Below are 250,852 nucleotides of genomic sequence, written 5' to 3' on the forward strand. Positions count from 1 at the left end.
ACATAGCTGTTGCATTCGGAGATGGTCGTTCCGTTGAGAGTGAATGAGGCATCAGGAACGAGGCTGTTTCTCGTAAACATTGTCTTCGTAAGATCCAGCTGTAGTCCTACCTTTCCACACTCACGGTCAAAGTTGGCCAGCATTTGTGCTGCTTGGCTGATGTTTGGTGTTATTAAAACAATATCATCAGCAAAGCAGAGGTGGTGTAGTTGCTGACCACTTATCATCACTCCCATTCCTTCCCACTCCGGTCGTCGCATGATGTTCTCGAGGGTGGCACTGAAGAGTTTTGGTGAAATGGTATCACCCTGCCGAACCCCTCTCTTGACGTCAACGATCACTTCTTTGTAGAATGGTGATCCTGGTAGTGAATCCGCAATAGAGCTCACGGAGGATCCTGATGTATTGGGCTTGAATGCCCTGATTGGCTAGGGCTTCAATGACCGCTTCCATCTCAACAGAATCAAAGGCCTTCTTTAAATCAATGAACGTTAAGCAGAGCGGCATCTTGAACTCCCGAGAAACCTCAATGAACTTGGTTATCGTGTGGATATGGTCGATGGTGCTGAATCCTTTGCGGAACCGGTATGGTTCCGCAAAGGATTCATATTTCAAAGTCTTTTAAAATAGTATTGTAATAAAATTAAGATTTATAGTATTTTGATCTTAGCCAAATGATGAATTACTAGTGATACATAGAAATACACTAAAAGTAGAATGATGTCCATCAGCCTCTCAGAGCTGAGATATTTTAACTTTTTGCATGATTGCATCAACTTGCTATAACAATTTACTATAACAATTAGCTGTAACAAATTTCTACAAACTTGATGGCCTAAAACAAGGACAATTTATTCTCTTAAATTCTGGATGCCAGGAGTTCAAAATTAAGATGGCAGAAGGGTTGGTTTCTTCTGGAGGCCTTGAAGAAGAATTTCCCTGGCAATTTATTTTCTGATTTCTGCCAGCAATCATTGGCATTTCTCATTTGTATTTTCTTCTCTTCTTCTCTTCTTATGACACTGGTCATTGCATTTACATTGGCCTACACTGGACTTGTCTTTGGCTTAGCCCAATTCAGGGTGATTTCATCTCAATGTCCTGAACATAATTATGTCTGCAAAGACCCTTTCCACAGATAGTTTCACTTGATCACTTGACATCCCGTTACTCATCGATTTGCTTGAGCGGGCACCAGTAACGTCTCCATTTGTCCCTGTCACGCGCCAGTGTATCCCAATGGAGTCTGCTCATTCTAGGAACATGAAGAGCCTCAAATTGATTGTTCAGGGTCTTGACAAAGAAGTCTGACCATCTTATAGGTGAGCAGCCACGCAATCTTTTGACGTCCCATGGAATCCAGTCGGTAATAGCTCTAGTCCAGTGGTCGTCTTCAAATCTCATTACATGTCCAGCCCATCTGATTTTCAACGCCTTGGCAAATGAGACAGCGTCCCTGATTCTTGATGGCTGATGGAGGTCGGAATTCTTTATTCTTTCTCTCATTTGAGTGAAGCGTGATACTCCAAGCACAGCTCTTTCCTCTTTTGATTCTCTGGGAGACCGGAATAGCGTTCTCATCCTGTGTTCATAGGTCTCTGAGATGTATGTCAATGCAGGAAGAACAGTGGAATCGAAGAGTTGTGCCTGGAGCCAGAGGTTCTTTGTCCTCTTAGCTATTTCTTCGACGCTCTTGAAGGCGTTTCAAGCTGCTTTCTTCCTCTTGCACAACTCAAGTACCAGGCCATTCGTCAGAAGATAGGTTCACATTCACAGATTATTGTTAAAATGCATCTTTTAGGGAGCCATCATTCAACCCAGTACAACTATTAACTTCAGGCTTTATAAATTAAATGACATATATTATTAACACTGATCCAAAAGAAAGAGCTGAACACAAATGGAAAATCTGCAAGTTCTTCTGGAAAGGGACAGATGCATTTATGTCATCCTTCTCCAAATGCCTAGAATAAGGAAGGTTGAAGGCTCATTCAAGAGTCTTTGTTTCTATTTCCTGATGTCATTAAGTGTGCCTTAAGGACCCACAGGAGAAGTGACTGTTCTGAAACCCACTAGCTTGCAACCTTTTTTTCTAAAAATGTGCTTTCCTGTTCCTTCCCCTCCCCCCTCATAAAAATCACTTTTTGGACCATACAGAAAAGATAGTTACTGAGCACATGAGTTTTCCATATTCCAACCTGCTGCCTTGTATTCAATAAAATTCTTCCTTTACCCATCACCTTGTCCCTTACTGATCCTTGAGTGAAAGTGGAACAGGCCTTTATGGTTACAGAATCCTTAAAATTCCTTGTCCATCCAGGAGATGAATAGCTACTTCCCCCAAAGAAAACATACAGAGGTCCAAAAGGCATCTGAAAAATTGCTCATCATCAGTTATAATTAGAGAAATGCAGATCAAAACAATAATGAGATATCATCTCACACCAGTAAGAATGGCATGTATCAAAAAACTCTACAATATTGGTGGAGTTGTGGTGAGACAAGAATCCTTAGCTGCTGTCTGTGGGAATGTGATCGGGTTCAGCTTCTATGGAAAGCAATATGGGAAAACTCTCAAAAAATATAGAACCTCCAATAGGACCCACTGATGCCCTCCTTGGAATCTATCTCCCAAATGCAAAAATATTAATACAAAGGGATATAGATACACCTATTGATGTTTGTCCCATTATTTAGTACAATAGCCAAGATATGGAAACAGCCCAAGTGGATGAATGGATCAAGAAGTTGTGATTATATATTCACAGTGGAATGGTAAAAGGTAAAGGTAAAGGCCCCTCCTGTTGATCATCGATTTGCTCCAGCGGGCCCAGTAACGTCTCCATTGGAGACTTTGTTGTTACTGTGTCTGGCATATTGAATACTCTCGGTAGCTTGCCGGGCTCTCTGAGAGGGGCGGAGGAATTGAACTCGGGTCAGCCATGTTGGCCGCTTGTAAGGCGAATGCCCTACCCGCTGTGCTATTGCTCCAGCAATGGTATGGTATACACACAAAACTGGAATACTGTGCAGCTCAAAGAAAGAACAAAATCATGCAATTTGCCATGACATGGATAGAACTAGAGGATACCATACTGGGTGAAGTCAGAAAGATAGGGGTTGATATAGAATGATTCCTGTCATATGTGGGACTTTAAGATACACAGGATATAGCAACAAAGGGCTAAAGGTGATGAGATAATTGACTCACAGAACTAAGTTTGTGGAGGGCCATAGAAAGACAGGAGCATTGGTCCTTGGGGAGAAAGTTGGATACACTGGGGATGGGTGTGGTGTTGGAGTTTGTACATGGGACGCTGTAAAAACTGTAAATCTGTATTTACAATACTGTAAAGCACAGCACCTCAATTAATGAAATAAATAATTAAAATTAAATAAATGACAGCCCAAGAGAAGGACCACATGGAGGGCGGGAACCACAGATCCCGGAGGGGAAAAAAAAAAAAAGTTCCAAAAAGAGCCGAGATCACTGGGAAGTCCCAGATGGGGTAGGTACCGCATCCTGCCTCCCCCAGATGGAACCCCAGTGACCAGAAGCCTCTACAAGCACAGCTCGAGTATGTGGGAACTAGGACTTTTTCTCAAAACATTTCTCTATATACAAAGTGATCAATGGGAAGTAAACCACCCAACCTTTCTCCCTAAAAATCAGAGTTAAGTTTGGAGCATGGCCACAGCCCCAGAAACACAAGGACTTAATGCAGAACCCAGCAGCTTGGAGCAGAAAAGTGAACGGACTATGCGTTAATCCAGGCCATCATGTCTGCCCGGAGGGGAAAGGGTGTTGCCCCATTCGCCCTCTCCTCTCTGGAAAGAAAGATGGTGGCCGCATGGGAGCCTTGTGGACAGCAGGTATGAGCCGGGGGTGTGGGGGCGACTAAAACCTCATGGGAAGGGGGGCGTTCCAGTCTGTCCTTCACGCCCTACCGAGGCCACCAGTTGCCCCCCACGAGCGGCTCTCCAGCACAGCCACAGCCCCAGAAGCACAAGGACTTAATGCAGAAATCAGCAGCTTGGAGCAGAAAAGTGAACGGACTATGCGTTAATATAGGCCATCAAGTCTGCCGGAGGGGAAAGGGTGTTGCTCCCTTCCGCCCTCCTCCCTCTGGAAAGAAAGATGGCGGCCACATGGGAGCCTTGTGGACAGCAGGTATGAGCCGGGGGTGTGGGGGCGACTAAAACCTCATGGGAAGGGGGGCATTCCAGTCCGTCCTTCACGCCCTACCGAGGTCACCAGTTGCCCCCCACGAGCGGCTCTCCAGCACGGCCACAGCCCCAGAAGCACAAGGACTTAATGCAGAAATCAGCAGCTTGGAGCAGAAAAGTGAACGGACTATGCGTTAATATAGGCCATCAAGTCTGCCGGAGGGGAAAGGGTGTTGCTCCCTTCCGCCCTCCTCCCTCTGGAAAGAAAGATGGCGGCCACATGGGAGCCTTGTGGACAGCAGGTATGAGCCGGGGGTGTGGGGGCGACTAAAACCTCATGGGAAGGGGGGCATTCCAGTCCGTCCTTCACGCCCTACCGAGGTCACCAGTTGCCCCCCACGAGCGGCTCTCCAGCACGGCCACAGCCCCAGAAGCACAAGGACTTAATGCAGAACCCAGCAGCTTGGAGCAGAAAAGTGAACGGACTATGCGTTAATCCAGGCCATCATGTCTGCCGGAGGGGAAAGGGTGTTGCCCCATTCGCCCTCTCCTCTCTGGAAAGAAAGATGGTGGCCGCATGGGAGCCTTGTGGACAGCAAGTATGAGCCGGGGGTGTGGGGGTGACTAAAACCTCAAGGGAAGGGGGGCATTTCGGTCCGCCCTTCACGCCCTACCGAGGCCACCAGTTGCCCCCCACGAGGGGCTCTCCAGCACGGCCACGACTCCAGAACACAGAAACCAATTTCTTAACTATCTGACTTTCAGTAGAAATACTTCCAGGGTCAATAGGTAAAATAGCAGAAATCCAAAACCAACATTTAATTCTTGAACCCAGCTGTAGAAAGCAAATCACTTCACAATACTTTTTCAGCATGTCTGATTTGGGGGGGGGGTAAACTCTAAATAATAGTGGTGAATCTTTTATTGAAACAGTGAATCTAATCAAAGCAGATAGAGTGTTAACTAGAATTCATCTGCCTCACAGGGACGGGGAGGGGTGGGGGGGGTGGGGTTTTATTGGGGTTCTTCATGGTAAAAAATAAGTATTGGTAAAGGGAAATGTGTTTGATATTTGCATGACTGAGACCTAAACCTGAAAGCTTTGTAACCTTTCCCACAGTGATTCAATAAATAAATAAATAAAAAGTAAATTAAATTAAATAAATAAAATTTCTCCTCCATTCTCTTGTTTTCCCCCATCTCCTTCACTTCATGGCCAAATGTAACACGTATATTGAGAGTCACTGCAATTTTTGCTTAATGCTCTCATTACCTACTTACATACAGATACTATATTTATAAGGCTAAAAGAATTCTATAAATGAAAAAAATATTGCACCTTTCCTTTTAGAGCTTCTTTCTCCCACTAAACATTAGTATCTTAAGATTTATCTATGCTGACATAGCTATGATTTATTTGACTGTGGCATGAGTCTGTCACAATTTAGCTTTTCCTCTCTTGGAAAGCATTTAGTTATTTATGTTTTAGATATTATACAATCTATGGTCATGATCAACACAGATTTATTTACTTATCGCTACAGGTACATATGTAAGAGTATTTTCAGGATTTATGCCTTGAAGTAGAACTAATAGGTCCTGTTTCTCCTTTTTTTTCTACTCTCTTAAAGACAAAAGCAAAAGTTACCACTGTTTCTTAAAGATTTGCTAACATTACTTTAGAAACTTTTTGTGCATATTTTCTTTATCACAGCGATAGGGTGCTTGCCTTGCATGCGGCTGACCCGACAGGTCCGGGTTCAATTCCTCCACCCCTCTTGGAGAGCCTGGCAAGCTACTGAGAGTATCTCGCCAGTACGGCAAAGCCTGGCAAGCTACCCGTGACGTATTCAATATGCCAAACACTATTACAACAAGTCTCACAATGGAGACGTTACTGGGCCCGCTCAAGCAAATCAATGAACAACAGGAGGACAGTGACAGTGACAGTTTCTTTATGAGAGAGATTCTCCCCACTATAATTCAGTTCCTTTAATGACTATTTAGTCTTCATACTAAAGTTGTAAAATTTTCCTTTGAGTTAATTATTGTCATTTACCTAAAAATTATTTGTTCATTTTATTTTTAAATTAATTTCCTTGTTTTGGTTTTGGGGCCACACCTGGTGGTGTTTAGGGATCACTCCAGGGTGGAGGGACATCATATGTGGTTCTAGGAACTGAACTAGAGTCAGTTGCTTGCATCTCTTTGGTCCTCAAGTGAATTTTTGTGGGTATAACATTTATTTATAATATTCTGTAAGTCTCATGAGTGATGCATTATAATTCAACATCTATAGTTATTATATCATGATTGCCCCTAAAAATCAAGTTTCTATTCGCTGAACTCTAATTGATCTCTTTTATCTGTTTCTACAAATCTCCAATTCCATTCCTCTTTGATAACCACCCAACTGTTCTCTATACCTGGTTCTTTCATTTTGTTTGTTTCCTTGTTTTTTTTTTTTAATCTTCCACATATAAGTGAACAATGCAATATTTGTTTTTGACATTTCATTGATTCTTGTACCTTCAAGGATCATGCCACAAATGGCAAGATTTCTTTTTCTTTTTTGTGTGTTTTTTTTTCTTTTTTGGGTCACAACCGGTGATGCTCAAGGGTTACTCCTGGCTCATGTACTCAGGAATTACTCCTGGCGGTGCTCGGGGGACCATATGGGATTCTGGGAATCGAACCTGTGTCGGCCATGTTGGCTGCGTGCAAGGCAAATGCCCTACCCGCTGTGCTATTGCTCCAGCCCCCTCTTTTTCTTTTTTTTAATAGCAGTAGTATTCCATTATAGATATACCTATACAAAGGAGTTTATATATCTGTACACATATAGATCAAATATAAGTATCCAACAAATACCTAAAGTGGAATTTCCAGGTCATGTTGTACAGCCATTGCTTCTTTGAAAACATTGGTGGAAGAACCTGACACTCTGGTTGTAGGTGTGAAGATGGAACATTGAAACATTGTATGCCCAAAATAGAAGAAATGGACAGATTCTTAGAATCAGGAGATTCTTAGAATCTCCCAAACCTTAATGTGGAAGAAATAGAGAAAATCTAAATAGGTGAATCAGAGGCAAGTAATTTAAAACTGTAATTAAGAATCTCCAGAAGAACAAAAGCCCTGGTCCAGAATGGTTAACTGGTGAATTCTATCGAAATTTCAAAAGAAAGTAACTGCCTTTACTCTTTAAGCTCTTCCAAAATATTGAAGAAACAGGAATCCTTCCTAATAGCTTCTATGAAAACAATTTTACACTTAGACCCAAAGAAGGTAAAAACAATACTGGAAAACAAAACATCTGTCTAATATCCCTGATAAATAGCAGTGAAACATTGTTATCACAATTAGGTATTTCTGTTTTATAATTAATATCTGCAAATTATAAATTTTAATATAAAATTACTTCTGGTTAAAAATTTTTTTCTTTTTATTTATTTATTTATTTATTGAATCACTGTGGGAAAGGTTACAAAGCTTTCAGGCTTAGGTCTCAGTCATGCAAACATCAAACACATTTCCCTTTACCAATACTTATTTTTTACCATGAAGAACCCCAATAAAACCCCACCCCCCCTCCCCGTCCCTGTGAGGGCGATGAATTCTAGTTAACACTCTATCTGCTTTGATTAGATTCACTGTTTCAATAAAAGATTCACCACTATTATTTAGAGTTTACCCCCCCAAATCAGACATGCTGAAAAAGCATTGTGAAGTGATTTGCTTTCTACAGCTGGGTTCAAGAATTAAATGTTGGTTTAGGATTTCTGCTATTTTACCTATTGACCCTGGAAGTATTTCTACTGAAAGTCAGATAGTTAAGAAATTGGTTTCTGTGTTCTGGAGTCGTGGCTGTGCTGGAGAGCCCCTCGTGGGGGCAACTGGTGGCCTCGGTAGGGCGTGAAGGGCGGACCGAAACGCCCCCCTTCCCATGAGGTTTTAGTCGCCTTCACACTCCCGGCTCATACCCGCTGTCCACAAGGCTCCCATGTGGCCGCCATCTTTCTTTCCAGAGAGGAGAGGGCGAATGGGGCAACACCCTTTCCCCTCCGACAGACTTGATGGCCTGGATCAACGCATAGTCCGTTCACTTTTCTGCTCCAAGCTGCCGGGTTTTGCATTAAGTCCTTGTGCTTCTGGGACCGTGGCTGTGCTGGAGAGCCGCTCGTGGGGGGCGACTGGTGACCTCGGTAGGGCATGAAGGACGGACCGGAACGCCCCCCCGACCCATGAGGTTTTAGTCGCCCCCACACCCCCGGCTCATACCTGCTGTCCATAAGGCTCCCATGTGGCCGCCATCTTTCTTTCCAGAGAGGAGAGGGCGAATGGGGCAACACCCTTTCCCCTCTGGCAGACTTGATGGCCTGGATCAACGCATAGTCCGTTCACTTTTCTGCTCCAAGCTGCCGGGTTCTGCATTAAGTCCTTGTGCTTCTGGGGCCGTGGCTGTGCTGGAGAGCCGCTCATGGGGGGCGACTGGTGACCTCGGTAGGGCATGAAGGACGGACCGGAACGCCCCCCTTCCCATGAGGTTTTAGTCGCCCCCACACCCCCGGCTCATTCCTGCTGTCCACAAGGCTCCCATGTGGCCGCCATCTTTCTTTCCAGAGGGAGGAGGGCTGAAGGGAGCAACACCCTTTCCCCTCTGGGCAGAAATGATTGCCTGGATCAACGCATAGTCCTTTCACTTTTCTGCTCCAAGCTGCTGGGTTCTGCATTAAGTCCTTGTGCTTCTGGGGCCGTGGCTGTGCTGGAGAGCCGCTCGTGGGGGGCAACTGGTGGCCTCGGTAGGGCGTGAAGGACGAACCGGAACGCCCCCATTCCCATGAGGCTCCAGTCACCTCCACACCCCCAGCCCATACCTGCTGTCCACAAGGCTCCCATGTGGCCGCCATCCTTCTTTCCAGAGAAGAGAGGGCGAATGGGGCAACACCCTTTCCCCTCCGGCAGACTTGATGGCCTGGATTAACGCATAGTCCTTTCACTTTTCTGCTCCAAGCTGCTGGGTTCTGCATTAAATCCTTGTGCTTCTGGGGCTGTGGCCGTGCTAATATCCCTGATAAATAGCAGTGAAACATTGTTATCACAATTAGGTATTTCTGTTTTATAATTAAGATCTGCAAATTATAAATTTTAATATAAAATTACTTCTGGTTAAAAATTTTTTAAAAAGTATCGTGAAGCACAGTGTCTAAATAAAAATAGAAAAAAACATTTAAAAACAGGATCAAAGTCAGGTCTTTATATATGCAAGGCATGCTCTGTATTGCTGAGCCACATCCCTGGCCTCATTCCACTGACAGTGGGAAAACAGGATTCCTATTTTCCTTTTGTAGCTCTACAATTTTTTTAGAATGGATGGAGCGATAGCAGGATAGAGGCCAACCCGGGTTCAACTCCTCCATCCCTCTCAAAGAGCCGGGCAAGCTACCGAGAGTATCCTGCCCGCACAGCAGAGCCTGGAAAGCTCCCTGTGGCGAATTCGATATGCAAAAACAGTCACAACAAGTCTCACAATGGAGATGTTCCTGGTGCCTGCTCGAGCATATTGATGAACAGCAGGAGGACAGTGCTACAGTGCACTTTGGTGGGGGTATGGGTGGGGTTATTTCTGAGAATACTATTGAGATTTTGATATGAATTTCATCAAATCTATATGTTCCCTCAGTTTAAATGGCCATCTTAACAATGTCATCTTCCATAAGCCCAAAATAATTTTCCATTTCTTTTTTTTTTTTAAATTCAGTTTCTTCCTGAACCGCCATACATTGCTCACTGTATAAATCTTCCACCACTTGGATAAATTTATCACCAGGTATTTAATTATTTTTGATGAAACTAAATGGGATTTAAAAAGTACTTTCTGCTAGTTCACGGTTTGCCTAAAAATATGATAGAATTGTACACTTATTTTGAGGTTTTCAAAATAAATTTGGGTGTAGCATGCAAAAAAACTGAATGTGTTTATTATTTCTAATAGAGTTTTAGAAAATCTAATAGATTTTATAGATTCTAATAGGAATCTTCAGTTATTCTATGTATAATATCGTTATGCATAAATAGTGACAGTTTTACTTCTTCCTTTCTAATATCTTAATAAAGGGATGCCTTTACTTTTTTGCCCTGCCAAGTTTTAGGTTAGTTATTTTGAGTAACTAGTGAGAAAGAAAATTCTTAATGTTCTTTCCTTTTTGGTGTTATTTTTGGGGGGAGGGGTTTTTTTTTGTTTTGCGGCCACACCCAGAAACACTCAGGTATTAATCTGGTTCTACATACACGAGTTACCTCTAGCAGTGCTCAAGGGACCATATGGGATGCCGGGATTGAATCTGGGTTGGCCACATGCAAGTACTATCTCTCCTGCCCACTTTCACCAATTTTTTTTTGAAATATTTGTTTATTGGGCTGGAGCAATAGCACAGAGGATAGGGTGTTTGCCTTGCAAGCAGCTTATGTGGCTGACCCGAGTTTGATTCCTCCGTCCCTCTCTGAGAACCTAGTAAGCTACCGAGAGTATCCCGCCCACTTATCCCGCCTGCTTGGCAAAGCCTGGCAAGTTACCCGTGATGCATGTGTATGTTTTGATATGCCAAACACAGTAACAAGTGTCACAATGGAGACGTTACTGGGCCCACTCGAGCAAATTGATGAACAATGGGAGGACAGTGACAGTGACGTTTGTTTATTGGACTTACAAGGTCAGTACTTTTTTTTTTTTTTTGCTTTTTGGGTCTCACCCAGTGATGCTCAGGGGCTACTCCTGGCTCTGTTCTCAGGAATTACTCCTGGTGGTGCTCAGGGGACCATCTGGGATGCTGGAATTTGAACCCGGGTCAGTTGCATGCAAGGCAAATGCCCCACCCACTGTGCTATCACTCCAGCCCCACCTTGACCATTCTTGATTGAGGAAAAGCTTTCAGTTTTTACTACTGGGTATGAATGTTAAATATGCCATTTTATGTTTTCTAATAAAGGACTAGGGTTGTACATTTATACATAAAATTTTGATTTTCATAAGGTCAAGGGGTAAAATATTAGCAATTGCATATGATGAAACATTACAATTTTGGGACTTTAAATTCAAATAATTTTAAATCTGTAATTATGATCCCATTTCATTCTGAATACTTTTATTTGTACCTTTTTGTGAATTTTTTAGCTTGTCACCAAATATGTCTTTATTTTAAATAGCTACAACATATAATTATCTAAGCTGTGCCTTTATTTTTGTTTCACTGATTTTTCATTTCTGTTTTTTGTTTTTTTCTCTTACTGCCTTGGATTTTCTTGGTATATTTGGGTTTACTTTTATTCTTCCTCTAATTCCTTGAATCAAGCATTGAGCTCTGATAGATTTTAAGTATTTTTTTTATCAAATATACAAAACATTTAAGGATACACTTTCCTAGCTGTATTCAAAATTTAATAAGTAGCATTTTTACTGCTGGTTAGTTACATATTTTTTATTTCTATCTTAATTTATTCTTTGAAGAGTAAATTATTTAAAAGTGTGCTTTTGTTTCTATAATACATGAGAGTTTATTTATTTACTTATTAACCTTCTCTTGAATTATTCATTTACATTTTCATTATATATTTTTCAGAGAAAATATATCCATTTTTGGTACTTCTTTTATGGCCTAACATATGATTCATTTTTGGAAAAGTTTGTGTACTTGAAAAGAAAGCACATAATATAATTTTGGCAGTAGAGAACTGTTTTTATGTGAAGATGATAGTTGTGTGGTTAAAATTGTCTAGATCTTTAGTAATTTTTTGACTTTTTGTTCTATCAGTTTTGGAGGGAGTTATTCAAGCCTTACACTAGGATTCTGGGCTTGTAAAATTTTCTTGTAATTGTCTTCATTATTTATTTTTATTTATTTATTATTATTTATTTATTATTTATTTATTTTTATGTTTGGGGCTTGGTTATTAGGCCTATACAGGAATGGCAGTTAATTTTTCTTGGGGCTTTTTAAGACTTAATTCCTTTTGCCTCTGACCTTTATACAACTGTCATCCAATTTTGATCCAGTGTGGACAATCTGTCCTTCCTTCCTGTATTGTTTTTAGGATCTCCTTTATCTTTTATCTTTAATTTCTGCTATTGCACTATGATGTTTTGATAGATATCTAGATTTGCTTCTCTATTTGGAAATTTTATAAAATCCCAAGCCTCGGTAACCCACAACCAATATTCTCTTGTGATTTTGGGAAGAACAGAATTAATTGTTCTACTTTTCCTACTTATTTTTCCTTCATCAAACAATTATTTGGGGGGCCTGGGAGATAGCTTAAGTGGTAGTATACGTTCCAAGCACATGTGAGGCTCTAAATTTGATCCTCAGCATTGTACATCCCCCAAACACCTTTGGATGGCTTTGGTGGCCCTCAAACACCACTGTAGAGTGTCCAGAGTAGCACAATATAACCAGGGTGAGCATAGCTCTGCTGGGTGTGGCCCCTACAAAAATGATTTCATGAAATATTACCCATAACTTCTTTTTTAGTGAAGTAAAATAATTTTTATTGAATGAAACTCACTTAGAAAGATGTGAGGGGAGAGGAAGACAAGAGGTACGTGTTTAAGAGAAAACATGGGCTTCTCCAGAGTGAAAAAATTGAAGCGACAGAGACAGGCAAGTGAGATATGTGCTCAAGGTGGAATACAGACTGAAGAGCAAACCGAGAGACATAAAGACAAGAAGCGATATATGTGGAACTTTTATGTGCTTGTAATACGTAGAATCTCTGTCAACTGTCTAATATTAATACAGCAGAAGGGAATCCTCTTTCCTCTACCATGAGATCATGAAGAAGAAATAATCAACTGCATTCCGCTGAGAATCAAAGAATAACACTTCCTCGCAGCCAAATCTCTAATGTGATTAACACCATTGTAATTTTAAAATGCAAAAACTTATAGATAAAAATGTATAAGAGTGAGCAATGTTATTGTAAAAGAAAGAGCATGCTATCATTCACACATTACAGAGATGGAACTCAGGCTCATAATCTAAAAGACTTGCTCAAAGTTATAAAGATAAAAAGTGGACAACCAAAATTTTAATCTATGATTCTGAAACCAAAGCACAAACCTTCCCTACATGCTATCTTTTAGCAAACTATAATCCTGATAGCTAAAGATGACATCTTTAAATAAAGGTAAGGTTAAAAAAAAAGGGCCAGAATATATTTAAGGGCTAAATTATATACTACAGGAAAAAACTATGAGCAAAGTTATCGGTATGTGATTTATATATATGTGTATGTATATATAAATATATGTATGTATATGTGTACATGTGTATGTATGTATATATACACACATTTTTTAAAAAATTTTATTAGTGAAACACCATGAGGTACAGTTGTAGACATAAATTTTTGTGCTTGGGTTTCAGTTACATAGTGATTGAGTACCCATCCCTCCACCAGTGCCCATTCTCCACCACCAATGATCCCAGTATCCCTCCCATCCTCCCATCTCCCCCTTCCCATCCCACCTCTGTGGCAGGGCATTCCCTTTTGTTCTCTCTCTCCTTTTGGGTGCTGTGGTTTGCAAAAGAGGCATTGAGTGGCAATCATGTTCGGTCTATAGTCTACTTTCAGCATGTATCTCCCATCCTGGGAGGATCCTCCCAACACCCTTTACTTGGTGTTCCCTTCTCTATCTGAGCTGCCTTTTCCCTTAGCATGTGCAGCTGGCCTCCAAGCCATGGAGACACACACACACATCTTGAGAGGACCCAAATAGCTGCATGTCAGTTTAATGTATTCCTTAAAGATAGAATTACCTGTCGAAATAATTTTGTAAGAGCTCAGCAGATGGCATTTCAAATGAGAGTTGGCCACAAGTGCTGTGAAGGCTATAATGCATTTCAAACGTCTATGTCTGTCTCTTTGGCAAATGACATTGCTTTGAAAAGGTGGGCTTTATTTATTTATATTTTTTCTTGTGAAGTTATATCCAGAGAAGCACGTCTTCCTTACGTGAACTTGTATATATCTGTGTAGACATAAGATTGTATGTGGTAGTTGATTCATGGATGTGGATGACTGAGATTAAAGGTGCTCTAACTGATTTTACTGTCCTGGATTATCATCAGCTTCTTCTTCTTCTTCTTCTTCTTCTTCTTCTTCTTCTTCTTCTTCTTCTTCTTCTTCTTCTTCTTCTTCTTCTTCTTCTTCTTCTCCTTCTCCTTCTCCTTCTCCTTCTCCTTCTCCTTCTCCTTCTCCTTCTCCTTCTCCTCCTCCTCCTCCTCCTCCTCCTCCTCCTCCTCCTCCTCCTCCTCCTCCTCCTTCTCCTTCTCCTCCTCCTCCTCCTCCTCCTTCTCCTTCTCTTTCTCCTTCTCCTTCTTCTCTTCATAAAATAAAGACATCTAATTTTTGAAGCAGATATTTTATTTCCTAACATAAAACTGAAGATAACTGAGGTCCCAGATTTTCATTGTAATACGTTTGTTTATATAAAACAGAACAGCAAACTAAATGTGGTTTAAGAACAAGGAATTTATCCTTTTACATAGGAATTGTGGACATGGAGTGATTCCTGGGTTGATCAATTTGAGAGCACAACAGTGTCATCAAAAATTCTTTCATGTTTTCTTTCTCCTGTTGCTAGGGTTTTGTTTTTTTGGCTTTCTGCTTGTCTCATGGTTCCAAGATCCCTGCTTCATCCTGAGGTATCTTGTTCTCATACAGCAGTTCTGAGACGTCAGAAAGTGCACCTTTTACTGCCAACTGGAGGAAGATTTCTCCCAGAATCTACCACTCATGCCAAAAAGAGTTTCTTTCAAGTCTCATTTGCCAGGATTTCCTCAGATATCCATTCCTAAATAATCAATGGCAATAGAAATGAGATTTACACAATGAATTTTACTAACAGTTCACTTAGAAGTCCAGCTTCTTTTTTCAGACTAGGGAAGGAAAGGTTTCTTCACTGAGCACATGGCCCTGAAAAGAGAATCAAATCAGGCTTCTGTTGGTAAGTAGTAAGAAGCAAACTCACTGTTGAGAGACAATCAATAAAGCTTTCTACTCTTAAGATTTGTAGACTGAGGGAAATATTTAAACAATGATTATCTTGGTTGGTTGAAGAGGGATATCATTATTTAATTACAAAGTGCCATATGTAATATTTTTGTTTCTAAAAATACTCCACATTTTTAATTTCACAATGGTTGAATCTAGAGCTTTTGTCTGCATAGACCAAAAAACCCTCCAACCAACACTCCCCTCTCAAAATAATAGTGCCTCTCTTTCATGTTTTTGGGCCACGCCCACTCAGGGTTTACTTCAGGCTCACTCTGTGCTCAGAGGTTATTCCTGTAGGTGCTCTGAGGGTCATAGATGTATGGTAATGGAGATGGAAATGGGACCAACTTCATTCAAGGCAAGCACCTACCTTTCTCTCCAGCCCCTTCCCTGCTTTAAAAAAGTATTTACCACTCTAATCAAATGAAATTTCTGGGCACTGCTAATCACTGCACCCATTGCCTGTCCACAGAAGTGAGCACATAATCATGATGAGCCAATATACTCTACTCTTATGGTCACTGAGGTTCTATAATAGGCATTTGTTCCTAGCTGTGCCAAGACTCTTTTTTCAAGATTTTTGTAAGTGTTCATGAAAAAAAAATTATTTTTTGAGGGCTAGGGTGTGGAATTCAAACATAAAATTGTAAACTCTAGCACAAATGCAGCCGTGATTCTAAATGCAAAATTATGAGTGGCATTAAATGATGAAGCCACACATAGGGAAAAACAAAAATAAAAACACAGAAGCAAGATACTGTGGGTAGGAGGGAGAGAGAGAAAGAAAAAACAAAGACTGTAGTGTCAGGATTCCCTGAGTTCTCGTGTTCTGTTTAAGGTTTCGTATTTTGAACAATATACCAAATATGAATATATATTCATTTAAACTAATTTGAGCTAGATTACTCTTAATTGCAACAAGATGAGCCCTGGCTAACCAAAAAGCTAAATTGCATAGTTGAGGAGGATCAACATTCAGTGTGTAACAGAGGTGTAGTCAAGGACCAAAGAGGAGGCAGAAACCACAGAATAATTTGAACAGAGAGAGCTTTATATAAAAAATTATCAAGCCTAACAGAGGATCAGTGAAGAGGGTAGTCAGAAGCCCAGAGATTTATAAATAATATAGCAATGGCAGCAGCTGTAAGGAGCAACTGCTACCTTAATGGCTGAGATAAAATCATTGAAGAGCTGGGGGCTGGAGAGATATTACAGTGAATATGGCATTTGCCTTGAACACTAGCTAACCTGGGTTTGATTTCTTGGTTCCATCCATGGTACCCCAGATGGTTCCCAGAGCCCCATCAGAAGTGATCTCGTATTGCAGAGCCAGGAGTAAGCCCTTAGCACTGCTTGCTGTACCCTCCCAATAAAACAACAACAACAACAACACAGAAACAAACAAAAAGGGCTGAAGCACATAGTTTCCATGTGTGAACCCTGGGTTTGACCCCTGGTGCCACATGAGACTCTACTTACCTCTGGGAGTTATGCCCAAGCACTGAACTGGGAGTCAATCCCAAACACCACTGGTGTGGCACCAAAACAAAACAAATCAAAAATCATTCCCTGCTAGGATGAGAGCCAGACCTTGTTGGAAAGGTTATGGCTGTGACTCACTGAATGTCACAGAAGTTTCTATGATGCCCCATGGATGGGATTTGTTGGAAACTCACCCTAAGAAAATCTGTTCAAGGGGCAACATTTTACTAGAGAAATTCCACCATAAATCTGTCTAAATGCAGTGCCAAGGAAATCTTCTGGGACCGGCAGTGATTCAGTTTTGGAGAAATTTTGTGCTTTGCATGTTCCCAGAGAAGCTCCCTTGCAAGGCTCACAGGAACCAGGAAATTAAATAACTTTATGCAACGTTTCTTCAACAACTTAGTAGCAATCCCTACATACAAAGTAGTACTGACAATTGACACAATTTGCCACTGTGTTCATCAGCAAAAGAAAAAAATCTAAAAGGTCCTGCTCCATTTTTCAGTGTAAACGATGAATAGTAAATTAATTGGTACCTGAGAAGTAATAAATAGAGATCTAGAGGAAATATCTTATAGGAATATCTGAGGCCTTCAAAATGTGCTGAGTCAGGTATCCAAGAATTAAAAACTTTCTTTACCTTGAAAAAAATACAAAATTCTGAGGAGTGTTTCAGTATAACTGTTCCTCTGGCAATTTCTTTTAGCAATCAAAAAACTAGATCAGGGTCATTTGGCTCCTTTGTAGTTCTGGTTGTTTCATAAACTGAAAGCCAATAATAGAAGATTCTGCCATTGCAAACTCAAGTTGGATATTCTATCCCCTGCCATGAAAGGCTATGCAGCCTGTCACAATGGCAACTTTGTTAAGCTACAGTTTAGAGGCGTAGGGGGTGGGGGAAGCTCTCCTTTACAGAGAGAATAGTCTGTAATGGACAGAGTGTGGATTCTAGAGACCAATAGCCTGAATCTGAAGCTTCATTTGGCCCCTTACTAGCGCTGCACTCTTGTGCAGGACACTTAACCATTCCCTTCCTTTATAAACGATGATAATAACAGTCGCTGCCCCAATGGTTGCTTTGGGGATTGAGTGAGTTAATATGCTCAATTGCTTGGTACAATTCTATGCCTCATAGTAAGTGGTTGATAAATGGCAGCTATTATTATTAAAATCAGACCCTGGAAAATACAACCACCAGAGGGCTATAAAGGAAGACAAGGTTAAATTATTTGAAAACCCAAACCTTCATGTGCTCTAATTATTAATACTTTTCTCTGCCAAAAGACCTTTTCTAAATGGATAAAACAAAGGGAGACCGAAGAGGGGAACTGGGTGAGGGGGAGCAGGGAAGTGGGGGGGAAATGACCAGGCACTCATTCATCCAGTATTTTCTCAGTCCTACAGTGACCAGGTTCTGCTGTATTTTCCCATGCTCCTGATTAGGCTCTACAGGGCTGAGGAATTCTGCATTCTTTGATTTCTATAGTGAAGGCTAAGTCAGCGGCTAGAGAAGTTGCTATCCTTTCTGGTTGACATTTTCAGAGGAGAGAGAAGCAGGTTTTCGTTTCATTATGCAGCAGATGATTGATAAAGCAAACGGTCATTGTGCCTGTTCAAATGATACCCTTCAGCTTGACCCTAAACAAAAATTTTTGAGAGATCCACTCTCCAAACTTCTCTTCTCAAAAGAATCCTGCTCTGCAGATTTTCCCTTCTTTTCATGGATCCCAAAGGCAGTAGTGGGGATAGGGGTCGGGGTGGAGGAGCGGGAAGGAGGGTGGGAAAGAACTGGCCCTTAGCAGAGGGCTCTCATTTATTCTGTGACTTGAAATCAGAAGTGACTGTTTGTGTGAATAGGTGGATGAACAGAGATGAGAGTAAAAGAGTTAGGGTTTAGCTGAATAGAAGGTAAAATGTCCTAATCGAGTTACTTCAAAACAAGATAAGTTACCACATCAAGCACTGATTTTCCCCAAGTGGAAATGTTCAGGCACAAGCAATGGTTATTGGAAAACAGTTTCTGCTTAAGTGGAGAGAGAGAACAACAAGATGACCTCTAGACGTTCTATGATTCCATAGGTCTCATAGCGAGTTACTGGAGAATGTTTACCTGTTCTAGGGCTCAGGTTTAAACCAATTCATAGCTGAATATTCTGATGCTCTGTTTAGAGTTTTCATGATTTAATCCTCTCAGCAAGCTAGTATGAATGATTATTTGTTGGATATTAACCCTAAGTGTTTTAGGCTTCATCAGTGAATTGCCCCTTTTCCTTCCCCCGGAGAAACTTACAGTGCTCTTACAAGCACCCCTAATCACCCGAGTTTATCTTTAACCTTTCCTTTGTGCTTTAATTCTTATTGTTACACCCCCCCCCCCAAGTCTCTCTTGGTTACTTATAAGTCAAAACTTCTGGTGATTCTGGATTTTGTATTTGTAGTGAATTATCTGCTTCTCTATTTCCCCTATAACCTTTTCATATTTTAGGATAGAGCAATATTCTTTACTTAAACACAGAATTAGCACATTAATGCTGTTCTCCTAATATTTCAGAGTTGACTGACTCTGAAATATATCTAATTCTGAGCATTCGTTATAACTACTTGACTCAGGCGTCGGTTATTATAAGCGGTTATTATTCCAACCATCATGGACCTTGGTTGGACTTGGGGCAAGCGGCAAATCTACCCTGGCATTGAAATGGGGCAGTCTAGAAAGCATAAAAGCACCATCTTTTTTTTTATTAGTGAAACACCATGAGGTACAGTTATAGACTTATAAATTTTTGTGCTTGGGTTTCAGTTATACAATGATCAAGTTCCCATCCCTCCAGCAGTGCCCATCCTCCACCACCACTGGTCCCAGCATCCCTCTCACCCCCCCACCCCCCATCCCACCCTGCCTCTGTGGCAGGGCATTCCCCCTTGTTCTCTCTCTTCTTTTGGGTACTGAAAAAGCACCGTCCTGATGTAAACCATTATGACTTAAGAGACAGGACTCCCAGGAGGAAGGACAAACTGAACTGGCCTGAGGATTTAATCTGGGATTTACAGTAAAAGACTTGCTTGCTCTCAGAGCCCAGAGAACTAAGTTTTGGAATCTATATCTCTTACTGTGTTTATCCAAGCAACTGCAAGTATTAATAAGAAGTAAACGTAATTGTTTAATATGTACAACTAAAGGGAAAGAGAAAAACAATATAGATGTTCCTGGAAGACAGAGTGTCTCCTTGAGTTAATCCCCCCTAGAGAATTGGCTTGGCTGAAATGCATCACCTCTGTAAATGATCAATCACACCTATGTGCAGTCCTATATCTTGAAGCCCCTCAAATGTTGTATAAGTATACTAACAGCTCTGCACTGAACAGGTCATTTTGATCATCAGTCTGTAGTCCCCGTCTCTTTGTCTCTCTGTGGGGGCTCTGGGGAGACTGTTCTCATCCATCCAACGTGTGCATTCATTGAGCACCCACATTTGAACTCACAATTATTCTGTATTTATTTATTTATTTATTTATTTATTTATTTTACAAAAGGAAGAACTGAGATCCAGAGAATTTAAGTTACCATTTTTAATTAGGAGCTAATATTAGCTTTTGTAAAACTGTGCTTTTGGACTGGAGAGATACTGCATTGGGTAAGGGGCTTCTCTTGCATGGACCAACCTGGATTCATTCCTCAGCACTACATATGGTCCCCAGAACCCCACCAGGAGTGATCCCTGAGTGCAGAGCCAGGAGTAAGCCCTAAGTACAGGCTGGTGTGGGCCCCAATTTTATTTTTAAAGACTGTTCTTAAGTACTTATTAAATTGTATCACAGAAACACCTACTGAATGTAAAAAACATTTTAAGGTACTCAAGCAGGTTTAGAAACATACTTTTTGTTACTATGTCATGAGCAATATATCCTTAAAAATATTTTTGTAAAGGGTGTTTGGAGGATCCTCCCAGGAGGGGAGATGCATGTTGAAAGTAGACTATGGACTGAACATGATTGCCACTCTATGCCTCTTTTGCAGACCACAACACCCAAAAGGAGAGAGAACAAAAGGGAATGCTCTGCCACAGAGGCAGGGTAGGAGGGGGGGATGGGTGTGGGAGGGATACTGGGATCCATGGTGGCGGAAAATGGGCACTGGTGGAGGGATGGGTATTTGATCATTGTATAATCGAAACCCAAGCACAAAAATTTGTAAATCTACAACTGTACCTCATGGTGTTTCACTAATAAAAATTATAAAAAATATATTTTTGCTTCCTTTTATACTTTGCTGGAAAATCTTTCCCCCACTCAGTTTTAAAGCTTCCAGAACTGTGGTATGCTATGCTCTGTCATTTCTTAAAAGTTGTAACAGAATTCCAGAGCTTCGTCTCCTGTGTATGCTAATTCAGAATTTTCAATAACAAGACTTTCTTCACTTTCATGGCATCAGTCTCTTCAATCTCTCCTTTCCTTGATCTTTCTTTTTCCTGTTCAGAAAATATCATGTTCTTAGAGGGGAGGAGAAAAATAATCCTGTCTACCATTCAATTTCCTGAGAACATAATTGGTATAAGTAATTTAAATTCCATCTGTATGGTAACCTGACAAAGATTTGAGAGCGATATGCCATTCTTGAGCTGAAGAAAGGATGAGGCTTGCAGATGTGAGTGGAGGAGGCAGTACAGGAAGGTGAGAGGAGGAAAGAAATATGTGGTAAATAAAGGTTATCTTCGTCTGCAACTAAATCTCCAGGTGAATAAAAGGTTATGTCTGGTAGTAACTTCCTTCTGGTCTAGGTTTCTTTCTTTCTTCTTTGCTTCCATTAGGATACCAGGAGGGATGATTTACTGTACATGTGTTACATTTAGCCACAATTTAGAACAGAGCTAGTCCAGAATGCTTTAGATGCAGGCAAAGAAACAAAAAAAAGTTTGGTATGAGCAAGGCAGGGCACTCAAAGGTGACTGCAGTTACCATAAGGCAACGATGTTTTATTCCATGGAGACACGTTCTAGATAGTGGCCCCCAAGTCCAGCTACTGATCTCAGTGCTGCAGACATTCCTTACTCTGCTCCCATGGCATCCAAGGGTGCACTGGCTAGCAGCCTCTTCATCCTCTTTCTTCAGCCTCTACAGCTCTCTTTCCCCTGAGCTGTAAGTAAGGTTCCCTTCTGGTGGAAATTTCCTTTATAAATGAAGATTACCCTATCAATGGGGGGAAATTCATACTTTATTTTAGACTGCTATGTGGGAGCTAAAGAGTTTTTTCTGAGTCTGTTAGGTCTTGACTAGCTTCAGCTAAAAATAATCCACATGCCAAAGTGGCATATTTGGGGGTGGCGTGTTCCAAAAACCTCCACTCTCCTTTTTGCATTCTATCAGGGTCCAAAGTCTGTATCTACAATGTTGTTTCATTTCAACCAGTAAAATTTTGCTAAAGAAACCAAGTTACTAATTCACTCAATTAACTTTTTTTCTTCATCTCTTCTCAATTAACTTAAGTGAATCCTTTGCTAAATCCTGCAGTTTTATAATCTGCTCTGAACAACCTGCATATTCAGAGATATATTGTTTTTGTTTGGGGGCTACTCTGCAGTATTCAGGGCTTATTCCTGGCACTATGCTCATAGATCTCTCCTGGTGGTAATTTGATGCCAGAAATTGAACCCAGGAAGCCAGGCAAGTACCCTACTCACAGTCTCTCCAGCCCCTGAAAGAGAGTATTTCTGTTTAATCAGAACACTCTAGTGATTCCTTTCCAGAATAGAACTGTTTCAAAGACAGTTATGCCCTGCTAAAGAACGAGGCATGGTCAGTCACACATTGAATTTGATTTATACTTTTCATGGTGCAAAATGATGTGGATGGAATCATTCCCCATCCTGAAAGCCACGGGAAGGAGGTGCAATGGCCAAGAGACTGATATCCATGATTTGATGAAAGTGAAAAATTCATTAGAATGAAAGGAGCAAGAATCTGGAAGGAGCCTAAGAAATCACTCTGGGAGACTCCATTTCTTCCACTGTATGACTGAGGAACAGCAACCTCACACTCCATAGTTAATGGAGTCAAATCAAACGTTTAATACTGAATAGAGTATAGTAGGGTTTTTTGTTTGTTTGTTGGCAGGGGTGAGGGGGAGCTCTCAAGCAGTGCTCAGGGGGCTCAAAGGCTCCTCCTAGTGATTCTCAATCAAACTGGCAGTTCAACATGAGAACCTAAGAATGTGGTACTTCTCAGGCTCTGAAATATTGGGGACTATTCAAGTCACCCCAGTAGTGCTCAGGAGCCTAAAGGACTATGCTCAGTGATGGATAGGATACAAGTAGTACCCTAAAGTGGTGCCCCAGGAGAGGGACCAACTAAGATCAGCCAGATGCATGCACGCCAGGTGTCCCAACCCCTGTACTACCTCACTAGCCCCAATAAAGTATAGTTTTCAAAATGTATATATAATCAAAATAGTAATCTATGATATACAGTTTCAATTTTCATTATAACATGAACACACGGCAAAGTCTCAATATTATTCAAAATGTGTTCCTTGCATTTACTGTACCAAAGCAAAGCTTAAAGAATTATTATTACTTGGGCCAGGGAACTAAAAATAATTCCTAAAGGAAGTTTTGGGAAAGCTTCATGGGAAAGTAACTTTGAGGGATATTTTGGGAAGAGTTTCTCATTATATTGCTCAGGAAAGTTTGTTTCATTGTCTGACTTCCTAGCTTGATTAGTTGAATGAAAGGTAATGGATTGTGGTATAATAGAAATGTATATTTGGTCTTTGTCCCTGGCTCCTACACAGAGTTCCTAAAACGCTTAGAATTTCCTGAGTGATAGGAATGTCTGTTGTTTTTTAAGGAGCCCCTTTCAAACACACCAGAGCTTTCACTAAGGAAACAGCTAAGAAGGGGTCCCTAGAGAGTTTCGGGGTGGGAGCTGGATGCCCGAAAGACCAAATACCTGACTCAAGATCTGGAACGTTCAATATCCCTGTCTTCCAGGAAAGGGAAAGGGTGTGGAGACTGAAGCCAATGACCAATATCCAACAATACAATCAGTCATGCATAGATCATGAAATGTTGATAAAAAACTCTCCATCCATCCATTGGCTATTGTGGGAAGACGATGTGCCCTCAAAAGGGGAAGAAGCTCTGTGTTCAGTTCCACCATCACCTCCAATACTTTTCCCTATGTATCCCTGAGATGTGGCAGTTCATGAGTGGTATCCTTCATAATACATCAGTAATCATAAGTCAAACACTTCCGTAAGTTCTGTCAGTTGGTTTTGCAAATGACCATATTTGAGGGAGGGGTAAGCCATCTTGGAATAGAACAGTCACTTGGAAAAGAACACTTGCAGCCATCTTGGAAAAGAACACTGGTAGCCAGTGATCCTTTGATTAGAGACTGGCATCTAAAATGAGTGCAATCTTGTGGGCTTGAGTGCTTACCCTGAGAGCTAGTGTCAGAAGTGAAGAGAATTATGGACACTTAATTGGTATAGGAAAATTGGAGAATTGGTATTAAAATGATTTCTTTTTTGATGGAAAAACCATCAACACATTTGGGTCAAAGAGATGACACAGGGATTGGTCACTGACACTGTTTTGCTCCCCAAATACTGCCAGAAGTAAACCACTCAGCTGGGAGTAGGCCCTGAGCATTTTGAGACATGCCCCCCAAAATAACAAGTTAAAAAACAATATTCATTTGTCGAAACTCCCTAATGTAACTGACTCTTGGAAGATAATTAGATCATTAAAATGGCACCCTCAAGGATGGGACTTGTGCCCTAATAAAGGGTTGAAGGGACTGTAGACTCCTCTTTTTCCCATCTGAGAATACAATGAGAAATCATCAGTTTAGAACTTAGAAAATATCCTCACAGAATCTGACATGCCTGCTATCTCTTGATTTTTTTAATAGGGGCCATACTATGTGGTGCTGTTTGGGGACATATGATGTCAGGGCTTTGCACATCTCTAGCACATGTGGTACATCACACCTGAGCTATATCCCAACCCTGATCAATTGCTTCCTTTCTTTTCATTTTTGCTGAGCTGGGAATGGATACAGGTCTCATGCATTCAAGGCATGCACTTTACTACTGAGCCATATTCCCAGAGCAATTCCCTCTTTTATTTTTTAATGACAAATTACAAGAGGATTTCTACAAAGGTTAAAAAAGATAGTACATGCTTTTCTCTAGTGTGATTAAGATATCCCCCATTCCCTTTTTTGTTGATTTATCATTAGTTTATAATATTATAGAATTGCAGGAGACCAGTTTAATCCCAATGTATAGATACAGAATCCTCACATTCACCACCAAAATGATGTTTTCTATTCTTGATAATTTAGAAAAACTTCTTTAGCTTCCCAAATTATAAGTAGTATGTATGATACTTTTGTATACATATACTAGATATGTATAATCATATCTAGATACCTTTCTAGAAATGCGGTCAAATTCCTATCAAAACTCTTTCTTATAGGGCTTTAATATTCCAGAACACTTCAAGTGATGACGTACCTAATTTTAAATATCCTTTACACTGGCTGTACTGAAAAACACATATTTTTTCTTTTGGTGTTTGGGTCACACCTGGTGGTACTCAGGAAACCAAACAATGCTGGAGCTGGAACCCACCTCCACATGCAAAGCATGAGCTTCAGCCCATTAAGCTACATTTGTGGTTTCACCATACTCATAGGAATCAGTGTGTCTTCAATAATCCTGTGCCTTCAGTTCCAACAGTGGATGAGCTGGCACACCAAAGGATGAAATGACCTGCAATATTTTAATGATTTACACAAATGACAGCCAAACCACATATACTTTTCCTTCATAAAGTTTCCCCTGTAAATCCCAGTGCAATTCACCTCAACTTCCCTTAGGTGAATACCAAAATTAACTGTGGACTCCATACCACTGGACATAAGGAAGGGAGAACCGTGACAGAGTGGATGTCAGAGTGAAATGGATCATCTTAACTATGGAATAAATATCCGCTTTTGCAATTTTTTTTCAAAAACTTACAATTGTAGGACTATACTAGTACCCCTTATAAGAGTTGTATGAAACTGTAAGAGTCTGAATATCAAGCTTTGTCTTCCCATAAAATCCCTCTATTCCTGGAACAGTGGCAGGGCTGAAATGGGGACCTAGCAAGTGTTCGAAGCATGCATGCACGGCAGAGCTCATCTGTGTACAGTCTGATAAAATAGTTAGGGCGGAGTAAGCAAGCACCTTGATTCAATTATTCTAAGTCAAGGGTTATCTCTGTGCTTTCCTTTTAAACATTTGTTCCAATGTAATAAAAGAAATAAAAGGTTCTTTGGATAAAAGTGGTGAAGTGATTAAATCCTAACAGCTCTGAAAATAACTTTTGCAGCACATACCTCATAGTCTCTTCTTGCTGTGTAAAAGCAAAGAGAGAGCTGGCAAATGGACTAGGTGATAAGGAGGCCTTCCAGCCCCCTGCTGCCCCCATTCTGAATATGCCCCCTGGTCACTTAGCCTCCTTCTCCTGCTATCTCCATTATTTGAACATTCCTTAAAAACTTTTATAGGATAAGGTCTTTCTCATCTTCAGATCAGGGCTTAAGTTTTGTATTCATCAAATAAAAATGTGAAAAGAAGCTTTAAAAAATGGAATTGGCACTCACAGACACCATCAGGAGAATGCCTTCACAAACTGTTTCGGGAACACTTCTGATCATGAAAATAACCAACACTTCCACATTCTGAAAGACTAACCTTAAGAGTTCATATAAAAGCACGCCCATCCTAAAAACTTGGGTCCTTTATACCCGAGCTGGAAAAAAGAAACCAACAATGAACAATTTTCTACAGTTATGGGGTCTGGTAGAGGTCTATACTGCTGAATGGCTACTAGTTCCTTTTAAAGCTTCAACAGTGGATTGTGTCCCATGATTTGTTGGAGCAGAGGGCTGTGATGAGGTTGGAAGTCAGAAATTGGTGTCAGGTTGACTCGCACGAAGAGGTTCAAAGTTTGAGAGCTAACGATAATAAAAATGGGCTCTATAAAGGATAAGGGGTCAGTATAGTGATACAGGGAACACACCTGGGACAGAACCCAATAATGTTGGAGGCTTGTTTTTCCAACTTTAGGAAGTTATCTTGTCTTTAAGAAAATATACATTACTGCCAGTTCCGACTCAGTGTCTGGCCTGCCCCCCTTTGACTGTGGAGGGCTGCTTGGTGAGACTCAGTAAGACAATTTGCCTTTGTCTCACTGTAGAAGCCGAATTGCCAGACTGTTGCCTAGTTCACTTACTGAAGGACAGTACTGCAGTGCAGGCAAAGCCCACGAGAAACCCTTCCACCCTGACTTCAACTCTAACTAAGGAATCCAAACACAGGACCTGAGATCAATCTATCTATCTATCTATCTATCTATCTATCTATCTATCTATCTATCTCTTTTAATAGGTTGGGGATGGGCAGGCATTAGCAACATATCAATGGAAGTGAGAGAGGTGTTTGGTGACTTCATTTTTGTTGCTTTAGTGCTCTTTTTGGCCAAGGTCCTAGCTGCTTCCTGCTTTCCTTATTCTTATCCACTTACCCAGCCTGGTAATTAGAAGGAAAACTGTTTTAAGGAATTATTTTCTCTCATGATCCCTTAGTTTTTTTTTCTCCCTCTAAATCAGATAGAATTCATTTTTTGTTGCCCGAAACTAGTTATCAAGTTGTAGTTCTGACACTTGGATCACAAGTAAATTGTATTTAAGGAACTTGAAGTTCCTATAAAGTTAGGGAACTTGAAGGACACTTGGAAATTTTGAGGTCTCTGTTTAATTATGACTTTATTCTGCATTTTAAGCCTTCAAGAATTCTATCATCTTTTTTGGTGATTGGTCCTCACAATAATATTGATGTAACAGAAACAAACATTATCTTTCCCAAACTAAATCCAGCTTTACAGTTTGGGAAATTGAAGCAGAGAGCACCTATGTGATCTTCCTAAATAAAAAAGACCACTTAAGGTACAATATGGAAAGTATCATGCTAAGCGAAATGAGTCAGAAAGAGAGGGATAGACATAGAAAGATTGCATTCATCTGGGGGATATAAAGTTACAAAGTATGAGATTAATACCCAAGAATAGCTGATATCAGCACCAGGAGAATTACTCCATAACTTAGAGGCCAGCCGGGTATCCTAGAGGAAAGGGCTGTTCAGATAGAGAAGGGAGCACCAAATAAAGGATGTTTGGAGGATCCTCCCAGGAGGGGAGATGCATGTCGAAAGTAGACTATGGACTGAACATGTTTGCCACTCAATGCCTCTTTTGCAGACCACAACACCCAAAAGGAGAGAGAGAACACAGGGGATTGCCCTGCCACAGAGACAGGGGGGATGGGGGGATGGGGGTGGGAGGGATATTATCCATGGTGGTGGAAAATGGGCACTGGTGGAGGGATGGGTATCTGATCATTGTATAATTGAAACCAAAGCACAAAAAATTGTAAATCTACAACTTTAAAAAAAAAATAAAATAAAATAAAGGGGAAAAAAAAAAAGACCACTTAATAGCAAAGCTGAGGATGTTGGAATCTGACCTCTGATTGTTCTCTTTTTCCCTTAATAAACCCTTCTCATAAAAGCCAAAGGAAAACATAGATGTAGTATCAGAACTTTATTTATATAAAGATGATCACAAAATGACATGTGGAAGCAGCAGCTGCTGCTTCCCAGGCAGCCTGCAAACTCTGAGAACAGGACCCGAGGATAGTGAAATGGGTCTTTTAGTCTCTCTTGCTTGCTTGGCTGCTAAAATGAAATTCAAATGAAAAGTTTTTTCCTTTTCTTGTACTAGCATAGAGTGTGACCAATTGCAAAGGGCAGAGACAGGATCATCAATCATCAATTCTCTCTGTTTAAGAATGACCTAGCTTAAGGGGAGCAATTACTTCTAAAAACACAGTCATGGACTAGTCATCAGAAAGGCTCTCCCTAGTATAATTCTCAAAGGAGAGATCTATACTGAATAACATACTTAAAACCAACCTACTCTGCAGAATACATTTCAGTTTCTTCATATTGCTTCTGCTTTATATAAGAACTCAGCTTTGTAAAGAGTAAGTTGAATGATCATAGCTCCCAGGGTATCAACCCCAAACAGTAATGCACATTTAATGAGAACTTCAAGGAGTGTTCTTTAATTTGGGAGAGGTGCTGTCTATAGGCAGTAATTGTAGTTATTACAGGCAACCACTGAGAGTTCAGCTGTTGTGTTAAAAAAAATAAAAGGTCGGATTCCATCTTGGAATTTCTCACAGATTATGTTCTAATCATACTGACAAATAACAAAATGCTTTAGGAAGTTATTCTTTGGACTATGTTACTCTGATTCTGTTTTGTGTCTAGGTTTCATTCTAATAAAAATGTATGGCTGATCATTTATATCCTCTCTGGCCCAGCTGCAGATAATGGACTGCAGATTGAGCTCAGGGCAGATAGTGACCACTCTCTCCGTCAGCCAGGGAGGGCTGAGGAATAAGTCCAACAAAAGGGGAAGTCAGCATTTGCCTTATTAAGGTAAAGGTAAAGGCCCTCCCGTTGATCGTCGATTTGCTCGAGCGGGCCCAGTAACGTCTCCATTGGAGACTTTGTTGTTACTGTGTCTGGCATATCGAATACTCTCGGTAGCTTGCCAGGCTCTCCGAGAGGGGCGGAGGAATCGAACTCGGGTCGGCCATGTTGGCCGCTTGTAAGGCGAACGCCCTACCCGCTGTGCTATCGCTCCAGCCCTTATTAGTAAGCTTTTTATTTCAGGTATTTTAGAGTGTAGTATTGTAAAGAGAGTTAAATCCCCTTATACCCCATATCTACTTTGCTCTATTATTAGCATCTTACACTTAGATAGAACATTTGTTGCAATTAATGAGGCAATATTACTATATTACTAAAAACCAAAGTCTACATAGCATTCAGTTTTCTTACAACTGGGTTTGATTTTTTTTGCCCTGTTCCAGAAATCCATCTAGGATGATACCTCACGTTTAGTTGTATAGCTCCTGAAGGTTATTCTTGGCTATGACAATCTTTTAGACTTGAGTTCTCCTTCTCCTCCTTCTCTTTCTTGGGACATTTTGAGGGGCAGTGGTTAGATATTTTGTAATTTTTTTCTCCACTAAATTCATCTGATGCTTTTCTCATGATTAGACTGGGATTGTGAGAGGAAGACCGCAGAGGTTAAAAGATCACTGTCGTATCAAAAGTACATACTGGCCACATGAAATCAGTTGCTATCAAATTTCTACTCTGGTCCCTCACTCTTAGTTAATGACTTCTAGGTCCCTAAATAACACAGACTTGTTTTCCCTTCTCATTACCCAATTATCGTAACTTCAAAAGTACAATGGAAGATGTACTATTCAAAGGCCAAGAGACTCTCTCATCTAAGAAGGACTTTAATAGTTTCGAGACCTCAAATCCAGAAGGCCGACGGCAGCCTTCTTGTCTAAGCTTCTGCCTTCTCATTGTTCCTCTGACAAATCAAACCACCTCAGACTGAAGTGACTCTTCGCACATCAGAATATAAACCAGGTGATACCTTCAGTGAAGGACAAGAGGAATTGCCGACTGTGTCAATCAATTGTCCAGTCCATTTTTATACAGCTTTGGTTTGGCTAAATATAGTTGTAATCTATTTCTGTTGCTAAGTGTCATATTTTTATTAGGCAAGGAGTCTATTTGCAAATTCAAACAGAGTCTGGGTCTTGTAGTGGAGGGAAAGGAACGAATCTAAATGTCAGCGACTTTGGTCAGTTGAGCTTCCAGACGATGTGGTACAGTTTCCTAAATCCACCTTACAGATGAGCCTGGGGAATGACCTGCTTTCATCTTGCAGCCTACTTCATTTTATTGCCATCTCTGTGTGTCTGGTTTCACACATCTTTCCTGTCAGCTACAGAAAGGCTGAGCTATGGCTATGGCTGCTGAGCTGTGTCTATCCACAGTCATGTGGTTCAGGTGACAAGGAAATAAATAGCTCACTCAGATGAGCCGCGGCTCTCCAGAGCAGGGTAATCTACAGGAGAGGGAAACAAAAAACTATTTAAAATCTCTCCTCCCGAGGAGACTCTGGGAATACATTAGACAGGGCAAGGAGTGTATGGGTTGCTAAAAATTACAGCAGGTGACCCATGGAGGTTTATGTGGAAAATACTTCTCTGGCAGTTGAAGAAAAGCAGAATGGGTGTTTGTCTATCTCGGCAGCTTAAGAATAAGCTTCTCTTGCAACAGGCATGGAGTGAGTGTATTAGTCAGGGCGCTTAGCTGCAAAATCAGAAACCCAGCAGTGGATTGTTTCAGCAAGAAAGGAATTTTTTAATAAGGTTGGGAAATGTAACCTACCACTCACTTTTCTATGGCCTGCAAGCTAAGAATGATTTTTTTTACCTATTTAAATAATTGGAAAATGCTTATATATTTTATTTATTAAAAATGATGTTATTTCATAACCCACGAAAATTCTAAGAAATTCAAATTCCAGTGCCCACAAACAAAGTGGAGCACAGGCATACTCACTGGTTCACAAATTGGGGATGGCTGCTTTCAAGCTACACTGGCAGAATTACGATGTGACTAAGACAGTGACTCACAAAGCCTGAAACAGTGACCAAGGTCTAGTCAAATCAGGCTGCTATAACAAGATATCATGGATGGGACAGCATAAATAGCACAACTTTATTATTTCACATTTTTGGAGACTAGAAGTCTCAGTTTGAGATGCCAGGGAACTTGGTTTCTGGGGAGTGCTCACTCCTAGGGCTGTGGATGGCTGTGTCTTGCTGTGTCCTCCTGTGGCAGAAAGAAAGAGACCTCAAGTTCTCTGTCAGCAAGGAAATTGCTGTCACACCATCACCTGGTTCAGAGATTTCACTTCAGGTGAAATCAGGCTGGTAGTAACCCCAGCTCCAGCATGGACTGGGCATTTTGACGCTGGCACCTGTGTTTGCTGGAATGTTGCCGGATTCCAGAACAGCAATTGTACAGAATCTTTGACTGGAAGCCTGCTGTGGGCAGATTTAAAGCTCAGATCCCAGATTAGGTGTCTGTGTTAACCTGTGCACAGGAAGTGAGACACTGAGTGTCTGGCTTCTTGAGATGTTTGGGGAACCCAGTTGGGTGGGAGGTTTATAAACATCTAAAGTTATAGTAGAAAATTATAGTGCTTTTTACATAGCTTTTATTATTGCATTTTATTTCTTTGTTTTGTTTTGTTTTGTTTTAGAGTCATCTGGCAATGCTTGGTCACTATTTTCAGCTTGGTGGTGCTCAAGGGACCATATCACACTGAGGACTGAATCTGAGGCTCCTGCATGTATTCTAGCCCTTGAAGCTATCCTTGGTTTGCAAATCATAGCATTGGTAGTGGTCTGTTTCTGCACTGTTTCTCCTCCATCAATTTTCCCTGAGAAATTTTACTTCTTGAATGAACCCCTCCCACTCTTTGGAAAGTATCTCCATGTGGTGCCCCAATGTTTGACAAGCCTTCCTGGACCCAGAGACTGGTTCTGATGAAATGGGCCCTAAGTGGCACTGAGCATTTAGGAGCCTCCCTGTAGGGGAAGAATGAGCACTTGTCTTTCCTGTCATCCCTTGCTAAATTCTCTACACCAGAGATGAGCAGCTGTAAGTCTTTTGTACTTTGGATTGAAGATTTGTCTCCTTCCTCTGGGCAGAATTTAGTTACGTTCTTTTTGACTGAAAACTGTGGAAATTTGAGGACAATCAGAAAAACTTCTAAAGATTTCACATTTCTGTTAGTCTCGTCAAAATTGTGCTTCAGGAGAATTTCACTTTTAGCCAAGATGGAAGAACCAAACCTGCTTTCCTACCCAGAACCACCAAATCTCCTCCTCTCTCCACAAAAACTGCAAAGCCACACGAGACATAGGAAACAACGAATTCTGAAAGATAGAAGATGAGTCATATGCTTGACATGCCTTCCTGCCTACTTAGAGAGTTTCTAGGTGACAGCTGGAAGGGGCGGGGGGTCCTAGAGGAAGTATGGCATACTCTTCAGGTCTAGGAAAATAATGGAATCTTGGATGTTTGAAAAGTTCCTAATTGAGCAGAGGAGAGAGCTGAAAGAGCTAGAGCATATGCTATGCATGTGGGGACCCTTTGGTAGATCTTTTGCACCACATGGTCCCCCAAGCACTGCTGGGTAGGGCCCCAAAAGAAAAAGAAATTCATGAACTCTAGAAAACAAAGAAATGCACAGAAGCAAAGTCAGAAATATGCAGTGCTCCACTGGGACAATCAGTAATCTTCAGCCAATAGGTATAAGATAACTGTCGCAGGTTGGAGAAAAAGCAATCTTAGCATTTGAAAGAACTGTGCTCAGAGGTAACCCAAGAAGTGTGCCTTTCTCATTAACTAGACTGGTCATGATTCACAGAGCATTCAAGAGTACTAGTAAGATCTTGTGGGGAGTAATTATTATTAGACTAAATGCTGTAATATCATCTGATAATTTTTTTAAAAAGATGGAAAATGTTTGATGTATTTCCAAGTAATTTAACTGCATCTTGGAATAAAGCTCAAAAAATGTTTTGATACAAAATATACAATAGCAGGGACTAGAGAGAGTACAGCAAGAGCTGGCCTTGTATATAGCCAACCCTGGTTCATCCCCAGTACTGAATATGGTACCCCAAGCATTATCAGTAGTGATCCCAGAGCATAGAGTCAGGAGTAAACCCTGAGCACAGCCTATATGGCCCCAAAATAAAACACAAATACTCAGAGTAAAATTTGCAGTATTTGCATCTTGCAAACCAGCTATTAATATTGTATTCCAGATAATCAATATTTAAACAGACACATGGTGAAAAAATAAAGGTTTAATTTCTAGATAGAAAAAGTATTATCTGGGTAAAAATTGCAGAGTGGGATTAACAGCAGAAGAAAAACTAGTGATCTTGAAAACATAACAACAAAAGTGAGCCAGAAATAAAACAGAAAAAGAGGATCTTAAACAAAGGAATAAACATCAGTAAACAGTAGGACAACTGTAAGAATCCTAATATGCATGTAACTGGTATTTCCAAGTAAAACAGGAACAGAAAAAGCACTGTAAAATGTTCCATTATTTTTTTGTTTGTTTTTCATTCTTCTTCTTTTATTTCTATTCACTTATTTTGGTATGGCATTGCTTGGGTAGCTGTGTGCTCAGGCGTTGCTCCTGACAGTGCTGGGAGATTGTGGAATACTAAGGATCAAACTAGAGCCTCCCATGCCATGCAAAGTATACACTCAGCCTGCTGACTCATCTCTCTGGCCTGCATCTTCTTTTTTTTTTTAAATAGGGGCCTCTGGATTTTTAAAAAATATATACGTATATATATACACACACATAAACATATATATATATATATATATATCACTTGTATCACCTGTCACCCTGTTGCTCATTGATTTGCTTGAGCGGGCGCCAGTAATGTCTCCATTTGTCCCTGTTGCATGCTAGTGTAGCCCAATGGCATCTGCTTGCTCAGGAACATGAAGAGCCTCAAACTGTTCGTTCAGGGCCTTGACAAAGAAGTCTGACCATCTCATATATACATATATGGGCCTCTGTGAGGGCTAAAGAGATAAGGTGTGGTAAGGTGCTTGCTTTGGATGTGGCTCACCTGGGTTCAATCCTTGGACCCCATATGGTCCCCTAAGCCCCCCAGGAATAATCCCTGAGCATTGAGACAGGAGTAAGCCCTGAGGATAGTCGAGTGTAGGCCAGAAAAAAAAAGAAAGAAAAAAAAAGGGGGGGAAAGGTGGGCCTCCTAGAAGAGCTTCAGTGATTGGGGTCTATTCCTGGTGAAACTTGGCCAGAAGTGCAGACCTAGCATTCACCACTCAGGGTCCTGTATGAGTTGCTACTTGGCCCAGTGGTGTGGAAAACTAGGACCTGCTGGGTTGCTCAAAGGTCATTAGAACCAAATCTCATGGTTCTCAAGGAGTCATATGATGCTGGAGATCGAACATGGGGCCTTGCCCATTTAAGGCATACATTCCATCCCTTTGATCTATCTCTTTAGGCCCCAAATATTCCATTTTGATAAAAACTCTAAACTCACAGATGCACAAACTTAATGAATCTTAAACACAGGAAACATTAAGAGGGACTGTAGAAAGAGCTCAAGCAGTTGAGCATGGGCTTTACTTATGGGACGCTTGGAGCACCACATGGTTCCCTGTGTACCACCAGAGCAACTACGAAGCACAGAGACAAAAGCAGTCACAAAACACCACCAAAAATGAAAAGGGGGGAGGGAGGGAAGGAGGGAGGGTCAGAATGAGGTGGAAGGAAGGAAGGGAAGGAGGGAGGGAGGAGGGAAGGAAGGAAGGAAGGAAGGAAGGAAGGAAGGAAGGAAGGAAGGAAGGAAGGAACAAGAAAAAATGCACTAAGGTGTTCAAAACCAATTTTGAAGAGAAAACCCCTAGAAGCTTGTGGGGGGCAGGGAAGGACACATTAAGTACAGAAAATCAAAGATAAGATTGATAGGAGCCAAAGAATTAGTACAGTGGGCTAGAGGCTTCCCTGGCAGGCAGTGTACCAGGGTTCCCCAAAACTCCATATGGTTCCTTGGGATTCTGGAGAACCTATCAGGATAAACCCTGAGCATTCTTGAGTGTAGCTCAAAATCAAAAACAAAGATAAGGACCATAGAAGAATTCCTTATAGAAACAATGAAGACTATGACAGTGTGGCAAAAACTTTATTAGAAGATAAACATTGTTACCCAGAAGTTTATAACCAGCAAAAATATCTCCCAACAACACCAGGAGGATTACTCCATAGCTTAGAGGCCAGCCGGGTATTCTAGGGGAAAGGGCAGTTCAGATAGAGAAGGGAGCACCAAATAAAGGGTGTTTGGAGGATCCTCCCAGGAGGGGAAATGCATGTTGAAAGTAGACTATGAACTAAACATTTTTGCCACTCAATGCCTCTTTTGCAGACCACGACACCCAAAAGGAGAGAGAGAACGAAAGGGAATGCCCTGCCACAGAGGCAGGGTGGGGGGGGTGGGGGGATATTATCCATGGTGGTGGAGGGTGGGCACTGGTGGAGGGATGAGTATTTGATCATTGTATGACCGAAACCCAAGCACAAAGATTTGTAAATCTACAACTGTACCTCATGGTGCTTCACTAATAAAAAAAAAAAAACTGTACCTCATGGTGCTTCACTAATAAAAAAAAATATCTCCCAAACAGCAGGGTGGAATAAGATATTTTCAGATAGAAAAGAGCAGAAAAAAATGATTACCAGCAAATCTGTACTAAAAGTGAAAGGGGGCTGGAAATGGTTCATAGGCTAAAGCACCTGCCTTGAAAGCATGGGGCCATGAGTTTGATCCCCAGAACCACCACATGTAAATGTGTTCCTGCTGTGATCCCTGGTGCCCCAAACACTTTGCAGCAGTACCACTGCAACATATGCATAAATACCAACAAGTAAAGAATGAGACTCCTAGTGAACATAGCTACTGAAAGATGTGCAAAGCCTGCACCCCACTCCCTCCACCTGGCATGTGTGTGGACACAGCAGTAACTTCCTGTGAGCATTTCATTCAGAATGTCATATACAACACGACTAGCAGAGAGCAATGCCCAGTGGGCACTGTGGCCTAATGTGTGGTATGGTGAGCACCACAAATGAAATGTGTAAGCACCATGGTCAAGAGTATTTGTAACCCCTGGTCAGCACAAGAACATCAACAGAAGGAAGGTAAGAAGGAAAAGTGATGAAAATAAAATAGGGCCAAGCAATAGTAGAGGGTAGGGTTCTTTCCTTGCTTGCAGGTAACCGTGGTTTGGTACCCAGCATCCATATGGTTCCCCAAGCACCGTCAGGAGTAATTCCTAGATATAGAGCCAGGAGTCATCCCTGAGCATTGCCGGGTGTGCCCCGCCAAAACAAACAAACAAACAAAAAAACCCCCAAAAAAACCAACAAAGTTAAAGAAAGGTTTTCAGGCAGAAGAAAAATCGTTCTTGATGGAAATATAAATATACCCAAGAATAAGAGTAAAAATAAAATGTTAACTATAGGTTGAGGATATGTCTCAAAGGATTGGTACACAGGCTTTACATGCAGAAGGCCTGGTTTGAACCCTGGCAAAGAATATGTTTCGCAGAACCTGACCCAGGGTGATTTCAGAGCATAGAGGTGGGTACAGCCAAGAGCACCGCAGAGTGAGGTTCCTGAAAAAACAAGATACTATAATTACATGGACAAATATGTAAGATTTTTTTTATCATTTGAATACATTTAAAACCAAATCAATGGTTTACACAAAAGAACAATGTATTGTGAGGATTATAATATGTATAACTAAAATGAAAGAAAATAGCACAAGTGTTGGGAAGGAGTATAATGGAAGTATAATATCTTAAAACTCTTTCCAGTTTGGAGCTATAGTACAGCAGGTAGAGTTTTCGCCTTGTACGCAACTGACCCAGGTTCCATCCACGGCATCCCGCATTGGTCCCCTGAGCACCACCAGGAGTAATTACTGAGTGCAATTCCTAAGCACTGCTGAGTGTGGCCCCAAAACAAGCACAACAACAACAACAAAAACTCATATTTAATTGTTTATTTTTTGGTAGCACTGGGTATCACTCACTTGGTTTTGAACTCATGACTATAAGCTTGTAAAGCTGCTAGTCAGGTGCTATTCCTGTGGTAGTCCTTCAGACTGCATCATAAAAGTTTTTAGTATCTGTGAAGTGATATAACAGCACATGAAGAAGACAGTGAGAAGATAGGTATATATGCTAAGAACCCTGAAATAACCTCTAAAATAACAAAACAGAGAAGGTAAGGAAGAATAATAGAATATACCAAATAGAAATAAAACAAACAAAAAAACAGGAAAGGGGGGAATAATAATACATACACTGAATAGAAAACAAATAGTAAAAATATATATATTTAAACCTAATCATGGCAATAATCACACTAAATGCAAATGATCTAACACCCCAGTTAGAAGACAGACTTTTTTTAAAAAAAATTTTTGGCCAGGAATTACTCAGGGATTAAACTTGCTTCTGCATTCAGTGATCACTCTTGTGGACTCTAGGGTCCATATGGAGTGCTGGGGATCAAACTCTGGTCTACAGCATGTAACACAAGAGCCCTACCCCTTAAGGTATCTCTTCAGCCCCAAAGGCTGAGGTTTTTAAGTCAGGTTGGAAAAAACAAACCTATTATGTTATCTAAAAGAAACCCATTTTATGTTTCATGAACATAAATAGGTTTCAAAGAGAAGGGATTGAGAAATAAATACCTGCTAGTACTAGTTTGAAAACCTGGCAGGATTGGGTATATAAATAGGTGAAAAGGTGGATTTCAGAACTTAGAATATTCCTACGGGTAAAGAAAGCCATTTTATACTGATACACAGATCAATTTAGCAATTGGAATAAAGTGCTACTGCAAGGAAGAATAGATGTATCCACAATTAAATTCACAGATTTTCAATATTACTGTTTTAATGATTGATAAAACAATTGATAAAGAATATAGGCAACAACAAATATTAACAACTATACTGACTTAATTGGTATCAACAAACATTAACAAAATTATTTTTAATTACAGAAAGAATATTTACCAAGATAAGCATTGATATAAGGGTCCATATAATAAATCTCAATAAATTAAATTTCTGAAATATATCTTCTCTGAATACAGTGGAATTATATTAGAAATAAAAAGGCTCCTAGATATTTAAAAATTAAATTACATGCTTTAATTAATACTTTGGTCAGGAAAAAGGGAGTTAAAGCAGAAATTAGTAAGTATTTTGACGTGAGTGAAAACACAATACACTAAAATTTGTGTGGTACAGCTAGAGAAAATGTGAAAAGATAATTCATGGCTTTAATTGCCTATATTAGAAGAGAATAAAGGAAACAAATTAATTCACTTCATGTTCTACCTAAAGAAGCTAGGAAGAGAACTGGAAACCCAAAGCTGGTAGAAGAAAGGAAATAATAAATATTAGAGTAGAAATCAATGGTAGAGAAAACAAAACAAAAAAACTTCCCAAAATTAAATATATAAACAAAACCCCGAAACTTAATAAGCAAACAAGCAATACAGGTTTTTTAAATAGTCAAGGTTTTGTATAAAGACGATAGCAATAGAGAAAATTGATAAAACAGGTTAATTTTTTGTTCTTTTTGGAACTAGAGTCTAATGTTATCAACAAAGCTTATATCTGATCAAGAATATAATATCTACAGCCAGAATATATTCAAAACAAAACCAAACAAAAACACCTTGGGAGCCAGGAATATGTAGCTCAGTGTTCAGTGTTAACACATTTGCCTTGAATATATGAGGCCTGGGTTCCATTCCCAGTACTGCCAAAAGAAAAACAAAATGAAAAAACTCAAAACATATTTAGAGGCCAGAGGAGCAGGAGTTAAGGCATTTGCCTTGCATGCAACTGACCCTATTTCCTATACTTGTACATGAATCTTCATAGCACCTACAATTGTAATAGCCCCAAAGTGGAAACACCACAAATGTCCATTGACTGGTGAACAATAAGCTGTTGTACAAGCATTCAATGAAACACTACCCAACAGTAAAAAAGAACGAAAAATGGATATTTGTTCATCATGAGCAAGGATCCAGACAAAAAAAGTATTTACTGTATGAATTCATTTATGCTAAAAATTCAAACTAAAATATAGTGATAGAAAATACAGTTATGGTGTCCTGGTGGCTGAGAAGACAGGGAGGTACAAGAAGAGTTGATGACAAAAAGGCACAAGATAACTCTTGGGAGTAATGAATATTATTGCTTTTTTTAATTTCATAATTTAAATGCAGTAAATCTATCAATTTGTATATTTCAACAATTTTTGTTTTATGCCAATATGCCTCAATAAAACTTAGTCCTATAAACCAATCATAATTTAATAAAACTTACATGGAAAATAATTTTTAAAATATATAGAAAATTTGGGCTGGAGCGACAGCATAGTGAGTAGGGCATTTGCCTTCCACACGATCGACCCGAGTTCAATTCCTCCGCCCCTCTCGGAGAGCCTGGCAAGCTACCGAGAGTATCTGCCCACACAGCAAAACTTGGCAAGCTACCCGTGACATATTCGATATGCCAAACACAGTAACAAGAAGTCACAAAATGTTACTGGGTCCACTTGAGCAAATTGATGAGCAACAGGAGGACAGTGACAGTGATAGAAAACTTAAAAACAATAGCTTTTCAAATGTCTGTTCTTTAAAGACTAATTAGCATTATGGGGATAGAGAGATAATACAGAAGCTAGGGTACCTGCCTTGCAAGCTCACCTAGATTCAATACTGTGCAACCCATATGCTCCCTCAAGACCCTCCAGGAGTGATTCTTGAGCACAGAGCCATACCAGGGAAGAAGAAAGAAAAAGAAAGAAGGAAGGAATGATGATGATGAAGAGGAAGAGGAAGAGAAGAAAGAAGGAGGAGAAGGAGAAGGAGAAGAAGAAGAAGAAGAAGAAGAAGAAGAAGAAGAAGAAGAAGAAGAAGAAGAAGAAGAAGAAGAAGAAGAAGAAGGAGAAGAAGAAGGAGAAGAAGAAGAAGAAGAAGAAGAGGAGGAGGAGGAGGAGGAGGAGGAGAAGGTGGAGGAGGAGAAGGGAGAGGAGGAGGAAGAGGAAGAGGAGGAGGAGGAGGAGGAGGAGGAGGAGGAGGAGGAGGAGGAGGAGGAGGAGGAGGGCTGGAATGATAAATGATAGTACAGCAGGTAGGGCTGGAGTGATAGTACAGCAGGTAGGGCATTTGCCTTGCATGCGGCCAACCTGGGGTTCGATTCCCAGCATCCCATATGGTCCCCTGAGCACTGCCAGGAGTAATTCCTAAGTGCAAAGCCAGGAGTAACCTTTGTGCATTGCTGGGTGTGACGCAAAAAGCCAAAAATGAAAGAAGGAAGAAGAAAGAAGGAAGAAGAAGGAAAATATTGATCTTTTATAGTTCTTTCTTCAAAACAGAAATGAGAAATCTCTGGAAATTTCCAATCATAATTTTCTGTCGACATGTTTTCTTGTTGTTTGTGTCTATCCCTTGATACAGAGATAAAATCTGCCTTCTGAGAAAGGACAAAGAGAGTTACATGTGCTCTGTTTAAGAGCAACAGACAAATGACAGAGCCTGTCAATTCCATCAGTTTTTCTCTGAGAAGAAAAATTCTTTACAGGATGTGTTAGAGGGTCTTCAGACCCTACGGAGGGTATTTTCCTGAGAAGACCTGCTGATCCCCTGGCACACTGAGGCCACCCTCCTAAGGCAGGACACCTCCTTTCTAGCTGTGGAATAAAAATAAGCATTTGTCTAATGAAAAGAATTTGGAAAAGGAAAATATTTTGGTTGCATTGGATGAAGTTATGTGGTTGCATACTCCCCTGGTCATGATGAGGGAAGAAATCTCTGAAGTAAAATACAGCTTGCTACCATCTTCCAGACATTCCTAAGGCATGTGGCGTCCGTCTGGATGACATACATTGCTGGTGGGAGATTGTAAGCACCCACCATACACACACACACAAACACACACACACTCATACACACATATATACACACACACACACACATCCACATGTCCAGCCACTTTAAGTTGGATGGGCCTATTTTTCCGTTCTTTCTTTTCAGAATTTGTGTGGGGATATTTTTGTACAGCAAGAGATATCACGGTCTTCTCTCCCTGGAAGAACTTCCCAGACCTCAGCAGCCTTGTTGGTGACTGTGATATGTGGGGTGTAGAGGCTCCTTCCTGTAGGAGAATTCTGCCATTCTTAGGTCTTCTGCATGCACAGTGTGCAGACGTGTGGGGAATCCTCTTCGGAAAGTACTCAGAATCTACTCAGAATACAGACCCTCCTCCTGGCACGTTTCCCTGCTGTGAAATTGGGCTTTGGCCTCAATCAGTGAGAGGAGGCTGGCATGCATTTTGAGTTTCCAGGATACTGGTTCCTGCTTCGTGACAGTGTGAAGCGGAGGGTCAGTTGTACGGCTGGGAAGATGTGTGAAAAACAGTGTGGGCACTTCGCATTATGTCTGAAAACTACTAGGGAACTTTCAGGAGAGTCTAAATGTGAATAAAAATAACAACAGCCCTCTAGTAATATAATCTCTCCTTCAAGGAAACACCTCAGAGTATTTCCTAACACCAGAAGGATCTGGATATAGTCAACAGTATTACTTTTATCACCATGATTTGATGGCAACATTAAGCTCTTCTACTTAGGGCCTGATCACCTTAGTAGCAGATACTTTCTGAGTATAGCGAAACTTTGGGTGGGGGGAATAGAACATTGAATTAAGCCATATATTAACCTTAATGGACCCATGGACTTACCTATGATTGAGTCCTTGGACAAAAGTAGATAGAGAATTAGTTTCAACAGAAATGAAGCCAAAATTTAATACATTTTGGGAGACTTCTCCTGCAGAGCCTGGAGATTCAGAATACATCCTATGCTATCATTGAATAGTCTGAGGCCCCAAGAATGGAAGGCATGCCCTCCAAGCCTTGGTTTTCTCCTTGACTCCCCAAATTTAATTTGAGAGACAGATAAACATAAAAACTAGTCAACAAAAAAGTACAATGAAAATATTTTATCACCTAATCTTTTGCCTCCTCCACAGAGGTTTTGTTACTTAATCGTTTGGGCCAAAGAAAGAGTGCAACATGCTTGAGCAGATGCTTTGTAAGCAGGAGATGTGGGTTCAATCCGCTCCTCCTCCTTAGGGCTCCCCAAGCATGGCAGGGTGTGAATCCTCAATACAGGGTTAGAAGTAGCCCCTGAGTACCACTAGGTTAATTCCAGAACTAAAACAAACCAAAAAATTCAATACATAATCTGTGCCTGATATTGAAATATATACCATATATGCAATATATACATGCAGGTCAAAAGATAGAGATGTGTAGATATCTCATATATCCATTTCATCAATATGGATGTCTTTATATGGACAAACTATATACACTGTATCAGTAATGGACAGAGATTCTAAGTAACATGTACATTGTTGTCCCAAGCAATGGTCTTGAAAACAGATATGATCATACTGGGAAATGGAGAATTTATTTTTTGTTTTTATTGAAGCAACATGGTTTATATGTGTTAATGTTTGTGCTTTTTGTTGTTGTTTTTGGGGCCACAACTGGTGTTGGTCAGGGCTTATTCCTGGCTCTGGGCTCAGGGATCACTCCTAGATGGGCTCAAGAAATCACATGCAGTGCCAGGGATGGAACCGGGGTCAGCTGTTTGCAGGGCACAAGACTATTATCTCCTGTACTATCTCTCTAGCGTTTAAAATTTGTGCTTTTGATGTATAAAGTTACCGTACTCCCACTACCACCAAATTGTCAAAAACCATCCCCCGCCTCATGTGAAGGGGGTTTAATAAAATGGTTATTTACAAAATTGTGAGTTTGGAGAAACCAATAAAGGATAATGTAGGACCAAACAGATTATCTTGATTTTATGGGGTCTAGAACATATTTGAATTTTATTTATTTATTTTATTTTATTTTTTTGCTTTTTGGGTCACACCCAGTGATGCACAGGGGCTACTCCTGGCTCTGCGCTCAGGAATTACCCCTGGCGGTGCTCAGGGGACCATATGGGATGCTGGGAATCAAACCTGGGTTGACCGTGTGTAAGGCAAATGCCCTACCCACTGTGCTATTGCTCCAGCCTCATATTTGAGTTTTAAAGCTTTTTCTTAAAATAAAAATTGCAGTATCATCTATAAATGTACAAAAATGAATTTGTAAGAAGAAAGCATACTAAATCTCAAATTTATAGAGATATATCTACCTAAAATGACACAAAACCCAGATGTTATTGCCATCTTGTTATTATTAAATGTAGCATCGCTTTAATACATTTTCCCTTGCCCTTCTATTCTGACTCTTTGATCACTGTTTCTATGGAAAGAATAGAAAGCTACTTCAGTCCTTCCTCTAGCATAGCCTCTAATTTATTCTGTTCAATTAACCCACAACTTCTCCCCTTCAAAAGCATGAGAATAGTCCAATTACACAATTGGAAAAATAAATAATAGCCCATGTCCTGCTGAACATTGATCAGAGGCACCATGTTTGAGGTGCAAATGTCACAAAGCCAAGGCAACTCAGTTCATCCTCCATGCATAAGAATGGATGTATCATTGACTTATATCAAGTTCTTCAGTAGTCTCTTATTTCACCAGATTAAAATATAAACTTTGTATTAAAAATGAGGCTCTTTATCCCCCAATACCTTACCAATCTGGCCTAGCCCCTCACCACCTTCTTGAACCATCTGTCTATTCCCTGTTCCACATAGGTAACATGCAGTATTTATGGTTCCAGATTATGCTACATTGAGTCCCATCTCTAAACCTTGGAACCTGCTATTCTCTCTTCTTTGAATATCCATACCCGCCCAATAACTTCTCCACATGGCAAATCCAACCCAAATATCTCCCTTTAAAGTCATAAGGTAAAGGTAAAGGTAAAGGCCCTCCCGTTGATCGTCGATTTGCTCGAGCGGGCCCAGTAACGTCTCCATTGGAGACTTTGTTGTTACTGTGTTTGGCATATCGAATATGCTTTAAAGTCATAAATTTAAAAAATGTCATTTTCTCTGCAATGTCTTCTTTGATGTCCTCAGACATGCTTTAGATCTCCTTCAGTCCCATTCATTGACAGAAAGATCAAACTAATACAACTGTCTATAAGTTTATCTCCCCTCAGGCCTATCATGTACTGGAGGTCAGAGACCATGACCGCCCTTATTGTTGTATTGCAGGCATGAGGCACAGCGGCTTACCAGCAGACAGTAGGCACTTAATAAATGTGTTTTCCATAAATGAGTATTGAGTCTACCTCTACATGTCGAACACTATGCTAAAATGTTCTCTCATTTTGACTTTGTAATAAATCCTACGAGACAGCTTGTCAAAGTATTATTGAAAAATAATACTCAGGGCATGCAAAAATCATTGTGATTCCTTATTTTACAGATGAAGAAACTAACTCCATGACATCAAATAATCTTCCCATGCTATTTATTTTAGGAGGGGTGTGAGCTTCCCAAACTGCTTGGGAAGGGTCTGCTCCCAGAAAAACTTAGCCAAATGGCCTGGCAGTTCAGTATGAGGGTCTAAGGATGAAGTGTACCACATGCCTTGTGATGATGGGGAACACTGTGGCCACCCCATAAGTGGTTGGGGCCCCTCTGGCCACAGCCACTAATGCTCAGAGGCTGTGTGGTATCAAGGCTAGAATGAGGTCCTCTCTATACTCTTTCAACCCAAGTCTGGTGCCAAAAATTGAGTTTACTAAATCACACTGTTCCTCCTGGAAGAAATATTGTGTAACTTCAGTAGTACTTAAACTTGTCACATGTGGCAGGGATGACCCACATTTTTCTACTCTTCATTCTCTTGAGAGATCAAAATAGTCACTAAGTTTCTGCCCTACACACTCCCACCGAAATGCTCCATTAAAAAAAAAAACTCGGACACTCCCAGCAGTGCTTGATACAGTGCCAAGGACTGGACTTAAGACATTACATATGTTCTGCTTGTGCTCTACCACTTGGACTATTGCCCCATTGCTGAAATTGTTCTTTTTGAAGTCACAGGTGATCTCTTTACTGATGAATCTAAAGACGGCTGCCTCATGTTTTTGACTCTCAATAGTTTTTCACGAAGTTGACCACTCCTTCCATTCTAAAAATAAATCTCTCTCTCTCTCCTTCTCTCTCTGTCTCTCTCTCCCTTCCTCTCTCTCTCTTTCTCTCTCTTTCTTTCTTTCTTTCTTTCTTTCTTTCTTTCTTTCTTTCTTTCTTTCTTTCTCTCTCTCTCTGCCTCCCCCCTGCACTTTTGAAACAAACCAGTAGTTTATTTGCTTTTGTTTTTGTTATTTTGGGTTGTGCGACACACCTGGCGGCACTCAGTCCTCCTATATGCAAAGCATGCCCTCCAGCCTGTTGAGCTTTTCTGTCTGACTCTTTCTTCTTTTTTTTTTCTTGACTCACTGTACACTAAGTCTTTTTTTTAATTGAATCACCATAAAATACAGTAACAAAGCTTTCATGATTGAATTTCAGTCATACAATGATCTAACACCCATCCCTCCACCAGTGTACATTTTCCACCACCAATGTCCCCAGTATCCCTCCTGCCATTCACACCCCACCCCAACCCCTGTCTCTGTGACAGGGGACAAAATTCAGACAATTCACTTCTTACTCTTTCTCTACTTTTGGGCATTATAGTTTGAAATACAGATACTGAGAGATCATCATGTTTGGTCCTTTATCTACTTTCAGCACATGTCTCCGATACTGAGCAATCCCTCCAACCATCATTGACTTAGATCCCTTTTCTATCCCCGTTGCCTTCTTCCCCAGCACATGAGGCAGGATTCCAACCATGGAGTAATGTTCCTGGCCCTTGTTTCTACTGTTCTTGGGTGTTAGTCTCATATTAAGTTATTTTATATTCCACAAATGAGTGCAGTCATTCTGTCTGTTCCTTTCTTTCCAACTCATTTTACTTAGCATGATACTCTCCATGTCCATCCACTTATAAGCAAATTTCATTACATGATCTTTCCTAACAGTTGCATAGTATTCCATTGTGTAGATGTACTATAGTTTCTTTAACCAGTCATCTGTTCTTGGGCACTTGGGTTGTTCCCAGATTCTGGCTATTATGAATAGTGATGCAATGAACATACAGATGCAGATGTCATTTCTACTGTGTGCATTAGGTCTTGATTCTTTTTCCTGGCTCATCCTTTTACCCACTTCCCCTCTAAATACTGGATTTCCCCAGAATGAGGTCTGGGACTAATTCTTCTCCACCACCTCCTAAATAGGTAAGCTCTGTCCACTGTTACGGACACAGGATCCAAACAGTATAGGCCCCATATGCTGTTTGCCAGCTGCTTATCTCAACCCTAGCTATCTGACAGTACTCATATCTGATGAGCTACTTGTTCTCTCTACTTGTGTTTCACAGGTATGACCTTGAAATGGGCCTCCCTTAATTTCTTCCCTCAAAGATATTTCTATCCCAATGAAGAATTATGTTACTTCTTCAAATCTTATAATGTCATAAACCCCAATAGGATTTGGTAGGCATGACTTATCAATCTCCAAAAATTTTGGGACCTCAGCTGGGAAGCCCAGAGTAATTCCAGCTGTGATTGGAAACATCTCCACTCACACATTTGATGGTTGATGTTGGCTATAAGTAGGGATTATTGGAGAAGCACATGGAACATGAGGCTCCTTTATGGCTGCATCTCCACTGGGATTATTGGAGAAACACATGGAACATGAGGATCCTTTACGGCTGCATCTCCTCAGGTAGGTGCACTTCTTATGTAGTAGATCAAATGGGAATAAAAAGCATAAAACTGAGGCCGGAGCGTTAATACAGCAGATAGGTCATTTGCCTTGCATGTGGCTGATCTGGGTTTGATCCCCAACATCCCTTATGGTCCCCTGAGCACTGCTAGGACAATTCCTGAGTGCAGAACCAGGAGGAACCCCTGAACATTGCTAGATATGACCTAAAAAGCAAAAAAAAAAATCATAAAACTAAACTTAGTGTTGTAATGAATACAAAGTTTATGGAAATGAGGCAGATTGCCTTTTATAGTCTAAAATGGACCCATTTCAGGGTCATTTCTACAGCTCTCCTATGGGTGGACATAGTCATAAGTCTGCCCAGACCTTAGAAGAGGGGCATAGATTCCACCTCTCTGAGGGGTAAATTAATATCCCTGGTACAAGTTGCCATCACCAAACTTATCTCAGCTTCCATTTTTGTTTCTTTCCAATACATTTTCCATGTATCTTTCAAAGTGATCTTACTTGGAAAAAAATACATCAAACTGTTTTCTTTCTCTTGAAAGCCACCAATGATTTTTTAGTACATACAGAATAAAACCCTAATTTTTAACCTCATCTAATAATCACCCCTTCCTTGATCCTTCATACTGCTCTAGATGCATACTTCTTCTTGTCTAAGTCACGGCTTTGCACTTTCTTTTTTTGTCTGAACTACTCTTCCCTGGCATTTTTTTTCCCTTCAGGCTCTTTATCAAGCCATCAAGACTTGGCTCTTGTGATGTCATTATTCTGACTGAAGTGACCTTTATTCACTACAGTGACTTTTTCATTAACTTCCTCATCATCCTATTTATTTTCCTCAGCACTCATTAAAATGTATAATGTTTACTTATGCGTGTAGTTGTTTATTTTATGACTGTCCCACTAGAATGTAAATTCCTTGAGGTCCTCATTAACTACTTTATCCTCAGCACCCACAACAGTACTTGGCACACAGACATGCTCAGAAGCTCTTTGCTGAGTATGATTAAGAGCTAGATAAACAGACTTATAGATGATCTATTCATCAAATGGCAACAATAAGACAATTCCTCCTGAGATCTTTAGTCAAGAAATAACAGAAAAAAAATTCTTTTAAGTAGTCTCTGCCCACAAGAGCCCAGACCATTTTCCAGCCTCCTTGAAATTCCAGATATCAGATCCACATTCCAAAACAGGCTGTCCTGTTTCTGAAGGAGGCTTTTCAAATGATCCAACCAGTACATTACCTGAACTCTACAGATAGAGACATCACTACACTGAATTGGTTCCAAAGCTCAGAGAATTCTATGACGTATTTCCTAAGATCTCCACTTTCATTCAAAGCAGCCATATTTCAGTGGGGCCTGACCATCTCCACTCATATCTTATGCTTCCAAATGTTCAAAAACAAAGATATGATGGTTTCCAAATACTTTGCATTCATTATAACACTACGTTTAGTTGATGCTTTTTATTCCCACTCTCCTAAGAGCTACGGCCATTATCATAAACCAAAGAGAATCACAATGACCTGATTTCAAAAGCATTTTTTTAGACTTTCACCAATTTCAGAAAGCCTGTAAACAGCCTCAGGTATCAAAATAACAGCACTCTAAATTGCCCATATATAGGGGTCTTGAAAAATCTCATTAGTACTGAAGTTTGTTTTACCATCTCATTTGGTCTTATTAAAATGTTGGGTTTTTTTTTCCATTTCTTATTCATTCTCAATCTCCAGCCATGGAAACGTGCTATCAGCTTCCCTCCAAGGAAGATTTTGTTTTCATTGTTTCACTGCACTTTATTCTTTTCTTACCTTTATGATAGCTTGCCATGTTCCTTCTGTTTTTTATTATTAGAATGGCATTTAAGTCTTTTACGACCTGGTATCAAAATGGAAGCTCATTCGCTCTTTCCATTTGAAACTCAGAAGAAAATATTTGCATTAAACACATCACAGGGTTGATATCCAGGATATATAAAAATACTCACAAAGATCAACAACAAAAACCCGAAACCCCATCAAAAATGTGTGGTGGAAGTGAAAAGGCACTTCTCTGAGGAAGATCAACAGATGGACAATAGGTACATGAAAAAATGTTCATCATCACTTATTATTATTATTATTATTTCATTAGTGAAACACCATGAGGTACAGTTGTAGAATTACAAACTTTCATGCTTGGGTTTCGGTTATACAATGATCGAGTACCCATCCCTCCACCAGTGCCCATTCTCCACCACCAATGATCCAAGGAGCCCTCCCACCCACTACCCCATCTCCCCCACCCCACCCCGCCTCTGTGACAGGGCATTCCCTTTTGCTCACTCTTTCCTTTAGGGTGTTTTAGTTTGCAATAGAGGTACTGAGTGGTCACTGCATCATCACTTATTATTATGGTATCCAAATCAAGATGACAGTGGGATACAATCTCACACCAGTGAGAATGGCACATATTAAAAATACTGGGGAACAATCTGTGTTGGCAGCTCTGTGGTGAAAGAGGAACTCTTATACATTGCTGTTGGGAATGTTGCCTGGTTCAACATTTATGGAAAACAGAATGAAGAAATCTCAGTAAATTAAGAATTGAGCTGCCACATGACTCAGCAATTACTCTTCTGGGTATCTACCTCCAGGACACAAAAATGTACATTCAAAAAGACATTCTAAAATATGCATAACCATTGCAGCACTTAGTACAGTAGATAAGATGTGGAGTCAACCTAGGTGTCTAATGACAGATAAGTGGATCATGAAGATGTGATATATATACACTATGTAGCTATACAGAATGATGGAATCATGCCATTTTCTGCAACATCAATGGAACTAGAATATACATTAAATGAAGTTGGCCAGAAGAAGGATAAACACCGCACGACCTCACTTACATGGGGTATATAGAAAAACTAGTTGAGGGAATGCGATGTTTGAAAGAGGGAATGCCTAGATCACTCTTGACCGCAGAGTATAGGAAGGCAAATGGAAAAGTAAAGAAATAGAAGGGGGAATAAGAGATAGAAGGAAGCAATGGGGAGGAGGGGTGAAAGGGATCTTTGTACATTGGTGTTATGAAGGAGTGGTACAGCTAAATACCCAAACTACAGACTCAACAGCACTAAAAACAAGAGATCCAAGCTTCAACAACTGAACTTTATTTTTTTTTTAATTTTTATTAGTGAGACATTATGAGGTACAGTTTACAAATTTTTGTGTTTGGGTTTCAATTATACAATGATCAAATACCCATGCCTCCACCAGTGCCCATTTCCCACCACCATGGATCCCAGTACCCCTTCCACCTCCCATCTCCCCATTCTACCCTGCCTCTGTGGCAGGGCATTCCCTTTTGTTCTCTCTCTCTCTTATTGGGTGAACAACTAAACTTTAAAATGGACTGTCAAGGTGGCAAGCTGGGAATGGTGGGGGAGAGTATGAGAGGGAACCTGAGAGCCCTTGTGAAGGGAAGACACTGGTGGTGGGATTTGTGCTGGAACGTAGTATGTCAAAAAGCCAACTATGAATAACTTTGTATGTCATAATGCTTTAATAAAATTTTAAAACATTCAAAAAATTAAGCAGTTTATTACTTACTCATCTGTTTACAAAATGAGATTAAAAAAAAAAAACTCTGAGCATGTAAACCAGAGTCACTATATTCTCTGTTACCTCTTTCCCCCTGGTGAGTTCATATTGTTTAAAATTTAAATGTTCCGATACCTAAAGGATTATTTTCTGATTAGGAAAAAGTTAAAGGCAATGTTTTGAATCAATTTTCTGTTCTAAGCATTAAATTTAGGCACTGTGCCTTACAGTGCTATAATAATAGAGTTTCAGTCATCTCTGTTCCAACTCCAAACCCACCCCTGGTGTCAGTACTTCCACCAAATCCCCCAAGGTCCCATGCCACCCTCCTACTCCCAGCCCACCAGATCAGTTCTCTATGCTCTACCCAAACCATTCAACTATATTAATGTTACAAATAACACTTTGAACTCTTCTCATGGAAATCCTTCGGGCTGATGTCTCATAGACTAACCTTGAGAACAATTTAATGTGTCTGGGCTTTTATTGTTTTAAGTTTTCCTTTAAAGAAAGGCAAATATTTACTACCTCTGATGCTTTGTCTCTAGTCAACTGATTTTTTTTGAAGACAAGGTCTTATCTAGCATTTTATTTTCTCCAAAGTAGTCTGAAAAGTATTCTATTTTACCATGCTTTTCATAATATTCCATCTGTTCTGAATTTTTTCAGAGGGTTTTTTTTTTAAACCAAAAGAAAAAAAAACTTAGAAAATTCAATGAAAAAAGGTAAAGGTTTTTACTGCCAGTAAATTTTTGTTTCTCTTCTCTGGGCAAAAGCCAGTTTGAGTTTAAAAATAGATCTGAGAAATGTCTACAGCTTGCGATTCATTCACTCCACTAATATTTGCTCTAGAATTATAAGAAGACTTGATACATGTGAACTAAAATGATCCTCCTATTTGTCACCTTTCCATTTCAGATCAAATAAAATACCATAGCAACCTTCTGTCAAACCCCATTTGTCAACGACCCTCTCACTCTTATTTTTAATTTATTCTGAAAAAAGTAAAGTTGGCTATTTAGGTCATTCTAAGTATAAACATTTATCAATTTATACATTTCCAACAGCAATTTATGTGGTTCCAATAATAGCACATATCCATTGGGATAACACCAAATATCCACAGGGATAGAAATAGCAGTGTAGCAGCCGTGTCCTGTCATTGTTCATCAATTTGCTCAAGCGGGCACCAGTAACGTCTTCAATGTGAGACTTGTTACTGTTTTTGGCATATCAAATATGCCACGGGGAGCTTGCCATGCTCTGCCGTGTGGGCGGGATAACTCCCAGTAGTTGCCGGGCTCTCTGAGAGGGACGGAGGAATCGAACCCGGGTCAGCCACGTGCAAGGCAAATGCCCTACCCAATGTGCTATTGCTCCAGCCCTGCGATAAAAATATTGATCAATAAAAAAGAATTGTTTTATGTTTTTATAAATAAATATTGGGACCAGAGTGATTATGCTTTGCATGTCTGGGAAGCCTGGGTTTGATTCCCAGCACTGGATGGTTCCCTAAGCACTGTGGGAGTGATCCCAAAGCACAGAACCAGGAGAAGTCCCCAAACATTTCCAGTTGTATTTCTGAAAACAAAAACAAAATATAGTGCTGGAGAAATAATACAAAGGTTAAGACACTTGTCAAGTATGTGGTTTTGGCCATGACCCTGGTTTACTGCATATGGTTCCCAGAGCACCACAAGGTGTGGCCTCTGAATACAGCCAGATGTGCTCACCCTCCCTTAAATATACCCAAAATAGCCTCTCCCCTCTGGAAAGAAAGATGGCGGCCGCATGGGAGCCTTTTGGAGAGCAGGTATGAGCCGGGGGTGATGGGGAGACTAAAACCTCATGGGAAGGGGGGCGTTCCGGCTCGTCCTTAACACCCTATCAAGGTCACCAATTGCCCCCCACGAGCGGCTCTCCGGCACGGCCACGGCCGCAGAAGCATGCCTCCATGCCTGCCATGACTCCAGAGCACAGAAACCAATCTCTTAATTATCTGACTCTCAGTAGAAATACTTCCAGGGTTAATAAGTAAAATAGCAGAAATCCAAAACCGCACGGCCGCGACATCATTTAATTCTTGAACCCAGCTGTAGAAAGCAAATCATTTCACAATGCTTTTTCAGCATGTCTGATTTGGGGGGGGCGCGTAAACTCTAAATAATAATGGTGCATCTTTTATCGAAACAATGAATCTAGTCAAAGTAGATAGAGTGTTAACTAGAATTCATCTGCCTCACAGGCAGTGGGGGAGTTTATTGGGGTTCTTCGTGGTGAAAAAAAAGTATTGGTAAAGGGAAATGTGTTTGATATTTGCATGACCGAGACCTAAACCTGAAAGCTTTGTAACTTTTCCCACAGTGATTCAATAAATAAATAAATTATAAAAAATACCCAAAATAAAAATGAATATTATTGAGGTATAATTAACAATGAGATTAACAAACTTAATGTATGCAATCACTAAATTAAGTATGCAATCTGTACATTTTCCTCAGTGCATACATTTGTTCAACTACTTCCACAATTATGGCAAAGAAAAATGCCATCAACAACAATGGTTCCCTTTTAGCCGTTTATAATTAATTTTCTCCCTATCTTTTCTAATAGTCAGCTACACTATGCTATAGTAACTTGTTTTAACTTTTCTAGAATACTATGTAATTGGAATCACATTGGGTGGTCTTTCATATCTGCCTTCAATCAACTGACCTGACACCTTGGAGGTTCACTAACACTGTTGTAGCCAATAAGAAGTTGGATTTGAACTTCGACACTGCATGGCACCCAGGGCCAACACTGGGTATGAACCCAACAACAAAAAGAGGAATAAAGAAAAAAAAAACAGTGTGATTTGTTATACAAGCTTTATCAGTTGGGGATAGCACTGTCACTGTAGCACTGTCCTCCCAGTGTTCATCGATTTTCTCGAGCAGACCCAGTAACATTATGAGACTTGTTGTTACTGTGTTTGGCATCTTGAATATGTCATGGGTAACTTGCCAAGCTTTGCTCTGTGGGTGAGATACTCTTGATAATTTGCTGGGCTCTGCAAGAGGGGCAGAGGAATCAAACCCGGCTCAGCTGGGCTGGCCGCAGGCAAGGCAAATGCCCTACCGCTATGCTATTGCAATTGGGTGCAAATAACTGAGGTGATAGCGGTGAAAACAAATCGATGGCTTAGTCTGCACTGAAAGTCTGAAGGCATGTAGTTATTACAAACCCATTTCTGCCATTCTTAACCTCATGATCCAAGGTGGCGGGGGTGGAGGGGTGGGGGAGTGGGGAGGTAGAGAGGTGTTTAGATCCCAGCCATTCTATCTGTGCGCAGGGAGAGAGGAGAAAGAGGGGCAGGGCTAAGGCAGTCTTCAATACATGGTGCTGGAAAAATTGGTTGGCCATATTGCCAAAAAAAAAAAACCCAACCTCTGACCTTTTTCTAATGCCGTGTACCCAAATCAAATCAAAACATATTAAAGACTTCCAAATCAGACCTGAATCAATAGGTCCATAGAGGAAAACTAGGCAGAACGCTCTGTGACATTGAAGTTAGAGGCATCTTTAAGAATGAAAAAAAATGCCACTGACCAGGCAGGTGGAAACAAAGAAAAACAAATGGAACTGTGTTAAGTTTAGATGCTTCTGTCCCTTAAAGGAAATGATGATCAGAAAACAAAGACAGCCCACAGACTGGAAAAAATTATTTGGCCACCACTCATTCAATAAAGAATTGATATTTAAGATATGTAAAGTACTTATAGAACTTTACAAGAACAAGTACATCCAATATTGTCAAAAATGGGAAGAAGAGATAAATAGAAAGGGCGTTTGCCTTGCATGCTGCTGACCCAAGTTCAATTCCTCCACTTTCCTAAGAAGAAATACAAATGGCCAAAAGACAAATGAAAAAAAATGCTCTACATCAGTAATCATCAGGGAGATGTAAATCAAAACAAGAATGAGATATCATCTCACACCACAAAGATTGGCACTCATCAAAAAGAACAACCACCAGTGTTGGTGTGGATGCAGGGAGGAAAAAGGAACCCTCATTTCCTGTTGGTAGGAATATTGACTGGTTCAGCATTTTTGGAAGACATTATGGATATCCCTCAATAAATTAGGAAATGAGCCTCAATATAGCCCAATCATACTCCTGGGAATATACCCCAAGGTTTCAAACCACAATGAAGAAAAGACATCTGTACTTCTATGTTCATTGCAGCACTATGGACGATAGCCAGAATCTAGAGGCAATCCAAGTGCCAGAGAACAGATGACTGAATAAAGGAGCTATGGTACAGACACACAGTGGGATACTACTTGGCTATAAGGAAAGATGAAGTCGCGCAATTTTCTGATATGGATGAGTCTGGAGAGTATCCTGCAGAGTGAAGAAATGAGTCAGAAGTGGAGGGACACTCACAGAATGATCTTACTCATCACTGTCACTGTCCTCCCTTTGTCCATCGATTTGCTTGAGCAGGCACCAGTGACATCTCCATTGTGAGACTTGTTACTGGTTTTGGCATATCGAATATGTCACTGTTAGCTTGCTAGGCTTTGCCATGAGGGTGGGATACACTCATAGCTTACCGGGCTCTCCGAGAGGAGTGGAGGAATTGAACCTGGGTCAGCAGCATGCAAGGCAAACGCCCTACTCTCTGTGCTATCACTCTGGCCCCAATCTTACTCATATGCAGGACATAAAGAAGTATAGTAGAGGAATACCTAACACCTGAAGACAATGAAAGTGCAGAGCAGGAGAATTGGTTCTCAGTTGAAAGCTTGCCACTAGAAAGTGGAGGTGGAGAGGTGAGACAGGTCAAGGGAGAGACCACTAAAACAATGATAGAGGGAATTTTTTCGCTCTGGACCAAGAACTAGGTGCTTAAAGGAAGTAAAGTGACATGCATAATAACATATCAGTAGCAGTAAGTCATGGTGCCCAAAATGGAGGTGGGGGAGGTGGAAAAAGGGAAAAAAGGTAATAGTGCTTCCATAGAGGCAGACCAAGAGTGAGAGGGAAATTTGGGGCATTGGTGGGGAAAGTGGGAACTGGTGAAAGGAGTAATGTTGGAACTCACCATATAACTTTGTAACTCTGTAATTTGCAGTGATCCAATAAAAACAATTTAAAAAAACCCAACAACACCGTTAGAGCCACCAGGATTGTGTTCATTTTTAAGTATCTGTAATGTAGATACAGCACATTGTCTCTCCATTCATTCACTGCTCATTCTATTTTGGAGTTTTGGGCCCACACTTGGCAGTGCTCAGGAATCACAACTGGTGATACTTGGGGGACCATACATGATGCCAGGGATCATCCCAGGATTGATGGCATGCAAGACAAGTGACTTAATCCCTGTACTATGTCCCCAGCCCTAGATGTTTTTTTATGAAGATTTTTAAGGCTACTCTCTTAGCATCCTATAAAACACAGTTCTACTGTCAGAAACATGCTCTATGTACTATATTCAACTTTATAACTAGAAATTTGTACTTATTTTTTTCTGGTTTCAAGGATTGAATCCAGGGCTTATGTATGCACCCAAGGGCGCTATCATTAAGCAACTTCCCTAGCATATTTGTACCTTTGGATCACCTGTACCAATTTTTCCAATGTCCACCTTGGCAATTGCCAATCCATTCTCTGTAGCTAAAAGCTTAGAAACTTTTTTTAAAATTCCACATACAGTTGAGAGCAAAGTGTATTTGTCTTCCTGTTGGCTTAACTTTATTTAACCACCCAAAGACCAATCTTTGGATTGACATCCTGGGTTATAAAAAAATGACAGTTTTCTTCTTTTTCTTATAGCCAATATTTACTATATTTCCTTTATCCATTCATCCATTAATGGACTTAGATTTTCTTCATGTCTTGGCTGTTGTAAATAATGCTAAAATGAATATGGGGTTTAGATACTTTTTATGATAGTGATTTTTGTTTCCTTCAAATAGCACTAGCACTATCCTCCCATTGTTCATTGATTTGCTCGAGCAGGCCCAGTAACATCTCCATTGTGAGACTTGTTGTTACTGTGTTTGGCATATCGAATACGTCATGGGGAGCTTGCCAGGCTTTGCTGTGCAGGCGAGATACTCTCGGTAGCTTGCCAGGCTCTCCGAGAGGGGTGGAGGAATTGAACTCAGGTCGGCCAGGTCGGCCACATGCAAGGCAAATGCCCTACACACTGTTCTATCACTCCAGCCCTCCTTCAAATAAATACTCAGAAATAGAAATGATGGGTCAGATGGTACTTCTATTCTTAAGATTTTGAATTTTATCATTATTTTCCAAAGTGGCTACAGGAATTTACACTCCCACCAGCAGAGCACAAGTTTTTCCTGTTCTCCACATTCTTACCTACACTTGTTATTTATTTATTTATTGCTTTTTGGGTTACACCTGGCGGTGCACAGAGGTTACTCCTGGATCTGCACTCAGGAATTACTGCTGGCGGTGCTCAGGGGACCACCTGGGATGCTGAAAATCGAACCTGGGTCGGCCACATACAAGGCAAATGCCCTACCCGCTGTGCTATCACTTCAGTCCCTGCATTTGTTATTTATTTTTGCTTGTTTATTTTTGGGGTCACATCATGCTGAGAGCTTACTTCTGGATCTGGGCTCAAGAATCACTCCTGACGGCACTCACAGGGGATCAAATCAGTGTCAACTGCCTGTAAGGCAAGTGCTATAACACCCATATATTATCTTCCAGCCCCAATACTTGTTATTTTTTAACTTTATGATGATAGATATTCTATTATGGTGTGAAGTACCATTGTGGCTTTGATTTGCATTCCATACTGTTGTGATATTTATTGAGCACATTTACATGCGTCTATTGGTTGATGTCTTCTTTAGGAAAACGTTTATTCAGACCATCTGCCCTTTCTTAAAAAAGCAAGACCAAGTAGTTAGTATTGCTTTGATGTAGCCTTGGGGACAATGTCAAAAGATCTCTATCATCAAATGATTTGGATCAATTCTAAAGGATCTATGGGTAAATTTTCCATATAAACTATTTCCAGAATGAAGCCAACACTCCATCACTACAATTAAAATGAATTTAAATAATGATAACTCAAATGCTTAGAGAAGTAGAGTGCATTCTTAGAAGCAAAGCAAATAATAACACTTGGTAGGTAAGCTCCTCTGTGCTTCTGGCTTCTAACTAACCTTCCATCTTAAAAATATATATATATGTGTGTGTGTAGTATTTATATATGTGGGTATGATATATATATATATAATGTTTTTGCATTGTGGTTTACAGTACTGTTACTGATAGGGTTTCCTACATAACACTTTACCACAGCACCACGCCCATAGAATGATTGCTCTGATTTGTGGGATATAAAAAATACATAGTATGAGACTAACACCCAAGGACAATAGAAACAAGGGCCGGGAGGATTGGTTCATAGATGGAAACCTACCTCAAGGACTGGGGCAAGGGCAGTTGGGATAGAGAAGATAAGGAACCATTATGACAGTGATGGTGGTTAGTAGGGATTGCTCTTGGTGGGAGATGTGTGCTGAAAGTGGGTAAAGGATCAAACATGATGGCCTCTCAGTATCTGTGTTGCAAACTATAGTGAACTGCAAACAATAGTGAACTCTCATTGTCTGTACTGCAAAATATAATGCCCAAGACAGGAGAGAGAGAGGAGGGAGAGAGAGGGAGAGAGAGAGAGAGAGAGAGAGAGAGAGAGAGAGAGAGAGAGAAAGTGGCAGGAGGGATATGGAGGATATTGGTGGTAGGAAATGTACACTGGTGGAGGGATGGGTATTGGACCGTTGTATGACTGAAACCGGATCATAAAAGCTTTATAGATGTATTTCATGGTAATTCATTAAAAAAATTAAAAAGTTACAAGAGGAGGGGTTAGAGCGATAGCCCAGTGAGTAGGATGCTTGCCTTGCACACGGCTGACCCGGGTTCGATTCCCAGCATCCCATATGGTCCTCTGAGCACCGCCAGGAGTGATTCCTGAGCACTGAGCGAGGAGAAACCCCTGAGCAACACCAGGTGTGACCCAAAAACAAAAAAAAAAGTTACATGAGGACATATCTTAAAAAATAATAAAATCAAAATGAAGCGTGAAATTATCAGCAATTTAGTTTCTGCGTATAGATCCAAAACAGTCCTAAGGAGGAGCCTCAACAAGATATTTGTTTACTGTCTAAGTAACCTTGGCTTGCCATGTTACAGTAGCATAAGTTGGATGGCTTAAAACACATTTTAAGTTTAGACCCTGTGATTTACCATACTGAAAATATTACTGTTTCAGGTGCACAAGATTATTATCCCAAACCTGCCATCACAGTATCTGCATCCCTCCACTGGTTCTAGATCTCCTCCCACCCTTCACCTCCACCAGAAATTGATGGAGAAGTTTAAAGTCAAAAGGTGTTGTTTGTGGATTTCCAATGAGGCGCCCTTTCCTAGCTGCCTTTTCAGTGTCCTCACACAACCTTCCCTCTGCATTCAGTGGGAGAGAGACTGGTGCCTGGTGTCTTCTGAAGGAAAACTATAAGGACTCCAATTCACTGGGATCAGGATCCCACTCTCATTACCTCTTTAAACTTGTTTACCTCCCTAAAGTACTACCTTTGATTACATTCACACGTGGGATGCCCACATGGTTCCCTGAGCAACTGAGAGCAACCCCTCACCTGTCCTCACTCTTGAAAAAAAAGAACAAATACAATTACACTGGGGGTTATAACTTCAGTATGTTAAACTGATGAGAGACACAACTCAGTCCATAATAGAGTAGAATTTGTCTGATCTTTTCTAGGTTCATAATTCCTTTGAGAATAAAGTTCTTTTGATTGGTGGAAGTGGGGGAACATCCAGCAGTGTCTAGGGACTACTCTAGGCATGGTGTTCCAGGTGCCTGGGTACCACGAGATACTGGGGCTTGGATCCAGGCCTTCCACAAGCAAGCCAGGTGCTCTAGGCTTCTGAGATAGCTACTCAGCCCTCAGTTTTCATAAAGACTGAGAATGATGAAAGGTTCAAGACATCTTTATTGATTTTAACAAAGCCATTTCAAATGACCTTGAATTTTGCTTCTGATACAATTTGATAGGACTTCTGTTTTCAGGTAAATTAGGGAGCAGGTAAGGTAGAGTATCCCTTTCAATGTTAGAGACAGATATTTGGTCACCGGGATTACATATAGGTCAAGCTAAGTCTATCTTCTTTCACATCACAGTCAACTTAAGGGAAAGAGGAAAAAAATGAACACAATAGAAAAAAGGGCTTGAGTTTATAAAGATGATCTCATCTGTCTTCTTCCTGAGAACATGAGTCTTATTCCTCAAGTTAAGAAGGCAGACCTCATGATGGCAGGCACCCTCTGAAAGCAGAGCAGTGGTCTATCCCATTGTAAGTGTGACAAAATGAATTAGGGAGAAAATTGTTTCATATTCAAGTAAAAGTACAAGTTAAAAGTGATTGGTTATAGGATTCAGGTCTAGGGTGTGAGAAGCCGTTACATTTGCTATGATGACCTAAATTTATCAACAGGAAAATGTGAATAACATCTTTTTTTTTAATTTGGTTGGATTCCCTGCTCTCAACTTTACTGAGGCATAATTGGTAATGTTTTGAGATATCTGATGTGTATACTGTGATGTTTTGATATAATTGATATATGTGCTCATCATAAAAGAATGAGATATGTTGTTGAGTAGAATAAGATAGGAAATCAAGAAATAGATATAGTAAATAATAAATAAAGACAGTAACTGGAGAAATAAATATTCATTAGTCATCTGGGGAATGTGTCTCCGTGGTGGTAGAGTACAAGCCTTGCCTATTTAGGCTCTGAGTTTGATCCACAGCACAACACCCATTGCCGAGTTTGACCCTGAATACCACAAGGTGCAACACCCACCCTGTTCCATGGCACAACAGTGATGCAAATGTTTCTCAAGGTAAGTGATGTGATTTTAGATTTTTTTCTTGTTTTCTTATTTCTACTTTCTTTACAAGTTACATGCCTTCTTCACAAGCTAGAGAACAATTTTATAAGTATTTTTTTAATTGGATGAAATTCTTGACCCTCTTTGAGAATGTGAACACTCAAGAGTCTCTAATGACTCTTACATGAGGCAAGAATTGTGGGTCCATTCCAGGCAGGAGAGTTGCTGAGGTTTTAAACAACCCAGGCAACTCTTGAAAGAACAAGGCAAAGGAATCCTCAAGGAACCAATACAGCAATCTCAAGAACATTGGAAGCAACCTAATGCTCCAATGTTATGAAATTTTTAAAGTAAATTATGGTACCTCTAGATAATTGGACTATTTTCAGCTATTAAAATCTATAGTTTATAAGGATATTCAATAACATGGGAAAACACATAAAGTTTAACATTAAATTTAAAAAGTTAGATCCAATATTATGCTTGCTCTTTGAAAAGAGAATTATACATGTAATTTAATTTCCAAGAGGAAATACATCCAAATATTAATAAACATTATCACTGGGTGATAAAAATATAAATCATTTTGGCTTCATTACCCCCCTTTCTCTATTTTCAAAAATTCCTACTATGACTTACTTTTATAATTAGAATATACACAATGTTATTATTATAATTATTTTTTTAAGAAAGTTGCCTTATAGAACTGGAGGATTGCTTTCTGAACAGACTCTGAAACAGTGAGCCTCGGTGTGAAATCTGATTTTGCCAGGCCCCTGAAGCCACTGTCCCTTGCTTTGTCTCAATTCCTTATTTTAAGATAAAGTTATTATAGCACCTACAGTATTAGCACACAACAAAGGAGGGTTAGAAGATTAAATATGTTCATTAATAATAAAATATTTAACATAGTGCCTGAAAAAAAACAGAAAGAACTCTCAAATTAATCTAATATTACTTTTATTACTACTATAGCTTAAAATTTCTGTACTATGCTCTCATCTGTTTACAAGTTGAGCTATTTCCATAAAGGTTATTTTCTGAATGCATTCATATTCCTCTAAGGCTCACTGGGGCTTCCATGCACACTTTAATACAAAAATCCCTAAGGATTTTCTGAGGAATCAAGTATTTAGCTTCCTGAGTTAGGCAATAAATAGCCAACTATCAGCTTGTGACTGCTTTTGCCCTTTCTCTCTGGCTTCAATGCTGTAGGTGTGATCGCTAAGTTATACCGATTATTCCAAGAATGGAAGGGTAAGGAAACCTTCCTTAATTACAGTCCTTGGTGAGAATGTAGAGTTGCATCTTCACCTCTCGGCATTTGGTGCAATGCTGCTGTCCACATTCGGATAGGTAGAGTGAGTCCATGCCTAAGACAGCGAACTAAGAAGGAACAGATCTGGGATTTGAACTTACATCTATCATGCTCCATCCTTGAGTGCTTTACTAAGATCTTTTAATAAGTTCAAAATTGAAGAAAGAAGTAAAACTTCAAGAAGCTTACTTGAGCCATCAAAATACGATTGTGCGACACAGAGTCAGTTTGCTTCCCATTTGCAACAAATCATTCCTAAATCTCATGAGCATAAAAGAAATCCAGACCCAGCAAAGCGTCAGCTCTTGAATCGCAAAGAGCAGAAAGCAGAAGAGACCTGCTTCTTCCCATAAAATTGAGAATGAGCTATAAAAGAAGCCCTGTGTGTACCATAAATTGGGCTAGCAATCTGTGTCCTCATGTGACTCACAAGGAAATCAATCTCAGTGCAACAATCCTAGGTGAATGCTTAGGAACTTTGGGTGACCTGGTGCTCTGAGAGCCTCGTGAAGCCCCTGAGTTCTGCCACACAGAGTCTATGCTATCACTTTTTGCCTGTCTGTCATCTGTCTCTGACTCTCTTTAGTGTTCTTTCACACACTTTGTTTCCGCTTGAATCTAGAGCTTTACCTCTGTGAAGCCTGATCCGCCTATCTGGGGGCAGCGAACCAGCTATTGAGTTCACAAACTCTCGGTCAATTCCCTCATACTGCTGTTTCTCATACTGTGTATTGTTGTTGCTCTCTTTCCTGTCACCAGTGAACCTATGGCAGTAGAAGATTACAACTTTCTTGTATAATGTGGTAATGTCTAATCAATAAAGGTGCATGATAACTGTTCTCCCACCTTGTTGGTTCTCCCACTTATAGATTCAGTACTCAGTTCTTTCACAAGCCATAGTTATCACGTGCATTTTTTTCTCGGATGAATGGAGTAAATTAGCAAATGCACTCCTACCAGCAAACAGACATTCCATCTCATACTGATCTTTTTCTCCTAGAATATTTTATTTCTTTCGTTTATGTCCTCTGAAGTATCTGTAACAACATCGGTCACACGACTGGGTATAGTAAGTGACTTTTTCTTGTTGCAAAGCATATTGGTAGACTAAAATCTATCTCTGGGACAGCTAGGGAAATGTGTCTACTACTGTCCTTTTCATCTTGAGAAGAGAGTCTTCCAAGATTGTTAAACACAGAGAATTCCGCCTCCTTAGTAACTAAAGCTTTAGCTTTGCTTGCATCCCTCCCATCCCTCTTTCTTCTCTTCCTCCCCTATCTTTCACTTTTTTTCCTTCCTTGGTTCACATCTAATAACCAACATAAACTCTAGAAGAAGAAATTTTCTGAAGTGAGAAGCCTGGTTCAAGCCAAGTATTAACTGTCCTGATCCTAAGTAAAGAATTGAAAGTCTCATTTATTCCCATATCCCCAGTGCCAGTCAAGTATTTTATCAGGCTAGGCACTGAAGAAGTATCTTCTTAACACATGAAATCCCTTATAAGTAAATATAGAAGGGAAAAGATCAATTCTACCATGTTACAGTGTAGTTTTGTGATGGTTTCTGACTTAAAGGCAATATAGTATCAAGGAGAGAGGAAAAAATAATAATTCACATACCTGGATAGTGTTACATAATTTTAAAATGATTTTTCCACATGTTATATATTATTATTTACATAGTATCAATCAAGCCTGACTGTATAATTGTTCATTTAAACACAATTTATTCGATACTGCAATCTTGAAATCTTGTATGATACTGCTCATCTTAGAGCTGAAAAAAGCAAACTTATGGAGGCCAGATGATTTGCCAAGGCTACAGGCTAATACTGATTGTACCTCACCACATTAAAATGTGAGCTTCTCAAGGGCGGCATCTCTGGCACGTAGAATAGTACCTGGCATGTAGGAGATACTAAATAAATATTTGGGGAAGAATTAACCAGGTTGGCTGACTTCAAAGCCTGGGTTCTTTCCATGACATCACTTGCTACTCTGTGAATGGTCTTTTAGCTTACCCAGAGAAAAATGGTATACTTACTTCTTTATACCCAGGAGGAAATGAGGCCTGCGGAGAGAAAGCCAATTTACTTACAACTAGCATGAGTTGCTGGGCTAGGGCTAGAAGTCGAGGTTTAGGATTCCCAGCAGTAGTTCCTTGTGCTAGCCTGCAAGGAGATGCAGAGAGGCAGAGATCAGCTGTGGCCTATTTCCTTTCCAGAGGGAAGCTCAGGTAGAGAAACAGTTAGAAAGGAGAGATCCATGACTTTCTGCTTAGAACCCAAAAGACAACTTAATACTGGAACAAAGTTATAGCTCTTCAATATACGAGTGGGGCTTACTTTATTATAATTGGGGGTTATTGTTTTTTATTTACAATATCAGAATCTGATGTTTTGAGTTAGAACCATTTTTAAAAATTTGTTTTGTTGTTGATGTTGTTGTTGTTGTTGTTCATGGTGGTGGTGGTGGTGGTGGTCTTGGGGCCAGACCTGGCAGTGCTCAGGGCTTACTCCTGGCTCTGCATTCACGGATCATTCCTGAATCACTTGGGGGATCATATATCACTGTCCTCCAGTTGTTCATCGATTTGCTCGAGCGGGCCCAGTAACATCTCCATTAGAGACTTTGTTGTTACTGTGTTTGGCATATCGAACACATCACAGGTAGCTTGTCAGGCTCTGCCGTGCGGGCGAGATACTCTCGGTAGCTTGCCGGGCTCTCCCAGAGGGGCGGAGGAATCGAACTTGGGTCGGCCATGTTGGCTGCGTGCAAGGCAAATGCCCTACAGCTGAGCTATCGCTCCAGCCCATATATGGTGCCAGGTATTGAACCCAGGGTCGGACACATGCAAGACAAATGCCCTAGCTACTATACTATTGCTCTGGCCCTTAGAACCAGTTTTACGGTGAAATCTCATCAGGCATCTGCAAATTGAAAGTCATTTCTTCATCATAAATTGTTGGTCTCCTAATTATAGCACTCCAAATGGTCAGCAGCTTTGGACTTTTCAAGAAGGAGATAAATGCTCAGTTACACATCTCATGATGATCTAGACATCTTACATATGTTGTGGATAAATAGTTTTTTCTTTTTTCATTTTGTATTTAATACCAATGCAAATGTCTATGCATATCTTATTGCTAATGTAAGTTAGTAGCTATGGCAACTCCTATATTTATTTTTTGAGTACCCTGCTGAATATGTCCCTATATTTAAGGTGCAGTATAAAATAAATAAATATGTCTGGGATATGGCTCAGTGACGGAGTATTTGCCTTGCATATGTGAGATGCTTGCTGAGTTTGACCTCCCCCCAGCAATACAGGTTGCCCTGACACTGCTGGGAGTGATATGTGAGCACTGTGCTGTGAGCAATCTCCTAACACAGCCAGATGTGGCCCTAAAAGCAAAAAACAAAATGAAAAATAACATATAAATATAAATAAGCGTTTATAGTATTTCATGTGTCTTTTGAGATGATGTAAAAAACACATATTAAACTCATAGACAACCAAATAAACCTATTAATATTTGACAACAATCAATGAGGTTTTTATAGCTATAGAGGTCAAGGAAATGGCCCATCTGAATGTCATTCCTTCCAGGCTTTTAGACATGTTCTGTCCCCCTCCCCCCACATACATACTCTAATTTCTGAGTATTGTGTGTGTTAATCCTAACAATGTATAAAATATCGGTGATAAACTAGAGACTATCATGTTTACATCCACCCCAGAAATCCCCTAACCTCAGTTTTTGGCAACAGGTTGCAGACAAGCCTTGCAAACTACTTCTGGTGAAGAAGGAAACCATAGATCTCACCGGCAGCTCATGTGCTGACAAAACACCAAAAAGGAGATTATATGTGCATGCAGATTATTATATGCAGGCATGCCTTTTAAAAACTGGCCATATCAGCCCTGCATTCTCACCATGTATCTGGTGTGTACCCTGGCAAAACTCACTCTGAAGATGCCGTGTAGTTCTGGTGCCAAGTTTTCCTTGGCTATTGTTCCCTTCCACAACTCCAATTTTTAAATTAATTAATTAATTTATTTATTGAATCACCATGAGAACAATTACAAAGCTTTCAGGCTTAAGTCTAGGTCATACAATGATCAAACACCCTTCACCAGTGCACATTTTCCATCACCAAGAACCCCAGTATACCCCTCCATTTCACTCCTCCCCCTGCCTGTGAGGCAGATGATTTCCACTTAACTCTCTCTCTCTACTTTGATTACATTCATTATTTTCACAAAAGATGCACCATTATTACTTGGAATTTCACCCCAACAATCAGACCTGCTGAAAAGGCATCATTAGATAATTTGTTTTCTATTGCAGATTATGAAGAGCATATGATGTTGCATGGCTGCAAGAGCGGCCACACGATTTTGAATTTCTGATATTAAGTCTGGTCAACTCCACTTTTTAAAAACAATTTTTAAGCTTTATTTTTTGAAAAAATTGAATCACTGTGAGATATACAGTTACAATATTGTTCATGACCTAGTCTCAATCAGACCCTATTCCAATACCCATCACTTCCACAGTGCATGTTCCCCACCACCAATGTCCCCAGTTTCCCTCCAGTCCATCTCCCTTGCTCTTCACTCCTGCAGTCTTTCTCTATGGCAGACAACTCCTCCCACCTCCAGCCCTCTCATTTTCCTTTTAGGCACTGTGGTTTGCAATACCATTTCTGAAAGGGTAAAGGGTATCATGAATATCACTTTACTCCTTTCAGCACTCAGTTCTTGTCCAGTATGATCATTTCTAATTAGCACTTTCATAGTGGTCCCTTCTCTGTCCTAACTGCATTCCCCCTCTCCCTTGGTGGCATGCTTCTTACCATGGGCCACTCCTCCTGGCCCTTATTTCTACTGTCTTTGGGTATTATTCACACACTTTTTTTCTCATATCTTACAAGTGTATATTACAAGTGAGTCCAATCATTCTATGTTTATCCCTCTCTCTGACTGAGCTCATTCAGCATGCTATTGTCCATGTCCATTCATGTATAAGCAAATTTCATGACTTCCTTTTTCCTAACAGCCATGTAGTGTTCCATTGTGTATCAACTCCACAGTGAAATCCTTGACAAGGTAAGGAAGAATTGAAGATGTCGGGGGCGGTGCCCAGAACTGGAAAGGATCCGTGATTGTCTCTTGCCCTTCTCACTCCTCTTCAGTGCATGTTTGCTTGCCCGTAATTTTCTATCGTACACATCTTTTATTGTTTTCTAAATATAGACATGCTAAACCCTCAGTAGAAAGACCATCTATTGAAACCAGAGTGATAGCAAGTAATGTGCCCAGCAGGCAAATCGCAAAACAAATAGAGGGTGCACTCAGCACTTTTGCTTCTGCTGCACAAAAGAACCCAAATAAGGCTCCTGGAAACATGGGTTGAGTAATCAAGTCCTTTTCCTGGATGTACAACAGCACAGCTTTGGGAGATAACAAATTCAGCTCATGTAATTGTATACCCATCTAAAAGAGCAAAAGGAAGCACACACAAAAAAAAAGAAAGAAAGAAAATAAAAGGAGAGCAGGCCAAACTTTTAACTGCTTGCCCTCCTTCTGCACCTGCTATGACTTTGCAAGCATAGCGTTTTGTCCCAACTGGCCACTTGTCCTGAATTCTGGGGCCCCTAGGTGCCAATTGCCCTTGGAATTAAAGAATTACAAATGGAATTTTTGCACCTGCAAATTGAAAAAAGAAAAAAACCAAAGAAACGAGAGAACTTTGAGACGATCCTTTGAAACACTTCTCTCACCCTTGTCAGGCGATGTTTTCTGCCCCTAGTGTACACTAACCAGACATATGAGGAAGGACTCTTGAGGACCATTTGGCTCTTTCATTGAAATTAATTTCAGTTTCTACAGATTAACTATGAAGACATGCACTGACTGCAGGTGTGTCAAAGCCAGTTTCAGGAACAAACCCAGCAATTTTTGTGGTGATGGTTAATGATTCTTGCAAAATTAACTTCAGTTGAAATAAGATAAGAACATATGGAGAAAATCAATCACTCCACATTTGGAATATGATTTTAGCTTGCATGGATTTCGGATACAATTTTCTTCCTTTCCCTTAAGGGTTGGGGTATACTCATACACTGTCTTTTGCAAAATTCCCCTAGTCTCCAGAAAGAGGAAAGACAAGTTTCATAAATCTTTTCCCTTGTCTAATACTAAAACATACATTGAAGTTTCCACAGACACTGATTTTAAAAAAAGCCCTTCCAGAAAACACAATTCTGTTCTCAAGGTAATTATGTTTCCTAGGGTCTGAATACTGACTCTGGCTTCCATTTAGTATAAGATCTGGACCCACTTATTATGCAAGTCCGCATTAATGGGATGGTCTAAAGAATTTAAATGTGACATGAGGAGAAAGCACAGAGGCAATGGAAATCGAATGGAAAACATAAAGGAAAATATTTTTCAAGTGTTTGGAAGGAAACGACTACATTAACAACCCTCAGCCACATGTTCACACTCCTATATTTCCATTTCATGTGCAAAACCATCTCCAGAGGTCAGCTCCAACTTCTTTCAGGAGGAATAAAACAGAGGCAGGAAGCCCATTTTAAGGGATAGGTTCCCAAGATGGAAGTTAAACTAATGCCATCTCTTTTCCACACACTTTGTTTCTCTTATTGTTGTTTTATAATTTTTTAAGGGAGGCTGCACCAGCAGTATTTGGGAGCCACTCCCTGCTGTAGTGCTCAGGAGTCCCACCCAGCAGTGCTGAGGGACCATATAGATCAAAACTCACTCAGGGGTGAGGCGGTAGTACCTTGGGTAGGATGCTTGCCTTGCACGTGGCCAGCCCAGATTTGATTCCTGGCATGCCATATGGTGCCCCAAGCCTGTAAAGAATGATTCCTGAATGCAGAGCCAGCAGTAACCCTAGGGTGTGGCCAAATAAAACAAACAAAAACTCAAAGCATGCACTCCAGCCCTTTGAGTTATCTCCCCAGCTACTTCTCCATGGATATATATACTCGTCCACACCAATCACAGATACTTACTGACATTAACGTGATCATTTTCTTTATTTACCAATTATGGATTAAGATTTTGTTTTCTGTTCCAGGTATTGAGTTAAGCACATGGGAGAGGTGAAAACAAAGAGGAACCAAGAATAGTCCTTTGAGGAGCACATTACTTAGGGATGAAAATGACACATAAACCCCTATATTTAATTATAGCAACCTTGTTCATGCAAAAATGATCTAATGATTTTTTTCTCTTTTCACTTTGGATTTATTTTTACATATATTTATTGGACATCTATTTTTTGCCAGGCAATATGCTAGAAAACGAGGCTATAAATTTGGATACAAAAAATCGAAAGAAGAATTTCAAACAACATTCCACAATTCTAGGGACAGCAGAAAAGAAGTCAGAAGACATTTGCAATATCTGTGCCAATGGCAGGGAAGCAGAGAATTCAGAAAATACTGGGAAAAAATCATTTCTATGTGGCTTTGGAAGAGATCCTAAATTTTGTGGAGAACAGGGGAATAGGAATGGTGAAGAAGTAATGACTGTTTAATTCAACTTTCTTTAGGCTAATGTTACAACTAATCTCCATTCCCTGCTCATTCATCAGCAGGGGGTAAGGGGACTGGTATGGAAGATTAAATCCAGACTCCAGTATTTGGGGTTCAAACTTTAATTGCATGAAATCCACAAAAAAAGATCATCTGGAATTGACTACATAAATAACCAAAAAGTAGGGAAAGGAGGGGTGCAGGGGGAGGTGCATAAGATAACCAGAAAAGGAATCTTTGAGAGAACAGTTGCAGAAGAAAACAGAAGACCGAATTAAATAGTGACCAATCAAAAGACTGACACCCTTCTGGGCTTTCTGAATAGAAATGTGAGGTGAGCACTTATCCAACTGGTAAGATCTGTTTATGTACTCCATCGACCATCCTAACTCCTAGGAAACTGTGACCTGGTTCTGCCTTTCCATGTCTCCAAACCCTAGCACAATGCCTGGCCCAGAGCTGGTCTTCAATAAGTGTTGATTTAATCAATAAGAAAGTGAATCAAGTTATGCAGAGTATAGAAATAAAAAGCTCTATATTCTATACATAGAAGACTTTAGGCGCTTCCCATATGTTTTGATAGGCTGCATCTTCATTTTAACTAAAAGTGATTTCTAAATCCTGCTTTGACCTGGTAGCTATTTAGGTGCGTGTTGCTGCATTTCCATTTATTTGTGAGTTTCCCAGAAATATAGGGAATGATAATGTCTTCCATAAGAAGTGTTAAATTGGCCTCAAACTGGGAGGCCCAATATAAACACCATTTGGAGAGGACAGGGAAGAGAGGCCACAGATTAGAGTAACCATAAAATTTCCTGGTGACCTTTGCTCAGAACTCACATGTAACACACACACACACATATGCTCAACAGTAAATACATACATATATGCTCATCAGTAAATATTCTCCCAAATTACAGTTGGAAAATATACATTCAATTACACATGGTCCCAGAGGTGATAAAATTTGGCACAAAAGTCTACCAGGATTTTAGGCAGAGTGACATGATTAGGAATGTTAGTTTTAAACCCTATTCTGTCAATTATTTTGCTGTATAATCTGGAGAAAGGTGCTTAACTTCTGTGTTTCAACTTCCTCATCTGTAAGAATGGGATAAAAGTAGTATGTATCTTATATGGCAATAATAACTCACAAAACCCCACAGAGCCATCAAAGCTTTCCGTAAATGGCATGCAATACCATTTTATTAAAAAAAAATTGGTGCCAACATCTGGAAATGCTGGGATTGAATCAGGGGCTGCCACGTGCCAAGCATATGTTCCAACCGTTTGCATTACCTAACTGATCCTGAATTCAAAATTTTTGATGTCATGTTATACTTCTGGATTCTCACTAAGTTAAAGAACTGGAGTCACATTTTCTGGAGTTCAATCTTAGCTCTTGAATAAAATAATTACAACTTCTCTATCAGTGTCATTATCTGTAAAAGGTGAATCAGAAAGACCCTTACAAGGTTACAGTGAGATACTCTTGGTAGCTTACTGGGCTCTCTGAGAGGGGCGGAGGAATCGAACTTGGGTCGGCCATGTTGGCTGCGTGCAAGGCAAACGCCCTACCCCTGTGCTATCGCTCCAGCCCAATCAGAATAATATTAATAAATATATAATATAATATAAATGATATAATAAATAACAAAGCTGGTATGCGATTCATTCAGAGATGAGCATGTGACCAAATTTGGACCAGTTTTGTTTTGTAGTGGGAGTATTTAGAAACAGATATTATTTACACTGGATAGAATGCAAGCTTGGAGCTCCTTCTGGAGCAAGCAGATGCCACTGGGCTATACTACCACGCAACAGGGATGAATGGAGACGTTACTGGCATCCACTCAAGCAAATCGATGAGCAACAGGATAACAAGTGATACAAGTGAAGTGATATATTAGCATGTACATACCTATATATAAAATAAAACTTTCTAATAGTGTAGGGAAAAGTGGTTCAGGTCAAAGTGCATGCATGAGACCTGGGTTTCATTCCTGGTACTTAAATAAAACTTTCCAGTAGTAAAAAAAGAAACAGAGGGCCAGAATTATAGTTACAGCATGGCATGTGGCTGGCCCTGGTTCAATCTCTGATGCTGCATATGGTCCCCTGAGCCCTGCCAGGAGTGATCCTGAGCACAGAGCCAGGAGTAAGCCCTGAGTAAAGCCAGGTACCTTCTCCCCTCCAAAACACTTCTCTACACACAAAAAAAGAAACAAAATTCATCTTGATGATATATTAATTCAATATAACCCAAGTATTATTTTAATGTGTAACATAACATTTGAGATGTTTTGTAATATCTTATTCAGGGCTGGAGTGATAGCACAGCGGTAGGGCGTTCGCCTTGCACACGGCCAACATAGCCGACCCGAGTTCGATTCCTCCGCCCCTCTCGGAGAGCCCGGCAAGCTGCCGAGAGTATCTTGCCCACATGGCAGAGCCTGGCAAGCCTCCCGTGATGTATTCGATATGCCAAACACAGTAACAAAAAAATCTCCAATGGAGACGTTACTGGGCCCGCTCGAGCAAATCAATGAACAACGGGAGGGCCTTTACCTTTACCTTTATAGATCAAAATCTGATGTGTATTTTATACATGCATTATGTTTCAATTCAAACCAGTCATATTTCAGGTGTTCCACAGCCACATGTAGCTGGTGGCTCCTGTATTAGACAGTCCAGGTCTAGACACTGTTAAGGTTGGAGGTACCGAGATGAAAGACACTGACCCTTCCATCAGAGTTGATGGTCCAGTAAGGCGAATGTACAAGGAAGCCATTACAGAGGCTGGAATGATAGCACATCGGGTAGGGCATTTATCTTGCATGCGGACAACCTGGGTTCGATTCCCAGCATCCCATATGGTCCCCCGAGCACTGGCAGGAGTAATTCCTGAGTGCATGAGCCAGGAGTAACCCCTGTGCATCGCCGGGTGTGGCCCCAAAAGCAAAAAGCCAAAACAAAAAAAACCCCAGGAGGCCATTACAACATGGCAAGAGATTCGCGATTCGTGCTATAGAAGTAGAGCTCTTTCCACCAGAGTGGTTTAAAGAGGAGGGGTAGATAATGATTAACACTCGAATTGGATTTTGACAAGAAAAAAAAATTGAGTGGAGAGGGCAATGCAAGCACCTTTCTATCTGCCCAAGCTACCTTTGCTACCTCTGCTTCTGAGAAGGACCTTCTGCCCTCCTGTGTACATTTGCAGCTCCCTGGTTATTCTGGTCCAGGTTCAAAGAGCTCTCTGCCACCTCAGTACAGGCTTTGGAATAGGAAGCTTTCAAAGAAAACTCAACTAGGAAATAATGAGGAGGGTTCCGGGGAGAAATGCGGGTAAGGAGATGCCTATAAACAGACCCACTGGGAGAGCTGGGATCCATTTTCCTAAAGTGATGTAAATCTGGCCACTGATTGGCTTCGTTGGCTCAGCTTCCTGGGCAAAAAGCCCAGCTTTATTTTCCTCATCTCATCTGTTTCCTTTGCTTTTCAATGAGTGGTGCCACTGGACAGATATCAAAACTCACTGCTCCTGTCTCTTGGAAATGCTTCTTTTGTTGTTGTTGTTTTCTTGTCCTTCTATAAAGCAAATGGTTAAAATCAATATATCGGAAGGCAATGCCTCCTACAAAAATCCTACCAGCGTTAGCCTGGTTTGTGTCCCTCTTTTCCCATCTCAAAATACAGAGCCTGAGCTCATGAAGTTCAGTTCCTGTCTGAGAGGAAATGTTGATTCTATGCCCTTTGAAAGAAAGATTATAATAAAAGTGATCTTAAGGAAGGGCTGTTAGAACTGGGCAGGGAACTTACCTTGTACTTGGTCGACCTGGTTCAATCCCTGGCCCTCCTGAGCTCACCAGGAATGATCCATGAGCATAAAGGCAGGAATAAGCTCCAAGCACTGCTGGGTGAGGCCCACCCTGAAGCCCCCAAAAAGTGACCTTAAAGATTACTGTTGGGTCACATATTTCTTGTCTCAATTTACCTTTTCAGCATATTTGCTTAGTTTGTTTTTTTGCAAGGCAAGGGGGCTCATCCCAAGCAGTGCAACAGTGCTCAGGAGGCTTGGGGGACACTCCCAGCAATTCTCTGCTGAGCCTGCAGCTCAATGCAAGGGGCCGAGAATGCGGACTTGGACCCTGTGGTACGAGGGATCATGGGGACCACCCTGGTAGGGCTGGGGCCGTGACTTCCAGGGCTGCTGGGGATCATGTGATGCCAGGGATTGAGCTACTGGTAGCCTCATGTAAGCCTTACACTTTCATCCTTGTACTGTGTCTTTGGCCATTTGCTTAGCTATTTCTTTAGAAGACTTACTTGATCTTACTGAATCCTCCAATTCAGCCTTTTAGCATAAAAGTACGTCACACATCTAATAATACATAAATAGAGCTACCCACTTTTCAAGCTGAGGGCCTCGTGCAGGGTTCCTCTGATCCTCTTTAGGAAGTAAGAAAGTACCCGACAGATCTTTTTGGGTGACTGCATAGCACTTAATAACTGGTGAGGATTTTTAAGGATACACAAACAGTGATGGGAGAGGAAAGGAGGATAACTATTCTTAGACACTAAAAAAGAAGTACACTCTTAACTCAGACAAACATTCTGGCGCCTCTCTGTATGAGCAGAGCTCTGATTTCCAGGAGGTTGGAGAGCTGAGGCTGTTTACACCCTTTGTCTGTGGCAGTCAGATGGTATACACTGTAGCCTTATTTTCCTTGTCTCCTCTTTAAATCAACCATAAATCATTTTTCAATGCGGAGCTTTCTACAAAAAATTCCCTGTGGTTTCTGTGGGTCTCTCACTCCAACTATCACATTGCGATTCCCATTGGCAATAATGTCAGCATCTGTTCTCCATACCGGCACTATTTGCAAATACTTTCAGACCAAGTCCTTGATTACTACTCAAAAGTTCAACTTCTGTTTTCTCAGAGCCAAAACACATACTGTGTTATCCAGTTTAAATAGTTTGCAATCCTCCTCTGGGCAGTGGGCTTCTTCAGCTCTTCCCACTAATCATGTTGGCTTTTGGTTGTTGTTCTTTATCCTGTTTTTTGAATTCATTCACTTGTATACATGACGAATGGTTTTGAACATTGCTAGCTCTGCCATGCTGAGCTGTGCTTCATTGCTTTACTAAGAATCTCTTCCATCCACGCTGTTGTGTACAAAGGCAATTTATTGATATGTTACTATTTCCCCTCCCCCCCACCTTTTCCTTTGAGTGGTCTAACAACAGTGGTGTTCAGAATGCCAGGAATCAGGCAGTGGTTGGCCACAAAGAACCAATGACTCTTAAAGAGAAATTTTCATGGTTTACAACTTGCTTGCTTTCTTCTCTGGCTTAACCATCCATACTTTGGTTTGCTTGCAATGTGTATGTTGTATGTTGTATACATAGTTTGGTTATGTATGTGAGTATGTATGTGTTTGGTTTACTTTTTTTTTTGGGGTCACACCTAGTGATGCTCAGGGTTAGTACTGGCTCTGCACTCAGGAATTACTCCTGGTGATGCTCAGGGGACCATACAGGATGCTGGGAATTGAACCTGGTGGGCTGCGTGCAAGGCAAACGCCCTACCCACTGTGCTATCGTTCCAGCCCTATATGTGGCTTGTTTTTTCTTTTTTTTATTATTTTCCCCCCAATGACTTAACTACTGGACTTAACCTCCAGGACCAGCCACCACCATGCTGAGACCACTCTCCGCACACCTGAAGGTACCGGCAGAGGGACAAAGCCACGTGGTTTCCGGGGCTGAGATCTCCAAGCCTACTCGGATTGGAGTCGAGCATCCTCCACCCAGATCCTCCAAATTCCAGTAGGCGGGGGTCACACCCACCAACTGGCCCCCTGGTGCCGTGTAATCCCATCAGTGGCTCCCGGAAACCAGCTCCTGGAACCGTGCGGCCGCATTTGCGGCCGCATGACATCTTATTGTAACATCTCATTCCTACTTTGACAAACTGGCAGGCTACCGAATGTAGCCTGCCCACACGGCAGAGTCTGGCAAACTCCCCGTGGCGTACCCAATATGCCAAATACCAGTAACAATGATGGGTCTCATTCTCCTAAAGAGCCTTGAATATAATCTCAGGACTAGGATGAAGGAGACATTACTGGGGCCTGCTCGAGGCAATTGACGAATAACAGGATGATTTGTGATTTGTGTGATTTGTGACTTAACTACTGTACTACTGTACAAGAAGGGAGACATCTACGACATTGGCAACTATTGCATGATCTGCCTGTTGTCTGTCATCTACAAGCTGTTCACTCCAGTCATCCTGAATAGGATTGGCAGAACACTAGATGAAGGACAACCATGCGAGCAAGCCGGGTTCCGCAAAGGATTCAGCATGATTGACCATATCCACATGATAACCAAGCTATTGAGGTTTCTCGAGAGTTCAAGATGACACTCTGTCTAATGGTCATTGATTTAAAGAAGGCCTTTGATTCTGTTGAGACAGAAGCAGTCATCGAAGCTCTAGCCAATCAGGGCATTCAAACTCAATACATCAGGATCCTCTGTGAGCTGTATTACAGATTCACTACCAGGATCTCATCATCTCACGATGATCTACAAAGAAGTGATCATCGATGTCAAGAGAGGGGTTCGGCAGCGTGATACCATTTCACCGAAACTCTTCAGTGCCACCCTAGAGAACGTCATGCGACAACTGGAATGGGAAGGAATGGAAGTGAAGATAGACGGTCAGCAACTACACCACCTCCGCTTTGCTGATGACATTGTTCTAATCACACCAAACATTAGCCAAGAGGCATAAATGCTGGCCGGCTTCGACCATGAGTGTGGAAAGGTCGGACTACAGCTGAATCTCACGAAAACAATGTTTATGAGAAAGAGTCTCATTCCTGACATTCTGTTTGTTCTCAATGGAACAACCATCTCCGAATGCAACAGATATGTGTACCTAGGTCAAGAAGTCAACATAATGAATGACCTGGCACCTGAGTTGCACAGGCGGAAGAGAGCAGCTTGGAATGCCTTCAAGAGCATGGAATAGCTAAGAGGACGAAGAACCTCCGGTTCCGGGCACATCTCTTTGATTCCATTGTTCTTCCTGCATTAACATATGCCTCAGAGACCTGGGCCCTATGAAAATAGGATGAGAACGCTATTTGGGTCTCCCAAACAGGAATTGAAAGAGCTATGCTTGGAGTATCACATTTCACTCAATTGAGAGAAAGAATCCAGAGTTCCGACCTCCATCGATGGTCAAGAATCAGGGAAGCTGTCTCATTTGCCAAGGTGTCGAAAATCAGATGGGCTGGACAGGGAATGAGATTTGGAGACGACTGCTGTACTAGACCATTACCGACTGGATTCTACAGGACGTCAAAAGACCATGTGGCCGCCCACCTACAAGATGGTCAGACTTCTTCATCAAGACCCTGAACGACTTATTTGAGGCTATTCCTGTTCCTAGAACAGATACCATTGAGCTACACTACCACGCAATAGGGACAAATGGAGACGTTACTGGCGCCTGCACCAGCAAATTGATGATTAACGGGAAGTCAAGTGATCAAGTGATCAATGACTTAACGGAATAACTTTTCTACAGAGCTAGGCATGCCATTCTAAGCACTGTCCAGTGGTCACCATATTTTAATGAGCTGCCCCTTTGTATAGGCACTATGATTCTGAATTATGAAAAAGTATGTTCTCATATGCTCATGTGCACAGCCCTCTCCCCCAACACATGCAAGTTAATGCAGACATTAAGAGAACAAGGGAACATAACTACCAAACCAGCAGACCAAAGCAGTCGTATCTATATTAAGGATCTCTCTTACAAATTAATCATATATGCATGCACTTATACAAGAACTGAAATAAGTCATAATACTTTTTAAGGAAAATCGTGACTGTCCTATTAAATAACTGGTATCAATGCTACTACCAGGACGAATACTAATATTTTTAAGATTCTCTGTGTATCAGATACTGTTCTATATGCTTAACATTTGGAAATGTATTTAATCCTTACAGCAGCTCTCTCTAGATACTATTGATATCCTGTTTATGATGAGAAAACAAAGCCACACAACAGTTAGGTGACTCACCCATGGCTGTATAGCCTGAGAGATGGGAAAGAGCACAATGAGACAATTCATAAAAGACAGCATGCATGACAAATGAAAAATTCTTCACTATTTGAAGTAATCAAAGAAAGGAATACTAAGACATTAAGTATCATTTAGTACTGTACCTTTGGAATCCATGATTAAATAGTCACTTTCTGATCTAGTAGCAAAATGTAAATCACTATAGAACATGTCTTCAGGAATAATACTTTAAAACAACCAAAACAAAAACAAGGCTCTTTTCCCACCTCTTTGGGTCGCCACCTTGCCAGTGGTTGTGTGTGTGTGTGTGTGTGGGGGGGGGGGGGTGCTGCTCTCAGTGGAGTGCTTGGGGATCACTCCCAGCAGTGCTCACAGGACCATAGGTGCTAGAAACCAAAGCATGTGATCCAGTCATTTGGGGGATCTCCCTGACCCTGAGGCTCCTCTGAACTCGGTGATCACAGCCCCAGAAATTTATTCTTAGACAGTTTTTCAGAAGAGTTTCATGAATAAAAAGATTGCCTTAGCATTCTTTATGTTATCAAATACTAGAAACATTAGACATTTCCAAATATGAGAAATGTTTAATTAAGCTACAGTATATCATTCATCATTGGGGAAATGTAAATCAAAACAACAGTGACATATCACTCCACACCAGTGAGATGGGCACATTTAAAGACAAAAAGGAAAACAGTGCTGCTGAAGATGTGGGGGAGCTCTCATCCACAATTGGTGAACAACTAATGGTTCAGACTCTTTGAAAAACAATGTAGATACTTTCCAAAAAACCAAGACTCTGAACTTCCCCATTTGACCCAGCAACTTTACTTCTCAGCATCTACCCCAAAAGGCCCCCAAACACTACAAAAAGACAACTTGCACTCCTATATTCATTGCAGCTCTATTCACATTGGCAGAATTTGGAAACAATCCAGTATCTAAGTACAGATGACTTTATAGAGAAACTATGATACATATCAAATGATATATATGTATCAAATATATATATTGCTTGTCACTGTCACTGTCCTCCCGTTGTTCATCGATTTGCTTGAGCGGGCCCAGTAACATCTCCATTGGAGACTTTGTTGTTACTGTGTTTGGCATATCGAATACGTCACGGGGAGCTTGCCAGGCTCTGCCGTGCGGGCGAGATACTCTCGGTAGCTTGCCGGGCTCTCTGAGAGGGGCGGAGGAATCGAACTCGGGTTGGCCATGTTGGCTGCGTGCAAGGCAAACGCCCTACCAATACTACTTGTTATAAGAAGAAATAAAATCATGCAAATTGCTGCTGAATAGATGGAACTAGAGAGTATTAAGTTGAATAAAGTCAGCCAGAAGGAGAGGGACAGATACAACACAGTCTCTCGAGAATATGATATATAAAGAAACGTAGTATGAGAATAACATATGGTCAAAAATAACAAAACCCAATAACTGATTTCTAGAACTGAGCATACTAGGGGCATGAGATGAAGGATGATTGCAAAGATACACCTGAGACACTTGTAGAGGGAAGCGGACAAGGTATGGTATGGTAACTTTACTTGCATGAATCTCTATTATTAACAGTATTGGAAATAATGAAACTTTAAGAAATGTACATAAAATATTTTTAAATGAGGAAACAAAAATGCTATGGTTCATCAACAAAATATAATAGAATGTAGTTATTTAAGCCATATTGAATGATAACAGTAATATTAAACATACTCTATAATATCAAATGAACTCAAACACAAAAGATATCTATTTTTTGTTGCAAGTAAGTAAAATTATGTATACATGTGTTCAAGAATCAAAAGGGAACATAAAATGAAACTATTTGAGATATTAGGATGGAAGAATTTTTAAAGTTTCATTTTTGGGGGTGGGAGTGGGGGGAGGAAGGAGGGTTGAGCCACACCCTAAGGCACTTAGGAGTTAGTCCTGGCTCTGTGCTTAGGAGTGACCCTTGGAAGGGCTCAGACCATCTGCAATGCTAGATATTAAACCTAAGTAGACGACATGCAAGGCAAGTGCCTTAACCTCTGTATTATTTATCTGGCCTATACAAAATATATATATTTTTTCTATTTTTCATTGCCTTTTTTTCCTCTTTTATAAATGATAGCAAAACCAGAATTGGGGGAGAAGAAGATGCTATTTTCCCTTTGGTAAGACATAAAATCATTGACTTTTATGTTATCAGACTCTTTTTTCCTCTTTCCTAAATTGTTTATTAACAATACTGAAGGGAAATTGTAGATTATTCATACACATAAAATTATCCTGGTCTAGAATTATTATTTATTGCTAGTAGTAAGTTAAGATAAATCCATTAACATTTAGATTTGTCATTTCTTTATATACAGTGAGGGCAGGAAAAAAAATAAATCAATTTCTATAGCTGGCTATATTCATGGACAGGTTTTCTCTCACTGCATATCTCTTACCCATACAACTTGACTTTGTTGATTTCACGGTTGGACATATCTCTTTTTTTTTTTTTTGTAGACTTACCAATTTTTGTGCTTGGGTTTCAGTTATTCTCTTTATATTACTTTCAGACTCTGTATAACTTTCTAACTTTACAGATAAATATTCTGAAGCAGAAAAAGGTTTATCCACTCAATGACCCATATTTAATTATGAGCTAGAACTTACAACCCTCAAATGACTCACAATCATATAAGGTACATTTCTTGAAGAAAAAGTTCAGTTATCGGGGTCCTAGCTGAAATATATTATGTGGGTAAAAATGTCTACTTAGGAGGCTGGAGCGATAGTACAGCGGGTAGGGCATTTGCCTTGCATGCAGCTGACCCGGGTTCTATCCCTGGCATCCCATATGGTTCCTCCAAGCACCGCCAGGAGTAATTCCTGAGTGCAAAGCCAGGAGTAACCCCTGAGCATCGCTGGGTGTGACCCAAAAGGAAAAAAAATGTCTACTTAGCCTAATTCTACTTCCTTATTTGAGCTATCACTTGCCTCTTTCCCTACCTGACATAAGCCTGATACTAAAGCAAGAGCCCCTTTTAATTCTTGATTGCATAATACACATCACACATATTTTTGACATCTCAAAAAAAGTCAAAATATTTATAAAGAAGATGAGTATTTCAATAACAATGGGAAAGCTGCTAGTCATTTTCCTGTGATAGTAACAGCAGGAATTCAATTAAGATTTAATAAATCAATTAAACTTCATTTCACTTCAAAGCATTTTAAAATGTTTTCTAACACTGACTTTAAAAATCTATTTAAGTCTCTTAAAAACTAGTTACTTGAACACAAATGAAGGCTATGGATGAACGCAGAAATGCTTCTACACCCCTAGCAGAGTGACCCTCATCTACTCACCTATAGCCCCAAAGGAGAGCACTTCTTTAGGATCCATCTGGAGTGGGAGAGCTCTCCAGTCCTCAGTCTCAATTTTAGATGATGCTCCATTTTATCTGGGGGTCTCTGAAAGGATACACAAAACCAAAACCGAACAAACTATGGGAAGAGACTAGAGACATTCTGGAAATTGCAGATGAGGTGAGAGGATACAAATTTGTTTCAGCTTGGAGGGAGAACCGTGTCAAGTCTGTAAGGTTGATTAGCAAAAAGCATGGAAAGAACAACTTGAAGCCACAACACACGGCCCACTGGGATTCACTCATACAGGCCTTGGCATGGTGCCTTGAGCACTGTGACTCTCTGGGGGCTCAACCAAACAACTCCAGCACCAAGGTGATATCAATGGCTGCTCCTATCAGTGCCCTATAGCCGAGCATTTGGCAGGAAGCAGCACCAGATTTAGACACTGGGATGGGAGTATAGCTGTTTCACTATGCTGGACACAATGCACCAAGAACAGGAGATGGAGAAATGGTACAGCCCAGAGTCCCCCCTGTAGGCAGATAAAGTAAGAATCTGGCAGCATAATTCAGGTATCAGGATGGTTTACAAGCTTCCTGGATGCTTTAAGGAACAGTTGAAGTGGAGATGCAGTGCTCCAATGCGAGCACTTACGAACTTTTGACAACAGTTCGCATTTGAACGTGCATATACATTTAAGATGCAGTGGAGTCTGTTAAAACACAGACCCTATTCTGATAGGTCAGGGATAAGAGTCTGAGGATCTGATTTTCTAAAAATGTTCTTTCGTGATACTGATGCCTCTCTCTGTAAACTACCTTTAAGTAGAAAAGGGATCTAGAAAGATCAGGCAGGTAGGTAATTCCAGAGTTGGGTGAGCAGATAAGCAATGACGTGTACATTTTGCTACTTCGAGAATTCTGAGCACCATATGAAATTTCTGGCACACAGTAGGTGGTTAATAACTGTCTGAAATAAATATGAGTTAAGGAAACAACAATGACTTTCTGAATAATAAATATCAATTATTTATAGTTAGGAATGGTTACTGTTTTTTTTTCTTGATGGGGGTAGGGAGTAGTTTGGGCCATACCATTGTACTCAGGGATTACTTTTGGTGGTGCTAGGGGACCATATGCGATGCTTGGGATCGAACTGGATTGCCCACGTGCAAGGCAAGTGACTTAATCCCTGTACTATGGCTCTAGCCTCTAGGAACTTTTTTACGTGGTCAATTTAATTTTATTATAGTCAGAGTTCAATACCCCTCAAAAAAATGAAGATGTGATCATCATCCTTTAGGCTCAAAAAAATTAATATAAATAATATTCATCATGACTTAATAAGCACTAATCATCTCCAGGCATTATGCTTAACACTTGATGTAGATTTAGCCCTTGAAACAATCACTGAGTAAGCAATATCATCTTAAATTTGTAATCAAGGGCACCAAGGCTCAGAAGTGTTTGGTTGAAGTTACACAAACAGCAGTAGCTAAGACTGACCCTTGACTGGGTCCTATGTTTTGTCTCTGAAAATCTGCTTACTCTCTTTCTACCTGGCAGTCATCATTCTTATTTCCAGCATACTCTGCTACTGGGTTCAATAAACACATTTTCTTCCATCTTTAATCATCACTCTTCAAAACAAACTAATAATAATAATAATAATAACAACAACAACAACAACAATCTTCTATGGGTACCTGGCCTTGTCCCAAGTTCTCCATGTTCAAGTCTGGCATCAATCCAGTCTTTAAAATATTCAACAGGAAGAACAGACATAAGTTTTGACTTCAGCAAAATAATAGAATCATCTCTTGTCATTTAACTCAGCATAGAAATTATTTCACACCTGTTCACACATTCACAAGAAGTCAAAGAAAATTCATCAATAAACAAAGAAGTAATAACCTCTAGATACCCTGGAGGAGAGCTAGGTGGTGACGTGTGGTTTGTGTGGTTAACACATTTGCATGAAGAGAATGCAGGGGAGCAACAACATCTGGACCAAACATTTTCTAGGTACATTAACCCAGATTCTGGTACAGTAGATATTATCTGTTTTGTTTTCTCTGTGATAAAGAAATGGAGTAAGTTTGTGGCTGTTAAATCTAATAAGATCCTTAGGCTTAGCAAATATATATATATATATATATATATATATATATATATATATGATAAATGGGCTGGAGAAACTGCATAGTGGTAAGGCACTTGTCTTTCATGCAGCCAACCTGAATTCAATCCCTCGCACCACATAGGGTCCCCCAAACCCCACCAGGAGTGAGCCATGTGTTCCACAGGTATGACCCCACCATCTCTCCAAAAAACCCAAATATGTATCTCTAGTACTTCATCTGTATTGTGATTTACAAAAAAAAAATGGTAACAGGCTGGCATTGAGCAAAACAAAATAAGTGCCCCTCTATCCCAGATATTTAGAGAAGTGCTGGTTCAGAGCCAGCTTTTGCAGAGCCAATATACAAATGGTGTTCAGCAGTGACACTAGACTTCCTGGCCATTTATGCAGTAGTCTGTATGTGTTTGGGGGCTTTAACTTTAGATATTCACTTTTTTTGCAGTTCCTAGGATTCCAACCATGTGCAAATCAACACATGCACAGGAAGGCAGATGCTAATAAACCAGGTTAGCTGCTAGAGACTTACAGGGATATGCTGAAGAATCATCATAGGTATACCTCTCCGAAGAGATAACTACTCAAGAGTAAGTGCACAATACTGAGTCAGTGCACATAGCCCTTCTTCAGTATGCTTTACCCAGCACTCAGAACAGATTCATGTAGTTCTTACTCCTGTTACTTCTTGCCAGGGGGGACAGCAAATGACAGATCTCCTGATCTCTTCAGTCCTGTTCTCATTCCTGGGAGAGGTTAGATGACATATCTAAGCGAATTTGGGAGATGAATTAGATGTATATAACCTAGTTCATTTTCTTGAGAATTAGTTATTGCATACAAGATTTGATAGGGGCAGATCTCCAGGAGTAGAGCAATCCTCAGTTGCTATTTTCCTGTATGGACCTTAATCCTGGGGTTTCGAAGTAGGAAAGCAATTGTTTTCATGTACCGTGAACTATTACTCCAGTAACAGCTTCATTAGAGCATGAGCTGACATTTTCTCATCTTCATCTTCATCAGTTGACACTGTAGTTGCTCTAAATTGGTTTAAAATTTGGGCAGTGAATAAAGGGATATTAATACTTATTTTTATTGAGTCTTCAAGTTACAAAGGTGCGTATAATTGAGTTTCAGAGCATATTGTTCCAACACCAGTCCCTTCATCAGGGCCCACTACCCTTCTCCACTAATGTCCCCAGTCTCCTTCCTGCTCCCAGTCTACCTCTGTGGCAGGTACTTTTCTCTTCCCCCTCTGTCCTAGTGTTCCCTTCCCTAACTTATCACCCCCACCTCTGTCCCAGTGGCAAGCTTCCTACTGAAGACCAGTTCTGCTCTTCTTTTCTATTGCCTTTGGGCATTTGGTTATTTCCCTATGACATTTCTTTACTTCCCAGATATGAGAGAGATCATTTCATTCTGAGTCTGCTCATCTCTCTCTGGCTGATTTCACTCAACACGATAGTCTCCAGACCCATCCACGTTGCTTCAAATTGCATGACTTCATCTCTTCTTACAGTTGAGTAGTATTCCATTGTGTATATGTACCATAATTTCTTTATCCATTCATCTGCTTGTGGGCATTTGGGTTGTTTCCATATTTTGGCTATTGTGTATAGTGCTGTAATAAACAAAGGAGTGCAGATGTTTTTTGCAGTATGTTTTGGGGTCCTTGGGATACATTCAAAGAAGTGAACTTGCTGAGTCATATGGAAGCTCAATTCCTAGTTTTTTGATGAATGTCCATATCGTCTTCCAGAAAGGCTGGACCAGTCAACATTCCCACCTTTCCCCCGCATCTTTGCCAGTACTGGTTATTGTTATTTTTTTTTGATGAGTGCCAGTTTTATGAGGTAATATTTCATTGTTGTTTTGCATTTCTCTGATAGTTAATGATACTGAGCAATTTTTTCATATGCTTTTGGGTCATTTGTATTTCTTCTTTGAAGAAGTTCCTGTTCATCTCTTCTCCACGTTTTGATAGGCTTCAATTATTTTTGAATTTTTTCTTGTAGAGGTCTACCACTGCATTATATATCTTGGGTATTAACCCTTTGTTGAATGAGTGGTGGGGAAATAATTTCTCCTAGTCTATGTGCTCTCTTTGTATTCTAGTCATTGTTTCTTTTGAGATACAGAAGCTTCTTAGTTAATACAGTCACATTTATTTATCTTAGCTTCTACTGTACTGGCCAGTGGTGTTTGATCCTTGAAGATGCCTCTAGCATCAGTGTCATGGAGATTTCTGCCTATATTTTCCTCTATGTAACTTATGGATTCAAGTCTGATATAAAAGTCTTCAATCCAATGTAACTTTTGTATATGGCATTAAAAAAGGTTGAGTTCCTTTCTCTCTCTCTTTTTTTATGCATATAGCCGACCAGTTTTCCCAGCATCACTTGCAAAAGAGGCTTTCCTTGCTCCATTTCATATTTTTTTCTTCTTTATCGAAGATTAACTGACCATATGCCTGAGGGCTTATCTCTGGGTGTTCTACTTTATTTCATTGGTCTGAAGGTCTCTTCTTATTCCAGTGCCACACTGTTGTAGTTTCTACTGCTTTATAGTTCAGTTTGAAGTTGGGAAAAGTGATGCCACCAACTTCTTTTTCCTGAAGGATTGCTTTAGCTATTCGGGTGGGGCTATTGTTCCATATGAATTTCAGGAATGCTTGATCTATTTCTTTGAAAAATGTCCTGGATATCCTTATAGGAACACATGGAATGCTTTGGGGAGTGAAGGAGTATTATTTATTGGGCTCTAATATATCCCCACATGGTTATGGCTGCACACTGTTGTCTTGTCTGGCAGCCTATTTCCACCTACATTTTCAGTTCCCTGCATTCAATTCCTCACACAGGGTCAGCAGATTTTGAGTCACTTGGTGACTAATTATTCTGATACCTAATCTGTTCCCTTCTGCCAAGCTGGAGCTAGTTTATGTCCACTTCTGCCTGCATAACTCTTGGCATGTTTCTTCTCAAACTGAGTCCCACCTAAAACTAAAAAACATCTTTCCAGGTTTTTGAAGACCAATTAAACTCATACTTTGTGACATGTCATTGTGGAAAACAAATACAAGGACTTTGGAAGCAAAAGGAAGAAGAAAATTAAGTTTTCACTCTTATAAAAAGTATTAAGAATGTAATGTCTTGCTGTTTCTCTGGGAAATTCAGGTAAGCAGGGAAAAAGCTTATCCCTGTTCGAAGAAGGTCCTTTCCCTTTATGAACACAGGAGGGGCATTGAAGCTTCCAGTTCATCGCTCTGGAGATTCAGTTACACGTCACTCTTGTTACAATCTTCTATGACCATACTTTTTCCTTTGGGTCACTGGAGCAGTGACTAATCTGCCTGTGATCACTATCTACTTGCTCTCAGCCATAGTCTGGCTTGCTTTTGCCTGAAGTCTTCTTTAGTGGTGATGGTTGGAGCCTGGCTGAGCTTCAGAGGAATGACAATCCTTCGGTTTCTTGTCACCATGATGACATGGTATGCTTCCTCACAGGCCCTTGCCCATGCCAACTACTCTATCTTTGTATCACCCTCCATATGGTATTTTGACATATTACTTTATATTACAGAAGAAACCCTTAAGTCCCTTGATATTTTTGATTGTCAGCATTTTCTAGTTTTGTCAAACTTTTCTAGTCCAAACATCGTTGAATGTAAAAAATGCACTGATAAGGTTGGGAGATAGCTCAAAGGATTGGAGGACATGCTTTGCATGTGGGAGGCCTGGGTTTTATGCCCAGTACTATATGTTCCCTGAGCACTGCCCAAAGAAGCCCCTGAGCACTGGCTAGGAGTCACCTCTGATCCACTACTGAATGTAAATCAAAAACCAAAACAAAGAAGCATTAATAGATAAAATTATAGATTCTAGGTTTAGAAGATCACTTACCTTACAAATTATGAATAAATTGCCCAAGGTAGGATGAACCAAGAGTAACATATTCATACATAAACATAATTATAGCAATTGTAGAACTAGACTAAAATGTAATGTTAATGTGAGGAAGAGAAGGAAACATAAGAGTTTTGCAAAACTTGCAGTCAGAGAGGTAATCCCGCAGGTAAGGATCTTGCCTTCCATGCATCTGACCTGGCTTCAATCTCTAGTATCCTATATGGTCCCCAAACCTGCCAGGAGTGATCCCTGAGTGTAGGTTTCAGGTGTAAAACTTGAGCATCACGAGGTGAGGCCCAAACACACACACACACACATACACACACACACACACACACACATTCTCAAAACTTAATACAAAATAAGAAAATATTCAATTGAGTAATAAGCTACTTGATCAACTCAGCAGTCTTGGACGCTGAGAAAGAGAGGCAGTCCAATACAAATTCCTTTGGTGTTACAGTTCTTCCTCTACCTGCTAGGCTACTGGCATTGGAGCAGGGTTAAGCCATGCATGTGCTGTGCAGCACATTGTAAGGGAGGTGAAAATCAGCAAGCAGGGAATTCATTATTCTTGAGCATTTTTCTCTGCACATGACCAGCTTCTGCATGTACTTGGAGAAGAAACAACCCTATTAAAATGTCTTTGAAAAGTTGAAAGCTAATGAACAAACATTAAAGAAATGGGGCGGGGTGGGGGGGGGTGGCATTCTCTAGTTTATCCAGGGAATGAGCAGACTTAATTGTCATTCCAGCATGGGGCTGCTGGGCACCCAGCTCCTTTCACTCTGGGAAGAAAACAAATCCCCAAGTTGCTACTGAGCCAAACTTAAAGGCCAGTCAGGAAATGAGCAGCACTCCCGAATGGGAAAGCCTGGATCCCTGTGTTTTCTAAAGTAAACAAAAGATCTGCAGAAGTATTTCCTTGCACTATTTGGCAAGAGAAAGAAGCACCTGGAGAGTGAGTTAGGAAGAGAAAGTATATAAGAAATGGGAGTAAAACACGGGTGGTTATAATGAAGCTTTGTCTCACTAATCTCCAGAGCCCAAGAGTTCTATTAGGGAACAAAGCTGCACATGAAGAAATGTGCAGGACTGGTTGATTAAGATTGCATTTGTGCAAAGGATAAACAGAACAAACACATTTCTGGATCTTGCATGTTATCTGTCATTGGATTAAAATAAAAAACTTAAAAATATCTTTTAGAGAGTCCAAATGGAATATGTGCATTAAAATAAATGAGGGCTGAAAAAAAGAAGTATGAGCAATGAGAAAAGCAATTATCCCTGGAGAAAGAAATTTCCTTGCTCCATGTGGCATGTGAGGCTGGTAATTTCAGCCATTCTCTTTTAGGTGATTTCCAGCGAGTTTCAAATGCTGCTTGAGGGGACTGTCTCAGCTCACCTGAGGGAGAGGGGCATAACTAAAGATGTATGAAGAGCTATCACGTTCTTTATGCCAAATATTCTGTTCAGCAGGACAGCCTCAGGAGAAAAGACGAGTTACTCTTGGGAGGCTGGAGGTGAGAGATGAAATGAGGCAGCAATTGCGTGGTGTTGCTTATGTTAAGTAACTTGTTTAAAAAATGGGGGGGAATGAATGTAACTGAAATCAACAGTATCTTATTAATTTAAGATATCATGCAGTTTTACCCCCTTTCGCAATGGAAAAGGCTCAAAGACCCTAAAGATGATGCCTATTACAGTGTGGGTTTTGATTTAACAAAATTTGCTCATATTTAAGCTTAGTATTTCCTTTTTTGCAATGATTTAGGAAGTGCCACAGTGGGAGCAATGAGTTAAATACACTGCTGATGAATTTGTATAAGCATAACAAAACTCATAGTTTTTCTGGACCAAACTCCAATCAGCCAAGGAGGAGAGTGGATTCTTGGGGCTTTGTAGGAGGCAATCAATGGCTCACTTAATTTGGTGGTTCACTTCACATGGCTCACTTAACATCTGACAGAAAAGCATGCATCTTCTGGGTTCCAGGCTTTACTTAGTGTCTATCTGGTGGAGAAAAATCAAAGCTGCATGTCACCGGAATCTTAAGGACACAGCTATCTGGGCACTCTTTGTGACTCTCTTCAGTTCATGAGCCTAAGCATTAATTTTCTTTTCTTTAGGTAATGTCCGTGTGTATTTATTCATTTACCTGCCTCCAGCTATTCCTCACTCAAGGTCAAGTGGGTATGGAAGGACATCCACCAAAAAAGCCAAAGTCACTGCTTTAAACTCTTGGACAAGTTGTAGGACCTTACAGTTTGTCTCAGGGGTTAGCTGAAGGTGGGCTGCCTTTGACCATCTGGAGGTTTTAATATGTTCCATCCGTCTCATGCGAACGTGGCTTGTCAGAGTTAGGGTCGCTGTGCCCCAAGACTCTTCCGAGTGCTGCTCAGGGGAGCTGTGCTTTGCAGCCTCCTGGGCAACTCCGGCAGGTGCAGTTGCCTTTTCAATTTGATGCTATTTTTCTTAGCCTCTGCAGGCGCTCACAAGCAGAACTATTATTACTTGCTTGTTACTGCATGTTGCTGATTCATACTCAGAGGAAAAAGTAATTTTGTCTTCAACACCTCTTCCCTGTCATTTAAGGCATATGTTAATGAAAGACAGATTTTGGCATCCACTCTCCTCTGTAATTTTGAGGCCACAATATAGATTCATTATAAATGAAGACACAACTGTTATTTTACTTCTATTTATATTTATAACTACACCAAAGCCATCTTGCAGGTACCTTTGTGCCTCTCAAATCCCAAACCATATTCCAAGAAGTGCTCAACATTTCATGCTTGAATTGTCATTAATGTGGTGTTAATGTATAGACAATGTTTTAAATAAAGATGCTTTCTCTCATATTTTATTATTGACTTTCCCTGAATTCACATATTTTAGATCATGCCACAGCTGAATCCCTCCGAAGACATTTTAAGGGCTTTTTCTCCCCTTGTAGCGCAGACTGATTTTTTTCCCCCTTGAAGTGAGGAGTACGCAAGTGATGCCTGCTGGCGGGGAGCCAAATGGAAGGCTGGGGCGGGAGGGGCTTGAGCAGAAGGAAGCCTATGCAGAATGCTGAAAAGAACAGATCTGAAAGCTTTTGCTTTGTCATTCCTCTCAGTTCCTTTCCTTGCCACTTTGTAAGTGGGGGACAAGCACAACCTACTTACTTCAGAGAATCGCCAGGTCTATAATCAGCCTTAACCTTGAAGGTCCTCTGACCCTAATCCCAGTCACAGTGCAACACTCACCCCACTTCACTCAGGATGTGTCTTTCTTTGGCATTTTTGCTGAGCAACATGGGAGCCAATGAAGATAAAAGTGCACTGCTGAAGGGTTTCGGAGATGGCTCAGCAGAGAGGGGCACAGGAGGACTGCCATTTGAACTCCAGCACCATAGTGCTCCCTGAATATGATTGGGTATGGTCCTGGGGGGGCACCTAGCAACACAGGGCCATAGTAAGCTCCACATCCTCAGACCCTGGCACTGAACCACAAGGCCGGGCCATCACTGCAAATGAACTCTGAGCTCCCTGTGCCTCACTCTCCTTGCCACCAAAATGCACTATTCCTTTTGGGGGCCTCCCAAACAGTACTCAAGGAAGCTGGGAGGCCCATCCTGGCGATTCTTTGGCTCATAGCTCAATGCAAGGGCCTGAGGATGGGGTACTGCTCTGGTCCTGTGGTGCTGGGGATTACCTGGGACACTGCAGCAGTGCTCAAGGACCTCCAGGGCTGTGGTGCATGATGCTTGGAGAACCATGTAGTGCCAGGGATTGAACAATAGTCAGCAGCATGCAAGGCATGTGCTTAATTCCATACACTCTCTTCAGCCTTCAAAAATGCATTGACAAGAGTGGAGGTCCAATTCGGGCCCAAATTGTGGTTCTCCTATTGGTTTAGCAGTGATATTCTGGGCAACTTACCAATATCATAGAGTCACAGTCTAATGCTACAAGGAAAACCTAACTCCTAGACAGAAGAAGAAAAGGAGAAACAACTAAGTACATATACTATGGTATATAATAAACAACGGAGCATTTGGCTAAATACAGAGTAGCTAACTAGTTTCATAGGGCCCAGGACCCATGCTTCCTGTCTGACTCGCAGAGGCAAAATTTTCCAAAGCATCTTACTGTTTTTCTTACAAGATATCATAAAACCATTGAAAAAGTTTCTGTTACTCTGTACGCAACCCCGTTGACTGTAAATTCTGTTATTAATAACAACACCTCACATATATTCAGTGCTTTGGAATTTACAATGCGCTTTCACAAGTGTGGAAAAATACCCACACCGACATGTCAGCTACTGATGACTAACAGTGGCAGGAAGCAGAAGGAGCTTCTGCTCTGAAAGGGGTCTATTAGTGATGCAAATGTAAGTTATCTGCACTTGTGAGGAACATAATAAACATTAAAACCAATTAGAAGTAACAATGTGTGATATATTCAGGCTTCAGAACTTGGCTTTAATTAGTTGAAAAACCAAAGGATGGAGCAGAGAAGTTTGGGGGGACAAATTTGAGTCACCTGAAGCTTAATAGCTGAAATGGTTAGATGACCAGGAGGAAGGCTCTTTGCTTATGAGTGAATTTTCATGTACAGTCCAGAGTAATGAGTTTGATTATATAATGACAGAAAACTTGATGTGGTCATAACCGAAACACAACGCATATGGAACCGAGACAAGCCAAGCAGGTTAAGTTCTCAGAAATCAGTATTAACTTGTGTTTCAATACAACATATGTGTCATACTGAATGCAAAACTTTTAATAATAGAAGCTGTTAGGTTGGCTTCCTCGCAATCTTCTAAAACAGCTCTTCATGTGTGTGAGAAGTTTTACATTTGGAAAATGCTCAAAAGTGAATTTTTAGCCAGGGAGAAAAATGGAGGGTGCATTTTCAATACAGTGTATTTCATTGTTTCCATATTGTAAGAAGATGAAAGAACGCATTTTCTGGTAAAGAAAGAGAATGGTCTTTTTGAAATTCATCTCTCTCAGAAGATAAATTTTTAAACAGCAAACTGGCTATCTAACTGGCTCTTGCTTTATGAATGTGAAGGGACCATTCGGATTTCTTGCAGTTATCAAATAGTTCAAATGAATACCCAGAAACATCTATTACTTCCTGCTTTCTAATTACCTACAGGCAATATTTTAAATCTATTTTTTTTGTCTTTTCCCCTTAGACCAGGTGTACATTTGTGACTACCACAAACTCTTAGTTTGGGGTTGGTTCAGGTAGAGCTAAGAGCAAGAAGGGCAAGGCTAGCAGAGGACACTGCTGGGAGCGGGCCTCCTGGAGCCGGGCAGAGGAGGATGATGCTAGACAGCACCCTAAAGAGCATCCATTTTTTTGTCTCACAGTCCAAATTTGGTTGATGTATTTTTGAAGTTTCTAAAGGTTAACTATATGCTGTAATACATTACAGAAAGACACGAAGCCTGAATTTCACTGTGCCAGTCAAGAGGTTGGCTTGGATCTGCTATTTAGGACTGAGAGAGACAGTACAATTTACATGTGTGAGAATGTGAGAATAATTTTACCTTCTGTTGTTTTTAAAACCACCTTGGGCCATGATTTTTAAATTGAGACACAAGAAGATCTGCTGGGGTTCCCATAGCAACATTAACTTATCTAACTGCCCTTGCTGTATGTAAAACTTTCATTACTAGCTTGGCTTTTAAATGTATACTCTAATTAGGAAGCATGACTGAACTGAGGCTCAGGCAAATTTTAGCCTTTCATTTACTGATTGATGCACATGTAAACAGGTACCTTGATACCTTCTGTCTGAGGACTTACAACTAAGAAATTATACGAGAAAAACTAATGTGATCTCCTTTGCCCCTGATCTTTGACCTCACTGTATTTCATTCCAACTTCAACACTCTCTCTGAATACATTTAAAACATGCTATGGCTAGGATAAGATGAAAACTAAAACAAACTAGCCTTATACGGTTCTGGCTCAGAGATTACAACCGACATGCCATCTATTTAAGGGCAATCCCTAACCCATCTTTGCTCCATTATTCTTCATCACGAATATCCTATGCTAAAGAGACTTGTCATCGCATGAGAACTTACAGTCAAGGATTAGCCCAATACCCACTTCCAATCAGAACCCAGACTCTTCCCCATTCCTTCATAGAGCTGATCTTTCCCTTTCTTCAGAACTGTTACTACTATTGACTGCTATTACCACTATATGAAGTATTATTTGTTTACTTTATTTTTTGTTTATCTGGGCCACATCCAGCAGTGCTTGGGTGTTACAATCCTGCATTAGTGCTTGAGGGTCACTCCTAGAGATGCTCAGGGGATGATGTGGTGCCAGGGATTGAAGTTGGGCCTCCTGCATGCAAAGCCTGTGCTGCATTCATTACCTCTCCAGTCCCTGAAGTGACGTTTGTGTCTACAAATACCATCTTTATATTATTGAGGGCATCTTTCCCCTCTTTTCTTGATTTTCCTTTGAGGAACTTTCCTCCATTCCACTTCTTATGGTGGTGCCATCAATGGACACATTGAAGTTGGCACACACAACTTTCACATATCACTGGTGGCTCAGTGTGGTTCAATTAACACACAACTTTCACATATCACTGGTGATAGGGATTTTCATGCTTTATTTTACCAGCTACCTTCTATTCATACTTCCTAAAGAAATGACTGGGTCTTTATTTACTGTATTACTTATAAATCCAGTACAATATAAGTACTCAATGTTGTGTAACAAGTTAAAGGCCAATGCCAGAAATTCTATTTTTATAAAGTGAAATTTACATGCCAACTTATAACCTTTTTGATGCGATGTGGCAAATTATAAACTATTTTTGTTGCTGTTTTGTTTTGGGGCCACACACAGCTGTGCCTGGCGGCTACTGCAGCCACAGTGGTTGGATGGTTGCTCCTGAAGATACTTAGGAGACCATGTAATGCTTGGGATCAAACCAGGACTCTCACATGCAAAGCATAGGGTCTCGCTTTTGGCATTAAATCCTTGGCCTGATAATTAAATTTTTAACTGCTATAATTTAAGAATTTTCTACTATAGCAATTACTTAAAGAGAACTTGTAGGGAAACAGTGACAGTACAGCGGGTAGGGTGTTTGCCTTGCATGCACCAGAACTGGATTCAATCCTGGGCACTCAATATAGCCACCAAGTCCTGCCAGAAATGTTCCCTGAGTGCCAAGTCAGGAGTAAGCCTGAGCCTCCACAGGCGTGTGGCCCCCAAACTAAGTTAAATAAACAAATAAAGAGAACTTGTAACAACTTGTATATCGAATACACTGAAAATAATATTAGCATGGGTCACACCCAATCTTAGGAAAGAGAAACAAAATTTTATTTTTTTAATCATCAGCTTTTGAATTAAAATGAAAAGTCTGAAGAAAAATTGACCAAAAAAATAAAAAATAATACACATTCATCTCGGTCAGGTGACCTGCCTGGAAACAAGAAGAGTTGGCAAGCTACTATCAGAGAGCTATAGAAAGAAGCCAATTGTGTTTGATAAACACACTTAAACAAAACAGACGGTTTTCTTCTACTTCTAAAAAATGGCAGGTTATGAGTTCTCAGAATGATATGACTTAGTGGTTTAATCAAATAGTTTTAAAAAATTCAAAGAACAGAAGCTGGAAAGACAGTACAGTGGGTAGGGAGCTTGTCTTATGAACAACTAATCTGAGTTTGATCACTGACACCCCATAGTCTCCTGTGCCCCACCAGGGGTAAACCCTGAGCACAGAGTCAGAAGTAAGCCCTGAGCTTATGCTGGGTATGGTACCAAAACCAAAACAAAACAAAAACTCAAAGAAAAACAACAAAAAAGTTTAGACATAATAAATTTAAACAAGCTTGAGTATACTAAGTTCTGAGAAGCAGAATAGGGTGCATTCTTCAGATCACTTGCATGGGCTCAGTATGCACAAAGGAGCTCACTTATGATAATTTAGCAGGGTATATAAAGTCTCTCCTTTTCTTATGACTTTCCAAAAGTATAAACTTTACAGAAATCTTCAAGTAATGCAGTCCTCTTCTCTTCTTAACATGATACATAAGTTCAAACCATGAGAAAGAAGAGAAAATGCTGATTCGAGCTTTTCTGAGTCAACAGTTAGTGGTTTAAGGAGCTTGCCTTGAACTCATACTTGGTGTTATTTTCACTTTTTTTCCTTCTATTAATTTGTCTGTACATATAATGGTTTCTGGAATTTGCCTTGAACCCACACTCGGTGCATTTTCACTTGTTTCTTTCTATTGACTTGTAATCGACGATCAACCAGATTTTGCTTCTCTTCTAAACCAGCCTTGCAGAACATATCATGGACTTCTCCTGTAAGTAAAAAATGGCAACCAAATGTATGACATATTACTGTAAAGAAGTCAGAAACAATGGAACATGAATGGAAGCATTATGCAACTAAATTTCATTTATACCAAGAAACGGGCCGCGCGACATCTTATCAGGACATATTTTTATGATATCTTATTATCTCATTCCTACTCTGGACAAACTTGCAGGCTATTGCATATAGCCTGCCCACAGGGCAAAGTCTGGCAAACTCCCCGTGGCGCACCAAATATGCCAAATACCAGTAACAATGATGGGTCTCATTCTCCTAAAGAGCCTTGAATATAATCTCAGGGCTAGGAAGAAAGAGATGTTACTGGGGCCTGCTCGAGGCAATCGATGAATGAATGAAAAAAAAAAACCAAGAAACATTCTCTATTACAAATTATTAAAGGAAGACTATGAAATCAAGTGAAATCTTTTTCACATTAGTGTGCCAATTTTCTTGAAGCTGCTGGTCGAAGAGTTCACAGACTGAAGAAGCACCCTTCTCTGAGCAGACTACTACCTCTAGAGCTCATGAACTTGAGCGTCTGTCAATTACAGACCTCTGGTAAATGAGGGAGAGCTTCAAGAGCCCTAAAGGAATCTGCAACCATTGATCAGGGCATAAGATCTAGGCAACACCTTTCTTCCTTATGTAAGATTCATGGTTTTTCTAAGCTTAAAAAATTTTGATATTGCACAAAATGAAAGAAATATTAAGTATAAACAGACTAAAACAGCTGACAGAAATAGATACACAACACTGCTGGTTGAAGTTTTCAATATTTTGAAAGGTGCCCCTTCTCTACCTCTCTAAATTTGTTGACTTGAAGAGACCTCAAATGGCACATTATAAACATCCTTATATAAGTTCAAGGAAAGTCCTTGAATACAGGATTCATTTTAGATGTTTTTTTAAAATGAGAAACTGACAAGAGATAAATTATTTTCTATAGATTCTTAGAATTAAATTTCTTCCTTTGGCTATGACATGTCATCATTTTTTTTTCATCTCAGGGCTAATACTACCTCCAAAATGGAACAGAGAATACCTTCATTTGGGTCTAAGGATGAAACAAGTGATTCTTTAAAGCAGTTTCCACTGGAAAAATATTAAAAGGCAAAAAGGCCATTTTCAAATTTTTACATAGAACACAGTCAGCAAAGTTTGAAAACATCCAATATTTAATCAACTACTGTAGCCTCATTTTTAGAGCTTTTGAGCTTCTCCCTGAAATAATAACCACAGAGTTTTTATAACTAATAATTTCTTCTTACAGGTAAGCATACCTTCTGTAAAGAAATATGCTCTGGTGCCATCTCCTCGAACATAAAAATTTTCAGATAAACAATGTCCTAAAAAAAAAAAAGGAACTTAGTGTTTGTTAAAACAAAAACAAGAACAAAAAACTTGACAATATGCAAAGCATTCCTTATGACATTCCATTCAACACCCTTTCCACCTGTTATAGGCAACGAGGGTGACCGCTGATAAAAAAAACCCTCAGACTCATTATGTGTCTGACTTTGAAATAATTTTTGGGTGCTGTGTATTCAGAAAACTCTTATTGCTGCAAAACTTTTAGTGACCCCCCCCCCCCAACATCAGTTATGTCCCCAGATCTGTGACCCATAATTTAAGAAACCAGGCTTTATAACCCATGAAATAACTACAGGGGTTAAGGTGTTGCATGAGGTCAACCCAGTTTGATCCCCAGCACTGCCTATGGTTTCCTTAAGCACCATCAGGGCTAATCCATGAACACAGAGCCAGGAGTAATCCCTATGTAAGCCCATGTGGCTCAAAGACCCTACCCCACCCCACAATAAAAACAAACAAACAAATAAAAAACCAACTTCAAGCAGAATATACTATTACCACTTTTAAATCGAAGTTGAGTCTTATCATATCTTCCATAGTCCCGAAATAACAGCATTCCCCCAGGTTTCAGTAACTTGCTCAGTCGGTTTATAACACTTTGCATCCTTTGAAAACAAAGCAAGGTTACTCTGCTTACTGAAACCTTGTTTCACATGCTACACTTAACCTTCTTAAAGATGATGTAAGAAAAGCTCAATAAAGCCAAATTACTCTAAATATGAGCATAAGGGTCATAAAAACAAATATTTTACATAGAATGGAAAAGAATGCAAATTTGCTAAATTATTAGATTAAAAAGGTACAGAGTGGTATATAGAAATCACCCAAATGACCAGTACTAACTTCACAAGGTTCACAGAGGTTGTCAACACCAAAATGCAAAACCACAGACATTTCCTGATATTTACAGCAAATTAAGGTAGCTTTCGAGCCAGATAAAAACTAAAGTCACTTTATATTCTTTGCAAGATAGATAAAAGATAGAGCCATGCCAAATTGTACACCGTCAAATGAATCATTTTTCCTCCAAAATGAGCTCCTTTTTCCTCCTGATTATTTAGTTTAAAGATAGCATCATTCACCAAAGTATAGAACCTCAGAGAAATCTTTGATCCCTTTCACTTTTCTCTTCTGCTATTCTCTCCATGATCATTTGATCATCAAATTGTACTTCTTTTTTTTAAATGACATCTTTGATATTTTCTCTTTTGTTTCCCATTCATTCTCCCTTACTGTAAACTCCTATCTTCTTAGGGATGGAAACAGAATAGCTTCTTAACATGTTTGATTATTCTCCCTGTCATTTCTTCCTGCATGTTACAGATTTTGTTTAACATGGTTTTGTTGGGCAAGAGAGATAGTACCAAAGGGAAGTCACTTTCCTAGCACCACAAATGATCTCCCAGGCAGCCCCTGCAGGGGGGAAAGCTTCGGGGTGTGTCACCTTCCAACATCCCCCCCCCAAAAAAAACCTACCCCCAAATGATGGTTTTGTCAAATTGTCCCTTTGCTCAAAAATTTTCATGATTTTAATTCATACAATAAACATCTTAATTTCTTACATTGAGACACCTTAAGAGCTACAAATGACCTCAACTGATCTTTCTACTATCTTTCAACTAATCTTCCCTAATCTTAAGCATCTCCTCTAGTCAAATGTTACAAGCTTGCTCTGAGCAGTAGATGCCTTCACTCATGTGATTTCCCCTCAGAGAATTCTATTCTCCTTACTATTTAAATCATATTTGCATGGCAAGCCTTTATTTAATTTCTTTGTTTACTTTACTGATGCAGTTCCCAGTCAAAGACTGCAACACCTTCGAACAGATCCTGATTTAATGTTCTTTTGGTTAAGTGTTCATGGCCTTTACGTGTGATTATGGACGAGAGATGGCAAAAATTTAAAATGTTTTAGCGATGCTGGGGGGCTGAGAGTGGCTGTTTATAGAGCTCTACTGAGAAAAGCTCAGCAGGAATGACCAGCAAAGTACAAAATCAGCCCTCAGTATCTGCCTTCTTAAGACAGCAATAAAGGGGAGCATGTCTGGATTCCCTGCAACTTTTGCTTTATCTAAGCAGCATACAACCTCTGAATATTCTGTTTTTTCAAAATGAGGAATTCGGATCATATAATCTACAAATTTCTCATTGATTAGAATAATGTGTGTGTGTGTGTGTGTGTGTGTGTGTGTGAGTGAGTGTGTAGCACTGTAGCACTGTCTATAGCACTGTCTTCTCATTGTTCATCGATTTTTGCTCGAGCTGGCACCAGTAACGTCTCCACTGTGAGACTTGTTACTGTTTTTGGCATATCAAATACGCCATGGGGAGCTTGCCAGGCTCTGTCATGTGTGCGGGATACTCTCGGTAGTTTGCCGGGCTCTCCAAGAGGGATGAAGGAATAGAACCCAGGTATGCTGTGTGCAAGGCAAACTCCCTACCTGCTATGCTATCGCTCCAGCCATGTGTGTGTAAGATTGATTATATCAGGTATATATGAGAGAGCGAGAAAATAAAGTACAAAATGAGTGAAGTATGATAGAAAGAGGTAACATAACTAGATAAGCTCTTTTACAAATGTAGCATAGGCAGCCATACCCCACCTCCCACATCTGTTGTCATGCAAACTCATCTCTCTGCCCAGCTTTACAGACTCATGACTAAATCTTGGAAGAGATGCAAGCCAAGCCAACTAAAATTTATGGGTACACCAGTCTCTGGGCTGTAAACTCTGGGCATCCTTGGGAGGGAAGTGGGCTGAGTCCCCGCTATGCTGAAGCCCTGGCAGCTGCACCCACACCTCACAGCTGCCTACATGCCATGGCCTCAACTCCACTGCTTCTTGACAAATCTCTGAGGAAACATCAAACTGACAAAAATTCCAAGTACACCAGTTTTTAGGCTGGGAACTCTGGGGCATTCTCAGAGTGGGGCAGGCAGTCTCCTCTTCCCTTCTGGCAGCCCCGGAAGCCCTGGCAGCCACGCCAACTCATCAGCTTGGTGCAACAGTTTCTAGAGTGTACGGTTGCATATGTGGCCCCGCAGCACCTTTAAATTTCATAATACTGACATTCCAGTAGGAACACACCAACTTAGATGAGGAAGTAACATAGAAACCAACTGAGTTCAATGAACACAGAAGGCTCAATTAACAACAAAAAGCACAGTAAACTCCCAGACAAGGACTGAATGATCCCATAGTGAGATATAATGATTTTCACAAATTTTCTTTTACTCCATTTCTTAAAATTCCATTATTCATTAAACAAGCAACATAAAATAAATTATTTTGTGCCTGCTAAGGGGGTAGGCATGGGGGGCGGGTGGCTGAAAAAATGGGGACATGATGGGTGCTGGAACACTGAATGTCCAAAACAACTATATTATAAACATCTTTGTAAGGCACGGTGTTTAAAAAAATTTGTAAAGCAGTTTAAAAAAATTTTTTTAAATTAAAAACAGAAATGAAAATGGAACATAAGAGCATGAAAGAGAAAAATAAAAGTATTTTTCTTGTTTATATTTTACAGGTTATTTTCATACTGTGATTGTAGCCTTCGACTTAAGCCATTAAGAAGAGTATGGCTGAACCTTAAAATACCTGGTTTCAGGATAAAGATTTCATGTACAGGGGCTGGAGTGATAGCACAGCAGGTAAGGTGTTTGCCTTGCATGCGGCTGACCCGGGCTCGATTCCCAGCACCCCATATGGTCCCCTGAGCACCGCCAGGAGTAACTCCTGACTGCAGAGCCAGGAGTAACCCCTGAGCATTGTCAGGTGTGACCCAAAAAGCAAAAAAAAAAAAAGACATTAAAAAAAATTTCATGTACAGAGAAAAATTTGTCTCTGCAACTGACAGTAAAATATGCATGAAGAAAAATATAGAAAAAACAAAGAGCCAAATACTTCAAAATGTATATACTTCCTTCAGCAAATCCCTCCTTCGTAACTACCCTTTAAGGTCTACAGTTGTGAACAGAGACCAGCAGTGGGGTTGTGAGGGGTGTGAATAAGCAGCAGCAGTGGGGAGCTGCTGGTTTTGATCCTTCCATTTTGGCCCCTGAGTAGTTCCAGAGTCAGCTCCTGAGAATGAGCTGGGGTGAAGTGACTAAGGCAAGATTGGAAGAAAGCTTCTTCGTTTTTCCCCTTAACCGACTGTGTTAACCTCATCTAACTCTGGAGAGAAGGAAAGGAGAAGGAAACAGAGTAGATTAAAAAGAAAAAATGAATATTTATTGATTTCTTCTCTACGCTTGGGTCTGTGGTAAACATACTTTTATTTCATGGACTAGAAGAATAGTTGACTTTTCTTTTGTGGTGTTCTACAGTTTATTCCCATTTAAGCTGAAACCCCCACATTCAAGGTCTAGCTGAATTGCTTGTTGTTCATTTGTGCATGGATTTTAAAAGCTGGGAAGAAGCCACTTTTCCAGAACTTTCCTGGAGCTGAATCTATTACCATAGTATTAAAAAACCTAAAAGAGAAATACCTTGTCTTTTCACTTACTGTTGTGTGACTTCTACTTGATTACCTTATTTTTAGATCATTTCCATTTAAGGTAAAGTGGCTACTGAGCTGATCATCTGAATTTATTTTATAATAAATAAATAGAATGAACATACTGTACTATAAAAGCAATCTTCCCAAGACATCTGCTTCCCCTTCTCTTTAACATTCAATTCAAATCATGAGAAAATACATGATCTAAACGAATTTCAAATAGTCTTTTTGTGGTCTTTTTTGGAATTTAAACATTTCCTGTTATGGGTGTCAAATAGAAAATCTTGTTCTCTATCCTCCTACTCCATCCTTTTAACTATTCTTCCTTTTAACTATGAAACAAAATACATAATTAAATCTTTCTACCAGTACCTGAATAATGCCAATAGTCTAAACAGATTAGCAGAGAGGAACAGGTTATAGAAAATGGGAGAAAAAAGTAGTTTCATGGAACCTGAGATATCTTACCAGGTACACATACAGCTTTAGCTTAGATTTAGAAATCTAATTTGTTTTTCAATAAGTTATCAAAACGGTCCTGTCTAAAAGAGACATACCAGAACTATAAAGGGTCTTAGTGAGTTTGCAATTGCAGTTTTTTTGGGGAAAGGGTCACACTCATCAAACAATAGACAGATGATGCCAAGTCTGTGTCTGTTACTAGAGGATCAGGAAAACACCACATTAGGAAATTTCTGAAGGCAAAATCTCTGACAAACCTTCCCACATATGCCTTATACACATGATGTGGCAAAAATGTAAGAAAAGTGACCATTATATTAGTGCATCACTGTATCACTGTCATTCCGTTGATTGTCGAATTACTCAAGCGGGCTCCAGTAATGTCTATTCCTCCCAGCCCTGAGATTTTAGTAGCCTTTTCTTACTCATCTTTTCCCAATGACTGGAGGCTCTTTCAGTGTCAGGGGAAGGAGATCTGTTGTCGCTGCTATATTTGGTATATCGAATACGCCACGGGGAGCTTGCCAGGCTCTGCCTGTAATTATTAGTGCATACTAATATGCACTAACAAGGGATCACACCTTGGAGGGATTTGGGAGAATTTACGGGATGCTGGGGATTGAACCAGGGTTGGCCATGCAAGGCAAGCACTCTATCTGGTGTACTATCTCTCTGGCCCCACCAAAACAACTTTTTAAAGCCTGTCAACAGACCAGTATGAAGCCAAACAGCTAGTACAATTTCCCTCTTGGGAGTCGATTAGGCTGTTCTGAATTTGTAATTTCCTTGAACACTGTCATTTTTAATAGGTATGTGTCTTGCCAGAATATGTTCACTTCATTCTGACAGTGACAGAAAGCTCACTAATGAAGTAGTTTGACCAGCTCCTTTCTAAAAGTCTGAAGGAAAAACTGCATTTAAAAGGTTGCATATTAAATATAATGTCGTTCGCTAAATAATAAATTCTTGAATTGTCATTTTTGCTTTGATAGTTCTGGAAACCACTACTGATAAAGGAGTTTTACATGGTTTCTGTGCCCTTTCATCTTCATTTACCTGTCAGGATGAATAGAAGAGAGCACAAAGACAAGGAGGATGACATCCAGGATCTCATCTGGAAAAGGGTAGGGTAAGCCATCATCACAGACATCATGAACGAAGGCATGGCACTGAGCTGCTCTATAGGAAGAGTGCGACTGTCACGAAAAAGAAACCAAAAGGGCGGGCAAAGTAATTAGCAGACTTCTAGTATTTTTTTTAAATAAGAAATAGAAGAGCCTCCTTTTTTTTTTTAACTTCCCCCAAATGCCTGCTTCTGTAATTTGAATGTTTTGAGCTGCCATAAAATACTTAAGTCGAGCCCTTGGACTTGAGAACAAATATTTGTTGCAATCCCATTTTAATTTTGAAAGTTGAGTAGGCAAGACTTGAGTCAGTAAGCAGTATTTTTGGAAGCCTGCCTAGTATTCTTAATTTTAAAATTTTATTTATATGTAAGAAAACAAAAAAAATAATTTCCTTTAGAGCCCCCCCCCCCCCCCATCCTTTCTCCCATCTACCACCCTCTTCCCTTGGATAACCTGTTTGTTGTACTGACTAGTTTGTTTTTATTTCGCTATGTCCTTTCATTAAATTTAATTATATTACACACAAGCAGTATCTGGTATGTCTGGTATATCATCCACTTAAATTTCTTTTATTTGCTATAAATGACAGTTTTGCCTTTTTACAAATAGCTAAACAGTACTCTAATATATATATATATATACACACACATGTATCAATGTGCACATGTGTGCGTACACACATACACACACACACACACACACGTTTTCCTTATCCAATCATCTATCAATGGGCACCTTGACTGTTTCCATGTTTAAGCTATTGCAAATATCACTGTGTTAAACATTGGGGTAGACATAATTTTTCAAGTTTATGTTTCTTCAGAAGTATGACTGTTGAGTCATAGTATGACAATTCTTTTAGCTTTCAGCGGAGTCCCATACTATTTTCCAAAATGGCCACACCAAATTACATTCCCACTAAAAACTTCCTTTTTCTTCTTATCCTCATTAGTATGTACGTGGTTGTATTTGCTTTCATGTAAACAATCCTCATGAGTGTGAGGTATCTTAATATGGTTTTGAGTCCATTTTCCTAGTGAATGATACTGAGCATCTGTGTGTGTGTGTGTGTGTGTGTGTGTGTGTGTTTTCTTTTTGGGTCACACCCGGTGTTGCACAGAGGTTACTCCTGGCTCATGCACTCAGGAATTACTTCTGGCGGTGCTTGGGGGACCATATGGGATGCTGGGAAATGAACCTGGGTCAGCCACGTGCAAGGCAAACACCTTACCCGCTATGATGAGCATCTTTTCTTATGTCTGTTGCCCATCTCTGTGGTATTCTTAGCATCAACCTTCCGTGTATCTGGTGTGATGGCTGTAACACGTTTCTTTTCACAATTTTCACACTGTCCTGTCCCGATGGTCCCCTCTGCCATGGACGCAGCTGGAGCTGGCCAGTTTCTATTTTTTAAATCTTCTGCCCATTTTTAAATGTTTCTTTTTAATTTTGTCATTTTAAAAATTGTTAAGCTTTTTAAATTCTTCACATGATATAATTATATAGATTAATATTTTCTCTAATTTAGTAGAATGTATTTTTGTTATACCAATATTTTCCAGATTGTTATTCTTCCTATATGATTTCAGAGCCATGAGATGATACCCAGTTTCTTTCCTATGGCCTGTTTTCTATATTCATTGGCTTAAAATATAAATATCCTATAACTGCACAATCTAATATTGGATAATAGAGATGATTGCACAACTCTGTAAATATACTGAAAATCACTTAGTTGTTTACTTTTTGTTTGCTTTTAGGTCACACCCAGGGGCTATTCCCAGTTATCTGATCAAGGGTTGCTCTAGCCCTTTGAACTATCTCTCTGGCCTTCAACTGAGTGCTTTGAAATCGTTTATTTTATGGTATGTGAACTGCATTTCAGTAAACCTGTTACTTATTTATTTAATTTAAAATTTTTTGAAAATTTTTTTATTGAATCACTGTGAGCTACACTTACAAAACTTTCACATTTGAGTTTCAGTCATACAACGATTGAGCACCTGTTCCTTTGCCACTGTACATTTTCCACCACCAAGGTCGCCAGTATCCCTCCCTTTACCCCATCCCACCCCTCCCCTTGCCTCTAACTATGCAGACATAAATGGACAGAATTTTCCTACTAAAATACTAGGTGGAAATATAGCAAAACATTGACACTGATTCACCTTAAGTCCTGAGGAAGTGAGAGTATTTTATCTTTACCTTCAGTATTTTTATCTACATTTTTCAGTATTTTAGAAAGTATGTGCTATTATATAACTACTACTTTTATTATCAGAAATTAAATGCTGTGTTTCCTATACTTGCTTGTTTGCAGAATTTCCTTTTTCACTTCCTAAAACTAGCTCTTGGGGATTAGTCAAATAAATTCAATTTTTGATTTTTTTATTTCAAAACTTTTAATTTATGAGTGCCTATTATGTGCAAATTAGATGTTTACTCTGGGGACATAAAGATATCACCTAATATGATCTGTTGGCCTTGCTATATGTACCAATAACTTTATTTTAAATTCAAAACACCTATTGTTTTTAGTGTAATATCTTAGACATCTGGCAACTATATGAGTCCCAGAAATTTAAAAATTAAAACAAAAACATTGTTAAAATTGTTACAGGGAGACAGCTTAAAAGGCTGCTTTGCATGCAGGGAAATCAGGTTTGGTCCCCAGTATGACATGATCCCCTAAGCATCCCAGGAGTGACCCCCAAGAGCCGAGCCGGGTCGAACATGAGCCGCACCAGGTGTGCACATCCCCACCTAAAAAGGGTTCAGTGAGAGATAGCACAGCAAACCGGAGCTCACACTTTGTATGAAGAAACTTGAATGTGATCTCTATCACCACATGGACCTCAAAATACCACTAGGTGTATCCCCAGAGCAGGACCAGGTATGGTCCAAAAACTGAAACGACAGACATCAGATAACAGTTGATACACAAATGTTAAAAAGAAATCAGGGGCTCTTGGAATTACCCACAAACCAACATGGAATGTATAATTCCATGTTTTACCTTATGAGTTTTCCTTCTCCCTTTTATTTCATAAATGAAACTAACTTCAAAAATATCATTACTGAGTTTGGAGTGATAGTACAGTGGGTAGGACACTTACTTTGCATTTAGCCAACCTAGATTCAATGCACAACATGATCCCCTGAACCCCACCAGGAGAGCACAGAGCCAGGAGTAAGCCATAAGCACAGCCCAAAGAAAGACCTGCCCCCCCCCCCCCCGCAAATATCATTACAGCATCAATTAAATTCCATGGATCTCTATAAAGAAAACAAAGGCATACCTTTACTAGCTCCACAGCTCCAGAAGCAAAATCACAACAATAAAGAAAACACCCTGAAACATTCCTATGAAAACAAAATAAATGTTGACATCTAGCATACAGAAATGCTCAAACTACAGAAGAAAAAAATCAGAGTAGATTTGAACTTTTTATTAAGTATTTCTTCAGTACAATTTTGGACGATAGTTTCTTGACTCTTCTTTTGAGACACCGATTTCTACAGTGGTGTAAGGGTATCATTACGTTGCTTCTGTACTAGCACTGTCTCAAACACTCTTCACTAATGACAGAGTAACTTTCAATTTCCTGACCTGTTTTTACTGGACCTCCATTATTTAGGCCTACTTGGCTTTCATCCAATCATACTCTCACATACACTACCTCTAGGTTATATATCAGAATTGTTCCATTCTGGGGCCATAGCAATAGTACAGCAGGCAGGGTGCTTGCCTTCCACGTGGATGACCCAAATTCAATCCCCAGCACCCCCATATGGTCCCTCTGAGTATTGCCAGGTGTGGCCCCAAAACTAACAGACAAAAAAGAATATGAATTGTCCCATTCCTTCTTGCCCCTATAGGCCCTCCTTCAACTCCAACTCCTGTGTCTTATAGTTCTTCTGAGCTTACTCAAGTTCCACCCTTGGTGTCCCTTATTGCTTCATCCTCCTCTTTCCTATATATATCATTCATTTATGTCTTGGGATTATTACAGAGGCTCAAATGCCTTGATGAGGTGCAATAGCTATCAGTTTGTAAAACAACATTTAAAAAAGAACAAAACACTAAAATGCTAATTCTTTTTTCATCTTATAGTCAAACATTTGTTAAGTCTCATGTGTACCAAATATTACACAACAAATTAGTAAATAAAGTAATAAAACACTAAGAGTATGGACTTTGTTTTGGGGGGTCACATCTAGTGGTCCTCAATGGACCAAGATTAGGATCTCCCCCATGCAAAGCACTTACTTTAACTCTTTGAGTTAGCTACCTGGCCCCAAGAGGATGGATTTTGGAGCCAAAGAGACTGTTTAAATCCTGGACTTGTCACTCAAGAAGTGCCTTAGATTTGAGTGTTGCTCAAATCTCAGGCAGAGTGTTGCCATTTATTCATGTAAAATATTGACTAATTTTATCTTCCACTAAACTTAGGTAAGTTTTAATCAATCTTTACCTGAAATTCAGTGACAATAGCCGGAACACTGTTATTCACAGACTGATGTTTGCTATGAATTCTGTAGTCAGCACAATTCTGGATCCTAACTTTGGAACACACATTCTTTTTGTGTCACACCCACTCTGATCTTTACCTTCTATGCTGCTGTCAAAGAATCCATCTATCATGTAGCAAGTGAGTTAGAAAGATTTTATGTCATTAAATAGTAATTCTGAGATTACTTTAGAACCACTTGGAAAACTGATCAGTTTAGTACAGCTTTTATGGAAGAGCAGCTATGATATGGACCTTCAGGTCTTAAGATTTCGAAGGAGGGGGTTGGAATTGCTGTTCGCGGGGGATTGGTGGTAGGATTTGGAAGTGAGAGTTAAATGCCAAGTGTAAGAAGCAGAGTTGATTCTGAGGGCACTCATGGGTATGTGGCAGGGTATATAAGCCCTCAAGAACACAATGAATTCCTGATTTGATTTATGAGGCATTTCGAGCAAGAAAATCTTCTAAATAAATATGTAATACTAGCACAAATATCTCACCTGGTCTCCATTTACACTTGAATGCTACTCATTGATAAAGACCATGTTCACATATAACTTTGATACCAGGTATTTGCATTTCATTTAAGATCCCTCCAAATAGTTTAAAGTATGATGAACAGGATTTAGTTATGGAAAGTTAGCCAGAACAGAACCAAAGTCAAAATCATCACTGCTCAGGAAAATAACTCAACAGGCTGGAGCATGTGCCTGGCATACCCAGAGCTCTGCGTTCCATCTCTAGCACTTCTCGGCCTTCACAGAGCCGGGACTCTTGTTGTTGAGCCATGTCATTGCTGGGTAGGCACAAACAAAACACGAAAGTAAAACTTGCACTGAAGATCTTTTCTTATCCATTTCTTATAAAAATGGTGCATTACTCCTATTCTTTCCTAAGAAAGCTGAATGTTGGCAACTCTGTAATTTGCTGGTGGTCCTGTATGTTTTAAATGTGCTTAGCAAATACTCTGATACAGAGTACTATGCCCTAAGATGGCTAAGGGTGGGGCTGGAGCCCCACCCTTAATACAGTGGGTAAGTCATCTGCCTTGCATGCAGCTAACTGGCAGCTAACTGGGTTCCATCCCCGGTACCACATACAATCCCCTGAGCCCCGCCAGGAGTGATCCCAGAGCACAGAGCCAGAGTAGCCCCGAGCATCTGCAGCACTGGGTGTCGCCCCCAAACAAAAACAAACCAACAAAGATGGCTAAAAGGGTATGGGCTGCAATCACAGCACAAAGGAGCTTGAATCTTGGCTCTACCACTCAGTTTTGTGACCTTGAAATAGTCATGTAATCTCTTTCTGTTTCCTCATCTTTAACAAAGAGAGAAAAATGACGTCTAAGGTGTTCATGAGGAATGAATTATTTCATATAGCATCCAGAAAGGTGTCAATCTCAGAATAAGCACCAATGGAAGACAATGTTATTACTGCTTTTGTGATTATCAACATCATTACTACCATCATCATTAAAAGATCCATGAACTCTGCCTTCCAGGAAACTTGGATAGTACGAATTTAACATGGTTCTCTATAAATCTCCATATCACCTAGAACACTTTTCTGGACATGACATATCTAACTCATCATGAAGAGTAGGCACCTTTGGGCAATACTTATTATACACCCACAAGATACACATGCAAAGGAAAAGAAAGCATTTGCCGTGTGCCATGGAGCCACAGATCAGCAGTGTGACCTCTGACACTGAATTCCCACTGCATCAGCAGCTCAAGTTGAAGTCTTGTGATCACCCAATGACTTCCCAGAGCGTTTCTATAAAATCAGGTGACTGCCTTGGCCTTTCTCCCAGAAAGCAGGTGTAAATATCACCACTACTACCACATCACCAAGCACTTTCTTGGCAGGTGGTTTAAGAACTAAATGATCCTTGGAGAATGATACCACCTCTCAATTCCAAGGGTCTAATTATGGTAAAATATTCTGAAAATGTAAAACATTAATCCCATGCCCTCAAAAAACAATAAAGCATAATTTCTTAGGTGGAGGAAGAAGTCTAATCCTCCCTTTGGAAGGCTAATCACTGGCTGGTTTGCCTTTTAACAGTGAATTATCTCAGGTTATTGAGCTACAAAGTTTTCTAAAATGAGGCAAGAAAGAAAAAAGAGTCAGGGAGAAGGGAAGCAAGAGCTCTCATACTATTAGTTGGACAGAGAAGGATAAAATACAAATACGAATCAAAATATTAATTAGTGAGTATCTACTGAGCTATGACTACTTATACAGCATTATTAGGATACCTGAAAAATCAAGTAGGCTAAATATACTCTGTATATCAAGGAAAATACGCAGTAACAGGAAAGACAAGAGATTAAAAAATGACATGATTAATAATACTTTCAGATTAATAATACTTTCAGATATCATAAAGAAACACACAATCAACTAAGATCATAGCTTTAAGTATATTGTGAGTTAGAAGATTCCTGGGGTGAAGGAATCTGAGTATATGGTATTACTAAACAGGAAATATTCACTCAGAAATTGCAAAAGGAAAAGAAAAAAATAATTTAAAACACAGAATGTTTATTTAGAGTTACAAATCTGCTGGCATTATTTCTGCATGGTCCCTTTAACTGGGAATGATATTTGGGAATTATCTAGTATTTACTATGTTAGGTTTGTGATAATATTGGAGAATGACCAACCTTTTTGCAATACATTGTATCTTTGTGAGTATGCACGTATAGTGTCCAGGACCAAACCTTGGACCTCATACATGTAAGCAAGTGCTATATTGCTGAACTACACCTATAACCCAATACAGCATATCTTAAAGATAAAATTAAAGTAATACTGTTGAATTAAGGAGGATTGAGGAGGTGGGTATATGGGAATTCATGGCATTATCTATTTTGGGCAAACAATTTTATATTTTCACAGTGCAAAAGTAAGAAAATAACATAATTAAGTTTAAAAGTATAAAAAGAGGTGTATAGAGGTAGTAGCACTGTAGCACTGTCTTCCCATTGTTCATCGATTTACTAGAGTGGACACCAGTAATGTCTCCATCGTGAGACTTGTTACTGTTTTTGGCATAGAGAATATGTCACAGGGAGCTTGCCAGGCTCTGTTGTGTGGGCGGGATACTCTCGGTAGCTTGCCCGGCTCTCCGAGAGGGATGGAGGAATCAAACCCAGGTCGGCTGCGTGCAAGGCAAACGCCCTACCCGCTGTGCTATTGCTCCAGCCCTATAGAGGTAGTACAGGGGTTAAAATATTTGCCTAGCAAATGGCTGAAACCAATTTGATACCTGGCACTGCATATGGTACTCCAAGTTCCACCAGGATCACCAGAAATGATCCCTGAGTAACACTGAGTGTGGCTTCACCCTCTCTCAACAATCAAAATATGCAGAGAGAAAAACTGAAAGGAATTAGAACAAAAAATTTTATCATCAGCTATGTAAGGATAATGGGAAGGGTAGATGATTAGTCCCTTCTGCATCTAATGGAAATGTTCCACAGTGTGCTCCTTTTGATTTATAGTGACAAACTGATATGAAAATTCTTTGGGGTGGGGTGAAGTTACACCCAGAGTTGCTTACAGGACCCTGTGGTGCTGGGGACTGAACTACAGACTCCTGCATACAAAGCATGTATTCTAGACCTTTGAGCTCCATCTCTGGCCCCTTGTGTGAGAGTAATCATGTAAGAAAAAAAGAAGAGTAAAATTTGACAGATAAGCTATAGACTTGAAACTGTTGGAATTTTATCAGACACATCTTGCTGTGATAACTATTCTATACCACATTAGTGAGCATGTGAAAAGAAAAGGTGTTTCAGAAGAACTGCGTCTCTACACCTACTTCTGTTTTGTTGAATCTTAGGGTTAGTTGCTGTTATCTCCAAAATAATTTCAAGTTCCGGAAACAATCATTTTCTCCCTTTTTTTTGGGGGGGGAGGGGGACTTGCTTTTGGGATCACATTCAGTGGTATTCAAGGCTTACTCTTGGTTCTGTGCTCAAGGATCACACGGGATACTGGTGAATGAATCTGGGTTGGCCATGTGGAAGGCAAGTGTCCTACCCACGGTACTATCTCTCTAGCCCCTATGGAGACAATAATTCAAATTATTAAGCTTTTGTTTTGTTTGTGTTAGGGCTACAGTCAGTGGTACTCAGGGCTTACTCCTGGCTCTGCACTCAAGAATTACTCCAGACGGTGCATGGGGGAACGTATGGGGTACCAGGGCTCGAACCCCCTCATGTAAGGCAAGTACCTGCTGTACTATTGCTCCAACCCCTATTTTTAAATACTGTGTAACTCCAGATTTGATGACAAAATAAAACAAATGCTAAAGTATTAAGTTTTAAATTAAATTTTCTATGCATAAAATGATATCTATGTATCCTGGAAGAGGAAAGAAAAATCCCATACATCAAACAATTCACAGCTTAGTGGAAGGATCATTTCTCTTGCTGCTCTTTTCTTATTCACTTAGCCATATAATCACAAGCTTAAACAATGACTTCGACCAATTGTAGACAATCCAGGGCTAGGAAATACTATGTTCAGAGTAATTCCAGATTATATGAAACTAGACACTCAGATTTCTTTTGTAATTTGCTTTAGCCACTGTTTATATGGGAGCAAGAACACTACTGGCAAATATAGCCAACATTTTCCCAGAATTTCTCAACATCCCATACATATGTAAAATTTTATGAGAAAAAGACACTAAAACTCACTGCAAAGTATTCAGAATTGGAAAGACACTATTTCCAGCACCACAGCCAACCTAAAACCAAAACAACAAGTATATATGAGAACAAGGCTATATTTCCTCAACAATGTCAAATATTTTATTTTTTAAAAACTAGAAGATGGACTGGAGTGATAGCACTGCAGGAAGGGTGTCTGACTAGCACACAGACCACCCAGGTTCAATTCCCAGCATCCCATATGGTCCACCCGAGCACCGACAGGAGTAATTCCTGAGTGCATGAGCCAGCAGTAATCCCTGTGCATTTCCGGGTGTGACCCAAAAAGAAAAAAACCAAAACCAAAAACAAAAAACTAGAAGACATTTACTGGATCTTTGAACTGAAGAGTTTTCCAAACCAAAAACAATGAAATTAATCACAAGAATATTTTAAAATAATAACTGAAAACATTTAAAATGTTATACTCCCAAACACAGAATAAATCAAATTAAAAGATAGTCACCATACTTAAGAAAACATCTGCAATAAATATAAATGGCAGAACTTACTTGAAAAACAGATAAGCAAACAAAATATTAAATACAAATGATTTCATACCATTCATTCATAGCAGAAAAACTATCTGACCTGTTTCATAATCAAATATATGCAAATCAAAACAAGCTATAATTTTATGTAATAAAGTAGAAAGTACTAAAATAAGAATACCCCAGTCAACAAATGTACTGATGAAACAAATATACTGCTGTGAAGCAAGATCAGTTACAACTTCTTAGATAGCAATTTGGTGATATATCTTAAGAGTATTAAATATTTAGGTGCATTCTCCATCCTGGCGTTACCCACATCTTAACCTGAAAGTCTGTGTTCTCTCTTAACCATGTGATTCTCTATCTCCCTAATTATTTTTAGTAGGGCCAGAGAGACGGTACAGCGATTGGAAGTGGTTTGATCTCCAACATCACATATGGCCCCCTAAACCTGTAAGGAGTGACCCCTGAGCAGGAATAAGGCCTGAGCACTGCCAGATGTGGCTCAAGAACAAGAATTTTTTTTTAGAAAATTGTAAAATAGTAAATCTAATCCGTAATAATTTTTAAAGCACTGTAATCTATATTAAAAGATGTCTGTCGCAGAAAATCCGAAGTAATTTCACCCAGCTGTGTGAAGTAGATAAATAAAATTGTAGTACTTCACATGAATATTGGAACTATGAAACTACTTAAAATTTTTAAAGACAGAAAAGTTGCTTATTATATAATGCTAAATTGGAACAAAGTAAAAACCCCCAAAACAAGTTCAGCATGCCCAGTTATATAATTAATTATATAAGCTAAAGGAGAAAAAAAATGTAAAATGTCAATGGTGGTTAATTCCCTTCATTGACTATACATAATTTCACTTGCCCCTTTTTCTTTATAGGAAATTCTCTATGATTCATATATGCTACCTTTATAATTAGAAAAAACTTTAAAGCAGAAAACCAAGGCCTCCACTAGATTATAGCAAATCATGTATCTCACTTATTTCTATCTCATATAAAAACCAGTAATAGAGAAATGAAAACCGAAACGTTACCAGTATTTAAAACCACTATTGGGGGCAGAATGATGGTACAGTGGGTAGGGCGTTTGCTTTACATACAGCTGATCCAGGTTCAAGCCCTGGCATCTGATATGGTGTCCCAAGCACCACAGGAGTAATTTGAGTGCAGAGCCAGGAGTAAACCCTGAGCACCACCAGGTGTGTCCCAATGCCTCCCCCACCCAAAGTAAAAAAAACTCAAAATAAAAACAAAATCACTGTCAAGTTAGAAATTAAGATAACTTAAAAAAAAATTAAACCCACAAACTAATAACCCAATTAAAGATTTCAGTGCCTTAAATATCTTTAATATATGAAACCATACCAAACACATGTTTAGATATGACCATCTCCCTCCTAAAAAAAAGGTCTGGACTGTTAAAAAGTAAAGAGGAATGTACACTTTCTTTCTAATGGTAGGTGAGAGCCCATCTTTGCCCCCGTAAGTACAATACCTCCAGGATTCTGAACGTGGCCTTGCTGCCAGGGAACGGTGCTGTCCTCAGAGACTCTGTTCTGTGTTCTCTAGAGCCTTGACTGGGAAAATCAGATTCCACTTTGCTTTGAACACCTGAAATGCTACTGTTCTTACAGTGATCTTTTCCCTTGGGTATAGTAAGGCAGTGCATTCTTGAGAAACAATCTGCAGCATTAATTTTCACATGCTGGTATGTCACTTCTCTTGCCTTCTCTTCAGTTTTTTGACCAACTGGAAGAATTTCAGGAAACTCTCTCAAGAGCCAGTTGCGATCCTTGAAAAACTTATTCTTGTGAATCTTATAAAATGCATTCCAATATTTACTAGCTTCACGTTCATATTTAACTAAAAGGAAAAGGAAAAGAAGGTTAATTTTACTCAAATTCTGTTTACTATTTATAGTAAATAATATATATAGTAAATTCTGTCTACTATAAATAGTAAGTTATATGTATTATATTTACTGTTTACTGTAGGTTAATAACTACAGTTTAATAACGAAATATATTTCAAAATTAAACACTTATAAATATTATATGCTTTATCATTTATAATAGTACTACTGAATAACTTTAATAGTAGGGCGTTCGCCTTGCATGCGGTTGACTGGGCCGACCAGAGTTCGGTTCCTCCACCTCTTGGAGTGCCTGGCAAGCTACCGAGAGTATCTCGCCCACACAGCAAAGCCTGACAAGCTACCTGTGACATATTCGATATGACAAACACAGTAAACAACAAGTCTCACAATGGAGAGTTACTGGGTCTGCTCAAGCAAATCGATGAACAATGGGAGGACAGTGCTACAGTGCTATATCTGATTTGTTTTGTTTTGTGCCATACCTGGTGGTGCTCAGGGATCACTCCTGGCAGTGCTCAAGGGACCATATGTAAGATGCTGGAGACAGAACCCAGGTCATCTGCATGCAAGGCAAACGCACTTCCCACTGTATTGTCTCTTTGGTCCCTTTGCCTATTTTTTTTTTTAACTTTTAATAGTTTGTTCTAGAAAACTGAAAAGTTTATTGACATGTCAAAGGGGAAGAAACTCCCCATTCAGGGAAGAATCTGGTATAGGAGACAGTTCTATATATTTTTTAATCTCTTAAAAGTTAAAGCTAAAATAAGTATTCATTCTCTCAAAATGCTAGGTAGTCAGTCCTAACTTCATAACTCTGTATGTCTTTTAATAATTTGGCAAATAACTTTTGTATATAATCACTGAAAACTACTTTCTATAGTCTAATATTATAAGGTTAATAATAGAATCTTACCAAAAACTGGTAGGGCTCTTTGATAGAGAAAGGATACCTCATTTCTATGTCTCTGTGAATGCAATTTTATGGGACAAAATTGGTGCAAATTGGTAATGAGATAAGAAAATATGGGCTTATCAATGATGTCATTTCAGAGTTAGACTTGTCCACTGAAACCTCCATCAAGCCCCCCAGGATCCAGAGCCCAGCATCCAGTCTGGCAGAACCAGAACCACATTTCCTGACTCTTGCAATCTCAGGGCTGTTAGTAATTCCAATCTTCTGCTACTTGAAGAAGCATCTTTACCTAGTGACATTTCCCAATATAATGTATTACAGAAAACTTCTAAAGCTTATTTCTTAATTATGTTAAATTTTTTGTCCCCTCTAAACAGTGCTCAGATGTTGGTTTGTCCTTTCTGCCTTGCCACAGGGAGCTTAGGTTTACTGGGTTACTCCCATCACAGTGCTCCCATTCCTCTATGTTTATTTGTAACTTGTTTCTTTGGCTCTGTTAACTTGTAAATATTGCTTTTTTTTCTCCTTAAGTCCTTTGCATAGTTAACTCAGAGCAACGTCCTTTTTGTGTAGACACAAGAAGACAGTCAATGCTATGCTTTTGTAACTTGGGAGTTAATTGACACCAAATGCTATTCACTTGTGGGCATCTGTTCTCTCGACTTAAGCCTCAGTTGCCCTTACTTCCTAGCACCCCAAAAGCAGAGTCCCGAAGACAGACTGGATGGACCAGGATAAGCAGTGAGCTACCCTGGCATGGAAATGGGCCAGGTCAAAGTGCCGTAATACTTAACTATAAGCTAAGAGCATGGTCATGGACAAATTCTGTCATGATCCAAAAAGAAAAATTAGATAGGACCCTGCTAGGGTTAGAAAAGATTAATCTGGCCTGAGCACTATAGTCTGAGACCTATAGCGAGATGTTCCCAGGAGAGCCACCCTACAAGCTCAATGTATCTCTTACTGTGGCCATACAAAATAATATTAGGAAGTATAATTAAGATGTTGTGCTGGTGCGATAGCACAGCGGGTAGGGTGTTTGCCTTGCATGCGGCCGACCCGGGACCCGCGTTAAATTCCTCTGTCCCTCTTGGAGAGCCCAGCAAGCTACCGAGAGTATCCCGCCCACATGGAAGAGCCTGGCAAGCTCCCAGTGCCAAAAACAGTAACAACAAGTCTCACAATGGAGACGTTACTGGTGCCCACTCCCCTTGAGCAAACTGATGAACAACCATGCTACAGTGCTCCAGAATTAAGATTTAATTAAGTTATTGTACTAAGTAGAGGAGAAAAACCCCTAGGTGGTATTTATGCCCTTGAGCCTGATCATGGATCAGGAAGGGCTTTTGATATGTTGATTCTGCTACACGCAATGAGGGGGTTGGGGAGAGACAAGAGAGAGAGAGCAAGGCAGCAAGATGGAGCGTGGAGAGACTAGCAAGGGGGACAGAGGGAGAAGAATGTAGGGGAAGAGTGCAGGAGCAGGCGTGTGGAGAGACGCAGCTGCGAAGAGGGAGCGGGGAGAGATGAGTGGGAGAGATAGGAGAAGACGGGAATGAGTGGCAGTGTGAGACTGGAATGGGGAGCTTAGCGAGACTGGAACAGGCACATGGGGAGGATGGAATAAGTGGCACCTGATCACCAATGTTTCCTCCTTCATCTGCCTGTTGGCATGGGCTCCCCAGGAACAGGAAGCAGCTGGAGTCCACTGAATGCAAGGGGGGAGGCGAAGAGAGAGAGACAGAGAGACAGAGAGACAGAGACAGAGAGACAGAGACAGAGAGAGAAAGAGACACAGAGAGACAGAGAGAGCTGCGGGGCTCTCCCTAGCCGCCTTGAGATTACACACTCAGGAAGCCCAAAGGACACTGCCATGCAACTCATCTGGCAGTTCAGTGCTAGAAACTGAGGATGCCGGGAACCACCCTAGTGGTGCTCAGAGGCCTTAAAGGTGACACTCGAGCAATGCTTGGAAGGCCCTGCGGTGCCAGGATTGAACTCCTGTCCAGTACTACGTCCCTGGCATTTCCAAGCCATAAAACAACAACAAAAAAAAGGCATAAGCGCTTTGTGTTGCATTCCTTAGCAGCATTTCCTGGGGCTCAAGGTCAGGGTTAGGTCAATAATTTCAGAGCTCTGGCAAATCTTTTTTAGTTTGCTTTTTGTTTATGGTTATGTGCCACACCCACTGATACTCAGGAGTGCTCCTGGCTTTGCATTCAGTGATTATTACTGGCAATGCTGGGGATCGAACCAGGGTCAGCTGTGTGCAAGGTTGGCTGTGTACTATTGCTCCTGAACCTGACTGGAAATTCTTAGCTTTCTGCCTCTTCTACTTCAAACTTTAAATTAGTATAATAATGAAGCATCAGGAAGATGGCTCAAAAGGCTGGAGTACATGCTTTGAATGTGGAAACCCTGGGTTCAATTTCTAACACTCTGCGGCTCTCAGATCACTGCCAGGAGTTACTTCTGAGCACAATTCTGAGAGCATCTCCAAGCAGTACTGCCTTGTATAACCCCTCTCCCCATGATCAACTCCCTTCCCTACCCCATTCATTCATAAAACATTTCTTGAATACTGTTACATATGAAATCTAGTTCTTAGGCTTAATCTCTGGGTTTAGCATTTCCTTCGTCCAGTGTAGACATGTGACCTTTTCGGTTCATTTCTTTCTTGGGTCACACCCAGCAGTACCAGGAATTCATCTAGCTCTGTGTGTGTGTGTGTGTGTCTATGTGTGTATGTGTGTGTGTGTGTGTGTCTGTGTGCGCGCAGGAACTTCTGTGTGTGTATATATATATATACATATATACACATATTAACTTTGACCGTGAGTGTGGAAAGGTAGGACTACAGCTGAATCTTACGAAGACAATGTTTATGAGAAACAGCCTCGTTCCTGATGCCCCATTCGCTCTCAACGGAACGACCATCTCCGAATGCAACAGCTATGTGTACCTAGGTCGAGAGGTCAACATGACAAATGACCTGGCACCCGAGCTGCGCAGGAGGAAGAGAGCGGCTTGGAACGCCTTCAAGAACGTCGAAGAAATAGCTAAGAGGACGAAGAACCTCCGGCTCCGGGCACATCTCTTTGATTCCACTGTTCTTCCTGCATTAACATATGCCTCAGAGACCTGGGCCCTACGCAAACAAGATGAGAACGCTATTCAGGTCTCCCAAAGAAAAATAGAAAGAGCTATGCTTGGAATATCACGTTTCACTCAAATGAGAGAAAGAATCCGGAGTTCTGACATCCGTCGACGATCAAGAATCAGGGACGCTGTCTCATTTGCCAAGGTGTCGAAAATCAGATGGGCTGGTCACGTAATGAGATTTAAAGACGACCGCTGGACTAGAGCTGTTACCGACTGGATTCCACGGGATGTCAAAAGACCGCGTGGCCTCCCACCTACCAGATGGTCAGACTTCTTCGTCAAGATCATGAACGATCAGTTTGAGGCCCTTCATGTTCCCGGAGCGAACAGATGCCATTGGGCTACACTAGCACGCGACAGGAACAAATGGAGACGTTACTGGCGCCCGCTCGAGCAAATCGACGACTAACAGGAAGTTAAGTGATTAAGTGATTAAGTGATATACACATATATTTATGTACAGAATACTCCTGGAAGGATAATCGCTCAAGTATCAATAATCATTATAATCATTGCTCCTCAGGAGGGGAACTAATTGGCTGGGAGACTGAGGTTAGAGGAAAAATTTACATTCCAATCTTGATCTGTGTCAACCTACTGTCTTACCCCAAAACAAATGAAACAAAAATAAAACAAGGGACGAATGCCTCTCAAATTTTAAAGAAAACCTAAGCCTAGAGTAAGTTGTTGCCTGAATTCAGGCTCATTTTTGTTTCAAAGCCTTTTCTTAAATGTCCTAGAGTTTCCCTTTTCCTTCCATTTTTATCTTTATGACCTTGCACCACTGGCCTCCACCCATTTGGTCACAAGACTTCCTTCCCATTGAGGCTGAATTGTATTTGGCAACATGGCTGCTAAAAAGACAGAAACTCCCAACTGTATTTAAGATCTGAGAAATAAAAGTAGGTCTTGGTAACAGAAGAATTATGAGATGTTAATTTGATACCGAAAATATAGTCATATCTGCCCTAATGGAAGAAAGCTTGCTCGTGGTTAATCTAAACATTGTTGTATTTTTATCGTTAAAGCAGTTGTCACTGTTTTTAAAAATCGAAGTAGACCTGATACACAGTGTAAGAAAACAAAACAAAATTCTGAAAAATCACACTTGGGAATGACTTTCAGGAATTAGGAACCTGTCAAATTTCCCCTGGGTCTTTCATCTACCGTTATCTTAAAAATTATTCATAATATACTTTGCTAGTTAAGGATTTTTCTTCCTAACAAAAAGGGACTACCTTAAAAGATTTATACTAGTCAAATTGCTGGTATCTAAGTTTTAAGTATCACTAAACCATTTGGTGAAGGAAGTTTGTGTCTAATTACCAGTAACTAAAATGTAAAGTAGAATATAAAATGTGATGGATGTCTTGATTACTCTGGGGGCTATTCTCCTAGGAATTCGTTGGTGAGGACGAAGGGAAACACCTTAGAAAAGATTAACAGCAGCAACTATTAATGAGAGAAAAGTAGAAAATAACTCAAATATCCAATAACAGCAACACAAAAAAAGTAAGCGAGGCCGATCTAAATAGTTATATTATACAGCAGTTAAACTGCAGGGAACAAAATAAAATGTAGGAGATAATGATACTAAAACATTCACAACAAATGGTGATAAACTTGAACTCTAAGTTTTATTTTATCTTCATTTATAATAGATGAAAATTTGGAGTGATGTATAAATTTAATGACAATTAGGTAGTTCAATCTTTTGTTAAGTTTTAGCTACACTTAGTAGAAAGATAAAGAATCTTGGCTGAATTCTTCATTCAACTTGCCTGCAGTTTCCTCAATTGATGAAGAGTATCTCTAACATCAGCTTAAGCTTTAAAAGGCTACTCAAATTAAAGTACATAAATTTATAGAGAATATTAAACATTATCAGTTCTACAAACTACAAAACATTGTATCAGATTGTTGTCATAAATATGAGCCTGTAATGCTGTTAGTTTCTATAAATTTAAAAAATGAATCTGCAGTAAGGACAATAGAATCTGGTTCAGATAACAAATATATCAGAAGCATCTAATTCAACCTTCATCTCTGTAATCTTTTAAAAGGATCTAGGGAACTGGAAGGTGGTTCATGAGCTGGAGTCATTCGTCACACTACATAGTTCCCACAGCACTGCTGGGAGTGGTCAAGTTAAACATTTCAATTAGAAATTGTATTAAATTTAATTTCCCCCAAATTAAAAAAATCAAATTATTATCATAAGACAATGAAGATTTGCAGACACAAACACTTTCAAGCCTTTCCAATTATCTTGTAGGGTTTGGAGGGGAAAAATTCCCAACAAATTACATTTATCATTACATCAAAAACATCAGCATTAAAAATTATTTGTTTGATTTTACGTATGTATCAAGCTATGTCAAATATTTTATGTAAAATGCTGTTCTTGGATTATTTTTTTTCTTGAACCCAAATAAACTCTTTCAAACAGACACACTATTTTCTAATTTGTATGCAAAGAAATTCAAGGCCAGAAGGATTTAAATTTCCTTGAGTTAGAAAGGAAATTTCTACCAAGTTAGAAGAATCAGAGCACCTGGACCAAATCTATTAACTTTAAAGTTCATATTCTTTTTAACCATTACACTAGATTGCCTTCCTAACACAAAATCAATATTAAGCCCCCAAATATCTCTATAAACAACCTCCATTTTTCTGAGTCTGTTTTCTCTCATTATGAAGCATTTAGTTGAAAATCAAACATCAGTGTGATTTATAATCCCAAACCTGTTTAGAGAACTCTTCTAAAAACTGCAGGAACATAGAAAAAATTAATCCCATTCCTTGGATTACATAAAGTACATCTATGCAAGTTGATATGATGAAGTTACAATGAGCAGTGGGGTCCTAAAATGCATTGTGGGAATAGACGGGTTTGTGGGAGAAAAACAAAACAGAGACAGCTCCCTGGATAGGTTGGAGTAATAGATAAAGGAGAGGAATTTTTATATTTTCTTTTCAGAATTTGTGCTTTCAACCATATCTCCAATCAATGCCAGCAATTCTATGCTTCCAAGTAATGTGTGACAATTTCTTCGACCCCATGGGAAGCTCAATCAAACTACTAATTATGATTATAAGACAAGGTAAACAAGTTCAGCTTATGATTTAATTTCCTGGACTGCAAGAGTTTCTGTGCTAACAAGGGAATTGGAAGAGCCACTTTCTGACCAACAGTGAAAATTTTATTCCAACCTGTTATTAACTCATCTCAATGTCAGGCTAATCATGATAAAAGAATACAGTGTGGAGAAATGTGCAGTCTTTATCTTGTCCAATTGACCTTCTAAACAGGTATACTAATGATCACTTCTTTTCTGGAGGTGGTTTTTTTTTTTTTTTTTTTTGCTTTCCTAGGCGGCCGATTCAGAGTTAATTGCTCTATGCCAATGGCAGTAAAAGGAATGTAGTGATCTGTTTAACCACAGCCAGATGAAGCATCTTTGCAATTATTCACTTATTAAATTCAATACCGCTGAAGGGAAGAAGGAATATGACACACTACCTTATCATTAAATATTCAGAATTCACTCTGAATCACACTGAATATCACAACTAAGAAACTGAATTAAAACATTTAGGTACTGTCATATATGATGATTAATATGAATTATGAAAATTTATTCTAAGTTGCAATGTAACAAAAAGCAAATTATTTCTGTACATCAATTAGGCAAATACATGAGCTCTTAAAGTTGGAAATTGATAAAGTTCATTGTTTAATAAAGAAAACCCAAGCTTATAAAAAGGATATTGCAAAGAGGACTGCATAAAATTTTAAACAAAGTCAACTTATAAACAAGTTCCCTAAATTTATTGGCATACAAACTTTACTATTTTTTCCTTTAACACTGGACATTCCCAAGTGATAATATAATTTTACAAGGTAAGGTATAGTGTTCCTTTCCATTTTTGGTTAATTTTTAAAAACAAATAATTTCTTTGATAAAGATATTTTACCCAAGAAGGTAGCTATTTACAAGGACGTGTTGAAGTAAAAATAGCAGTTGCTTTTGTTATAAATTTTTGAAACCCATTACATTTGCCTAATAACCAGCTGAGATATAACACTGGAGATGTTTTTAGGAAATTACAAAATATAATCATGTTAACTAAAAAACTGCCAAATGTATCTCTCATTTCTCTGAATTAAGTTGCCTTTAAAAGAAATACGAACTATAATAAAATTTAAAATAAATTACCAGAAGGAAATGTGGAATTAAAACTAATTAATCTGGTCATCTAATTGAAAGAAATATTGCTAATGAGACCCTCAATGCTGTGATCCATTTTAATCACAGAAGTGAAATGTCAACCATCCCACCGCCAGAGACTCCATTATTTTGCAATGCTTAAGCTCTTCTTTTCAGAATTCTAAGACTGCTTCCTGACTTGAGTTCTCACCAACAGCCCAGATAATAATTGAGAAATGGGAAAAGGGAGTGACGGGTGAGACTGACACACAGAGACCAAAAGAGGGAGACTTGGCCAAGCTTGGGAGAGCAACCAGTATTTCCTCCCCTGGGCAATAAAACAAGTGTGGTAAGATCACTACACAATGCACAGGCTGTGTAACAATCTGCATAGGGAGCACTTTGGGATGAGAGAAAAGATTTCGTATCATCTCCAGAAAAGCTGATGGTTAATAGGCACTGGGCAGAGAACCAGGTCAGGGCTTCCTTGGGGTTTTTACAATGTTTGGGAGTAGAGCTTTGAAGCAGATCTATTCACCTTGACCCATATACACCCGAGTCATGAAATATCAAATCAGGAGTCTCAGCCTAAGGCTTCTGCAGATTAGTAGGTCAGTGATCCCTTGGCAGAGACCGGACGGGGTGGTTGGGACAGTGTTTACTCTCACTATCATGTCCTATCACTCAACGAAGTTGCTCGGAACAAAAGTTTTCTTTCTTCGCCACCCTTGCAGCAGTCTTATTTATTGCTCTGTGCAACCTTGCTAAAATGTGAAAAAAAAATAGGCGCCCTCACCTCTCCTCGTGCCAGTCCCCTAACATGCTGAAGCCCAGGGCACAGGGGAGGGTATTAGAAGGTTGTGTGTGTGGAGGGGGCCACTCAGCAGAAACCTTGACCGTTCTGAGTCATTTTTAAATGGAATCTTTTGTTGTGTCTCCACGGCAGCCGGAAAACTTGCTCAGAAAGAGACTGGACATGCTAATAAGCAAACCAAATGCTTCAAAGCCGTATCATCAGTCCTCCCCAGCCTGCTTTTCCTGCTTCTATAGAGAGAGGCCAGTCACCACCTTTCTATTTCAGTCACACTATGGTTCTGTGGGAACTGTCATTTTCCTTTACTGCGGTTTCCAAGTCCCTAAAATAACCTTCTCATTAGCTTCACTCAAGTTCATTGTTAACATAAATAGGCCAATACAGGCAGTGACATAGAGGGCGCTGTAAGGGAACATTATCAGCTCTGCTCATCTATTTGTGTTCCAAACATATATTTGGAAGAGCATGACAGAAAGTCTTGGTTTTCCTTATTATCAGGAAAGATACTGCGGTTAATTTTTAACTTCCTGGAAATGAATTAAGAAGACTGATAACTTTTAATTCAGCTTAGGCTTGACGGTCTTTGTCACATTCAGGTGGCCACTGGAAGAAGCTTGAGTAATGTGGAAAATATGTCTGTGCCACTGCTGGCAAAGACGCAAAACTGTACTTCCTCAGAAACAGTATGACAGAGTTTGTGTAAAGGAATGCAGTGCTGGCTTATTCAGAAGCAAAACTGCCCCTGGTATGCACCATCAAATCCAACCCCAACACTCACTGCCCGTATCCTACTCTGGCACGATACGGTTGGGGCGCAGAAAAAATAGAATGGCTCCTTTGTAGATCAGGTGGTCTTCTTTCCATTCTACCCTAAAGGGCTTCATGGTTAGACTGGAAAACTAACTAGGTCTAAGGAACAGCAAAGGGCGCCAAAGAGTAAAATAGGGTAGTACTCTTCACTGGGTAAGGGCACTTAATGAGGCGCCCTTATTCAATAAATAGCTCAGTTTTCACACTTCCTTGCTTCAAACTTTGGTCTTAATTGTAGACTAAAGTCCTGAGAACTGTAGTGAGTGATTTTCATTATATTTGGCCTGCATGAAGCAATATATCTTTCTCTGAGGAATTTCAGGATAACTGATCAATCTAGAAACAAAATTCTATGTTTTTTCCTCCGTAACTCTTCTCTGGTTTATTTTTCCTCATATCGTTCAATGCAGTATTTTAATCAGTAGTTTAATATCTACTTTCTCATACTATAGTACCAATTCCACAAGGGAAGGACTTTTACCTATTAACAAAATTCTATTTTAAGAGTTGACAATTTTTCTAAAGAGCAACAAATAAACAAACCAAATTTAAAAAAAAAATCAACCAAACAACTCCCTAAGCTAATTGACACAGGTGGTCTCTGCTCCAATTATTCATCTCAGTAGACATAGCTCAGAAATAGCCACTGGACACTGAATAAAACTTTATTTCTAAAGACCAATAATTAGCTGGATTAGGCGGACAGTCATAGTTTGTTGATGCTCTATGTAACAGGTGTACTAGCATTGAAACAAGGAAAATTGAGAAATGATGATCACCACATTATTTGGGCAAAATTAATCCATGGCATTAGACATAGTATAGTGGCTGCACTTTGTGTTTGTGGGTTTGGGGAAATATTTGAGATAGAACATGAATAAGCTTCTGGGTTACTGGTAATGTTCTTTCTTGATGTAGGTGCTGAGAAAATTCACTCAGTTGTGTAAGAATTCATTCTGAAGTTGTGTGAATTTTAGTGTATACTTGGTACTGCAACAAATGAGTTTTTTTGTTTTATTTTGTTTTTTAAAAGAACAACCATGTTTTAAAGGAGAAAGTGTTTTCTAAAAATTTAGGTAGAAAATCCATCCTAGAGGGTATGGGGGCTGGACAAAGTACCTGTAGGTTCTTAGCTTTGTGGTAAGAAGGACATAAGAAAAAAATTTCAAACCACAATTTCTCTTTTTAAAAGCTGTGGTTTAAAATATTACCAATAAAAATGCCATCTTAATCATTTTAAATACACAGTCCAGCAGTAAAGTAGTTCACAACAATGCTTTGTACTTTTTCATCCAATTATGAAACTCTATAACCATTAAACAAGTCCATGTTTCCCCTCCCCCAACCCCTTCCCCCAGTTCCTGGTAACCACAATTCTACTTTCTGTTTCTATGAGTTTGACACCTTTAGATAACTCATAGAAGTGGAATAATACAGCATTTGTCTTTTAATTTCAGTATAATGTCTTCAAAGCTCTGTCAAGATTATGCCACAAGAAAGGAAGGAGAGCATAGTGTTTCTTTTTTTTTGTACAGCTAAGTAATAAATACTCCATTTAATGTATATATATTATACTTTGTTATCCATTTATCCACTCATTACCCTTCAATGGACTTTCAGTTTGGTTTTGCCCGTGAAAATATCTCTTGAAGACCCTGCTTTCAGTTCTTTTGACTGCATATACAGAATGAACTTGCTAGATCATAGGGTAATTCCATTATTAATTTTTTAAAGGAAACTACATCTATTTTCCATAGAGGTTGTGGACTTTTTAATTTTGACAGTACCACAAGAGATCCATATTCTCAGCAGTGCTTGTTTATTTCTATTTTTATGACAGCACTGGTACATTTCTTTTTTTTTAATTGAAGCAATGTTGCAAAATAATATTAAGTTTCAGATATCACAGGCCCTATTTTCAGAAGCCATTTCTCAAAAGGTCTCCAAGTGACAATGACTGATAGTAGTTCTGGGGATTGGACCACGTACATGCCACATTCATAGCCTCCCACCCCCACCCCCATAAAGAAAAGGTACTTTAAATATTACTTGAATCTATGTTTTTCATAAAACACCAGCAACATTTTACAATGTTCACTCAAAGTTTTTGGATTGGTTGAATATTCCTAAGCGAAATGAGTAATGTTCAACTAGAAAATGTATCACAGTAGGAAAATTTTAAAGTTATACTTTCATATTGTATGTCAAATGCCACCCTTGTGAATCTCCCAGAAAAGACATTCTCTTGACTGTCAAAAGGGAAGTATAATTAATAAATTAATTTATTTAATAAACTTTGGTCCCACTACATTTGAATATTGAAACAACTGGGAATTCTCCCGAATAGAACAAATAGGCTGACCTTAAGTAGAAGCTAAAAAATCCTCCAAAGTTAATGACACGATTAGGATGAAAAGAAACTAAGGTGTGAGTGGAAGGTCAAGGGAAAAATTCCAGTTTCAGGAGCTATGGCAGAGATGCCTACCTTGCTCTTCCAGAAGAATTCGCACTGCTGAGTTTTTCGCCACCTCTTTTTGGGCTGCTGCGGCTTCTTCTTTTGACCACTGCATGTGATCCCTAGCAAAAACCACAAACATGCTTTGTGACTGAAGAAGGCAGAAAAATGGGAGGAAGGGATAGAATCAAAAATACAAGAAACAAACCCCATGTCCAATGTGTATGTTTTGTGTCACATATTGCTTGTGATAGAGTTGGTACAAGCCTGTAACTCTTCTAACTCTCCTGCTTAAATCTGGTTAAGCTGCATGTCCCAATTTTTTGTAAATGACTTGCTGAAACAATGCCCAGAAATACTATGGTGCATGATAATGTGAGGTTGGTATGACCTGATATATGGTTGGTATGACAGTTACTCTGTCACTGTCACTGTCCTCCCGTTGTTCATCGATTTGCTCGAGCAGGCCCAGTAACATCTCCATTGTGAGACTTGTTACTGTGTTTGGCATATCGAATATGTCACGGGGAGCTTGCCAAGCTTTGCCGTGCGGGTGAGATACTCTCGGTAGATTGCTGGGCTCTCCTAGAGAAGCGGAAGAATTGAACCTGGGTCGGTCGGGTCGGTCGCGTGCAAGGCAAACGCCCTAGCGCTGTGCTATCACTCCAGCCCATGTTTACTCTAAGACAAATGTATTGACTTTTTGGTTAATTTATAAACAGAGAATTTAAAAAAATATTTCCCCCTTATTTTGAGGTGGAAGGAGCATTCTGGATCACCTGTGGTGCTCAGGAGTGACTCCTGGCAGTGCTCAGGGGCCCATACTCAGAGCTGGGCATCAAATTAGGGTTGGTTGCATGCAAACCAGGTGCCTTACCATCTCTTCAGCCCATCCTATGGTTTTAAAATTGCTGCTTTTTATTATAGATTTATTATAATTTGCTGCTATAAAAAACATTTACAATTGTTGTACCCATTCTCAGTTTCTTAAATAACATTCAACTGTTCTTTTTAATTGCCTTAATTTCTGTAAACGGATTCAGTTTTGGTTTTTTTGTTTTGTAGCATTCACCTGGTGGTGCTAAGGGCTTACTCCTGGCTCTGTGTTCAGGGATCAGCCCTGACAGGCTTGGGGACTATATTGGGTATCGGGGACCAAGTGTCCTATACATTGTTCATCGCTCCAGCCCCTGTAAATGGATTCATTTATATTAAAATGATAAAACACTCACAGAGCATGCAAAGGGTCATGTTTCTAAGATTTAGCAATTTCTCTATTTTCAGCTTTAGAATTTACTCACCATATTTTATTATTTTCTGCAACAGAAATAAAATAGAAGCAACATATTTATACAAAACAGGATTTGTTTTGTTTTTATAAAGGTCATATTTCTTTTCAGAGGCCATATCCAGGAGTGCTCAGGAGTCGCCCCTACTGGTACTCACGGGTAACTCACAACAGTGCTCAAGGGGGCATGGAGTACTAGAAATTAAATCTGGGCCTCCAGCATGAAAGACATATGCTCAGCCCATTGAGCTATCTCTCTAGCACTATAAAGTTTATCTTTATATTTTTTCAATAGGGAAGCTGGTAAGTGACGTAATGTCCTGAAATCAAATATTTTTCTAAACAATAGGAACTCATACACAAAATCTAAGTCCTTGCAGCTTATTGAGAACTAAAAAAGAACATTATTATCATATGACATTTGTAGTTTCTCACTCATGATAAAGGGGGCACATTACTTACTCTTGATGTGTTTCATGATAAGGACTGACAAACATTAATCAAGGTGTGTATAAAAGTGGGCGGGAGCGATAGCACAGCTGGTAGGGCATTTGCCTAGCATGTGGCTGACCCGGATGACCTGGGTTCGATTCCTCCACCCCGCTTGGAGAGCCCGGCAAGCTACCGAGAGTATCTCGCCTGCCTGCCAAAGCCTGGCAAGCTACCCATGACTTATTCATATGCCAAACATAGTAACAACAAATCTCACAATGGAGACGTTACTGGGCCCACTCTAGCAAATCGATGAACAATGGGAGGACAGTGGTACAGTGCTATAGTGTATGAAAGAAGGAATGTGGAAAGCAGAAACACAAAACAAAGAAAAAAGTCCATTACAGTTGGCTCTTTTGGTTAATTGCTGGCGACATTAGGAGTGAGTAATGGTCAGATTTTTCTTTTCTTTGTTTTTAATTGAATCACAGTGAGATACACAGTTACAAAGTTGTTTATGATTTGATTTCAGTCATACAATGTTCTAACACCTGTCCCGTCATCATTGTGCATTTCCTACCACCAATGTCCCCAGTTTCCCTCCACCCCAAGTCCCCACCCCACTGCCTGGCTCTATGGCAAGCACTTTTATTTTTTTCTTTATCTCTTTTTAAAATATTTTTAAAATCAAATCTCCATGAGATACAGTTACAAAACTTGTGACTGACTGTTGTACAATGTTTCAACACCTATCCCTCCACCATATGACAGGCATTTCTCTCTCTCTCTCTCTCTCTTTCTCTCTCTCTCTCTCTTTCTCTCTCTCTCCCTCTCTCTCTTACCTATTAGGCATCATGGTTTTCCATACAGATACTAAAAGGTTATCAGGCACATCCCTTTACCTAATTTCAACACTCAGTTCCTGTCCAAAGTGATCATTTTCAATTATTATTGTCATACTGGTCCCTTCTCTATCCTAACTGCCCTTTGCCCCCCCCCCCCCCAAACACACTTGTGGCATGCTTCCAACTACTGACCAGTCCTCCTGGCTCCTGTTTTCCCTGATGAGATTTTAAAGGAAATTAAATGTGAACAGTTTGTGCTAGATGAACAAAGTGCTGAGGAACAGAGGGAAGGGGATGAATTAAAAACTGTTAAGAGTTTGGCCTAGGAGTAATGAGGCCCCGGACTAAGGTGCTGACAATAGAAAACAGAAAGGAAGAGTATTAGGAGAAATGCCATAAAATATAACTATATCTATGACCTGAATTTAAGAGATTAATTGGAACCTGGCGGGAGAAAAAGAGTAAGGGTGAAGCATAACATACTGAGAAAAGAAAGCAGGGGTAACTGTGGGTTAGGATAAATTCAGGGGATTAGGAGTGCTTGTAAGAGCACTGTGAGTTGCAATAGGGGAAGGAAAGGGGTAATTCACTGATGCAGCCTAAAACACTTGGTGATAATATCCAACATGTAACAATGATGAATAAGGAGTTGTTTCGCATGGACTAATGCGAAGTTCTGTTATAATTTAGAGGAGAGGGCTTGGGTCACTACCTGTGGTACCTAGGCACTAGGACAAATCTTGGCTTGTTGCTTGGAGGTTGCTCCAGGAGGTGCTCAGGGACCAAGAGGTGCTGGGGATCAAATCTGGGTATCCCTCATGCAAAGCATGAGTTCCAGTCCCTTGAGCTATCTCCCCTGAACTATTTTAAGTCATGTTTATGCAATCAGATGAGAGGGTATATTCCAGTGACTTGGCTATAAATATATCACTGAAAGGTGAGAAACTACTTTCTTCTTATAAGAAGGATTAAAACTAATATCCTGAAGTCCCGGGAAAAGCAAATGGCATATGAAGGAGCTTTGCAGATGAAAATGTAACAACCCTTATTTCGAATAAAACCAGATGTTTAAAGCTCAAATAACCATTAAACAGCTTTATCACTTGCTTTAATGAAAGAGGTTAGAACAAATTATTGTTTTGATATATTTTATAACTTGGAACTGGGAACTCTACTTTATATTCTATACAGAGAAATACAGAGAATGCTATTACATGACAGTTATGATAGTAAAGGTGCCAGAAAGTCATTTATTGAAAAAACAGTATTACTGGAGCTATGAATTTCTATAACATCTAAGAAAAAAACAGAACTATCCATATTTTGTTAAGTATCAAGCTGTGAGACAATGAGAATATACGTGGTCTTTAGGTTTAAGCATTTGTTTAAAGTGTTAGTTTAACTAGTTTCTTTCCGAGTATTTAATAGTCTTCATCTTCTTAAATTGCTCTAACTTTCTCACACTGTCCTTTTATGTTACTTCATTTTCTTAACTGCTAAGTGAGGGGAATATTACACCCTCCAGATTTTCCACTGTACAGTTACAGAATCCCCACAGAAACCTACAAAACGTTCCTACCATACTATGGGTACTTCCACCAGACCCACTGCTTTATGCCAGCTCTTTATATTAGAAGAGCTGGATTCATATAGCCAAACCCAAAAGGCAGCAATAAGAATCACTTGGGTTTGTAAGCAATAAACACAATTCCAAAAGAATTTAAGCAGAGAGACAGAAAATAAACTTTAATAGTGAGGTATTTAACAATCGCTATCACAAGGAAAGGGAAATGGTTCGTATTGTTTAACCTATGAATTGTATGCCTGCAAATTAACTGTAACAAAGTATCCCCCAAAGCAAGAATTATTTGTACAGAGAAGTACCAGTTTAATGATATTCACTGGACTTTTAAAAATACTAGTAGCAAATTGAAAATAATCTGTTAGAAGGGAATTAAAAAATTATTTTGAAATTGTAATTATCCTATTTCATCAAGGCTAGGATATAGTTTTCTCTACAAGAAAATGTAATGACAAGCACTTCTAATTTAGAATTATATCATGCCAGCAATTATAAGAAAAACCGTAATTTCAGAGGTTAGTGAAATATGTCATCAGAATGGATGAAATATAGTTGTTATACATATAATAGCTAATAATTGAACTAACTTCAATAATATCTTTTCTAATACAAGTACTAATTTTTTAAAAAATTTTATTGAATCACCGTGAGATAGTTACAAGCTTTCATGTTTGGGTTACTAGTATTAATTTATACTTCTGACTCCTAGCTGCATACTTCTCTTCCAGGATATAACAAATGCTACAGCTGATTATTTGTATTAGTAAATCAATTTGGGTTTTTTTTTATGTTTGTTTTTTGATTTTGAAGCCACTCCCAGTAGGGCTCAGTCTTGTTCCTGGCTCTATGCTTAGGGATCACTCCATGCAAGGCTCAGAGGACCAAATATGGTGCTGGGAATAGAACCTGGGTCAACTGCATACAAGGCAAGTGCCTGACCCAGAGTACTGGCTCTTTGGCCCTAAATTTTAGCTTTCTTATTTAGGAATAAGTGACCTTAAAAGATGGAAAAACAGAAAGAAATCATGCTTTCCCTCTTCTGCATAAAATGGAATAGAGTTCATAGATTGTTCCAGTAACCAAAACCCATTTAAACATTTGTTGAAAAACTAAGTCTACCAGATACTGACTGAGCTGTAAATGGGAGACACAAAGATGATGATTGGGTAGAGTTCAAAAAATTTTTAAGACAAGGAGTCATAATTATAAAGAGTTTGTCAGATAGATGAGAAAAAGTATATGAAAGTATTTTTTTTAAAAAAAAGGAAATTAAAACAATACTACATATAAAATACAGTTTCCTCTCTACTTTTCATCCTCATATCCATCCTGAGATAAACCCAGTTTTCAGTATATGTGGAAATTTCTGTGCCTATAAAATACACACACAAGTATATATAAATATATGTGTATATATATATATGTATATATATATATATATATTTGCTTGAGCAGGCCCAGTAGACTTGCTACTGTGTCTGGCATATCGAATACATCATGGGTAGGTTGCCAGGCTTTGCTGTGTGGGCAAAATACTCTTGGTAGCTTGCCAGGCTCTCCAAGAGGAGCGAAGGAATCGAACTCGGATTGGCCAGGTCCGCCGCCTGCAAAGCAAATGCCCTACCCGCTGTGCTATCGCTCAAACTCCAATAATTATTGGTATAAGAACTATTGGGATTCTGGAAACAGTTTATTATTTATATAGTTTATATATAGAAGGCCATGCTGCAATGGACAGGTCTTATGCTGGATCTTCAGTGAGTGACTTAGTGCAACGTTCTGTTTGATTCTGGTTTGGATTTGGGGGCCACACCTAGTGGTGCTCAGGAGCCTGACGCCCAGCAGTGCTCAGGGGACCATGTAGTGCTGGGTATTACTGAACTGGCTGCATGTAAGGCAAGTACCTTTATTCCTGAGCTATCTCTCTCGCCCATTTCACTATATTTCTTTTTTTTTTTTCAGAAGCATGTTTATTGTTTTTGAGATGATACATCAGGTGCTCTCTGAGCTACGAAAGGTAAAGGAAATCCTCTCATTACAAACTGACAAAGGTAAAAGGTAGAACATTTCACAACAGCATGAACCACATATTCAGAAATAGATCTGGGTTTAATACAAATGACATAATTCCTAGCCATCTACACTAATTTTTAACTTCATACAGATAATGAACTAGTCTAAAATGCACTATAATATTTGGTAGACTTCAGGACCAGTATCCTTAGTCCATCATAAAATACATTTTGATATCCCAAAGAAGCAAGACCTGCAAGTAGGCATTTTAAACATAACTAATCTACAGCTACAAAGTTCTACTCTTGTTAGCCATTTACCTTTTGGGGGGACTCTCCCAGTCTCCAAAAGATAATAGCAGAGAGTAGAATCAGTATAACATATTACACAGAAGTCCTTATTGCAGCACAGTAAGAAGATGTCTTCTGCTCCTTCACACTGTATACAAATTATGTGAATTATGTTGCATATCTCTTGGTCCGCTGTCTGGCTATCCTGTCATGTTCTGCCCTGTTGGTCAAATACTGACTGGCTATGCTTCCAGCCAGAGGATCTGCAGGGTAGCAGTCTGTCAAAAGAGAACAAATCGAGAGCAAAACCTTTGAAATAGTCAAAGCAGGACTCCAGTTGTCCTTAAGGATGTCCAAACAGATGACTACCTGACTATTGATAGTGCAGTGATAGACTCTGGTACAGAAAGTAACCTTTGGTGGCTTGAATGGATAATCAGATGAAAATGTGGTAGCCAGAAAAAACATACACCACCTTAATATACAGAACCAGGTGGACCAAGTATAGTTGATCTCCATTCATAAATGTTATCTCCGTTAGGCCCAATACTGCAGTTAGGAGGAGGATCAAGGGTTATTTCAGCTAGCTCCTTCTGAATTCTTTGGGTGCTTGTGGAGAGCTTCGCGGTGGTTTTGCTGGAGAGTTTGGTGTTCTTCTTCTGCTGGGTGGCAGAAGGTTTCCTCTCTTCTTGTTCCTCCGGCTCTGGGGCTGCAAGGTTGCGCTGGTCAGTGTCCGAACTGCCGCTGCTGGTGCTGGGGCTCTCATCATCAGACCTCTGCCAATCGCTGGACATCTTGCTGGACTCATTCCTGGGCAAACTTGGCCGCCCGCCCGGCCCTCTCGCATGCCGCTACACTGTGGGCCAGTTCTCTATACTTCTAACCAAACTTCACGACCACCCTAGTCAGTCATGAAATCGAACTGATCTAACACTTAGTAAAGGTAAAAACAAAAACTTTGCATAGTTTACTTTAGAGCAATGTCCTTTTTGTACAGAGTGTAGGATAATACTGGTCTGTCTTTACTCCCTAGCCACAGGGAGCTTAGGTTTATTGGGTTACACCCACCACAGTGCTCCCATGGCACTCCCACTCCTGTGTGTTTATCTTTACCCTCTTTGCTGTGCTCTGCTTCCCCAACCAGTCAATCACCTCCATCCCCAAATCAGACTCTGCTGATTTGTATTTATTTGTATTTGTATTTTACTGGTATTGTTATTTGTATTTTATTTGTATTATTATTTGCATTTTACTTGTATTATTTGTATTTTATTTATATTTGTAAGTGAAATACTGCTTTTCTCCTTCCCTTATTTCCTTTTGCATAGTTTACTTTAGAGCAATGTCCTTTTTGTACAGACACAGGAAGACACTTAATGCTATGCTTTTGTAACTTGGAAATTAATTGACTCTGAGTAATATTCACTCCTGGGCATCTGTTTTCTCAACTTAAGCCTCAGTTGTTCTTAATTCCTAGCACCCCAAAAGCAGAGTCCCAGTGAGGAACTGGATGGACCCAGGGCAAGCTATGAGCTAACCTGACATTGAAATGGGCCAGGTCAAGATCCATAATACTTAACTATAAGCTAAGTGCTCAGTCATGGACAAATTCTGTCATGATCCAAAGAGTAACAACTGGATTAGAACCCTGCTGGGGTAAGTAAAGACTAATCTGGCCTGAGCACTGTACTCTGGAATCTATAGTGAGATGTCCTCAGGAGAGCCACCCTTATAGGCTTAATATAGCTCTTACTGTGTCCATACAAACTGACTAATAATTAAGAAGTAAAGTTAAGATGAATGTTTAAATGGTTATTGGACTACAGAAAGGAGAAACACCCCTGGGTGGTATTTCACCCTTGAGTGGATCTCCTGGCTGCAGGAGATTGAACGGGCTTTAATATGTTGATCGTGCCACTGACCTAGGTGTGGTTGCTACCCCAAAGCTTGGAGGTTGGGCACTAGACCAAGGCAGCTACATGGAGTGCAGAGAGACTAGCATGGGAGTCAGGAGGAGATGAGTATGAGGGGCAGTGTGAGACTGGAATGGGGACCCAAGTGAGACTGGAACAGGTGCTTGGGGAGAATGGAATAAACAGCGACTGATCAGCAACCAGCCTGGCAGCCCTGTTCCCTCCTTCATGTGGTGGCTTATGTCCACTAAACACACATGGCGAGTAAGAGAGAATGCCACCACAGCTGACCACTTATTTGTGATTACACACAGCAGAGTATGAAGAAATATGAAATACTGATATGCATCTCACATGGTAAAACTGCATATGAAATTTTATATCTATTTTCTATTTTACATATGTGTATATGTTATACATACATATTTCAATCCATGATGTTAGCTAAATTTCTTCCTGTGGATTATGCCAAAAAGCTTGAACGTTACTGATGACTGATTTATTTTATTTTTTTTTTAAGCCATAACTAGCAGTGCTCAAGGACCACATCTGGCTCTCTGCTCAAGAGTGACCCTGGGTGGTGCAAAGGAACCATATGTGCACCAGGGATCTGAATCAGGGTCACAGTCATCACAGTCACAAGCAAATATCTCACTTCCTGTACTGTCTCTCTGGCCTGACCAAACTGATTTAGTCAAAAGATTATACAAGGGCTAACTGCTTCCTTATAAATTTTAGGGATCCCCTGAAAAGTGCTACACTCTTGGACCAGGAACAAAATAAAACGAGAAAACTTTTTTTCCATATAATTGTGTAACAGAGACAGATCTCTGGGCCATGTCTCAAAAGCATTACATATATAATTTTAAGTCATTACCCTTTAAATTTTGTAAGTATATTAAAATAACTTTAGTATCAATTTTAATATTAATTTATTGATAGTAAAATTTTAGCATTAATTTATTGATATAAAATAATTTTGTATCAATAAGCAAAATTAAAATAGTACAGTGAAAATCATTTGCCAGTTGCACAAAAATTTAACAGTAGACTGCCATATTATCTCACAATTCAACAGCAGATTAAATTAAAATAAATTGAAAACAAGGACTCAAGCAAGTATATAAAACTAGTATTTATATAAAAATTTATTCACAAAAATCAAAAGGTGAAAATAACCTAACTGTCTACCTGACAGCGAATGAATAAGTTTTGGTATATACATGTGCAGTGAAATATTCAGTCATTAGGAGAAAGAGTAATAATACAGCAGGAAGGTCATTTGTCTTGTACATTGCTGACCTGGGTTTGATCCCATGTCCCCTCATATTGTCCACTAAGACCCACCAACTCTAGGAGTAAGTCCTGAACACCAATGGGTGTACCTCCCACAAAAAAGAAATATTCATTCATAAAAAGAAAGGTGGTATATGCCATAATATAGATCAACTTCCAAGATGTTACATGAAATAAATCATACCAGAAGGTAATACATAGTGTGATTTCACTGATAGGAAACATCCAGAACAGGCAATTCCAGAGAGACAGAAGAGGATAGGTAGTTTCCAGGAATAGGGTGAAGGCAAGCTGCTTAATGGGTAGAGAATTAACTTCGGAGTAACAAAAATGTTTCACAGGAAGTTAGAGGGGCTTATTATACAAAATTGTGAATGCATTCATGCCAATGAATGGTTAACTCTTTTATGAATTTCATTTTACTAAATTTAAAACAATATGGTGGACAGCTGTAAATATCAGTAAAACAAATATTCAGAATCTGAAAGGTAAATCTTTCTCAAGACACTAGAAATGGAAAAATTGGGTATTTGAACTTTTTCTCAAAAGATGAAAAAAAAAGGATCATATAGAGAGTAAACAGTGCTTACTGAACTAGGGGCTAAATGGAAAAAATTAGGTAGACAGTTCTGACAGAAACCTCTGAGTGAAAACTTGCCATGTTCATTTTCTAGAAACATCACACGGTAATAAAAATTCAGCAAAAGCAATAAATAGCAGTACTCCTACATTTAAAAAAAATTCAGCAAAAGCAGAAACATTATTCTCATAAAAAAAGGGGGGGGAATAAGAAAGAAGAACATTGGAAGAGAACTTTGAATTTGAAGGAAAAGGGAAGTTACCCAGTCTTCTGGTTGTCTGGTTTATAAATCTCTTTAAGAAATAAAGGGGAGGAGTTAATAGAGAATTATAAAATGACCACTTTCCTCTTCCATCGGAGGAAATGGTTTTTATTGTCAATACACTGTATCTGTTTTTGGAGAGAACTCACTAGAAGCTTTCTAACACAGGCTAGATAATCCAAAGAGTAGAGTAGAGGTAGGTGTGTGTGTGTGTGTGTGTGTGTGTGTGTGTGTGTGTGTGTGTGTGTGTCAGGGGGTGCGGTTGGAGGGTTGGAGGCTAATGCGATGTGGAAGAATTTGCTATAGAGAAAGATCAAGGCTTTTCAAACTTTAATCAAGAGACCACTAACAATCCTGAAGGCTGCTAGAGTGAGGAAAGATTTGAAGAAAAGGGACAAAGAAATGTTGATATACCTGTCCTCTATTCCTGCTTCATTCAGGGCACGTTTGTCTTTTAACTTTCAAATAATGGAGCACCATGCTGACTCCATTAAAGATGAAAGATTCCTAAACCTGGACACTCAATACTAAAAGAGCTTTCCAAATGACAAATTCCTAGGTCCTATATAAAAAATAAATAACTGCCCCCAAGAAAATCTCATCCATGCTAGCCCAGAGTGTTTAGGAAGCACCAAATCAAGTGACCTTCACTGTCCTGAGAGCTTATGACAAAAGAGACCTTAAATGGGTGAGCAGCAGTCTTAGACAAAAGAGCAGGTAGTAGCAGATGAAGAAGAGAATGCGGATGCTAAATCAGTAAGGTCAAATGAAGAAACAAAAATTCAGTAAACAGGGAGCTTTTTTAGGACCAGAAACTCCTTTAGAGGTTTAACGGTCGGAAATTATCTCATAGTCTTCTATACCTGTCATTGGTGATGAGAGTCAAAAGTGGTTTAACTCAGGGCACTTTCCAAAACATGTATTACACGAACTGCCTGTGTAATTTATGTTTCTAGTAACCACTTAAAAATAGTAAAAAGAGTGGGCGAAAGTGACAATATAGGGCAGGGCATTTGCCTTGCACACAGTTGACCTGGGTTCCAACCCTGGAGCCCCATATGATCACTCCCAAGAAGTGATTCTTGAGTGCAGAGTTAGGTACAAGCCGTGAACAATGCTTTTGTGGGTATAGTTCCCCAAAACTAATCAAACAGAGTAAGAAGAGGTGAAATTAATTTCAAGAATATTTTATTTATTGGCCAAAAGTTAGGTATGTGGGAGACACACCCACAAACCACATCCGGCTCAGTTATATAATTGGATGCATGGCCTCTCTGGTTCCTGATCAAACTGCTTAATGGCCATGATCCCAGAGACTCAGAAACAAATATCGGAACCCAAAGGCTTTCGGTAGAAATGTATCCTGTTCCTGCAGTAGGTTACTGGCGCTGGGCCACTCCAGGTGGGAAGAGATTTCGTGCTTTGGCCTGTTCCCCCTGGTGGCCCAGTGACCGCCATCCTCCAGAGGCCACTGGACAGTCAAGTTTGGGCCTGCAGTGACGAGACATGCGGGGCCTCACCAGATGGGGGTGGAACTGGCCCTTTCCTCCCCATCCCAATGAGACCCTAAGTCGCCACCTGCAAACGGCCTCTCTGGCTCCTGATCAAGCTGCTTAATGGCCATGATCCCAGAGACTCAGAAACAAATCTCGAAACCCAGCGGCTTTTGGCAGAAATGCATCTGGACCACATACAAGGTGGCCGCCGCCTCAGAGCTTACTGGAAAGCCAGGTATGAGCTGGTGGTGATGGGGCAACTGCAGTCTCATGGGAAGGGGGGGCGGTACCAGCTCGTACTTCACACCCTACCGAGGTCGCGAGTTGCCCCCCACGAGCAGCTCTCCAGCACGGCCATGGCTCCAGAGGCAAAAGGACTTAATCTAGAGCCCAGAAGTTTGTGGCAGAAGAGTGAATGGACCATGCATTAAACTATGGCGCCATGCCTCCAGGAAGGGAAAGGATGTTGCTCCCTTCTGCCTCCCCCCTCTCCCCCACCCCACACACACAGCAAGGTGGCTGCCACCTCAGAGCATATAGGAAAGCCAGGTATAAGCCAGCAGTGACAGGGCAACTGCAGTCTCATGGGCAGGGGGGTGGTACCGGCTCGTTCTTCACGCCCTACCGAGGTCACGAGTTGTCCCCCACAAGCAGCTCTCTGGCATGGCCATGGCTCCAGAGGCAAAAGGGCTTAATCCAGAGCCCAGAAGCTTGCAGCAGAAAAGTGAATGGACCATACGTTAAACTATGGCGCCAAAGCCTCCCCAGAATGGAACGGGTGTTGCTCCCTTCCGCCTTCCCCACCCGTCCCCCGGCAGCAAGGTGGCCACCACCTCTGAGCTTAATGGCAAGGCAGGTATGAGCCAGTGGTGACGGGGCAACTGCAGTCTCACGGGAAGGGGGGCGGTACCAGCTTGTCCTTGATGCCCTACCGACGTCAAGAGTTGCCCCCCACAAGTGCCTCTCCGGCATGGCCATGGCTCCAGAGGAAAAAGGACTTAATCCAGAGCCCAGTAGCTTGCGGCAGAAAAGTGAATGGACCATGCGTTAAACTAAACTACAGCGTCATGCCTCCCCAGGAGGAAAAGAGTGTTGCTCCCTTCCGCCCTTTTCCCCCTTGGCAGCAAGGTGGCCGCCACCTCAGAGCTTAATAGGAAATCCAGGTATGAGCCGGCGGTGACGGGGCAACTGCAATCTCATGGGAAGGGGGGCGGTACCAGCTCATCTGTCACACCCTACCGACCTCACGAGTTGCCCCCCCCATGAGCGGCTCTCTGGCACGGCCATAACACCAGACGCACAGAAACCAATCCTGTAATTATCTGGCTCTTTGCAGAAATCCAAAATTGCGTGGCCGCAATAGCGGCCGCACAACATTACATAATTGTCTTAACCAGCTATAGAAAACAAAGTATTTCACAATGCCTTTTCAGCAATTCTGATTGTTGGGGGGGGGAGGGAATTCTAAACAATAATGGTGCATCTTTTGTCGAAATAATGACTGTAATCAATGTAGAGAAGAGTTAAGTAGAAATTATCTGCCTCACAGGCATTGGGAGGGGTGGGAGGGAGGGTATATTGGGGTTCTTGGTGGTGAAAAATGAGTACTGGTGAAGGGTAAGGTGTTTGATCATTGTATGACAGAGACTTAAACCTGAAAGCTTTGTAACTTTTCCCACAGTGATTCAATAAATAAATATAAGAAGAAAAAAAGAAATAAAATTATGGAAAAAAGAATATTTTATTTGATAATAGAATGAAAATAACATTTCAACAAACAATTCAAGGTAAGAATTATCAATAATTTATGTACTTTATTTTTTGGCATTAATTTTTCAAAACATTACTGCACAACTAGATTCTAACAACCAGGTTTCAAGAGCTTAACAACCAAATGTGGCTAGTGGTTCTTACCATATAGTGTAGGACTAATTAATAACAAATCACACTAGTTTGTTCTTAAAACAATATTTTATTGCTATAAAGGCAAAAGCCCATGAATCATTTTCTTAATCATGGAGACCTTGCTCTGGTGGCTAGTCGGATAATAGTTTCATCTGCAGATATCATATCTGACTTCATATCTTTAGTCTTGTTCCTACTTCCTCTTCCCAACAACTGTGCCTATTTTGAACATTTTTATTATAACATCCTGCTCTCGAAGCCTACTCAAAATATCCCAAACTAATTCATTATCTTTCCAAATTAAAAAAAAAGTATCTCTTTCTTTTTAGGGAGGGTCACACCCAGTGGTGCTCAGGGGTTATTCTTGGCTCTGCACTCAGAAATTATTCCTGGCAGGTTCAGGAGACCATAATGTATGCCAGGGATCTAACCCAGGTCAGCCACGTACAAGGCAAGAGCCTTAAAGACTGTATTATCACTCTGGCCCAACCTCTTGATTTTCCTCTTTTTTTCATTCTATGATTTTCTACCAACAGAGAATGCACTTACTCTAACTTTACCTATTCAAGTCACAAATATTTATGTATTTGGCACTGTACTCACTACAGGAGATAGAATAAATAAGCCTAATCTCAGTTTACCCATTTTTAGAAATAATCCTTTAGATGTCAAGAGCATCCTAAAGAAACTAAAATTTAATTAAAAAAAAACTTTGCTGACTTTGAAAAATTAGAAGTGAGTTTGCATTGCTGAATTGTGTTTTTCTTTTCTTTTTTTTTTTTGTATTGTGGGGGTAGGCATACCTAGAAGTACTTAGGAGCTAATTTCAGTGTAGAGCTTGGGTAGGTGTGTGTGTGTAGGGGGAAGGGTGAGGGGATCTCATGCAGTGCAGGGGATCCAACCCAGGGATTCCAAATGCAAAGCTTGTGCTCCAGCCCTTGAATCATCTGCCCAATCCCAGCTGCTCTAAGTCTCATAGACTTTACAATCTGTGGCCTAATTTTTCTATTCATATCACACTATTTTCCCAAATAGAATGTGGATTTCCTAAAAGTGTGGACAAGAGTCCTACTAGTGTGTTTTCCCTGGTGTGCAGTAAATAACAAATTTATGTTTGCTGACAAGTCTTTTAGAGAGACAAAAGAGTCTGTGGCACAAGGGGGTTCTATCCAAAAAAGAGAATATCCCTCATGCCACTCCCCCACTTCCCCGGTACCCACTCCCCAGAAATATTATGGACAATTAGAAACAGAAATGACCTGGAAGCACTTATAAGAATCTCAATGCAGAGAAAAATACTTCAAAAGTTTCATTATCATTTGCAAAACAATTCAGAATTGGAACTTGGGAGATAGTACAGGAGTGAGGGCACATGCCTTGTGTGAATAGGACCACAGTTCAATCCCCCACCCCTGCCAGGTTTCCCACGCATCACCTGCTGTGACCCTGGTTCAGCATAGCTGAACCTGAGCACAACCTCCAAGTTGTCTGAGTATTGCTGGAAGGGGCCCAGGGCCCAGGAATCCCCTGAGCATCACTTGGGAAACAGACAAAATCTGAACTGGCAACACATAAGTTAGGATCCATCACACTAGCTTCTGAACCTCTACCAACTAAGATAAATGGTCAGCTCTCAAAAATCCTTTCTTGACACTAAATGAAAACAATACCATCGATGATGATTAATATATATGCAAAATGTTTCAGAGATATAAAGATCACTCACCACATGTTGTGTTCAAAAACTTTGGCTGGGTCTGTTAAAATCCTTGATCCCAGAGGGGCCACGGGATGGCAACCACTTTGATATCTGTGAGGCACCTCTCTTATCCTTACACAGGAAATAGAGTTTCTCCAAACCACATTCATCTTCATCAGTGCCTATAAAGTTACAAATGATGAATTAAGCGGTATATTGTTTGCCAAATAGGCAAAAACTGTACAAAAAGGTTAATAGCCTGAGAAAGGACTCAGGATAAAAACCTTTATTTTCAAATAGATTTCATTTATTTAATTTTGTGGTGCTGGCATGGAAACGAGGGGGCCACACGGGTGAGGCACACCATGCTCTACCACTGACCTACACATCCCTAGCCCTGGAAATTAAAATACAAAATCTTTTTAACAAAAGGGGATCATGATAACTTTTCTACTGGAGTAATATCAGATCAGGAATAATATCAGATCAGGAGTGTGTAACATTCCTGGCATTCTTTGTAAGTCATAACCTTGACCAAACTGCTTTGTTTGGTACCTGCTAATTTAGAATGTAAAGTAAGTAAGTAAAGGCCCTCCCGTTGATCATCGATTTGCTCGAGCGGGCCCAGTAACTTCTCCATTGGAGACTTTGTTGTTACTGTGTCTGGCATATCGAATACGTCACGGGGAGCTTGCCAGGCTCTGCCGTGCGGGCGAGATACTCTCGGTAGCTTGCCAGGCTCTCCGAGAGGGGCAGAGGAATTGAACTCAGGTCGGCCATGTTGGCTGCGTGCAAGGCAAACGCCCCGCCGCTGTGCTATCACTCCAGCCCATTTATAGAATGTAAACCCAACAAATAGACATTAGGTATTACGAAGGGTTTGGGGGGCTGGGGACACTCCTAGCAGTACTCAGGGGTCTGAAGCCATTTCCAGTGGATATAAGGAGAGCACCATGCAAAATATCGGGGAAGAAACCAGGACTTTACAGGTGCAAAACATGTGCTCTTCCACTGAAACCACATTTATATCCCCATTCAAGTTTTTTTAAAAGTGATTTTATTACCTGAGGGGGAGAGGAGATTCTGAGAAAATACAATTCTAGAGAATAGTTCATAACCACGAGACCAAAATATCAAATATAAAAGGACAGAATAAGAAATTAAATGTATTCAATCTTATCCCTGAACTGAATAATATGAAAATTCATCAATTAATCACTGTATTAAGATATCATACTAGAAATCTTTTTTTCCCTTCTCAATTTGTGGTATCAGAGTTTACAATAGTACTGCAGTCAATATTTTGTGGTTATATAGGATTACACCAATCCAGCATTCTTAGCTCAAACAACTCTGTATAAACATGTTTTGAAGAACAGTCAATAACACTTCTGCAAAATATATTTTCTTGTACAAAGAGCATGCTTAAGCTCCATCACAAGAAGAGAGTCATCAGTTGATTAGCCAAATCTACCCCCATTATGGAAGAATAACTTAAAATTTAATTATGCACTTAATTATGTCATTTAATTATACATTATAAACTGGTGGATATGTTGGTTAAAATCTTTAACACCCCAGAACAATCTCTAACGAATTTACTTTTCCCAGTAAGAACCAAGAGGAAAACTGCTCAGCATTTCAGCCCCATTCGTTATTCACCATAAAACACTCAGTCCGATAATGATGCGAGCTGTCAGGTAAAAAGTGATGCTAAAAGGTGTGTGTACATAATATGCATTAAAGACTAGCCAAAGTGCTATTAGGCATAAAAATGACAGGTATTGTACATGCTTTATCACCTTACAGAAAGTCGCTGGGTTTTAAGGCTGAATTCCAAAAGGAACTGCAGGCATCAAAAACATCTTATTGTTCTTCAACATAAAATCCAAGGTTTTTCTTCTGGAAATGATAACCTTAAAGAAGACTTAGTTACATACACACCCTCCACCACCCAATTCTAATGCTTACATTTAAATGTGACTTTTGGGGATAAGAAATGAAACATTCAACAGCTAGCACTGTGCTCCAGTTTCTTGTTTGTTTTTCCTTCCCCACTAAATGCAAGCTCCTTGGAGGCAAATGGAATTAAATGCTCCGCCTACTCCTACTTTTCCTCTGATGTGCCTTTGTTCTTTTCTACTGCCAGTGTTCCACAGAAGACTAACAAAACCCTACTGCACAATTATTTTTAGAAATCTTTCTGCACGGAATATTATTCATAAAATCTGTATGCTGAAGAGTAGAAACCGATTACACCTAGAAAGAGGCAATTCATGCTTAAAGAGTAAAATGATGTAAACGTTTTCCACCCAGGAAAGTCAAATCAAAATGAAATTCCAATTCTTCAAATAATCATGTGATACTTATCTCTATTTCTATATAGAAGAGGAAGAGAGAGGGGGAAGAAGATAAGAGGGTTTTTTTTTTTCACTATAATTGATGGACAACCTGTAAGAGAGAAGAAGACAAAAAATCATAACCAGACTGGGTATCAGGCAATTCAGGGAAATGTCAGAGATGTCTGTGGACTGCAAGCCGCTGGATGTAGACAGAATCTGGCGTGGTCAGTACCCAAACATGTGGCAATCTGTTGTGCTTACGTGTCCTCATTAGTCACACAAGTGTTTTATGTATTGTATTTGGTTATTAGTGATCTTTAACACTCACATACAGTTTTGCATTGTTCTTTGTCATTGCTATAAAAATATATATCATATATATCGAATAAATGTCTTCCAACTAAATTACAAGCTTGTGGGACAACACCAAGCTACTTGTAAGTTTATTAACTGACAGTACAAAAAAAAAATAATACTTGTCTAGTATATAAATTTAATCAGAAGGAAGTTATTTCATATATTCCAGGGTGGATCCTAAGATTTTTGCCTGTGAAAGGTTGTTTTTTTTTCCCCCACTATAGGAAGGAAGTCATGATGTAATAGTATACAATGAAATCCAGTTATACTGATTACAATGACTAACAAAGATATGCTTTATGTCATGATTATCAATGTTAGCTGAATACCAGGTCATGGTTTGATTTTATGATGGGACAAAGAAAGAAAAGCAGGGTTAGCTCTAAACAGAGATCTGGTAGAGAAGGTTTATCTACCAGATACCAGAATATCCCACCTTCTATTGTCTTTCTTCTTTCCTTCCTTCTTTCTTTCTTTCTTTCTTTCTTTCTTTCTTTCTTTCTTTCTTTTTCTTTCTTTCTAAAAATGAATGGAGAGTCAGAAAGAGGAAGTGCATATCGCAGGCTATGCGGTGGGCAGGGCTGGAGCGACAGCACAGCGGTAGGGCGTTTGCCTTGCACGCAGCCAACATGGCTGCCTGAGTTCGATTCCTCCACCCCTCTCGGAGAGCCCGGCAAGCTACCGAGAGTATCTCGCCCGCATGGCAGAGCCTGGCAAGCTACCCGTGATGTATGCCAAACACAGTAACAACAAAGTCTCCAATGGAGACGTTACTGGGCCCGCTCGAGCAAATTGATGAACAACGGGAGGACCGTGACCGAGGTGGGCAGCAGAAATGGTGAGGATTCCACCTTCTCTAAGAGTATTCTTAACTCCACTTTTCTTTTTGAAAATTTTTTTATTTCAGTGGTGCTCAGGGTTTACTATCTGGTTCAATGCTTAGGGATCATTCTTGGCAGGGCTCAGGTGACCCCACAGAGTGCCAGGATTGAACCCAGTTTGGCAAGCATCCCACTCACTGTACTATTGCTCTGGCCCCTTTACTCCCTTCTTCAAACCCTAATTTGAACAAAAGTTTAACTGAAATGCTATTTCTGCAAGTAATATATGGGTAATTAGCATTTTTACCTGAAATAACACAAAGCAGTATAAAAATATTTCATTCAGAATGTAGAAAAGGAAGAACAAAGGAAAAACAAGACAACCAAGGTGGCATACTGACAAAAAGGCAAAAATATCAGGGTCTTCGGAGGAATGTGGCTCAGCAGTGGACACTTGCTAAAGTGAAGCTGCACATTAGATCCCCAGCGCTGCTCCACATCACCAAGTACAATCCATGCACTACAGCAGTGATCCCCCAGTGCTCCAAGTGTGCAGCAGGGGAATCATGCAGTGGTGCCTAGTACCAGTCTGGCAAGCATATTGTCAAGTTCACACACTCCATGTCCCATGTACGATGAGTGCAATCTTGGCAGCTAGGCTGTTTGAGCCTAGCATCAATGGGTGTGATGCAAGCAATTTCCAGCTACATAGCAGCAAGAGAAATCGAGAAGTTCTACATGGAGTTAGAGAAGTTCTATAAAGAAGACCACACCTGCTACAAGATCATTGTGGGTGATTTTAATGCCAAGATAGGACCGAGAAGATCAGCTGAAGAACTTCACATCGGGACCCATGGCCTAGAATGGAACGAACAGGGTGAGAGACTGTCTGAGTTCATCATGTCGACCAAGACTATTCATGGTAACTCACAGTTCCAGAAGGCAGAATCTAAATGATGGACATGGGAGTCTCCCGGTGGACGATTCCACAATGAAATAGACCACATCATATTCAATCGACGGTTTTGCCTGACTGATGTCGCTGTTGTCCCAAAATTTCGAACGGGATCGGACCACCGTCTCCTTCGTGCAAAATTCTACTTCACAGAGTGGGGAGAAAGGGCTGCAAAGTTCAAAAAGAGAACTCCCAGAATGACCACCAACTGGGAACTCTTTGGTACTATTGCGGCAACATGGGAAGATGCCATTGTTGACAACATTGACGAGGAATACGATCGACTGGTTCAGCACCTCCATGAATGTGCGAGGAACGCCAAGAGAGAGATAGCCACAAAAAGTCGCCTATCTTCGAAAACTCTTGAGCTAATTCGCCAGCGTGGTTTGGCGCATGCCTCAGGCAACCGCAAGCTAACGTCCGAGCTTGCAAAGCAGTGCAGAGATGCAATCAAGAAAGACCTCAAAGAGAGAAGAGCAGAAGTACTGGTAGATGCGGCAGAAGCCGGGAAAAGTATTCGTAACGCCCGCCTGTCCTTCGCCAACTATAAGACCAAGATGACTGCCCTCCGATGTCCTGATGGATCCATCACATCCTCCAGAATGGCAATGGAGAAGATTATCCATGACTTCTACTCAAATCTCTTCGATAGCCATGTCCACTTGCCGACATACCAAATTCCACAGGATGGGTATGTCGTTCCCAACGTTCTCCCTTCCGAAATCCGACACGCCATTTCGTCGGTAAAGAAGCAAACAGCACCCGGCCCAGACAAGGTCAGACCTGAACACCTGAAGAACCTGCCATCAGTACTCATCAATACACTGGCTCGGCTCTTCACTCGCTACCTGTCTGAATGCAAGGTTCCGTCCCAATGGAAAACCAGCAGGACCGTACTACTGTTCAAGAAGGGAGACATCCATGACATTGGCAACTATCGCCCGATCTGCCTATTGTCTGTCATCTACAAGTTGTTCACTCGAGTCATCCTGAATAGGATTGGCAGAACACTAGATGAAGGACAACCATGTGAGCAAGCAGGGTTCCGCAAAGGATTCAGCACCATCGACCATATCCACACGATAACCAAGCTCATTGAGGTTTCTCGGGAGTTCAAGATGCCGCTCTGCTTAACGTTCATTGATTTAAAGAAGGCCTTTGATTCTGTTGAGACGGAAGCAGTCATTGAAGCCCTAGCCAATCAGGGCATTCAAGCCCAATACATCAGGATCCTCCGTGAGCTGTATTGCGGATTCACTACCAGGATCTCACCATTCTACAAAGAAGTGATCGTTGATGTCAAGAGAGGGGTTCGGCAGGGTGATACCATTTCACCAAAACTCTTCAGTGCCACCCTCGAGAACATCATGCGACGACTGGAATGGGAAGGAATGGGAGTGAAGATAGATGGTCGGCAACTACACCACCTCCACTTTGCTGATGACATTGTTTTAATAACACCAAACATCAGCCAAGCGGCACAAATGCTGGCCGACTTTGACCGTGAGTGTGGAAAGGTAGGACTACAGCTGAATCTTACGAAGACAATGTTTATGAGAAACAGCCTTGTTCCTGACGCCCCATTCGCTCTCAATGGAACGACCATCTCCGAATGCAACAGCTATGTGTACCTAGGTCGAGAGGTCAACATGACAAATGACCTGGCACCCGAGCTGCACAGGAGGAAGAGAGCGGCTTGGAACGCCTTCAAGAACGTCGAAGAAATAGCTAAGAGGACGAAGAACCTCCGGCTCCGGGCACATCTCTTTGATTCCACTGTTCTTCCTGCATTAACATATGCCTCAGAGACCTGGGCCCTACGCAAACAAGATGAGAACGCCATTCAGGTCTCCCAAAGAAGAATAGAAAGAGCTATGCTTGGAATATCACGTTTCACTCAAATGAGAGAACGAATCCAGAGTTCGAACATCCGTCGAGGATCAAGGATCAGGGACGCTGTCTCATTTGCCAAGGTGTCGAAAATCAGATGGGCTGGTCACGTAATGAGATTTAAAGACGACCGTTGGACTAGAGCTGTTACTGATTGGATTCCACGGGATGTCAAGAGACCATGTGGCCGCCCACCTACCAGATGGTCAGACTTCTTTGTCAAGATCATGAACGATCGGTTTGAGGCCCTCCATGTTCCCGGAGCGAAGAGATGCCATTGGGCTACACTAGCACGCGACAGGGACAAATGGAGACGTTACTGGCGCCCGCTCGAGCAAATCGACGACTAACGGGAAGTTAAGTGATTAAGTGATTAAGCAGCAAGGTATGAATGGTCACGGTTCTCCCGTTGTTCATCAATTTGCTCGAGCCGGCCCAGTAACGTCTCCATTGGAGACTTTGTTGTTACTGTGTTTGGCATATCGAATACGTCACGGGGAGCTTGCCAGGCTCTGCCGTGGGGGCGAGATACTCTCGGTAGCTTGCCGGGCTCTCCGAGAGGGGCGGAGGAATCAAACTCGGGTCGGCCATGTTGGCTGCGTGCAAGGAAACACCCTACCACTGTGCTATCGCTCCAGCCCAAGGTATGAATAAGGACCACAAAAAGGGGTGCAACACACTGTGAACAGTGTAACCAAAAACATGCAGGCACCCCGGTGACAAAGTCTGACCCCTGGAAATTATGTGTGCAAGCACAACCAAAAAAGTGTGAACCTTAGGGAGTCCCCATGGCTGAATCTCTGAGGACTGCAACCTGATCCACCTAGAGTACCAGGCACACATGTCAACAACAGAAAAGGGAAGTGGGATGGGGAAGGGGAGAAAATTTTTTAGAAAAGGTTTTTTGACAGACAGTAACTGTGTCATGACTTGAATGAGTCTTCACTTGAAAACTCAGCATGAGGGTTGGGGAAGTGACTTAGTGATGAGACATTTGCCTCGAACTTGTGAATTCCTTGGTTTGATCCCTAGCACGTTAAAAAAAAAGCAGTACTTTGTATTTTCTTGATATCAACCCCTTTTTGGATGTGTATTTGGTGAACATCCTTTCCCATTCTGTAGACTGTCTTTGTATTTTGGTCACTGTTTCTTTGGAGGTGCAGAAGCTTCTTAGTTTAAGATAGTCCCAGGTCAATAAGAGAGAGAGAACAAAAGGGAATGCCCTGCCACAGAGGCAGGATGGGATGGGGGGGGGGTTGGGGGGCGGGAGGGATACTGGGATCTGTGGTAGTGGGAAATGGGCACTGGTGGAGGGATGGGTATTTGATCATTGTATAATCGAAACCCAAACACAAAAATTTGTAAGTCTATAACTGTACCTCATGATGTCTCACTAATAAAAAAAAAAAACCCACCATCTGTAGAAATCCTATTGAGCTTTGGAGAGGCTTGTCCCAATATGCATTCTACTGAAAATGAGATTTTTCTTTTTAAAGTAAACTTGTTTGAAAATATGGCTAATCAAAAAAATTTTAATAAGAAAGTGTCCACATTTAACGTTAATGTTTAACACAGTTACCATAGCTTTTCATTGCTTTCTTCTAGCCTCCCAACTCCTCCTCATCATCACCAGACTGTACTTATAACATCACGGTCTCAGGATTATTCTCCACCTCTTATGTCAGGAGTAGTTGGTATTTCTGAGCCTCCAGTAATGTGGGCTGTCAGAAATCTTAATTTCCACAGGATTATTTTCAACGATGTAGTTTAGGCTCACGTCTTACCCTTTAATTTTTCTTTAGGAAATGAATTTGGATAGGAAATCACTTCAGAATAACACCTTGGGAATTCAAATTTTTTGAGGTGTTACTTCTAAGTGAGGCTGGAATGATAGTACAGTGGGCAAGGCATTTTTGCCTTGCACGCAGCCAACCCAGGTTCAATTCCTGCACCCGTCTCAGAGAGCCCAGCAAGCTACTGAGAGTATCTCGCCCGCATGGCAAAGCCTGGCAAGCTCCCCGTGACGTATTCGATATGCCAAACACAGTAACAACAAGTATCACAATTTGTTGTGAGACGTTACTCGTGCCCGCTCAAGCAAATTGATGAACAACGGGAGGACAGTGCTACAGTAAACTGTTGATTTTTCCTTTTTTTTCATTTTTTATAACTTTATTTATTGAATCACCGTGAGAGCAGTTACAAAGCTTTCGGGTTTAAGTCTCGGTCATACAATGAAATACCCGTACCTTTACCAGTGCCCATTCTCCACTACCAAACACCCCAGTATACCCTCATCCCACACCCTCCCCCTACCTGTGGGGCAGATGATTTCCACATTACTCTCTCTCTCTACTTTGATTACAATCAATATTTTGACACCAGACCCACCATTATTATTTGGAATTTTACCCCAACACTCAGATCTGTCAAAAAGGCAACAGTAGACAATTTGTTTTCTATTGCTGATTATGAATAACATCTGATGCCGTGTAGTTTTTGGGGTCTGGCCAAAGGCACAGCAGCAATTTTGGGATATCTGGAAGTCTGAAGGCGACATCAGGCTGCTGATGCACTCGCCTCACAGGTACAGACTGACCTGCTGGCAACACCATGCCCCCATGATTTTTATCTTCTTACTCCAACTTATCAAATGTTATTTAGGAAAAATTTCAAATATTTATAAATAATCCCAACCTATGGATGAAAGGTTTCCTTCAGTTAGTATATCTTGTGTTTTGTTTCTTTGTTTTGGTTGTTTGGGCTACATATTGCACAAAGATCATCCCTGGTGGTGTTTGGGGGATCATAACATGGAATCAGGGATAAAACTGGTCAGCCACTACAAGGCAAGTGCCTTAAACCCAGTACTATCTCTCAGGTCCCAGATTTGTAAATCTCAAAACAAATTAGAAATATGTTAAAGTGAGTAATAATGAAATATTAAAATATAAAAATTTATGAATTTCAGTCATGTTTGTTCTATTTCCTTGAAGAATGACATGGAATTTTGAGGGGTGGAGGATGGGTCCTACCCAGTGATGCTCGGGGGTAACTCCAGGTTCAACACTCAGGAGTTGCTCCTGGTAGTGCTTGAAGGACCATATGGGATGCTGGGAATTGACTCTGTGCAAGGCAAATGCACTACCCAGTGTACTATTACTCTAGCTCCTGACATGGAATTTTGATAGGGCATAAACTGAACCCACATAGTGTCCGGCAGGATGACTATTTCAACATGTTAGTTCCAATCTAGGAGCTCTGTATCTATCTTCTTTTGCTTCTATTTCTCTTAATGGTGAATTAGAGCTTTCATTTTTTTTTCACCTTGCTTGTTAAGTTTATTGTGAATTCCTTTCTTTTTTCAATCCCTTTCCATCTTTCTGCTGTTGCTGCTATGTCCAGGACTCACATACTTGGTTAGGGCTGCACCTGAGATCTCACAGTTGCAGTATGTGGGTGGTGGCAATCCATGTGTGGAGAGGTGTGGCGGACTGAACTCTCAGCTTCAGGTCTGCTTTACCCAAGAATTTGCACTTTAAAAGGAATTAGAGAGGAGACACCTCAGGGTAGGTAGATTAAGACAATGTCACTCCATTTATTAGATAAGTGCCTTTGAGGATAATTTACAAATAATGACTTACATAGTACAATCTAAATATCTCTAAATTAACTGATATCAAATTTTTTTAGTACAATACTACCTTATAGGCTCCTGGACAGAATTTTAAAGAGTATATGAAAGCTTCCCCACACTGAAAAGAAATTCTTGGATACCAGCAGGGTATCAAGAGTCTAAATAATTCTCTCAACTGTCTACCCAAGGATCGCATCAGGTTGCACAGGTATGTCACTCAGTGTTCCAAGAGCATCTTCCTCTTTTGATGCCTGCTCCCAAGTACTACACATGCCATGTCTCCACCAGGGCTTCTGACCAATTGTTTACAGTCAAGACTTTCCCACCAATCACAAGTCCTTATCATCATCTATGCTTCTGATGACTGGCTGCAAATGAAAGGTTTCCAGATAATCAATCAAAGCTTTTTGTAGCTATGTGTCTCCTCTTTTTCTTTTTTCTTCCTCAAATTTATAAACTATGGAATTAAGAAAACTAAAACAGACAGACCTGAGTAAGGCTTATAGTTTGTAGGACATGATAACCCCTCTGAAAAAAGAGCTATAATGTTTTATATATATAATTACATATAACATTATATATAGTCATATGTATGTATATATATATAAATTCTTTTGACTTTGGGTCAAGGCAAAGTCATAAGAAAACCTTCACACTGATGAGGACCACAGACTTCTGGCAGGGCAATACTGATCATTATTGAATACTGATCATTCAATGACCTTCTTGACCTATAATAACCTTTATCTTCATTACTAATATTAAAAACACAACCCCTGATGAAGTTTCTCCATTTTCTGCACATATGTCTATTGTATGGTCTTCAAATGTGCATTCCACTGCATAAATATGCATGATGAATTTCCTGAAAAACTACTGAAAACATTGTTTTCACTATGTAAGTATAGAGTCACCCTACCTGGCTCTACACTCAGGAATTACACCTGGTGGTGCTCAGGGGACCAAATGGGATGCTGGGAATCGAGTCCAGGTCATTCACATGCAAGGAAAGCACCGTACTTGCTGTACCACTCCAGCCCCTAGGCTCACCCTAACTCTATTGGTCATGTAACAGACCCCCACAATTCCTCTCCTTGAAGCTTTCTCTACAGCCTGTTCAATTTGTATATGATGCCCATTGTGTACAAGTCATTTTCTTGCCAATATACTCCATTTTTTCCTAACCAGTTTTTGCTATGATTTTTAGTTAACAGCAGTTAACTATATTCATGTTCCAGAGAATTCCTCCCTTTCTGATATCCTAGAATAAAAAGGATTTGGCTTTAATTGTTTTTATTAGACTATGTTTCATCTGTTTTCTCCCATCCAACCTGTTAATAACAGATAGTTTGAGTATGGGGGAAATTTTCTGCCAAGGAGGCAGGGGGAGGGTAGGAAAGGGGCGCTTCCATGGTGGGGAATGTGCACTGGTGGAGGGATGGGTGTTTGATCATGGTATGATTGTAACTCAAACATGAAAGCTTGTAACTGTATCACATGGTGATTCAATAAAATAATAAGGGGGCTGAAGTGATAGCACAGCGGGTAGGGCATTTGCCTTGCACGCAGCCAACCCAGGTTCGATTCCCAGCATCCCATATGGTCCCCCGAGCACCGCCAGGAGTGATTCCTGAGTGCAGAGCCAGGAGTAACCCTGGAGCATTGCTGGTGTGACCCAAAAAGCAAAAAAAAAAAAATAGTAATAATAACAATAATAAAAGATAGTTACTACTGAAAGAGCTGAGACATAAGGAATGATCTCCAATCTCTTCATGTCCCCCAAAAGGTTCTGCGTGAGACTGCTGGCTAAATCTCATTGATCAACTCTACTACTCCTTTCTTCCATTTTCTATTTTGCCGTGGAAAACTGAAATTCTCAAAGCCTTTTGGTAATCCTCAAAAGAAATTAGAAATAGTCACCTATATAAATGTTTAAAAATCATATCTAATGCACAGAAGCAATAAAATTACCGAACTAAAGGAATAGTTGCACTTTTTATTCAAGACAAAAAATTTTTGAAAATGCTGCTTAATATTGATGCTGACAGTTTTTCTCCTGTGAGTGACTCAGGAATATTATCAGTAGTTGGTGAAGGGAACTAACTGCAGGACTGATGAAAATATTGCACTATTAGCTATGACTAGGCTGAGTTTGACAGTTTTACTTGGCACACCATGAAAAAAGAAAAATCTCAGGAGTTTTTTTCCCCAAGATGCTTCTTATTGATGGCCATTATGTTTAGGAACTGTTTAGTCATCCATTGTTAATGTAATAGCTACAGATGATTAAGAAAAATACATTTTTAGAATTTATAATTTAACAGTAGTTTTTAATTCCAAAATTTTTAAATAAAATGAAATAATTTAAAGTGAGTGGGAGTGAGGAGAAGGCTCCAAGGGCTGGAATGCATGATTTGCATTCCTGAGAACCTAAGCTTGATCCCAGCAGCACATGTGCCTCCTCTCTTCCCTCTCCCAGCACCAATGGGGGTAGCCCTGGAGGCTCCCAAATCATCAGGACTGGCTGACTGAATGCCAGGAGGGTTCCTGAGCCCCCTGAGCATTGCTTTGATGCACTTCCTGCCCAGTTAAAATGTAGAGCCAGGGAGATAGCTTAAGTAGTAGGGACATGCCTTGCTTGTACCAGACTCTGAGCTTGATCCCTGGCACTGCCTACCTGCAGGCCACTGTGACCTGACACTACCATGTAGAGCACATTTTTTTAAAAAAATTTTTTTTATTATTTTTAAATAATAGAATCTAGAAGTATTAACCTATTCCCAGCATCTTACATATATTATCTAACACACTGATGCTGGTATTGCAATATATCCTAATTAAACTAGATTCAAGTGTGAGCTACTGGTGGTGTGTGCCAGCATCAATATATTACATTCTATTTCCCTAGCAAGGGCATTATTTTTATACCCTCAACACAGATAAAAGTTTATACAGGAAGCAGTAACATACTTGAGTACTTGAGGTCGTCCATCCAGTAACTGATGGGGATTCCATATAAGCCCAAGTAAGGAGAATTCACACTCCCCACCTGATACCCTCTAAAGCAAGTTTGTTACTCATATACAAACAAGTCACCCACTTACGTCCTTTTTATGTGTCAATTGAAACATTTTAAACTGGAAAAAAATCAGGGCCACATCTGACTTTGCTGGGGATAATTCTGGCTCAATGTTTAAGGGTCACTTCTGGCAGTGCTTGGTGGACCCTGTGATGCTGGGAATCAAACCTGGGGGCCCTTCAGGCAAAGTATATACTCTGGTCCTTGGGGTAATCTCACCAGTCCTCATTTTCTACTTTTGTATACTACACATACAAGGATTAAAGTTCTGTGTGTGTGTGTGTGTGTGTGTGTGTGTGTGTGTGTGCGTGCGCGCGGACGCACATTGGAAATAAAACTCAGGGACTCGCACAAGTCCATATTATTTCAAAATGCAGTTACGGACTACATTTGATCACGTGTAGATTAGATCCCACTTCAGACCTCCATAAAATAAATGCTGTGTTAGCCAAGATTTAGGAAATTATAAGGAGCTCTCCAAAAGATAAATGTTTTGTCCAGTCCTAACTTGCTTCAAACGTGTATTTTTCTCTTGGTGAGGGGATGGAGCATGTCAAAAGTATTAACAGGTGTCAGAGAGACAGTGCAGTAAATAAGGTGCTTATCTTGCATGTGGCTAACCCCAGTTTGATCCCTGATCCCTATCTGGTTTCCTGAGCACTACAAGGAGTTGATCCATGAGGCAGAGCCAGGAGTGAGTCCGGAGCACCACAGCTGTGATCCCCAAACAAACAAAAAGAGAAACAAAAAAGAAAGTGCATGGGGGTGTGGGGATGTGGAAGGGGAAACACTGTGTTGTTTGGGGTGTTGGAACATTGTATGAGTGAAACCCAATTGTTACTAGTATCCAAAATCATGGTGAAAAGGAAAGACTGCATCACTTCCTCAGGGAAGTTCTCAAACAGTAAAAAGTTTTCCATTTATCCAAAATGCAAAATCCATTCAGTTGACATTAAGCAAAATGTTGTAACTGATGTGAGTTCGGAACCTAGGAATTCTCTCACTGACCCACACCCCCCCACCTTCATCTCTCTCAATTCTCTCTCTTCTCTTAGGTCTTATTTTCGTTTGCTATTGGATTGCACCCAGAAGTGCTTAGGGCTTACTTTCTGCTCTGCACTCAGAGATCACTCCTGGTGGGACTTGGGAAGACTATATGGGGGATCGAACCTAGTTGGCCACATGCAAAGCAAGCTCTTTAGCTTCTGGCCCCACTTCTCTTGGATCTTAAATAACAAGCGATGCCACCAGAGATGTGAGTCCCCCAGAATTTAGGATAACATGGTTATTCTCTTTCTAGTACTTAAGTCTCAAGTACTTTGCTTCACCTAAATACTCTAACCTTTTAACATTCAGATCTTTGCCATACTCTAGTATTTTTTACGCAGCTGAGCAGTACAGGGTAAGGCCTTCTTGTTTCCCATACTTTTTAAGCTGGATCCTAAGCTTGCTTTCTCACATTAAATACTACTAGAGGAGAACCAAAGAACTAGAGCAAACAGTATTGCTGTTTGTGTGAATCTATAATGACTATTCTTGGAGCACTTAGCGGGTTCTGAGCAAAAACTATTTGTAAAGCTCTCTAAGAATGATTCCCAGTTGTCCTACATCACTGAAGTCTCACAGGGAAAGAAACGGCTGATAATCATACACTAAATCATACACTAATCCCTCTCCCATGTTTTCTGGGTTTTGAGCATCCTTTAAATAAATTAGCGAGATACTCCTGTCTTTATCTTTCTAACTGTTTAGCTTTCCTTTGCAGCTGGGAAGCCAGTACAAAGATTTCATTGAGAGGCAGAAACACCATCTAGATAAAGCTGCACTAAACCTTACCTGAGAGGATAGCATTAATGAGAGCAAATTAAAGTGCTATTGTTGTAGTGCTTTGGAGAGTGAACACAGGCAGGTAAGAAACACCTAAATATCGACTACACTGCCATGAAAGCGAAGCTTCAATTAACCCTGGCAATTTCAGAGAACTCTGAGGGTGACCATCTGCAAGGCAAACGCGTGCATCTTGTTTTAATCTTTCTTTGGATGATTATAATTTAAGGGCATAAATAAGATTATTAGCAAGAAGAAAACAACAGCAATAATTATAGTAAGTATTTGCAGAACACTTTGATCACACTATGACGTCAAGTCACTATGCAGCTTCAAAATGAGAATCTCATGCTCCATACTGGCTTTCCAGGACCAGCCTTAAAGGTGGCCACACAAAGAGAGAGGACTGGGACACGAAAGTTATGTCCTTAAGAAATTTCATATAATGTCATTTAAAAGTTGCCTTAGCACAAAATGTCTGAAGGGGACACAATTCTGATTACTGTGAAAGTGGTCTCCAAAAACGTGCTAGAGCAAACAGAAATCCATCCTCACTTACTAACTTGGCATTTCCTATGTGTGCTAAAGTAGCTCCTGAAAACATTGAACAGATTTGTAGGCTGATAGTGGGCATTAAATGACATTCATACTTTAGATGCAATCAGTCCTTTCAAGTAAAAGTTAAAAAATAAATAAATAAATAAATAAATAAATAAAACTCACATGGGAGCTGGAGGAATAGTACAGGGATTAAGGCTCTTTGTCTGGTACTCAGTCAAGTCCAGTTTGATCACTGGTCCCACATGTGGTACTCCCAGCACTACTAGGAGAGATGCTTGGACAGAGTGAGAAGTAAGTCCTAAGCAAAGCTGTTTGACCCAACAATTGCCCCATGCAACACACACACACACACACACACACACACACACTTCATAAAACCCCTCATATGAACAAAATGGAGTTCTGCCCTTAATCATACTTCTGCTTAATTCCTCATTGCAAAGTTCCCAACAGCTTGACACATTGGATGATAGGAGATGCTTGTACTTGCATGCAGGGTTTTCCCAATCAATTTCTGACTAATATATAGTACAAAACATAATTTTATTTTTAAGAATCAGTTAATAACTAGGTATTAGACAAATGTTTGCAGCTATAACAGAAGTGAATGATAGTGTCCAGATGAATGTATTTTCATAATTTCATAAGAATATGGGATTCAGGTAAACAGAGATTATAGCACTATGAAAGTTCTATTTTAAAGAACTATAATTATAATTTTTTTAAAGAAAGGCAAATATCAGGTTAATTTTTTAACTGCCAATCCTCTTGAGGCACAGCAGTCAACAAAAGATCCAGAGAAGAAAAAGCACTGCACTGTAGCACTGTCCTCCTGTTGTTCATCGATTTGCTCGAGCAGGTACCAGTAACGTCTCCATTGTGAGACTTGTTACTGTTTTTGGCATATAGAATACGCCATGGGGAGCTTGCCAGGCTCTGCCATGCGGGCGGGATACTCTTGGTAGCTTGCCGGGCTCTCCGAGAAGGATGGAGGAATCGAACCCAGGTCGGCCACATACAAGGCAAACACTCTACCTGCTGTGCTAGTGCTCCAGCCCAGAGAAGAAAAAAAGTAAAACAATAATTTAACACATGAGAAGGGGTAAAAACTAATGGGTCAGAGAGATAGTACAGGAGTTAAGACACTTGCCTTATATATAGCCAACGTTTGATTCTTGGAACTGCATCTGATCCCCTACCACTGTCAGAAGTGTCCCATGAGCACAGAACCAGGAATAGCCCTTGAAAATCACCACGTGTGGCCCAAACCCCTCTCCTCTATACATTATCTGAGGGGGAGAAAAATCTGAAATCTTGGAACATGCAATTAAAAAAGGAGAAGGGAATTTTGTTAGGCATTATGCTAAAGAGTACTTGGTTTCACTGTGCCTTTATGCCGTATGCTCCCAAAATTCTAAAACTGACATGACGAAATCTTCCAAACCTGATTATCATTTGCATTCAAAGTACAGTGATCTAATGTAAGTACTACTGAGAGATTATATAACCAGATGAAAAGTTAGAAAAGTCGCATGAAGATGATGATTTCTGATTCAAGCAGCTGATTTAGTTATTCTTTATATATCTAAAACAATAAAGCCGTTCACAACTGGTGAAGTATTAGACAAGAGCCGTGGAGGACATCTTTAATCTCTTCCAGGAAATTTTAGGTCAAGTTGCTCAACAACCTAGAGGTTATACCACGTTGGAGCACCATCATCCAAAGAACTGTTGACATTGCTACTGACAAAGAAGAGCAAGGAATAGAGGGACAAGGAATTGTTTGTTTTAACTTAACAAGCCACCTGATACAAGTAACTAGCTATTCTATTTGCCTTTTGAGGATGAAGATTTCAGGAAGGATTCATTATTATCTTGACTCCACCTGGAAGGACTATTATTTTGGAGGTTTTTAGTGCTCTTGATGTGTACTATGAAGAACTGAGCTTAGAATGGGGAAAATGCATTCAGAGCATGTGAGGACAGTGCTACAAGCAGGACTAGACGCTGTTCGGGTGGAATTGCCAAAGTGAACGTTATAGTTCAACCACAAATTTTGTGCATTCACAGGATGATCCAGTGGGAGCACCTCCCTCACTACAAAGCAGATTCTACTGAACCAAACACTGACAGATGATGAACGAGACACATCATAAGTGAAAGTCCTTATTGAGCTATGCACTCCAGGCTATTCATGACACCATGATGCAATGTGAGAATATGGGCTTGCCACACAGACGTCTCCTGCCCTGCAGAAATAAAATGTACTATCAAGAATTAGGGTTCAAACTGTGGCTGCTTGAGTCACACTCAGAGATCTAAGTACTATACAGTCATGGTGTGTTGTGCCACAGCCATCTGCACTTCTTGTTTTTTTTTTTTTTTTTTTTACTTTTTGGGTCACACCCAACCCATGCTCAGGGGTTACTCCTGGCTCTGCACTAAGGAATCACTCCTGGCGGGGCTCAAGGGACCATATGGGATGCTGGGAATCGAATCCAGGTTGGCCGCGTACAAGGCAAATGCCCTCCCCGCTGTGCTATTGCTCCACCCCCCCCCCCATCTGCACTTCTATGTTCATTGCAGCACTACTCACAATACCCGGAATCTGAAAACAAACCAAGTGCCAAAGAACACACAATTGGTTAAAAAAAAACTACGGTATATCTACACAGTGGAATACTATGCAGCCACCAGGAAAAATAAAGTCATTAAATTTGCTTATAAATGGATGGGCATGGAGAGTATCATGTCGAGTAAAATGAGTCAGGAGAGGTACAGACATAGAATGATTGAACTCATTCTTAGAATAAAAAAAACATAGTATGAGACTAATACAATGGACAATAAAAACAAAGATTGGTCCACAGTTGGATGCCTGTCTCAAGTGATGAGGGAGAAGGCAATTTGGATAGAGAAGGGACCACTATGACAATGATAGTTGTAAGTGGTCATTCTGGATAAGAACTGCACGATGAAAGTAGGTAAAGGAACAAACAGGATAACTTCTTGGTACCTGTTTTGCAAACCATATGCTCAAAAGGAGAGAGAGAAAAAGAATAAAATGTCTGCCATAGAGGCAGGTTGGCGGGGGGCGGGGAAAGCGCTGGGAGTGTCTGGAGGGAAACTGGGCACAATGATGGTGGGAAATGTACACTGGTAGAGGGATGGGTGACTGAAAATTGTATGGCTGAAACCCAATCAACCATGAACAGCTTTGTAACTGTGTATCTCACAGTGATTCAATAAAAAAAAAATAAAAATAAACAAAAGAATTAGGATTTAGAGGCCAGAGAGATAGCACAGCAGGAAGGACACTTACTCTGCACACAGTTGACGTGGGTTCAATCCTGGGCACCCAACATGGTTTCCCAAGACCACCCAGGAGTAAGCTCTGAGGACAGCCAGGTGTGTGTGGCCCAATCCCCCCCATGCACTACCCTGCCCCCACCACTACCAGGACCAGAAAAAGAAGAAAGGTTCTTACACTGTCTTCTAGAAAACTGAAAAGTAGGGGAAGTAACTTCAGGACAGCCAAACTCTGCCCCAGCAGAGCCTTTGTTGGATCAGTAATGAATGGACGGCTAAGCATGCATATGTAGCCATCTGAATGAACTTAATATCTCCTTCAGAAGGTCAGCAAAAATATTTATAGACAGAAATAAGATGAATGCCTTCAAAACCAATCCTCTTTGATGGCACCTTGGGATAGCAATGTATGAAAGGAAGATAAAGAAAAGTTTCCTCATTTGCAAGAATATTTAAGGTCAGGAGAGATTGTATAGCAGGTAGGGCACATGCCTTACTTACATCCAATTAGGTTCTATCCCTGGCATCCCACAGGGTCTCCTCAGCACCCAGAAAAGTGATTCCTGAACACGGAGCCAAAAGTACTCCTGAGCACAATCAGGTGTGGCCTCACCAAAAAAGCAAAGAGTATTTGATAGCCGCTGACCTCATAATCAATACTGTAACAAGTCAATATTTAAAGGTGGTAGAACAAAACTTCACACCATTATTGCCCTGAAAATGAGAATCTTTGTAAAAAATAACCTCCAGATTAATATTCCCTTCATGGAAGAAGTTCACTCATGTGCACTTAATTCTTGTTTAAAAAGGAAACTGGATTGAGTCGTCTCCTGATGTTACTCCAGTTCCAAATGTAAAATGCAAACATTGTCTCAATTCTGGATAGCGCTGGAAAAATATCCATTTCTCTGTTAAAAAGCCATTAACATGTGATCAAACTGTTCATATTTTTTACTATTTATGTGAGACTTTTCCAGCCCTGTCTTTGATAAAAATTCAAGAAACTGAATAGATGTCTCTTTAGCGCTGCCTCTCTGAAACAGGGCAAACAGCCACAGCAATAAAATATTCTAAGGAAAAAGCAGCAGATTTCACACCACCATTATTTGAATACTGCTTTTTTCCAAAGTTGAAGAGATGTCCTATTAGTATTTTTGTTTACTGCTTAGTTTCAGGTTTTTTTAAATAACGATGGAATTTTCACTTTAGAGTATTAGATCTAATAGTTAATAATCACCATAACCTTTTAAGTAATGGTTTTCATTTCTGCCATGAAATATTTCTCCTGTTTTTACCAGAACACATTTCCATATCTTTCTTTTGTATGCTGCTATCTCAAAGAGCCACCAAGGAGGATTGTTTTGAAGGCATTCAACTTACTTCTTAGTGTAAAAAGGTTGAAATCCATTGGTGTATACAACCAATCTCTGGGTTCTACACCAGAACTGGCAACACCAAGGCTCTGGGCTTTATCACTTCTTAAATCTTAAATGATGATGCTTGTACCAGAAATGAATGAGAACCAGTACTATAAAGAAATGATCAGAAGAGGGCTGCATGCAGTAAGAGCTTGTCAAAGAACAGGAAAGTCAAAGAGGACAGTGGTCGTAAGAATTCAGAAGACAGATACAAGATACACAGCAGAAGAAAAATCAATAAACTTTTGTAATAACCAAAGGTGAGAACAATATTAAACCAAATGTGAGTCAAGATTTCTTTTTATTTTTTCCTCAAATTTTATTTAGACAGCATGATCTATAATAATGTTAATGACAGTGTTTCAAGCATACCATGTTCTAACACCACACTCAACAGCCAAAGTGACAGCCATAATGTTACAAGGTCTCTAAATAATGTTACAAGGTTGCTGCTCTCAGTGTCCATTAGGTTCACTTTCAGGGTCTGTTACTATTGGCCATTTATTGGCTTACTATATTTTTTATATTCTACAAATGAGAGAGATTATTTTGTATTTGTCCCTCTCCCTTTGACTTCATGCCGCCAGATATTGCTCTGGATGAATGGAACTCACATTGCATCCATGTTGCAGATTTTATCTTTTCTTATAGTCTACTTATAAGAATACTTTATAATACTTCTCTTATAAGTATTCCTCGTATCCACTCTGTATATATACCAGTTTCTTTATCCACTTATTTGTTCTTCAGAACTTGGGTTATTTACAGATCTCTGCTATTGTGAACAGAGCTGAAATGAACATAGGAATACAAATGTAGTCCCAAAATAGTTCTTTTGGGTCCTTGGGGTAGATGCCAAAAAGTAGAATTGCTAGGTCAAACTAGAAGTTCAAATCTTAATTTTCAAGAAGACTCTATACTGTTTTCCATGTGGTTTAACCAGATGACATTCCCACCAACAATGGATGAGGGTTCCTTTTTTCCACCACATCATGCTAGCACTGGTTGTTTCTGTTCTTTTTGTTTTTTGCTTTGTTTTGTTTTAGGGCCACGCCTGGCGATTCTCAGTGACTACTCCTAGCTCTACACTCAAGTATCACTTCTGGGGGAGCTCAGAGGACCATACTGAACCCAGGTCAGCTGCATGCAAGGCAAGTGCCGTACCTGCTATACTATCTCTCCAGTCCCTCCTTTCGATGTGTGCCAGTCTCACTGGTGTGAGGTGATATCTCACTGCTGTTTTGAATTCCCTCATGATAAGTGATGAAAAGCACTTTTCATCGACTCACTGGCCATCTGTATATCTTCTGTAAGGAAATGTCTGTTCTGCTATTCTCCCCATTTTTAAGTTTTTGTTGTTGTTATTGTTCTTTTGTTGTTTAGTTTTGTGTGAGTTTATATATCTTAGGAATTTGTCCTTTCTCAGATGTGTGATGAGCAACTATTTTCTCCTACTCCATCAGATGTCTTTACTCCAGTCAGTGTTTCTTTCACAGGGCAGAAGCTTAACTTCATGTAGTTGCATTTAGGCACCAAGATTTCTGCTTGGATATTCAAGGGAGAGTTTGGGCGGGGAAAAAAAAGGTAAATAGTGTTGGGGCCAAGCTAAGAAAGACACTAAGTTCAGTTTGCACACAACAAATCTTAAGCCTTCCAAAATATAATCTAGAGGAAATACTCAATAGATACTAGGAAATGAGTTCAGGTAACTGGTCCATACTAGAGACACAGATTCAAAAGACAAGGGCCCAGAGAAAGCCACTGTGCCAACGCAGGGGTGACTTTGTTGCTAGTGTTGCCACATGCATCAAGTGCAATACCAGCAACTCTGCTTTTCTGAGTCTAGCAGTTCTTCTGTCTACAGTCCCTGGTGTCACAAGCAATTTCTAGCTGTCTGGTGTAGCCAGGTGTGTAATAGCACAAAAGGGGTTGAAAGCCTATGTAAGCACTAGAGACCCAGAGTTAGGAAGATGACCCCTGGAGAGTCCAAGTGCGAGCACCACCATCACCCCTACCAAGCACTTTGGCCAGAACTTGTGTGCCTCAGCTAAGAAGTGTAACCCCAGGGAACATACAAGCACCACAACTGAAAGGGTAGTACAAACCTTGGTGAGCACCTTGGCCAACTCTGTGAGAGTCACAAACTAATATGTGACCTCTGGGGAGTGCCACAGATAAAAATGTGTGTCAGGTAAGAGGGAGACCCTGGTTATCATAATATCAACAACCATGCAAGGAAGTAGGAAGGGGGAGGAAAATATTTTTAAAGTAAGATTTCGAAATTTGGTTTATCAGTGGAAGTTTCCATCATGATGAACTTATCAAGGGGGGAAAATGAGATAGAATTCGTGATCATACAAATGCAAGAGGCAGGTGGAGGGAAAGAGGATCCTGTTTTATGGAATCAAATACAAAGGAACAGTAATAGACACTAAAAATAAATGATTTTTTTTTTTGGAAACACAGGTCAACTCTGCAATCCTCAGACACTAAAACAATGACAATAACAACAACAAAGGGAAGGAAAGGGCAAGTAAAAGAAGTAAAGGGGCTGGAGCAATAGCACAGTGGGTAGGGCGTTTGCCTTGCACACAGCCAACCTGGGTTCTATTTCCTGCATCCCATATGGTTCCCTGAGCATTGCCGAGTGTGACCCCCCCAAAAAAGGGAAGAAGTAAAGGTAGGGAAAACAGTACACAGAAAACAAGTTAGCTGTGATGTCAAGAAGAATCTCATCTTCTAATGGATGAGAACAGGCATGCTTGTAGTAAAAGCAAAGAATGCCGAGTGCCCTTCTCCAGTGCTCCATTATGAAGAGTCTGCAAAGGAAACTGGAGAGAAGGAGGAAAAGAAAAGGAGCAAAATGAAACTAATCACAGTTTGAGTCAAGGACTCTCAGACAACAAACAGTTGTGTTGCAACTGATGTTACAGGTCAAATTAGTAATCACTTACTGGCTGCTTCTCAAGCACTTACTAACCACTCCGAACAGCTCACAGATCTTGTATTTATGAATGTGTAGAGAGGCCATAGTGGATCTGGCTAGATGCCAGAAGACAATTGCAAAATCCATGCTAAGCCAAAGGGCATATTCCAAACCTTTGGGCATACTGATTGGTCAGAGGTCAGCAGGAGCCCAAACCTGTTTCACAGTGTATCTGAGACTTACTACTAGAGATTTTTGAGACAAAGATGATTTCTCATACTTGTTACCTAGGAACGAGAGTTTGAATCCCCAGCTAATATAGTGGAAATCTGTATTCGCTCTGACTGCCCTAACAAGTGCTCATAGACTTGACAGCTTAAACAACTGAAATTTCTTTTCTCCCAGTTCTAGTATCTAGAGAAGTTCAAGATCAAGGTGGTATCAGGGTTGTTTCCTGCTAACAGCTCTGGTGGTGTGTGGATGCTGTCATCTCACTAAGGCCTGATGTGGCCTTTCTCCCAGTAGTGGAAAGAAAGATCTTTGAGGCTCTTCCTATTATGATAAGAACACAGTTCTAAAGAACAGTTCTATAAAGGCCCTATCTGCAAATAGAGTAAAACTGGGACCTGGGGCTGCAGTATATGAACTTGGGGGGGTGTGGACAGAGTTCAGGTCACTACAATGGAACTATGGCCTTATGATAGCACAATTCCATTTCAGAATGAAGTGAACTCTAAGGAGGGAAATTTGGAAAGATTTAAAAAAAATTAGTTCCAAAGAGCCCAGCAAGCTACTGAGAGTATCTCGCCCACATGGCAAAGCCTGGCAAGCTACCCATGACGTATTCGATATTGCCAAACACAGTAACAAGTCTCACAATGTTACTGGGCCCACTGGAGCAAATCAATGAACAATGAGAGGACAGTGACAGTGACAGTTGACAGTTCCTATTTAAAGTAGTTGGGTTAAATTTTCATTTGAAGCCAGATCCAACCCCGGCTTTTTTAGTTACTGAGCCAACACATTTCCTTATCATTTAATAAAGCCCAGTCTGAGTTTTCTATTATCTGCAACCAAAAGTAACCTAACAAACAGAGCTGTTACATGATTTCCTCTATAATTTGGCAAATCTGGGGGGCAAAAAAAAATTTAGTTTTATTGAGATTAACCCTCGCCCAGCCTGGTAGTAGAGAAGTAGTGGTGATTAAGGAGTTAAAGGAGTATATAACTGATGATGGTGAAGTGAATCCAGATGAAATAAAGAGGAGAGGAGAGAGGGTGGTATTGCTGATAGACTTGTGGCTGAAGCCCAGATCCAAGAGAAACAAGAACCGAAGACAAAGTGTACTGGTCAGTAATTAGGCCTTCTGCATTGGTTAACCCAGGTCCTTAGCAACAAAAACAGTAATACCGTAACAAGAATAAAATCCTGCATTGAATAAAAGACGTTTACCATGTGAGAGAATCCCAAAGCCAAGAATACTGGTGAAAGAAAAATATTTCAGCATGAACAAAAGCTAAAATGTAGACTTCCGCCCGTCATCTCACATTCACCTTCTTGAAGGTCACCATACTGCATCTCCATCCCTGTTCTTTAGGAACAGACCCCTACTGGACACATCTATTAAAACAGTGTTTGTCAAACCTAAGTCCATATGGAAAAAAAAATCCAGGTTAAGGTTTTATTATGTTTATAATCTAAAAATAAAACTACACACATATAACTCCAACTTGATTTCAGTGCCTTGTTGGCAAAATGCAACACTCTAGACAGAATACAGAAATGATGATTTGAATCTACAGCACACCATAAAAAAAATTCTGCAGCTTTCTGAATTTAGAAGAAACACAGTATACAACAATAGAGATGGGCTGAAGTGAAACAACAACAAAAAAAACCCGTGGGCAGTGGTGGGCATCATCTTGCTGAAAAGTGAGAGCTGAAGCCCCAGGATGTGGCACAGAAGGAAAGAGCATGTGTCACATGTGAGGTCCTCCCTTTGATTCCTGGTATGGGGAGAAAAACAATTAATTTTTTTTTTAGAGAGCCACAACTTAGATTTGGTAAAAACACCAATCGTCATATTATAATCATGTTCATCTGAATTACACTGGCTTTGTGGCTTGATTTTATATTTCATTAAAGAGTTCTATGCACGAGGAGCTAAACCTAGATTTGTGTGACAATATAGTAAAAAAATATACCTTAAATCAAACCAGGAATCTGAAAACGTTTTTCTCTCTAAAAATAGATTTACATATTTCTCAACCTTGAGAAATACATTAGAAGATTCCATTCCAGAGGATTTTAACATGAACTATAATCACTTAAATACCCCCAGGTAGGGCAGAATCACCTCAATTCCCACTTGAAATCAACTTCAGTTTAAAAGGCAAAGCATCTGGGTTAGGTTGAATGCAGATGCCGCTACATTATAACCTCTTGCATATTTAACTGTTAATCTCAATTCCCACAATATAATGTAGACATCTTAATAAGATTATTTCAAAACGTAAAGAGGTTATAGGAGAAGATCTATGGATAGTATATATAGCATCGTGCTGGGTACACGGTAAGCATGGTAAGCACTCAAAATAAAAAAAAATTTAGTTGACATTATTGGTGCAATTAATCTGGCTCTTATTAAAATTTCCATGAAGATTCAAGAAAATTGCAGGATCAAGTTTTCTGCTATGCTTCTTAAATAGCCCTAATGTAGTTCTACCTTCACAAGAAGCTGAAAGACTAATTTTACCAATCGGAGGGGGTGTGGGAAGTGCAGAAAGTGCTGGACTGAGAAGAGAATAAGCTTTGGTTTGACATCCTGGTCCAGTCACCTATTAATCATGATTTTAGAGAAAGTTACTTACCTTGTGTAAGCCTACAGAGTCATTTGTAAAATTGAGGTAATTGCTAAGTTACAAAGTTCTTACAATGAATATGATAAATGATACAGTGCTTCATAAATGTAACGTCAAATTATGACACAGTGGATTCCAGGAACACTTTTAAAGGGCACCCCTGAAAGCTTGAAATAGGGGGAAATAGCACACAATAAAATGAAGTCATTAGAAACACCATTTCCACCTCTCATTGCCTGGCAATCAGGTCTAAAGTGGTCAGAGAGGACAACAAGTCAAACTGAAAGGAACAATCAAGTCTTTTACTTATTGTAACAGTACAAGAAAGAGGAAAAAGGAGGCGGCAGTTCCCCAATGTTCCTTTTCCTCTGTGTCCTCTGTGGCAGAGCCCTGGGTAAGGGTGCAGTGGAAGGAGTTCTTAAAAAAAAGGCTTCTGCCCATCCAGGGCCCAAGAGTGAATGGGGTGAGTGGGGGGTAAAGAGATTAAAGCAGAACGGTAATCAGTAAGGTAGAGAAAGTAATTTGGCAGGGACCCATCCACTGTCCCTGGAACAAGAGCAGCTGAGCTAGGAAGGCAGATAGATAAATGTAGATGCATCGGTGATGCCTCCAGAAAGCTGCAATGCACCGTGTCCCTTATGGTGTGGGCTGCAGCTTCTCCCAGGGAGATCTTCTAGAGAAACCTTTTTTTGTTACTTTGGAGGGTTCCCAGGCAGCCATGTGGTACCACTTGGTCTGGTGCTGACATCCATTCTAACCCCCTGTGCTATGTCCCAGCAATAGGGAAAATCTGACAATGCCTGTGCACAGGTCTGGAAAGAAAAGAATGCAACCTAGTCCAAGAAACTATATAAACTTAAAAAAAAAAAATCAATGAGTTAAGAATGAAAAGACAAACAGGAACAATAATGCCACAGTGAGTTACTTAAAAATAATTGCAAATAAAACCATAACACCCAAAAGGAGAGAGAGAGAGAGAGAGAGAGAGAGAGAGAAAGGGAATGCACCTGACATAGAGGCAAGTGAGGGGGTTAGGATAGGGGTGGCAGGAGGGATACTGAGAACACTGGTGGTGGAAAATGTGCACTGATGGAGGGATGGGTACTCGATCATTTTATGATTGAACCATAATCACAAAAGTTTGTAAGTCTGTAACTGCACATCATTTTGATTAAACAAAAAATAATTTAAAAAAAGAATAATTGCAAATATAATTAACTCTTAACTCTAAGGACCACATCATGTAAAGAACTTAGTTCATGTCAGCCTATTAAAGGCTGTGTTCTAAGATCATTGGAAAGTCAGTTCTTCAGAACACAGAACAATATTTCCTATGTGAATATTTTAAATGGTGATTAAGATGGATTAAATGATTAAATGGACCTGCCAGTAACTAGACAGTTACACCCACCAACTGCCGTGTAACTCCAACAACGGCCAGGATCCAGAGATCATCACACTCAGCTCCTGGGAGAGAACAAGACAGAGTCTCCTACCCTATGCCTGACTGTCTCCACCAGGGCCCAACAGCTGAAGACCATCGAGGCCCAGCCAAGGCCATGCTGGGAGCACTCTCCACACACTTGGATGAACCTCACGCATAGAAGAACTGGCAGAGGAACCCAGGTGTGTGGGACCCGGGGCTGAGATCTCCAAGCCTGCACAGTTTGGGACTGGACCTGCCAGTAACTAGACAGTTACACCCACCAACTGCCGTGTAACTCCAACAACGGCCAGGATCCAGAGATTATCACACTCAGCTCCCGGAAGCGCGCGGCCGCATTCGCGGCCGCGTGACATCTTATCATCTCATTCCTAATTTGGTCAAGCTGGCAGGCTACCAAATGTAACATGCCCACACGGCAGAGTCTGGCAAACTCCCCGTGGTATACCCAATATGCCAAATACCAGTAACAATGATGGGTCTCATTCTCCTAACCCTGAAAAAGCCTTGAATATGGCACTTTAAAAAAAAAAAAATCTCAGGGCTAGGACGAAGAAGACGTTACTGGCACCTGCTCGAGGCAATCGACGAACAACAGGGTGGTCGTGATCGTGATCGTGATCGTGATTAAGATACTAAACCAAGCTGGTTCACACGTTTTCTAAATCCATAAGATTAATGAATTTGTTTATTTAAAATGATTGTAGAAGACTGGAAAATTCTCTTTTTTCCAAACAGGTAAAACACTGCCAATCCATTTTACCTTGGGTAATTTAATCTTATTTAATACAGGCACCAGAGACATCCGATAGCCAGTAAGGTGCCTGCCTTGCACGTAGCAGACCCACATATGGTCCTCAGAGCCTCGCCAAGAGTGATCCTTGAGTGTAGAGTCTGAGCAACCCTGAGTGTGGTCCAATAACAACAACAAAACTAATACAAAAAAATGCGATTAAATGTTGGGCTGGTTGTCTTTTTTTCATTTTGAGCACAGCTGGTAGTGCATAGGGGCTACTCTGGGCTCCGTGTTTAGGGAGCACTCTCAGTTTGGTACGTGCGGAACCATGCACTGCTGGGGATCAAACCCAGGCCTCCTACACACAAAGCATGTGCTCAGCCCTTTGAGGTGTCTTTCCTAACCAAAAAAGATCAATCTTTTAAAACAATAAGCAGCACATCAAACCTATCACCCCATCTTTCTGCCACATGGAAAACTGAGGTGCATCTAGATGTACCTTTCAAACTTGGTGTTGGCCTTCAAATACGTCACCTTAAGATATTACTATTTTTCCAATAATAAACATACTTTATTTTTATTATCGGGCTGGAGCAATAGCACAGCTGATAGGGCAATTACCCTGCACGTGGCCGACCTGGGTTCGATTCCTCCGTCTCTCTTAGAGAGCGTGGCAAGCTACCGAGAGTATCCCGCCTGCACGGCAGAGCCTGAAAAGCTCCCCGTGGCGTATTTAATATGCCAAAAACAGTATCAAGTCTCACAATGGAGACATTACTGGTGCCTGCTCGAGCAAATCAGTGAACAATGGGACAACAGTGCTACATTGCAATAAACATACTTTAAAAATAATTCTCGGCCATCTTTAAAACATACAACCTAAGAGAAGGACCACATGGAGGGCGCGGGAACCACAGATTCCGGAGAAAAAAAAAAAACAGGTTCCAAAAAGAGCCGAGATCACCGGCAAATCCCAGATGGGGTAGGTGCCGCATCCCGCCTCCCCCAGATGGAACCCCGGTGACCAGAAGCCTCTACAAGCACAGCTCAAGTATGCGGGAACTAGGACTTTTTCTCAAATCTGCCGGGACTACAACTCCCAGGTAACCTCAGATTCCGGAAGTCACGCCCACAGCCCGCCCCCCAGCGCCATCTTTAAAACATACAGTTGCGCGACATCTCTCTATATACAAAGTGATCAATGGGAAGTAAACCACCCAACCTTTCTCCCTGAAAATCAGAGTTAAGTTTGGAGCACGGCCACAGCCCCAGAAACACAAGGTCTTAATGCAGAACCCAGCAGCTTGGAGCAGAAAAGTGAACGGACTATGCATTAATCCAGGCCATCATTTCTGCCCAGAGGGGAAAGGGTGTTGCCCCATTCGCCCTCTCTTCTCTGGAAAGAAGGATGGCAACCGCATGGGAGCCTTGTGGACAGCAGGTATGAGCCGGGGGTGTGGGGGCGACTAAAACCTCATGGGAAGGGGGGCGTTCCGGTCCGTCCTTCACGCCCTACCGAGGTCAATAGTTGCTCCCCACGAGCGGCTCCCCAGCACGGCCACAGCCCCAGAAGCACAAGGACTTAATGCAGAACCCAGCAGCTTGGAGCAGAAAAGTGAACGGACTATGCGTTAATCCAGGCCATCATGTCTGTCCGGAGGGGAAAGGGTGTTGCCCCATTCGCCCTCTCCTCTCTTGAAAGAAAGATGGCAGCCACATGGGAGCCTTGTGGACAGCAAGTATGAGCCGGGGGTGTGGGGGCGACTAAAACCTCATGGGAAGGGGGCCGTTCCGGTCCGTCCTTCACGCCCTACCGAGGTCACCAGTTGCCCCCCACAAGCGGCTCCCCAGCACAGCCACAGCCCCAGAAGCACAAGGACTTAATGCAGAACCCAGCATCTTGGAGCAGAAAAGTGAAGGGACTATGCGTTAATCCAGGCCATCAAGTCTGTCGGAGGGGAAAGGGTGTTGCCCCATTCGCCCTCTCTTCTCTGGAAAGAAGGATGGCGACTGCATGGGAGCCTTGTGGACAGCAGGTATGAGCCGGGGCTGTGGGGGCGACTAAAACCTCATGGGAAGGGGGGCGTTCCGGTCCGTCCTTCACGCCCTACCGAGGTCACCAGTTGCCCCCCACGAGCGGCTCTCCAGCACGGCCACAGCCCCAGAAGCACAAGGACTTAATGCAGAACCCGGCAGCTTGGAGCAGAAAAGTGAAGGGACTATGCGTTAATCCAGGCCATCAAGTCTGCCGGAGGGGAAAGGGTGTTGCCCCATTCGCCCTCTCTTCTCTGGAAAGAAATATGGCGGCCGCATGGGAGCCTTGTGGACAGCAGGTATCAGCCGGGGGTGTGGGGGCGACTAAAACCTCATGGGAAGGGGGGCGTTCCGGTCTGCCCTTCACGCCCTACCGAGGCCATCAGTTGCCCCCCACGAGCGGCTCTCCAGCACGGCCACGACTCCAGAACACAGAAACCAATTTCTTAACTATCTGACTTTCAGTAGAAATACTTCCAGGGTCAATAGGTAAAATAGCAGAAATCCAAAACCAACATTTAATTCTTGAACCCAGCTGTAGAAAGCAAATCACTTCACAATGCTTTTTCAGCATGTCTGATTTGGGGGGGGGGGGGGTGGGTAAACTCTAAATAATAGTGGTGAATCTTTTATTGAAACAATGAATCTAATCAAAGCAGATAGAGTGTTAACTAGAATTCATCTGCCTCACAGGGACGGGGAGGGGTGGGGGGTGGGGTTTTATTGGGGTTCTTCATGGTAAAAAATAAGTATTGGTAAAGGGAAATGTGTTTGATATTTGCATGACTGAGACCTAAACCTGAAAGCTTTGTAACCTTTCCCACAGTGATTCAATAAATAAAAAAAAAATAATTTTCAGATTATGTTCTCAAACAAGTTTGTTGATTTGTTTTCATATCTCCAAGGGTATCAAACTCTTTGTTTTGTTATAATACCAACAATAGTGTTCGCTAATGGTTAGGTTTTTTTTTTTTAGAGTACTTTATTCTTAACACCATAAATGTGTAGAGTCCCAATATGACCAGCTTGGTGTAGTCACTAAGATAAAGCTGGTATATTCTGCCTCCTTAAACAGTCTCCACAGTCAGATCTCATAAATCAAATTCACACAGAACACACTGTACTACCAAAAATGATAGTATCCTTTGTGCTTATTCTTTTTTAGGAGTCAAAACCATCTGGAAATATCAGCTAAGTGGTTTTACATTTTAAAAAAAATTAATAGCAAAAATAATATATTGGGGGAGAAATTTCTCTTACAAGTGCAATAAATAACACAAGATATCCAGAAATAAACTTAGCTAGAAATGTACAAGACTGATAAGAAGAAAACTAGGTAACTCTATGAAGAAATAAAGAAGATAATTTTATAACTAGAAGGACAAGTATATGGTTTCTGGAGCTGAAGATTCAATATTGTAAAAATGTAAATTCTTGCCAAAATAATCTAAAATTAAAGAGTAATTCTGGTCAAAATTCCAAATATGTATGTTTTTTGGAACTTAAACAAACAGTCTGAAAGTTCATCTGGAAGAATGAACATGCAAGAAGTGCCAGGAAAATCCTGAGGGGAAGTGAGTGATGTTAGAGGAGATGAGATAGGGTTAAGGGGCCTGGGGACAAGCCTTCCCTTTCAGGCATCACAATACACTATAAAGCGAGTACATCCTGTTCAGGCCCCTAGGGCCAGGTTATACAGTCAAAGCAGTGGAAAGAACAAAACGACTACAAATTAGTAAGAATATATTTAAGAATTATACTTGTACGAAAAGTTATTTCAAATCAGTGGACAAAAAGCTATCTATTCAAGTAAATATCAAAAACATAGGCTACTTACCTAAAAAATTTAAGTGATAGCCCTAATACAAAAATAAATCCTATATTTATGTGACTTTAGCAGAGGTGGAGGTGGTGGTATGAGATGTCTCTAAAGCAAAGCTCAGGATGCCTACCTGTCCCTCTGTTGATTCTCAACCAACCCTGCCTATGATCTTTGTGAGGTTTGTGAGGGTCCAAGTGCTACAAGAGCCATGAGGGAGCCTAGGTTTACCTGGGGGAGAGGGGATGCACTCCAGATCTACACCCAGCACTGCTGGGGAACTGTGTGGTACCAGGAATCAAACCAGGGTTAACTGCATTCAAGGTATGGACCTTAATTTTTATACTATCTCTGAATTCCAGTGAAATATTAAAATTAAACTTTTTGATGTAAAAAAAAAGGGCTTTTTTTCCCTCTGGAGAAGTCCTGTATTCTTTCTTGAATGTGTGTAGGTCTTTCTTAAAAGACCTATAAGTAATATAAGTCAACACCTACTAATAAGGTAGAAAACTCTTTTGAGCATTGTACTAAGGGATACAATGGGCTGGAGCGATAGCACAGCAGTAGGACATTTGCCTTGCATGCGGCCAGCATGGCCAAGCCAAGTTCGATTCCTCCGCCCCTCTCAGAGGGCCTGGCAAGCTACCGAGAATATCTCGCCCACACAGCAAAGCCTGGCAAGCTCCCCGTGATGTATTCGATATTCCAAACACAGTAACAAGTCTCACAATGGAGACGTTACTGAGCCCACTCAAGCAAATCAATTAACAATGGGAGGACAGTGCTACCAAAGGATAGAAAGTAAAAGACTGATTATTGTTTATATATATATATTATATATATTTAAGGCTAGGATATGGCTCAAATGGTAGAATAGATGCCTAGCAGGTGCAAATGATTCCCAGAAACACAGGACCCCCTTAGCACTGTCAGGTGTGGCCCTGCTGGCTCTAGAGCACTGCTGGGTCCAGGAGTGGTCCCAGGCCTCCAAACTTACTGCAGAGAACCTTATAAGAGATACTGGTAAGACAATGGAATACTACACAGCTGTTAGGGAAAATGAGGTTATGAAATTTGCTTATAAATGGATAGACACGGACAGTATCATGGTGAGTGAAATGCGTCAGAGAGGGATATATATATATATATATATATATATATATATATATATAATGAATACATTCACTGGTGGGATATAAAAGTAAAATAGCATGAGACTAATACCCAAGGCTAGGAAAAACAGGGGCCAGAAGGACTGGTCAATGGTTGGAAGCTTGCCACAGGTTTTTGTGGGGAAAAGGGCAGTTAGGACAGAGAAGGGATGATAACAGAAATGATCACTTTAGACAAGAACTAAACATTGAAAGTAGGTAAAGGGATATACTTTATAACCTTTCAGTATCTGTATTGCAAACCATAGTGCCAAAAAGGAAAGGGAGAAGGAAGGAGAGCGATGGAGGGAGGGGGAACGGAAGTGAAGCTGGGGACATTGGTGGTGGGAAATGTACACTTGTGGAGGGTTGGGTATTGGAACATTATATAACTGAAACCCCATCATGAACAATCTTATAACCGTCTCTCACTGTGATTCAATTTAAAAAAATTTTTTTGAAGGAAAAGAAAATGTAACAAATTTAGGAAGAAAGAGGCCAGAATAAATTACTTCAAAAACAAAAAAAAAGAAAAAAAACTGCCAAAAAAAAAAGCCTCCTGGTAGGAGGGGGCATTGGTGGAAGAGAGTAGACACTAGTGAAAAAAGTGGTGTTGCAACACTGTATGCCTGAAACCCAATCATAAATAACTTTGCAATCCACAGTGGCTGAATAATTTTTTTAAAAGATCCTGGCAGCAAAATCCTGCAAAGTATTAATTGTAGTAATATATAAGAATGCTTTAAAAAAGAATTTGAAATGACCTCAGTGGGAAATGTACTAATGCCATCAACATGCATTTACAAAAGAAATGCAAATAGCCACAATACACTTCTAACTGCTCACCACACAAATAATAAAAAGTACCCTTTGGGGGATGCTTTTACTATAAGACTATAACCCTATTCAAACTACTTTAAATATTAAAGGCACAATCTCTCTCATGACCAGAAGTTTGAAGACTGGGTAAATTCTGTATTACCACTGTGATTCTGTCCTCTGTGATTCTCTAATGTGACAAGAATTCAGGATGCTGCCATGGCTCCATCTTGCTTTGCACAGCCTCACCTTCACTGATGGCTGGTTCCCTCTGCCAGGTACAAAATGGCTGCCACAGTTCAGGCTTCAGACTGCCATGGCAACAGCCTGAGGGAGAAAAGGACCAGCTCTTTCTTGTGTCTCTTTTGAGGCCAGAGGAAACTTTCTTATAAGCTCCTCAATATCCTTGCTTTCAGATTTCACAGACCAGAACGGAATCCATTTCCCTAAACCAATTTCTGGTAAGAGAATGGGTTCATTCCTAGGACTACCTTAGACTAGAGGTTCTCAGACCCTGAGAGATTCCTGGGTCCTTGAAGCAAGTCCACAGAGATCACAGTTATTTTCACAATATTATCAACATGTTATCTGCTTCCCCCCACCCCACCCCCTTTCAACCGTGGGCATATTTGCACTAATGGTACAAAGGCCACCGAGGGATAACACTGCAGGCACCTTAGTCTGAAGGAAGGCAGTGTCCCTAAACTGTACTGGAGGTAATTGTGTTCTTCAACTGCTATGCATTAGCGGAGAAAAAGGACAAAGAAAGAAAAGGCTGGTTTCACTTAAGCATATCCTTAGTCAAGCAGCAAGCATTGTTTTCATGGGATGCCATTTTCACTTTACCATTTCCTCAAAAACAAAAGACGCCTATTAGGAAAACAACTGACACCATTTGTTACCATTGATAAAAATCAAGCTTACAAGTAAAAATTGGAAGCCTGGAAACCAGTGCCCACCACTTGTGAGTAGCAATTTTGCAACATCTTATATGATGAGAATAACACAGAAGAAAATTTTGAAAGAAGAAACTGGATAGAACCCTCCATTTTGATAAATGCATCGGAAGAATATAACCAGAAGAATATATATTAAAAGAAACTGTCACGGGATTGTTGGTATGTTACACTGAAAAATGGCAAATGATCTAAATACGCATCTTCTAGAGAACTGACAGTATTCATATAAAGGTAACATTTGTAACTATTTAAAATATTTCTAAAAACCTGAATATTGATAAGGAAGGAAGTCCATGACTCATGAAGGTGGGGGGGTGGAAGAACCAAAACAATTATGAAAAAGTATATGATATATAATCTTGCTTTAAAAAATGAAACATACCAACAAATTGATTCCTGTATAAAGGAAAAACTAGAAGAATTTACAGTAATTATTCCTTATTAAAAGCTCAAGTAACTCAAGGAGGGGCTGGAATGATAGCACAGCAGGTAGAGCATTTGCCTTGCACATGACCTACCCGGGTTCGATTCCCAGCATCCCATATGGTCCCCCAAGCACGGCCAGGAGTAATTCCTGAGTGCATGAGTCAGGAGTAACCCCTATGCACCGCTGGGTGTGACCCAAAAAGAAAAAAAAAAGCTCAAGAATACCCTTATATTATCTTCCTAATAATTTATTTCCTTTTAATCTCAAATATATTCATAATCAAAAAACATAAAAATACTTTTAAATCACTAAGTATATAGGGCTAGGGAGATAGTACAGTTGATAGCTTGCCTTGCTGGCTCAGACTTGATCCCCAGCAACACATACGATCTCCTGAGCTCCACCAGGAGCCATCCCTCAGCACAGCCAGGGATGACTCAAAAAGCAAAAGAAAAGTAAATCACCAAGTAATAAATCTTCTGTGATATTTGGAGCATAGCGGTAGGGCATCTGTCTTGCATGAGGCCGACCCGGGTTCGATTCCTCCGCCCCCTACTCTCGCAAGCTACGAGAATATTCTGCCTGCACGGCAAAGCCTGGCAAGCTCCCCGTGATGTATTCAATATGCCAAAAACAGTAACAAGTCTCACACTGGAGACGTTACTGGTGCCTGCTCGAGCAAATCGATGAACAATGGGAGGACAGTGCCACAATGCTACATTCACAGGTAAAGAACCATGATTGGGAAGGAAAGGGAAAAGATGGTATGGCAGTAGTGATAGTGAAAACAAGAAAGATTTCTGAGTTTTTCTGGTGGTCACCTGTGTATGTGGAGGAAAATATGATGCATAATTTGACGGCCTGATTATGGAACCCAGACAGGGAGCTGCATACGGATGGATTCAGGACCCAAAGAACTCTATGACCAAAGAAGTCTAGAGAAGGATGACTCTTAAAAAGATGTCTGTCGCTCGAGCAGACAAGCAGATCAATGCAGATGCTGAAGGTGGGAAGAAAGAAGCTTGAAAAAAAAATTACTGGAAAAGTCAAAGAACAGCAAGGAAGAGGCTAAAAACAACCCACACTAGAATGCCAAAATCCAGTCATCCGGTTACTTCCTATTCACCAGCTATGGCAGGTTCTCACAACATTCTATTTGACATTATGGTTGCTCTCTTTCCATTCAGGACTAGGTTTTGACACACCAGACCTTTTTATCTTCCTAAGCATCAGGCAGCAAACATAGGGGCACGAGTCAGGTCTGCCCAACCTAGTTCCTAGGAAAGCTCGTGCCCCCTCTGCTGGTGAGATCTACGAGGACAAGAGGGTACAAGCCCCAAAGCTAACAACTTCCCAAATTCCAAGGGTATTAATTTGTTTTCTATAGGCGATTTCAGGGAAAAAAGGATGTAAACCATTTTCCCAACCTGTCCTCTGATAGATATAATTTCATATTAAAACCTCCTTTTATTGTTACACCAAAAAAAATCATAAAAACTAATCTTGAGTCCAGGAGATGGCTCAATGGGCTGGAAGGCATGCTTTGAAACAGAATCCCTGGGTCTGATGCAAGCATTGCTGGGTGTACCCCCTCAAAAATAAAAAATCAAACAAAAACCTACAGCCCTGTGAAATGTGAAAGCATTTCAAATCAAAATTATTTCGCCTTACTACATAGCAAATGAGGGCTGGAGCGATAGCACAGCGGTAGGGCGTTCGCCTTACAAGCGGCCAACATGGCCGACCCGAGTTCGATTCCTCCGCCCCTCTCGGAGAGCCCGGCAAGCTACCGAGAGTATTCGATATGCCAAACACAGTAACAACAAAGTCTCCAATGGAGACGTTACTGGGCCCGCTCGAGCAAATCGACGATCAACGGGAGGGCCTTTACCTTTTACCTTTTACATAGCAAATATTAAAAATATGCACATGACTTTAACAATATGACTCTAAAGCTCCATTACAATTTTACTGACTGAAATCCTGACAATCATTATAACAAATATACTTGTATACAACCTTCATTACAAACTTCATCCTTAGGACGATTCTCTGAGTAAGAGTGCAGAGCAAGCATTTCTGTTAACAGAATGCAGGAATATATCATTCAAGGAAATTCCGTGCACTGTCCTGAGCGCATACTCCAAATTCTATGCTGATCTCAGTACCTTCTTCCACCCGAAATGCTGTTATTTTTCTAATGACTTGCTATGCATTTTCAGTAGAGAAGGACCTAAAATGTGTTTCTATAATACATCCCATTTTTGTTTCATATCTCATCAAATTTTAGACAAAACTGAATCCTAAATCTGGGACTTGTTCTATAGGCAGTGCTTTGTCCGAAAAGACAAAATTAAACAAAAAATCTGAGTAAGGAATTTACGGAAAAGTGAATAAAGTTAACTTCAGAAGCCCTGTATGTGGCATGCCAATGCTCAAAGAAAAAAGTAGATAACCTTTGTGGCTTTTGCATTCCACTTAGCCAATGCTAATCATATGCAGCATGAAACAGGGGTTGTGTGTTCTCATGTTCTAATTCTTTCTTGCCTTTTTTTTTTTTTTGGTATTTGTTTTGGGACCACACCCAGCAATACCCAGTGGTTACTTCTGGCTCTAAAGTCAGGAATTACTATTACTCCTGGCAGTGCTTAGAAGACCAAACAGGATGCCAAGGATCAAACCCGTTTCAGCCGCGTGCAAGGCAAGTGCCCTACCTCCTATCTCTTCAGCCCTAAGCTGCTTTCTCTTGAAACTTTACAAGTTTAATGATTCCCCACTCTGAGCAAAGTATTATCAACACTGCTTTGTTGAATCACAATCACAATCACAACCATCCTGTTATTCGTCGATTGCCTCGAGCAGGCCCCAGTAACGTCTCCTTCGTCCTAGCCCTGAGATTTTTTTTTAAAAAGTGCCATATTCAAGGCTCTTTCAGTGTTAGGAGAATGAGACCCTTCATTGTTACTGGCATTTGGCATATTGGGTACGCCACGGGGAGTTTGCCAGACTCTGCCGTGTGGGCAGGTTACATTCGGTAGCCTGCCAGTTTGTTCAAAGTAGGAATGACATGATAAGATGTCGTGCGGCCGCGAATGCTTTGTTGAAGTGCAAAGTTAAAATTGGTATGTCAAAGAATAGGGATTTAGTAAAAGTCAGCTTCAATCACAGGCAGCCCCCAAATTACAGATTAAAGCAATAATAATAAACAATTAACTAGTGCTGGACGTCAGAATAATTTTGCTTACATTTAGTCATACCAAGTACTGATTTAACAGATAAATACATTGAAGCACAGAAAATTAAGAAATTCCAATTATTGGTGCTTGCTTCAGCAGCACATACACTAAGAAATTCTAGTTACTATATGGGAGCTGAGGCTGAGGTCTGAACCCAAGCGGCTCCAGTACCTGAGTTCATCCAAAGCACTAAAGCCATTCTGTCTCTAAAGAGTGGTGGTATATAAAGTGGATTTCTATAGATCTGTTTTGTTTCTTGGCCCATACCCAGCTGTGCTTAGGGCTACTTCTGACATAGTATATGGGGAACCCTGCAGTGTCCACGATGGAAACTCCAGTCCATTAACCTTTGTCCCCAGACCCATGTGTTTATTGTAAACAGCTCTTCTGATCATTGGATATGTTCCTTATAACAGGTAGTCTAGGATTTTTTGACTGACAAAGCAGCATGGACATATGGGGTATGAGGTATTACACCACAGTGCTGAGAATCTAACTCAGGGCTTCACACATAAAAGAAATGTGCTCTATCTCTAAATTATATGCCCAATCCCAATATCCACATATCTCTATTCCACAGTAAATTTAGTTAAGTTAAAAAGTAGCTCAATATCCCCAACACTAAGTCATCACCAAATCAATCACTGTAGCCTTCCCCTCCTGTCTATAACCTCCCATTCCTACAGTAAGAAATCTAGTTCCCAACATTCACCACCCAACAATTGTTCAATTCCAGTACAAATGTAAAGGAGTTTCAGAATCGTTAACCCATACCTCAAAAGGAAACTATCAGAGTGCTGTGCTTATGTACAGTTCCTGCTGTCTTTAGTCTTTTTAGTCTTATTTTCAAAGTTATTTAGGTCAGTACCTTTTCCCCAGTCATTTCAGTGAGGGTTACTGTGTTACAGACTGTGGGTCCTTATGCTCTTTTAACACTGCAATTGCAAAGAGACAGCATAGCATAATGAGGCTTTCATTACAAGGGGGCTTTTGCTCAAGCAAAAGGGAGGCAGTCCAGGGGCAGACCCACACTGGCACAGCAAAGGAAACGTCTCTGGGCCTTTTTCAGAGAAAAGCATAAAGGGGTGCCTGGGTGAAGGGCAGCTTTGGGGCATGCAGCGCCAGTCCTGTCTTGTACCTGTGAGACCAGCTGTCCCATTTCTTCGTGTATTGGATGTTCTTAAAGTGGCATCTATGTTCTCCTTATTCCTAAAGCAGAAAAGTGTCAAAGGATTTCCTTCTGTAACTGCTTCAGGCAGATCATGAGTGCTGATCTGTCATGTCTCACCACTTCACCTGAGGCCTGTGGGACCTGAAGGCCTCTTGGAGTGTGATGGGTTGAAGACCCTCGACTACTAGCAGTTTAACTTGAAATTTCTAGAATTGAGCAGAAACAGATCCTACTCTTCGCTTGAGAAGGCAGAGGTCCAAGATTAGCAGGAGTAAGAGGGCGACCAAGGGGCCCAATTGGGAAAGGAACCAAATCATGCTGGGGAGGGCAGTTCTAGTCACAGTCCACTGTAGCCATGTGGTTTTTTCCAAAGGGGTGGAGTCTTTCAGCCTGTTTTTAGGTCTTCCAGATGTTGACTTTAACTTGCTCTGTGGTGTTTATCGAACTGCAGCAAGAGCTGTTAGTAATGATACACACCCCACCCTATTCATAACTAACAGACAGCCAAGTGCTCTTCTAGGTTCTAAAGTCTCAGTAGCCAAAGAATTCTGGGATACTCTCATTTGGTCCAAGTCTGTTTCAATCTGTTGAATTCTGTGGTCTAGATGTTTAGTGAGGCTTTTGTGGTTTACCCTTTGCTATATAAATCCAGTCCATGGAGCAGCTATGCCTATTGCTTGCCTAACTCAAGACAATACCATTCAAGCTTTTCTTTTTTGAGTAGTAAATTTCTCAGATTTAACTGTGGACTTAGATGCTTCTAATTCCCAACGTGGCCACTACACATTTGTCCTAGAATTATACAATTATGTAAGAATATTACAGCCGAAGACCTCCAGAACCAGCCACCACCATGCTGAGACTACTCTCCACACGCATGAAGGTACTGGCAGAGAAACAAAGGCATGCATGTCCCAGGGCTGAGATCTCCAAGCCTGCTCGGATCGAGGCTGAGCATCCTCCACCCAGATCCTTCATATTCCAGCAGGCAGGGTCATACCCACCAACTGGCCCCCTGGCGCCGTGTAATCCTATTAATGGCCAAGACCCAGAGACTATAAAACCCAGCTCCCGGAAGCGACATCTTATTATCTCATTCTTACTTTGGTCAACCTGGCAGGCTACCGAATGTAACCTGCCCACACGACAGAGTCTGGCAAACTCCCCAATATGCCAAATACCAGTAACAATGATGGGTCTCATTCTCCTAACCCTGAAAGATTCTTGAATATGGCACTTTTTAAAAAAAAAAAATCTCAGGACTAGGACGAAGGAGACGTTACTGTGGCTTGCTCGAAGCAATCGATGAACAACAGGATGGTCGTGATCGTGATTACACCATAGTGTTGAAAATCTAACCCAGGGCTTCACATGTCAGGCATGATTAGTTCATTTCAAAGAGCTGAAGGGGGTACTACTCATCAAGTGGGGCGGTATGCTGGACATCCCCCCAGAAAAATGCATACCGCAAGGGGTACAGAGTTGGATATCTGTCAACATAGGAAAGGGCATGCAAGGTCATAGTTAGATCTTGGGATAGTTGAAAAAAATTCTGACATATAGAGTACAGAAGTCTATTGATATTGGCAATAGCACTCCATGAGATATTCACCTGTTGTCAGGCCCCCATGTTCTCCCTTGGTAGGACCATTGGTAGCTTGTCTTATATTCCTGACTGGTCAAAATATGTGATCCAGCAATGTGATTTTTTTCCAGTTCTCACTGAAAAAGTCAGGGGCCCAAGATTAGTAGGAGTAAGAGGGTGATCAAGGGGCCCAATTGGGAAAAGGACCAAGTCATGCTGGGGAGGGCAGTCTGGTGGCAGACCACTGTGGCTATGTTGCTCTTTCCAAAGGGGTGGAGTCATTCAGCTGGTTTTTAGGTCTTTCAGATGTTCACTTATTAGAGTAACAGTTGGAAGTGTTTTGCAAAAGAGGGCGCCAACGTGAGGAGTTATTAGAGCAATCCTGTCCTTGAAAGGAATATGGTTATATTTTAATTCTGGCACTAGGAAGTTACTGTGCAGGGAAACAAGAATTCTGGGAGAAGTTGAAAAGTCCTATCTCAACTTCCCTAGTTATACAGACTGATGAGGTCAAACTGAAACATGAAAATGGTCTAGAAGAAGGCAGCATAAATCTCCTGCCGTAGGGCTGGAGACTGAGGGGAAGGCGGACAAGTTCACAAGGTAGGTAACAGGAAGTACCTCAGTCAGTTAGGGGTGTTGGTGACAAAGTCAAAGTCTACTTAATTGTTCTCCTGAAATGATTTTAGATGTGTTAGTCAGAAGTTTCTGACTCATTTTCTACATATCCAGTGAGGACTTTTTGTAGCCCAACTGCTGCTAGGTGTGCCAAGACTACTAGATAGGGTCCTTTCCAGATGGTTAATTGTTGGGGTCACCAGTCTGGGATCTGTTTTCCTGGCCTCAGAAACTAAAAACTTCATCAATGGAGACCAACAGCACTTATATTTCAGAATAATTTTCTGAAGCTGCCACAAGTTTAGTAAGTACTTGAGCTTTTTGACAATGGCATGCATCCATATCCAAGGATCCTATATCTGCTGGAAAAGCTTCACTATAGCTTTTTTTATAGACTGGTCCAGTCTTTCAACCTTTCTCAACAACTGAAAATGCCAAGGAGTGTATAGTTTATGATCTATTCCCAAGATTGTTCTGAGGCCCAACTGATTTTTAGCCACAAAAAACAATTCACTGTCACTTTGTTAAGAATCTCAGATGTTGAGTGTTGGGGTAAAATTCCAAATAATAATGGTGGGTCTGGTGTCAAAATATTGAATGCTATCAAAGTAGAGAGAGAGTAATGTGGAAATCATGTGCCCCACAGGTAGGGGGAGGGTGTGGGATTGGGGTACACTGGGGTCTTGGGTGGTGGAAAATGGGCACTGGTGAAGGTACGGGTATTACATTGTATGACCGAGACTTAAACCCGAAAGCTTTGTAACTGCTCTCACAATGATTCAATAAATAAAATTATAAAACATGAAAAAAAATGTAAGGTGGAGTTCATACCCAATTCAATCAGCTAATCAGTGGCTGAATAAATAGCAAGCAGTACTCCTACATTAAAAAAAAAAAAGAATCTCAGATGTCCCACTGAAAAATTATTTCCTTTGAAAATATTTGTAGACTTGGAGCTAGAGAGATAGTACAGTGAGTAATGTGCACTTGCCTTGCATGCAGCCAACCTGGGTTCGATCCCCAGCAACCCATGTGATCCCCTGAGCATCACCAGGAGTGATCCCTGAGTGCACAGCCAGGAGTAAGCCCTGCGTATTGCCAGGTGTAGCTCCTAACTAAACAACAATAACAACAAGTTTGTAGACTCCCATGGTGCTCTCAGATCGAGTGGGAAGGCTATAGTCCACTTGTGAGAAGTGTCTGCAAACATTAGGTGATACTTTGTACCCTTGACATAAGGGTCTTGGGATAAAATCTACTTGACAATCTTACCCTAAATGGGATGCTGAGCACTTGCTTGAACAAGGGAGAAAGATATAGGTGATTTTGAGGACTGTGTCTCACAGAAGTCTCACAGGGTAATGCCATCTGTTTTACTGTCTAATAATTCCTTTTCTGGACAAAAAAAAAAAAAAACTGAACTAGGTTCCGTAACGTATCTCTTTCACAGTGGATAGCCTCAATGTTGGTACTTACATTGTTCAGCTACCAGTATCAGAACGCCTGTGCCACTTGTGAGCCATTCAGCTTTGTGTTACTTACATCTTTGCCTCCCCACTTTCTCTGGTTCCTGAGGCAAAAACTGGGGCTGGCTTGGGAGTACAGAAGGATTTATGAACAAGACTAGGAGTTTATCAGTGCTCAAAGTTCAGACTGCTTGCTTAGCTGCCCTGCCAGCCTTGCTATTTCCTTGACGGATATGGGAACCATCCTTCCAGTGCCCTTTGCAATGAATTACAGCCTCTTGGAGAGGCTGGTATTGCACTGCGTCTACAAAGAATGAGGTCAGGCACTTATATTTTATGGGAGAATTTTTTTAGCTGCCATCATTGGCCTCCCTGTCCAAACAGCTGTGTAAGCATGTCACACCACCGAGTCCTGCAGTTGAGAGAAGTAGGCCACGTGCCTGAGTTAGTCCCAACCTGAACCAGCACTTCCAGAGTGACCCCCATACACATACATATAGAACAAAGGGCTTTTCCGAGTTGGGAGTTCCAAGGTCAGACCTGGCCTACTTCTATCTTTATTCTGTCAAAAGCCTGCCAGCATTCCTGGTTCCATCACAAAGATTCTCTCCCTTCTCCTTTTAGGGTCTCATATAAACATTGATCCAGCAGAATGAGGGTCGGGGTCTCCCTGAAAAAGCCCGCATGTCCCCGCAGAAAGCATAGTGTTTGGGACTTGTCTGAACCCTGAGAGTACCTAATTGTGGGCAGGAAGAAAGCAATCCTTGCCAGACACCCCCCCGCCACCCCACCCCCACCCCATCCCAGTGAGGAAATAAATGATAGGGTTCTGCAGGATCAATTCATTCTGCCTCCTGAGTCTTGTCCCTTTTACAGTATACCTTAAAGTCCTCTTCCACCAAGGTTACCAATGGCATCTGGCATCCTGTCAAGCTTTCATAGTTTCCTTCTAATGTCAGGGGTCCCTGACACAGGAAATGCATAACCAATCTACCTCAATCACCCCGGATAGACTTTGGATCACTATTTGCATATTTTCGGAACACCTTCGTCAGCAGCTTAGGGCGTCTCTAAAGCAGGTTACCTTCTCCTCCCGGTTACCTTCTATCCACTATTCCAGTTGACAGGCTTCATTATATCTTTTTCATAGTATCCAGGATGCAGGTCACTAAGTGCTTCTGTCTCCCATACCATTGGCCTTCCAGCTTGGAAACTGCCTCCCTCCCTATTCTGATTAGACTGCCCCCAAGGCAAGCTGCCATCAGACTGTCCCCATTTTCCCTGGTCTTTTCCAGAAACACATTCAGTATTGTCTGGAGTGCAACAGTGGGTTAGGGCCACAATCCCATTCTGTCAGGTCAAGAGGTTAAATCATGATAAATTTATCCCTGGGCAGGTCAGGATTTTTGTTGATGCTCACCTTGAGTGAAGTGGGAAGCAGAGAAGAAACATGATTTCCAACAGTTCCTGCCACCAAGTCATTTCTCTCTAGGTCACAAGCTTTCTGCCCTACCAGCTGGTGGTCTAATTTCAAATCTTAAGCCCACGAATGGTATCGCCAGTCTGGTCTCAGGGAAGAGAACAAGAAGTGAAGGATCGAGAGGTTTTGACGATTACATAAGGGACAGTTTCAATGAAGGTAAGGAAGCTATATGGGTGCTGTATAAGGGGGTGGTTTTAGGCAGGAATCACCTAACACAAAGGTTCACGAACTTATCTGACCTTCTGCCCCCTTTACAGAAAAAAAAAAAATTACTCAGCAGACACCCTGGCAATCTACCTTCTTTAAGTGAACAGAAAGCCACTACCACTTCCTAATCATGCCAGCACTCAATAGTCTACCCCCATTTTGAGAAACACTGACGAAAAACTCTGTATTCTTCAGAGTCTGGCCACTTAGGCTAGGCAAATGTGCAGGAATCTTTTCCTTCTGGGTTCTATTACAAGGTCAGAAGAGCCTGGACAAATGGGAGGTCTCCTTATTTCTTTTCTCACTGTCAGAAAAGGGTTAGTTTGCTAAGATAGTATTACGACACCATGATGCAGAGACTCATTCAATGGCCACTGCTCTCCTTGCCCCACTTTGTAATGGAGTTAGGTGACATTATAGTAGAAAATGACTTTTTCTTGAAGCCATCGTTGGTAAGAAGACTGCCATAGGAGGAGTTGTCAGGAGAGAGGGGGTTCGGTATAGATAAAGAAGGCAAGGCTAGACATTTTCCACTCAGAGTACCCCTCAAGCATGGCCTGGATGATCTCACCCTTCATCCGCACTTGCTTATGGTGACAAAATTACAAGAAACAAGATGTCCCACAAGATAGGCCAAAAAGAAAGAGTTTCAGAGCCACACAGAATTGGCGTCAGACAAGAAGAAAACAGCAGTCACGGCAGCAACAGCCACCTGGGTTCAACCTGGGAGGTACAAGCTCACATCTGCCCCCACAACATGGGCACAACTGTAGGGAAATAATGAGGGGGGGAGGAAGAAACTGACAAAGAAGAAATAGCACAACCTCATACCAAAAAGGTAGAACAAGAGAGACTGTAATTCTCTGCTCATCTCACCAGACGGACCTTCACCTTAGCCCGTCCAATGCAGTAGAGTGAGAAACAGGCTCCTTGGGACCCTAAATCATTTGAGTGAATTTGCCCGAGACCTGTCCCACTCTACCAGGAGTCCACTAGGACATATGAGGTTCCACCTGAACAAAGACAAAGACAAGACAATTTGATAAGAAAGAAAAGGAAGAGGAAGAAAGGGAAAAGGAAAAGGAGCAAGTCAAGACCCACCAGATGGTGATACTGCCTCAGAACTGTCCGGACAGGAGCCAGAGAGATAGTATAGTGGGCAGGACACTTGATCTCCGGCATCCCATATGGTCCCCTAAGCACTACCAGGAGTAATTCCTGAGTGTAGAGCCCAGTGTGGGCCAAACCTTCACCCCAAAATAATAAAGATAAAACTATAAATCCTCCCTAAGCATTGACAGAGATGGGTGTGGCCCCCAAACTAAAGCAACAACAACAAAAGTTTTATTTTTTTTAAAAAAAAAGAATGTCTAAACAGTAGTTCAGTTAGTCACAAGGCAGGTGTTACTTCAGATCCACTTCTGGTATCCACTTATCTCCTCAGAGCCACTAGGGAAGAGGGTCTCATTTAAGCCCATTTTTAATTTTCAATTCAAGGATCCTCATGCACCCCCCGAACTGCAAATTAAAAACCAGCAACACAGAGCTTTCACTAAAAGGGAACTTTTTTTTTCCTTTTGGGGTCACACCTGGCAGTGCTCAGGAAACCAAACGCAGTGCTGGGATTCAAACCTGTGGTGGCCACAGCCACATGCAAGGCAAGTGCCTTAACTCTTGACTATCTCTCTACTCCTATAAGGGAACTTGTGCTCAAGCAAAAGGGAGGAAGACAAAAGACAGACACAAGCAGCCTCCCCGGAGGAAACTTCTTTGGGTCTTTCCTAGCATAAAGGAGTCAAGGAGTGTCTGAGCGAGGGCTGATTGAGGGCATGCAGAGGTGATCTGCCTCTTGCACCTGCACAGATGACTGTCAGGTTACCTTATGCATCGAAGTTCTGAAAATGGCATCTCTGTCCCTCCCAGAGGTGGAGATTTTATTATGATAATGAAGCAAGAGGCCAAGCAGGGACTTGCTGGGCCCAAGGGCACTAGCACAGGAAAGTCCCCGAAAAATTCCCTAGCCAGCACTAAATGAAGCTAGTGGTAATTTTCTGCAAGTTCATGGGTCAGAGATAGTTATCTCATTAAGGTCTGTGGTTATGAGCCTTGATTCTTAGTCAGTGGTGGAAGTCCTTTGCTAACTGCTACAATTGCATGTGTCTTTAATACAGCCAAGATTCTTTGCCCTTCTCCCTTCCCTTTGTTGTTGGGTCAGCAATGTAGGACCCCATCTTCACTGTGGTGCGAGTATACTTAATTGCAGTGCTCACCACACTTTGGCGTGCTTGGACACAGTGGTGAAGTGTACTGGAGAACGAACACTGTCTTATATGACACAAAGGACCACAACGAAAATATGGCTGGGGTCACATTCAGATCTCATGGCCTCATGCCTGTAAGCCAGGCATTCTACCTCTGAGCCACATCTACAAATCTCTACCATTAGAATCATTTGTCAAGCTCTGCATTCCATCTTAGAATTTCAAGTTTTCCTTAATTTTTAGAAAGAAATTTGCAAACATAAATGTTTACTCTTCCTACGGAGTGTGGAGTCTCTACCATTACAATATCATGCAACATAGTTTCAACACCTTACAAAAACACAAACCTCTTTTATTACCTAATCAACTCTCTCCTCCCAATTTCTGTCAACTTCCTATTCCTGTTACATTTTCCTAACAGAAAATGGACTCTACATCATTGCTTTTCATTCTTTCCTTGTGCAGCAATATGTTTACATTCACAGCCTCATGTGATTCTTACTGCAATCCTGAGTGCTTCCACTTAGAGGATGATTGAAGGAAACCCAGAGTGAATGAGTGGTATGGTCAAGAACTCACTGAGTGGTGATGCTGGCACTATAACTAGCGCCTCTGACTCCTGGTGTGATGTTCTTTCTAGTAAACAACTCTGTGTCCTTGCTTTTGGCAGAAAGGGGTGATTTTGCACAGAAACAGGAGAAGACTGAAATGATGATTATATCTCAACAGAAGCTTTTATGCTAAAAATATGGAAAAGTATAATTACAGTTCCAGTAATTTGGTGAACCTGATATCCCCAAACCTTCCTGCTATAAAATACTCCCCAAAGGCTGGATAAATACACTTATAAAAATGTATCACTGAGCCAGCCGGCAAAATCCTCAGAGACAAAAAGGTAATAAAAGTTCAGAAACCTGAGTAAGTGCAGAGGCCAGCTGCTGGCCTTAGTGACTACTGAAGCCAAATTCTATAACGTATGAGAGTAAAAAAAAAAAATCACAAGATGTTGTCTAAATAAGCTCACTTATTTAGATTTGGGTTACATTAGAAAATATATTTGGGGGGCCGGAGCAATAGCATAGTGGGTAGGGCGTTTGCCTTGCATGAGGCCGACCTGGGTTCGATCCCCGGCATCCCATATGGTCCCCCAAGCACTGCCAGGAGTAATTCCTGAGTGCAGAGCCAGAAATAACCCCTGAGCATCGCTGGGTGTGACCCAAAAAGCAAAATATATATATATATTTGGGTTAACATTAGAAAATATATTTATGCATGCAATCCATTGCATCATCAGAAAAATTAAAAATATGTATGATCATCTCAGCAGATAAAGTATTTGGTAAAACTGAGCTGACCCATTCACGATTAAAAATCAAGAATGAATGGATTTTGAAGATGTGACATATGCAGCTGCACGGAACAATTAAATCATGCAATTTCGCTGCAAACAGTTTGGAACTGGAAGGTATCATGTTGAGTGCAGTAAGCCAGAGAAAGGAAGACAACACAGGGCAATCTCACTTATCTGTGGCAGATAGACTATTGGATGAAGAAATATATTATAGTAATAGATCCCCCTTGACCCAGTGCTTAGAGAGGAGGACAAAGAAGGAAAGAAATCAAGGGCAGAAGAGAATGGGGAATAATGGGTGAACAAGCATCAGGACTTCAGTTATACTTGTGATACGGAGGAGTGGTATAGCTATATATCCAAAACACAGACTCAACAATACTGAAAACATGGGGTCTAAGCTGAAACCTATAACTTTGTAATGTGTCTGTCAAATTGACAGAGACAGGGTGGGGGGGCTTGAGAGGGGAGGGCATATGGGAAAACTGGTGGAAGGAAGTTGACACAGATGGTGAGGTTGGTGTTGAAATAACGTATGCCTGTAGCACTGTAGCACTGTCCTCCCATTGTTCATGGATTTGCTCGAGTGGGCCCAGTAACATCTGCATTGTGAGACTTGTTACTGTGTTTGGCATATTGAATATGCCACGGGTGGGTAGCTTGCCAGCCTTTGCTGTGCGGCCAAGATACTTTCTGTAGCTTGCCAGGCTCTCCGAGAGGGGCAGAGGAATCGAACCCGGGTTGGCTGGGCCAGCATCGTGCAAGGTAAAAGCCCTACCACTGTGCTATCACTCCAGCCCTACATTTAAACTTAATTATCAATAACTTTGTAAATCATAGTTCTTTAATTTAAAAAATGCCCCCCCAATCAAGTAAGACTTTTAGTAAATAGGGAAGATGGAATAGAAGATAATTTCACTAGCTTGATAAAGAAAAGCAGATAAACCTACAATGTTCTCCTCAAAAAAATTTTACAAAAAATGTTTAAGGTAAGTATGTCATTAATAACTAGTTCTATTCAATACTACCTTAGTACAGCAAGCCAGTAAGAAAGAGAAATGAGGGGCTGGAGTGGTAGCACAGCAGGTAGGGCATTTGCCTTGCACGCAGCCAACCCAGGTTCGAGTCCCAGCATCCCATATGGTCCCCTGTGCACTGCCAGGAGTGATTTCCTGAGTGCAAAGTCAGGAGTAACCCCTGGGCATTGCCAGGTGTGACCCCCCCCCCAAAAAAGAGAGAAATGAAAGGTAAAAAATCCAGAGAATGAAGCAATAAAGTTCACTGTCCCCTCAGGGCAATAATATGTACTAGAAAAATACAAGAAACTCTACAGATAGCTATTTGTTACTATTAAAGATAAATTTGCGGGGCTGGAGCGATAGCAAAGCGGGTGGGGCATTTGCCTTGCACAGCTGACCTGGGTTCGATTCCCAGCATCCCTTACGGTCCCCTGAGCACTGCTAGGAGTGATTCCTGAGTGCAAAGCCAGGAGTAACCCCTGTGCATCACCGGCTGTGACCCAAAAAGCAAAATAAATAAATAAATAAATAAATAAAATAAAGATAAATTTGGTCAGTGTACTAAATAAAGGTCTGATATCTTAAAAAGACAATTATAGTTTTATGTATACTAGTTACCATAAAAATATAGTTAGAAAATCTAATTTAAAAATATATCAATTCAATCAGCCAATCAGTGGCTGAATAAATAGCAGTACTCCTACATAAAAAAATAAATAAAATAAAAATAAAAATATATCATCAAAAGACTAGTAGATACCTCAAAAGGTTGACGTGTATTGCAAAATTTGAGGACTCAAGTTTGATCCTCAAAACCACATGGTCCTTCTACCCCAGAACAATTGGTATGGCCCTGTTAGTCCCCAGAACTGCGAGAGTTCAGAGGTACCCCTCAAAAAGAAATATGTACCATTTACAAAACTGATCAAAATTATCCTTAGTAAATTATAAAACAGGCACATCCTTTAGGGAAAAAAATTATAAAACTTCTCTGAAAGACATAAAAGAAGAATGAAGTAATTGGAGGAACATTATCTTCAAAGATAGGATAATGTAATATGGTAAAAATGTCAGTTCTCTTCAAATTGATGTATAGGTTTAATGCCATGCCCATTAAAGCTTTAATAAGATTTTTGGGGTGGAACTTAAACTAATTTTAAAATGTATGTGAGGGTCCAGAGAGACAGTATGGTGGCTTGGGATCTTGCCTTGCACGTGGCTGACCAAAGTTTGATCCCCAGTATCCCATAAGTTCCCCCACCCACCAGGAGTGATCTCTGAGCACAGAGATGGGAGTAAGCCTGAGCACAATCAGGTATGACCCAAACATAAACAAAATGTATGTGAAAGTAGGAACTATAAAACTTGTAGTCAAAGTTTCACTAATTTGAAAACAAATTTCCAAAAGTGACTCTCAGTTGAATCATGACAACTACCAGCCACCATTTCACTTTGTTCCTGACCCAACTATCCCTAAAAGGAATGTTTTATCACTCTAGTAATGCTTCCAGCATAGTATCATGGTCCCATGGGCTCTAATGCCTACTTCTGAGACCTGATTTTATTCCCCTTTTCTCACAATCAACAGCCATAGAACAGAACACAATATTCTTCAGTATTTGCTTCTATAATGCTAATTATACATTTAATAAAATATTGGCATTATCTCATTGGCATCACATTATGAGTCATTCTTTAGCTTCCAGTTGTTCTAGGGGATAAATGGATGCTTATTTATGACTCTGCTTTACTATGCTACAACTTGAATCTTTTCTTCATCCTTAATATCCACTACATTAGACATCCTGTCAACTCTACTTCCAAAATACAGCCTGAACCGTTCAATTCTTTCCTTATCTCCTACTACTACACTGTAATTCAAGTACTATCATGCTTATAGTCACCTGTCTTTCTGTGTCCCTCCTTACCCCCTGTAATACATTCTCCACAATATCATCAAATTGAGCATAACATAAACTAGGGCATGTTCATTTTCCTTCTTCAAACCTTCCTATAACTTAACCCATCACGCACAAAATATGAAATCAAAAAAAATTATGCCTAATATTATTTAATCCTCTTCATGTCTATTTCTTTCATGCAAATTTAAAAGCCATACTGTCCTTCTTACAATAGAATCAAGGGTGTTGTTTTGGGGATCCTTCATTGAAGCATTCCCATGCTACAGTTTTTCAAGCATCTACTCTTTGTGAATTCTTTATCTTCCTCAGTCATTGAAGGGCTCCAAAGTCCACTCTCTTCAAAGTCAACTATGGCAAGAACTAGACTGGAGACCTAGTCTATTTTATCTTCTTCATGACATTTACTATATAGAAATCTCATTTTTTGTCTCTAGTCTATATATCTACTTATTATGTATCTCCTTCCTCATGTGCAGATCTCACATGTTCTAGTTCCTCAGTCAAAAACGTCCTTAGTAGAACTAGCGTGAAAATAACTGCAAGTTGAATGAATGACCTCCTGGTGTGTTTGGTTCAATTTCTTTGTTTATAGTACAAGTTTAATAACTGGAATGTTTTACATTCTGAATTATATTATACTTTTCAGAGGTGGGGGCTTAAACCATCTTGGTGGTAATCAGAGACTAATCCTGGCTCTGTGGTCAAAAGTGACCCGAGGCTGTGGTCAGTTGACCTCATACTGTACTAGGACTTAAACCAGGCTTGTTGGCACCACAGCTACAAGTAAGCCAAGTGCCTTACCTCCTGCACTATCTCTCTGGCCCTGTACTATGTGTTTATTATTTATTTTTTGGCTTTTTGTATCATACCCAGTGGTGCTCAGGAGTTAATCCTGGCTCTGCATTCAGGAATTACTCCTGATGGCACTCGGGGGACCTTATGAGGTGCCAGGGATCAAACCTGAGCCAGCCACATAGAAAGCAAATGCCCTACCTGCTGTACTATCTCCCTGGCCCCCTATACTATGCTTTTAAAAACAGAATAGAGGGCAGAGCAATGGTACAGCAGGTAAGGCACTTCCCTTGCATGTAGACGACCTGGGTGCAATCCTATGAACTCCCTATGGTCCCCTAAGAACCACTTGGAGAGGTAGTTGAGCACAAAGCCAGGAGTAAGCCCTGAGCACTGCACCATGCGGCTGCAAAGCCAAAAGGAAGAAAACAGATTATATGAACAAAAAGCATTAACTTCTAAATTCATAGCTCCTTTTCCTTGTCTTTAAAAGGTCATGGCAAAGGTAGTTAAGTATTATCTAAAGAACATATGGGGGCTGGAGCGATAGTACAGTAGGTAGGGCTTTTGCCTTGCATGCGGCCAACCCAGGTTTAATTCCCAGCATCCCATATGGTCCCCTGAGCACCGCCAGGAGTTAACCCCTGTGCATTGCCGGGTGTGACCCCCCCAAAAAAAAAGAAAAAAAAAGAACATGTGAGAGTGGAAAAAACAAAAAGTACCAATGCTTATTTTGTGCTCCAAATTTTATCTTAAATTGGCATATCCACACATCTATTTAACCTTGTGCAAATAGAGACTTTAAAATCCAGAACCCGGACGAGAACAGTGCAGTCTCTGCCCCCGCGCCTGGGTGTTCCTTCCCGGAGTCCCTTGGAGGGGAGCGGGTTGAGCTTTCCTCCCCGCCCCGGCCAGGGCTACGGCAGCCGGAGACCTCCAGGACCAGCCACCACCATGCTGAGACCACTCTCCGCACACCTGAAGGTACTGGCAGAGGGACAAAGCCACGCGGGTTCCGGGGCCGAGACCTCCAAGCCTACTCGAATTGGAGTCGAGCATCTTCCACCCAGATCCTCCAAATTCCAGTAGGCGGGGGTAACACCCACCACCTGGCCCCCTGGCGCCGTGTAATTCCATCAGCGGCCAAGACTCAGAGACTTTAAAATCCAGAACCCGGAACCGCGCGGCCGCATTCGCGGCCGCGCGACATCTTAACAGAACTTTTTTTTTTTATGACATCTTATTGTCTTATTCCTACTTTGGACAAACTTGCAGGCTATTGAATGTAGCCTGCCCACAGGGCAGAGTCTGGCAAACTCCCCGTGGCGTACCAAATATGCCAAATACCAGTAACAATGATGGGTCTCATTCTCCTAAATAGCCTTGAATATAATCTCAGGGCAAGGATGAAAGAGACGTTACTGGGGCCTGCTCGAGGCAATCGACGAATAACAGGATGATGAAATGAAATGAAATGAAATGAAATAGAAAATAGCTCTGCTATACATAGAATTGTTAGGGATTAAGCTTATTTTTAAAATTATATTAAAGGCATCAAAATAAGAAAGAAAGAAGTTTTCACTATTTGCGGTGACATGATACTATATTTAAAAAACACTAAATACTATACCTAAAAAAAACTTCTAGAAACAAATGATTTGTATAGTAAAGTGGCAGGCTACAGAATTAACACACAAAAGTCCATGGGTTTTCTATATGCAAATAATGAAATAGAAGACCGGTTTTGTTTTTAAATTCCATCCACAATTTTGCCCCATAAAAAACAAGTACCTAGGAACCAGCCTAACAAAAGAGACAAAAGACCTATACAACGAAGATGAGGAAGCACTACTTCGAGAAATAAAAGAGGATACAAGTTAATGGAAATACATCCATCCCCTGCTTATGGATCAGGAGGATTAACATTGTCAAAACGGCAATGCACCCCCAAAGCACTGTACAGATTCAATGTAGTCCCTATTTTTAAAAATGACATTTTTCAAAGAAATAAATCAAGAACTCCTGAAATTCATATGGAACAATAACCACACTCCCAACCTACCCTCTGAATAGCCAAAGCAATCCTCAGGGAAAAAGAAGATGGGAGGCTGAGTGAAATGAATCGGGGAGAATTCCAGACACAGAATGATCTCACTTATTTGCAGAAAATAAAGAAATACTGGGGAATAACTGATACCCAAAGACAACACAATGAAGAGCAGAACTGTTTCTTAGTAGGAATGTTGTTAATATCGGGCAGAGGGGAATGATCAAGGAAGGGACCACTAGGACAATGACAGAAGATGGTGGTCATCTGGATGAGGACTGTGCGCTGAAAGGAGGTAAAATGATATTAGGTTAAATGATAGGTAAATGATACCCAATCAATAACATTAATATAAACCAAAGTGCCTAAAAGAAAAAGAGAAAAAGGAAAAAAATGCCTGCCAGAGTTGGGGGATGGAGGGAGAAGGGAAACTAGAGATACTGGTGGAGGAAAGTGGACATGAAGGGATCAGTGTTGGAACACTGTATACCTAAAACTCAATCACGAATAACTTTGTAAACTTGTAACTCATGGTGACTAAAAATTATTTTTGTTACCATTTCTTATTAATACTTTAGTTTCCTATGGTTTTTTTTTTAAAAAAAATAAGGGTAGATTTATCTGTCTATTTAAAATTTCTTAGTTGCTGGTAATAGAGTTTACGTAAGCATCCTGTTTTGGGGATGTCCACTCAATGCAGTAGACATAGCATCCTTGGTATACTGACTGAAATGAGGTTAATGCACATATGTGTTTAGCGAACGAATGGAATACTCTAAAATCATTATGTTGGGAAGACAGACATATGAAAATTTTATAAGGTGCCACAACCAAACACACATAAAGTATCCGATTAGAACAGGAAAAGCTGTGACTAAAGTGAGTGGCTATGAAGTGTGCAGGTAGCTGGGATACCTGGGGAGTCTTGAGATAAACAGATAATAGAGCAGAAGGGAGTTCCAGACAATGAAAATTTGAAGTGCGAAGACTCACTGAGTTGAACAGTGGGCGTTACGGCAGACCCATGAGAAAGATGGACAAAGAAATGTGGCTGAAGAATGTGGGCAGGATGCAGATGATGAAGAACTCTGTAATCTACCCTAAAGGATTCAGATTTTGACCCATAAAACCCCCTTGTGATTCCCCCATGCTATATGAAGGCCACAAGATTTTCTGGGAAAAATTTGATCTTCTATTTCATAAAAATCTAAACAAGTCTAACCAACGGGCATTCTGGATCAACAGATGACCACCTTTTATTGACTCGTTACAATTCTCAAGTTTTTGTTTTGAAACACTCTGGCAAAAATGTAGGCACCACTTATCACTGGCACATGTTACTGAGAAAGAAATGGAGATATAGAATAACAGATTACCAAATGAAATTATGACACTGAACAAAAGGTTTTGCAGAAGTTTAAAGAAAATGTGAGGGAGGGATAAGAAATTGAGGAACTCCTCAATCCAAAGGTAGTAAGACAGGCCTTATTAGATAATTGGGCTGGAGCGATAGCAGAGCAGGTAGGGCATTTGCCTTGCATGAGGCTGACCTGGGTTCAATTCCCCGTGGCATATTCGATATGCCAAAAACAGTAACAAGTATCAAAATGGAGCCGTTACTGGTGCCCGCTTGAGCAATTTGATGAACAACAGAACAGTGTAATTAGATAATCAAGAACAATGTACATTCCCTTGTAGAGAGGGCCGGGTCCAGCAAAACCCTTCTCATTGGTCACAATGGTTTGACAGTTTTGCTTCATTTGTGCATATTCACTTGAATCTATTGGTTTTAGAGATGTGCTTCATTTAACATATAAATGTTGTCACAGTCGTATAAACAAGACAAGAGAGGTTATATAGTTTTATATTTGCCTCTATTTAACAGCCTTGCAATAAACTAACAATAGGGAATCCTGGGTAGCTACTCTGATTTGAGAAACCTTGCTTTGGGAGAGTGGGAGTCACTGAAGGATTTTAATACGGAAACGACAGTTTTGTGCTTTAGAGATGTTATTCTGGCAGCCGTGTGGAGAGTTGGAAATGAAAGTTATTCAAGGCAGGCAAAATGGAGGCTACTTGAGATAATGTGATAAAATGGCGAGGCGCTAAATGACACACAGTGAACATGAAGCGGAGAAAGGGGTTTACCGAAAGAGTTCGACTCGGAAAGACTTGGCTGTGGAGAAGGGGAAGAACATCTGGGATAACTGTCTAGTGACTTGGTGAGAAAAAGACCCCACGAGTGGGGGAAGGAGGAGGAGGGCGGATGGGAAAGAGGGAAGGGGAAGAGACAATTCCACAGTGATTTGATTTTCATTTCAGCCAAAGAAAATCCAGTTATCTTTTCTGGGCCCCAGTTTTCTCAGAGTCAGCTGCGTTCATGAATTACCAAATTAACCACTGCAGTGCTCTCCAAAAATACACAAAGCATTGCACAGTTATGCTGAAAATAAGTCATCAGAAATCAGCAAAAGCCCAGGCCCTTGCAGAAAATTCAGCAGGGTTCAAAACAGACAGGGCAAACTTCCACTGAACACTTCAATCGTGCCCCCAAAGCTCTGACCCACCCTGCATTATCTTTTTTTCTTTTCTTCTGGTCAGATAAACTCTAGTGAACCGAGGCAGCTAATTCGAGCCCACGTGGGAGAGCTGACTCCACCCTCGCCGGACTTACAACTGGCCACCACACCTGTCCAGGAGCTTGAGCTCAAGAACGTGGCTTGCTGGGAACTTACACCTTTGCAAGCAGGGCCCGTTAACAAACTTATCTTTCACTTAAAAGGAATCAACGTGGACTATCTTAGGCAGTCCACCAAGAATGTAAACATTTCCGACGTTGTCCCTCTAAGGAGGGGAGTGGGGGCTGGGGGAGGGTGGGGAAGGAAAGGAGAAGACGCAAGAAAAATGCAGCAAGTCCAGCAATACCAGCCCGCGTCTTTCTCCGGCCACACAGCGGAGGGGAAAAGGAGTCATTCACCCCTAGTTTGGTGGAGAAACCAGCATCTTTCCCCCACGAGCTAGTAAAACGAAAGCATCGTGTCCTCGGATCCCAAAGGTCTCAAACCATCGCTTCATTCACCACGTCCACCGTGCGACAGCGGGGAGAGAGCGGCGGGGCGTACCTTGATAAGAGCACAGGACGCTCGCTTGGGTGAGGTCAGACTCGACACCGCACCCTTGGGAGGGAAAGAAGGGGCTGCGGGGGGAGGCAAAGCGCCGAACCCTGAGCGCAAGTGCGCACGCACCGCCCGCAGCCTCGCACTGTGGGTTCAGTGGCAGCACAGCGCCCCCAGGTTCTCCTCGGAGAGCCGCGTGCACACCCGGAAAGGCGGGTCAGCCCGACGGCTCGGCCTCCGCCCGGACCACGGAGGAAAGGAGGGGAGGGGGCGTGGCCTCGGCAGGAATGCCGCCCCGCTGCCTGCTGGGAAATGTAGTCCTGGGCCCTGGCCACCGGCCTGCGCAGGGCGCTGGGAACTACATTTCCCGGTGGTAAGAAAGAGGCTGCGGCCGGCCGAGCCCGACGGGAGCGTCAGAGTGGCCGCAGCCGGCGCCGGCGCCGGAGCAGGTTTAAGGGGGCCGGTGGTGACGGGCTTGTCTGTTTCTCTTCCCCGATCTCTGCATTCGATAACCCCGCTGCTCGTATCAGCTGCTTTCGGTGCCCTTCCAAAGAATTGGGAACCTCGCGGTAGCTGCCGTTGCCCCCCACCCCCCGCGAGAGTGAGGGGCGCACCCCCTCTTTGCCTCCACCAACCCCACTCCCTCCATGGGCCCAATCCGGAAGCCCAACGTGTGCCACCGGCTGCATCGGCGGGCGCTGGGCTTCTTCTCGCGCGACGCAGGCGTGGTGCAGAGGACGAACCTGGGCATCCTGCGCTCGCTGGTGTGCCAGGTGACCGCCCGGCGGCCGGGACGGCGGGGCTCAGTCCTGATGCTCTAGAGCATAAGATGAGGTCCCAGGTGATGAGGAGGGGGTTCCTTGCCCTGAACCCGGGCATTAATAAATAGCTATTAGGAGGGCTGCAGTTTTAAAACTGATTCGTTCTACCTGCAAACAATTATTATTACTATTATTATTTGGATGGGGGCGAGGGGGCGGGTCCAGCCACAAGTGCTGACTCCGTGCTCAGGAGCAAGCAATCTCTTAAAAGTTGGTCGCCCGACTTAGACTAAAACTGGAGAGCAAAATGAGGAAGAATCTGGATACTGTGTTTTTATTTAAGTACAAGAAATTTACTTGAAAGTTGTACATTGAACTGCTCAATTGAAAATGGGTGGACAGTAGAGGCTTATGAGTGATTTGCTAAACAGATGCCTTATTTCTTTCAGGAAAGTACTAAATTTAAGAATGTTTGGACAACTCATTCCAAATCACCTATAGCCTATGAAAGAGGAAGAATATATTTTGACAATTATCGGTGCTGTGTCAGCAGGTATCTTTTTGGTGAACTTTTTTTTTTGTAATGGTTATTCACCTATCTTAATGTTAATTCTAATTTTTATATAACGACATCCCTAGGCTAGAACCTAGTGAAATAGGAGAAATAAAAAAGTGAATCCAAAGTAAGAGTAAGTGGTAAAACTTGTGAAAACTTCAAATTTTGTAAAATCGAAAGTTGCAGCTCTCAAACCCTTTGTAAATGTTCATTTAAAGTGAAGCTGTACTGCAGGGGAAATGATAGATTGCTTGGAGTACCGTATAGAATTTTACTTTACTTTAAGGCTTCCAGAGTCAAGAGAGATAGGTATCTAATAATTAGATGGTGCTTTAAAGAATTTCTGTGTTTGGGGAGTATTTGTCTTTTTTGTTGAAAAGAAAAAAATTAACTTGGTCAAGTAGAGAATATTGTAGTGAATCCCAGTATTCTGATTACTTCCATTCAGAAGCTATCAAGATTTGTCACATTGGCTTTATCCCAGTCTCCTTTACATCTTTGCTAAGTATTTAAAAACGAATTCAACAATGTCATATTTTTAAAATTTTTATTGAATTACAAAGTTACTCATGAGTGAATTTTAGGTGTACAATGTTCCAACACCAATCCCTTCAACAGTTTCCACTTCTCTCTACCAATATTCCCAGTGTCCATTGCATCCCTCCAGCCTGCCTTTTTGACAGTCACTTCTTCCTTTTTTTTCCTTTTAGGGACAGTAGTTTACAATACTATTATTGAGAAGGTATCATGCATATCATTACCTTCTTTCAGTACGCAGTCCTGGTCCAGAGTGACCACTTCCCTCTATCATTGTCATAGTGGTGTCTTCCCTGACCTATCCCACCCCCCACCCCCCCCCCACCCCAGTGGCAAGCTTCCTACTAAGGACCAGTTCTCCTGCCCTTCATTTTTATTGTTTGGGAGCTTTAGTTATTCCTTTACTTTGTTTCTTTATATCCCATATTTGAGTGAGATCATTCTGTATCTGTCCCTTTCCCTCTGACACATTTCACTTAGCATGATACTCTCCAGATTCATTCAGAATGTGCCATATTTAAGTTTTTTTTTCCTTTTTGGGTCACACCCAGTGATGTTCAAGTGTTACTCCTGGCTCTGCACTCAGGAATTACTCCTGGCAGTGCTCAGGGTACCATTTGGGATGCTGGGAATTGAACCTGGGTCAGCCGCATGCAAGGCAAACGCCCTACCCGCTGTACTATCACTCCAGCCCCTAAGTATTTAAAAAAAAAAAAGTATGGGTAATGACACTGGGACTTGATCCCCGGCACCCCATAGGATCCCCTGAACCCACCAGGCATGATCTCTGAGCACAGAGCCAGAATTAAGCCCTGAGCACAGAAGGAAGGGAGGGAGAGAGGGAGGAAGGAAGGAAGGAGGATTGACTTTGTTTCGTTTGTGACCACACTCTGTATGTTCAGGGACTACTTTAGGCTCTGTGCTCTTGTTGTTGCTTCATGTATGACTTTCTCTCTCTCTCTCCCTCTCTCCCCCTCTCTCTCCCTCACTTTCTCCCTCCTTTCCTCTCTTCCTCTCTCCCCCTTTCCCCCCTCACTTTCTTCCTCCTTTCCTCTCTTCCTCTCTCTCCTCTCTTCTTCTCTTTCTCTCTCCTTCTCCCTCCCTTCCTGTTTTCTCCAGGTAAAGTTCTTTTGCCATACAACTTTACCACATAACTTTACCACTTAAAGTTCACAATTTAGTCATTTTTAGTTCATTGAAAATGAATTTGATATACCATCAAAATTAGGCAACCATCACTAGATTCTAGAATAGTTTCATCACCTCAAAAAAGAAACCCTGGGGTGGGAGAGTTAGTACAGGAGATAAAGCATTTGCTTGCATGCAGTTACTTATGTTAACCTTGGTTGGATCCCCAGCACTGCCTGTTTTACCCTGAGTTCTGCCAGGAGTCACTCCTGAGCACGTAGCCAGAACTAGATGTTGAGTACCTCCCAATGTGGCCTAACAGCTCCACCAATTCAAAGCATAAAGAAAAACAGGCCTTATTCCCTTTAGCTGTCACCTAATTCCTGCATTGCCCTCAGTCCTTAGCAACTGGTACTCTACTTACTATAAATTCGCCTATTCTGGACAGTTCAAATAAGTTGAATTACATAATATGCTTCTTTGTGACCTGTTTCTTAGTAGGTTACTGGTTAATTATAAAATAATAATACAATTTAGAAACAGCGAGATTAAAGAGAAGCAAAGGACCAGGTATTCATGAAAGGTCACAGAACTAGAGCATGCCATTGTCCATGTGTCTGTTTTCCCCAAACCAGAATCTCTCTTTATCTAATAGATAGAGTTCATGCTATACATTTCTCTGTAAGCACTGTTTTAGCTGCATCCTGCATATCTTGATTCAAACACTTATTTATCCTTTATTTTGGTCTTTCAAATTTATCTTGAGACTCCTTTGATCCAAGTCTTAATTTGGTTTTCTGTTTTTGGAGGGATGGCATGGGGTTGGAGGGTTGGGGGTTCGAACCTGGCTGTGCTCAGGGCTTATTCCCAGCAGTGCTTGAGGGATCATATGTGGTGCTGGGGATTGAACTGGGTCAGCTGAATGCAAGGCAAGCACTTTACCTGTTGTACTGTCTCTCTGGCCCCCAAGTATTAATTTGAAGTGAATTGTAGCGATAGCACAGCAGTAGGGCGTTTGCCTTGCGCACAGCCAACATGGCCGACCCGAGTTCAATTCCTCCGCCCCTCTCGGAAAACCCGGCCAGCTACCGAGAGTATCTCGCCCGCATGGTAGAGCCTGGCAAGCTACCCATGATGTATTCGATATACCAAACACAATAACAGCAAAGTCTCCAATGGAGACATTACTGGGCCCACTCGAGCAAATCCATGAACAACGGGAGGACCGTGACCGTGACCATGTTTAATCTCTAAATATTGGGGGATGGGGGGCGCCAGGGAGGACACCAGTCCTGACAGTGCCCAGGGCTTATTCCTGGCTTGTCTGTGCTCAAGAATCGCTCCTGGATAGACTCAAGGGATGATATGGGTTGCCTGGGAATAAATCTGGGTCAGTTGCATGCAAGGCAAGCACCTTAGCTGCTGATCCCCAGGATTTTTTTAAATAGGATTTTCTAACAGTCTTTTTGTTTTGTTTTAGTTTTTTGTTTTAGAGTCACACACAGCAGTGCTCAGGGCTTACTCTTGACTTTGGGCTCACAGATCACTCCTGGCAGACTTCGGGCACCATATGCGGTGCTGGGGATGGAACATGGGTTGGCTGCATGGAAGGCAAATGTCCTACCTGCTGTACTATCACTCTGCCCCCTCCAGCAGCCTTAGTCTCATTGGTTAATTCAATTCCATTGTGATCTGAGAACGAACTTTGTAAAAGTTTGTTTTTTAAATTAGTTGGTATATTTGATGATCCAAATTATGATCAGTCTCTGTTTCATGTCAGCTTGAGAAGAGTGGTTGTTGGAAAAAGTATTCAATACCTGTCCAGTTAAATTCAGTGGATTGGTGGTGCTGTTCAGTTTATGTATATGACTCTCTACTTGCTGATCTTTCAGTACTGACAGCTCGTTTTGGATTGTCCAACTATAAGGAAGAGTCATTGATTTCTTCTTGTATTCTACCAGTTTTTGTCACATATTTGGACTCTCTTGTTAGATGCTTACATATTAAATTCTTTTTTTTTTTTTTTTTTGCTAAAGCTAATGATGCGATAGCACAGCGGGTAAGGCGTTTGCCTTGCACACGGCCAACCCGGTTGGCCCAGGTTGATTCCTCCGCCCGTCTTAGAGAACTGGGCAAGCTACCGAGAGTATTTCTCCTGTAGGGCAAAGCCTGACAAGCTACCTTGAAGTATTTGATATGCCAAACACAGTAACAAGTCTCACAGTGGACTGGGCCTGCTCCGAGCAAATCTATGAACAAGGGGAGGACAGTGCTACAGTGTTACGATGATGCTATGGTCTACTTGCAGCTCTGTCTGTGCTCAGAGGTCACTCCTGGCAAAATAGTTGAGGGAGCAGGGACCAAACAGTGCTGGGAATTAAATCTATGGTTCCTGCATTCAAGGCATGCACTCCAGCTCCTGGTTCCAGGACTTTTGAGGGGGGAGAGATGGGGGGTGCCAGGGAGGACACCAGTCCTGACAGTGCCCAGGGCTTATTCCTGGCTTGTCTGTGCTCAAGAATCGCTCCTGGATAGGCTCAAGGGATGATATGGGTTGCCTGGGAATAAATCTGGGTCAGTTGCATGCAAGGCAAGCACCTTAGCTGCTGATCCCCAGGATTTTTTTTAATAGGGAATTTGGGGAGCCCAGAGTCTCTCCTTGCAGTACAAGTCTGGTTCAGGTTTGGTACTCAGGCCAGTGGTGCTTGAGGGCACCAGGGTTTTACCCTAAAGTGCTCAGGGGCCACGGGGTGTCTGGTATTGAGCACTCATACATACAAGGCAAATGTGACTCATTTGAGCTGTCTCCCTGGTCCCCGGGGAGTCTTCTTGGAGAAATTGCTCCTTTTCCATTATATTCTTTATACATCAATTATAAGGAATAAGAAAAAAAAAGATAAGACTCAAATTCTTTAAGAAAGGCCTGTGTGGGGATATGGGTCAGTGGTAGAGAGTTGCCTTGCATTGAGTGAGAAGGTCTTGTGTTTGATTCCTTAAATACTCTTCAGGGAAAAGCAAAGTTCACTCTGAACAAGAACTAAGTGCTGAAAATAGGTAAAAGAATATACATGATAACCTTTCAGTACCTGCATTGCCAACTATAATGCCAAAAGGGAAGAGAGAAAGAGAAGAAAAGTGCCTGCCATTGAGGCAGGTTGGGGTGAGAGGTAGGAGGGAAACTAGGGACATGACACTGGTGGTGAGAAATGTACCCCGATGACAGGACAAGTGTTGAAACATTATACATCTGAAACCCAATAATAAGCAACTTGGGACAGTGTTGAAACATTATACAACTGAAACCTAATAATAAGCAACTTTGTGACTGCATCATATGGTGATTCTACTTTTAACAAATTTAAAAGATAAATTAAAATTTTTAAAAAGTAAAAGCAAAGTAACAAATTCTGTTTTGGTATTTCAAGTTTCAAAAATGAAAATCAGATCTGAGAAAATACTAGTTGTAATTGTTTCTTTTCTTTTTTCTCAGTGTTGCATCAGAGCCAAGAAAACTTTATGAAATGCCAAAATGTTCCAGTTCAGAAAAAATAGAGGATGCTTTATTATGGGAATGTCCAGTGGTAAGATTTGTTTTAGAGTATTTGTTTCTAAAGCATTTTTTTTAATCTATAAGAACTATTGTTCATATATTTATTAAGTAGTAGAACTTAAGTATCACAGTATTTCCTAGATCTTGAAAGGAATAAAGAACATATTTATTCAGGGCAATAGTTATGTTACATAGATCCCTAAAAATGCATTCTTTAGAGTTTTCTCTGTGAACTGTATTAGGAAAATAATAAGATTTTTTAAAAAAAAATTGGAAAAACTTTTCATCAGACTACCATTGACCCAACATATTTTTTCACAGGCAAAAAAGAAGAAGTACGGTTTTTAATACATATTAACATCTTTTAGTTCCTAAAGGAGAGTTGGGTTGTAGTCAATTTTAAGATACCTGCATTCAAAAGATTGCACAAGTTCTCTACAGTATTATCACAGAGTCTTTAAAATTAGTAATGCCTTTAATAATATTGCTCTCCATGGTAATTTGTAGGATAACATTGGTTTGTCATTTCTCCCTGGCTGCAGCTAGCTTAGGTTAATTGGGGTACACCATTCACAGTGCTCCCAAAGCACTCCCATTTCCTCAGTATTCATCTTTAACTTCTCAGTGCTCTGCTTTCTTTATGTGTTAATTGCTCATTTTCCCTAATTCACTCATTTTACCTGTGACTCGTAAAGTCAAATTCTTCAGAAATCTCTGATTTTGTATTTATAAGTGAAATATTGCTTTTCTCCTTCCCATATGTCCTTTTGAGTTTACTTCAGAGCAATGTCCTTTTTGTATAGACACAGAAAGAGAGTTAATGCTTAACTGTTAACTCTTGTAACTTGGGAGTTAATTGACTCTGAATAATGTTCACTCCTGGGCATTTGTTTTCTTGACTTAAGCCTCAGTTGCCCTTAGTTCCTATCACCCCAAAAGCAGGGTCCCGAGGAGGGACTGGATGGACCCAGGGCAAGCTGTAAGCTACCCTGGCATCGAAACAGGCCAGGCCAGCCACCATAATTAGCACTGCACTGCCTTCCCATTGTTTATCGATTTGCTCGAATGGGCACCAGAAATGTCTCATAACAAATTGTGAGACTTGTTGTTACTGTTTTTGGTATATCGAATATGTCACAGGGAACTTGCCAGGCCTTGCTGTGCAAGCGAGATACTCTCCCTAGCTTGCCGGGCTCTCCGAGAGGAGTGGAGGAATCGAACCCAGGTCGGCCATGTGCAAGGCAAATGCCTTACCCGCTGTGCTCTCGCTCCAGCCCAAGCGCCATAATACTTAACTATAAGGTAAGAGCACCATCATAGGCAAATTCTATCATGATCCAAAGAATAACAACTGGATTAGAACTCTGCTAGGGTTAGGAAAGACTAATCTGGCCTGAGCACTGTAGTCTGGAATCTATAGTGAGATGTCCCCAGGAGGGCCACCCTACCAGCTTAATATATCTCTTACGGGCTGGAGCGATAGCACAGCGGTAAGGCAGTTGCCTTACAAGCAGCCAACATGGCCGACCTGAGTTCGATTCCTCTGCCCCTCCCAAAGAGCCCAGCAAGCTACCAAGAGTATCTCGCCCGCACGGCAGAGCCTGGCAACCTACCCATGATGTATTCGATATGCCAAACACAGTAACAACAAGTCTCACGATGGAGACGTTACTGGGCCCGCTCGAGCAAATTGATGAACAGCAGGAGGACCGTGGACCGTGGAGCCATACAAAATGACTAGAAAGATAATTCAGAAGTAAGTAAATCTAAGGAAAGGAGAAACACACCTCTAGGTGGTATTTGGTCCTTGAGCAGACCTCCTGGTGGCAGGAGATCTTTGTCTTATCCTAGAAGAGCTTCCCTCGGAAGGAAGTGCTTTCATCTGTTGATTGTGTTACCTGACCTAGTGAAGTTGCTACCCCCAATGCTTAGAGGTTGGGCTCTAGACTGAGACTGTGAGACCAGCGTGCTGAGACTAGCATAGGTGACCAGGGAGACAGAAATGAGGGGCAGCGTGAGACTGAAATGGGGCGCTTAGTTAGACAGGCGTGTGGGGAGAATGGAATAGACAGCAGCTGATCACCAACCAGCCTGGCGGTCGTGTTCTCTCCGTGCGTCTGCTGGCCTGGGGTGGGGAAGTGGCTCATGGTCACCTAACACATGTGGTGGGAGAGAGAGCCCACGCCACCCTCACTCATTTATTTGGTGATTACACAGTAATTGTCAAAGCATTTTCCCAAATTCTTTTGATTGTAGAACTTCTTTTTTAGGGGGTTTCTTTTGTCTTCCCCCCTCCCTCTTAATTGCTGTTGTCGTTGTCACACAAAGTGTGTGCCAGAGCTCACACACACTCTCTTGCTGTGCTTGAGAGGATGGGGAGAGAGGTTTGTCACAGTCTTGGTTGTGGTACTCGCACAACTGGTGCTCACAGTTGGTTGCAGTGCACAAGAGGCACAAGCTTGTGGTGGTGCCTGGTATCAAAGTGTCAAAGGGATCCAACTTGAGGCCTCACACATGCACGGGCAAAACTGTGCCTCCAGGAGTGCCACATTCCTGGGCTGCCTCTTAAGAACTTTATTTTTTTTAATTGATTAACTGAACTCAAAATCCTGAGTTTGATTTCTGGACCCCAGAACCACAAGGAGTAACCTGGGTGGGGGCCCTAACACTGCCAGATGTGGTCCTCATATCTTATCTTTTAATCATTATTTTGGGGAGCACACGAAGAGTTTTATTTTTTCCTGAGGGGTAACCAGCAAGGTTCAAAGACTTGATTAATTTGTTGAAATCTATCCTAAGTATATTTTTAGAACATTAATTCTATGGGAAAATGATACTCAAAAATAAAGCTCTAAGGACTAAGAATGTGGCTCACATGGTAATAGAGAGATAATGCAGGAGTTAAGGAACCTGTTTTGCATGCAACAGTGACCTCCACAACCTTGGTTCATATACTCAGCACTGGTGTGGTCCAGAACCCTAAAATAAAATAAAATAAAATAAAATATTAAAAAGGTAAATTAAAATTACAAAAGTGTTCATAAATTTTTAGGTATATATTCATTTAAGTACCTGGATGGAATATATAATATAATTTGTTTTAAAAATAAATTGCTTTGCTTATTATTTAAATGGTAAAAAGTTACATACAAAATAGTTATTCTTTAAATATATTATTAAATATTTTAAAATAAAACTTATCTTTACCTTAGAGTTTTCTAAAGCTGTTTATCTCTTTTCCAGATTGTCCGAGAGCTTTACATTGTTTTCCCAAAATTTGTTATTTAAAACAAAAAATATTTGTTGTGCCCTTAACATCTATCAGCTATTTTCTTTGGTTAGAGGGAGGAGGATAACAGATTTCTTAACTAAGGAAAGTTTTGAAGATACCAAAAACTTAGAGAAATTCTACATAAGTAATGTTTCTAATAATCTTAATTCCTATTCTCATTCTCTTTAAATGTTTTGTTCTTGAAGTAAACCAAGGTTTTTTTAATAAGAAAAACTAAGAAGTGTATTAACATACTGATGTGAAATTTCATTCATATTAGTACCCTTCTTTTCTTAGATTATATGTGAAGTACAATATTCAGATTAGGAAAATAGCTCAAACCTCTAATATGCTAATTTTCTAATAGGCAAGATATAAGTAGTTCCTTTTTTTGAACTTCAAATTTTTTTGAAATTTATACTTTATATGGCCTTCATTTGCATCTCTGCCTGTGAATTTAGTATACAACTTCCACAGGTTTTTAAAAACACACATACACAAAAAACACAAAACAACTTCTATCTCCCCCACAGATGTTTTTTCTTTCCCTAACATTTGAAAGTTGAGATAACCCTTTTGGTGTATACATAAAATAGGTATTCCTTCATTCTTTTCTCTTGATCAACAGCCCGAGAAAAAATACTATAGCAATTTCACCTTCTCTATTAATTTTCCTCTTAGAACTTCCTTTTTTCCTCACAAATCAAAGTAGAACACTTAGTTTCTCATTCTCTTCCTGCCTAAGAGTCCCACCTTGTGGCAACTTCTTAATAGTTGGTGTACAGAAGCTAATCTATTTTCTCCCTTAGGGAAAAAAATTTATCAGTGACTGGTACCATCTTCTATTGATGTTTTGTTTCTGGATTTTGGCGTTTCACTGGAGGTTGGAAAAGAACCACGGTGAATAGTAGGATTCATTTGCACTTTTGCCGTTTTGACTTCTCTCGAAAGGAAAACAAATCATAAGGAAATGTCTGTTCCACCTCATGACTCTGAATTACTAAGCTATTATGCCTGGTTTGAGAACTGTTAGTTGTTATCCCAGCAGTATCATTAGTATTAAATTGCTTTTGTTATGATTATTTGCTAAAAATTTATTGAAATCTTATTGGTAAATGATTCAAGTAGTATTTAAATGATTTATATAGCTAGATTCAATACATTTATGATGAAAATAATTGCCTACACTTTTCTAAATCTTGTTCTTATTTCTTTATTTGCACATTTCATTTCTTCTTTGCTTGATTTATTTGATTATGTTATTCATGTTTGCTTCCTTTGGACATTGATTTATGGAAAAGCAGTTTAATTTTCACATGTCAATTTTTTAGGGGGATATGCTGCCTAATCCATCAGATTATAAATCCTCACTCATAGCACTGACTGCCCACAATTGGCTGCTTCGTATATCAACAACCACTGGAAAAGTCCTTGAAAAAATATATCTTGCTTCATATTGCAAATTCAGGTATTAACTGTGATTTTATTATTCAAGATTTTGTTAAAGAAATCAAGCTGTTTTTTAAAGCTTCCCAATATATTCCTGAATCTCAATTTATAAAACTATTTTTGTTTTCTCCCCTCAGGATTATATTTGAAAATAGAGACCTTTTATAATGTTCCTTATATCCCTCATAAGTAACATATGGTAGGTAGTAAATAAACTTAAAAATAATTTTCAATGTTTCCCTTCTACCAATATTTTATATGTAGGAGATACATAAGGGTAGATTTTCCTGCAGACTAATATATTTCAGTTAGATAATCTATCTCATACAAGCTAAGAATTGTTATTTTTACTGTTAATTTTATAAATTAGAAATAGAATTTTCGAGTCAGTATGTACATACAAAATATGAAAATCACATTTAAAATACTTTGTATAACTTCCATGGAGAGCAGGAATAGTTGTTGGGCATTTTAAGCTTTAAATACATTAGTTGAAATAATTTTTAATCATCAAAATCCTAGAATGTGGGGCTAGAGTAATGGTACAGTGGGTAGGGCACTAGCCTTGCACACAGCCAACCTGAATTTGATCCCTAACAGCCCATAGCCCACTAGGCTTGATCCCAGAGCACAGAGTCAAAGGTAAACCCTGAGCACTGCCAGCTATGGCCCAAAAACAAAAATATTAAAATTACAAAAGTGTTCATTAATTTTTAGGTATATGTTCATTTAAGTACCTGGATGGAATACATAATATAATTTGCTTTAAAAATAAATTGCTTTGCTTATTATTTAAATGGTAAAAAGTTACATACAAAATAGTTATTCTTTTAATTTTAAATTTTAAAAAATGACCCTAATGAATAAACTTCTTTTTATTCTTTGAAAAGGTACTTGAGCTGGGATACTCCTCAAGAAGTTGTTGCAGTCAAATCAGCGCAGAACAAAAACTCAACTCTGGCCCGACAGGTGATGCCTTTAAACATCAGTAGTATGTGTCAGGGAGATAGTTCAAAGGACTGAAATGCATGTTTTGCATGTAGGAGCCCCAGAGTTGATCCCGAACATCATGAGCATTGCTTCAGTAGTTATTCTCATGAGCATTGTTTCAGGAGTTATTCTCAAGCATCATCAGGTGTGACCCAGAATTTTAAAAATTTGTCTTTATAGGAATTTGTTAACATGTCATGAAATAGCTTATAGGCATTTCTTTTCTGAAACATGCTATAAAGATTGTTTACCACAAATTTAAGAAAATCTTAAGTCACTCTAGGTTAGTAAAATAAACGATTATTTAAAATTCCAAAAATAAAAGAAATGGAAAGGTCATCCTTTACTTGTTCTTCATAGTAAGAAGGCTATCATTTTCAAGCAGAAAAATCACCTCCCAAATTTTGTGTACATGTTTTTTTCTCATTTTGTCTATATAGCACTACTTCCAAATGATAAGACCTTGATAACTCTGTGTTCTTTTGTTTGGTAGTTTAGTTTTAGCATTCCAAATTGAAATTAAATTCTGATAGGATATAGTAAACTTTAGTATTAATTAAATTCTGATAGGATATAGTAAACTTTAGTATATATATTTTCCTGCATTATATATAAACTGTATAGTACATAAATTACTTTTGTTGCTAAAATGTTTACATATAAAGATTTTTACAAATATGTATATGTCTGTCTGTTTTTTGTTTATGGTATTTTGAGGTTTTAAGTTTTGGGGCCATACCCAGTGATGCTCAGGGCTGGCAGTGCTCAGGGGACCATATGGATGCCAGAGATTGAACCTGTAAGGCAAACACCCTACCTGCTGTACTATCACTCTGACCCCTGGCTTTATTTATTTTTGGATTTTGGGTTCTGCCCAGTAATACTCAGGGCTTTCTCCTGACTCTCTGTTTAGGGATCACTCCTAGCAGAGCTTGGGGAACTCTGTGTGGTCCTAGGGATCAAGCCCAGGTCATCTGTGTCACCTTACCCTCTGTACTATAAGATTATTTATTGGTTTAGGAAACTAAAGAATGATTATTGGTTTAGGAAACATGTGTATATTTTTTTAAATATGGGCATTGTACCCTGTGGTTCACAAGAGCCTTCAGGACCCTGTAGAATCAGGAATCAAACTCTGCTTTGCACATGCTAGATGTATTTTCTACCATTTGAGCTATCTCCCCATCCCCGGGCATATTTTGACTATGTATGCCCTGTGTAACTAAGAATGATTATTGGTTTAGGAAACATGTGTATATTTTTTTAAATATGGGCATTGTACCCTGTGGTTCACAAGAGCCTTCAGGACCCTGTAGAATCAGGAATCAAACTCTGCTTTGCACATGCTAGATGTATTTTCTACCATTTGAGCTATCTCCCCATCCCCGGGCATATTTTGACTATGTATGCCCTGTGTAACTTTGTGGAGTCAGTGGATGGTTTTTTTTCAGGGCCAGTACCTGTGGTGCTGGGGGGCTTGAGCAATAGCACAGTAGTAGGGCATTTGCCTTACAAGCGGCCAGCGTGGCCGACCGAGTTCGATTCCTCCGCCCCTCTCGGAGAGCCCGGCAAGCTACCGAGAGTATCTCACCCGCACGGCAGAGCCTGGCAAGCTACCCACGACGTATTCAAGATGCCAAAATACAGTAACAACAAGTCTCACGATGGAGACGGTACTGGGCCCACTCGAGCAAATCGATGAACAACGGGAGGACCGTGACCGTGACCTGTGGTGCTGGCATTCAGACCCAGGGCTCCTGCTTGTCAAATGTGCTCTCTATCCTTCTGAGCTGTCTCCCAACCCATGAATAGGTGTTTTCATGAAATGAAACATTTTACATAGGATAATTACAGTTTGCTGGGAACTTTACTAGATCATGACTTCTTATTTCATTCTATATTTACATTTCCTGGAAACATATGTATAACTGCATGCCAGAATAAATGGATATTTTCAACTCATGAAAACTGAATGTTTCTGAAATACTCATGAGAGCGGACTCTAATTTTTGTTTTTCCCTTCAGGCAGGAATTCAGCAGCCGGTTTTGCTGTACCTTGCAGTGTTTCGTGTTCTTCCTTTTTCACTCATAGGGATTCTGGAGATCAACAAAAAAGTAAGAACTCATTTCAGATTCAATTGCAATATTAATTTTTTACAGTAAGTTATGATGTCATCATTTAATTATATTCTTATTAGACATCTTGATTAGAAGTGTTCCCTTGACCGAAAAACTTGCTGACCTAGTTTATTTTATATCAAAATACACGCGAACATTTGATGTGAGGAGAGAGCTTAATATCCCTTCATCTTTTTGCATGTTTTTATGACTCTCACTTGGTTAGTGTTGAATACTGCGATCATTAACAAGCCTCTATAAAGTTACATTTTTTCAGGTCCAGAGCTTATTAAAATTATTATTAAAAAAAGGTAAAAGACTGAAACAAAATGCCTCATTTTAGATGCAAAGTATAGATCTAAAACTTGCTTTAGTATATATACATACATATATACCTCAAATTAGTATATAAATTTTCCAATTGTTGCAGTTTTGGATAGTATTGTTTGTTGCCTTCTTGACTTGTGGAGTTGTTACATAAAGGGAAAGAAAAGAGATTTCTATTTGAATGAAAGAATAGTCTCTTTCTTTTAAAAATGTATTTGTTCTACTTAAATGGTTCATTCTTTGGCAATTCTACTAGTCCTTAAGTGTCTGATATATTACAGAGGACAGCTCTTAACAATTCAATAATATTCATTAGCAAAATATTTAATTTTTTTAGTTTTACAATTTTAATGGGGCTAGAGTGATAGCACAGCGGATAGGGCGTTTGCCTTGCACGTAGCCGACCCAGGTTCTATTCCTCCACCCCTCTTGGAGAGCCGGCAAGCTACTGAGAGTATCCCGCCCTCACGGCAGAGCCTGGCAAGCTACCTGTGACGTATTTGATATGCCAAAAACAGTAACAAGTCTCACAATGGAGATGTTACTGGTGCCCGCTCGAGAAAATCGATGAACAGCGGGAGGACAGAACAGTGCTACAATTTTAATATGATAAATTGAATAAGGACTAAAGAATAATATTAAGTATTTAGTAATTATTTTGTGCTAGGTCATGATAGGATCCAATAAAATTTGAATATTTTGCGACATTGTAATATTAAATATTTAAACAGTCAAGCAAAATTCTGAAGGTATAGTCAATGGAAGAGATGGAATTTAAACATAGATTTGACACCAAAGTACAAACTAAAATTTAAAATAGTTGCAACTTTACCATAGCAACTCATTATTTGAATCTGTTTTGTTTCTGAATAAGGTCTGTGACTGAAGATAAGTGAATAAATAATTATGCACTAATCAGATCAGAACAAACTAAATTCTTCTAAGAGAAAACAAAAAGCACAATTCATGAATTTAACTCAGGAATTCTTTTTGCTTGTAGATTGAGTAATTGTGAGTGCTTGTTGCAGTCTACAGTAGGACTCCACACTTAGCAAAGTGTGCTTCTCCTTACTCTTTTTGGAGAATAAGACATCCCCAACAGTGCTTAGGGGGCCCGCGATCACTCCCACTGAGCCCGAAGACCCAATGCTTGGGCATTGTGTTATGGACCTGCTCCGGCCCAGCAGTGCTGGAGGCCACCACGGCCACTCCTGACATGCTGGTAGGGAGACATGTGGTGCCAAGGATTGAGATTAGGGTCTAGAGCATGAAAGAATTTGCTCCAGCTCTTTGAGCTCTGTAACTCAGCCTCTCTTTACTCTCAGATGTCCTGGCTGGATAGTCACTTGAGGGATTTGGCTTTGATTGCAGTTACTTGAAATATATCTTTCACATGTCATGCATAAGAGTTTTATATTCTGGCACCAGGCTATGAAAATACCTTTCACTATGTATGAAATTATTAATCTACACTACACTGTGTCTTGACTGAAAATAGAAATTTTTTTTTTCTTTTTGGGTCACACCCGGCAATGCTCAGGGGTTTGCCTGGCTCTGCACTCAGGAATCACTCCTGGCGATGCTCAGGGGACCACATGGGATGCTGGGATTCGAACCCGGGTCAGCCGCATGCAAGGCAAATGCCCTACCCACTGTGCTATCGCTCCAGCCCCGAAAATAGAAACTTTTTCACTTAATTTCTTGTTGATTTTTCCTTGTTAGAGTTTTTGTCTGTGTTGACTGTAGTTAAATATTTAGACGCAGAACCAACAAGTCAGAGTGCTATGGAGAATCATGATAGGATCCAATATGTCGGATAGCAATAGAAGGGAACAGTGAATCAGTCTCATTCAGGCTTATTTAGGCTCAAGAACTTCATAAGAATTTTGTCTTTAATTCGGGGGGGGTTATATAACTAAAGAAAATTAATATAGTATTAGAGATTTAAATAAGAAGGTAATGATGAAATTCCAGGATTGGCTGTTTCTCATTCGAATTGCTTTATTAGACCCAATCCTTCCCACTTCTAATTAGCACTGTAGCACTGTCCTCTCATTGTTCATCTATTTGCTCCAGTGGGTACCAGTAACATCTCCATTGTGAGACTTGTTACTATTTTTGGCATATCGAATATGCCATGGGGAGCTTGCCAGGCTCTGCCGTGCCCACTTCTAATTAGAAAAAAAAATATATATATATATAAAATAATATTGTGCCATAAATAATTGGGCATTGGAAGGATCAGTTGATCACTTGACATCCCATTACTCATCAATTTGCTCTAACGGGTGCCAGTAACATCTCCATTCATCCCTCTCGCGTGCTAGTGTAGCCCAGTGGCGTCTGCTTGTTCTAGGAACATGAAGAGCCTCAAACCGATCGTTCAGGGTCTTGATGAAAAAGTCTGACCATCTCGTAGGTGGGCGGCCATGCGATGTTTTGACATCCCGTGGAATCCAGTCGGTAACGGCTCTAGTCCAGCGGAAGGATATGCATAGTAAAATAAATGTTCACTTAGAAGTAAATGGCTTCAGTTGATGCCTATGTCTTTGAGGAATCAAGGTTGTTATTAAAATGTATTGATAATACTATGAAGTAAATGGATGGAGCAGATAATTCCTGCTGCATTATTTTGCAGGGCATGTGCTACAATCCCATTGGTGCTGTACTCTGAAGGTCTACTGGCTTAGCTCTCACCCCTAATAGCACTTCAGCTTCAAATTTCTAGATTATAATACTATGTAGCAGGGTGGCTGGGATAGTGAGGAAATACATGAACAGCTGTGAGCACTCGGAGGATTGACCCTCAGATCCTTACTTCAGTGACATCTACCTTTTCCCTCAGATTTTTGGGAATGTGACAGATGCTTCCTTGTCTCATGGAATACTGATCGTGATGTACAGCTCGGGACTGGTCAGACTCTATAGCTTCCAAGTCATCATGGAACAGGTAAAAAGAAAAAAATGGATCTTTCTCTCGATTTCAATTGACAGTTGAACAGAGTTATGTTTTTTAATGAAATTATTTCTCAATAAGGAGTTTGTGTCGATTTCAACTCTGTAAAACTGTACAAATGCAGAAAGACTGTCACCTTTAATAGGTGGAAAGATAAGCAGAGAGGCCTTTGAATAAAGATATTGTCTCTGTCATATACATGTGAATTTGATTTTTTTTATCTCCCAATAGCAAATAAGTAGGTGCTAAAGCCACCATTTTTGTTCTGTTTTGTTTTGTTTTTAGTTCATGCAACAGAAACTTGACTTAGGGTGTGCATGCGGATGGGGTGGGACTACTGGAACTGTAGGAGAGGCTCCTTTTGGCATTCCTTGTAATATTAAAATCACAGGTATGGTTCCTATATAGTATTTTTTTTTCACCTTAAATAATTGATTATGCAGTTTTTCATTGTAATTGCCAGAATGTTTTTTTTCGAATTTAAAAATGCAATTCATTTTCAATCCTATATAGTATATTCCTTGCTATTGAATAGCTAGAAAAAAATCCATCAGTAATTCATTGAATAACTAGGCATGCTGGAACTGCTGCTTAGCTAGAGATCAGTGATCTTTGACAAATCACTTTAGCTCTCTCATCTTGATTTCCTTCTTTGTAGAATGATGAATTACAGCAAATAATTTTATCTTAGTTCTCTTTTAACTTTAGTAATTTATAATTTGGTGAAATACATCCACCTTCATGAAAGGTGATTTGAGGGCTGGGAATTCAGCTTAGTAGTAAAACACGTGTTTGGTGGGTAGGTGGGTGGTTTGTTCTCCCCCACCCCTCCCCTCTCCCCAGAGATGGAGGCAAGGCACACTCAGTGGTGCTCATTGTTTACTCTGCACTCAGGGACCATTCCTGACTGACTTGGAGGACCATATGGAATACCAGGGATCGAACCCAGGTCAGCCATCATCCATATACAAGCAAGCCCCCTACCTACTGTACTCTATCCCTATCCTACCCTAAAACACATTTCTTTGCGTATGAGGCCCTGAGTTTAAGCTCCAGAAGTCCCCTCAAAAGAAAAAAATTATATATTGTCATCTGAACATAGATAGTTCTTATACAGAGAGAACTTGCCACTATACTTAAAGATTGACAAAACACATAAAAAAACTTATACATAATTCTGTATACATATAATAGAAGTGTTCTGTGCATAAGACTTAGGTTTGATCTCCACCATTGCCAAAGAACAACATTTGTTTATCAAATTCAGTTTACTAACGAATCAATTACTACTCAAATTCAACAGTGTGTATTAAAAGAAAACAATTCAAAACAGAAAACAGCAATTAAAAAGAAACGGACCAGAGAGATAGTACAGCAAGTAAGGCACTTGCCTTGCACGTGACCAACCTGGGTTTGATTCTTGGTACATCCCAAGATTCTTGGCACATCTGAGCACTACCAGGACTGATTCCTGAGAGCAGAGCCAGGAGTAGTGATGCAGAGCATCATCAGATGTGACCCAAAAACCAAAAATGAAAAAAATCAATAAGACAAAATTAGAGTTCAGGAATGCAAGGATATTTTAATGTTTGCAAGCATATTTTTAAAACTACATGAATAAAATTTTATGGGAAATATATTTTATTATCCTATATCTGTTTTTTTTATTCTCACTTCACTGAGATTAATTCCTAATAATCCTTGCAGACATGTCCTTTGCTTTTTAAACAATAAACTGTTTTCTATTGAAACTTCAAAGTTTTTTCTCATATAGGTAGAATAAAATGAGACTTTTCTGTTGTTATTATTTAATTTTCTATCAACAGATTGAGAAATATAAATATATTTTAATTATTTTAAGAAATCTTCTCGGGGCTGGAGCAATAGCACAGCGGGTAGGGCGTTTGCCTTGCACCCAGCCGACCTGGGTTTGATTCTTGGCATCTCATATGGTTCCCTGAGCACCGCCAGGAGTAATTCCTGAGTGCATGAGCCAGGAGTAACCCCTGTGGATCTCCAGGTTTGACCCAAAAAGAAAAAAAAAAAATCTTCTGCAACCTGGGAGATAGCCCAGGGATTAAAGCACATGCTGTGCAAGTAAGAGCCTGGGGTTCAATCCCTTAGTACTCTGTGTTCTCCCAAGTACTGCCAGAACTGACCATAAACACCAAGTCAAGAGTAGCTCCCCAAGCCAAGTCCCACCACGTGTGGCCCAAAACAAACAAAAAAGTAAACATTGAAACCTTTGAAAAGTTTAAATTCACTTAGTTTTGTTAATTTATATTCAAATATAAATTTTAATTTCAAAATTTTTAATTCAGATTCCACTTGAGCAATTCCACTTCTATCAATTTATCCCAGATTTTTATTCCCCGGTGTACAAAGTAATGGTCCAGTTAGAATATTGTTTTCAGAAAAAGACTGGACAAGCAATTTGTACAGTGATAAGTAAAATACTGATATATTTCATTGATTACCATAAATTTAGTTATTCAAAAGAAAGACACTGTCTGGTTGATATATATATAAACTAGATGCATACATAAGGTAAAGGCCCTCCCATTTTTCGTCAATTTTGCTCGAGCGGGCCTAGTAACGTCTCCATTGGAGACTGTTGTTACTGTGTTTGGCATATCGAATACTCTCGGTAGCTTGCCGGGCTCTCCGAGAGGGGCGGAGGAATCGAACTCGGGTTGGCCATGCTGGCTGCTTGTAAGGCGAACGCCCTACCGCTGTGCTATCGCTCCAGCCATTCATATATATATTATATATATATCTATGAAGACAACTACCACTGAACTTTATTTCTGGCCCTTCTGATGCTTTTTTTTTCTATGTGGTATTTGGGTATTATATTTTGCCAAATAATAGTTTTATTTGTATGTATATGCATGCAGGGTTCCTTACACATTACACAAACTTTATTTTTATTCTGCTTTATAGGTGAACTATTAAGTTTTAACCAATTTACGTTGGACATTAAAGTTGTTTTTAGTGTATGTGCTGCCGAAGTGAGCACCATTAAAGTTGTTTTTAATTTTCTGTGGTTATAATAGCATAAAAATGGTTCTGTAACCATTCATAAACTTTTTCTTACTAAGTAATGTCATAGTACATTGCAAATGGAAGTCTCAAAATTTTGTCATTCCTTTTACCTTTTTTAATAACTGGACTTTTCCTGTAAAAACATTCATTAGGTCATTTTTCATTTTATCATTTGTGTGAAAAGATTGAAGACATAATTATTATTTTCATACTACACATTGTGTAAGACCTTGTTGGTCTCAAGGAAACTATGATCTTCATATTCCAGGTTTACACAGCTGTCGCTTAGTGCCCAGGAAGATCTGCCTCCCTCCAATCACATATTTAAAGTAACTGGAAGCAGGCAGAGGCTTTGTGGATTTAAAAGCATAGTTCTAGTCTTTAACAAAGAGTATCTAATAGAATGTTTTAGGCATTCGAAACAGCAATCATTAGAAAATAATTCAGAGCTGGAGTGATAGTACAGTGGGTAGGGCGTTTGTTTGCGCATGGCTGACCTTGGTTCAATCCCCGCCATCCCATATAATACCCCAAACACTGCCAGGAGTAATTCCTAAGTGCAGAGCCAGGAGTAACCCCTGAGCATCACTGTGTGACCCAAAAAGAAAAGAAAAAAAAAGGAAAATAATTCACCTGAAGCCGACCTCACGGGCTGGAGCGATAGCACAGCGGGTAGGGCGTTTGCCTTGCACGCAGCCAGCATGGCCGACCCGAGTTCGATTCCTCCACCCCTCTCTCAGAGCCCGACAAGCTACCGAGAGTATCTCGCCCGCACAGCAAAGCCTGGCAAGCTACCCGTGACGTGTTAGATATGCCAAACACAGTAACAAGTCTCACGATGGAGATGTTACTGGGCCCGCTCGAGCAAATCGAACAATAGGAGGACCGTGAGGTGACCACCCTCACACCAATTAAAATTGAATGCACTATTTTGCATTGTTGTTTTTCTCTTTTGAATTTCTATTTCATGTTCTCTATAGTATATCTTCTTGAAATTACTAATTCCATATTCAAACTCTAATTTATTTTCTGATAATAATTTCCTCTTCATCTACCAGCAATCTGTAGCCACCATATCACATATGCTGTTTGTATTGCTTCATAATTTACCTAGTGATGTTCTCGCCTACTTTTCTATGGGACGGTTTATATGTTTACTCCTTAAACTATACCTCTTTCATTATTAAGGCTATTAGGAGCCAGGGAGAGGCAGCTCAAAAGAAGCCCTGAGTTCAGTTCCTGACATCTTACATAACCTGCCCCCTCAACACACACAAACATCCCTCAGTAGTTCTTTTGGCAGCTATGTACGTAAAGTTCTATTGGGCTGGACCCTATAAAATAAAGAGCATTACCTTTTTCTTAATTAAAAAATGTATTTTGTATAAATTTGATAAGTTTATACCTATCCTTTCTCAAAGCTGTCAGTTTTTGAACATACTTTTCATTAGTCTTTTTCTGTACGTAGCTCCAAAAAGTAAGTTGTCCTTATGAAGAGGACTAGTAAAACACACACTTCCAAATATAGTATACGATGCGCAAGTGACTGAGCTCCCTTAAATAAGCCACTTTACATGTAGTGGTAACCTTAAAACCCACCAATTAGACTCTCAAATTTGGGGGCAGGGCGGTGCACAAACAAATGGGTCATATATTGGTCACTGTCCAGAGAGGTAAGGTAGTATGCCCCAAGGGCTTCCCAAAAGCAATTCTCGTCTTCTAAAACTGCAGTGCCTCCTACTGAGGCATCTCTCTGAGAATAAATCTGTCATGCGCCATCAGAAATTAGTATCAAAGAAGACTGAGAATCAGTACAATCAGATAGATTGGTTGATTGGTTGGTTCTCGGGGTTTGAGTTTTAAGGCCGAACACAGCTGTACTCCATGTTCAGAACTTAACTCCTGAAATCATTTATTATTATTCATTACTCTGGGATCATTCCGGGTGGTGCTCAGAGGACCATATGCAGTGCCAGCAATCAGAACCGGGTTGGCTGCATGTAAGACTAACTCTTTGAACCCTTGGTTTATTTCTCCTTACCCCAAATAAATATTTTTATTGTGTCAATCTCCAAAAGGCCACAAGTAACAGATATATCTAAGTTACCTTAAAATTTACTTGTTTTCACAATAAAACTAATACAAGTAGCTATCTTCAAAGGCAGGACTTATCCTGAGTGGATACATTCATGTGATTAGTATCACTTCTACCCTGGAAATCATAGGCAAGGCTGCCCTGTAAAGTTTGCTGACCTAAACTATGAACAATCTCTTTCTCACAATTGAAGAAATAATTAGATCTAATTACTCTATAGGATTCTGGGGAATTGGGACTATTTTCTAGGCCATAGTCCTCTACATTGCAGATTCTTTGTAAACGGTAGCTGCTTTAGATAGGTGTCACTGTCACTGTCACTCGTTGTTCATTGATTTTCTCGAACGGGCCCAGTAACATCTCCATTGTGAGACTTTGTTGTTACCGTGTTTGGCATATCGAATACGTCACGGGGAGCTTGCCAGGCTCTGCCGTGTGGGCGAGATACTCTCGGTAGCTTGCCGGGCTCTCCAAGAGGGGCGGAGGAATCGAACTTGGGTTGGCCATGTTGGCTGCATGTAAGGCAAACGCTCAACCCGCTGTGCTATTGCTTCAGCCCTAGGTATGTAAATTTTGTCAATATTTGCCATCATTTGCGTATTCAGCCCACTTTTTCTACTCTGTTTAACTGCATACCCTTAAGAAAGGTATCTAGAAAATTGATACATAGCCTACCATTTGTTTCCAACCAGCTCTCTCTCAGTAATAAGTCTCTTTTTGAATGTCTTTTATTTCCTTGAACATAATAATTTTTTACTGACGGAAAGTCATCAGATGATGCATGCAAAAAAAATATTGAATTTAGTTAATGAGTGTTCTAACACTAGTTAAACAAAGATGCTAATAAATCTCTTAACCATCTCTACAGATACGCCACCCCTCCTCTTTGAGGTGTCCTCCCTGGAGAACGCTTTTCAGATCGGAGGACACCCCTGGCACTATATCATCACGCCTAATAAGAAGAAACAGAAAGGAGTTTTTCATATCTGTGCCCTAAAAGACAATACCTTGGTAAATCATGAGTAACCAAACTTTATAGTACTCAATTTGTATCTTCTTTCTCTACTTCAATCCCATTCCTAAAAATTGTTTTTTTTTCTGTAGTAAAAATGTTGAAGAATGTAAAGGAGAATACAGAGAATATGGTATATGCTTAACTTGTATTATGCATAATTTAAAAATCCTTTATCTTTAAAATTCTTAGGGCACTACAAATATCTTGGTTGGTTGTTTTATTTGAATCCCAGTAAGGGATCCTGTGCAGAAAATCTCTGAAGCTCCATAGTGGGAGTCCCCAGTGAATATGTTAAGGCTACCTCTGAAGTTGATTGTGAAATATGTTATTGATTCAACTTCTCCTTGGTCTGTTGCTCTTGGCTTTCCAGAGCAGAACCAGAGAGAACTCTAATGGCCACACTGTAAGCAGTGAAACACTTTGGATTTTCAAGGATGTTCTTAGGTTATTTATGGCAAACTAGCAAGAAATGTTGCAGGGTAAGACAATAGAAGTTTCTGTGCCCCCAAATTGGCTTTTTTTTAATTATTTAAACATTGATTTAATATCTTATATTGAGGGCCTATCATATGTCAAACATGGCTGACGTTTATTCCCTTTCATCAAGTTCCTTTTGCCTTCAAAAGAAAGGGAACATATCAATGAGAGAGATGCAGTCTATTACTAAACCCATTATTTGGGAAAAAATTGCAAAAGAGTGCAGATGGAAGTGAGGTTACATCTTTCTTCTGTCTTGATGATTTTGTCTATTTCTGGACCCTCTTGATATACCTAATGAACTTCTTCTGAGACAGACTCCACTTATTCCACACCCGTCACTTCCAGAGTCTTGCCTGTCACTTTGGAACCCCCACAGGTCTCCTTTCATCACCTAGTTAGCTCGGTTCTGGGTCCACTTCTCTGTTTATCTTGATGTCATAGCAACCAGGAGAGACTGTGCACAGCATCTTTTGGTTTTATAGCAGCTTTGTCCCTTCCATTTTCTATGAGTGTGGCACCTCCTGTTTGATCCAGTGATAACCTTTTACAGTGGCCCCCTTGGGATGATGGCCTGCCATGACAAGTCTGTGCTTTGATGATTTTACCACAGCATATGGCGTCCTTCCCACATTTTTTTTTTTGTTTCATTTTGTTTTGGGACATGCTGTGTATTGAACTGTGCAAACTTTGCCTTCTACTGCACTTCTTTTTTTTTTCTTTCCAATTTATCTTTTCTACTCCGTTAAACCCTACACGATTCACATTCTGGACATTTGTTCATGTTCTAAGTATTTACAATACTTATTCTTTCCTCTCCGTGTCTGTATAAAACTTCCTTCAATATCTATCAAGCTTGCCTATCAAGTATTCTCCTGTAATAATTTTACTACATTTTGTCAGATCTGTATTTCTATATATTCATAAGTTATTGTCCAAAAAATTCAGGATTTTTTTGGTTTTTAAATAATTTTGTGCTGAGGATGGAATCCAGGGCCTCAGCTATGTGTGGTGTGTGCTGTACTACTGAATCTTACCTCTGACCCCTTCCAGACATGCTTTCACTCTTGCTGCTGGAGAGCTCTGTTGCACTGCATCACCTTAATAATGCAGATGCCATCACCTCCCCTGCCGACAGTCAGAAGAGTAGATACTGAGACATGTCTAAATTTATTATTATTGTTATTTTGGTTTGGGGACTATGCCTGGTGATGCTCAGAGCTGACTCCTTACTCTTCTCTCAGGGATCATACCTGGTTATGCTGGGGAGACATATGTGGTGCTGGGGATCAAACCAGGGTCGTTCGCATGCAGAACAAGCATCTTGACCCCTCTACTATTTTTTTCCAGCCCTAGATTGGCCTAGATTGATAGAATGTACATTTTTTCATATTAAAGGAGCATCTGGAATGAAGGCCATTGTGGACACGTTAATTTCAATGGTTGCCACCAACATGACGAACTGCATTGATTATCTTTTATGTACAATGTAATACCACCATTCCTATTAGAAATGATTAGTGTATGTATCAGAAGCCTATAAAAGTACTTGCACTCCCACCTCAACTTCTCTCTCCAGTCTCATGGTGGTTGCTTTACTTCTCAATTTAATTATGGTTGCTATTCACCATTATACACATACATACTTGATGGACTAACACTTCAGTGCTTTGATTTTACTCTCTTCTTTTTAACCAACTTCTGCTCATTCTTTAAGATTTAGTGCAAGACTTTCATTAGGAAATTCTACTTTCCTAATTTGGTTGCTTAATTTAATATTCAGTGCATGGGATTACATTTTATTTAATTTATTTAATTGGGTTTTGGGTCACACCCCACAGTGCTGAAGACTTACTCCTGGCTTAGGGGTCACTTCTGGCCATGCTCAGGGGACCAGATGGAATGCTAAATATTGAACTCCAGGAAGCTGCATGCAAGGCATACCTCTCTTCCTGGGCTCTATTCTGGCTTTCTTAAGTATGAATGTCCTAATTCAGTCCTTATACTCATCAGTTCAACTGGTTAATACTTCTCTGTATCCTTGAATTAGTGATTACTGATGTTTGATTTTAAAAATTGCTTTTTCCTCAATTTTTATTTTTGATGCTTTGTCCAACTATAGGCAAAAAATGGAATTCAAGAAATGGACTGTTGCTCTCTAGAATCTGACTGGATCTATTTCCATCCGGATGCGTCTGGTAGAATAATTCATGTTGGCCCAAATCAGGTCAAGTGAGTATTTTTATTACAGTAAAAATGTTAAAATAGGTTTTAGGGTAGAGTGATGGTATAGCGGGTAGGGTGCTTGCCTAGCACATGGCTGCCCTGGGTTCGATTCATCCCATATGATCACTTCAGGCTGCCAGGAGTGATTCCTGTGTATAAAGGTAGGAGTAAGCTCTGAGCAATGCTGGGTGTGCCCCCAGCCTCCCCAAAAAAGTTAAAATAGCTTTCGGTAGCATTTATTGGCCTTTTTATTTTTGCCATCTAACTATTGAGCCAATTTTGAAAATAGTTTGTTATAGCATACTTCCTCAGAGACTAGAAATCTGACTTTAATCATTCAGCCTCGTCATTACTGTTTGTAAAACTTACATTTGAGTAACTTCTTTGATGTCTGACAAATGAGTGAAAGGAGATTACAGATTGGCTTTTCCTCATCTAGTCTCAGTTAATTCTTCAGAATAAATGAAGAGACTGTAACTTGCCTTTGTTCTGAAAGAATGCCTTGACACAGGAGAAGTGGTAGATTGTGTGAAGTAGGCCATGTTTCACTTTCTAGCTTCTTATCTTCATCTTCCACATTCCCCTCCTTCCTTGATACTCTGTACATGTGGCTTCCCATAGTTCTCCAAAATATTTTTCTCCTGCTCTGATCTGTCTTAATCTCCTCTCATGTTCTTCCCCTTCCACCTCCACTCCAGTTATTGAATATTCACAGGACTTAGGCACTCTTCTCTTTTCCATGTTTACTCCTTTTCTGCTTGGCCCTTGCTTTTACAATCAGGTATTCACTAAAATTTCACCTGTTTAGGACTCGAGAGATAGTACAGCCGAAAAGGTGCTTGATTTGCACATGGCTGATCCTGATTTGATCCCCAGCACCCCGTATACTCTCCTGATCCCCCTCAGGAGTGAGCCCTGAGCACAGAGGCAGGATTTAAGCCTTGAGCACTGTTGGATGTGGCCAAAACCTCCCTCCCTCCCTTGCAACCACCCCTCCAAAAAAAAAAAGACCAACTTATTTAGCATAGTTTGAAATAACCTCCTCCTATGCAGGCTATTTCAGTCAAGCCTTCTTCTTATTCTTAGAAAGGCAGGGACTTCTTCCTACCATTTGGGGTTTGTTTTCCTTACATATTCTTCGCCTAAGTTTTGTTTATTCTATACCCAACTCAGTTGTCACTTTTTCAGAGTCCTTTCCTGGTACCCCTCATTAGATTAGTCTCCCTCATTATGTTTTCACTATATCACTGTGTCATCTTTTCATATAGCACTTAGAGAAATTTTAATTGTTTGTTTTTATTATCTGCTTAACCGACTAGCTTGGGAATCAGGGGCATTAAGCGAAGTGTTTTGCAGAAAGTGTCAGAAATACTCAGACACTGAGCAGAGAGCAGGTGTCAATTTGAAACAAAAGGGATGGTGTCTGCCTTTTTTCATCCTTACGCTTCCTGGTAATTAGTTTGCTTCTCTGGATTGAGTGTAAGAAGAATGAAGGCATTTTGTGAAATGTATTATGAACTTTCACAAGTAGTCTTAAAATCTATGGTTCAGTTTTAGTAAGCCTAAATTTTAATGCTTGTTACCAGCTATCTTTGAATAGGTGTCTGAGTTTAAGAACATGAGGTACACAAAGTGTGTGTGACCTTTTACCAGGTTTTGAAAGATAGGCACTTTTAAATATTGGCACTAATTATGATAACTAAGCACTTTAAATTGTAATCTGGCTTCTTTGTCTCTGGCAAACTTTAAGGCCGCCAGCTTTGCCTGGCTACAGAAACTGCTTCTCCCTGCTGTTCCTTTTGTCCACGTTTGAGACTTTAAACTTTAAGAACATTGTGCTTTTGAAGTTTATTAGTTTTGTGAACAGATTTGTGTGGATGGTGAGCAAATTATTTTCTCTTGCTTAGTAAGCTTGATCTTCAAGGCCATTTGCACATGGGGGAAAAAAACATATAAAATATAACCCTAAGGAAAGAAGAAAACTATTAAGTAATTGTGGTTTTTCAATATTATGGTTTTTCAATATTAGTTGGGCTGGAGCGATAGCACAGCGGGTAGGGCGTCTGCCTTGCACGCGGCCAACATGGCCGACCCGAGTTCGATTCCTCCGCCCCTCTCGGAGAGCCCGGCAAGCTACCGAGAGTATTCGATATGCCAGACACAGTAACAACAAAGTCTCCAATGGAGACGTTACTGGGCCCGCTCGAGCAAATCGACGATCAACGGGAGGGCCTTTACCTTTACCTAGTTGTACTATGAAAACTCTTAGTTTAGGGTTAGTTGCTTTTCTAGTCTATCTTATCAGTAATTGTTAAGTTTATTGATAGATAATCCCACTTTCAGAAGGGAAAAATGCAAATATCTATTATCATGTTACTAAATTATTTATTTTAATGCTAAACCCAGAACATTGAAACATGTTTCAAGATGGCAGAAATGAGGCTCTTTCGAATACTAAGTCATAAAGTTTGGAAAGTGGTTTAGGACTGTGGAAAATGTTCCATGACCTATATCATATACCTGTTTTGAGGCTCCCTATGTCTTTTCTGTTTAACAACCTGTCAAATGTGGAGAACTTATGGACACTTAAATGATCTGACATTCATATCATGGGATAAGCAGCAAGAGAGAATTAACTCAGTGTTTTTATAAGTTATGTATGAAATTGTATAACATATATGATGCACACTTAAAATTTTCATTTGTTGTGTTTCATTTCAATTATTTCAACTTTGGCACCTTGATGGTGTGTTGAAGGGCTTTTAGAATCCCTTTTCCCTTTTCAGAGTTTTAAAGCTAAATGAAGTGGAAAATAATAGTGGCCAGCATCAAGTCTCTGAAGATTTTGTCATTTTGGCCAACAGGGAGAATAACAAAGTAAGTCAGGAATACTTTAAAATCTTTTTATGTCACTGTCTTTCTCTACAAGAATATGATAGGCAAATGTGTTTGCCTTTTAGTGTTGCTGGAAAGCACAGCACAGTCCTATAAAAATCTAGGGCTGGAGCAATAGCACAGCGGGTAGGGCGTTTGCCTTGCACACAACCGATCCAGGTACCCGGGTTCAAATCCCAGCATCCCATATGGTCCCCTGAGCACCGCCAGGGGCAATTCCTGAGTGCAGAGCCAGGAGTAACCCCTGTGCATTGCTGGGTATGATCCAAAAAACAAAAACAACTAAAAAAAAATTGTTCTGCTTGACAAGGTGGTCTTAGTCCTATGTAGGTAAGAGATTTTAGAGTTAAATTATATTGTGTTTAATTTTGCTATTTTTTATTTCCTTTCTGGGTTTCTCTTTAATTTCTTTTTTTTTTTTTTGACAAGCAGTGTAATGACACAGTTTTTATTTGGAGGATTTGAAGGAAAGGAGGGAGAGAAAGTGGGAGAGAGTGGAGAGTCACATGCTCAAGAGAGAACCTGGGCTTCTCGAAGGGTGAATAGGGCCCCTACACACATCCCAGCATTAGGCATAAAAGCATGAAAGTACACTTCTCAAGAGGGGAGATGCGGGTGACACATGTGCTCAGCCACCACATGTTCTGGACCACATAGGCAGAAGCAGCACATGGGCTCGGGCAGCATATGCGCTCTGGCAGCATTTGCACTCTCTTTAAGTTTTTATTGATAAATTTTCTATCTTTGACTTTAATAAATTGTACAGACTATAGTTGAGATGTGTATAAATCTTTAAAAATTACACACTAAATTTTAACTCAGATGATCCTTTTCCTCTTGTATACAAATTAAGAACATAAAGAAATCATGCAAAGGGAAGTTTCCAAATGCAGATTTCCTTTCCATTTGTCACTTAATATTAAGACAAAAATCAGAAGAGCAAGTGGAATAGCAAGTTAGTAACCTTTGTCTTATTTTTTTCCTATTTTGATACTTTATCTAGTAAAAAATTTCATAAAATTTTTATTAATTAGAGACTTAGAATTTCCTCAGTTGAGGAAAGTAATGTTATTGATACTGGAGAAAGGTTGATTTGTTTTACCAAATTTGTTAGTCCAGTTTTGTCATTGACTATTCATAACAGAATTTCTTCTCTCTTTATTTCTCCCTATATAACAGAGTGAAAACTTAGTCACTGTTACATCTTCTGGACGGGTGGTAAAAAGGAATTTTAACCTTCTTGATGATGACCCTGAACAAGAGGTATTACTTTAGGCAGAGACAACAAGCCAAACTAGTGTGTCCTGGCCCTATGATTTTAAATTTATGGTTCCCAGACTGAGTGAAGAGTTTCACACAGAGTTAATCAGTAGGACTATTGGTGCTGTTTCATTCAGTACATTCCAAATGGGCCTCTCTTTAAACATTAGAATTATAAGATTTTGTTTATTTTAATTCGTAGAAATAAAATAATTTGAAGATACCATTAGGTTATTGTTCTGTTTTATGGTTATATACTATTTAGGACAAAAACTCTCCTAAGAGAAAGTTCTTAAGTTATATCCTGATGACTTTATAATTTTACCTTATTTTTTATTGCTAGACATGGATGTGTACATTAATGTTCAAGGGCCAGGGAAAGAAATATTTGAATACTGATCTACTTCCTCTGTAAGAATGTTAGAATCTAATGTTTTCCTCCTTGAAGGAAACCTTCAAGGAGGGTTCTTTGAAGCTAGGGTTCTTTTCCTCTTAGAATATTTACCACTATTATTTTTAACTAACACTCCTTATTCCATCCCTGTTCTGCGAATGGAATTCATATTCTCATTCGTAAAGGGCTTTGGCAGTAGCACATGGCTGATCTGAGTTCTATCTCTAGAGCCATGTATGGTCCTCTGAACTCCACCAAGAGGTGATCCCTAAATGAAGAGTCAGCAGTAAGACTTGAGCATCCAAGGGTGCCCCAAAAATAAACCAAAAAATATACATATGCTCACAGAGAAGCTGACATTTTTACTTTTTTTATCTCTTAAAGGAGGTAAATAGAGTCATAAGTAGTAAGATCGGTTATCAGTTCTTGACTTGTATTTTTCAAAATCTTCCCAAGCATAGTTGGGTAGTCGTCAGGTTTCAGAATTGAGTTTTATGTGTATATTCCTGTATGGGAATCATGTCAGTGGTAGTAGTTGAATTTTGAAGAAACTCTGGTTTGCTGTCATAGTAGAGAATTGCATTTATTACTTGGGTAGAGATCTACACAGACTTATTTCCATTTTACAGAATCTGTTGGAAACTAGGACTTGAAAATCTTTGGACTGAAATTTTATAAGATATATTGAATATAAGAAACAGAGTTCTAACTTTGCTGCCATCCATTCTGTCTCCATGGTTTTATGATTAATAGCATCATTAAATTACAGTTGTAGAAATGATCCTAATAACTGGGTTTTGCTCTCACTCCTGCTCTGCTTTTATCCATCTACCTACCAAGACTTTCAAAATCGTGGACTATGAAGATGAGTTGGATTTGCTTTCTGTGGTGGCTGTTACTCAGATAGATACTGAAGGGAAAGCTCATCTGGATTTCCACTGTAATGAATATGGAACTTTACTTAAAAGCATTCCACTAGTAGAGTCATGGGATGTGGTGAGTAGAATTCATGGAAGCATTTTTTTCCTAGGCGACATTTATAAATGGGTGTTACTTTATGTCAGCCTAGGCTCGCCTATAACAAAGACCACATAAAAGAGGGTCTCCCCTTCATGCAGCAGGTCACCATGAGTCCTGCTACAAGCATGCTCCCCCGGGGTCAAGAGGATGCGTGCTTAGCTTCAAGACCAAGCTTAAGTTTTACCCAGTCTTGTTTTCTCCTGTTTTCTGTTTGGTAATGTTTTTAAGACTAAAGTTACACTGTAATGAATTCCAAGATTTTGAAGAGATACCATATCTAAGCATGCTGGATTCCTGGCACTTTGCTTAGACGCTTTTGTCTATTCTTATGAGTATTGAAGAACATAAAAGTTACAAGAAACAGTAAACATTATTTCACCCTGTCCTTGCTCTGTCAGTGGAGAGTCTGAGCCACTTCACAGCTTAGCCACAGCTGTGCAGTGAAATGATAGCACTACTGTAGGCAACAGAATCTAGTTATTAAGATTTCTTAGTTACACGGTTTTTTTCACCTGCAACATTTTCTGAAATGCTTTTTTTTGGGGGGACATAATCTATACATCTACCCCCAAAAAAGGCTTTCTGGTAATGTGTGTGTGCGCGCGCGCACTCATGTGCGTGTGCGTGCTCTACCATTGGTATTTAAAATTCTAGGGATTATCTGAGAAGAGATTCCATTTGACTGTGTTTTCATTACAGACATATAGCCATGAAGTATATTTTGACAGAGACTTGGTGCTACACATAGAACAGAAACCCAGCAGAGTCTTCAGCTGCTATGTCTACCAGATGGTATGTGACCCTGGGGAAGAAGAAGAAACCACAAACAGAAGCTGTGACAAAAAATGAGATTTTCACTAATTTTAAAATTTTCAGATGTAGTTCAGAAGACTTTCAGCCAAACACCTTGGCAATTTTGTCGTGTTGTCTTTTTTTACCCTCTGCATATTAAATTCTCCAATATTTTCCAGTAGAGGTATTGCGTTGGCTCCAAATGACTGTGACTTCTTTTCTTAGACTCTAGTCAGAGAAGGTTGTGACAAAAGAAGTCTTTGATTCCAGAACTTTTAGCCAGTTGGCAGTGCAAATCTAAAATTTGCAAATCTGGGGAGAAGAAAAGTAAGAACCAGTTAATTCCAGTTGCTGGAGAGAGAAATATTGATGAGAAGGTGTTCAGCCTGGTTCTTAAAATATGGTCTGGAGTATTGATTGCCAAGACCAAAAAAAGTAGAAAGAAAAATACTGAATTTTTGTTCATGGATATAAAATGTTATCTCTAATGTGAAAGCTTGAAAGGTTTTTAAGAAAAATTATATTTGTATATATGTGTTGTTTTGGTGTATATTATCAGTAATTGACTTTTGTTCTTTTTATTTTTTAAACCATGTTTTTATTATTATTACAATATCATGATTTGCAAAGTTATTCACAGTACTGTTGTTCCAGGCATGCAGTGTTCCAACACTAATTCCACTACAGTGTGACCTTTCCTCCACCAGTGTTCCTAATTTCCCTCCCACCCCCAAGCCTCCACCCTTCTCAAGCACAAATTTACTTTATATTGCTTGCCAAAACAGAATGGCAAATGGAATTATCAGAAAATAAATACAAGTCAATTTATGATGATTGATTGTTTTCTCTCACAAGGGTGTTTATGGGTCATTGAGAATTTAGTGGGCTGGTTGGTGGAAAAAGACATTCCAAAAATGTTAAGTGTTAGAAACCCATTAACGCACTTTAAAATTGAGTAACTGTGTGATACACAGTTACAAAGCTATTCATGATTGGGTTTCAGTCATACCCATCTAATACCCATTCCTTCACCAGTGTGCATTTCCTACCTCCAGTGTCCCCAAATTTCCCCCCCCCACCAGTTTTCACCCCCTCCAGCCTCTGTTTCAGGCATTTTGGCATTCTCTCTCTCTCTCTCTCTCTCTCTCTCTCTCTCTCTCTCTCCCCCCCTCTCTCTCCCTCTCTCTCTTTCTCCCTCTCCCTCTCTCCCTCTCTCTTTCTCCCCCCCCCCCCTCTCTTTTTCTCCCCCTCTCTCTCCCTCTCTCTTTCTCCCTCTCTCTCTCTCTCCCTTCCTCTCTCCCTCTCCCTCTCACTCCCTCTCTCCCTCTTCCTCTCCTTTTCTTACATGCTTTTAGTCTCTTGGCTTGATGTTTCCATTGATTAGTTGTGTTTCTATTATATAATAATGTAAGAGATTTTAAGTGAAAATTTTACCAGTACATACCCAGCTTAGCGCGCACTCTCTCTTGCTCTCTTGCGCTCTCGCTCTCTCATAGTAAGATATAGAGTAAGCCCTCCCGTTGTTCGTCGATTTGCTCGAGCGGGCCCAGTAACGTCTCCATTGGAGACTTTGTTGTTACTGTGTTTGGCATATCGAATACTCTCGGTAGCTTGCCGGGCTCTCCGAGAGGGGCGGAGGAATCGAACTCGGGTCGGCCATGTTGGCCGCTTGTAAGGCGAACGCCCTACCACTGTGCTATCGCTCCAGCTTCTAGCGCTCTCTCATGACTTTACATAAATGTATGGATGTTTATATATATATATATGTATATATGTGTGTGTATATATATACATATATATATATATATAAGAATGTTCTCATTCCATCATTCTGTATATTTGGTAAGACTTCCAGTTCTTCCTCATTTTCTACTTATGCACTCAGATAAATGTATCCTGTATTGTACCAGTTCTCCCTGTAGAAGAGTTGAAAAGTTGCAAAGTTCAGTAGTTCTTAGTAGTTTAGAAACTGACTGATTAGCTAGAAGCAGCTAATGACTGCTATATGTAGACTATTTTTTCCTTTTTTGTTAGAACCAATATAAAATATTATGCTTGAAGTCAAAATAAATCAGATGATCATTCTTCAAAAAGTTAAAAGCAGCTAACGAGAGAAGGAGTGAGCCCTTGTACACACCTGGGTGTGACCCAAAAAAAACATATACAAACAAACAAAAAAATCTCAACTAATGGTGTAGCAATGTTCCTTTGTGCATCCTGTTTGACATGTTCAGACATTTGCAATCCACATATTTAGTACATTTCTCTGGTCTACCTCAAAAGAATAACTCTTAAAAATAAAATGGTATGAAACCGCAATAAAAATTATTGCTGATTCAAATTTAAAATTAAAATACTGAATTTTAGCATGAAAGTTTTACATTAAAATCCTTTCCTCATTTTTAGCATGAATCCACATTTAGAATTATGTGAATAAGAGAAGTAATACAGGGGGTAGGATACTTGCCTTACACATGGTTAGCCAACCCCAGTTCAAACCCCAGCACCACATATGGTCCTTTGAGCCCTGCCGGGAGGGCTCCCTGAGCACAGAGCCAGGAGTAAGCCCTGAGCATTGTGAGATGTGGTCCAAAAACAAAAGAGAGAATGATGAGAATTTTGCTCAGCGTTCCCCATGAAGTTTGCAGGTGAATTTTAAGTTCATCATCAGGACTGGTCATCAGGGTGGAGGCTCAGAAAGATGTTGATTATTCAAGGCGTTAAGAAATTAATAAAAAGTCAATAAATTTAAAATAATAATAATGATCCTAAAACTATATTTTGCACAATGGGCAATAAGTTGCTAACATTTTACAATAAGGGGAAATACTTATCTATGAACCAAAAATAAATCTTTCTGAATCTGAGCATATCTATAACAACCATCTTGGAAAATAGAAGTGAACACCTTAGGAGCAAGATGATAAAATTATCTCTTTATATTAAATTCTGATCCTCTTATGTGTCTAGTTGAAAATCCATTCTCACTTTATGTATATTTAATAGTACTCTTTAATATTTGAAAATTTCAGAACATGCAAGGCCATCATTATAGTTACAAAGTAATTGAATAGTTCTCATGTGCTAGGTTGCCCCAAACTTCCACTGGACACTATCCATACCTAAACAGAGAATTGACTGTACATTGCATTTACTTCTTGAAAACAATCTGGTAAGAAGAAATAAATTGAAATATTAGAGAAAAGAAAGGAAGCACAGTTATGAGGGTTTCAGAGCAGATGCAGTACTATGTAAAAAGCAGATTTTCTCTTAATTTCTAATAGTGTTTCTAAAGATCGAGCGGGCCCAGTAACGTCTCCATTGGAGACTTTGTTGTTACTGTGTTTGGCATATCGAATACGTCACGGGGAGCTTGCCAGGCTCTGCCGTGCGGGCGAGATACTCTCGGTAGCTTGCCGGGCTCTCCAAGAGGGGCGGAGGAATCGAACTCGGGTTGGCCATGTTGGCCGCTTGTAAGGCAAACGCCCTACCCGCTGTGCTATCGCTCCAGCCCAGCAAGCTACCGAGAGTATTAGATATGCCAAACACAGTAACAACAAAGTCTCCAATGGAGACGTTACTGGGCCTGCTCGAGCAAATCGACGATCAACGGGAGGGCCTTTACCTTTTTACCTTAGTGTTTCTAAAAAAGATTGTCTTTGTACATCAACCCTGTAATATTTTTAAGGTGTTTATCGAGTTTCCCCTTCTCAATGAAGTCATTGCCTTTAGAAAAGAGAAAGGAAGGAAAGAAAGAAAGAAAGAAAGAAAGAAAGAAAGAAAGAAAGAAAGAAAGAAAGAAAGAAAGAAAGAAGGAAAGAAGGAAAGAAAGAAAAGATAGATTACTGAGAGAAACTCAACTGCCCAAGAAATCTAGATCTGAGATTTCTGGTGGCTTTTCCAGTGGTGCAACAAGGGTGGTTAGTACCGAATCCCCTCCAGGGGAGGGTGGGTATTTCCCACTTTGGAGAAAACTTGACTTAAAAAGTAGATTAATAGGGGGTTGAATACTATTAGTCAAATAGGAATTGACTGCAAGAAACTCCTACCTAATGTCTCAGGTCCACCAAAATCAAATCAGACCCGGATCAGCATGCCATATGGGAGCAAACAGGAAGTGTAGCTAGTGTGAAAAGACAAGAGGGAGATGTGGGCAGTGTTACAAACAGGAGGACTGTGCCCCAACTAGAAGGACAAGCTGCTACTACTTCATTTCAGCCAGTGTCTCATGTGGGAATTGAGCTGCATGACAGTTAACTGGATGGTGGATTGAAAACTGCCAAAATCAGTCAGCAGAAAACGCCGAGCACCACTTGTTGTAGCTCAAGTCCCTCCTCCCGCCCCCCCAGAAAAAAAAATGTTGAAGATAAAGTATGTTCAAACTTTGTAGATAACTGGTAGGAGAGAAGTCCACTTCTTTCCCCAATAGTGTAGATTTCCTCACAGGCCATGCAGCCCTTCATTCTGCCAGCCAGTAGGCATTAGACTGACGTTCTCCAAAATAGAAGTTCCCATACTTAACTGGCCTACTGCCCCTTTTTCAGGAAAAAAAAATTTTTTTTTTTTACTCAGCAACCCCCTGTTAATCTGCTTTTTTAAATAAAGTTTTCTCCAAAGTGGGAAATACCCACCCTCCCCTGGAGGGGACACAGTACTAACCACCAGTGTTGCACCATTGGAATAATGCTTCTTGTACACTGAAGGTCAGTTTCCCAGTGGGGGGGAGGGGGTGGGGGGTATTGCCCTGAAGTTTTGTTGTTGTTGTTATTTGTTTTTCTGAAAGGGGACAGTCAGCCAAATAACTCTGGGAACTTCTGGTCTTAGAATGGAAGAAAGTGGTTAATACCCCCTTGCCCTACTTCAGCCTCCCCTCCAACTCCACTTTCACCTATCTGCTTAACAAGTGCTAGTGACAGTCCTCAGGATTCCTAATTCCTGAGGATTTAACACAAAGCTAGAGGATGTGGGATAGCTTCTTTCAGCAGTCCCAGATACTAAGCTGATAAGTTTGCTTTGAAGTAGGGGATGAGACTTGGTGATAAAAAAAATAAAAGTATGTTCTTTTACATGTGTGAGACCCTGGATTATTTAAAAAAAAAAAAAAAGGTTGTATTTAGGGGCTGGAGTGATAGTACAGTGAATAGGGCATTTGCCTTGTACACAGTGGACCTGGATTCAGTTCCCAGCATCCCATATGGTCCCCCGAGCACTGCCAGGAGTAATTCCTGAGTGCAGAGCCAGAAGTAACCCCTGTGCATCACTGGGTGTGACCCAAAAAGAAAAAAAAAAGTTGTATTTCTATGTATTACTTCTTGGTCTAAGATTGTGTATTCTGACAGTGTGAGTGCCACAAGCGTATTGCTTTTTGACCTTTCTAAAACATTTCCTTAAAGGCAAATACTACCACAATTACTATTAAAATACCCAGTGAGGAGATAAGATTTTTCAACAACTGAAAATTTTTTTTCTCTGACATCCTTATTCAAAATGATAACTTATTTAGTGTTTCCTGTTCACTATGATGTATGTTGAATGAATTGTCTCTCAGCATTGAAAATCATACAGGGAATGAACTACCTTTGATCATTGTATAATTGAAAAAATTTGTAAGTCTACAACTGTACCTCATGGTGTCTCACTAATAAAAATTTTTTAAGAAATGGGGTCAACACAGCAAAAAAAAAAATGAAGAAAGACTGACCAGTTAATTTGCTTAATGCCACACAGTTGTTGCACACAGAAGTGGGAAATACATTCATGTTTGTTTGATAGAAACACCAAATTTTCTTCAAAGTTCTCACAAGGCAAGGGACAGTATTATTTTATCCCACATGTAATATACTGACAATTAGAATATTGGGTGCATAAGAAAATGCTTAAGAAAGTGTTTTTTTGTTACATTGTTGTTTGTTGGAGGCCACAGTCCAGCCATACTCAGAGCTGCTTCCAGTTTGGTGCTCTTGGTGTTCAGAAGACCCTGGTACTAAGTGTAGGTCTCCCACATACAAATCATACACTCCAACTCTTGGAGCTATCTCCCCAGCCCAAGAAATTTTTTCTGGTTTATTTTTATTTATTAATTACAGTTTATATAATGTAGGATAACATTGGTTTGTCCTTTCTGCCTTGCCACAGGGAGCTTGGTTTATTGGGTTACTCCCATACAGTGCTCCCATTCCTTTGCTTTTGTAACTTCTTTCCTTGTGCTCTGTTGACTTGTAAATATTGTTTTTCTCTTTTCCTTAAGTCCTTTGCACAGTTAATTCAGAGCAATGTCCTCTTTGTATGGACACAGGAAGAAAATACTATGCTTTTGTAACTTGAGAGTTAATGGACTCTCAGTGATATTTACCTCCTGAGTATCTGTTCTTTCAACGTAAGCCACAGTTGCCCTAACTTTCTAGCACGCCCAAAAGTAGGGTCCCGATGAGGGACTGGATGGACCCAGGGCAAGTGATGAGCTATATGCTACCCTGGCATCGAGATGGGCCTGGCCAAAGTGCCGTAATGCTTAATTACAAGTCGAGAGCATGGTCATGGACAAATACTGTCATGATCCAAAAAGTAATAACTAGATTCGGACCCTGCTAGGGTTAGGAATGATTAATCTGGCCTGAGCACTGTAGTCTGAGCCTGTGGCAAAATGTTCCCAGGAGAGCTGCCCTACAAGCCTCAATGTATCTCTTACTGTGTCCATACAAAAATAACTAATATTAAGTAAAGTAAGTAAAATAAAGGCCCTCCCGTTGATCATCGATTTGCTCGAGAGGGCCCAGTAACGTCTCCATTGGAGACTTTGTTGTTACTGTGTCTAGCATATCGAATACTCTCGGCAGACCTGAGTTCGATAATATTAAGATGTTAATTAAGTTATTGGACTAAGGAGAAGAGAAATACCCCTAGGTGGTGTTTCCAACCTTGAGCCTGATGGGCAGTCAGGGAGGGCTTTCTTATGTTGATTTTGCTACTGGACTGGGTGTAGCATTGACCCAGGGTGCTAGGAGTGCTGGAGAGTTGGAAAGAGATGAGGGAGTTGGAGAGAGATGAGAGAGAGAGCTGGGTAGCAAGACAGAGCACAGAGAGATGAGTGTGAGAGACAGGAGGAAATGGGAATGAGGGGCAGTGTGAGACTAGAATGGGCTCAGAGAGACTGGAACAGGCACGTGGGGAGACTGGAATAAGCAGCAACTGATCAATCAACAGGCTTGGCCCTCATTTCCTCCTCTGTCTGCCCCATGACACAGGCCACTCCAGCTGGGCGAGCAACCCAAAAACCACTCCGAACCCGGGTGGTGAGAGGGAGAGCTGCTGGGGCTTTTGCTGGCCACCCTGAGAGATTATACAATATAATATGACTATACCATAAAGTTTAACAATAGTGTTAAACTTTATGGTATTCACATACAAAGTTACTGTACCCCACCACCATCAACTCTGAATTTTAGAAAAAGTTTAGATGAGCTACAGTTGACCTATTCATACGAATAAATGATATAAAAATGGTTCATTCAGTGGTTAAAAAAATCAATTTTTAGGGGGTATGGTGCCTCCAGCAGGTCAATCTGTACCTGTGAGGTGAGTGCATCAACAGCCTGATGGCGCCTTCAGACTTCCAGATACCCCAAAATTGCTGTTGTGCCTTTGGCCAGACCCCAAAAACTTGGGGCAAAGTTTACCAAGAAAGTAAACGGCCAAAAGTTAGGTATGTGGGAAACACACCCACAAACCACCTCCGGCTCAGATATATAATTGGAGGCATGGCCTCTCTGGTTTCTGATTGAACTGCTTAATGGCCATGATCCCAGAGACTCAGAAACAAATCTCGAAACCCAGCGGCTTTTGGCAGAAATGTGTCCGGTTCCTGTAGTAGGTTACTGTTGCTGGGTCAACCCAGGAGGGAATAGGTTTTGTGCCTTGGCCTGTTCCCCCTGGCAGCCCAGTGGCCGCCATCCTCCAGAGGCCACTGGACAGTCAGGTTTGGGCCCGCAGTAACGAGACACGCAGGGCCTCATGGGATGGGGGTGGAGCCGGTCCTGTCCTCCCCACCCCAATGAGACCCCAAGTCATCGCCCACAAGCAGCCTTTCTGGCTCCTGATAAAGCTACTTAACGACCATGATCCCAGAGACTCATGAGCAAATCTCGGAACCCAGCAGGTTTGGGCAGAAATCCCTCCAGATTTAAGTGTTCGGAATTTCAAAATCACGCAGCCACTACTGCAGCCATGCAACATCATATGTTATTCATAACCAGCAATAGAACAAAAATTGTCTACTGTTGCCTTTTCCGCAGATCTGAGTGTTGGGGTAAAATCTCAAATAGTAATCGTGGGTCTGGTGTCAAAATATTGAATGTGATCAAAGTAGAGAGAGAGTAATGTGGAAATCATCTGCCCCACAGGTAAGGGGAGGGTGTGGGATGGGGGTATACTAGGGTTGTTGGGGGTGGAGAATGGGCACTGGTGAAGGTACGGGTGTTTTATTGTATGACCGAGACTTAGACCCGAAAGCTTTGTAACTGCTCTCACGGTGATTCAATAAATAAAATTATACAAAAATGAAAAAAAAAAGTAAGGTGGAGTTTATGCACAATTCAATCAGCTAATCAGTGGCTGAATAAATAGTACTACATAAAAAAAATCAATTTTTAAAAGCCCCTCTGTGGCGAGAGTAATAGAGAGGGTAAGCTGCTTGCCTTGCATGTGGCTGACCTAGGTTTGATCCCAAGTCCCAGAGCCCATCAGGAGTAATCCTTGAGTGCAGAGCCAGGAATCAAGCCCTAAGCACTGCCAAGTGGTCATTAAAAAAAAAGTTGGGGTTTGGTGGGGGGAGGTTCTCTAGCAATGCTAGTGGACTTCCAGTAATACTGGCTAGAATTCACCAGGGCTTCATGCACGAGTACTCTGGGTGCTGTGTGGTGCTAAGGACCAGACAAATAAGGGTTTCAAGCACATAGGCATGTGCTCGACCCTTTAAAGTTATTTTCCTGTCCCCAAGTGCTTTTCTTTTAAATAGAAAAAGCTTGGAACTTCTAATTGTGGTGGTGTACCATATTTAAATCATCTGCCTGTTAGAAACCTAGGGTAAATTTAGGGACTAGTGTCTTTTCCCTGTATTAGTATAGTTTCTGTCATGTGCTTGCATATTTTTTACCTAATTGAATTAGTACTGGTGTACAAGAGTGGATAGTGGATAGGGCGTTTGCCTTGCATGCGGCCGACCCGGGTTCAATTCTTCTGTCCCTCTCGGAGAGCCCGGCAAGCTACCGAGAGTATCCCGCACACATGCAGAACCTGACAAGCTCCCCGTGGTGTACTCAATATGCCAAAAACAGTAACAACAAGTCTCACAATGGAGATGTTACTGGTGCCCGCTCAAGCAATTTGATGAACAACAGGACAGTGACAGTGACAATGACAAGAGTGTAAATGTTATTATGCTTTAGGGGGAGCAATGTTGCCACACCATGCCCCCCCCCCTTCCCGGTAAAACCCTTCCCTTTCACTTCCCACAACTTTTGAAAAGTGTTCTGGTTAATCAATTAAGGTATTGTTTTCAGTGGACACTTTGTATCACCTTCCTTTGTTTCTCTGTGTATCACCTCTGAGTGAGATTATCCAGTGTATGTCTTTCCCCTGACATAATTTTTTAACATGACACTCTTTAACTTCATTCATATAGCAAAAGGCAAGACTTCGTCTTAAACTGAAATTATTCCTTTGTGTATATACACCAAGTATTCTTTGTCCACTCATCTATCCTTAGGCACTTGGGTTGTTTCCAGTTCTTGGCTATTGTAAATAACACTTCACTGAACTTAGGTATGCAAATATCTTGATGATTTTGTGTGCTTCCCTTTTCACCAAATCGCCATTGGTACTGTTTGTTTCCAAACTTTCCCATATAGGCCATCTTTTCTGGGTGTAAAGATGCCCCATTGGGTTGCTATGCTTTTCCCTAATAATCAGGGATGATGAATACTTTTTTCATCATTTCAGTTTATAAGCATATTATGACCTGAAAAATCTTTGGAGAATGTAAATCTGTAAATCTTTGGAGAATGTCCAGCTCTTCTCCCCATATTTGGACAGAATTGTTTGTTTTTTTTTTGCTTCAGTTTTGTGAGTTCTTTATTTATCTTGAACAGTCTTGTCAGATGTATAGTGTGAGACTGTTTTCTCCCAAACTTATACAAGGAATCACCTATTTAAAGCAAAAGATATAAGAAAAAGGATAAGACCAACTATTAACTTTTCTATTATATAATTAAGAAAATAGCTAACAATAAATAAATAGTACAATAAATTTCTAAATAGTGATCACAGGGATTCTATGTTTACTGCAAACTACCCAGAGTATTTTGCCATCACGGCAAGGCCTGGCAAGCTACCCATGACGTATTCAGTATACCAAAAACAGTAACAACAAGTCTCACAATTTGTTGGTGCCCGCTCAAGCAAATCAATGATGATCAACAGGAGGACAGTGCTACATTGCTACTGTGCTGCTTCCATATTACTTTTGTATGCAAATAATAAAAAAGTTTTTAATAATTTGTACCTTTGCCTGCTATTTAAGTACACAAATTTTGTTGCTGCTGTTGTTTGGGAAGGTTTTGTTTATTTGTTTAGGCCACGCTTGGCTCAATGCTCAGAGATCATTTCTGGAGGCATTGCTCAGGGGACCATATGTGATGCCAGATACTGAACTCTCAGGTCAGCTGTGTGCAAGGCAAGTGCTTTACCAACTGGATTCTCTTTCTAGTCCCCAAGTGCACAAATGTTACAAATAAATGAACTGCTTTTATCCAATAAGAGAGAGAGAACAAAAAGGAATGCCCTGCCACAGAGGCAGAGTAGGATGGGGATGGGGGTGGGAGGGATACTGAGATCCGTGGTGGTGGGAAATGGGCACTGGTGGAGGGATGGGTATTTGATCATTGTATAATTGAAACCCAAGCACAAAAATTTGTAAATCTACAACTGTACCTCATGATGTCTCACTAATAAAAATTAAAATGAACTGTTTTTGCAAGAGCATAAATCAAACACATTTCAAAGTGCAGAGCTTTATAATTTTTATCCATAAAGTTCCTTTAAGTCCCTTCCTAATCAGTCCTCAGTCCATCTCAGTTCTAACAGCTAGTCTGACCATTCTGCCTCACAGATTAAATTTTCCTATTCTCACACTTTATATAAATAAATTCATACAAATCATAATGCTTCCTTCACTCAGAATGTTTTTGAGATTAGTTCATGTTGCATTAATTTGTGGTTTATTTTTAATGCTGAGAACTTTTGTCTTTTTGTTTGGGGGACACACCTGACGGTATTCAGGGCTTAATCCTGACTCTGCACTCAGGGAGTATGCCTGTCAGTGCTCAGAGGACCATATGGAGTGCCGGGATAGAACCAGGGTTGGCTGCATGTAAGATAAGCACCCTAACCACTGTACTGTCTCTGCAGCCCCCAAATGCCAAGTATTTTTAAAGAGCATTTCTTTTTATTTGCTTTCCGTCACTCTCCCATTTTGTTGTCATAACTGAGGATCACACTCTTGGTCAAAGTGCTTGTGCACATTAGTGTGGTGCTTGCCAGGAGTCACACACTTTCAGTTGTACTTGCACACACTTAGTTATAGTCTGCCAGACCATACTTTATTGTGGCACTGGGGAATCCCAAGTAGCAGTGCTGCTGGGACTGTGCTAGCTCCATATAGGGTGGTGCTAGAAATGAGCTTGTGACTTCAAGCTTTCAAAACAGGTATTTGTGGGGCTAGAGTGATAGTGCAGCAGGTAGGGCATTTGCCTTGCATGCGGCTGAAGCAGGTTCGATTCCTGGCATCCCATATGGTCTCCCAAGCACCGCCAGGAGTGATTCCTGAGTGCAGAGCCAGGAGGAACCCCTGAGCATTGCTGGGTGTGACCCAAAAAGCAAAACAAAACAAACAAAAAAAAACCAGATATTTGCCAAGTGGGTTATCTACAGCCCCCTCAGTAGTCTTTGATACAAATTTGTTAAAGTTTTCCCACTTTCCTGTATCAACAAGTGCTCATCAAGCACCTGGGCTATTTATGCATCTTTTAAACTTATAAATAAAGGTGCTGTTAACATTCTTATACAATTTGTGAGTGTGAACGTCTGTTGCTTTTATTCCCCTTGGGTAAACATTTAAGGATGGGATTGTTGTGTGCTAGAGTAGGTGTGTGTTTAGTTTAATATGAAAGCTGCCAGACATTTTCCCAAAAGGATTGTACTATTTTCCACGCCTGCAATGGTGTATGAGACTCTAGGTGCTCTCTATTTCCTCCATTGTGATTTTTTTTCTTAGCTTTTACAGTTAAGTGTATAATCATTTCTAGTTGATAGATTGTTGTAGCTTGTGCCTAGTAGCCCTCCCATCTGGTTGGCCTTGTTACTCCTTTTACTACTACCGTACTCACCACCTTACCAAAAAGTGCTAAAAACAGGAGCTGGAAAGAAAAGTCAGTGGGCTGGAACTCTTGCTTTGCTTAGAAGGGGCCCAGGTGTAATCCCTGACACCACATGTTCCCCCTTAGTACTGTGGGGAGCAACCACAGCCTGGTGTTACCCAACCCTCACTGCCAGAGAATTGCTGAAGACATTCTTTCTATTTAGAAACCTGGATTGCCAAGAGCTCATGTCAGATGGTGATGAATGGATGTCCCCAGACAAGAGGTTAACTGGAACATAATAAAAGTAGAAGTAATATTTTTCTTTAAGACAGTTCATGTTACTTCTAAGTGGCTTGTTGCTTTAATGTGAAATAATATTAAACTATCATTATCCTTTCTCCAATAGTTGATTTCAGCGTGTTTTTTGAAATCTCCCTCCCCCTTCCCCTTCTCATTATATTGTTGCAATGACAAGGGTTTGCACACTTGCCTGCCTCTGGTGTTTGCACATGTTTTCAGTAGTGATTCTCCCTGGGGTTGGGTTGCACCTTGGGCTATCCTGCTTGCTGAGGTTTGTTCTCCTTTACAGGACTCACACAGTGCTTTCAGAACTCACAGTTCTTCAGCACTCAATGCCCCCTGCGGTTTTATAGTTCTTACACTTGTGCTCACCAGGTGTCACATGTCTTGGCTGTTGAACTCACAAGCCATGCTAGTTGCACTGCCCACCAGGGTCAGCATTCTCTTTGTAGTGTCTGTGGACACAGGGCTGTAGTACAGCCTGAAATCACTTATGGCACTAGGCATCACAGGCAGCAGAGTTGCTAGGCTCAAATAGCAGAGCTTCTAGGCCCATGTCTTGCATATGTGGGACACCAAGTATTTGAACTGATGACCACATACTTGCAAAGCAGGAGTTTTAAGCTCCTGCATATTCCCTTGGGTCCCAGTGTAGTTTAAATTTCTTTTCTTATAAACCAGTAATTTAAAAAAGCACATTTTTACATGCTGATTTTCCTTGTGTAAGTTTTCCTGACATACATTAAGGTACAATCAGCATAAAATAAACTACATCTATTTAAAGTCTGCAATTTAATATTTTTTAAACAGATGTACACCCATGAAACCATCACCACCCTAAAATTTTTGTAGCCTAAAAAATTTTCTTATTTCATCATAATCTTCCCATTTTCAGGGTCTCTCCAATATCTAGGAAAACCACTTGCTTATTTTCATTTTGGTTTGCACTTTCTAGAATCTTATGTAAATGAAATTGCACAGTAGGTGTCTCACCCCACTTACTGTCACTGAGTATATTTTAAGATTTATCGATTACATGTATTGGTAGTATATTCCTTTTTATTGGTGAATAATGCCCCATCAAATGTATATAGCATAGTTTGCTTATAGTTCTACTTATGAACTTATATTTGATTTATTTCCATTTTTTGTTTTTGTTTCCATTTTTTGACTACTATAAATCTAATGTAATCATATTGTACAGGTTTCTTGTATGGACATATACTTTATTTTTGTAGGATAAATGCCAAAGAGGGAATGATTGATCATCTGTTAGGTAAATGCTTATCTTTTGAGATGTTCCCAAGCCTTTATACATACAGTGGTTGTGCCATTTTATATTCCCACCTTTAGTAGGTTAGAGTTTTAATTGTTTCACATCTTAGCCAACACCTGGTATGGCCAGTCTTTAACTTTTAGATGAGTAATTTAGGCTTTATATTTATATATTCTAATTTTTAATTTTTTACGTTAAACAAGTATGGATCAAAGAGTTTTTTGCATGTGGATATCTAATGCAGAGAAAATATTCAGTTTTTCACTGGTAGATGTATTAGCTATAGGTTATTCATATAAGCTCTTCATCAATTTGAGGAATTTTTCTTCTATTCCCCAGTTTTTCTAGATTTTTTAATTGAATATTAATGTTGGACTTTGTCAAATGCCTTTTATAGTTGCATCTATTAGGATGATCAAAAGCAGCTCTTTGATTGGTTTTTAAATGTTAAACCCAACCTGAATTCTTGGGATAAACTCACCTAAGACCTCCAAATATCTAACCATATTTTAAGCCAGGCAATTTCTGTAGTTCCACTTTTCATCACATTTGTACTATAGTGTATGTACAGTGTATATATAGTGTATGGTTTCAAGCTTGCTCGAATCAGAACTGGGCCTCCTCCACCCAGATCCCCCATCTTCCAATATGTAGGCATTACACCCACCAACTGCCCCCAGCACTGTGTAATCCCATCAACAGCCAGGACCCAGAGACTCTAAAACCCAGCTCCAGAAAGAAAACAGCGCAGAGTCTCCTGCCTCTGGAGGAGAGGACGGGTTGGGTTTCCCTCCCTGCCCCAAGCGGAGCTCCGGCAGTTGAAGACCTCCGGTTCCAGCCACAGCCATGCTTAAGACAACTCTCCACACGTTCGGACAAACCTCACGCATGAAGGAACTGGCAGAGGAACCCAGGTGTGCGGGACCCGGGGCTTAGATCTCCAAGTCTGCTCGGACCGGAACTGGGCCTCCTACACCCAGATCCCCCATATTTCGGCATGTAGGCTTTACACCCACCAATTGCCCCGGCGCCGTGTAATCCCATCAAGGGCCAAGACCCAGAAACTGTAAAACCCAGCTCCTGGAAGCTTATTATCTAGTTCTTACTCTAGAAAACCTGATAGTCTACCAAAAGTATTCTGTCCGCACGGCAGAGTCTGGCAAACTCCCCGTGGCGTATTCAATGTGCCAAAAACCAGTAACAATGATGGGTCTCATTTTCCTGGCCCTGAAAGAGCTTCGAATGTGGCACTTTCTAAAACCTCAGGGCTAGGATGAAGGAGACGTTACTAGTGCCTGCTCAAGGAAATTCATGAACAACAGGATGACAGTGATGGCTTCAAGCTTATTGCATTTAAATGACTTATGTTTATAATTACTATATATGTTTATTTCCCCCTTTGCCAAAGGTCTAATTCTCATATAAAAAAGAATTTAACTAGGTATAACTTAAACCTTGAGAGAGAGATGTAGGCATGTTGCTAACCTTTTCTCATTTTATTAGTTCAGATAGTTTATATACTAAATAAAATTATACCTAAAAAAACAGTTAATATCATTCATGAACCCAGTTTTGTTCAACTTACTTTGAGACATTGGTCCACCACAAAGGTGATAGAAATTTTAGTCAACTAAAGTCATAATAAAGATACCACCAGTGAAAATATTTTATCTGAGGACTCTACCACCTCAGGTAATGAACATCCATTGATTTATTCTTAAAATTATTACCAATAAAATTATTTACTAGGTATTTTAGCAACAAATACTGAGACTGGCTTTTGATGTTACAACACCAGTCTCAGCACCTGAGTGACCTTCCCTCCGGCCTTGTCCCCATTTTCCCATCCACCCCCCAAACCTGCCCCTTTAGCAGGTACACAATTTGCTTTACATTTCTGCACAATAATTTGTTGAATATTGCCATGTTTAATACATGGTCACAAAGACCTTTTTATTTTATTTGGGAGCCCTTTCAAATGATTCTAGTTTAATTCTAGTTGTGTGTGTGTGTGTGTGTGTGTGTGTCGTATGGTGTGAGGTGTGTGGTGTTTAAGCTGTTTGGGGGTTAGACTTGGAGCAACTTCTGACTCTGTCAAAGATCACATTGAGCTGTGCTTGGTGGACCGTGTGATACTTGGAATCGAACCCAGGCTCTTGCAGGAACAACATGTGCTCAGTCTATTTTGCAGTTTCTCAGGCCCCATAGTTCTAATACTTAAGACAGGGCTGGAGCGAAAGCACAGCAGGTGGGGTGTTTGTCCGGGTTTCATTCCTCCCGTCCATCTCAGAGAGCCCGGCAAGCTACCGAGAGTATCCCGCCCACAAGGCAGAGCCTGGCAAGCTCGCCATGGCATATTCGATATGCCAAAAACAGTAACAACAAGTCTCACAATGGAGACGTTACTGGTGCCCGCTCAAGCAAATTGATGCATAATGAGAGGACAGTGCTACAGTGCTTTAACAACAAAAGTCATGGCTGAAATAAACATTTTTACAATTTGCATCTGCTCAAGTAGACAGTCATGTCTGATTCCTTCTATTTTATATTGAATCTATTTGGAGGGCAGTGCCAGGAATTAAACCCAGAGTCTCACATATTCAAGGCAAATGTACCTTGGAGCCACATCCCCAGCCCCTGAGTCCTATTTTAAATACCTTTCTTTTTTTTCTTTGAAAAAATTTTAATTCCTGTGATACAGCTTTTCGAAATTTATTTGTAAGAGTAACTGACCGCTTAAAACTGACACCAGTGCTGCAATGTCCTTGTCTTTACCGCCTCAGCCAGTGGTAAGCCAGCAATGGTACACACCAGTGTCAACCTGTTAAGCTTGTTTTAGGAGTTGTTTTTAAAACAACTTTAAACATTAACAAATGTAAACATTGGGTGGCTTAGGTTTGTTTTGTTTTAATTTTGTTTGGGGGTTTTGGGGGGCGGTGCGTGAGGAGGGTTGGGCCACACCCAGCAATACTCATGTTATTCCTGGCAGTGCTGGGGGAGCAAACCCAGGTCAGCCATATGCCGACCCTACCTGCTGTACTCAGGGGTAGGATGGATTGTTTTATTTATTTATTTATTTATTTATTGGTCGTTATCAGGATTTTTTAAAAATTTTTATTAGTGAAACACCATGAGGTACAGTTGTAGACTTACAGATTTTTGTGCTTGGGTTTCAGTTATACAATGATCAAGTACCCATCCCTCCACCAGCCCATCCTCCACCACCACAGGTCCCAGTATCCCTCCCACCCTCCATCCCCCCCATCTCACCCTGCCTCTGTGTTGGGTGTTGTGGTCTGCAAAATAGGCATTGAGTGGCAATCATGTTTGGTCTATAGTCTACTTTCAGCATGCTTCTCCCATCCTGGGAGGATCCTCCCAACACCCTTTATTTGGTGCTCCCTTCTCTATCTGATCTCCCCTTTCCCCTAGCATGTGTGGCTGGCCTCCAAGCCATGAAGCAAAATTCCTGGTACTAATCTCAGCCACTCTTGGGTGTTAGTCTCCCATTTTGTTACTTTATGTTCCCCAGATGAATGCAACCTTTCTATGTCTATCCCTCTCTGACTCATTTCACTTAACATGATACTTTCCATGTAGTACCACTTGTATGTAAATTTCATGACTTCAGGAATGGATTATTTTAAAAGCCATACTGACATTCCATTTCCTTGTCTTTATCTTTCTCTTCATAGGTCAATGTCAGTGAGAAAGAGCCCTTCACAATTTTTCACAACCCTTCCCAGTTCTTTAGGGCGGGGTAGGGGTGGGGGGAAAACAGGAGGATGGAGAGTTGAGATACAACTTGAAGGGGGTGCAAGGCAAGTGCCTTACCCACTGTTCTGTCTCTCTGCCCTATCCCTCTTCTAAAACCTCAGTCATTGCA

General features: G+C 40.5%; 3 protein-coding genes across 5 annotated transcripts; 1 reads left to right on the forward strand and 2 right to left on the reverse strand.

Annotated features, from left to right (window-relative positions):
• Positions 1-94,464: 94,464 nt before the first annotated feature.
• Positions 94,465-200,296, reverse strand: METTL8 (methyltransferase 8, tRNA N3-cytidine). 2 transcript variants are annotated; one of them, XM_056110234.1, is made up of 10 exons: positions 200,122-200,296; positions 142,496-142,650; positions 126,898-126,989; positions 114,122-114,489; positions 112,107-112,156; positions 106,180-106,243; positions 102,810-102,949; positions 97,288-97,394; positions 96,699-96,764; positions 94,465-95,405 (listed from the first exon to the last, which is right to left on the reverse strand). In XM_056110234.1, exons 2-10 carry the CDS (start codon positions 142,642-142,644, stop codon positions 95,251-95,253), a joined length of 1,191 nt encoding a protein of 396 aa, XP_055966209.1. In that variant the 5' UTR covers positions 142,645-142,650; positions 200,122-200,296; the 3' UTR covers positions 94,465-95,250. The 2 variants fall into 2 exon arrangements, with proteins under 2 accessions (XP_055966209.1, XP_055966210.1); XM_056110235.1 differs by lacking the exon at positions 200,122-200,296 and adding an exon at positions 144,271-144,368.
• LOC130019661 (ubiquitin-conjugating enzyme E2 E3-like) lies at positions 133,434-134,156 on the reverse strand. Its single transcript, XM_056110236.1, has one exon. The coding sequence runs from the start codon at positions 134,109-134,111 to the stop codon at positions 133,794-133,796; it is 318 nt and encodes a 105-aa protein (XP_055966211.1). The 5' UTR covers positions 134,112-134,156; the 3' UTR covers positions 133,434-133,793.
• Positions 200,297-200,703: 407 nt separating the features above from the next.
• Positions 200,704-233,723, forward strand: DCAF17 (DDB1 and CUL4 associated factor 17). Of its 2 annotated transcripts, none has more exons than XM_056110325.1 (14): positions 200,704-200,888; positions 201,326-201,429; positions 206,588-206,678; positions 211,250-211,386; positions 212,258-212,336; positions 214,383-214,472; positions 217,648-217,752; positions 218,044-218,149; positions 223,767-223,909; positions 226,513-226,622; positions 229,403-229,493; positions 230,691-230,774; positions 232,006-232,161; positions 232,885-233,723. In XM_056110325.1, exons 1-14 carry the CDS (start codon positions 200,763-200,765, stop codon positions 233,032-233,034), a joined length of 1,572 nt encoding a protein of 523 aa, XP_055966300.1. In that variant the 5' UTR covers positions 200,704-200,762; the 3' UTR covers positions 233,035-233,723. The 2 variants fall into 2 exon arrangements, with proteins under 2 accessions (XP_055966300.1, XP_055966301.1); XM_056110326.1 differs by having other exon boundaries at positions 200,860-200,956.
• The last annotated feature ends 17,129 nt before the right edge of the window (positions 233,724-250,852 follow it).

Source organism: Sorex fumeus, unplaced genomic scaffold (genome assembly GCF_029834395.1).
Source record: "Sorex fumeus unplaced genomic scaffold, SorFum_2.1 ptg000009l, whole genome shotgun sequence".
Lineage (NCBI taxonomy): Eukaryota > Metazoa > Chordata > Mammalia > Eulipotyphla > Soricidae > Sorex > Sorex fumeus.

What these genes read in the sequence shown, in the direction of transcription:
- DCAF17 (XM_056110325.1), top strand. Translation starts at nt 200,763, where the DNA reads ATGGGCCCAATCCGGAAGCCCAACGTGTGCCACCGGCTGCATCGGCGG. An exon ending in TATCGGTGCTGTGTCAGCAG is followed by an intron (nt 201,430 to 206,587) that starts GTATCTTTTTGG and finishes CTTTTTTCTCAG; the next exon opens with TGTTGCATCAGAGCCAAGAA. An exon ending in ATGATGACCCTGAACAAGAG is followed by an intron (nt 230,775 to 232,005) that starts GTATTACTTTAG and finishes CTACCTACCAAG; the next exon opens with ACTTTCAAAATCGTGGACTA.
- METTL8 (XM_056110234.1), bottom strand. Translation starts at nt 142,644, where the DNA reads ATGAAGATGAATGTGGTTTGGAGAAACTCTATTTCCTGTGTAAGGATA. An exon ending in CCAATTCTGAATACTTTGCA is followed by an intron (nt 106,244 to 112,106) that starts GTGAGTTTTAGT and finishes TTGTTTTCATAG; the next exon opens with GAATGTTTCAGGGTGTTTTC. An exon ending in TCAACTTCGATTTAAAAGTG is followed by an intron (nt 96,765 to 97,287) that starts GTAATAGTATAT and finishes TTTTTTTTTTAG; the next exon opens with GACATTGTTTATCTGAAAAT.
- LOC130019661 (XM_056110236.1), bottom strand. Translation starts at nt 134,111, where the DNA reads ATGTCCAGCGATTGGCAGAGGTCTGATGATGAGAGCCCCAGCACCAGC.